Source organism: Ruditapes philippinarum, unplaced genomic scaffold (genome assembly GCF_026571515.1).
Source record: "Ruditapes philippinarum isolate M1 unplaced genomic scaffold, ASM2657151v2 ctg22_1_1_1_1, whole genome shotgun sequence".
Classification (NCBI taxonomy): domain Eukaryota; kingdom Metazoa; phylum Mollusca; class Bivalvia; order Venerida; family Veneridae; genus Ruditapes; species Ruditapes philippinarum.
This window is the reverse complement of record NW_026859666.1, coordinates 4,067-292,424: the sequence shown is the minus strand read 5'-3', so window position 1 is coordinate 292,424 and position 288,358 is coordinate 4,067. Positions and strand designations below refer to the sequence as shown.

General features: G+C 32.7%; 7 protein-coding genes across 13 annotated transcripts; 5 read left to right on the top strand and 2 right to left on the bottom strand.

The window, feature by feature from the left end:
- Nucleotides 1-39,031: 39,031 nt before the first annotated feature.
- Nucleotides 39,032-41,771, bottom strand: LOC132757441 (uncharacterized). Its single transcript, XM_060748724.1, has 3 exons — nucleotides 41,619-41,771; nucleotides 41,467-41,526; nucleotides 39,032-40,498 (listed from the first exon to the last, which is right to left on the bottom strand). The coding sequence occupies exons 1-3, from the start codon at nucleotides 41,769-41,771 to the stop codon at nucleotides 39,284-39,286; spliced, it is 1,428 nt and encodes a 475-aa protein (XP_060604707.1). The 3' UTR covers nucleotides 39,032-39,283.
- A 5,860-nt stretch (nucleotides 41,772-47,631) lies between these two features.
- On the top strand, nucleotides 47,632-55,883 carry LOC132757429 (ankyrin repeat domain-containing protein 50-like). The gene is made up of 3 exons (XM_060748713.1): nucleotides 47,632-47,705; nucleotides 52,888-52,973; nucleotides 54,239-55,883. Exons 2-3 carry the CDS (start codon nucleotides 52,963-52,965, stop codon nucleotides 55,542-55,544), a joined length of 1,317 nt encoding a protein of 438 aa, XP_060604696.1. The 5' UTR covers nucleotides 47,632-47,705; nucleotides 52,888-52,962; the 3' UTR covers nucleotides 55,545-55,883.
- Nucleotides 49,176-49,616, top strand: LOC132757440 (ribonuclease H-like). The gene has a single exon (XM_060748723.1). The coding sequence runs from the start codon at nucleotides 49,176-49,178 to the stop codon at nucleotides 49,614-49,616; it is 441 nt and encodes a 146-aa protein (XP_060604706.1).
- Nucleotides 55,884-67,257: 11,374 nt separating the features above from the next.
- On the bottom strand, nucleotides 67,258-99,622 carry LOC132757428 (protein transport protein Sec24A-like). 4 transcript variants are annotated; one of them, XM_060748708.1, is made up of 23 exons: nucleotides 99,287-99,622; nucleotides 96,176-96,661; nucleotides 95,030-95,131; nucleotides 89,117-89,209; nucleotides 87,349-88,625; nucleotides 86,573-86,685; nucleotides 86,068-86,170; nucleotides 85,752-85,775; nucleotides 82,946-83,072; nucleotides 82,391-82,500; nucleotides 81,939-82,005; nucleotides 81,087-81,251; nucleotides 80,357-80,514; nucleotides 79,718-79,819; nucleotides 79,070-79,193; nucleotides 78,246-78,404; nucleotides 75,531-75,704; nucleotides 74,825-74,935; nucleotides 74,307-74,485; nucleotides 73,798-73,935; nucleotides 73,116-73,316; nucleotides 72,472-72,575; nucleotides 67,258-72,017 (listed from the first exon to the last, which is right to left on the bottom strand). In XM_060748708.1, exons 1-23 carry the CDS (start codon nucleotides 99,354-99,356, stop codon nucleotides 71,903-71,905), a joined length of 4,302 nt encoding a protein of 1,433 aa, XP_060604691.1. In that variant the 5' UTR covers nucleotides 99,357-99,622; the 3' UTR covers nucleotides 67,258-71,902. The 4 variants fall into 4 exon arrangements, with proteins under 4 accessions (XP_060604691.1, XP_060604692.1, XP_060604694.1 ...); XM_060748709.1 differs by having other exon boundaries at nucleotides 95,030-95,128; XM_060748711.1 differs by lacking the exon at nucleotides 85,752-85,775.
- A 2,964-nt stretch (nucleotides 99,623-102,586) lies between these two features.
- Nucleotides 102,587-126,434, top strand: LOC132757426 (AP-1 complex-associated regulatory protein-like). 3 transcript variants are annotated; one of them, XM_060748705.1, is made up of 9 exons: nucleotides 102,587-102,732; nucleotides 105,368-105,419; nucleotides 105,869-105,889; nucleotides 106,421-106,446; nucleotides 109,860-109,956; nucleotides 114,359-114,522; nucleotides 115,813-115,895; nucleotides 119,086-119,190; nucleotides 119,588-126,434. In XM_060748705.1, exons 1-9 carry the CDS (start codon nucleotides 102,689-102,691, stop codon nucleotides 119,791-119,793), a joined length of 798 nt encoding a protein of 265 aa, XP_060604688.1. In that variant the 5' UTR covers nucleotides 102,587-102,688; the 3' UTR covers nucleotides 119,794-126,434. The 3 variants fall into 3 exon arrangements, with proteins under 3 accessions (XP_060604688.1, XP_060604689.1, XP_060604690.1); XM_060748706.1 differs by lacking the exon at nucleotides 105,869-105,889; XM_060748707.1 differs by lacking the exons at nucleotides 105,869-105,889; nucleotides 106,421-106,446; nucleotides 109,860-109,956.
- Nucleotides 126,435-136,415: 9,981 nt separating this feature from the next.
- On the top strand, nucleotides 136,416-245,419 carry LOC132757439 (uncharacterized). The gene is made up of 7 exons (XM_060748722.1): nucleotides 136,416-136,492; nucleotides 169,476-169,802; nucleotides 173,250-173,356; nucleotides 243,447-243,675; nucleotides 244,377-244,482; nucleotides 244,770-244,849; nucleotides 245,334-245,419. Exons 1-7 carry the CDS (start codon nucleotides 136,444-136,446, stop codon nucleotides 245,417-245,419), a joined length of 984 nt encoding a protein of 327 aa, XP_060604705.1. The 5' UTR covers nucleotides 136,416-136,443.
- LOC132757425 (uncharacterized) lies at nucleotides 203,035-216,064 on the top strand. Of its 2 annotated transcripts, none has more exons than XM_060748704.1 (6): nucleotides 203,035-203,175; nucleotides 207,312-207,638; nucleotides 208,442-208,548; nucleotides 211,159-211,384; nucleotides 214,244-214,349; nucleotides 215,114-216,064. In XM_060748704.1, exons 2-6 carry the CDS (start codon nucleotides 207,428-207,430, stop codon nucleotides 215,532-215,534), a joined length of 1,071 nt encoding a protein of 356 aa, XP_060604687.1. In that variant the 5' UTR covers nucleotides 203,035-203,175; nucleotides 207,312-207,427; the 3' UTR covers nucleotides 215,535-216,064. The 2 variants fall into 2 exon arrangements, with proteins under 2 accessions (XP_060604687.1, XP_060604686.1); XM_060748703.1 differs by lacking the exon at nucleotides 203,035-203,175 and adding an exon at nucleotides 203,588-203,790.
- Nucleotides 245,420-288,358: the final 42,939 nt, after the last annotated feature.

The following is a 288,358-nucleotide window of genomic DNA, read 5'->3' as shown; positions in this document are numbered from 1 at the left end:
ATTATAATATTAACTTTTTAAGGACCAGCGGTGAAAACCTAGCTAGCCTTGTACTTCCAAGAAGTCTGACAAAAGTCCATGCTTCTTTTGAGGCTCATTTTGATATTGGTGAAATAGCTTGAAAAAACAATGGTCTGTTTCTATTTCAAATAAAAACAAATTCATTAAAATTCATAATGCAAATACAACTGGGTAAAGGTTAAAACCATTGCAAATATAATATGCCTTATACATACTGAAATCTTTTCTTTCTTTCTTCTTTTTGGTAGTGTCATGAAACAAGAATAAAAAGTTAAAAGCAACACACATAGTAAGTTTATTCATGGAGCTAAATATTGTATATATATGTGTGGTTTATTTTAGTGGTTTTACACTTTGCCTACTAGCAGTAATTGAAACTACCCCTGACATATGTATCGGCCTGCGACATATGCAGACACATAATCAGTCGTTACATCCGTGTCACCAAATCATGGTCTACACAGTTTAACATATTTTCATGTCTTCCCTTTAAGCGTTGAATGGTTTTGCCCTGAGTGAAAGATGGGCAAGTCCATTTAAGATATTCTAGCGTGGTAACTGTTAATTATCCTCAACAAAATAACAAGTTTTTCTATTCCAAAAAAAAAGAAACTTTATATATTCTTGAACACCTTCAAATATTACCATTGTATGATTGATGCCATTTGTTTACGAAGATTGACGGGATGAGCCGGAAAGTTACGAATGCGTTGGAGGTTTACAGTGTTTTACGCAATATTATTAATGTTTGTCAGGTGAAGGACTTATAAAATCTTTCGGAATCAAAATATAAATAACATTCTTCATAATAAATGTACAGAATCAGAAATAAATCTCAGAAGTAGAAAAAGAGTCACCACAGGTGCCTTGACAAGAAATCTGCATTTGATTTTTTGTGTTTATGCAATATATGATGGCGATGATATACGGTTGCAGTAAATCTATGTAAATTAAAGTATCATTATATGCAACATAACTTTATTTGAGAAGTTTTAATGTTGTAAATACGGCTTAGGAATAATTTAGATGGTTATAAAATTAATTAAATAAACGTATTAATCATACAATGACTTTTATAAGCAATGAATAGATAATGTATTAGTATATAGATAAATGTTAAATCATTTGCACTTAAATACATTCTTATCAAAATTTTGACCTGGATTTGAATGACCTTTGACATGGACATCTGTATGAAATAAAGTTAATGCATTCACTTATTTGAACAACTTTAAAACAAACGAAAGGTTTATCTGAAATTTCAGCCAAAAGGGCTAGTTTTAAAAGCACGGAGCTTATTGGATGTTCGAGTTTATTAAAGTCAGGGGGTTAATATTCACTTCGAACCGAGTTTATTGAAAAGCCCGAGAACTGAATTTAAAGTCGGGCGTCTAAACCGAAATTTTAAGCCAAACGGCTCTTGATAAACCAAAGCTCTTGATAAACAAATGACAAGAAGTTTATGTTAACTGTTTGGAGAATTCTGCAGATACCAATGCGCAATAAACAAGGTGTGTCAACGTCACTATTTTACATAATATTTTTTTATATTATCAATGAATAGGTAACACGTAGTTATTTATGTTGACGTCATGTCCGTTTTTGTTTGAACTTTAGGTTAATTACGTTTTACAGACATCTTAATTGGGAATTATGAAAACTATCAACATTTATGAACAAGAATAATAAACTTGTCTCTATCAGAATATGAATTTTGAAGTTTTGAATTAACTGATATTATAAAAGTTAGGAGTTTTGTATTCAGATTTAAGTTTCAAAAAAAGGTATTGTTTAATTTATAGTGCGTCACTGACTTTATTTCTAACAAAAGAACATGCGATGATGGGACGTGAGCACGTGATCTGTTAACGCGCGCGCGTACTATGTTAATGTTACCATAAAAGTGCGCGTTTAATGCAAAAAATATGTTTTAAATTGTATTCAAATATACTATATAATATGTACAATTTATATATTGTTATTATATCAATCTTATTTTGTATGTAAATGATATACTCTCATTTAAAACATAATACAAAGTGTAATCGTTATTTTTTTGTATTCTTATGAATTTATTAAATTTGGACATAACTATGGAAGTCTTCTTAAAATATATGAATACCGTTATATTGTTTTGTAGAGAATAATTTATATCTTAAAATATTACGTCATATTATCCCGCTGTCATATAAAATTGCAAGTACTGCATGATTATTTAATTTTCTGTAATATTGCCCACTAATAATAAAAAGTTTATTCTTTAATATGCTTTCTTTGTTCACGGTGCATTTAAGTTGAGGCAACAGTCTCTTGAATATGCTTTTTAGTTTGATTCTTGTATTCTTTTTGCTTTTTGTTATTATTTGTAAATGGTAGCGAAATTTCAGACCCTGATGTTCTTATTTGCAAAAACCGAAAGTAGTCCAAACTCCTCGAAGCGGTTGCTTCCCTTCATACATGTACATTACGCTGAAAAATGAAGGGGAGATCACTGCGTAAAGATTGTCAAATGACAGGCGCATTAATTTTCGTAACGAAAAAAATAGTTCCCGAATGGCCGAAGATTTCTAATATTGTATAATATTCTATTGTGTTATTCTTATAGATATACATGCTTATATTCAGCTCCATGATTATTTACTTCAGTGTTAAACAACAGGTTTACCGTGAAATTAATAAGGTTTTACAAACTCTAATTTAGAATAATAGGGTATTCTTTAGGCTGTCATCTTATACCTCCCCAATGGTCGAGGGCTTTGAAAGCTAGAGGTCTTGAGTTCAAATCCCAGTTCAGGCAACCCATTTTTTTAAGCCAAATAAACATTGAATTGAATGTCAGTGTTGCAATAAGTCTTATAGCCAATTTACTATACATGTAGTTATAACACTGGAAACAGCATTGGTGACACTATACAAACAAATTGGTTTATAATCTCACAACCTTCACCTTTCTGACATTCTGAGACCCAAACAATTCTGCCTTCTGTGCTTTGATATATTATGTGTTATTATGTTTGTAATTATTGAACTATTGGCCATATTTGTTTGATACTCTGTTAATGGCCAAAGGTAATGTGCATTGGCCGGTTTGTCAATAAAATGAAAGGAATTTAATACACAGAGTTGATGAAGAGACCTAAACTGACATTGTACTGTATAAAATTTGTAAAATACATTTTATAATTCTTAACCATACATATGTTTGTTGCAATACAATACAATACAATACAATACTAGCTTATAAGTTATGATTTTATATAAAAAAAATTAAAACTGTGTTGGTTTTTGATATATTTGTCCTATACAAAATGACCAAGTTATGTTATTGATTTATTTTTATTTCTCATATTAAGCCGCACTACTTTATGCAAGTCCGGAAAGTTGGAATTTGAAATATTTAGAATACATGCAACCTCCACTTATCCCCGTATGAAGCTGATAACTAACACTCACTTAATGCTAATTGTTCACATCTTTAGATATCATCTATTTTTACTCTTTTGCGTCACACTTTTAATGACGTATGTAAGTGTATTTTTGCTTTAGATGTTTTTTTTTAATAGTTTAACATAATATTTGTGCATGTCGTCTGCAGTGGTGAATTAATCCGCTATTTTAAATAATTTTTTTATACATTTCAGCTTAAGCAAACTTTTGGATTACATAGTTTGTCATATTGTAAACGTCAAGGTACTAAGATGCGACAGTTTTTTCGCATTATGCCTTTTCGACCCACCACACGAAAAACTGTATATTGCAAAACAAAAATAACTCTTTTTATGGATTATTACTTCACACTAAACCCGATTTATACGCCAGCAATATATACAATGTTGCTAGTTAAGTAACAAATCAGACTTCTTTAAGAAAAATGACTAATAACTCCAATGCAGCTATGTCACTTTTCTGCAAAAGCATATTTTGTTAAACTGGGACGAAATATGAGGATCTTTCTTTTATGACGTCACAGTTCTTTTGGTTTACGATGCTATTTTGTGAATAAATCATTTCAACGTTTATGCTACATGAAAAACGAATATAAATATCGTTAAAACATTTTTTGTCGGTAGAAATGCACTGTAGTACGAAAGATTGCCTAATTGATATTACACGTTAATTGAAAAGTATATATCATCTTTTATGTTTAATTAAGAATTCGGTTTTTTATTCAAAGCACTTTATTTTAAAATCAAATTCAGATATAACGGCAATGCGACGATTTTATAATGTCTTAGAGATTAGAATTAAAAACAGCTGCGAAAACTGCATTACACTTAGATTCACTTACACTAGAAATCAAATAAACACAAAAGTATAGTGCTAAAATTGATATATACAAGATGGAACGGAAATATTTAAACAGGTGAGGTTAGAAGAGCAGTTTTTATATCAGACTTTTTGTCTACTTGTGTAATCACGTCATTCATTAAACAACAACAATAACAACAAATACACAGCAGCAGCAGCAGTAGCAACAACAACAACAACAACAACACAAAAAACAATACAATAATTATAATCACAATGTCAGCGAAGTTTGTAAATTTTAATTCAAATTTCGGAATTGATTTTCACTTTTCTTTTCGGTATAATTTGACTGAAAATAGATGTATTTAATGCATGTATATGTTAATCAAAAGGCATGTACATTTTTGTTACCCTTTGAACAATTGATATGCTATTTTATGACCATTCATTTTTGCATTCTTAATGAAAACTTTATACATGTATTTAGTTTATCATTATCACATGAGCCATGGCACAGGAGTGTTATAAATAGAGGATATTGAATGAATGTAGGTTCAATACTGATTTATTGAACAAGTTGAATATTGTGCGAGCTTCTGGCATAAAGTTAAAAAAAATAGTATTAAACCTACACTTATTTAATGTCTTTCTATTTATTATTATTATTATTATCATTTTATTATTATTCAGTACCATTATTCCATTTTTATTATTTTTATTTGAAACATGTACTACAGTTCAGTAAGCACTGCATCAAAATTGACTCTTTAAAATATTGTCATCAACTGACATTTGGGAAATATTATGAAAAATCAGATATTTCAGACAAAGAGACAGCCAGAAAAAGCGTGTTCTATGTAGGGGTTCTGCGCACTTAATTTGAAGAAAATTCATTCAGCATTGAAAAAAATATATTCACAAAAATCTCAATGAATCAGGTCCAATTTTAGAAATATCCGCCGTTCAAATGTAACATGGGTTCATCAACATTGGCTAATGGGTCATCAATATGCCCAATGTAAAATATACATTCCTATGTGCTTGTTTATTTACTGGTTGAAACATTATTCAAATCGTTTACTTATAATATTTTACCAATAGAAAAAAACACACTTTCTTACTCTCTTTGTTTGGTTTTACGGCACACCAACACAATACAGGTCATATGGCACAAACACAGGAAAGATGACTTTGATTAAGCTCGGGTACAAACTTAAAGCAGCACCAGGCATCAAAACCACCTAACCTACATGAGTTAACAGATGCATTGACTATAGTAATTCGAACCCATTTAGTCGCCTCTTACGATCACGCAAGGATAAACGGTGGCTGCAGTTCTGATGTCTCAGTCGTAATAATAACACCTCTGCCAATGATAAGTGTACAGTATAGATACAAAAAGAATAAAAAATATTATATTTATGATATGCAAAGGAACTTCTTATAGTTATGTAACAATACATTTATGTGTAAAATCAACTTATTTATTTTCAGTTTTGCAACATTTTATGTTTTTAAAATCGTTTTTCCTTTTTTCTGCAATATAATTGATTACAGCAGTGTACTTTCATTTTAGAGGATTGAATATTGTGTAAGTCGGTGCTAGGGGACATGACAGTTTTTAGTTCTTTCCATTATCTCCAATAAACAGTCTCAATATTTCAAGTCGATTGGGTGATGAGGGACAGAATTGAGAAAGATTAAAGCTGATGTATGCCTTTTGTTTATTGACATCTTTGGTTGTTCGGTTTATTAGTTTACTTTGATAATTTGTTGACAACTTAAAATCTCATTTATTTCATAAACTAATTGTCTGTACCAATTTTTTTTTCAGCAAGTTCTTGCTCAATCACACTGATCAGGTGACCTATAGAACTTATCAGACGAGCTTCTGTCTCACAGCATTGGTATAACGAAAACACAGATATATCAAATAGTGTATGTTTCAGTAGGAGCAATAAAATCAATTTCATATTTACATACATATTTTTGCATTATACATTTCATGGGAAATTAATAATACAGATTTTCCATTAAATTATATCAAGAAAGGCACACTTCAGTCAATCATTTGATCTTCAAAGAGAAACATATATATCCACTTCAGTTTACACAAAATTATACATAACTTAGGTTCTAGCAGCAACTTTACAGCTTCTGGCATTAATTTTATTGCATATTTTTATCGTTTTCGAACGATAAGTAAATATTTAACAAGAGTGCTCAACCATTTTGTCATGTTCGATGTTTAGAATGATTTATTCTGAACAGCATGGTTTGCAATTGATTACCGCGAAATGATATTTAAAAAATTGTTTATTTACAAATTATTTCATTTTGTTTCTCTATATAATTATAAAGAGAACTTGATTAATAATTTTATAGCTTAGGAATAAAACAATATGTATACACACCAAATAAGATGTTACGTATAACTATTAAAACTATTTATAAACGTTGAAGTTAATGGTTAGAAATTGCTAAAAAAATATTTGAGAAAAAAAAACTGCTGAAACTTTAAAGTTACTATAAGAATCCTTGTGACTTCATTTCATTTTGTAAGGTCTAAACGAAAACAATAAACGAAATTTAATTTTATTTTTTTAAAAAGTAAACCGTAATATTTATTGCTGAAATATTCAAGTACGTATAGCTCCATTTAAATAGTAGTAACTCTAAATATATATTGACATTAAAAAGAAAGATTTGTATTTTATTTCGTAGATACACATTGGTGGGCATATAAGCCAACCGTTTTATATACTACTCGTATAAAAGTACCATCCGGTTTATAAGGGAATACAATGGTATAATAGTACAAACACTACAATTGTGTTGTGCTAATAGTGACACTTGTACGTTCTCCTTTCAATGAATGCACGTTTAAGTTATGTAACACGATTAAAATTTCTGTTAAAGTACTTTTACAAATAGCTTATTTTAAATGACCTTGGCCTATCTGAGTGATGTAATAAATTCAAATACAGCCTTAACACTTATATACGTTTACTGTTTGAATATAAACAATTAATTACCATGGTCAAATATGTTATGCTAGTCACATTCTAGCGCTTCTTCAAAGATGCTCGCAAAACATGAGAAATTGACAAAGTACATGTACATAATTATCAGAATTTGTAAACAAAGCTAAATAACAGCTGGTTGAACAAATGATCCAAACCTTGTGTAATGCAATGAATATTATATCCGAATATTACAGAAAATTCAAATAGTCTGTCTGATATGAAAATTACATACATTAAATTAATATCGCATATTTAAAACTTGTAGAAGAATTAAGTGCATGCATGTATAATTCTCAAGGGATGAAACCTACAAGTCACTTAAATAGAAGCTCGTATGTGTAATCTTTGTAATCACAGACCTGTTGAATCCGAGTATCACTGTCTTTTTTCTTTTTCCCTTTGGATGTGACATAGATACAAATATACAGTAAGTAATAAATGAATCGGACGCTCTAGTTACATGAGCAAAATAGCAATATATTTCTTCTTTTAAAGTTTCAACAAATAATATAATGTTATTGATTTTTGCCACGATGTTTAAAAAATGCCTTAATGCGTTGTCATAATGCATGATCGAAAAGAACGTTTCTTACTGTGTATGATATTGTGTAATATTTATGCTACCAGTATATGTACCATTCGTATTTTAATAAATGAAATATTGAATAAATGATGGGATGGACAAACGAACGAAACAAATGAACGAACAAATAAATATAGTGATAATTGTAAATCAATAAAAACAAAAAAGACTTCGTCAAAGTGGCATTTTATGCCATTATATATTATATATGTGAATTTATTTGGTTTGCGTTTGAATTTATAAATTACCAGTTTTTCGTATCACATTTTTAATTGCCAAAAGCAAAAATATTGTCCATTGGTGGAAAATAACATTTAACTAAATGAGCTATGTTATTCCATCTAGGTCAGAGATGTTAAGCAATATAACCCTCATTTTGGGTGTTGGTTCATCTTGTTAAGTCAAAGCTCAGCTGCAAACCATTTATTCTTAAATGTCTAAAGTAAATGTTAATAGGTCATATGCAATAATTATTTTTCTGCTTTATTGCGCTGTAAAGTAACAAAATTTATAAATTATCTCAAAATCCTGCAGTAGGCACATTTTACAAGAGACACGAATGGTATTTTGACTCGAATAAATTATTTAATGGTGTGACTTTAACGTCTTTCTCTGTCAGCAATTAACGATATATCGTAGTTTTATAATGATTTTAGAGATATAACACGGACAACGTTTTAATTACGTTAACGTTAATGCCAAAGCGTTTTTGACGTTGTTATAGAAAACAGAAATGTTAAAGACGTTAATTGTCTAATCAACAAACAATTTCGTCAACTTTTGTCCTGAATAATAATTATTATAGTTCACATAAAGTGCCATGTGTCCAAATGCTTCTTTGATGGTTCTGTAAATTTAAAAAACAGAAGTTTTTAAAATGGGACGATTTGACATACATGTCATGTTTTAACACAGCAATAAGTTAAATGAAGCCGCAAAGTCCTGTCAAACTGTCGCGATATAATTAAACGTGCATGAAAACTATTATAGTTTTATTAAACAAAAAACGTAACTCATAGTTGTTTCCAAAAGACAAAGCAAAGTCCCTACACAAAGAAGGCTACGTCAAATAAAGCAAAGTTAAGAGTAAAGTCAAACAAATGGTGTTATTGCAAAAACAAATAATTTATTTGATCTACATTTTCTCAGATCTAAAAAGCAGTGTACATATTTGACGATTGTATCTCCACAGAGGTTATTTTGGTTTAATCGATTAACGAAATGGATACCCCCTTTCACCGCCTATGAAATTGTTACTACTGGATACACACCTAAATGAATAAAGATTTTTTACGTAGAGCTTGTTTTCATTCCTTTACGAATTGTAGCATATCACGCTGATTTGTCATATAACAGTACATTATCTGCATGTTTAATCAATCAAAACAAATATATCTAAACTGATATCGATATAAAATATTTTCAATTTCCCCATAATTCTGTTATAGTTGTATTAATAGGACAGCGTGAAGATAATCGACAAACTAATAGAATTTGGTATAAACCCCTGTGTACACACATTTGCTACAAAAACTTATAAAGTGATAAAATTGCTCAAATATTTTATTCAATTGAGCAATATGAATATTTGAACTTTCTTTTGTTCTAAAAACCTAATATTATGAATTAGTTATGCAAGTTAATCACGATTCACAATGTCAAACTTGTCTTTTATGAAATATGCCTCCATTGCAAAATATATGTCAGACAGTGTTACTGACAAAATGGGTATTTCCGGCGAGGGAAACTTTATATGCCATTGAATAGTTGTTGGTCAAGAAACAATACAAACTACTTTCATATGTTTAAAAATTATATATGCATATAAATACATGGCGCTACGTATTCATAAATGAAGTGATTCGTGCCTTGATAAATGACGGCAAAACTAAAACTTCCAAAATTTTGGAGAGGGTAATTAATAATTGGTTAAAACATTCAACGCAATAATTCTTGTAATCCACAAAGCTTCCAATGTACTTTATATATGACTAAACGACACAATACGAAGAAAGCGATGATGAAGATGTTGCGAACTTAATCATCAAAACATATCATCAAAACTCAATTGCTTTGTTGGAAATTTATGTACTTTTTTAATCTTATAGTATCATTAGTCATTACTCTTGTTCTAGGGTTTCTGGCATGTCCAGTGCGTTACTCAGATGTTGGCTATCTACTGAATGTAAGGCATGCTCAAACCATCACCTCGAACCGTTACGAGCACGCTCTCACAATAATACTTTAAATGTTTTAAAAAATCATAGATTAAAGTCACGAACCAGTCTGAAAGGGCTACCTCACACAGTTTGTCATGGGTAATGTATCACCAATGCGTGATCTTATATATTTTTATAGTTGCCGTTATAAAAATATTTCTATCATTTTGAAGCTGTTAGCATTTGTTTGAGAAATTTTAAAGGCGTTGCTTGCTTTTTTCTTATAAAGAATATTATCTTTCACGTCATAATAACTTCTTAAAGATGTCGAGATTAGATTTAAAGATATAGCGTTCATTAAACATTTACGTGTACTGTATATCAGTTGAGAAAATTAAGAAAAAAAATAACACTTATAAATACATATACTACTTAATGAATTTACGAGATGAAATCTTAATAAATAGTGTTAAATATTTCTTTTACTCAAAATTCAAATTTTAATCAATTGAGCTGAATTAGTTTCTCATAGTTTAACGTCTAAATGAAAAAAGTACAGAAAAGACTTGCATATTGAAGGTAAACTTCAATAATAATAATAATAATAATAATAATAATAATAATAATAATAATAATAATAATAATGATAATAATAATAATAATAATAATAATAATAATAATAATAATAATGATAATAATAATAATAATAATAATAATAATAATAATAATAATAATAATAATAATAATAATAATAATAATAATAATAATAATAATAATAATGATAATGATAATAATAATAATAATAATAATAATAATAATAATAATAATAATAATAATAATAATAATAATAATAATAATAATGATAATAATAATAATAATAATAATAATAATAATGATGATGATGATAATAATAATAATAATAATAATAATAATAATAATAATAATAATAATAATAATAATAATAATAATAATAATAATAATAAATAATGATAATAATAATAATAATAATAATAATAATAATAATGATAATAATAATAATAATAATAATAATAATAATAATAATAATAATAATAATGATAATAATAATAATAATAATAATATAATGTGCATGCCTATTGATTAACATACACTCGGTAAAATATATCTATTCATTAGCGAAATTGTAATCAATATATTAACAATAAAAATGATGGTGATAATAATGATAACAATAATGCTCTTCAGTTATGGAGGAAATAAAGATAATAATAATGATAAATGTGGCCTTCTGGATATTATATAAACACACGCGCGCGCACACGCACGCACAAAAACAACATCACCATACAACAACAACTGATATAGTTTTGATTGAGTCAATTAAGATTTGGTCGTATAATAAACATAATTTGATTGACAAACACTCGTTTAAAATACAATTTTCATTTTCAAATAATTTAACAAGTTTACTTATATTATGACATAGCAATGACGATATTTCTTTTATCTGCTAGATGTGTTTATTTATATTTATTTTTAAAAGATGTCAGATGATTATTGTAATAATAATAATAATAATAATAATAATAATAATAATAATAATAATAATAAATATAATAATAATAATATCTTTTAGAATAAGCAAAGAATCTATACTAAGAATAATGACGAACATCATGATAAGTATAACAAGATATGTTTGTAAAACATGTATGCCCCCTATCAGCAGCCAATTAGTCATGTGATAAGGTTATTATGCATGACTTCTGACCCAGTGATCAAACAATTAATAAGGGTTATCAAGTATCTACTGGTCATGACCTTAACATTTGACCCCTTGACCCAAAACTCAATAGGGGTCATCTGCTGGTCATGACCAATCATCATACAAAGTTTGAAGTTCCTAGGCCTAAGCATTTTTAGTTAATTGATCGGAAACCGTTTTTACCTACAAGGTCAATGTGACCTTGACCTTTGACCCCTTGACCCAAAAATCAATAGGTCATCTGCTGGTCATGACCAATCACCATACCAAGTTTGAAGTTCCTAGGCCTAAGGGTTCTTTAGTTATTGATCGGAAACCGTTTAAACATACAAGGTCAATGTGACCTTGACCTTTGACCCCAAAATCAATAGGGGTCATCTGCTGGTCATGACCAATCACCATGCCAAGTTTGAAGTTCCTAGGCCGAAGCGTTCTTTAGTTATTCATCAGAAACCGTTTTTACTTACAATGTCAATGTGACCTTGACCTTTGACCCCTTGATCCCAAAATCAATAGGGGTAATCTGCTGGTCATGACATATCACCATACCAAGTTTGAAGTTCCTAGGCCTAAGTGTTCTTAAGTTATTGATCAGAAACCGTTTTTACTTACAAGGTCAATGTGACCTTGACCTTTGACCCCTTGACCCAAAACTCAATAGGGGTCATCTGCTGGTCACGACCAATCATCATACAAAGTTTGAAGTTCCTAGGCCTAAGGGTTTTTAGTAAATTGATCGGAAAGCATTTTTACCTACAAGGTCAATGTGACCTTGACCTTTGACCCCTTAACCCCAATATCAATAGGTCATCTGCTGGTCATGACTAATCACCATACCAAGTTTGAAGTTCCTAGGCCTAAGGGTTCTTTAGTTATTGATCGGAAACCGTTTTTACCTAAGAGGTCAATGTGACCTTGACCTTTGACCCCTTGACCCCAAAATCAATAGGGGTCATCTACTGATCATGACCAATCACCATCTTAAGTTTGAAGTCCCTAGGCAAAAGGGTTCTTTCGTTATTGATCGGAAACCGTTTTTACCTACAAGGTCAATGTGACCTTGACCTTTGACCCCTTAACCCAAAAATCAATAGGGGTCATCTGCTGGTCATAACCAATCACCATACCAAGTTTGAAGTTCCTAGGCCTAAGGGTTCTTTTGTTATTGATCAGAAACCGTTTTTACCCAAGAGGTCAATTTGACCTTGACCTTTGACCCCTTGACCCCAAAATCAATAGGGGTCATCTACTGATCATGACCAATCACCATACCAAGTTGGAAATTCCTAGGCCTTAAAGTTCTTTAGTTTTTGATCGGAAACTGTTTTTACCTACAAGGTCAATGTGACCTTGACCTTTGACCCCTTAACCCCAAAATCAATAGGGGTCATCTGCTGGTCATAACCAATCACCATACCAAGTTTGAAGTTCCTAGGCCTAAGGGTTCTTTTGTTATTGATCAGAAACCGTTTTTACCCAAGAGGTCAATGTGACCTTGACCTTTGACCCCTTGACCCCAAAATCAATAGGGGTCATCTACTGATCATGACCAATCACCATACCAAGTTTGAAGTTCCTAGGCCTTGAAGTTCTTTAGTTATTGATTGGAAACTGTTTTTGCTTACAAGGTCAATGTGACCTTGACCTTTGACCCCTTGACCCAAAATCAATAGGGGTCATCTACTGATCATGAACAATCACCATACCAAGTTTGAAGTTCCTAGGCCTTAAAGTTCTTTAGTTATTGATCGAAAACCGTTTTTACCTACAAGGTAAATGTGACCTTGACCTTTGACCCCTTAACCCCAAAATCAATAGGGGTCATCTGCTGGTCATAACCAATCACCATACCAAGTTTGAAGTTCCTAGGCCTAAGGGTTCTTTTGTTATTGATCAGAAACCGTTTTTACCCAAGAGGTCAATGTGACCTTGACCTTTGACCCCTTGACCCCAAAAGCAATAGGGGTCATCTACTGATCATGACCAATCACCATACCAAGTTTGAAGTTCCTAGGCCTTAAAGTTCTTTAGTTATTGATTGGAAACTGTTTTTGCTTACAAGGTCAATGTGACCTTGACCTTTGACCCCTTGACCCCAAAATCAATAGGGGTCATCTACTGATCATGACCAATCACCATACCAAGTTTGAAGTTCCTAGGCCTTAAGGTTCTTTAGTTATTGATCGGAAACCGTTTTTGCTTACAAGGTCAATGTGACCTTGACCTTTGACCCCTTGACCCCAAAATCAATAGGGGTCATCTACTGGTCATGACCAATCACCATACCAAGTTTGAAGTTCCTAGGCCTAAGGGTTCTTTAGTTATCACTCGGAAACCATTTGGTCTACGGACCGACGGACCGACGGACCGACAAGTGCAAAGCAATATACCCCCTTTTCTTCGAAATGGGGGCATAATAATATCATTTAATATTGGCCAAGTAGTAAAAATAAAAAAAAGAAAGTTTATGATAATAATTATGATGAAAATGATAATGATGATAGGTATAACAATAATATTATGATTATCATTTGATATTGGGTAAGACGTTATAGGAGTTAGGAGTTACAAAACCAAACTGTAATAAATTTCCAAGTACATAATACAATGTTACAGTACTGTGTTGTATTAAAAACTACATTCATTTCTATGTGAATCAAAGTTAAAATATCGTTACATAACGATAATATAAATTAAGTCATGATAATAGTGAAACCAATCCTTATATTTGGGCACAACATACATTTTTGACCTCAAGAATTAAGAATGACTGAAGTTTTATTTAACACAACATACAGTGTGACCTCAAGAAACTATAGATAGTTTTTCAATTAAAAATGACTTGTTCAGTAATTTTTAACCCAAGAAAAGAAGGAAGTTTTAACAGTCTTGTTCAGAAACATGCCATTACATTTTATAACAAGGTAATTAATCAATGAAAGCTCTTGAAAATATGAAACTTGAATACTCATAAAAGCTGGACAAAGGTGAATCTGTAAACATGAGTTTACCATCTTTAGTAGCATCACCAATGCGCAAAGATGCCTTTGATTCTTTCAAAATTAGAGAGATATAAAATGTCTGTGATAGAATATTTTATTAATTAGGATGAAAAGGCACGCTGCTCTTATCAAATAAGACTTACTGCTGGGTTGGGAAGAGTAGTCCAAGAGTTAGATTTGGAAGGTGGTGAGGACTGGCTCATTCTCACGGTGGGCCATACAGAGTGAAAGGATATGGTACAACTTTTATGTTATTGAAGAGATGAAAATGACCTTCCTTGAAGCTATTCATCAGGTAGTTAATATTTACATTGTATATAAAAGTAAAAGCGTCGAGTGTTAATTGGGGGCGTTTTATTTCTGAGTTTATGAGAAATATAATAACAATAAATATATGTGTCTTTGGATACTGAAATAAGCCTAGAAAAATGCTCGCGTTACTTATCATAAGAAATTTCTATTTTATCCTCTAAAAATGTTAAGGTGCGTATTGAAACACCGTAAGAGAAAATAATGTTCTGTATCAATTTAGTTTCATGCTAACAAAATACATACTAGTAAAATTTATTACGAAATAAATGAAGGATGTGCTTTAGTTAAAAAATTGAGTTTAGAATAAATTATCATTGAAAAAAACTATACATTACCATAATATTACTAGATTTAAATTGTAACTGTTACTGTCATAAGACAACACTGAAATTTGTTTTATATATCACAATAAAGGGCAAGAAATCAAAATAAACTGATACATTGTAAACGCATGTACATGTACATTAATAGCATCAGCAACAATCCAATATTAAAAGCAATGCCCTGAAAATATCAATTGAAATTTTTTACAGACGAATGTGTACTTATGGCATGTTCCTAAATGAAGTATGTCATGTAAATTTATACCAATCTTACCTTTTGCTTAAACCTTCTTACATCTAAATAAATTAACTTTGTTTTTAAATATATTTTAATCTTAATTGGTCAGTTTAAGAGAAAAAAAGAAACACGTTAAAATAATCGAAAATATGTTCAGAAAGAAATACAATTAATTACTAACAGACAGTAATCAGTATTGTTTTCTAAAAATAAATCAGTGTCAACATTAATTAAATTGGAATATCTATATTTATAATCAACTGCATTTGTAATAGTTTAAGGCACTTTTTAAAAATTAGTTATTGAAATTTTGTGAAGATAATTAAATGCCAGACATAAACATCTTGAAAATCAAATACCTTTGTCAAAGGCTTGCTTCTGAAGGATCACCCCTTTTTCAGAATTATTTTTAAACACTAAAACGTTTCTATCCATGTCGGAATATTGTCTAAATAAATAAGCATGTATATCTATAATTGGTGAAATATACTGTATTAGTTTCAAAAACTGTACTATTAAATTGTTTTCATTAACCATTTCTTAGAAGATTAAAGATATATTGTTATTTAACATACGTACATAAATATAGATGAATAACATTATAAAATAGTTCTCTACAAATGTTCCGCTGCTATTTTAGGTACACGACGTTCACCTTCGTGGAAGCTGATAAACATGTTGTTGTTTTTTGTTGTTTTTATGTTGGTACTTCTGTATTATTCTAATCGCACAAAAACAATCAATGTACCGATTACAGACAATTCAGCACAGTTCTATACCATTAAAAATATCAATTGCTGTGAAAGAAATATAATTATTAAATGGCATCTCAGAACTTTTAAGTCAAAGACTTTAACGTTGCTTGTTTATATTTGCACTTTTTTGAGATAAAGCAGCGTTCGCTTCTCCCACTTTTTTGCATATAATTAATGATTTAATCATTTAAAGACAAATTATTTTTTTATCTTTATTCCTGGCCCGATAAAACGGGCCGATAATTTTTGTATTAACGTCAGAAGAAGTGTCTAAACTTTACGACAACTGTTGTTTATGACTGGTAATATTTTCAGCGTTGTTTGAAAAATTCCCCCAGAGGTGTTTATGTCAATATCTCAAGATTTGACATTATTACCGACGTCAGAAAACTTATTGTCAGTTGCTGATATGAAACCATAGGAACGCTTGCTGGAGAATAGATAACAGTTGAAATGAGATGTAAACAATATTCTGATTTTTATATTCGTTCGCATGTTATCCTGATGCAGAAAAAAGCAGGTCGACGTAATTAGTTTTGAGTTAAAGCCATTCTGGATTATGTAACTTGTTTTATTTTTGGCCGCATCGTGACGCCCTTACTGCAGATAGGCATGATTTTTCTTTTGTGCATGTTAATATCCCCTCTTAACAGTTGAATACATCATATTTTCATACTGAAATAATATACAAACAATTATAAAAATAAATACCAAGAAACTTTTCTGGAGTCTACGAAAACTTTTAGTTATGCAATAAAATGTCTCGGATACATTGTCTAGCTAATTGTGAACCCCATTTTTTGCCTTGGGCGTTCCCTTCAAGCGTTTTTATAGTATTTACCTAAGCAACACGATATTCACGTGTTTATTTTGTATCTGTGTGTTCAATCATAACATCAGTGTTATTTTCAGACTTTTTTAAATCATGCTTTGCAAGCGTTTTATAAATGTTTAAAACTAAAATCACGACTGTTACTTTGATACGCTATGGAGAGGCTCATTAAGAATTGTGATTTAAATCAAAGCCAACCATTCTAAAAAACATATTTAATGATATATGTTAAATGGTAAAAATGAAACTTAATCAAATGGCGATAAGTGTTATATACGAAAGAAAATGTCATTAAGAAATTTGAATGTAAAAAGTGATTCTTAAAAAGTTACTTTGTATCAGAGGCAAATCACACGTGGCTCCAGAATCCCAGGGACATCTGTATCCAGAATTTCCGATCCAAATGTCTATCAAAAATAGACAAATATGACTATATGTAACGGACATTTGGTTGTCAGGTGTTATTACAGTGAACTTATTCCACATACAGACATTGTCATTTATGCTATTTAATTGACATTGCCATTTATGCTATTGGTTGACGATAGCATTTTGTAGCTAGATGTACTAAAAGTTAAATTATTCCAGGAAAAGACATCGTCATTTATGCTATTTGTGGACGACAACATTTTGTAGTTCATTGCACTTAAAGGAGAAAAAACTCATTTCAGATGCAAACCTGGTCGCATTAGTTTTTATTTGGTGGTTAGGTGTAATGAAGGTTTACAAACCTAGTTTAGAATACAGAATTTTGGTGGCAAGGCGCTATATAACATGTTCGTGTGACAAATCTGTGTTATTTTTGCACTTAACTAACATATGTTCACATGTATACACAACTTACATGATATATTCTCCGAACATTTTGATGATAAAATTGAATTTTAAATGCTAATTTAATATTGATGCTTTGATTCCATACATAACAGATATACCCTTTTTATTTTCTTTGCAGTTTTCTTTTGATGTATGATATAAACGATACATAACAAATAAATTATTTTTTGTAGATCAAATTATAATATAAATCAAACAAATAAAGAGTCACGAAAAAAATCCTCGTCTGCTAATTTCTAAAAGTTTCTTTACATCGGTACAGGCATCACTTATCCCTCATAAATCCACGAGATTTTCATCTCCCCAATGGCTTATCAGGTTTATATTTTAATTATATCAACATTCAACTTGTTAATTTAACAGATTAAAGCTATCGGAACGCTCGCGGGGCTCACGTCTGTTTCACCTGATTTGAAGGAATAAGATTTCTTGTTTTACTAAGAAGTACATCTAACGTATATATATATTTCATACGGGCCAATTATATGGTCAAACTTTCTTTTAGAGAAATTATTTCCCTTTGAATATAACGAGATGGAATGTTTATTAGGACGTATCTACAATACGATCAGCTAGAACTCTGTGGGAAGTTACAGTTTTAATTATAATTCATCAAGGTTATCCAAGAACACTTTAGAAATCATTGAGAAAAACTATATACGAGAGATTTAGATCACTGCGATATGATAGAGCTCTTTGATAGATGAATCTACCGATGGCTCTATGTCGTTTATTGTTTTGAATGCAGTGACGCCAATCCCGTATATAATTTGAACCGTTTGAAATATGTTTGGACAAAGGTACAAAATCGAGTTCGTAGTAATTTGCTTTTTCTTTGACAAATAAACACAAAGTGGTTAATTGCGAAATGACTAATTTAACAGATAAAGAAACATTTTCGATTTGTCTTAATCACAGCAGGTTCTTGGGCAAGAAATGATATTTTCGTATTCAACTTTGTACTGTACTTTATACTCTTAAAGGCTCTTGTGAAATTTAAAAAGCTCCAAGTCGTTTTTTAAGATAAAATGCTTTAATTTTAAGTAGTATCATCCTAACCAAGGACAAGAATCCGGTTAATACAAAAGATAAGGTTATAGAAGCAAACAGAAAATCCGGTTTTAATTCGTTTTCAAAAAGTACATGTACTTAGGCTAACTAAATCACACCATTTTTAAGGATTTATTTAAAGTAATAATAAAATATCTGCAAGGAAATGAGTCAACTATCTCTGTCGTTCAGATTGAATTAAGATTTTAAAACATATGTAAAACTACGGTTTACTTACTCTAAACACGTGCGTTGTTTCATGCGAGATGTTGAATAAATTACATGTACATAAATTATCATGATTAAGGAGGTTATGTAACACACTTAAATCACTACAAGAATCAACTGAAGATCGATTTAAATAGGAAACGTATTTAGAAAACTTAGCTCCTGTCAAATATAATCTATATGTACCAAACGGTTTGACATATTTCTATCATTTGAGGTCAAAGGCTGCACATTGCACTAATTAAAGATCAGTTTAACATTAAAAAAAGATAACTAACATTTTCTTACACATTTTGTATTCAAGAAACGAAAGTTTGGAGAGAAGTATTATATGTTTAAATTTATTAATCAAATAAGTTATAGAGAATATTATTCGTATGTAGTCAGTACACGTGACATTTGATTAACCCTATGACATACTTTTAATTTCTCCTTACGTCAAACTAGGAATATTTAATTCGGTTATCCGTCTTCCCAGGCCAAATAAAACCCAAATTAATTTGAGTAACCAGTAATATTTCATCATAAAAAAGAAAATGATTCTTATCTACCTTGTATATTTACGTTGCATTTGTTATTATAAAAGACGAATTCAAATTTTCTCAAGAAATCTTACGATAATGACGCCATTTAAAAGGCAGCCAATCATTTGATTGTAACCAACGGTTGCCATTAGTAAGTGAATACGTGCATTCCCTTGCATCACAATTAACGTCATCAAATATGACTTTTTGTTGACGTGTAATGTAGGTAACGATATGTAACTTTAATTTAGAATAAACACTGCTTCGTGCATCGTATGAATTTTAGCTTTTGTTTGTTTTATTTTTATTCATTTCTTTGAAAAGATATCAGAAGTTTTCTACTGAGTTCTATTCAAATGGATAATTTTATAATTTATTATATATAAAATCATATTATAAGCCATAAATCATTATGTAAAGCTAAAATTGACTTAAACTGTACTGAACCACATTAAGGAATTTCAATTTTGACTTCATGTATTTAAAGATAGAAGGGAAGTAATTATTATGTCATATTAAAACAAAATGGTTTGACATTTTGACATCCGCAATAAACCTGTTTACATCTAACGAGTATTTCAACCTCTCTTTGAATATATAACATAGAAATAGGGTGAATTTAAGTTTAGTATCATAAAAAGTTAACTAAAGTAAATTAATATAAAGACACGAATCAGTGAATTCGATAAACTTATAAAAAATGTTGTATTTTTTGTATGAGATAAACAAATTTGATTGACATTCATTTGTCAGCTAACAGAGACAAAGGTTTAACTACATGTATATGCACCCATCTTAAGGTTCATTTTTTTAGAATCCCCCAATATTATATACAAATATTACTTGTATTATTTGATATGCATGCATATGTTACACTATTAGAAAAGCCTTATCCTGCTGGCGGCTGTATTCGTGCCATCCGATCATGATCTGCACTGTTCGCTATTCAGTTATTTAATATTCTCAAAATTTCCCTAGAATTCTAATGTTTTGTCCAGATTGAAAGACGGACAAGTCCATTCTAATCTACCTATAGCTAGCGATATAAGAAAGTTCGTCTAAAAAGGTTCAACAAAAACATCTAAACATGTTGAATTAGTTTAGTATTTTTCTTTTCTATATTCAGTCAATATTTGCGAGATAGAATAAATGAAGAAAAAACTCAACTAAATTTACGCCAAAATTAATTTACAGATAGTTATTATTTTTTGTATACATGTTAATTGCTATCATGTAGTCATAATTTATGCACCACTGTATATGAGAGAGTTTTTTTGGTAAAGATACTCAAAGCTTCTTACTCGTCTCATCTAATCAATAATTTGCAATTAATCATTTACATTAAAATATATTAATGAATAAATAATAGTTCTTAAAAAACAATCTATAACCATTTGATTCATAAATATACTTTCTAGAAACCTTTCATGTCAAAACAGGTGAAGTATGCAACATTTAAGTCCTTAATTTTGATTGACATTACTGTTTTACATAGAGACAAATGCATCAATCAACGGCAATTTAGAAAGTTGCATATCCATATTTTATTTCGCTATATGTATGTCGTTTGATATATTTTCAGGTTTACTTTAGTACAAAGATAAAGTTTCCACAAGCCAAAACAAAGCCAAAGGCCTTGGCCGGTCCAACGAAGTTCCGTGAGTTTAAATATTTAGTGAAAAGTAACTATTTATTCAAAAATTTGTTTTTTTTTTATATTGATTGATGGAATATTTAACGATACCCATTGTTCGGGAATATTTAAATCTATTAATATAATATTGTGAGTCCTTTCTATAATATTTCTTACTTCAGAGAAAACATACATCAAGTTGCTTTGCCAAAATAAGTAATAAAAACAAAATATCCATCGAGCAAAGTTCATGCGGGAGTTTGTGGTTTGTGGTTCTTGAAAAATGTCCGTCTACTGAACAAAGGACACCATCTAAATCACTAGATTTCATCCTTGCCATAACTTAAATTTTACTGTTTTATAAAAAAAAGCGAAAAGATTATATACTCGAAAAAATAAACGAAACGATAATTGTGTCAGCGCAGCGCCCGGATGATTATATTTGTATACGAGTTATTTTCACTAACATTTCCCTTTTATTAATGCCTACACATGAAAGAATAAAAATCAAAAGAAATGTATTTATAGTTTTCATTTAATTCTGGCAGAGAAAGAGATCAGACCGTTTGCTTTTTACATTACATTCTCTTCAAAGCTTAATATATATATTAAACAAACATAAATTCTTGGAGCGCCATCGCTGGGAACGTAAATTCCAGTTTTACTCGGTAACAAAAGAAATTAAATATAAGAACAACACACACTGACCAAAGATTTTCGTATTTTCTCAGAGGAAATTTTACTATTTCAACAGCCGCCCAATCCCTTGTAAGAAAAGCAACAAATGGATAAGTGACTCTTTGCAAGATCTGGGATTATATCACCCTCGTGAAGTGTACAAATCAAAGAAGCCAGGAATGCTACTCACATTCTAGTGCAGGAACAGAACAGTTTGATTTCTGAATTTGAAATAAAAATATAAAATAACAAGAAATATTAAAGATAACAATTTGTGGGAGGGAGTTTTTATGGATATCTATGTATTCAACAAAATAGATAAGAAAAACTATGTATGCTCTTTGATAATAAAATATTTGGAAACATATGTTTTCTGACGCAAGAATTGAACCATATCCTTAAAAGAAAAATAGTAATTCGATATACATTGTAAATACACTTGTTTTCCTTTCGTATGATTTTAAAAGGAAAGATTTTATGTTAAAAGAGAACAGAGTATTGTAAAAAATTATTTTTAGAACAGTTGACAGCACGACATTGCCGTTAAATATAATGATTGATTTCAGATTACAACAGTTAATTATTTTTAATAGATACTCTCAAACTTTGCTATAACGTTGTCTTACTTAAAATACCAAAATGTAAATGAAGGAGCAAGTGTTTTAAGTATGACCGATTCTACCAATGCAGCCAGTCCCAACTAAATCACCAGCACACCCGCGCCGTTTGATCATTTTCCGCACTGTTCACTTGTCAATTAGTATATATTTTAAAAATTTCCGTAAACATAATGGAAAGGTTTAGTCCAGACTAGTCTATTTTTGCGGAATAAGGATTAAAAAGATAACGTTCCGTCGGCTAAGGCTAATACTTCATAATATTTTATTGGGCAAAAAGTAAACAATGAATAAAAGCATGATACGAGCACAATAGGTAATTTAGAAAACTGCGGAAATCTTGTTGTATTTATTACGGTATGTTTGTAAATTTATGAATATTACAGCCAACATTCAAGAGCAAATTACAATTATATACAACTGAATCACAATATCTCTAGCTACCGTAGTTTATATTCTTTGTGGTCGGCAACATGCAGGCTGGTAATGAAAATGTCTTATAATCGTTTAGAAAATATTTCAAATATGTTTAAAATTTTCATAAATACCATTACAGTAACATAACAATTAATATTTGCCCAGACATTGATATTTTGAGAATCTCTAAACAATAAGCTGTAAACATAACACATTATTCATTTTTGCACGTTGTTTTCATGTTAAGATTATTGTCTCTTGGTGGTAACTATGGGCGGTTATTGTGTAAATACATGTTTTATAAATATCAAACGGATGTTAATCATAAAGTTCATGTATCAAATCAATATCAAATATCAATACGAAAATATCGAACTATACAACACTTTAAATTATGTTCAACTTGACATTTATATATATATAAAACAACAACAACAACAACATTGAATATGATGAGGTTATACTTATTGGTTTATTATGTTAAAAGTCATCATAATTTTCAAAATATTTAAGAATAAAATAGTTATAAGGCTATAATTACTGGTTTATTATGTTAAAAGTCATCATAATTTTCAAAATATTTTAGAATAAGTGTAAAAAATGTTAATTACTGTTTTACTCTTACAGCTGTGATAGATATACGGGTATCAGAGATAAAAAGAACTGTGTTTTCCCTTGAATTTACATACATTTTTAAAAATGGAAATATATGCTGTAATACTGCACATAACAAAAACTTTATTAATAAGATGTACCATATATTCATTTCGATTTCATCACAACAGAAAAAGGTTGTATTTGAAATTATTCGAAATTGAATTTCACAATAAAACACTACAATTTAACACACCCATCATAGGATACATGGTGCATTAAATGAATAATATTAAACATGGCTTTAAAATAAATAAACAATCATATTTCAAAAATCACACTGAAAACAATAATTAAATAACTATCTATTTTACAAAGTTTATCAACCTTGATAAACTTTGTAAAATAGATAATTAATCATATTTCGTAATTATCTATTAATTAATATGAATATCAATAAATGGAAAAGGTTAAACTACATATTTGTTCAAATAATTTTTTCTGTACATGGGCTGTACTTTATTCTTAAAAATTATCCGCCATTTTTTTAACAGTTTTTATAATTAAAAAAGTAGCAATTTTAATCACAAAAAAATGTAAAACGACGACAAGAGAAAAAAATCCAAAGAAATTGAGCTATTATTTTATCAGAAGATAATGTATAAAGTGCTTATTTTCACATTAAAATGGCAATTTCTTGACGACTATTAAATAAGCAATGGTCATGAATAATGCAAGCCTCCAGCTTACCTTAGTGAAGTAAAGAGAAACACTAACATATATGTTAAAGAAAGAGCTTTTCCAAGCATTATTACTAAAGTAAAAAAAATATGTACATGCATAAAACTTATTGGTACATTATTTTATGCATACAGTTAGAATTATTGATACCATTATTAATTATATGCATTCCCTTCTTAAATACACACACATAAGATATACTGCAAAACAAACGACAACTCCACTACTGTTTTGTACAAATTGTACTTCTATGTAATGATATGTTATATATAAAATAAATGTCTTCCGGTGTTCCCATAAATTATGCATGAATACATTAATACTTATATTGACAAAATTTAATTTTATTCCATATTTTTAAAAAATATTTTATTAAAAAACCTACCATATCTGTTAAATTAATTCCTTAAATTACGTGTTGAAACTGAAATATATACAGAATTTAACACTCCAAGAGAGAAAAGTGGACTGATGTTATTTGTTAAAATCTTAGAAAATAACCCTAAATTTGCCTTCTTTATTCTTTCTTTATTGATTTTACTAAACAATCAAACTTCTTTGTAAATGAACAATAAGCCATTTAGGCAGGGCTCTGCATACAAGCTTCTGATTTCCACACAAACATAGCTCCTATTCTTTGTTTTAAGTAGTTTCTGCCAATTTTTTAACAGACGCTCTTACGCGTACAATTAGCGGTATTGTGAAGCTGTACACGTTCATTATATACATCATGTATTATTACCTCGTAATAAATTACTTATTGATTCATTAACAAACTTATATACTATTTACATAAATATGCTAGAAGAGCAATATACAAAATGCAAATAAATTATAATGATTAACTTTGCTATGTATTATTTATCACCAATCGTTCCAAAAATAATTATTATCTGATTTATTTACTAGAAAGATAACTTCCGCATTACAATAATAATATATATACCATTCTTTCCACGAATAATTACGATGTTTTATTTAAATGCTCTAATTCAAAGTGACTTTTTGTTATACAAGCTATCATTTATTAATTTGAAATACCAATTAAGAGGAAGTTATCAACAAACAACACAAAATTAAAAAAAAATCGTTGCGCAAAGATTTTAAAGACTTTAAATACAGTCTCAGAATAAAATATTAAAATATTAAAAGTTGTCGCAATATGATTGATTGACCTTTTACCCCATCTACCATGTAACATAATCGTAAAATAGATATTAAAATGTTGTTGTGCTTCTATTTGTTTTTCTTTCTTTTATTATCAGTTCTGGGTTATCTAGTTCTAAACATAGTGCACCACATGGGAAAGCTGTATTTCGCAGTATCAGCCAATGTCTACATCAAAAGCTCGACCATCTTTTATCTTGCAAAACCCGTTTGATTTCTTCACATTCTTTTAGTGTAATATCTTTTGGATTTCTTTGAATTCTATGCAAACTATGCCTAATCCTGAAGCCTGTTGATTTCTAAACTTGATCGGCGCCAAACAGCACAGTATCTGCATGTATCATCAAACTTTACCGGTATCTCATCGCTTTAATTCTCTCCAATTAACTACAATTTCAATGTTTTAATTAGACGATCGTTTTATGTAAGCATTATCGGTGTCATAAATCGATTCCTCAATCACTTAATACTGTCATCTTATACCCTAGAACCAGTTTAAATATGAAACAAAATGAGTTTGTCTACTGCCTTAGTTGTGATGCTACTATTAATGTAAGTTGAAAAGCTGGTTTTAAAAATAATTTATCACAAAGGTTAGATCTGAATAAAACAGAAGTTAAAGGATTTCAGGCAGTTTTGTTGTCATATAAAACAGATCATAAAATATATTTCTAATTGGCCATTATTCCTCCTTATATCTTTTAAGCTCTTAAATAATTTTCTACTTGAAGTACAGCCAAGTTAGATTCAGAATTATTTCTTTTCAAATGTCTGTCATCTCTAATACGTTTAAACCAAGCAAGAGATTTCTCGTAATACCAGAATGTTTTAATCAAATAAAATGTATTGTATCATTGAAGGATTTTAATGAAATTTTTATTTGGTCCCTAAGTAGAAATGAAATGAAAGAAATATTCATGCGAGCAAAAGCCTTGTCCAGCACGGACCTGATCTGACCTTGGAAGTAGAAGATATTTATTACATTGCCATAAAAGGTAAGCTCAACTGTTTCCAAAAAAGGCCTCGCGCAGCGGATTCATTGCACCGAGACACTGGCTATTATACAGAGAACATAGGTGTTCAGCCGACTAAAAGTATGAAGGCGTTTGAAAATATTTAAAAAAAAACCCTGCATGCGACCCTCTTCTGACCTTGTTACTTTAGCCACATTCATTTGATTTACATGGCCGTAAGGGGTGACTTTTAGATATACAACAGGTCACATTTAACGTAATCAGCCAACTAATTAAGCAACAATGAAGCTCTAGTAAAAACATAAAATACAATGTATAAAGAAATAAAAGTGTTAGCTAAATGCCTTTCCTGCCCTTACTACTGAAGACACGGCAATGTCCATTTTTGCTCCAATATTTCCATTCCATAGCTTTAGAACGTGTGAGTCCGATGAAATGGGTGTATTGGGGTGTTGGATGTGCGGTGCAAGACTATAAGCTGAGCTAGGTACGAAACGGATGTATATATCTAAAAGATCAGTTTTAAAATTGTATAATTTTTAAAGAAATCAGTCATATGTATACATCACAAAGAAATCCACTTTTTAAATTCCAATGAAAGTATCTGTGCCAGTTTCTAGACCCAATATTCCAGAGTTATCTTATCACTTTGTAATGACCACCTTATAACAAAGTTGTATAACATTTGTCTCGTATGAATATTTTTCAGTACATGTATAAACAATCTGGTCAAAGGGAAATAATCAAAACAAGATGAAAGATATTTTATCCCATAGAGTTCTACTTAAATTCGAAAAATAGACCATGAAATATTACTGTTGTACTTTTTTGGTTTGTTTGTTAAATACCGAAAGATAATGAAGTTATATTTACTGCTGTCCATACATTTATTAAAAATACAAATCGATTCACTTATACCTAAACATTAAACCTTTTTTGTAATCAGTTATACATGTTTTGTTTGTTTTGTTTTTGGGTTTTACGTCACATCGACACAGTATAGGTCATATCGCGACGTTCCAGCTTTACTGGTGGAGGAAGACCTCGGGTGCCCTTCCGTGCATTATTTCAGGCACGAACGGGCACCCGAGTAGAACCACCGACGTTCCGTAAGCTAGCTGGATAGCTTCCTCACATGAAATAATCCAAAGTCCCTGTCGGGATTCGAAACCACAGCGGTGAGGGGCAAGTGGTTTGAAGTCAACGACCTTAACCACTCTGCCACGGACGCCCCTAGTTATACATGTACTTAGCATATTATATAAGTAGTAATTACAAATACCCTGTACCCAATATAAAGTAAATGCACATAACAGCCTTAACGAAACCCGTGACATTTAGGGGTGGGGGTAGGTGATACTGAATCCTTGGATCATCCATATTTATAAATTTATAAAATACACGAACGTTGATTTCTATCTGTTCGATTACTTTATTGTATATTGTTAAAAATCGTTTCTTACGATTCATTCCATCAGCAATTATACATGATATACACTATGTTTATGTTATATGCCATTAAGTATTGAATATAGTTTTTTCGTTTCATTATCTACCGGGGAGGGCCGACCGCTAATGTTGTAAGAACTTGGGCCCAACCCGTTTGCTTTTGCTGTTTAGAATACATATGGAATTTGTATCTGTATTGTATATACATGTATATAGCAATAAAATATGATTAAACTGTTAACTGTTAAATACAATGTTGGCTTAATTCTCTTGTCAAGTAGCATCCCATACAGGTTTCAACGGCGGCATCAACATCTGTTTTACTGACAAGCTTTACTTAATTTAATCAATTTTAAGACTTATTCAAAAGAGACAACTTTAAAATCCTATGGATAATTCCTCCTCTCATTTTCCAATAAATTTCTATTTTCTTTTTCTACAGAAATTAGTATTCTTAATGTACATCTTATAAGTTTATATCAGCTTTGTATCTTAATTTTGTAAATCTTCTTAAGGATAGAATTATATTTTACTCGTTTTGGTCAAAGGGAAATAATCAAAACAAGACGTATGTTGCTTTATCTGTTCCCATAAACGCGACAGTCAAGCCATATTCGTATTGCAATACATTTGCAATATGTATTGCAATAATGTAATGCAATAAGAATATGGGCTTGATTGTCGCAATCATGGGTTTGACCTTTTTGTTTCGCCCCTTATAATTACAATGAACTTGGTGAAAAATGTCCCGATTCACAAAATGGAAATGGTTTGGTTGCACCCAAGCAACGCAGAGAAAGTCGCCACTTTTTATTTTAACACTTTTTTGTATACATTACTACTACATGTAATCCGTAGAACTTTCGGTGCAACCTTATTTATGTACCATCATAATTTTTCTACAGAGTTATAACGAAACATAAACCTTTCAAACAAATATAGAATTTAGCAGTTTTAAAGTAAACAGTAGTTCTAGTTTTATATCACATTTTGTAACAATCAATGCATTGCAAATGTATTGCAATACGACTATGGGCTTAATTGTCGCAATTATGGGTTTGACCTTTTGTTTCACTCCTTATAATTACACTGAATTGGTTAACTAAATAGCATGCACGAGAAGCGCTTCTTTAATTTCATAAAATTCATTTTAGGAGCACTACAGATGTTTTTAGATTCCTTCAAACATATTAACTTCATTTTGCTCGTTATTTCGGTCAAACTTAAGCAGTATTTTCCAAATTATTATCATATGATACATGCACATACATACACAGGTGGGAGTATCAGTGTTTGGACACCCCACCCGCCCCACCCCTAGACCCATGCTACAACCCTGAACAAAATAATTTAACACTCTAAGGTAGCACACCACAGTAATGTAAGCCACAGCCTCGAATGGCCAGGGGATATAGTGAATATTCTGGATTTATATGACTGGTTGGCTTTAAAGTGCATTTTCAGCATGAAATTTGTTTTTGTGACATCTAATATGATCACTGGCAAATTCGAAAACATGGCCAGAAATCACATGCTGTTGATTATAGATGTCAAGGCCTGTATATTTGCAGGTATTTTTTGCCAGAGGGACGAAATGTGTTGTTTTGGGTCTCGGGCCACTGTAGATTTTGGGCTTCAACGGAATGAATTGCAATTTTTTTTGACTGCCTGCCTATTGCAGACGGGATAATTTCTTTGTAGATTTGCAATCTTATGTCATATATGTGCTCAACAAAATGTGTTTTCTTTTTCCAGGTTGTGTAGTTTGGTATCAGAATTAATAGACGTATTGCTTGTAGGACATTGACGACAGGAACTTAAAATTAACTGTGGAGTGCTACCTTAGGCTTACTATAGACATTTTTACAATACGATTTTTCCATAGCAACCGATGTTGCATTTCGCGCATGCGCATTCTGCGTGGGGCAAAAGTGCAATAATGATAGACTACATTTAGCGTGGCCTACTTGAAGTGATTATATATAAGTTATGTCAATCAGAAAACAGAATTTTTGTGATGAATTAAAGCGGTAAGTACATGCACTTCAAACGTGAATTGATATTTATAACAGATATACAAAGTTAGCGGGACTAATAATTCAATGACCAAAAGTCCTGTTCAAGGTATCATACAATGACTTTTTCATCAGTAATTTAAATTGAAACAGCAGGGTGTTAAAGATACAATTTTATTACCCATTTATAACATAATATTACACAGAAAGTGGATTGGCAAGACGGTAAGTGTCAAACGGATTGATACGTGATCGAGTGACCGCTTAATTGTTATTTGCCAGGTATAGTTTTCATTATCGCATGGTTTGGAAAGAGCATTAATTTTGAAAACTGTATTGATATAACAGTACAGTTTTTTCATTGATTCATATAGGAAAAAACTCAACTGTAATAATTATAAAATTCTGCAAACGTTTAGGGCAATGTATGCTGTAGTAAAATCGTGCGTTAAAGGTTGTAATAAGTACTCAGACTTCTTCGAAATATCAATCGGTCTAAGACAAGGTCTTAATAATTCTCCCGCCTTGTTCGCGTTATTTCTAGAGGATTTAGAACTATTTTTGCAAGATACGAACACGTCTGGTTTAACAATGTATGATATTTGTGTAAAATTACTAATGTTTGCAGACGATATGGTTTTAATTGGTAATTCTGTGCAGGACTTACAGACTAGTTTAAACAAATTATATGATTATTGCAATTACTGGGGACTTCAAGTTAATATAGAAAAAAACCAAAGTCGTAGTGTTCCGTAAAAGGGTCCTGTTAAGCAAGAAGAGCGCTGGTATTATAACAACCAACCTCTTGAAGTAGTTAAATGATTTTAATTACTTGGGGGTCGTGTTTTATCATACCGGTTCATTCGTTTTGCATAATCAGTACGTTATTGGAAAGGCGATTAAAACTTCAAACATACTTTTAAACAATATCAATAAATATGAATTAAACCCATCGTTATCTATGAAACTTTTTGATGCATTTGTCGGTGCGATCTTAAACTATGCCTGTCCGATTTGGGGTTTCTCGAAAACAAAGGAAATAGAGCGCGTGCACTTGAGGTTTTACAAGTCAATCTTGAGAGTCAAACAAAGATGTTTTTGCAAAAAAAATTGTCTCGGCCTAACAGCCTCGCCATTTTTTTAGCAAAAACACCCCTTGATGTCGCCCCAGCCAGTGTTATATCCTCTTATGTGCTATAACTATTACGTATCATTCAACCGGGACGTTTTAGTACCATGACATAGTTAATCACATAAAATTATGAAATCATCGTAATTTAAGTTACTTTTTAAGTTTATATCATCAATGTTTATTAATTTTGTGAAGTGACAATTAAATATTGTACGTGACGTGCATTTTAATGTTTTACGAGAAACCGGATAAAATGTGTGTTGTTTCATAACTCATAGTTTGAAACATTATTTAAATATATCTATGTGTCTTAAAAAGTTTCTACTTGGCATCACAGTCAAGTCGGATCAAGGATAATATTAGGTAAGCTAAAAACTAAAAATGTATTAAATATTACGTGTTCCGACTTATTTTCAGAATAATAATAAACCTCTATTTTCTATGTTATAAAATTTCTATAGTTTTTATAAGAACAATTTCAACAACAATTAAATTGACTTCTTTATTTGATAATATATATATTTCGACATTTTTATAACAATTATCTCATTGTCATGTCCGTGATCGTAAGGGGGAATTCTTAAACAGTCGTCTTTTCCGTGCCTTATTGTGGCAATTTTGGCCACAAAGCTATAAATGTATCTTTCATGTTTGTGTAAAAAGCTATTTTATATGATTTCCTAATTTTTACCTTAAACTAACTCGGAATTATCTATGAACTTCTTCTACATTTATATGTAGGGCAACGCTTCTTTGCCCAACGTACGCAGATTGCGCATGCACGAGAAAATACTACTTCCGGTCAATTTTCCAAAGCAACGGACCGCGTATACGATACCAAATGCAAAACCACGGATAAAGTAATACTAAATATTTTCTCCACTATCAAAATAATAGATATAGTAATTAAGGTGGAAAGTATACACAATGTTAGAATAGTGATATTCTTTAGACTTGAATGAGGTAAGCTGTGCAGTTCTATAGTGCTTTTTATTGGTGTTAATGAATGATGCAGCGATATGTCGCCGGAATACACCTGAGTCGCCGAAACGACGATTTCCCGTATAGGAGACTTTCCGCCTTTCTTTAGCTATAATTTTGATGGTGGAATATTTTTATTATTATTTTATCGGTGGTTTTGTATTTGGTATCTTATAGTAAGCCTTAGAGTGTTGAATTATTTTTTTCAGGGATGTAGCAGGGGTCCAGAGGCGGATTGGGGTGGGGTGGGGTTAGCCTAATTAATTCGGCGTGAACAGTTAGACCCATTTTACAAACTTTTTTTCATACTGACATCGCCCGTCCAAAATTATATCAATGTCTCACTGATACTGCCACCTGCACAGGGGGACCATGGTATATACTGCTTGATGGTGACTGTTCCAGACTCCGAATGTTGGTGCTGGTTTTAATTATCAGAGACCGGTTTAAAATGTTTAGATAATTGTTTTGATTTCAATAAATCATGCCAACTGTCCAGCGCAGTGTTATTTTAGTGCGCTCTGGTCCCTGCCAAGACTAAGCGTTCCCTAGTAATTAATGATCCCCATATTTAGAAAATCAAATTTTACTTTTATTTTCTTAGAGGGCGCTTCCTGCATTTTGGTTGGTCAAAACTGTCCCTAGAAATAATAATTATATGCAAATGCAAGATTTGCCGCCTTTCCAAGGCGCAGTTGAAAATAAGATTTCGGAATGTGAAGTACAAATCTTGTGAATTTCTATTTATTAAGTTTCGGGCACAGATACCATTGTTCAGTAAGTTTATTTTTGTTTTTTATTTGCCTTCGTTCGGGAAAATTATTGTTTACATAAGTTTTGTTCTAAAATAATTACATTTATTATTGTTAAGGTAAATACATTAACAACTTTATGTTAAGATAGATAAAACTGTATCCTAGTTAAAATTTTGATGTAAAAGTAAATAATCTGTAATTCTATCAATTAATAAATTTTTAACATTACTAGCAGCAGGATTCCCACAGTATTTGTTAAGAATGAATTATATATGTGACTTGTTTATTTGTAAGTATGTATGCATTCTTTGTATGTTGTTTTAATTGTTATTAATGGAAGTATAACTGTTTAACTTTCAGATAACCGCTATAAACGCTGTATACGCTGTATACGCTATATACGCTATATACGCTATCTACGCTATCTACGCTATATACGTTAGATACACTGTATACTCCTTAGACTATGTGTTGTTTCTGGAATAAAAGTGGAAAATATAGCGCGTGAATTGCATCTTTTTGTTGCCCAAACTTAGTGAAGCTGCCCATTACGACTGTGTCGTAGTGTCTTTGTAATTTGGTGAACAGTTGAAGTGAACACCCGTATTAACGTGTTCTCTCTCAGCCACCCACGTAATCTACACTGTGTTCTTACAGTTATCGAACAGTATAGTTCCTACAGTTATTGAACACCGTGTTATCCTACAGTGACCTTAAAAATAACCTTATAAGTAATAGTTATAGTATATGAAACGAGTTAGTTACGAGGGTATAACACTGGCTGGGGCGACATCAAGGGGTGTTTCTGCTAAAAAATGGCGAGGCCGTTAGGCCGAGACAATTTTTTTGCAGAAACATCCCGAGATGTCGCCCCAGCCAGTTAGACAGGACTGATTTTAAGAAAATATGAATGCTAGAGGCATTTTATAGTACAAGTTATATCTTGAGTGTTTTAACCTAATATGGGTATGCTGAAGACGATGAGGGTGGATACCAAGAAAATAAAATTGACCTTGACCTTCAAAAGGTCGATTCAAAATGGCCGCTTGAAAATACTAAAATAGGTCATTAAAACTATCATAATGATATAATATGATGCAATTAATTATTCTTGTCAAAATCAAAATTAATGATTATTCAATATGATCAGATTTTAATGAGATTGGCCACCAAATTTAGCGATTATAAGCATAATGGCTCAATTAACAGTTATATACAGTACTGTTTTACTAGCGCGTTAAGGTATAAGACTAAGATTGAAATGTTTTAATGATTTAAAAAAGATTTAATGTTTTGTTTACTTGACTTATATTTAACAATAAACTTGGTTTATAAATATTACCAAAGAATAAATATTTCGTAATAACAAATTAATATTTCGTAATTACGAAATAATATTTCGTAATAACGAATTAATATTTCGTAATTACGAAATATTATTTCGTAATAACGAATCAATATTTCGTAATTAAGATTTTATATTTCGTTAAAACGAAATAATATTTCTAATTGGGAATTATTATCCCGTAAAATCGAATTCAATTTAGGGAGAAAAATGTGGAAAATGTCACTTCAGGTGTTCCGTAATTTTCAACATTATTTGTAGCTATGATTTTGTTAAGTTGTTCATTTTGTTTTCATATATTTTGCACTTATTATGGTATTTATGGTTTAAAAGAAATATTTAAAAAAAATTTTGAAATGTCAAAAAATGTCATTTCAATACCATAAACACAACACAAACCGAGACAAAAAATGTTTTAAAATATATACTGCGCCCCCCCCCCCCCCAATAAAAAACTCCAAAAAACAAAAAACAGGTTTTAAAAAAATGCAACAGTAGGTATCGAACTATAGACCTCTCATACATCAGTCAATCACTGAACCGTATGTGCTACTACGGAAGTAACGATGACGTTTACATTTTTAGCAGATATGACTTTCACTAATATAAGTTTTATAGTTTTTTTATTTTATCCTTTAAATGGATTACTGATTTATCCGTGAAAATTATATTTGATAATTTAACAGTAAAAATTATGAAAATATAATTTCACACTTTTCAATGACAAAATTACTTTCTTAAGATTTTCCCCATGTGGTACCTCAATTTTATTTTTGCTGACAATTTTGACAATGTCAGGCTGTTTCGAGAAAAGCAAAGCTGAAATTGATAAATAACTTAAATGTCAAAAGTAATAAAAAGAAGAAAACTTACTTCTATTCATCTTAATTACCAATCAGGTAATATCGTCTCTTAATTTTTTGTTTGTTTTATTTTTACAGTCTGAAAAATACATTCCTTCCACATGCAAAACTGCTCTTGATGACATTTGGGCATATTTAAGTTTACCATCTTGTTTAAAAATAAGTGACTATTTAATTTGAAATTTAAAGTTAAAGTTAAAAACAACAACAACAATAACAACACCATATTTTCATCGAGTCAGAAAATGTCTGAAACCGGGAGATTGCTACGTGTATTGCTATACCATGGCAGCTCTCGAAAATTTTGGAATTCAGTCTCGGTTTTGAGAAAATTCTACAAGAAGATTATCACATCATTCCGGGTACCCTCCAATAAATTTCCAGGATATCTTAAAGTAACAGCAAAGTTATCTATACAAATATTACTTGTAAAAAAATAGAGTAATATTTTCTTTGACCATATATAAAAGTCACGTGGGTTGGCTACATAGTAGAGGTGTTAAAATATAATTGTAATACACCTTTTGTTAGCCATTGAAATAGTATTTTATGTATAAAGGATTTTCAAAAATGGTTATTATTCAGAGCGGGCGCAATGGTGCAGTGGTAACACTATCTGCCTACAAATCAAGGGGTCGTGAGTTCGATCCCCCGCTACTCCACTGAACGAATAAATGACTACAAGACTGACAAAACCAGGACATAGACACAGAATGACGGCAACGATAGAAACAAGAAAAGACCTTAACGGAGCAGGAAACAAGTACCGAAAGTACAAGACCGAAGACGACGACCGATAACAGAAGGAAGACCGGAGACAAGAACTGACAACAAGCGAACAGAAACGAGGACCGCTAATAGAGACAGAGACCGATAACAGAAGTACTGACAACAAGCGAATATATACGTCGACCGATAGAAACAAGAAAAGACCTTAACGGAGCAGGAAACAAGTACCGAAAGTACAAGTCCGAAGACGACGACCGATAACAGAAGGAAGACTGGAGACAAGAACTTACAACAAGCCAACAGAAACAAGGACCGCGAACAGAGACAGGTACCGATAACAGAAGAACTGACAACAAGACAACGGAGACGGGGATCGATAACAGAAGACCTGACAACAAGACAACGGAGACGAGGATCGATAACAGAAAACTGATGACAGAAAAATAGAGACGAGGACTGATGACAGAAATGGAGACGGGGATCGATAACAGAGACGGAAACCGATGACACACCAAGAAAACGGAGACCACGACTAATTACAGAAGAAAAGAGACGAGAAACGATGACAGAATAACGGAGACCAAAGACGAGAACCGATAACAGAAGAACGAAGACGACTACCGATAACAAAAAAACAGAGACGAGAACTGATGACAGAATAACAGAGAAGAACAAAGACGAGAACCGATAACAGAACAGGACAGGGACCGATAACAGAAGAACTGACAACAAGACAACAGAGACGAGGATTGATAACAGAATAATATAGACGAAGACTGATGACAGAAGAATAAGACGGGGATCGATAACAGAGACGGGAACCGATGACAGAAGAATTGACAACATGAAAACGAAAACACAGGACTGATTACAGAAGAAAAGAGACGAGAACGAATGACAGAAGAACGGAGAAGAACGAAGACGAGAACCGATAACAGAAAACCAGAGATTGACCGATGACAGAATAACGGAGAAGAACAAAGACGAGAACCGATAACAGAACAGGACAGGGACCGATAACAGAAAAACTGACAACAAGACAACGGAGACAGGGATCGATAACAGAATAATATAGACGAGGACTGATGACAGAAGAATTGTCAACATGAACACAAAAACACAGGACTGATTACAGAAGAAAAGAGACGAGAACGGATGACAGAAGAACGGAGAAGAACGAAGACCGATATCAGAAAAACAGAGACGAGAACCGATAACAGAACATCTAACTACAAAAAAAATGACAGGACCGATTACAGAAGAACAGAAGAACTGACAACAAGAGAACTGCGACGAGGACCAATAACAGAAGAACGAAAGTCACGACATAACAGAAGAACTGACAGCAGAGAAATGCGAAGAGAACCGATAACAGAAGAACGAAAGTCACGACCAATTATAGAGGAACTGACAGCAGAGAAATACGACGAGAACCTATAACAGAAGAACGAAGACGACAACCGATAATAGAAAAACGAACACCAAAACTCAAGAGTACTCAGAGAAATAAATTAATGTATATTTTGCATGCACACGTTTTAACCCCCTCACACATGTAAAAGTAGGCATCTGAGTAGCCGCTCTATATGCTTTCATAGAGTCCCAGATAAAATACATGAAAGCTCTATATCTAGCAGATAGGACAGGAAAGAGTGTAGTGTTCGCTGCGTAAATGCCTTTAAGATTTCAGTACTATCTTTAATATTACTTCTATATTACAATTATATTGGCCTATAGAAAAATGTCTTGGATTTTTCGGCCATATTGGATTGTTTTTTTACATGCTTTGTGACAAATTTCAGGCTTTTCCTTTCCTTAAAAGTTTTATTTGATCTATCATTCATTTATGATAAAGAAATTTGGCGGCCATTTTAGTGGTCATTTTAAATGGCCATTTCAATGGTCAAGATCAAGTTTTTCAATTTGGTATCCACCTTTATCGGATTCAGCATACCTTAAATAGGTAAAATACACCAAGATACCACTTGTACTACAAAATGCCTCTAGCATCTTATAAGGAGCCAAATTCTCAAAATCAGTGCTGTCTAAGTGTTATACCCCCGTAACTAACGAGTTTCATATACTATAACTGTTTTATCGCAATGGCATAATGTTTTCTTTTTTGTATAGAAACAAATAAATAAATTAATCGTTAGCTACATTACAGTTATTTATCATAAGGCAGTTTTTCAAGTTGTTTTCGCTGCCGCAAAAAAATATACAAGAGACATCCAATATAAGAGGCGGATTGTATACTGTTACCAAGATTGATTTAAGATTAAAGGGCTTTTTTCATTTAATTTATTATCTTTGTTTATATTTTTCATTGTATTTATATATTTATTTTATTTAATTTTATTGATTTCATTTTTTTATTATCTTATGGGTTTTTTTTGCTACTGGGAATGGTCGTTACCACTGCCCCATTGGAGCCTCTATGAAAAAACTGTATTGATATATATACAAGGTGCGAAAAAAACTCGACCGATATATAACAGTCGAGTTTTTTTTCCTATATATGAATCAATGAAAAAACTGTACTGTTATATACCAATACAGTTTTGAAATGCTCATTGAAGTGTACTGAGTATAATGGGTTGGAAAGAACAAAGGAAAAGCTCACAGCCATGCGATAATATGTATATAAATGTCTGTATTTATATACATATTATAAGGTTATGACTTAAATCTTATTTTAAGGTCACCATCAAGCAGTATATACCATCCAAAGACTGTATGGTCCCCCCGTGCATAAACAGCTTATAACAATCTAAATAGGACATCTACCTGTGAACTTGATCATGCTGTTAAAAATGGTAAAAATCGCTCGGTAAGTGTAAAGATAACATTTTCTCTGATAGTAGTTTCTTAAAAATGTTAAGATAACTAATGGGTTTCCTTGCTAAATTTAGAGAATAGCTGCTTGATTCATACTTTTGCAAACCGAAACTGAAAGTAAAGTTATTTTTAGATTTTTGAAAAACATCTTCGACAATGCAATACATGTGTAAGACAATGCAATATAAGATACTCATTCACAAAGAAAACAACGCAATAAGTTGATTTTTAATAAATATTATTATAAAAATTCACAGCAATTCTAAACATAAACTTTATTCAAAATCCAACATATTGGAATCAAATCAATATTTTCTATTCCGAATACAATATAATTTATTATTTAGTATCGAAATATGGAGAACAAAAACAACATTAACAACAAAAACAACAACAAAAAATAAAAGAAAAATCAACAACAACAAAAAACGACAGCATTTTTGCTCTTGAGAAAAAATAAAGGTTATACGAAATCAACGAAATATATCCTTTAAAAAGCCTGAAAATGTTTCAATACCGCGGGATATTTTTGTTAAAACCGAATCATTTTCAGAATGTTTTTTGAATACTGAATGTTGACGTGATCTGTACCCTGCAGTTATGTATTGGCATGGAGGCTCGTAGTAATACCCCTTGTCAATTTCACGGTAGAAAATCATCCGTGAACATCGACTACAGTTAAGGTTTCCACATAGATCCGAATAACTTTCCTGTCCGTAACTGAATCCAGGTGTTGCCGGAATATCAGGCCATTCGTTCCAATGACCGGGTACAAGATCATCAAATGATATACCAACTTCCGTTTCCGCTGACGGATCCTCAAAAAGACTTTTCGAGAAAGGAATGTTTTCTTTTCTTGGAATTTCGAAAACCTTACTGGAAAAGTCGTTGTTTGTCACATTCGTTGTTACTTCATCAAAATATGCCGAAAGGTCGGAGCTATCTGAACAGACGGAACCACATTGTGCTAACGTAGATTGTCTGTCACTATACTCATCAAACGCGTTTTCGACTTGAATCATTGTTAGAAGTTTTTCGCATTCACCCCAAGGATTATCCTGTATATATTCCGTACATGTATGATTATCATCACTATGATAAGTGTAAGGAATGTTATCATCTGTCCATTCATCACTGTCATAAAACGTTAAGTCATTGAATTCATCGGAAAGGTCTTGGCTGTGATGTAATTTTTCATTTTCTATTTCTCTAGCTTCTTGGCATAGATTTATTCCACTTGTGTTTGTTGCGGAGTAATTTGAACTATTAACTAGTTCGTTTTGATTTGAATCGGTGTTTTGTTGCTCTTTTTTATTGATCTTAGTTCTACGTCGTCCTCTTCTTTTACGTTTTTGTGAGCTTTCTATTGCTGAAACAATGCATTCCTCATTCAAACTATCTTCAATTTTCTCGGTTTTCACATTGTTTATCAAAGGAAATAATTTTCCACCTGGATTCTCACCTCGTATTTCAACATTTTTGCCACCATTTTCACTCGTAAGTTTTCCAGAATAAATTTTCCTCGAGACTTTGACATTGATGAAGTCGATTTTTCCTAGAATCTCGAGTTGCTTGAACACCCAAAGTCGTCTGTTGTCTGCTGAAACCCATTTTCCTTTCAGCTTTGAAATTTCAATTTGCGGAATAGCTGAAGCGAAACATCGGCCGAAATATATATCATCTAATAACTGTCAATTATCTGTGCATATGAAATTGCTTCGAAATAGACTAAGATTTGTGAATAACGTATTTCTGACGGCCGGAGTTTGATTTCTTCTTTCTTCGAAGGTGTGACCTTCACCTTTTTGCAGGTTTGATTTTTTGTTTTTCTTCCAATAACATGTGGTGTTAAGTTTTGTTTTGCTGCTGTGGTTCTTTGTTTTTGATTCCGTCGATTTTCGGTCACCACTAGTAGACGTGTCCCTTATGTTTGTCGATGCCAAAATTCATTCGTTGAATCTGTGGTTTTCTTTGATTTCCTCTTTCTTGCTTTGCGACAGGGGTGTATCTTTCTTTGCTGCAATCCAATGTTATCTTAACATCTCCGGTAACGTTATTTTTGAGTTTACTTTCCGAATTCTTTCGGCACATATCCAAATTCAATTCTTTCTTTTTTTTCTCTATTCATCTTATAACAATACTTAATGTTCTTTGTTTGAAATATAATTAATTCCTTGTTCAGTTCAAGCGACTCTTTATATCACCACTTTTATCTTAAAAGTATTTTCCAAAATTTTGCATTAGCATCTCTTGAGTTCATTATGCAGTTATCGGGAACGATTGGTTGCTATATTTAGAATATTGGTAAACCAAGTAGCCTACTAACCTGTTACAGTCGGAAAATACTGAGTGATTTTTCGGAAAATTGATAAACGCAAACCTTCTTTATCTTTGCACGTAAACAATCTAAAACAATTTTAGGTAGCGATAAAGTATATTGTCCAGCATTTTATTCATTTCAGAAAATGAATATATTCCCGAAGCGTGTTGTATTGAAATTAAATCAAGTACATGTAGATATAATACAAAAAATCTTGTGCATTATATAATTAGTACATAGCACTGTGAGAGCTATTCCACAAAACCCACAAGACGAATAAACAAATTAGTATGAATCCTATGAAAAGTAGTGGCGAATGAGTTATTTCGTGTGTACCTGATTGTTCATTCCTTGCTGCTTGAATGCTTTGTCTTCGTCCAGTTTCTTCCTCATCAACTGGAACCAGAAATCACAATGTCTAGGTTCCCCTGCGCAACTCGACCTCCTGGTAGTATTCTATGTAAACCAATGACATGGAACAATCTTACAAATCCACTGTTTGTATTCCGCTCACTAATGTCAAGTTGATCGTTGACGCGTTCAGGTTGTCCGTTCATGTGGGCACCAGAAGGAAACAGAGATGAATTGCTCCACTCTTGCTTCTCTGAACGTTTTCGCCGTCTTCTATGTTTTCCACCCATGATTAGTGAAGTTAAATAATTTGAACATACAGGGGGGTCTCCTTTTTTCAAGATTTTTTTGTCAGTTACAAACGTGGCATATATTGTACATCATTTGGCAACATTCCAGGCGTTATGATAAAGAAAATCATCATGTGCACCCATATAGTATATCTATGGAGGGCGATCGTTGCCAAAATTCCAGACATATAATGTGTTCCTTTTTAAAACTACTTTTGAAAATGCAACATGTATGTCTAGCATTTTTTATTGCATTCGTGCACAGCAAATGATATGCCTCTTAATCCAATCTTTTAATTGAAGGCACCCGCTTTTAAATAACAAGTTTACATGTAAATCTTAACAACTGACCTAACATGGAGAGAAACAACACATTTACAAGTTCGTATCTACCATTGCATATAATACATAAGCTGTAGATATATATCTGTACCTGAAAATCACAAATGAAATGTAAAACTCGAATGCAGAAAATATAATTTAATAAAACGTGTTCCAGTCGTAGAACTACAACAGTACGTTTACACAGTTACATGTTTAAAATGACAAAAGTAGATTTCACAAAGTTAAACGATTTCTAAGTCATGCATGACGCCCCGCCTCTCTCTGAGTATTTACGATCTTCTATCACGGAAATGTACCGACAGGTATAATACCCGTCGCTGTCTCCTATTTCTCAATAAAGTGAAGGAAAACACGGCGTCAATTCTAACTTTTTTTATTTCTATAAAAAGTCCAATATCATTGGTATCAAATGAAAGATTACTCCATAAGCTTTCAATGAGTGCCTCGGAAATAAAAATGAATTAAATAGATGTATTGAATTTTTAGGTTTTTTTACTCTGAAAATAACACTCTCGAATTGGTAAGAAAAACACGGCGTTCCCTCCAAACTTTTTTTTAAGTTCGTAATATATTTTGATAATTTTGGAGATTGAAATAAAAGTGTGCTTCATACATTTATGATATATAATTATATAATGCCTAAAAATAAAAAATGAATTAAATCAAACTGAATTAACTTTTCGTTAAAAAGTTTATCATGTTACTTTCTGTAAAATAGAGAAAATAAGAATCCCTAAAGAACGCTCAAAACGACAAATTGAGAATGTTGCAGGCCCGGTTTGATTGAGCCTGCTCATGTACGGTAATGGAAAGAGCAAGTTATCGTCCACGCCCCCTAGCACCGGCTTAAGCAAAATTCAACATGAACTGGTACAATTTTGAAAAACATCCGCAGATGTGTTAATATGGCGATTATCATGGAACCTTCAATGTGACACGTAAGTGCTATACCCATGAAAAACGGCATATGATCCCCAAGTAAAAAAAAAACACACACTCTGAAATTCAGTAAGAAAAACATGGCGCCCCTACTTACTTTTTGATTTCTTGGTCAAATTTTGATAATAAACAAGATCATCAAGGAAAGGCGGCGTTAATAATAATTTTAGACTCGAGTAAAAGAATCCTTTATGAACTTTCTAGTGATGCCTTAAAAATGAAAATTAATTATGTAGAAGTATTAAAAAAAAATTTGTTTCTAATTTATTCGTTGTTTATTTTTTTTTCTCTTAAATCCACACTCATATATTCGGAAAAAAATAACGTCGCTTCCTTTAGATACTTTATTCAAAAAGGAAATTGAATATATTGAATGAAATTTAAGACCATAAGCTTTGAACAAGTATATTAAAAATCTGGAAAAGCAAAGTGATCCTCGGAAGCATTAATCACAACAAAAATTACATAAGAATTGCAGATTCGGTTTAATCGAGTCTGCACATGAGGGATAATGAACCAAGTGCAACATCCCTCACGCCCCCTAGCACCGGCTTGAACGGTACTCAATTCTCAACACTCAACACAATAGCAGCTGGCATCAATGATCCCGAAGGACCAGAAAAACACTGAAGTGATGTACGGGGCAACTTTTTTACAGCTGCCACACGGCACTTGACACCTGCTGTTGTGAAGTATTAAAATCTGGAAGCAAAGTGATCCCTTCGAAGCATAAATCACTACAAAATTAAGCACAAGAATTGCAGACTCGGTTTGATTGAGTCTGTACATGAGGGATAATGAACAATGTGCAAAAAGTTTTTATTCATACTGAAAATACCTTATTAAAGATTGTACATATGTGCTACGGGGCGGATAAGTATTTTCTTGATTTCGGAAAGGAAATCTCGGTGGCCCGCTTAAAAATCCTATTTTTTGCAAATACTTGCATAGTTTTTTGTTGAAAATGAAATTTGTGCCAGTACATTTTTCAATGATACCAATAAGAATATTGGATGGTTTTACATTATCAATAAAATTACTCCCTTGAAGTTGGTCATTTTCCCCTAAAAATTTCCAAATCGCCGATGTTTTTCTCAGGAATATAATGATAAACAAAGATCAACAAGGAAAGGCGGCGCTCAATGAACGCAACCCTACATGACCCAGCAACAAGAACAAGTGGCAAAGAAGCCCAGGCGGACCCCAAACAAAACACAGGACAGGGCACTAGGCATAGCACGGACAGGCTAATCACTAAATGATAAATAATTTTGTAACTGATAAGAACACGATGTTAAATAATAAGGTAATGCACAAGTTATCTTCATCAATAAATGGTAAAATCAGCAATTTTCAAGTGATGTTGCCGCTAGTGACAAAAAACTCTTTGTAACAAATGTAACATATATATGTTATGAAAAATGCCGTATGTTGTCCTTCAGTTTTATTTAAAAATATGGGAGAGGCGCCGTTTTATACCTGTCCGCAATAAAAGTTCGTAAATACTCCGAGAGGGGCGGGGCGTTATGCTTGACTTAAAATCGTTTAACTTTGTGAATCTACTTTTGTCATTTTAAACATGTTACTGTGTTAACGTACTCTTGTAGTTCTACAACTGGTAACACGTTTTCTTAAACTCTATTTTCCGTATTCGAGTTTTACATTTCATTTGTATATTACAGATCTATAAGTGTACAAACATGCGTATGTATTGCATGCAATGGAAGATACGAACTTGTAAATTTGTTGTCGTTTTAGATGTTAGGTCAGTTGTTACGATATATATGTAAACTTGTTATATAAAGGCGGTAACCTTCAATTAAAAGATTAAATTAAGAGGCATACAATAAAAATGGTAGGCATACAAGTTCGCATTTTCAAGTCATTTTAAAAAGGAACACTTTACATGTCTGGAATTTTGGCAACGAACGCCCTCCATAGTATATCAGGTAGACATTTCGATTTTCCGAAAAAGTTTTTGTCAAATGAATATGTATACATGCATCGAAATAAATAAATTCAGAGAGATAACATGATATTTGATAACGAAACCCATTTTCATATGTGCGCCGTTAAAATCTGAGATATGTTTACCAACTTATGGATGCGGGAACACTTTGACATCTTTTACTATATAAGTGATAGTCAAACGACATTTGTGTCTATTTAATGCTCACCCAAAATGAAAAAAAAAGTCGAAGGAGCGAACTATGGAGGTCGTCCAACACAGCCATATTTGAAATATTACATTATCGGTTTCATAGTGGATAATGTGTGCCCTTACCCACGCCTCCTAGCACTGACGTCTGTTGTCATATATATTGTACTAATTCAATTGCATTGGCAACAGCATTTGGACATAGAACAAAATTACTTCCCCTTTAATCCTTCATTACAAAAACTTACTTTAATCCTCCAATAATTAATTTCCTTTGAACCATAAGTTTCAAGTTATCAGGGAGCATTGCTTCTAAAGACATATCAATCCCTAAAAATAACTTCCCTTTAATTCCTTGGCGGCATTAATAATTACCAGGGAGATTACTCAAACAAATTTAATTATGTTCTCAATAAATTAATTACCCATTCAAGCATCACGTTTTACAGAATTATTCTTCCTAATGGACAGCGCCATTTTGATATCAGGAGGTTTTACTGTAAATTTAGAGGTAAACACAGTTACTAGCAGCAGACGATAGGAAAACAGTATAATTGTGATCATTTAACAAAAGAAGCAAAGTTAAGGGAAAAAACGACAAATATGTTATTACTCATCACACCTTGTATCTGAACTACCATATAAATGTTATTTTGCGTGTTTAGATTAGTGTTTCGGTTTCAGTAATTACACTCCCCTTCCCCTCCCCTTTAAATCGGACGAGTCTATTTGTTAATTGCATTAGAAAAGCATCGTATGGTCTGTTCCAAGGTTAAATTGTCCGATTAGTCCGATTAGTCATAGCCCGTTTTAAGTCAAGTGAAACTACATCGGCATAAAACTGCTTTTTTTCCAGATTCTATACATGGACTCCTGCTTATACATGTTATTGTATTAATAAATTTATTGTTGCCCTAGAAGCTAAACGTGTGTACATCATACACGACTTAATTCCCTTTAAAATTTTGACGTCATTTGTAATTATCAGGGGACATCATTCATACTGACAAATGTTCCCAAAAAAATGACTTCCCCTTGACACTTGGCGTCATTTGTAATCGCCAAGAATGATTAGTCATATCATTTTGTTTAATTTTGTTCTCCAAAATTACTTCCCTTTGAACAGGGTTAGTCACACATACAGACATATATTAATCCTCAGAATAACTTCCCTTTGACCCTATCAAAACAATTTGTAATTACATGTACCAGGGAAGAACCCTCATACAATTTTATTTTTGTTCTTAAGAATAACTTCCCTTTTTACCCTGAAAGGGAGATCACTAACATACTTATATTTATCCCCAGAATAAATTTCCCTTTGACCCCTTAATCGTTGCCATTTCTAATTATCATGGGAGATCATTGCGCCATATAAGTATTCAAACTCCTCGCAGCTGTTACTTCCCCTGATCAGTACAGTAACAACGTAGGTGGAAAAAATTAAATCAGAAATCTTGAAATCCAGGCTATTTGTTGCCATAGCAACCAGAATTTTCAACATAGGAAGAAAAGAAAAAGATGTGCATAATCTGCAGACTGCCATCTACCCATATTTTATGTTTCATAAAAATATTTTCAGTACTTTTTGAGTTATCACTGGATCCAGTTTATGTGTTAAATTTGCCATATTTTCAGACTACAATGTATTTGTTGCCATAGCAACCAGAATTTTCAACATAGGAAGAAAAGAAAAAGACGTGCATAATCTCCATACTGCCATCTATCCATATATCAAGTTTCATAAAAATATTTTCAGTACTTTTTGCGTTATCGCGGGATCCAGTTTTGTGGACGGACGGACTGACAGACAGACGGATAGCAAAGTGTGACGTAACCGCTGTGAGGAGTTTGATAAGTATTGATCAAGGGATGTAACCACCGCGAAGAATTTGTAATGTTTGTTCTCAATTGAACCTGAAATGGAGATTACTGATACTCTTACACTGTTTTTAGTCGCCCATACATTGTACCTACTTATTTTGTTTCCAAACATGACGCCAATTGTAAATATGAGCGGAAATCACTGGCACCAGAGTCCTTAAATAATCATAAATTAAATTACGTTTTACCCATATAACACACATTGCCCGAAATATTATCCAAATTTTTTTCAGACACACCTCGTATACTATCATATATAATTTTCATTATGATAGTCTAAGGGTCGTGTCTGATGAAAGTATAGGGTGTGTGTCTGAAAAAAAAAATTTTGATAATTTTTCGGTCAGTTTTTGTTAGTTTATTTTATGATTATTTTTAATTTAGGACCTTGGTGCATGTGTGACAGACTAAAATTTGTACTTGGGAATTATATATTGTACATCTAATTATCTCAATTTTGAACAATCATAATCACGTTATTAAATTATGTCATGGTACAGAAAATCTGTAAAAATTGACAATCCCCTTTATTCGATTATTCTGTATCAAAGAACATGTTCATGTCGTATGCTATTCAAACCGACCTTTCTGAAGGAAATTGCTAATTTGTGAGTAATTAAGATAAAATCCATCAGTTCTCATTTATTTAAACAATCCTGCGTTTAAGGAAATTAATATGTAATTCTCAGTTTGAATGTATTATTTCTTTTAAATCTTCGTCGCTGACAGGTGCTCTAAAATGCGTGTACAAATATCGACCTAGTTGCATAAAATTCGTCTAGTTCATTTTTGGATAATGCGATTTATAAACGTGTAGTTAGCTGTTACATGGGGTTCAGTGTGATAAGAAAGTAGGTCAATTTCTTAGAGAAAGCGGGTCTGTATTTTGTAAGGAAACCCTGTTGAATGTCAACAGTCAATTGTATTTACACTTCTTATTTTGATATGAGGCCATCCTTAATAATATATATGTTTGCTATTGCCGACCCAGAGTTATAAGGAGTGGGTCGATAGGTAGGCTTTTTTTTTTTGATATATAATTTTTACGGAACGTAAGTTAATACGCTAAGTACGTTGTAGCAGATTGTGGAAAATTGGACTACACTATCATCATCGGCGACGACAAAACTGACATGTAAAAGACAGTCAAAAACAATCAAAAACATGTTCACTAGTAATCATAACATGAAATAAAAAAAATGACTATGTGGACATAAATTCAAGCATGGTCAAATTACCGATGTGATAAACTAATCCTTAGAGCTGTCATTGATTCAGTGCAAAGCATATCAACGATATATCGATATCAAGTGACTAAAATCAACGATACACCGATATATCGATAATATCCTATACTCACTTGTCTGTCATTCACTTTCATACCTGTTTCAATGATTTCAGTCAAAAACATGTTCTGTACAGTGTCTTGTCCACTGCATGATTTTTTCTAGAAAATATTTTTTGTCACCATCGCTATGAAATAATTCCACTATATAACAAAAGCATAACATTAGATAAATAACAGCTTCTGTATATATTTTGGGTGAATTTTATAATTTCTAGACATTTAATTTATTAGTCAAAAGTATCGATTTTTTAGAATGTGTATCGATTATTGATCGGCAAAAAAATATCAATGATACATCGATATTGTCGATATCGATGACAGCTCTACTAATCCTGCGTAAATATTCCCGTACGACCTGAAAAATTATAGTGGATCACCGGGACATTTCGTTCTCTCGGGTGATCATTACTCAATTTATTACTTGTCTGTAAAAAATAACACACGCAAGATTTGTCTCCTATAATTTCTGAATGGCGGATAATTGCACCCCTGTTTTAAAAATGTTAAAATCGTCTGCGCAGAGATAGCTTTGTACACGAGGCCAAGAAACTGAATAGAACTTATGCTGGAAAACTTGGACCTTCTATTATACCACTTGATAAATCTGACCTGCCAACCCCATGGATTAAAGAACTGTCCAACACACATATTAATATGACTGAGCCACTACTACTTCCAAGTACAAAAGATGATGTCACCAAAAAAGCACTCACACTCGCAATGATAGCTGATGAGTACACACAAGAGTCATGGACTCATATCTATAATCTATACAGATGGCTCAGCTACAGCAGCTATAAAAGATGGGGGAGCTGGCATCTACATCCAACATACCAATGGTAAAAGTGACACAGTTAGTGTAGCAACGGGGAAATACTGTACCAACTACAAGGCAGAGTATGAAGCCATCATGACAGCTCTGAAAGTGATTGAAGAGTCTCCAGAGGACTGCCCGCAGATCGTCATATTAACGGATGCTCTGTCGGTACTACAGGCCCTAGAACACCATCAGCTGCCTGAACTATCAGAGGTGCTATCTCGCATGTCACAAACAAGACAAATAGCACGTCAGTGGATCCCCGCACATTGCGGCATCCCTGGAAATGAAAAGGCTGATAAACTGGCAAAGCTAGGAGCGGAAGGTGATCAGCACATGAACCACATCAGCTAAAAGAAGAAGACCAAAACAATCAAAACAGCAATGAGGTGCCAGTCAAACAAGGATGACTACCACTACCTGGACAGGAAGAAGCAAGTAACTATTTTTAGGCTCCGCACAGGTCATAACAGGCTGAACGCACATATGTACAAAATAAAACTAGCTGCCTCTCCCAAGTGATCCTGTGGACGTGACAACCAAACAGCTGAACATCTCCTACAACGATGTCCTCTCCTGGAACAACAGAGAAGAGCGGTGTGGCCAGTGGCGACCGGGATACAAACGAAACTACACGGCGCAATGGAGGAACTGCAGAAGACTGCAACCTTCATCGATGTGACCGGCCTGAGATTGTAGCGGTGAACGAGAAGAAGAAGAAAATGTTAAAATATTTAATTGTTAGTTACCAAAAATTATCGCCGATTGTTGAAATTCCATAGCGCTAAAAGACACAAAAACACTCGCGCATAAAGTAGCATCCATAAATAAAAGGAATATAATGTTTCCATTGTTAAATAATAAATACAAAATTTACACACAAAATGACCTCTGACAAATGACTGGTCGGCTCTTCTGAAGAATCTGTGAATCTTTGATGTTTACACACCTGTAGTTGTTGCCGAATCATCAAAGAAGTGCCGACACTCAATTGACTTCCACCTCTTTTTTATATATCAGAAAAAAAACTGTCATTTCTTTTTGTCAAGGAATGATTACACATGTTTAATTATTGCTCAAGTAAAAAAAAATGTTGGATATTTATTGTGTCAATTATTGACATATTATTAATCGTAAGTGCATTTTGATTGTGATATTTATTTACATTTTTATGATCTTGAAGATATTGTCTGCTATCAAAACAATAATGCATATGAAAGGACCACAGCTTCCAAAAATTTATTTTTTCGGTCAATTTAATGACAGAATCCCCGCTGCTACCAGAAATGTTTTATTGCATGGGCTAAGTATTTAATCTGTGTCGGCAGTCATAAACAAACGAACATGTACCACAAAGCACAATCATTAAAATTACCACATGGTAAACTAGTGACCATATAAATGCTTTACAAATATTCATTAATTGAACAAACATTATTTTTAATCCCGTTTCCACACCTTTATTATTTGATACGTTTTATTATTAGTTAATTCAACTTAATTGCCGCGCGCATGCAGTACTGCGTGACATAAAGAAAATATCCTTCCCTGGTTGGTCGCTATTTATGTAAATACTTTCAATAGTAACACCCTAATTTTATGCACAGAATGCCCTCATGAATGATCACTTGTTACTTTACATATTAAATTTGTGATTTTCCTCCAATTTTATTTTTGTTTTCGAGAGAATTTTTTGGCTGGAATGCCCTGGCTGATTTGGCGGAAATAAAAAAAATCTGATTTTTTTAAGCTGAAAAAAACTTTTGAGTCGGGGCATTTTCGCGGGGTCGGCCGGCAATAGCAAACAGATAATTTTTTAAGAGTGGCCTGAACAGATGAACAAGGTTGATCCTGACAGTAATGGTTAGAATAATTTAAAAGTATTTTATATTAAAATAAAGACTTCAGTTAACTACATTTTTAGCTCACCTGTCACAAAGTGACAGGGTAAGCTTTTGTGATCGCTTTTCGTCCGGCGTCCGTCCGTCAGTCCGTCCGTCCGTCGTCCGTCCGTGAACTTTTACTTTAAATGACATCTCCTCATAAACCACTAAGCCAATTTCATCCAAACTTCACAGGAATGTTCCTTTGGTGGTCACCTTTAAAAATTGTTCAAAGAATTTAATTCCATGGCCATGGCAACCGAAAGAAAAAACTTTAAATATCTTCTTTTAAAAGACCATAAGAGCTAGAGCTTAGATATTTGGCATGAAACATCTTCTAGTGAGTGTCTACCAAGTTTGTTCAAATAAAAGCCCTGGGGTCAAAATTGGCCCCGCCCCGGGGGGGTCATTGATTTTCCCTATATGCATATAGTAAAAACTTATAAAATCTTCTTTTAAAGAACCCAAAGAGCTAGAGCTAAGATATTTAGCATGAAACATGTTCTAATGGGTGTCTACCAAGTTTGTTGAAATAAAAGCCCTGGGGTCAAAATTGGCCCCGCCCCAGGGGGTCATTGATTTTCCCTATATGCATATAGTAAAATCTTAAAAAAATCTTCTTTTAAAGAACTCAAAGAGCTATGGCTAAGATATTGAGCATCAAACATTTTCTAATCAGTGTCTACCAAGTTTGTTCAAATAAAAGCCCTGGGGTCAAAATTGGCCCCGCCCCGGGGGGTCATTGATTTTCCCTATATGCATATAGTAAAAACTTAAAAAATCTTCTTTTAAAGAACCAAAAGAGTTAGAGCTAAGATATTTAGCATGAAACATGTTCTAATAAGTGTCTACCAAGTTTGTTCAAATAAAAGCCCTGGGGTCAAAATTGGCCCCGCCCCGGGGGGTCATTGATTTTCCCTATATGCATATAGTAAAAACTTAAAAAATCTTCTTTTAAAGAACCCAAAGAGCTAGAGCTAAGATATTAAGCATGAAACATCTTCTAATGGGTGTCTACCAAGTTTGTTCAAATAAAAGCCCCGGGGTCAAAATTGGGTCCGCCCCAGGGGGTCATTGATTTTCCCTATATGTATATAGTAAAAACTTAAAAAATATTCTTTTAAAGAACCAAAAGAGTTAGAGCTAAGATATTTAGCATGAAATATCTTCTAATGGATGTCTACCAAGTTTGTTCAAATAATTTGTGCAAATAAAAGCCCTTGGGTTAAATTGGCCCTGCAATGTTGGGGGTGGTTGGGGGGGCCTATATACAGGTGAGCGACCTCAGGGCCATCATGGCCCTCTTGTTTAAAGATACCTTGACAAAATCATGACGTCTTTTTTTTAATAATACAGAAAGACACAAACAAGAACTGAAAGGTACTATAAGGTACCTTAATAAAAGCTTAATTTTCCTGAATAAATAAAAGAAAATTGACATTTTATTTCGTAAACAGACATAATGCAAACAAAACTCTTACCATTTGTATTTTGTCAAGAAATTTAACAGGTCTGTAAATCATATTTTCAGTTACTGTATATGATAATGATTGGTCTTGATAATAGTAATGAAGATCTGTGGTTGACTATAACTTATAAGCTTCTATTTGCATACTATAATTGATGTTGATTTTCTTTTGTTTTCTAAAGGGAATCCTATGATATTTTTGTTTACACACAATGACTTAATGACCATTATCCTGTAATTAACTTTGTCATCACAAATTGTTCTTTACTTTCAGGAAAACCATCAGGATGAAACTGTTACACAGCTGATATGTGAGACAACAGGCCAAATTTGTCCCATTCATTTCAGTATGGAAGACCTGTTAGTATTGATTTTATTATACATTTATGAGTATTGAATTTCCCAAAGTTGTTGTTAGCTACATGTATGTGTCTTTTGCTGCTGGTTGACATGTAGATTTTGGTTTTGATTGACCGTGAATCTCCTGAATTTCTTAAATCAGGGGTGTTTTTTCTCTTATACATGTATAACTATATATATAAATACTAGAAAACAGTACCATGTCCCAATAAAAAATAGACTCTGAAAATTCCTGTTCAAAATCTGTAAATTAAAAAGGTAAAAAAAATAGTAATATCTCCAGAATTTGTTTGCTACTGGCACCATTCCCAAAGTAGAGGGAAAAATGCTGTAAATGGATATATCCTTCTTCCAAGTTTGGAACAATCCATAATCAATTTTGAGGATATTAAGATGAAAATTTGACTCACATGCAGGCTAGCCTGGCTCTATACTGGTGACAAATGATTTTGCATAATTTCTTGTCTACATAATCGTTCTAGGACAAATTTCATGAGATCAGCAAGTTTATTGTTTATAAAAATAGTCTGTCTTTGATAAGAAACTATATTGGTCTCAGAGGTGTTTATCGGCTGTTTAACAATGAATGCATGTGCATGAAAACAACAAACAGATGTTGGGGGTGTGAGGGATGTTTCACATTTTCATAATCCCTTATGTCCTAGACCCAATCAAATGGTGTCGGCAATTTTTATGTTATTTTGATTATTTTAATGCTTCTGAGGAATCACTTTTTCCAGATATTTCAATAGACGATAAACACCACTCAGACCAATATTATTTTAATTCTTAAAAGACAAAATCAGGGAGATCACTAGTGCTATTTTTTAAAGCAGAGATTATTTTGCTGTTGATTTTGGTATCAGGCTGTTCTATTTCACACCCATCTGTCGCTAAGGTATAAAAATGTTTAAACAAAAGAAATAATAAGGAAAAACTTACATGTCAAACTGGATTGTATTGTGTTTACATCAGTGCCTGATAAATTAATTTTCATCCCCACCCATGTCATTTCAGTGTCTTTATGAATGTTTTGTATACTTGTACTTTGGGTGATGTCATTACTCTGCTTTTAAATTGCCTTAGATTTTTGTAATGTAGATTATATTAACTTATATGGATAAAACCTGTGTGAATGGAAAATATCAATAAAAATATGTTATTATTATTGCCTTAAAAGGCTACCATTTTTTTCTTCTTGTATATATGACAAAGCCACAAGGCATGTTAGAATGTTGTATATCTGTTTAATTGCTTGTTTTCAGGAAAATCTACGAAGCAGCTGGCTGCAATGATAACACATTTGTTCAAAATGCTCTAGATGGGAAGTATGGGGAATTATTGAAGGATGACCTTGAACTTGCTTTACACATGGCTGCTGCCAATGGTCATCTTGATTGTGTTTCCCTCTTGCTGGATCATAAAGTAAGTGTTCATGCAAGAAATGGCTCAGAGGAAACACCATTGATACTTGCAGCTCAGGGTGGTCATGACGATTTAGTAAAGAAGCTTCTTGAAAGAGGAGCAAGCATTCATGATCAAAACTGCATGGGTTATACACCTCTTATGAAAGCGTGCGAGTTTGGTCATATCCGGACTGTGGAACTGTTGTTGAAACATGGTGCTAGTGTAAATCACATGGAACATGGAGGAGATGAGCACCATGGTGTTCCAAATGGTCTTCCAAATGGCTCAGCGAAAAATTTACTACCCAAATATATGCCTCATGGTTATACAGCCTACATGGTCCTGGTGCTGAAACAACCGGAAAACTATGAAAAGATTTTGAAATTATTGATTGAAGCTAATATGCCAGTGAATGAAATGGACTTAGAAAATACGACAGTTTTGTTACATGCTGCTAATAGGTGTTCTGCTGATGTACTCGAGATGTTATTGAAGGCAGGAGCTGATGTGAACACCTGTGACGTCTGGGGTGTTACGCCATTAATCAGTGCGGCAGCTTATAACAAAACAGAAAATGTGAAAATTCTTCTCAGGTACGGAGCTGATGTTTCTATCGTTTGTAAAGCAAAGAGGACAGCTCTTTCTGTGGCAACTAGAACAGGTACTGAAGAGCTCATTCAGACCATCTTAGAGGCAGGGGCCGACCCGGAACACAAGAATGCCCATGGTGGAACTCCCTTCTTCATTGCACTAATGCACTTCAACTACTCAGCAATTAAATGTCTATTGAAAGCAGGTTGTGCTCTTAATGTCACCTGCCGTGATATGACAACACTTAAAGTGATGAGCTATTTTGAATGTGCGCTGTCTCGTAAAAGTGTGCATATGATTGACATGTTGTACAAAGCAGGTGCTTGTTCGAATAAAGATATTTTCAGGGTATATACAGATGAAACGTTCAAAGAGCAATGTGCAGATCAACCTGAAATTATTGATTTATTGACCCGAATGGCATCAGCGCCAAAATGCTTACGATGCGTTTGTCGGAAAGTTGTTCGGGACAACATAGCTCGACCTCTGCCAAGGAGTGTCTCTTATCTTAGTCTACCAAAGACATTGAAAGATTATCTGCTGTACTCTGATATCATTCTTCCTGTAGATTAAGTATGATTTGAACAATTAGCAGCTCATTTAGAATATTTCATTGAACAATTTACCTGCTGAATTTATGTAATGGCTTTGTCCTGCTTTGAATTTGGTACAGTCCATTCAAAGTTTAAGGGAGTTCAGTATCAAAATACTGTGTTTAAGCTACTAACAGCATAGAGCCTGGGTAGATTGTACAGATGTGCAGTCTGGCTTAGCTCTTTACTTGTGGTAAAGGCTTATCATTTTCAGTTCTAGCAGGTTAAGAATTATGGCCTATGAAACATACATTGTACATGCATTTTGTACATGCTGTTTGTTTGAATTAAACTTAGTTCTTGAAACTTGTGCTAATATACATGTTCATTGTTGATGTCTCCTATAGATAAATAAAAAAAAAGCCACATAAAAAACTTTGAAAAAGAAAATATAGATATTAATATATGGTATATCAATGTACGGTATTCATTGTGAAATTCCTTGGTCTTGGAATAATTTTTGTGTTTTTGTTATAATATTTTCATATACAGAAGCAGTTTTGTTAATGTTTTGGTTTGTGGATTTTGTTGGCAACATTTATTAGTCAATACTTAGACCATAGTTTATTTAATTACTTACTTTTTTCATTAAGTTAAATAACTGCCAATATTGTTTGATATGACATACTAGTAATTGCCAAATTAGAAGACAGGTTGTTGTAGACAAGACAAATGTTTGTATATCATGTTCAAAATCTGATTTTTTTTCTGTCTAAGGTAAATATTGCAGATGGACAAGTTGTCCTCTTAATTATTATACCCCCGCACAACAAAGTTGTAAGGGGGGTATACTGGAATCAGGTTGTCCTTCCAGCCGGCCGTCGGTTTTTCCTTGTCCGCCCAATAACTAAAGATTCCTTTGACCCATAGTCTTCATATTTGGCATGGAGGTTAGTCATGATGAGTAGATGACCCCTATTGATTTTGAGGTCACTGGGTCAAAGGTCAAGGTCACAGGGGCCTTGACTAGAAAAAGCTTGTCCGCCCAATAACTTAAGATTCCTTTGACCCACAGTCTTCATATTTGGCATGGAGGTTAGTCATGATGAGTAGATGACCCCTATTGATTTTGAGGTCACTGGGTCAAAGGTCAAGGTCACAGGGTCTTGACTGAAAAAAGCCTGTCTGCCCAATAACTTAAGATTCCTTTGACCCACAGTCTTCATATTTGGCATGGAGGTTAGTCATGATGAGTAGATGACCCCTATTGATTTTGAGGTCACTGGGTCAAAGGTCAAGGTCAAACAGGCCTTGACTAAAAAAGCTTGTCCGCCTAATAACTTAATATTCCTTTGACCCACTGTCTTCATATATGGCATGGAGGTTAGTCATGATTATTAGATGACCCCTATTGATTTTGAGGTCAAAGGTCAAGGTCACATGGGCCTTCACTAAAAAAGATTGTCCACCCATTAACTTAAGAATCCTTTGACCCAGTTTTCATATATGGTATTGAGGTTGTTTATGATTATAAGATTGATTTTGAGGTCACTGGGTCAAATTGACAGGGACCTTGACCTAACAAAGTCTGTTGGCTCAATTGCTTAAGAATGCTTTGGTCAACAGTCACCATATTTGGTATTGAGGTTGTTTATGACTAGTAGATGACCCCTATTGATTTTTAGGTGACTGTGTCAAAGGTCAAGGTCACAGGGGCTTTTACTACAATAAGCTTGTCTGCTCAAATGCTTAAGGTCCTCAGTGTATTGATTTTGACATTTTCACATTTGAAGCATGTAGAATACATAACTTAGCAATGCACTAGCTTACTAACCTCAGATTTGGCAGGGAAGTTGTCCTTGAGCTCTAAATGGCTACCGTTGATTCTGACAAAGTGGTATGCAGGGGTATTCACGCCAAGACAGTGGCAGTTCTAGTTACATTAGTTAATTTAGGATTCCGCTAAAATACTGTTAACTTTCAACTTCAAGTGCTATTTGGGCAGTTTATGCAAGAAGTAACAAGGTAGATGAGGAAAAGAAAACAATTCATAAAAAAATCAATTCACAAAAACACCTGAATTGTCAACTATGACACTGTTTTGTGAAATATCAGAATTTAAAATAAGCATCTTTATATGGGTTCACTTAATTAACAGACCTGCCTAAAGAAAAAAAGAAGAAGAAAACGTTTTGATTTGATGTCACAAATTCAAGAAACATATTGTACTGAAGGAAAGGGAGATTGAATTTGTTGAAAATTCTCAAATGTTGCTCTAATATTCGATAATTTTAAATTTATCTGTTTTGGGTAATGGCTGTAGCCAGATATAAGTATATATACATTTACTCCAGATAATTGATTGTTAAATGATATTACATAATTATTCTAGTCTTGTCAATAAATAGTTTATGGGATTGAAATATATGTCTGATCAGGGTGTAAGGTTATAAAGGAATTTTCTTATCTCAAACTCAGAACTCCAGTCCAGTAGCTGATTGGTGGGATTAAAACGATAAAATTGGGCAGCTAGGCCATTATGTAGCAGTGTAGAACAAAGTTTGGCAGCACAGAAGTGCTTGCTTGTCTGATTTTATAATGATGGTAAAATTATCACAGCTAGCATTAGATATATACAGTCATGTATAGCAATACTTTATGTTCATTTGAAGTACGTCAGAGCAAGTTTTATAATAAATGGTTGTTATTTTCTGACAGGGAAGTCTGTTTAACATGATTACAAGAATTCTATTTGACCTTTCTAAAGCAGTATTGCCTTTAAACAGTTTGAATGTTAGTAGCCACAATGACTTGCCAATGCTTATAGGGTACATTATAACCAGAACCTCAGAACCCCTTTAGAACAATTACCTCAGATTTCAGATTTTTCCAAAATAAGATTTCCCAGAAGAGTCAACCTTTCTAGAGCAACAAATCAAGATGCAACCAAAATATTGCCCCTGTCGTTCACACTGTATGCGCTGCTCCTTAAACATACCTTTTATAGCTGATCAAAATTATCCTTTTATTCATTTTACAGATAATTGTAAGAATTTGTATAATTTTTTACTGTATTTATTATGCCCCCATTTCGAAGAAAAGGGGGTATATTGCTTTGCACTTGTCGGTCCGTCGGTCCGTCGGTCCGTAGACCAAATGGTTTCCGAGTGATAACTAAAGAACCCTTAGGCCTAGGAACTTCAAACTTGGTATGGTGATTGGTCATGACCAGTAGATGACCCCTATTGATTTTGGGGTCAATGGGTCAAAGGTCAAGGTCACATTGACCTTGTAAGCAAAAACGGTTTCCGATCAATAACTAAAGAACCTTAAGGCCTAGGAACTTCAAACTTGGTATGGTGATTGGTCATGATCAGTAGATGACCCCTATTGATTTTGGGGTCAAGGGGTCAAAGGTCAAGGTCACATTGACCTCTTGGGTAAAAACGGTTTCTGATCAATAACAAAAGAACCCTTAGGCCTAGGAACTTCAAACTTGGTATGGTGATTGGTTATGACCAGCAGATGACCCCTATTGATTTTGGGGTTAAGGGGTCAAAGGTCAAGGTCACATTGACCTTGTAGGTAAAAACGGTTTCCGATCAATAACTAAAGAACCCTTAGGCCTAGGAACTTCAAACTTGGTATGGTGATTGGTCATGACCAGTAGATGACCCCTATTGATTTTGGGGTCAAGGGGTCAAAGGTCAAGGTCACATTGACCTTGTAAGCAAAAACGGTTTCCGATCAATAACTAAAGAACCTTAAGGCCTAGGAACTTCAAACTTGGTATGGTGATTGGTCATGATCAGTAGATGACCCCTATTGATTTTGGGGTCAAGGGGTCAAAGGTCAAGGTCACATTGACCTTGTAAGCAAAAACAGTTTCCAATCAATAACTAAAGAACTTTAAGGCCTAGGAACTTCAAACTTGGTATGGTGATTGGTCATGATCAGTAGATGACCCCTATTGATTTTGGGGTCAAGGGGTCAAAGGTCAAGGTCACATTGACCTCTTGGGTAAAAACGGTTTCTGATCAATAACAAAAGAACCCTTAGGCCTAGGAACTTCAAACTTGGTATGGTGATTGGTCATGATCAGTAGATGACCCCTATTGATTTTGGGGTTAAGGGGTCAAAGGTCAAGGTCACATTGACCTTGTAGGTAAAAACGGTTTCCGATCAATAACGAATGAACCCTTAGGCCTAGGGACTTCAAACTTGATATGGTGATTGGTCATGATCAGTAGATGACCCCTATTGATTTTGGGGTCAAGGGGTCAAAGGTCAAGGTCACATTGACCTCTTAGGTAAAAACGGTTTCCGATCAATAACTAAAGAACCCTTAGGCCTAGGAACTTCAAACTTGGTATGGTGATTGGTCATGACCAGCAGATGACCCCTATTGATATTGGGGTTAAGGGGTCAAAGGGCAAGATCACATTGAACTTGTATGTAAAAATGCTTTCCAATCAATAACTTAAGAACCCGTAGGCCTAGGAACTTCAAACTTGGTATGGTGATTGGTCATGACCAGCAGATGACCTATTGATTTTGGGGTCAAGGGGTCAAAGGTCAAGGTCACATTGACCTTGTAGGTAAAAATGGTTTCTGATCAATAAACTAAAAACGCTTAGGCCTGGGAACTTCAAACTTTGTATGATGATTGGTCGTGACCAGCAGATGACCCCTATTGAGTTTTGGGTCAAGGGGTCAAAGGTCAAGGTCACATTGACCTTGTAAGTAAAAACGGTTTCTGATCAATAACTTAAGAACACTTAGGCCTAGGAACTTCAAACTTGGTATGGTGATTTGTCATGACCAGCAGATTACCCCTATTGATTTTGGGATCAAGGGGTCAAAGGTCAAGGTCACATTGACATTGTAAGTAAAAACGGTTTCTGATCAATAACTAAAGAACGCTTCGGCCTAGGAACTTCAAACTTGGCATGGTGATTGGTCATGACCAGCAGATGACCCCTATTGATTTTGGAGTTAAAGGTCAAGGTCACATTGACCTTGTATGTTAAAACGGTTTCCGATCAATAACTCAAGAACCCTTAGGCCTAGGAACTTCAAACTTGGTATGGTGATTGGTCATGACCAGCAGATGACTTATTGATTTTGGGGTCAAGGGGTCAAAGGGCAAGGTCACATTGACCTTGTAGGTAAAAACGGTTTCCGATCAATTAACTAAAAACGCTTAGGCCTAGGAACTTCAAACTTTGTATGATGATTGGTCATGACCAGCAGATGACCCCTATTGAGTTTTGGGTCAAGGGGTCAAAGGTTAAGGTCATGACCAGTAGATACTTGATAACCCTTATTAATTGTTTGATCACTGGGTCAGAAGTCATGCATAATAACCTTATTACATGACTAATTGGCTGCTGATATGGGGCATACATGTTTTACAAACATATCTTGTTAAATTATAGATCTTTGCTACGCATTTAAAAACTTGAAATTTATCATCATAAAGTTTGTCTGTTTATAATTAATTGTAGATAAATATTTATCATTCTTTTCTCCAGTGTTTTAAGCTCCTACTACACTTAAGTCAAGTGGAAAGCTCAGAATCTTGGCGGCAACAGAATTCACCCATGTGATCAGTACAGACCAAGATGTGTCGCCTGATCACGGTCTGCACTGTTCACTATTCAGTCAGTACATTATTAGAAATAATAGGTCCATATCTGTTTATTGTCCCCCGCCTTTTTGAAGAAAAAAGGGGGATATAGAAATAGGCTCCGTCCGTCTGCACTCACAGGACAGTAATTATGTGGCTAGAGGGACAATAAGTAACTGTTCTTTCTCTTTGATGTCATTCATTCCGTAATGCTTTTATGTGGCTATTTTCTATTGTGTGGCTAAAAAGAACAATAGAGAGAACAATAGAGTAGCCACATTATTACTCTCCTGTCTGTCCGTCCGTCCGTCACACTTTCGTGTCCGGTCCATAACTTTGTCATTTATCAAAGGAATTTGAAATAACTTGGCACAAATGTTTGTTATAATAAGATGATGTGTCATGCGCAACAACCAGACCTCTACCTCTAAGGTTGCACTTGCTCATTCAAGGTCAACATTGTCTATTTGAGGGTATATGTTGTGTCCGGTCCATAACTATCTTTGAAGGGATTTTGAAAATACTTGCCACAATTGTTCACAATAATGAGACGATGTGTCATGCGCAACAACCGGTCACCTACCTCCAAGGTCAAGGTCACACTTGGAGGTCAAATATTAACATAGTCTGTTATAGGGTATATTTTGTGTCCGGTCCATAACTTTTTCATAGATCAAAGGATTTTGAAAATACTTGGCACAAATAGTCACTATAATAAGATGATGTGTCATGCGCAACACCTGCGTCCCTACCTCCAAGGTCAAGGTCACAGTAACTGTTAGAGGACAAATTTAAACATTGTCTGTTATAGGGTATATTTTTTGTCCGATTTAGAACTTCTTCATAGTTCAAGGGATTTTAAAATAACTTGGCACATATAGTCACTATAATAAGACAATATGTCAAGTACAACACCTGCACCCCTACCTCCAAGGTCAAGGTCACACTTAGAGGTCAAAGGTTAACAGAGTCTATTGTATGGTATATTTTGTGTCCTGTCCATAACTTCTTTATAGTTTAAGGGATTTTGAAATATACTTGGCACAAATAATCACAATAATAAGATGATATGTCATGCATAACACCTATGTCCCTACCTCCAAGGTCAAGGTCACACTTAGAGGTCAAAGATTTACATAAACTGTTACAGGTTATATTTTGTTTCCAGTCTATAACACTTCCATAGTTCAAGGGATTTTAAAAATACTTTGCACAAATTATCATGATAATAAGACAATAAGCAGGCGCAAAACATGGGTCCCTACCTTCAAGGTCACACTTGGAGATCAAAGATAAACATAGTCTGTTATAGAGTGTATTTTGTGTCCGATCTATAACTTCTTCATAGTTCAAGGGATTTTGAAAATACTTGGCACAAATAGTTACAATAATAAGACGATATGTCATGCACAACACCTGCACCCCTACCTCCAAGGTCAAGGTCACACTTAGAGGTCAAAGCTTAACATGATAGATTTTTAAATTCTGTGTTTCATTTTATTTCTTTAATAAATTTATTGTTGCATTTGCAGATCTAGCATTGATCATAATTTTGGACTGAAAGTCCTGAGATCCATACCTCAATCTTTTGAAATAGCACAATTTTATGCTTCATATAAAACTTCCCCGAGGCGGGGGACGTTGGTAACTCTGTTACAAATTCTTGTACATTCACCATTTTTTTTCTATAAAAAGATTTTCAGAGTATAATAACTGTTGATTTCTCAAAATAGATTTTCTGGAGATGTGCCAAAATATATGCCTTTATGACTTTACATCACATCTGTTTTCTTGTTATTATTCTGAAGAAGTTTCTGCAATCATTAAATATATTTTTTACAGTGCATATCACATTGTAAAAATTCTGTACTTGTATTATATAAATTATATATATTTTGCTAAAATAGTTTTTAAAAAAAGACTAAGTTGATCTGTTTACATCTTGGATTTATTAAAGACTTGAACTTGTTGTTTTGACAGTTGTCGGGTAATTGATTAATTAATCAATTTTGTTCTGATTTTAATGTGCATTTATGAATAATATCCTAGTCTTCAATGTGTTTATAATTAATATTTTCATATTCATTCATTTTCTTGTGATGCAAACAGACATGTTTAACAGGGAGATTGACTGACTATTATATGACATTTTTACTTCATTTTTAGCTTGACTGTTCCAAGAATAGGGAGAGCTATTGTACTCACCCAAGGCGTTGGCGATACACTTTGGTTAAATTTTGCATGTAAGTTGGTATCTTCACAATTACTAAACAGAATGAGTTAAATCTTAACACACTAATTTGAGAGCATAATAGGAGGTCACTATCCAAGGCCAATAAGTGTAACCTCGATCTTGACAGAATTATGGCCCTTTTTGAGCATTATCCAGACTCTTGTTTTAGTATTAAGTACTGAGAATAGTCAAGCTTGCTGTCATACTGACAGATTTTCATTTATCAGGTTGTGTTATTTCTTTCTTCTGTAGATATATTTTAAGTTCACTGTGGTATATTTCAACGGATAAAGATGTAACTTATTGTAATGTGATTTTCATGGTATCCCCAACATGATAATGGACTGTTCCAAACTGGCAGTGGTGTAGAGGTTACAGTGTTGCATTGATCCCTATATATCTCAGTTTTAAATGATACAGTTTTTAAATGTAATATTTTTTTGTGTATTTGATCATTTTAATCTGCTATGTATTCATGATTTTTTTTGTTACATATATGCACTATTTACGCAATTCATACATACATTTTACATAGTTTATAGTTTAATATAAAACATGGGGTTTTTACTTTTAAAGGCAGGTTATAGTTGTTAAGGGTAATAACGTATATATATACCTTTATTATTGTGGCTGTTTTTATTTTTCTATATTAGTAATATAAAGGGACTCTACTGAGGTTTTTACATGAAGGAACTAGAATTTTTTTTGAAGAAATGTGTACCATATGATGTTGGTCTATGCATAATTGGAAATAGTTTTAACACTTTAATAAGACTAAGAATTGCACAAAAATTGACTTCTGAAAAATACTTAATTTGGAGTATATTTTATCTTAATCTTTTGTATGATTTTTTTCACTTTAATTGCACCAGTTAACAATTTAGTTTTTATGTTTTAGACTTTTGTACCTCAGTTGAATCCCTTTAAACTAATTAGAAAGTTCTCTGAAACAATCTTGCAAAGAATCATGCAATCATTTAAGAATGTTATAAGAAATAGACTTAATATACAGGCTGAAAAGAAATGCATTAACTGTTGATTATTACACATTTCATATGTCCGCCATTTTATTATTCCCCATTTCTTTTTCATTGTCTTGACTGTCCGAGGTCTGATTAAATAAAGTTTACAGGAATATATTTAACACTATGACATAGTTGTACATATTTTGCTAGCATATTGATGTTTAACAGAGTTACTGCCCTTTCATGTGATCAAAATCAATGTTTGTAAGTAAAGTTACTGTTACAATCAGGTTATGTACATGTTACTCCCATTATGTGATACAGCTATGATATTACCCAAACATTGTTGTATATATTTTGCTAGCATTATGACAATGTGTTTTTTAGAGTTACAGGCCTTTTTTACATGATCAAAACAAAATGAGGTTTAGACAAGTTTCCATTTTAACACTGTTCTGTTTATTATATATCCTGCATAATGGAAGGTAAGTGTTAAATTGATATGTACATTATATTTTTTTATCAGTTCAACATATTTGATGACGATCCCAGTCTTAGGTCAAATATTAGTGAGGTCAAGGTCAGATATTTGTACGGTCAAGATTAAATTGATATATAGGTTAGATATATAAATGTAACATATTTATGCAAATTTTTCATATTGTTTATAAAAGTCAAGTATGTTTAAATTAGTGTCCGATATATACAATAATGCTGAGGAATTTATTTTGGTCCGAAAGATTAAAGAATGGTTTATTGTTTCTTGTTTGAGCTGTCCTAGAAAAGAATACATTGTTAGTTGTCTTATTGTGCTGAATTCAAATTTGATTTGATTTGATAAATACTAGCCAGTGTCTGTACATATCTTGTCAAACTTGCCTTTTTGGTTAAGCCGAAATATTTTTCAATTTTTAAATTGTATCAAACATGCGAATTTGTAATGTTCTTTTTTTTTTAATCAGTTCAGTTATTGGTCAATCAAGTGTTTGCTATGCAAGAAATAAACAGATGATGATATGTTTGTAGTTGTTTATCTATGTATCGTATAGAGTTGTGACCTAAAGGGTGATATCCCTTGAATTTTATGCATGTAAGATTTATAAAATATGAAATTTATTCATATTGTATTATGGTATGGTGCTTGTCCGTCAGTCTGTCTGTTAGTTACATTGATGGCAGCTCAGTTGCTTGATAACTGTTAACATGTGCCACCTTCATAACTGATATGGGCTATAGTTGTGTCTAGAAAATGACACTTGTGAAAGGTCACAGTTATGGAAAATCCTTATCCATCCAACAAGTTGAGAAGGAATAATCCTAGGTTTGTGAAACTTGGGAGGTGCATTGCCCAAAGTCATTCAATGGCCCCTTATTGAGTTTGAAGTCAAAAGAATAAGCTGAGGTTTATGAAACTTTGTAGGGACATTACCCAGTAGAAGACCTATATCTATTACTAGTATTACGCCAAATGTCAATGAAACAGTGACACTTCACGTGAAGTCCTGGTCAGACCATGATTTGTGACAATTGATAAGGACATTGTCCATGGCAAGTTCATGGCCCATTCGGATTTTAATGTAACAAGAATTTTAAACAGAGTTACCAACATTTCCCGTCTATGGAAAGTTTTACATCTAATAATTTAGAAGTTATTTTCTAGACAAAGAAAATAAAGACCATTTTAAGCTTTAGGTGTGTTAAATCTTTGCTGACTTGTTAAAGTAATTTTCTTTTATTTTTCAATTGAATCCTATCACTTTTCAACATATTTAATGACAGCACATACTTCTGGAGTATAATGCTCCGACACACAGCTCCCTATTTGAAATAAGATATATAGAACTAAATGTCTTCCGTGGCAAACAAAGATGGCAACCTGAAATCCAAGGTAACTACTTCCCCTTGCTTTAACAATTTACTTTTGGTATACTGTGTTCTGTAAGTTACTAAATAATGCAAACAAACCAGACTGAGATAGCAATCTTTGATCAGAATATTAAAGGGGCTCCACTGAGGTTTCTTGAAATTACAAGACTGGAAATAATTTTCCAAGTTAAATGTTTCATATGATGTAGGTTAAGACCAGTAACATTTTGTTCACAATTTCAGATCATTCGCTCCAGAAAAGTTATTATTTTGAAACACAACCCAAATTTGGAAAGCGTTGCACCGCTTTTTACTCACATCGAGCTAAAAATAGCACAAATATACAATTTTCAAATTTCGGAGAACTTTTTTGATTATCTTGTGCACATCTTTCTCTCATAATAGCTTCAGCTGACCTAATTAAGAAATTCAAACTTCATGTTTTTAAGCTTTTGGACCTCAGTGGAGTTCCTTTAAACAAAATCTATATACCGTTAGAAGCAGGAAGTAAATACACCAGTAACTATTTACTATCTTTTATTCTAACACGACCCGCATTTTTCCCTATTGAACATAGAAGAACAGAAAGTGTGTGTTACTATGCAACAGTTTGATGTTCTATATTTAGACATGTGACATAATCATTATACACGTGACGTAACCACTAAAAAACCGACGCGCTGAAAATAAGTACGGAAACAAATCAGGCGCAATTTTGCTTATCTATCAAGTACGGCAACATTTATTTGTTGATGTCGTGTTAGAATCGAAATAATATATCCAAATCAGTGATTTTATCGCTTGATAACATCACTGTTTGTCGTTTGGATGCGCATCATTATATCAATCGGGCTATGCCCTCGTGATATAATTCCTCGCATCCGAACTCCAAACAGTGATGTTATTGAGCGATAAAATCACTGTTTGGGATATATTATTTCTTAAATATGTATCCATAATTGTGTGTTTATCGACTACTGCTTGTTTTTACAAGACAAAGCTTTTGTCTAAATGGGGTCAGCTTTTATTCTTTTTTTTTTTTTAAATGAAGACAAATGCATTTTTATAGTTGACATAATTTATTTCTGATTTAACAATATTTCACTATTTTCATATTCTATAATGTAATAACAATAAAACATTTTATTCATACTATGGTTCATAATTCAGGTTTACATGAAACATGGTAGAATAGAAACACAGAACGTTACTCTAGATAAAATATAACGGTACACATACACAGCACAGAACAAACATACACCTAGCTTTACATAGCATCAAACACTACGTGTTTACACAAAATTGCACATACTAAATATAAATATTATATAAACTATCCTGACTCAAAGGTCAAGAAACTGGGTCAAAGGTCAAGAATTCAAGGTCAGAGGCAATTTGACAAATGCATCTCCGTCATTGGTCAATTTTAAAAAGTTTTCTCAAAGATACAACTAATCAGATTTTAGTAACTTGTTGGTCTAAGGTAAAAAAACAACTTTAGATGATCTTCTGACCTTGTTTTGAAGGTGAAGGATTGGAGAATAAAATCAACTTCTTCAAATATAAAAATGTCCATGTACACAATAATGAACCATGACCAGAAAAATGTTTACACTTTCTCATTGTAAATAAATATGTATAAAAACAAGTCTATTTACTTTAGCTTCTAGCTCAAAAGGTACTAATAGGCAAAAGTTCTACTGAGCATTCATTTTAAAAATGTTTTTTAAAGCAAAATATTTTATATATTACACAGTACATTTTGTTCTAAATATTGTCTCTTAATATACCCTGACCTATATAATATAAATTAAAATAAAAGTAAAAATAGAAAGCTGTTGTAATTAGAGATCTAAAGTCATCTATAATGAAGGCTAGTGAAATATTCCGTGTTCAGGGTTGTTAAAAAAATACCTGTTCTAAAACAACTGCTTATATAAATGCTTGACCAAACACACACTTGTTCTCTAAATTTTATTCACATGAACAACCCTCACTCAAATTAATGAACATCTGAACTTTTATCAGAAAACTTTCTACAGTTATAGTTCAATATTTGAGAGATAACCAAGGATCCAGGACCTACCATTCTGGCATTTTTTAAACATCTATGTGTCATATTTTGATGTGTGTTAAAAAGTTTTCATTATGTCAAGACAAATATGCTAAATCTTTGCATTTATCAATTAAATAAAAAATTAGGGGAAAAAAATCATGAGATGAAATGACCATTTATACTTTGTGTACAACCTTATGTTTGTAATAAAAGTTATTTACACATACAGTTTATTCATAAATGACTCTGAATACAGGCTTCAAATATTTCAAGAAAGTGTTTTCAAATGATAATGAATTATTAAAGCTAAAACTTTCACTTCTAGAAGCTTATTAGTGCCTTTATTTACATGTGAATATTTTACACATACAATGTTTTTCTTTGCACTATGACTTATAACCTCTACATAAAAACTAATACTGAATATAAGCCTGTCTGGCTTGTATGTTATTTAAATTATACCTTCAAACATAATGTCTACAAGCTTTATGCAAAAATTATACCAAAATAAAACAAGCATTGAATAATGGCATATACATACATGGTACAACTTCAAAATAAGAAGTAAATGCCTACACATTATGTTCCTGTATAAAAGGAAAAAAGAACACCAGAAAAACTATTATCTTTCATCATAATAGTTTTTTTTATAACTTGACAATTACTCTTATCTTCACATGTTTTTCCTCCACATAAACCCCTTCCCCTGCTGTATTTAGATAATAGACATGTCCTGTTTTTGACTTTGGAACTATCAACTGCTATTTTGAGGGAAATTTCAATATTAAAGTACCAATTTGAACAGCCAATGGCACTAAGCTAGGTCAGGCTGCAAAAATGTACAGGCAGGCATAACTCTATACTGGAAACACTGCAAAGTAAAATATCTCTGATAGCACTCTTGAATTATCTCAATATTCTTTTTGCTGTAGTTAAAAAGGAAATAAATTATACAAAGTCAATATATGAACAGAATCGTTTTGCAAAGTTTCAAATATTTAGCATCATAATTAAACATAAGCACAGACTCTCCAATAACTGAAGTCTTTTATGCTAAAATGGTAAGATGCTAAAATTTAAGCAGTCAACATTCTAGAGTCAAGTCAGCCTTGGCTTTGGGGTTCAATATAAGTAGCATTAAGCAAATTTATTATTGCTCATACTATTCAAGGGTTTATGGATCTCATATCTGGGATTAAAATACACATTGGAAATGAAGGCTTAAAACTCAAATACCGTAATCCAGTAACATTTAGGCCATGAATGCAATTTGTATGAAGGTAGAAAAACTAAAACTTAATTGCCAATTATGAGGTATCTTTGAATCAACCGTTAAATAAGGGAAGATAATTCATATCTCCCAACTTGGTATCACTACTTTACATGAGGATAAATTGTCGAGAAAAATACAAGATTTCTGCGATGATTCCAGCGTACTGGATACCACTGTAAAATACGACAGTAAACATAAAACACACACTTATACAGGAAACAATAAATAAATATAAACAAAAATTGTGCAATATTTAAAACAAGGAGGTTATCACCAAACAAAAAAAACCTTACATACATTCTTTTGCCATTAATTAAATAAAACTTCTTGTTTATCCATTATTTTATAGATAACACATCTGTAAAAATGTTAAGAAAGTTCTGCATTTTCCACAACTTTTTGTGTTCTATTTCAACAAACCCAATAGCATCCATGCAACCTGGAATAATAAAATCCAAGTCACTTTGCCACTTTGAAATCACATAAAAGGTATGCACAGTATCCAAGTGGTATGAACTTTACACACACTTTAAATCAAGAATATCTTGAACACTGTATATCACCCTGTATTAGATGTTTTTATCATAAAAGAAAAACTGAGGTGAGCATTTATCCTAAATCCCCATCCCTAGCCTTTCTAAAAGAATAATAAGATGATTTCTGAAGAATTAAACTTAACTTGCTTATCACAGAAGACTCTTTCCTTATCAAAGAATAAAACTGAACTTGCTTACCGGTATTTATAATTATCATTTTATTTGCATATTGATGCTTTTTCACAAGGTACAGTAAGCTTATGTGCAATCAAATCACAAAATTACAAACAAATTATGTAGATGATGTAAAATTGAAAGTTACCTTCTTTTGTTTTTCTGAATAGTTGAAATTAATTACAAACAAGACTTTGTTTGACTATTACCTGTGTAATTTAAAAATAATAAATGGGAATAACAGTGCATCTTCAAGGCACAATATAGTATGTATCAAGGCAGGTTTCCTTGCACACCCACACCCCACCTTACAATTTAATTTTTCAAAAGACCAGACCATTAAATTTTCTTCATTACATAACTCAAGATTTATAAACAATAAAAAAATAAGCCGTTCTAACTTCATTCTGCCCCCACATTTCAATAATGGTCTAAAATCAAGCTAGTCAAACTAGAATTTAAAACTGGCATTACATTGTACATCACAACAACGGGTGGCATTGCCAAGCAATCTTCAATCGACATTCATTCCAGACAACATCTAAAGTATAAAATTGAACTGGTTGATTTGTATTCATATACATGGTATATACTCTTCGACTATGAAGCATTTTCTTATATACAGGCAAATGTATGATCACCTATACCGACACAGTGTATCATGCATTGCCAATACTTACAGCATAAATACAGTAATCTAACTTCTACAGTCCATTGTAAAAAAATCATTTTACTATTCTTTCTACAACTTTATCACAAGTTGACAATACTCATTAAAATCTCATCTCTTATGTTCCTTCTTCTACATGGAAATGTACAAAACCTTGGCACTTTTCAAGTTATCTAGATATTTCTGCCTTCAGTGTAAACTGAAAAGGCAAACTTGTACCATACTTTCACATGTAATTCAGCATCTGTATGTCTGATTCTTTCCAGTAATCACTGCAATAAGATATTCATACTTTATGCTATTCATTTCATTGCCATATTTTATCAGCTATTGCATTCTTTTAATGATCAATCCAACACTTAACATCACAATTCATAAATAATAATTACCTCCCTTTAAAATCATGCGATACTGTATATGTTTATTTCATTTCTATAAAACTGGCCGTCTTTCACTTTGATCCAACACTTCCATTTTACTTTGCTCTCAAACATTCAGCACATTTCTTCACTAATTTCATTGAAGCAAGTTTCTTCACAAGTACAGGACCTACTGTACTAGTTTTATTGTTGTTGTTGTTTTTTCCCCCATACAACCCACTGACCCTTGATGACCTTTCACATCCAGTGGAATTCTGTCTCATAAGCACTTGCAAGATTTGCATTTCTCAACATTTCAATAAACATTCATGGCACACGTGTACATTGTACAGCACTTTCATTTTACAAACAGCATCTTCCCCAAAGATAGCCACGGAAATCATTAAATCAATATATTCTTTTAATAATTCATCATAAATATTTCATAATTAATCACTTAATATATTCAAGCTTTAGAAATATATTGATCTTTTTTTGCACTGATCCTGTTGAATTTTAACACACATCTATGTTATTATTTAGTTTGTTTTTTCAATCAAGCAGAGCTAATTGTTTTCAAAATATTATTTGTCATATACCTATTTTAGTCTATATATTTTTTTTGCACTATGTCGCCTCAGCTTTTTATTTGTTGCTGTATTTGTTGTAAAAATTCTACATATGATATACTGGATTCAGTCCTATCTTCCACAAAATGTTGGAAAAATTTCATTCTCAACTTGCCATCTTCCCTGTAAAAAAATACAAGACGTCAAATAAAGGTTTAAAATAGAATTCAGTATTGTACTCAACAATGTTTTACAACCTCATAACCTCTCAATCAAAAACTTGAAGAATTTATAATCAGTATAAAAAGATAAGCATATAGAGTAAGAAATTGGAGTAAATTTATACATAAAACAGGAGCTGCCAGTCTGCCACTAAGCTCCCCAATTCTCAGTGCCTGATGTTTAAACCAGAGCCTAGATCATGTAGAAATTCACAAAGCAGTATAATTCAGTCTAAAGCCAGGCAAGATGTAGGAATGTTACCTGCCATTATGATACCAAAGACACATATATGGTTTTAAGAAAGCATCTATGTAAAACGATGACTTCTAATGGGTATAAGTCAGTCTAAATCCATGCTTTGTTCAACTATAACTATATGATACCACAGACATAATCATGTTGTAAAATGACTTACCTAACAACAACTAAGGCCGAGCCATTGGATCTAATGTCTAACAAATATGTTATAAACGCTCGCACTCTTTCTGATCCTTCGTTCTCTAACTCTGGTAACTCCGTCTGAAATGTTTATTTTGTTTATAATATATAAAATTATGAAAACATACAGTTCAGGCAATTAAAAAATTATTATTGCTATAACTGTTATATTACATCAAACAAGGCATGAAATAGGTTAAATTTTCTTCCTTAATAAATCTTAACATTGTCAAACATAGATTTTTTTTTCGGTAAAAAATTAAAATATCAAATAATATATTCTCGGTTAAACAAGGTTTTGGCAGTAACAATAGTATCAGATCAAATATTACTTGTTGTTACTAAGATTATGTAAAACTGTCTCTGAATAGTTTATATTGCCACTTTCCAGCACTAGTGGTGGAAGTAGACCTCAGCTGCCCTTAACATGTGTTATTTCAGGTATGAAAATGGCAACTGTGTAAAACCACCCAAATTCCTTGTTTTCACAAAAGATAGAATCCAAAATCCAAGTTGAGATACAAAACCAATAGAGTTACAGGCAAATAATTTTAAGTCAACAACTTTCTATAATCACCCCTCCTCAGAGGGCCCTGTATTATCATTAAAACAAACACTTACTATTCCACCTTCTTGTATAGAAGCAAAGTTTGGCCTGTCAAATACATCCTGACAGAATTGTGGATTTACAGCACTACCTAGATACAGGTATATAGTGTCTCCAGTGTCTAGAAGATATGCCCCATTACGATCTACATTAGCTGATGACAGCTGTAGTAAAGGTAACTTCGGATACTCAAGGCTTCCTTTCTTTACCATATCCTGAAATACATAAATTAACTCAATTATATTGAATATCTTACGTACCCTCTTTACAATTTTTATGAGTTGATCCAGAAATGAAACCTAAGAGTTGTTGTCAGACTGTATAACAACTGGATCACATGGACAACTGACTTTATATATAAAAATAATTTGTGGTTAATCATTATTAATTTAGAAAGCTTTAAAAAATATAACAAAATAGAACTGGTGATAAAAACCTTTTCAACTAATAAATAACATTGTCTCTCCAGAAAATTTTTAACTTTTTGATTTCCTTTAATAGCTTAAAGGTTACTGGAAAACAAGCTCTTTTGGGAATGAAGTTGACTGGGGCACTAGGGGACTAGAGAGAAGGAAATAAATCTGAGAACCTGGGATACAAAACATTGGGATATGAAATTAAAGGTACTTAGATACAAGTCACACTGAAACAAAATTAAAAGAGACTTGGGGAAACGCATAAGAACATAAAACTTACCACATCCATGATTGTATGTATAGGATACAAGTCTGGGTATAACAATCTGATGAGTTCTGCTACTGGCAGTGTTTTACACTGGTTTAGAGCAAATGTTCTGTCATCTAGTCTTGTAGATACTCCTGTCCTAAATGCCGTCTAAAAAACACAAGTTTAAGTTCTATTAAAATTTCAAAAAATTTATATTATTGTATTTAATCATATATATTCTTTTGTTCATATTTGATGCGAGTTTTTACAAAAAGTGTTTCTATTCTTTAATGCAAATGAATTATTTATAAAAAACATTGACAACATTAATTTTCCTAACAAAATATTTAACCACTATTTTAGACCACTTTGTCAGGAATAATTAATTTAAGTTTTGAACCAAGGGTTGAGAATCAGTAACTTAAACCACTCAGCCAAGCAAAGCCTCTTTTTCAGTAAAAGCTGGACAGTTGCAGCATAACCATAACTGTGTCAGTAAAACTTAATACGATGATATTTTGTTTAAATTGTTAACTTACAGATTTGAGCAGTGACAGACAGTACAATGGTATAAGTTTAAGTTGATCACTGGCACAAAGACCACCTGCTCTCTGGGACCCTGCTAGAGTACTGCCATAAGAATTCAATATATCAATAGCAGCATTAACAATGGCCTCCCTAGCATCTGACATAGATGATGAAATACTGCGATCCACCGCTGAAAATATATAAACAATTAAATTACAAAACTAAACCTTTTAAAGCAGAATACCTCTGGAAGATACCAGTATGTCTTTCATTGTACTAATATTTCAAAATCTTTTTCAAATACATTAAATGGTCGAAAGAAATTAAAAAATCCCTTTGAAATATTCATACTGTGACATTTTCACTGCTTTTCAACAATTGCGATATACTTTGTTTTTGTTATACTAAGGCATTTTTTATCCAATACCAAAGATTTAAAAGTAGTCTCTGTGACTTTATCAGACAGTTTTAACAGTAGTATATTCTACAGGTTCGACAGTAGTCTTTCACAAACATGTAGTAAACTTACCCATTTTTGCCAGTAAAGCTATAATAGCTTGTTGGTCAGCCCCCGCATGTATTTCACTAATCTGATTCGTGACTGGCAAACATAACGTGTGAACTCGAATACGTCTTTCACCTGAAAACAAAAATCATTTTGTAATGACAAAAACTTTAATAAAAAAAATTGAAATTTAAGTCTTTCAAATCCAGCTGGACCAGCAAGCACAGGGAACAAATCTGAACTAGCTCATGACTGTTAACAATTTCAAAAATTTTCATTACAGCATCCCTTAAACTGATAATGGACTGTTCCAAAACCAAAGCTAGGCATTTATATATCAGAAATAGGGTGATATCAACCGAAGCATTTTGACAATTTATCATCACATTTGTAGATCATTAGTACTTTATTCATAAACATTACAGTGTTGCATATAAATATATATCTTAATTCTAGAGTAAACATTGATCACAGTACCTGATTTTTCGGCCAAATTATAATTATAAGAAATAAGTTTCAATAATTTATTTTACTGGTATTGACTGTTGAATCTTTATTTCAAAAAGTACATGGCCATCAAATTTGAAGTGAATGATTTAGGACAATACCATCTAGGACAATCTGCCATGTTTATAGGTGGAGCAATATATGCAAATTTTGTTCAAATTATCATGGCATCGTCAATGATACAGTAACCATAAGGACAACTATATATACAGTCAGTACTTACCTTTACTAGAAGTATATAATAACGCAGCCTGGAAACACATTGTTGACATATCAGTCAGTGGTTCTTCTATAGACATTTGCATACCAAAACCTGCATCAGGGTTCACATTTGGCAGTGACAACAAGTCTGTGGATCTCACAAAGAAATTACCGTGAAATGTGTGAATACTTATTCCTGGAAAAGAGAAAATAAATTGACTATCAAATACATGACTACAAAAATTGATTAACCATTTTCTTTGTTAGCTTATCAGTCACATTACCTAATAGATTTTGTTCATAGAAGTACATAAAAAGCAATTTTTTTTTTCAACAACACCCCCTTCCTTCAACAACTAAAAACAAGATTGCATTTGAGAAAAATGCTATGCCACCGCATTAATATAATACTAAATAGTAGTGTAGGAACAAATTTTTTTTTTGTTTCTATACAATTTTGAAGATTGTCATAATGCATAGATCCCTGACCTTATAAATAATCTAATTCTTATTATCAGATTAGTGGTTAAATCTGTTGTTAACTCAATAAAAGATCCGAGTAGGAATATATCAATGCACGCAAGTCTAGTGAATTTGGTGGTGAAGGTCATATTTCACACAGCCTAAATTTCATGACTACATCAAAGGACAACACAGTAAGACACTTTATCAAAATCTAGGTCAGCTGAAATCAAAGTTCACTTTACATCTAAATATGTGCACATGGTTCAAATTTCATAGCTGTACATCAAAGGACAAGAAAGAAGGTCACATCATCAAAATCTAGGTCACCTGATATCAAAGTTCAATTTTACAACTTAAACTGTGCACATGGTCAAAATTTCATTGCTGTACATCAAAGGACAAGAAAGTAGGTTGGACAAGGCAAAATTTATATACATATAAGGAAAACCTATGGCCCCCAGGGCGGGGCTAATTTTGACACTAGAGACAAAATTTGAACAACTTTGGTAGAGTACCTATAGATGATATCATTTAACAAATATTAAAGCTCTAAGCCTTGTACCTTCAGATAATAAGATTTTTTGATTTTTTTTACTATTATGTATATATTGAAAATCAATGACCCCCGGGGCGCGGGCAATTTTGACCCCAGGGCTATAATTTGAACAATCTTGCTAGAAGTTCACTTCTCAATGTTTCATGCAAAATATCTAACCTTTAGCATTTGTCAATTGCTAGAAGAAATTTTTTTAAAGTTTTACTATAAGTTTTTACTGTATACATATAAGGAAAACCAATGACCCCCTGGGCGGGGCAGATTTTGACCCCAGGGCTATAATTTGAACAATCTGGGTAGAGGTCTACCAAACAATGTTTTATGCAAAATATCTAAGCTTTAGGCCTTTTGGGTCTTTACAAGAAGGTATTTTAAGTTTTTACTATATCTACATATAGTGAAAATCAATGACCCCCGGGGCAGGCTGATTTTGACCCCCAGGTCTATAATTTGAATAATCTTGCTAGAAGTTCACTTCTCAATGTTTCATGCAAAATATCAAACCCTTAGCATTTGTCAATTGCTAGAAGAAATTTTTTTAAAGTTTTACTATAAGTTTTTACTGTATACATATAAGGAAAACCAATGACCCCCAGGGCGGGGCAGATTTTGACCCAAGGGCTATAATTTGAACAATCTGGGTAGAGGTCTACCAAACAATGCCTTATGCAAAATATCTAAGCTTTAGGCCTTTTGGGTCTTTACAAGAAGGTATTTTAAGTTTTTACTATATCTACATATATTGAAAATCAATGACCCCCGGGGCAGGCTGATTTTGACCCCCAGGTCTATAATTTGAACAATCTTGGCAAGTGTCTACCAGACAATGCCTCATGCAAAATATCTAAGCTCTAGGCCTTTTGGTTTTTTACAAGAAGGTAATTTAAGTTTTTACTATATGAACATATAGTGAAAATCAATGACCCCCGGGGCGGGGCCGATTTTGACCCCAGGGCTATAATTTGAACAATCTTGGTAGAGGTCTACCAGACAATGCCTTATGCAAAATATCTAAGCTCTACGCCTTTTGGGTCTTTACAAGAAGATTTTTCAAATTTATTCTTATAATTCCTTTTGGTTGCCATGGCAACCAGATTTCTGCATGGAATGAAATTCTTTGAACAACTTTGGAAGCCCTTCACCCAAGGATCAATCCTGCCAATTTTGGTTGAAATTGGACTAGTGGTTTTTCGCAAGAAGATTTTTTAAGTTCACTATATAATCTATATAACACACACACACACAAACAAACACACACACACACACACACAGGTGAATCGCTATATGCCACCGCATCGCAGATGCTGCGGTGGCATAAAAACCCCCAAAGACATTCTCATAAAACCTACTTTAAAGTTGATATACATATCTTTTTCATTCATTACTTTTTTGCAATATTTATTATCTATTGGGCTTGACACCAAAACACTATAGGTCATATGGTGACTTTCCAGCTTTACTGGTGGAGGAAGATCTCAGAAGCCAATCTGTGCTTATTTCAGACACAAACGTCCACGTGAGTGGAACAACTGACATTCTGTAAGCTAGCTGGGTAGCTTTCTCAAAAGAAAGAATCCAAAGAGGCTTGTGTGGCTTGAACCTACAGCAGTGAGAGGCAAGTAGATAGAAGTCAGATAGACCTTAGACAGCTGGGCAAGTCCACTACACATATTCAGCAAAGTTAGGGTCTGTGTATATGTTAAAAAAATCACCAACCTTTTGAGCATCTAATTCTCATCACAGATTCGAACCCTATCTTTCTCGTCATGTAACGTCGGAGATCCGTCTCAAACTTCTCAGCTAGATGTGGAGAACGTACAGCATGGTATGAAGGGTAATATGACACACAACCTCCCGAAAACTTTGATATACATTCTGTAATAAAATCAGGGAAAATTCTCACTATTTTTGTTAAAGAATGCATAAATTATAATCAATTCCATGAAAGAAAATATCAAGAAATGATAGTAGATTTTAAGTTCTTATGCAACAACAATAAGTTTGATAAGAGTTTTAAGAAAAGACCACCAATTGATTACAACATCTACTGATAAATCAATTTACCATCCTTTTTTAACCATACAATAATTCTTCTTACATTAAAACTTCTATACATCAAATTTATCCACGTTGTATTCTCTCAAAATATTGGATTACAAAATCAATAGTCCAGAGGTGATTTTTTCTTCTTTTATGTCTTTCTTATAAGCCACAGTGACGCCGTAAAGTTGATTTGCAGACTTTCCAGTTTTATTAGATTAATAAGAACTCTCCTCATGATATTTCAGACACAACTGAGTAGAACTACCAACCTTTCTCTCAAGTTAGTGGATAGCTTTCTCACTTGAAGAACTAAAACATAATGGCCAAGAAATTGTCATTAATTTGCTAGGCCCCATCAAGATTCAAGAATTGGTTTTAATTACAAGGAAATAAGCAAATAAATGCTTCCAATGTTATTTATCGCAATTTTGCATATAAATATATTCAATGTGAACAAATAAGAAAGCTAAGCTACAATATCTAAAACAAAATCTTACCTATAGATGCAATATCAGCATATTGTCCATTAAACATATAGAGATCTACAGCTATTTGCTGTGCCGAACAATCTAATGCCAACTTCTTGTAAAAATCTGTTGCTGGACCAAGACTTGAAATGTCCTGTAAAACAAGTATGCAAGACTTCAGATACAGTATAAATTTACGAGATGGCATTTCTTTATCTCAAACAAAATAACAAGTTATTTCAATACAGTTGCTCTCTGACTTGTAGCAAAAGAACATAATATAGGAATACAAGAGCTGTTGGTAGAACAGCATGCTCAACTATTCTCAATGCTTGACAGTAGTAAAACAAGAGCCTGGATAATGTAAACTTTTTAAGTTTAAAAAGGCCCATGATTCTGTCAAAATCGATGCCAGAATTATGGACCTTGCACAGAAACCTCCTTTTATGCTCTCCAACCCTTTATCTTCAGTAGTTTTGGAGATTCCAATTTGCACTCAAAAACTTAAAATGTGACCCTGACACGACACTACAATAGCTTTCCCAATTCTTAGAATAGTTGAGATGATGAATTGAAAGCTCTTCTCGACTTTTTTAAGCTGCTAAAATCTAATGATAAAGACCATGTTTAATCTAAATGAAACTAAGGAATTAGCAATGACAAGCACTGTAATCTAACCTTGGATGTTTTCTGTGTAGAATCTTCCCTATTTTGTAGAGCACCAGGACCATAGGTTGGTAAAACAGTCTGCATGACAGTCACTCGCCCACCAGTTGATGTCTATAATAACATACACAAGTTTCAAAATATATTTTCTTCTTACTTTCAACTTCATGCTATTTTGAACACAAAATGAAGTTGAAAAATAAATTTCCTTTGCATTAACAACTCAGTGAATTCTTCTTGAAGGTAATAAATCATAAAGTCAAGGAAAAGTTATATCCTCTTATAAGCCCTATACTCTCCTTTAAAAAGCCATTTTCCATAACCCTGCAGAATTTGTGATGTAGATATGGCCAGTTTGAATTAAGAACAATTTATTTACGAGCTTTTCCACCTGTTTTAAAATCATAACAATGTCTTTCGATTTAAAGGGATTTCGAAAGTGGTGTAAAGAACCTTGGAACTGTCTTTTATATATATATATAATATAAAGTAGCCAACAGTATAGAGTCTGGTCAGATGGCATGGAAATTTAGACTGGCCTGTGGCTATGCTGGTGACACTGTTTTGTTTCTATTGCTCATAGTACCCAAACAATTAATGAAAAGATGCAAATTAATAAAGTGGGAACTATAAATGGTAATGTAAACTGACCGTCATTTTGAAAGCAGCTTGTAAAGCGGCACCAAGGGCACTTCTGGTTTCCATATTGTTCTCAAATAATGTTGGTAGCTGATTTAACAGATCATTTACCAAATTTTTACACTCATTTAAGTTGACTAGCAAATTATCTGGACACGGTAAGAAAATATCTGAAATATAAGACATAACATACGAAAATATAATAAAATCAATTATTATTATTTAATTCTTATCATGCTAAATTTCTTTAATAAACTTGTCCAACTTCAATTTTTAAACCTGTCAATTAATAATCTATAAGATATCAAAAATGAAAATTAAAAGTTTGTCAGCCAATAGTGTAGAGCCTGGTAAATCTGCACAGATGTGCATGTTGACCTTACCCTCTATATGTCTTACATGTCAGTGTCCGGATATTGATTCAGAAGTCTCTGTTGAGATTTGAAAACACAGTGGTAAGGGGCATGTGATTTCTTTAAGACAGCAGCAATAACAACTTGGTCAAAGAGGCCTCCCTATACAAGTTCACAGCCTTAAGACTTAAGTTCAAGTATGATTTATTTCTTCATTTCTATTGTAACAAACATATTTTTATTTTAGTTAATCAAGATATTATCAAAGTTTTGGCAGAGATGCAAATTTCAAAACATTGGAGTATCTTCAACAACTTTAAACAATGCATCTATTGCCTTTAAAATTTCTTTAGACAAAACAAGAATTAGTAGAGTAAATATATACTGACCATCTACATCAGTTACAGTGAGCATCTGAGGCTGTGACAGTCCCTCCGCCAGGTTAAAGAAATGTACTGAACTATCATAAGCTATGAAACCAATCTGTGTCCGAGAATCACCAGGTATCCGGTCCAAAACATCCATTAACGTCTCACAGAAAGTTGTCAAATAACCTGAAACAAGAGATCTTTAGTTGAAGAAATAGAGGATATTGAATGAGTCTAATTTAATACAAAATTTATGGAACGAAATGAATAAAATCATATTATGCGAGCCTCTGGCGAGCATTATATTTTTTCATTCAAGTTCAATAAATTTAGTATTGAATCTACAAGAATATAATATTCTATTTACCAAATATATAAAAAAGAACAGTAAACTATAAAAATGAGTAATTTTTCAATGACACACCTATAGCGTAACGCTAACATAAGCGCGTTTTAACGCTATGTTCCTACATAGCGCAAATGACGTCACGTCAAAGTGTTATTACACTAGTGTAATATCGTTTTTATTAAATGGCTTTATCACACTCCCGTGCCACGGTTTATGTGATAAGTGGTTTTATTACAAGGATAACACAATATCATATTTGATTATTTTACATCAAACTTATTAGGACACATGTGCAAAACAGAACAAATAATTTAAATGCATGCTTAAAGGCCCGTCAAATTTTTGAAGCAAGCGGTTTACATATCTATCAACCTTTGACCTTTTTGCTTGCAAAGAATTGAAGATGCCATGTTTGTTGACAATGAACTCCTTTGATTGTAGTCATACAATAAGGGTTACAATGCTGCCACACAATAATGGTGTACCATTAAAACTATTACACACAAAATGCTGAAATAAGTTACCTGTTTCTATGGCATTGAAAGACACATCTAACAAGTAAATGTACACAGCTGGTTGTGGCGGCCGTAACTGAATTACATTGAAACAAGAATGTGTGAAATATTTTATAAAATAATTCATTACCTTTTCATATCAGTACATCAAAGCTATATTAGCTGAATCATAATCAAAATATAATGTTTGTAAATTTCTAATAAGCTGTTGGTGCATGCATGTAATCAAACCTTATAGCAAAAGCAGTTGAATTATTTGTAAGAAACATTATGTTAGTCTTTTTCTTATATATTTCAAGTGCCTTATTTAACAGCAACACTACATTTTTTCACTATGTCTCTCTGCAATTTCAACTGAAGTACAAACTCAACAAAATCAGACACAACTGTTGACTGAATAAGACGTTCAAGACATTGAAAAAAAAAATAATACAGTAAAAAATAAATCCACTGATAATTACCATGTATTCTGATGGTGCTATAAACTCTATAGTTGCTGACTTGATTTCTGGCCTCCTCTGAGGGTCACCATAACTTTTACTGACTGGGTCAAACGAAAACTCATCTGGCACTGAAAATATATGTTCATTTATAAATTTCTGTTGACAATTTTTAAAACTGACTGTCAATTAAAGCTTACATGAACAAGGGATACTTTGTAACTTAAGAATACATAAGTAAAACAGTTATTTTAAACTTGGTAATCATTGGGGGAAATTGGCTTAAGTTAAGTTCAAACCAAGATGATTAAAATTATGTAGCTTTTTTTCTAGTTTAGTTGCTTTTCTCGTCAATTTATTGATCAAATTTGCATAATACACATGTCAAGTACTTAAAACAGTCAATCAATTTGACTTTTTAATGAAGACCACTATTGAAGTAATATAGGTGAAGCTACAACAGTATGTCATCAAACTGCTGGGATGTGCAGACTAACAAGGCTCAATATTGGTGAGATAGGTCTGTTTTTCATCACCGAAAGTATTCACACATCTTACAAGTATACCAATACTTACATTCATTGACTCTATAACACAGATTACATTTCCATCTTCTACTGTCGACAAAGTAAACAAATGGATTGATGTACGTCCTACATGATCGACACCTCACTATAACACTAGACTGTATCACAGGTAGTTGCTGCAACAAAATCACAATAAATCATAAACATGCATAACCAGCCAATCTTCATAAAATATAAAAATGGTAGTTAAAATATTGGTTTTAAACAAGATAAACTATTTAAAACTTTACTATCCAGCAACTGTTTTATTTATTTTTATAATATTATCCTAAGTAGGTATGTAAGTGTGTCAAACATGTAGTCCTTGGAACAAGTAAAATTTAGTTATATCCAATTAATCAAAAAATAAATAAATAAATTATATAAATTTTAAAAGTAAACCAAGTGAGATAATTTGGAGGAACAAGAGTGCAATATTTGAAACAATTGGAACTTGTATAACTCATTAAATTAGATGGGGTAATTATACTAATTTGAAAATATACAAAGGGAATATAACTTGGGCAAAATGAATGCCAAAGAAGTCAACCCCTTGGCCTTTGTAAGCAAGTTTTTATATATAAGTTTGTAAAAAATTAAAATATTTAGTGTATCTAGAGCTTAATTTTATATTAAGTTTAAAAGTTTGTAAAAATTACATGTTAAGTATATCAAACTAAACCAGCTGGAATAAATTAAAACAAGAGGGCCATGATGGCCCTAGATCGCTCACCTGACCCATCAAACTCATCCAAACAATTACCTAGACAAGCATTCTGACCAAGTCTCATGACAGGTGAGTCAAAAATATGACCACTACAGTGTTAACAAGGATTATCCATATTTGAGCAGTGTGACCTAGTTTTTTACCCAGGTGACCCATATTCAAACTTGACCTAGAAATCATCAAAACAAACTTTCAGACCAATTTCCAGGATACTTGGATCAAAACAGTAGCAACTAGAGTGTTAACAAGATTTTTCTATTTTTAGCTCCGGTGACCTTCTTTCACATGCCATTTCGAAATCATCCGAGCAATTACCTAGACAAGCATCCTGACCAAGTTTGATGATAATTGAGTCGAAAATGTGACCACTAGAATGTTAACAAGGTTTTTCCATATTTGGGCGGTGTTACCTAGTTTTTCATCCAAGATGACCCATGTTCGAACTTGACTTAGAAATCATCAAAACAAACTTTCAGACCAATTTACAGGATATTTGGATCAAAACAGTAGCCACTAGAGTGTTAACAAGGTTTTTCTATTTTTAGCTCCTGTGACCTAGTTTTTCATCCGAGATGACCAATGTTGGAACTCATCCAAGCTATCAACTAGACAAACATCCTGACCAAGTTTGATGATGATCGAGGCAAAATTGTGACCGCTAGAGAGTTAACAAGGTTTTTCTATTTTTAGCTCTTGTGACCTAGTTTTTCATCCGAGACAACCCATGTTCGAACTCATCCGAGCTATCAACTAGATAAGCATCCTGACCAAGTTTGATGATGATTGAGGCAAAAATGTGACCGCTGGAGTGTTAACAAGGTTTTTCTATTTTTAGCTCCGGTCACCTTCTTTTTCATCTGAGATTACCCATGTTCGAACTCATGCAAGCTATCACCTAGACAAGCATCCTGACCAAGTTTGATGATGATTGAGGCAAAAATGTGACCGCTAGTGTGTTAACAAAGTTTTTCTATTTTTAGCTCCGGTGACCTACTTTTTCATCCGAGATGACCCATGTTCGAACTCATCTGAGCTATCACCTAGACAAACATCCTGACCAAGTTTGATGATGATTGAGGCAAAATTGTGACCTCTAGAGTGTTACAAGGTTTTTCTATTTTTAGCTCTTGTGACCTAGTTTTTCATCCGAGATGACCCATGTTCGAACTCATCCAAGCTATCACCTAGACAAGCATCCTGACCAAGTTTGATGATGATTGATGCAAAAATGTGACCGCTAGAGTGTTAACAAGGTTTTCTATTTTTAGCTCCGGTGACCTACTTTTTCATCCGAGATGACCCATGTTCGAACTCATCCGAGCTATCAACTAGACAAACATCCTGACCAAGTTTGATGATGATTGAGGCAAAAATGTGACCTCTAGAGTGTTAACAAGGTTTTTCTATTTTTAGCTCTTGTGACCTAGTTTTTCATCCGAGATGATCCATGTTCGAACTCATCCGAGCTATCAACTAGATAAGCATCCTGACCAAGTTTGATGATGATTGAGGCAAAAATGCTACCGCTAGAGTGTTAACAACAAAATGTGAACGGACGGACGACGGACAATCATCGATCCTAAAAGCTCACCCTGAGCATACTCAGGTGAGCTAAAAACCAAGTTTGAAAGAGTATAAAGGGAAGATAACTTGGGAGAAATGGATGTAAGTTATATAATTTGACAGGATTGTATCTTTTACCCTGGTAAGTAACTATTTACAGTAAGCCAATGGTACAATATAAACTTAAGAAAAATTCCATTGTTTGATTTAGCAATTTATATTTTTGCCCATTAAATGTATCGTTTACTTATGATAATAATTATCCATTTATTGTGTATTGAGACATAAAAACCATAATGATCAAGAGGTACAGAGAGTTAGAAAAAGGATCAGGGTGTTGAAAAGAACCCATTTTTTTTTTAAAACAACTGTGTTAAACATCTAATCCATTATTCTAACACTCCGAGACAATTCAAAATGTATAATTCCTTATTCTTATTGGATATATTGTATTGGTAGTATAACCAAATAGCCTATCATATTTTTACTACAGGTTATCAAATCTGACTAATTACGGCATACTCACAACTTGGTCTGCCACTGACAAACCCTATAAAGATTTATTAAAAGCCAGTGACTTAAAGGGAATTTAGGGTTAAGAAAAAAAATTCAAAGTCAAGTGTATTAATCTTCACAGAATTAACTTTATACAGACTCCCTTCACAGGAATATATATCAAATTTGTACAAAACCTTCATCAACATTTGACAAATCATTTGGTTTAATCACTTAAAGTCTTCCGCAGAAAGTATAATACAAGAAATGTTTTAACAGTTACTGGAAAGTTTGTATGAATAAGAGATTTTAAGAGATAAACTAATCCGAAATACATATGTACTTACGGACAAATCTTTAAACGGATGTATCAGAATACCGAGAGGCAGTCTGGACTTGTTTAACAATGCTGACGTCTGTGGTATGTTGTTCATTGTACATCGAAATACCCTGGAAGTAAAAAGGATATAAGAATTTTATACAGATTGTCAGTACAGATAGAGAAAACATGGTTGATGAGCTATATGGGATTTCAGTATCAAAATAAGTAACTCTTAGCTTTCAAAATAATAGTATGCCCAGACTTCATGGTTGTGAAAGTTCGCCTGACTTGTGGCATATCACTGCATGGTTTCAAACCCCGTCAGAGGCAGCTTATTGTTTCTTAAGCAAAATACTCAGTATTGGCTGCAAAGATTCGAGTGTGTTTTTAGGCTTATAGCCTACACAATTAAAACTGGAGAAATTCTGTATATACCTAATAATGCTGCTAGCACATGAAAGGGTTACAGATAGATAAAGAATAAAAGTAATACATGTAACATATTGAGATAAACAGTAAAAGAATCTTACTCAGGATTGCAGTTAACATTTCTGTTATCATTTGGTATTACTGGCTTTGGTGTTTCCACTCCATCAGGAGGTATCAACTTCTTCTGTTGTAATAAATTTATACTCTGTGTACCCTGAAATCATTCATTAATATATCTGTTTCCGTTCAATTTTGTAACAACAACATTAAAAGGTCATAAGATGATTTTCTAGCAAAACTGTTGGAGGAATAGCATTTGGTTGATTATTTCAGACATGAATGGGGACCCCAGAGTAGCACTATCATTCTCTTTAAACTGGCTGGACAGGATCTTAACTCTTAACTTTACATCACTACAACTAAACAAAGCCTAGTCAGTGCAGCAATGAAGTTATCTGTAAATACCGATTTACGAATTTGGTTGAAAAAAAAACAAAACCTCTACCATTTCAACTGGTTCACATGCTTTAAGTAATACTATGACGGTAAATGTTGCATAGGCCTCAATAAGCCTAATCTTCTGATTTTAATAGAATCCTATTACTCAAGCTGTATTTTGGATACAATGTTGTAGGTTAAAGCATGACCAACATATTTTCTGTACTGGTTTAAAATACCATACATGTTATTGATCTTGTACCAATACATCAGTAGAGAACATATTAACACGTATGATACATGTATTACATGAAGGAACATCTGTCACATAAACTTACAAGTAATCTCTCTTTTACATCAAATAAGAATCATATCAGATAATTGGATTATTAACTGTATTTTAAACCAATCCTAAATATATGTAGGTTAATATTGTTACCTGTAGAGATAAATTGTTGAAATTTGATGCCATGGCGCCAAAGCCCGCGTTTTGCTTTGGGTAAGAATTGACAAACTCTCCTACAGTTTTTCCGTGTGGAGCATACTGCTGACCTTGGCCTTGGTACTGATTAGTTGAATTTGGTTGTGGGGGAAATCCTGGCTGTTGACTGGCAGAATTTGGTTGTGGGGGAAATCCTGGCTGTTGACTGACAGAATTTGGTTGTGGGGGAAATCCTGGCTGTTGACTGGCAGAATTTGGTTGTGGTGGAAATCCTGGCTGTTGACTGACAGAATTTGGTTGTGGTGGAAATCCTGGTTGTGGATTGGTTGCATTTGGTTGTGGAGGAAATCCTGGCTGTTGAGTGGCTGTGGATGTGGGTGGTGGTGGAAATCTTTGTTGTTGATTGGCAGATGGTCCAAATCCTGGCACTTGATTGGTTATAGGTGGAGGTGGAGGAAATCCAGGAAGTTGATTAGCTGATGAAGCAGGAGTGAATCCTGGCATTTGATTGGTTGGAGGAGGAACTGGCGGAAACCCAGGCTGCTGACTGGCTACTGATGCAGGAGTGAAGCCTGGTACCTGATTGGATGAAGGAGGTGCCGGCGGAAATCTTGGCTGTTGATTGGCTGTGGAAGCCGGAGGGAATCCTGGTTGCATACCCATAGATGTTGGTGGAAATCCTGGTCTCTGACTTGGGGCTGACATAGGACGGAAACCAGGTTGTTGTTGACCAGCTGATACAGGAGGAAAACCTGGCCTCTGTGCTTGGGGAAATCTTGATCCCTGACTGACTGAGGGAGGAAATCCTGTACCTTGACTACTTACTGTAGGTGACATAAATCTTTGCTGTGAAGTGGGGGGCATGCCCTGTTGTGAAGTTGGGGGCACGCCTTGCTGTGAAGTTGGGGACATGCCAGGAAAACCAGATGTTGGGGGCATACCCTGCTGTGAAGTTGGAGGCATACCAGGAAAACTTGATGTCGGGGGCATTCCAGAAATACTTGATGTTGGGGGCATGCCTTGTGAAGTTGGGGGCACACCAGGAAAACTTGATGTTGGGGGTATGCCTGGTTGTGAAGTTGGTGGCATACCAGGAATGCTGGATGTTGGGGGCATGCCCTGTTGTGACATTGGGGGCATGCCTTGCTGTGAAGTTGGGGGCATACCAGGAAAACTTGATGTTGGTGGCATGCCTGGTTGTCTAAAAGCTGTGGATGAATTTGGTGGAGAATTCCATTGTTGCTGAGGATTACCTACTGGCTGTATCTCTTGTTCTACAAATTAAGAATAAAAATGTTTTTTGTACAAGTCTGTCACATATATTTTAAACTTTCAAGTATACTATATGTTTATGGGTATTTAGCATAATTATTTTTTATTTCTATAATTGAAACTATTCGATGTTTGGTACCATTTTTGTTAGGTTATTCAAATACATACAGAATGGTATAGCTTGTTATAGAATTTAAATTTAAAATGGCAGTTTATGTAGGGGGAATATTTTTCAATTTTGCTTGGTATTAAATGTCAAACTGTAAATTATGTTCATATGTTTGAACTTTCAACAGTCAGGCAATGCAATCAGTTCATAGCCTTAATCCAATAAATTTGTCTGGTAATTTCAAACAAAATTGCTTCTCATTCCAAAACATGGCTTTCAAAATTAAAATTTTGCCTTACTTCAAACAAATGGGGGGGGGGCTTACTCCATGATGTTTCACTGACAAATCAAAACAAAACTTTAAAATAATTTAGACATATTTACCAGGTGTTCCTCTGAACTGACCCTCAAGAGCGTCAAAGTTCTGGTTGATCACAGCTGGGGAATTTGTCCTTGATGACTTCTGGGAGGGTGGACCTGAAAAATGATTGACAGTCCATTAATAAATCATTATCCTTGCTCTTTTAACATTCACCCAACAATAAAGTATTAAATCATTTTGTCTAGCGTATTTATTTATACCTATTATAAAGGTAATCTATCAAGCAAAATATGTAGCCTTCATAATAGATCTGGTGAATAGGGAAAAAATGTTTTTAATATTAATCATACAAGGAAAATAGACAGAACATTTTGTAAATAAAGACTGTATCTGTATAACTCCTACACGTATTTTATATGCAATGAGAGTTTAATATTAATATTTCTTATTTTATCATGACCTTCAAAGCATCATCATCATCATCAACACTATCATCATAATCATTATCATCATCACTACTGTGCATTCTTTTCATATCTTGAAAAATAAATCCATTTCAAAAGCAGTTCTCAGTGATTGAAAAGGCATTGTAAATAATGCTTGCTCAAATATAGAGAGTGAAAACTACATTATAAGCAACCATTTATAAGCTAGTCAAATCTCCTTAACAACTATTCATCAAAATACCCAGAAGCCTGTATTAAACTTTGTTAAATCATATTCATATGATATACTTGATACAAGATGATTGATAAGGTAGAAAGCATGTTGTGTATGATAAAATTCATAAAACAAGAGTACAATATGTAATTTACATGACCACTTTTTCAATACATGTAAATTAGAAAAAGACAAAGAGTCTAGCTTTTAACATGCCTATTTAATAAACCATATCGCACAGAAAATTGTCTATGCTACAAATATAGCAAGGCCATCATAACCATCTTTGTAGTCGTGTAAACAGACTAAAGGCTACATACTTCAGCTGTTTATTTTCAGTACTTTAATATTAAAATCTCTTCAACTTACAATCTATAGTTCTTAATAAAAAGGTGGAAAAGTCCAGTGCACAATATTCAGTGGTGGATGGGTTGGAAGAAATACCCTCAGAATGTTAGTCAAGAGTAAAATAAAGTATATCTATCTGTGTGACTAAGCTTTACTGTAAAACGAGAAATATGTTAGTATTAAACTTAGCATATGGCTGAAAGTGTTCAGAGTACATACATGTACCATGATATATATGCTGATATACACTGACATACCATGATATATACGCTGATATACACTGACATCTGTTACCAAATCATTTCACAGTAAATACAAGACCATGTAATAAAGCTGTTGACATTGTATACGTGTAAATAATTATTACATTACATATATGTTATATTTAATATGAAACTGATTGTGCATACACTTGTTAACCCTATTCCCTGGCACATCTGTTCAAATTACACCTTTATACTTAAGCCATTAAAATTGAATCCACTAAAGTTCATGACAAGATCATTAAAATTCTGAAAATCAAAAGCAATGAAGACAAATTAAATATAGTGAACATCCAAAAAATCTGGAACTATTCAGGTAAGTTTTCTGTATATTCTGAGATAAGAGTTATGTATTACATTTCACTGGTAAATGATGTACTTCTGACAATTAAAATATGCTTGCATGCAGAATCCACTTAAATCATAATACATGTACAGTGTACACTGTTCTATTTCTTTTTTCAGGGGTATCATCAGACAAGAAAATTAATGTACAAATAAATCAAGGGATTCCTGTTGTAGAATACCTTTATAACAAGCCTTATAGTAACTTTGTGTTTCAATAAAAATAATTATTAGGAAACATAAAGATTTAATGATGTTAAAGCAACTCAGCCAGTGTTATTCCAGCATAGGGCATTTTTTCATACATTTAGAATGATTGTATTTTGCAGACAATACAAAATATGCAATCCCTGATTTATTACAGTGACTGTCACTCCTGCTCATTAATCATTATTGAATATTGTTTTCCTACTCAAAGTACTGTGTAATTATTACGGTTAAGTATTCCATAAAGTAATTAAAATAAACAACACCAACAACAACATTTAGTCAATATTGTAGTTCACAGCTGGATGAAAACACAAACATTAATTAAGCTTTCTAACTGTTGTTGAACAATATAAAATCAGTGTTTATATATGGCACTAGACATAAAATCAGAGAGAAATTCTGCCTTACATGAATGCCATGTCTGTGAATTCTTCAATGTATATATCAATTTATAAATTTTTATATAATTTATATCTTGTCTGACAGCTAAATCAATTCTTTCAAGAAAATACCCCAATTTGTATGTTTACTAAATGTTTTAAAAGTATGGTACATTTTTATTATTACAACATGTATTTTAAGCAAGGAGGGCTATATTTAGCAAAAATTAACCAAATACATGAAAAACAATATATATTCAAAATCAATTTAATACTTAATACGTAAAAATATTAGAATTAACTAAAAGCCTATATTCTAACATATATACAATTACTGTATGTTACTACAGTACTGGCCACGCGAAACCCGCAAAAGTCGCGTTATGCCGCGAGTGTAGTCTATGTCGCGACGGGACACTTCGCGGTAAAACATCGCCGCGTGCAAGTTCGCCGAATTTCGTGGCGGGTCACGAAAAATCGCCGCGATGAATCGCCGTAATTTACGGCGAATCTTCAGCAATAATTGTATTAGAAAGTACTACTTGGTCCTTAATTCCCGTGGTCTTTAATTTTGAAAACTTTAAAAAAATCTTGTAAACGTCTTGTATATTTATAAATATTTAGCATTTGAACATGTACAGCGTATACATTTTGTATATTAAAACAAAGCAATCAGGTGCTGGTGAAAATTAGTTAACAATAAAACGAGATAGAAATTACAAAAGGTAATTGGTACTACATCAAAGAACGCACGATAACAAATTGTCCAATTGTTATTTTGATAATAATACAAATGTAATTAAAATCCATTGTTTACTTTCGCACATATTCTATTTTTAGAACAATGCAAAGCGACATTTAGCACCGATTCACAGATGTAACTAATTATTACGTCTAATACGCTAATTATGATTGTTGAAAATTGTAAAAGTTTTATCACTTAAATTGACATTCTTTACCTTCAATTTCACGAGTAAAAAATGCCAGGTGCATGAGTAGGTGATGAGTAGCAAGATGCAAATCAGATTTTTTTTTATTCCCGCCAAATCAGCCAGGGCATTTGACCCAAAAAAATTCCCTCGAAAAAAAAATAAAAATCGGAGTTAAATCACACATTTAATATGTAAAGTAACGAGTGATCATTCATGAGGGCATTCTGTGCATAAAATTAGGGTGTTACTATTTAAAGTATTTACATAAATAGCGACCAACCAGGGAAGGATATTTTCCTTACGTCACGCAGTACTGCATGCGCGCGGCAATTAAGTTGAATTAACTAATAATAGCACGTATCAAATTAAGGTGTGGAAACGGGATTAAATTTTTTTTTTCAAATTAATGAATATTTGTAAAGCATTTATATGGTCACTAGTTTACCATGTGGTAATTTTAATGTGCTTTGGGGTACATGTTCGTTTGTTTATGACTGACGACACTGATTAAATACTATAAGCCCATGCAATAAAACATTTCTGGTAGAAGCGTGGTCATAAAATTGACCGAAAAAAATATCCTTTCATATGCATTATTGTTTTGATAGCAGACACAAGTATTGCACAATATCTTCAAGATCATTAAAATGTAAATAAAATATCACAATCAAAATGCACTTACGATTAATAATATGTCAATAATTGACACAATCAATATCCAACATTTTTTTTACTTGAGCAATAATTAAACACGTGTAATCATTCCTTGACAAAAAGAAATGACAGTTTTTTTCTGATATATAAAAAAGAGGTGAAAGTCAATCGAGTGTCGGCATTTCTTTGATGATTCGGCAACAACTACAGGTGTGTAAACATCAAAGATTCACAGATTCTTCAGAAGAGCCGACCAGTCATTTGTCAGAGGTCATTTCGTGTGTAAATTTTGTATTCATTTATTTAACAATGGAAACATTATATTCCTTTTATTTATGGATGCTTCTTTTTTGCGCGAGTGTTTTTGTGTCTTTTAGCGCTATGGAATTTCAACAATCGGCGATAATTTTCGGTAACTAACAATTAAATATTTTAACATTTTTAAAACAGGGGTGCAAATATCCGCCATTCAGAAATTATAGCAGACAAATCTTGCGTGTGTTATTTTTTACAAACGTGTAATAAATTGAGTAATGATCACCCGAGAGAACGAAATGTCCCGGTGATCCACTACATTTAGAAATGAACAAGTTAATGTCGTATCAATTATGCATCTTTTTATGTAACTAAATATCTTTTTACACATATATTATATTTATATCTCTACTTTAAACTCAATATGTACCCCCCCCCCCTAAAAATAGTTTTACACGTGTACATGCACACTATTTACCTGCAGATGGAGCCGCATACTTGTACTGCGTCGCATTTATACATTGAGGTCATGATTCCGCCATTCACGGAAAGTTTTTAACGGTGTTATTTGATTTCGCCGTGGTTATTTATATTTGCTGTTGGCATCCAAAGATAAATAGAGAAAGGGCATTTTAGCAAATTACAAGATTTTCTTGATACAACTTCATGTAGATCTACTAATTAATTTTCGTACTTGTACATGTATATCTGGTTTCAAGTTCACAGACTACACTTATAAATAGATCTACATTTATTATATAAATGAACATGTATTATTTCCCCGCGAATCGCGGCAAATGTTCACGGCAAAATCGCCGCGAGTTGAATTCGCGGCGATTGTCTCAAGTTGCCGCGAATTCGCTCGCGTTATAAAGCATGAGAGTTCGCCGCGAATACGCGAATTGTGCGGGTTTCGCGTGTCCAGTACTGTAATACAAGCAAGGGAAACAATGTTCTATCTATGCTGTAGGGGTGTCTTCAAGTATATAGCCTCATCTAATAGTAGTCCTATCTCTATCTATTTGTATCCTTAATTACACAAACAAGCAAAACAAAATATCACCACAATGAAAACAAGCTTGGCATAATAATTAATAGTACTTTCTTTCCTGAGACATAAGGATCACGAAAGTGGCTCCCCCCACCCCAAAAGTACTATATTTGCTTTTGACACAAGTTTCCAGGATAATTAAACCAAAATCATATGTCTAGAGTGAAAAGAAAATTTCTATAAAGAAGATTATTCTGAATCAGAATGTCACCTTTTCATTGTTATTATTATTATGTAGCAATTTGAATCAATTAACATACTATCTGTCTGCTCACATTAGACAATGAAAATAGTTCAGTAGATGTGTTGATTACAGATACTTGTATAACACGAAATCTGCATCTAGACACAAACATTAAAATTACAGTATTATTTCAGTCACTCTGAAAAATTTCATCATGAATGTCAAGGTATGTCATTTTGTGCCATGGTTTTAAGGTTTTAGCTTATAAAATGGAATATACAATGTAGAATAAAATGTTACATCTCTATAAATGTTGAAATAGTCAGCAATGAAACACTTATGCATTATTTTAAAACATATCAATTGATAATTTATTGTCGAAAATAGCAGACAGTAAAATATGTGGTGGCCAGCACTTTTGCCGGCCACTTGTGCTTAGGGAGTACTTTTGTAGATGTCCTCATTACATATCTCTTTTTAGTCCCTGAAAATATTTAAATATCATCTCTTATGTCCCTTGAAAGAAACTAAAGATTTTGTTACCCAAGAAAGCAAACAGTGTAACATGCTATTTAAGGCAATTTAAGTAAAAGTTAAAGCCATAGAATAGCATAACAGCACAACACCAGAGCAAATCAAGTTTCTGTGAGAAATAAAAAGACAGTACATGTGGTATAATTATGCCAATCAAACCTGAGTTTGAAGGAGTAATCCCTGGCGTTAGAGCCATGCCGACTTGGTGCGAGTACTGACCATGCCCGTGAAATGGTACAGGGAGCTCATTTGGGCGATCTGCTAAAACCAGTTAATGTTTAAATACCTTCCATTTTAAAATGTTTTACAATTTTAATTCTTATTTGTTTATATATATATTTCATAACTAGCCTTGCCTTTCGGTAGAATCACCAACCTTCCGAAAGACTCAAACCAGAAATGTTACAGGTAAATGATTGGAACTTCGCAACTTTAGAAGAACCTACATATATTTAATAGATTTCTCTTTCACATACAAAAAAAGTGTTGTTAACTGATTCCATTTAAGCAGAGTTTTGATAAAATGATAATAAAGAAAGTATTAAATGTGACAATGAAAATTGTACATCAGAAAAATTAATCATACAAAATGTATGTTACAGTATTACTAGTAGTCTGTTAAAATCAAAATACAATGTTAGATTTATGGTTTGTTTTAGAATATTAACATTCATCAATATGCGAGAAAAATGTTCCAGTAAATATAATGATATTTATAATCTAAAATAATATAATTTTGTTAAGAGTTTGATACTTCATGCAAATAAACCAATACCAATTTCATAATACACCTGTGCACTTAAGTTACATGTATCTTGAATTATATAATAGTACATAAATTTACAATTATAGTATGGAAATATCAAAATATATACCTTTGTATTATTCTTAAGTAATTAAAGATGTTACAAATTTTTTTTGTTCATATAGATGTAAACAGTAATGTATTTCGATAACATGATACATTTAAATTACATTATCATTTCAAAAGGAGACTGAAAACACAGGAATATTCACTTAAATATTAACCAAGATGTTTCCACTTAATCATTATTTTAACCAAGTAGAAATACTGTTACTTCTTAACCATATTAATTCATCACCATTCTATAGATCAAATTTGCTCAAGAAAAAAAACTATCACAGACAAAATGCTAACAACACTTTGTTAAAATTATATCTTGCATATCATGCAATTAAAGTTGTGTAAAATAATAGAAGTACCAAATTTAAAGCGTAAAGCACAATGCAAAAAACAAAAACATTTCAGTATTAGCAAAATTAATAATAAAATCAAATACAAACCTTGAGATTGTGCCACATCTGAAAATGGTGGTCTGGTCAAACCCGACTGTGACGCTGGTGTGGGAAAGGTAGGCAATCCTGAAGCTCCTCCCGCTTGTGGAGGTCGGAATGCACTTTGACTTGATGGCGGTGCCCCTGTGAAAGGCCTTACATTTGGTAGTGGACCTCCTGGTCTAATTTGTCCACTTGGCCCTGGGAATCCTTGTCTAGGTTGATTGAACTGAGGTCCTTGAAATGGTGGACCTTGATTAGGTCCATTTATTGCAGGACCACCAGGTAATGGTGGTCTTACACCTGAAAACTGACCATTTTGTTGCATATTTCCTTGTGACATTGGTGGTGTTGACACACCATTTACACTGGATGGTGGCCTGAAAAAAGGCTGCCCTTGTTGTTCTGAATATGGAGCAGGTCCATTCATTGTCTGTCCTGCCTTCAACTGCATGTTATCTCCCAAAGGAGGCCTTGGTCCTCCAAATGGAACACCTGCAATAATACAGAGACAAAGGATATGTTACGTAAATGCTATACATGTATATACAAAAATATTAACACTCATATACAGAGACTAAACAATATATTTCATTGTAAATACTGTGAGGAATAGGTGCTTTTCCTAAACTAATCATTAAATAATATAATGTTGTTAAATAATAATTCAAGTAATTTCCAAGTGTCCATAACTCCTGGTTCAAATGAATTTGGCTAAGAAGCAAAGGCAGACAAATGACACAGAAATATATATAATAAGTTAATAATAATAAGAAGAACATTTCAAACACTGGAAGATATATCTTGTGAAGGACCAAAATAAAAAATTACCAGTTTTAGTAATATAAAATTCACATAAAATTTAAGAATCAGGCCATTCAGGGTCAATATCCAAGTCATCTTGACCTTATACAAATTTGGCACGGTCAATCTGGTCCATTTTTATATTACTGGTAAAGTTAATTGGATGCAATTACCTTATTCTATTTAATAATTTTCATTGATCACATCGATCATTAACAAAATTATCATTATACGAGGGTTGTCAACCCTCGTAATGCTGATCACACAAAAGAAGAATTTACAAGTATAGATAAGTGATGCATATAAAAACTAATTACTACTACATTTCTAGGGGAAGGCAAATCCTATTGTCTATATAGCCAAAGCTGTCCCAGTGCCTAAATGGACAAGTGGATATTTTCCTAAATTTACTTACTTCTTTATAAAAAGCATACAGCCAAGTGAAATAATCATTCAGATGAAATGAAAATGTAAGTCAAAATGGTATCTTGATAGCCCTGGTTATTTATAATATGTAAATCAATTATTTAAGACTTGCTTTGTAAGTTATGTTCCTTTCTGTTTCTTACCTTTTGTTTTACAAAACACTTTAGCATTAAACAAGTGCTACAATTTATAATTATTATAAATAAATCTATACAGACTATAGTCATTTACAGAAAAAGTATAATAACAATTAATCCCCAGTGAATCTAAGTGTATGTTTCCATTCAAACTCAACATAATAAAAATATACAGTGACACTTCAAACTTCAAAAACTTCAACGGGTTTTCTCGACAAAATCCACGAAGTAGACATCGACGTCGAGGAGGTGAGGACTGTACATCGGTGTAGAGTGGCGTGTTCCGACATAAATTTTTAAAACTATTTTACACAATTGTATCACAACTGTCCCATTGACAAACTGATGTTCCACACTACACCCTTAAAAAGTCATTTGACCAACATGTATTTACACTTTACAAGATGTTGACCATTTAAACATATGATGGTACGACTGGAACGAGCTGGATGGAAGATTTAAACGCCTCCAGGCTCTCAGAAGTAACACAAGAATCCGGTATAATATTCCAGGTATTAACAGTTCTTGGGAAAAATGAGTGTTGATAAACGTTGATTCTAGATTGGATTGGGATGAATTTCATACTATGACTTCTTCGGGTTGAACGAACTGTGGCAATAGTGGGGTGGTACGATACTGGTACAGCTATTAAGTAGTTAACTACTTTATACATGAGAGTCACATCTGCCCAAACTCTACGTTGTTGAAGACTGGGCCATTGTAATTTATTTATTAGTTCAGTTACACTAGAAGGATTGTGTGGGTTATACGGTCTATTCAATACCCATCTTGCTGCGTTTCTTTGTATCTGTTCTATCTGCTTAACTTGAGTCTTTTGTAAAGGATTCCATATTGGAGAAGCGTATTCCAGTTTAGGTCTGACCAAGCTGATGTAAGCCTTTTCTTTTACTTTGGGAGGACAGTATCTTAAGTTCCTCTTTAGAAAACCAAGTGTACTTGCTGCCTTTTTTGTGATGTTGTTAATATGGTCGTTGAATTTCAAATTATCACTGAATTCAACCCCTAAATATGGATGCCGGTTGACTATTTCCAAGCTTTCGCCTTTCATTTTGTAGTCATATTTCTTTCTGTGTGGAGAAGATGAAAATTGCATAATGGCGCATTTTTTAACATTAAATTCCATTTGCCAAATGTCCGACCAATTTTCAAGTTTACTAAGATCTTCCTGGAGAGCTAAGTTGTCACTTTGGTTACTTATCGGCCGATATAACACACAATCGTCAGCGAATAGACGTATACCTGATGTAATATTATATGCGATGTCATTTATGTAGATTAAAAAGAGTGTTGGTCCGAGGACTGTTCCTTGCGGTACACCAGATGTTACTGAGGCTATATCAGATGATGCGTTGTCCACTACTACTTGTTGTGTTCTATTAGATAAAAAGGAATCAATCCAACGCCTAGTATTACCGGAAATACCGTAATACTGACACTCACATTAATAATTAAACATATTCAAGATATTCATACCTTCTGGTTCCAATCTTTTATTATTATTAATACTATTATATTTTTAAAATCACCATTAAATACAGATAATAAACTGTTATTCACCCAATGGTTATGATCAAATCAACAATACCAATTTACCTTAACCAGCAAACCCAACATGTAACAGTATTTATCAAATTATACAAATTACAGACACTTTTTGACAGCTGTAAAAACACGTGTACCATTCCACATCATCCGCACTTATAAAGTTGTAATATGTTTCAAAGACACTTACCGGCATTTTGTTGCATCGATACAGGTGGTCTATTTTGCCAGTTAGGGTTGGAATTTGGTACATTTGCCATCGTTTACAAAAGTAGAAACATGAAATTCATGACGGTCTGAACACCGGATACTTTAAGACTCTGATAGCCAAGCTATCGTATACACTTTTGGTTTCAAAGAGACTTTCTTTCGTTTTAAAGGGATAATCTATAAAATTAAACTTGTATTCCTTTTCGATCTTTTGTATTACTGACGGTACATCGATTTTTCGTCAAATTTGTGTCAAACTTTCTTTCTGTTAAATTGCGGAAGTGCAAACCTTACACTAGAGCATGCGCAGACACTACCGACGTGGCAATAGAGTTACTGCCCTTTTAGGTGTCGTACGACTAAATTCAGTTATCTCGGCATCACTACATGTATATTGTTTTCTTTGTAAGATTGTCGGTGATACAAAACTTTTCGAAATTGACGCACTTCTGACAAGACTCCCCCGAAGCTCCAAAAACAAACTACATACAGAAGACAAAGACGATCTGTCTCTCCTCTTTCTGTCTCTGAAATCATTCGAAGTCAAGGATATGACAGATACAGGTATAGATACATGTATACTACCAAAGCTAATTAAGCTACATTGTATCATTAACCCATGCAAGTTTTATTATAAAGGCACTGAGAACTTTCTCAATAATCTCAATTCTCTTAAGTCTACAGAACATGATTAAATACAATGTAAGACCAATCATCCTAAAGACAGCAGAAATATCCCAGATTTTGATATTTCTATTTCAAAAGTACCTGCAATCAAGCACATTGCCAGATGTATGGAAAATATAGCTCCAAAATATAATTAAGAAAGACCCAGTAAACTAACGCCCAGTATCTCTTACCTGTATCCCGTATAAAAACCTGAAACATAGTGTCTCCTCTAGTTTAACCAAACGCTTTACAACCAAAACTATGTTCTATGAATTGCAGTATGGTTTCCGAGAAAAGACCCTGTCAAACCCAACTTCTTATGTTAGTAGATAACATCTTGCTATCTGTCAATAAAAAGGCAAGTTGGTCTTATACTTCTTATCTTCTTAAAAGCTTTTGATATGGTTAACCATGAAAAACTCCTCTATTGTTGGAAAGTCTGGTTCATTTATTGATTTATACATAAGAATTGACTTTTTGTACATGATTCTTTGGTCATTTGACATCCAGTTTAATTCTTTGAACAATTCACTTGAAGGTGTATCAAAACTTTTGTCTAGGAGTATTCTGGCTGCTCTTTTTTTAAATTTAATGACATCAGATAGTAATTCGTTGCTGCAGTTTCCCCAGATATTACAGCAGTAGTCCAAGTGTGGCAGTATGTATGCATTAAAAAAAGTTTTCTTTAGTTTAAACATATTTTATTTCAAACATTATCACACAAACATTTAATACATACAATTTTTCTTCAATGAAGATTAAGATACTGTTTAAGTCTAAGAAGTAAGTAAAGCTGTGAATTACATTTTTTATAGTTGACTAGACCTGTGTCTTCCATTTAAGATTGTTATCTACATACATTCCAAGTAGTTTTTCAGTGTTTTTATATTCTATTTCTTGGTCATTAAGATACAAAGTAGGGGGTTGCATAGTGTCTGTTTTTTTGCTTTTTATTGATAAATGCATAGCTTTAGATTTCTGAGCATTCAGAACCATTGCATTTTGCATGCACCATTTGCTTACATTATCAAGATCTTTTTGAAGGTTGCTGTTTGCTTCTTGTAAAGTATTGCAAGTAGTAGGCAGAGAAGTGTCATCTGCAAACATATCAGTTATTGATTGTTTCACATAAAATGGTAGATCATTAATGTATATAATGAATAGAAGGGGCCCAAGGAATGAGCCTTGGGGTACACCTGAGACAACTTAGCTGGTTCAGATAATACACTAGAAACATTTACTTTTCTGACAGATATGATTTAATCCAATTTATAGCTTGTGAAGAGAGATGATAAAAAGGTAGTTTTTCAAGTAGAAGTCTATGGTTTACTAAGTCATATGCCTTAGATAGGTCCAGAAAAAGTGTTCCAACAAGTTTGCCATTGTTTAGGACATTGATCCAGTTATCAACTATATTTGTAAGTGCTGTTTCACAGGAGTGGCTTGTTCTAGGTGTCTCCTAGGGTTCGGTTTTAGGACCTCTCTTGATTCTTAACTATATAAATGACCTTATTGACTTGGTAAAGTCACTCTAAAGATCGACAGTCTGCAAACGACACAGATGTGTATCCTCTTTCTGTAGCTTCTATCGCCTACCACCTACAACAAGGCCTACATCAAACATGGAAGTTAAAAATGGGACATAGAATTCAATCCCTCAAAATGTCAAGTCATTCAAATCACAAAACGTTAGACTCAAATACCAAATACCTTGTACAATATAATCATAGAATCAGTACCACCAACAAAAGACTTTGGTGTCACAATATCAGAAAATATAACCTGGAACATGTACATTAATTGACAACATTGTTTAAAAAGCAAACATAAAATAAGGTTCCTGCGACAACATCAATTACGGTCCACTATGAACCACTTAAAACTACAGCATATAAGACACTTGTCCGACCCCAGGTTGAGTACAGTTCCAGTGTCTGGTCACATACACTGGAGTTTTCATTGACAAGACTGAGTCCGCCAAAAATCGTGATTAGAAATTCATGTCTCGGCCATGGTTGATTCTGTGTAGTGGAGGAGCCTAGAGCAAAGACGAATAGATCTTTAAACTTTCCAGTACCTCCAAGAACAGTTTCAATCAAACCGAGCCTGCAACATTTTTAATTCGGTCATTTTTTGCGTTCTTTAGGAATTTCATTATCTCTCTTTTCATTTTTTTTTTGCAAAATAAGGTTACCATTCCCTTTCCAGACCTCCTCAAACCAGTCACTAGACCAACTCGAGAGTCCCGTGTTCAATAGTATTGTAAGCATTGTTCATACTTAAGCGAGCACTGATGACTATAATACAGTTTATGCAAAATCTAAAATGAGTACAACAATTAAATATAAACTACTGAATGGGAACTATTCTTATTTAAGAATGCAATGTCACGGGTAGAGTCCAGGGTTCATTTGATTGGCCATGTTTACATTAAATTTACGAAATATTTTTCCATTTTATCTTTAAACATCGATTGAGAATCAAGAATCCAGTTAGAAAACATTGTGTATCTATTTCATCATTAAAAGCAACCATAGCTGAGTAACCACGCACAGATACGCTAATCATAGGTCACGAATATTTTTAGTAGTATACAACCTAAAAAGGGGTGGTAACTCACATCCGGTGTAAATATGAGGAAGTGTCATCTGCTCACCTGATAAAAAATATTTTGTTTTGTTTTGTAATAAATGTACAATGACAGCCATTGATTATGGGAAATTGTTTACGAAAATGTTTTGGGAAGTTCGACGGAAGGTCTGTTTATGTGAAGAATTTTTACTTTCCTGTGAGCATGTAACTAATTCAAGCACTTTTGACAAAGAACTTCACAAAACTATAAATTATCAGTGTTTATCTATCTTCTTTATCGTTTTTGGTTCTTATTAGATTATTTTATAGTAATTCATTTCTATCTCGCTAAAATGAAATACTGTTCTGTGTTTTTAGTAATAAATGAGTAGGTTAGAAGTTTGAGTTAATTGATCAATTTTAACTCTGATGCTCATTCATTAGATTATTAAGTTAATTGGCATTCATGGATCCTTTTATATAAAATGTAGATCTCTCACAGAGAGTCGGGGGGGGGCAGACTTTGGTTCCTCCTTGCTCAGCCTTTTTGATTCTCAGTAATTTTTTAATATTTTTGAATGCATGTATCGTCAGGTCATGTGTTTTGACGCTCATCTATTTTGACGCCATTTTTGTTTTGACCTAAGAATTGGTGAAAACGACCTCGTATGACGTCATAATTTGCTGACTGCACTGCAACCATGTATTTATAACGTATAACTAAAACATTTGGAAAGACAGAGACATTTCACTAAAAATACTTCACCTTTATCAAATTTACTGTATTTTTTCATCTTTTTACTAATGCAAAATCAATCAATGTTTATGCAAGCCTTAATTTTGCAAATACAGCCTTTGAAAAATCTTCACCTGCCTTTTTCTGTTTCTGTCCTCCATTTTAAAATGTCTAATGAGGTCATGTGACCAAAACTTTGCAAAGTGCCCTTTATATTCACTGTTGCAAAATGTGTACAGCTTATATTTTTTTGAAAACGTAAATTGATTTTTAATTGATACCGAGTAAAATTCATAATGGGTTGATTATTGTATATAAAGTTTAAAAAAGAAAGAAAAAAAATCATTTCTTAAATCAACATATACATATCTTTACAACACCTTTCATTTTAGATATATTTTTCAGCTCTGTAAGCCAAAAACAGATGCTATTCATCAAGATTATTGGTAAATACATTCAAGCTTAAAGAGACAGGTGCACCTTTTAAGACGACTGCCAGGGTGTATGGCATTCCCAAATAATGGACAGTTTTATATGAAATAAAATATAATTTTAAGTTTCCACAATGTTGTTACATTAAATGTTAGCTCTTTTAAAAACTTCTTTTGCTGTACATATTGCATTACAGTGAAATATCCTTTAAAAATAACCATCCAATGAAAAGGCGTCATTTTATATGACTGTAAACCACAATGGATGCCTCCAGGGTCAGTTACTTTAATACAAAACTTCAGTGATTTTGAACTTTTTGCAAACATAAAAAAGGTTTGCAGTGATAAACATATGCCATAGTAACTTTATATTGTATTTTATTTAATGATCAAATTAAATATAAAAAAATGCACTAGTTAAACAGCTTAAGGGCGTCAAAACTAATGACTCTAGGATATGTGGGACATCTGTCTCAGTCTTGAACTTTGTTGGATACAATTACCATTGAATAAAAAAACGCCATTAACCATCTAGAGTCAATAAAGAAAAGATTACAGACTGAAAAAAAACACTTGTCATCGTTATCTTTAAAGTCAATAATAAAATTTTAATTTACTCTTACTGTGTTATGGTGATATTTCAGTGTCAATCAAAAGAATATTAAATTATCGTTGAGATGAAAATAGAGCAATGTTTATGATACCATAATTAACATATTATTGATACTGAAATTAGAACTTGCATCTTGACCATGCAATAATTATAAGAGTTCCTGGCAATCTACAGTGTGTTTATCAAGCCGGACACAAACAGTATACAGCATATGTCTCATGGCTCAGAAAATGAAACAATGGCACAAGCATAAAGCAAGGAACCTTTCTCGTATTGGACAGACAAGAATGTGTTTCAGTGTCCAAAATCTTTCCTTTATTGAGACTTGATGCTAACCAAGATTTTTTGCTTGTCTTTGAATGGTAACAAATTTCATGATTAAGATGATTGCTCTTTCTGTTTAAAAATGGTAAAAGTTTTTTTTATTGACAGTTGACAGGAATGAATCAAGCCGGCTGGGTCTGACCCTCAAGTGTCTGTGATATCTCTTGCAAGTTAATTTCAAAAGATATTACAAAATCCCATGAAATTTTCATTGAGTTATTTTTGGTCAAACTAAAAGATGGAAATAAATATTTAACGTGTATAACACCTTTGTTTTGTTTGTCTTTGACAATAATAACAGAAAAAACATACATTTTGTTTGTATCAACAGGTAGCCATGTATGAATTGTTGCATTAAGAGCCACTAGGCAGCTTAAACAGTATCAAAATAAGAGTGAAATAAGAAGTTATGATACTGATATGATACTCAATATCATATTTGGTCCAACAGCCTCTTGAACAAACTTGATACTGTTCTAAGCTGTGTAGTTTTAGCATAACATTATTTAAATCCATGAATTCACCATGGGCACAACCAAAATCAAAGCAGTCTTTTATTTTCATTACAAATTCAGCTGTGTATATGTCAAAAGTTTTGAAATTTAGATGAGTTTCTATCATGTTTTTACTTCAAATTTTAATCAGTTATATTAATTAAGGAAGTTAAACAGCTGTTCATGATTATAAAGAAAGTAATCAATGAAGTCATTATTACAGGAGGAAGTTGATACAGACAAGGTACTCAGTGGAAAAGGAGACATCAATAGAGGTAATGACATTGTCCTTTTTTCTTAATAACTGAGCTTTATTAGCCAGCTGAAATATGAGAATTTCTTGACTTTATGTCATCTTTGAATTCTTCTGAGATTCTGTTGGATTTGATGGGATAACAAAATGAAAATATGCCAAATAATATGCCAGATAGTTGGCACTTGCAAACAATTTTCATTTTTTTGTAATGAAAGAAATTCTCAAATTTCAAACAAACCACCAGAAACCATCATCACTGAAAACTTTCCCAAATAGTAGCTTAAATCCCAGATAATCATGAACTGTCACAATTATATATGTGTTAAATCCAAAATTGCTGTTGTGAAAAACATATTTTTTATTTATTACCAGTAGCTACAGAAAAGAATAATTCCAATTTTAAATATTTATTTTCCGATAAACCCATATACTATCTTACCAATGCACATCTTTATCTTATTTTTACAGTTTGCAAATTTAATGGATGAGGTATGTATAGCAACTATGGTGATTTTCTTTTTATTTGAAAAAAAAAATCCCACAAAAAACATTAAAATAACACTGAAAATATCCACATAAATCACATGACTGTTGTAATTTAAGCTTTAGCAATTTACAGATCATTTAATTCTCAGGCATTTACAATGTTGCATAGCAATGCCATTTAAGACAATGTGTGATACTTTAGAGTAGAACAGCTAAATATATAGGAAGAATTTACCTTTTGAAATCACAAAATTTATTTTCATTGATTTAGGGGAATATAGTAAGTCATATTATGCTTGTGGCCTACCTGTGTATTCTAAAGAGGGCATCTTAAAATTCTCTTTCAGAATTTCAGTGTTTCAATGTTGACATGCAACAAATGTGTTATTTTCAATGTCTAACTTGGTTATTTATGCATTTACATGTATACAGTGTATGTTTTCTAGTTTTAATAGTATAAAGTTTTAGTTCTGTGTTGATTAATGAAGATGTTTTGGGGTTTTTATGTTGACACTGTATATTTGGACATTACAGGAAGAGGTCCAAAATGAAATGAGCAAGTAAGTAATTGTATTGTTCACATCTTTATATTGTGGTCATTTATTAATAATAATAATGTTATGTATTTATAAGTTATATCAATGGTTATTCAGTTGTCTTTAGTATTCGTCATTTGACTCATTTCAAATTACTGTGACTTATGAATAAATGTCAAATTACTGTGACTTATGAATAAATGTCAAATTACTGTGACTTATGAATAAATGTCAAATTACTGTGACTTATGAATTAATGTCAAATTACTGTGACTTATGAATAAATGTCAAATTACTGTGACTTATGAATAAATGTCAAATTACTGTGACTTATGCATAAATGTCAAATTACTGTGACTTATGCATAAATGTCAAATTACTGTGACTTATGCATAAATGTCAAATTACTGTGACTTATGAATAAATGTCAAATTACTGTGACTTATGCATAAATGTCAAATTACTGTTACTTATGAATAAATGTCAAATTACTGTGACTTATGAATAAATGTCAAATTACTGTTACTTATGAATAAATGTTAATCAGCCTATTATAAAAACTGTAGGTATATCTTATAATCTAAGATCACCTGTTACTGTATCACTTTCATATACATAAAAATGCATTGAAAATATTTGTAAAGATTATGTTAAAATGGATTAATGTCCAGGATAAACTCTGGTTGCTCTGAACTCCAAAGACTTCTTAATATTAATGTACACGTTTCTGTGTGTAGTGGGTAGATCTCTATAAGAAATGTTAGTGAAAAAAAAGTAGTATGTATTTTGTAAATAGATTTTTTTTGCTAGAACTAAGGCTAGTGCATTCATTGTACTTAATAAAAAAACTTCTATATGTAGTTCACACTTTATTATTTTAAATAATGTGTGATGCTAACATATTACTTACTACAAAATAGGAAACCCTTAGTTTATAAATACCGTATATTTTAATTTTTGTATCTAGATATTCTTTGCTCTGTTTTGCTTTTTTTGAGAGTTTCCACTCTTATTTATAAATTTTATGTCCTTAAAAGTAGGTAATTTTCTTCTGTACAATGTTTGACTTACCGTAATCTATTGATGTTTAAAAGATTGAATTATTGCATTCCTGGCAACCCAGTACCCGTTTGGAACTTCAAAGGCTAAATGGACCTTTCACTGTTTCTACATACTATAAACTGGTATTCTATATGTGTCTTTATGTCTCGTTACTACCCGGCAGTCTGTTGTGAAGGCTTCTGCATTATTTGATTTTATGTTTCAGCCTATTAGCATGGCACTATGGTCTGAAACCTATTACCATCTTACTTGTACATTTTGTATTTTAAATTTTAAATTAAAAAGTTCATAATTGTTAATGGTAATTGAAACAAATCAGATTGTGCACTTCATGAAGATATTTTACCCCCGCTCCAAGGTAAAAACAAACTTTTACCCTGATAGCTTCATGGTACACTACTGTTCTGTTCACAATAGAGCAATCAACTTATCAATATATTTACTAAGTTGTAACTTTGTTTGTACTCTGGGATTAGACAGAAAAAATCTGCAGTTGCTGTGATTAGATATCCTAACATTGATATTGTTATCCGTTATATAGCAGATAAATGTATCATTTTAAGTTTTGTTTATTTGAATTCTGATATGGACGATTCAATACATTAAAGAATAATACATTAATTGGAGCATTGATTTATTTGAAAACTGAATTAATTAGTGTCTACTTTGATATTTAGCTTGACTGTTAAATGTTTCTTTATTTGAAACCTGAATCGTATTATTATCGACAAAATTGTGTATCAATTATTTAAAAGTTAATTGAATATTCCGTTTTGCACAATCTGATTTGAAACCCCAGTATAGCATGAACATGTTGCAACAAAGTTTTCACGACACCCATACTCCTGAAAATGTTAAGTGATTTTCCATAGAGAATGTCATGATTATTTTATTGAACTTCTTGTTGAAGTGCTTGTGTGGTAACTTCATATGGCCAGATGTGGCTGAGTCACTTTAAGCTTGTTGCTGATAAGTTACAGGCATATTTTAAGTATGCATTCATCAAGTTGTTCAGCTTTCATTTGCACTTAGTCCATGCCGTAAAAAAATAAAACAAAAACCTAACCACTGATCCACCTAAAAGTTGTCGTCCATTATCAGTTATATGGGGATCAAGATAAAAAATTAAAGTTTAATCAGTCAAACAGTATAGAGCTTTGTCAGACTGCATGGATGTGCCCACTGATCTGGCTCTTTACTGGTGCCAAATGCTAATTAATTTCATGAAATGGTTAAATATTTTTTACTTCATAAATGTGATTATAGCTTTGCTTTTTTTACTGAAATCATGTTCCATTAAATGTCTTGGAAAAATGTGTCCACTTCTTCAAAAAGTTATTTATAGTAATTTTGAAAATGTCTGCTCCTTATGCTTTAACCTTTTCCCTTATATAAGCGTGTTTCGATGGCTTTTTGCCCCCCCCCCCCTTTTTGAGGCCTCAAACAGTGAAAAAATGCCCTATTTAGGCCCCAAACACTGTTTTTCGTTTGAGAAATGTTGTTAAAAAAAGTGACCACTTTTTCGGCGCCGTCCCCCATCCAAATATTACATCAGGGGGTTGCCAGAAGGGGGATGTGCCAAGAAAATTTTGGACATGTGACAGGCTAAAAATGGCCTCAGGTCGATCTTAGGGTAACTAGTAACCGACGCTGAAAAGCCTTTTACTCTATCTCAATTCATTGAGAAGTTGCAGCACTTTGAAATCAGTTTTGATGGAAAAAAACAATGCAAAATAGTGATTTTTGGCAATTTTGAGATGTCCCCCCGTTGCCATGGTAACAGGAAATTTACCATTGAGCATGCTGTTACAGAGGCTATGGTGTAGTCAACATTTGTGCCAAGTTTCATTAGTATTGAAGCATTTTTCATAGTTTCATAGCAGTTTGAACTTGTTACAGGAGGCTTTTCAATGAAAATGGCCATTTTTCGTAATATGCTCATGGGGTGAAAGGTTAAGCAAGAAAATGACTACTGTTTATGTTATTATATATTGTTTTGTTGTGAACATTTTGAGATGTAGTTTTGAGATGTAGACTTGTAGCATGTATTGATGTATTTTTTGTTCAGTTTTATTTAGTGAAACTAGTTTTATCCTGTCGGAAAAGATATAGATCAATTTTCCAGTATACATACTAAAGTTTTGTCATTGCCATTTGGTTGTTATAAGGCATATCTTTTCAACTTTGACTTATGAATAGAATTACTTATTGAGAATTCTTAATTTGAAATTTCTTAACAGGGGCATAAGAAATAAAACAAAACAAAAACACAAAAATCATATTAATGTAAATACTGCTTATCAAAAGACAGACTTGAACAAAACTAGTTTTTCAGTGTTTTGAGTATGTGTTTTGATTATTTTCTGTGTTATTAGATTAGTAACGGAGCGAGAAAAGCAGCTTTTATCCACCAAACGTTACAATACACTATTCAGTGAGCAACAACTACGAGATGCTGAAATTGATAGAAAGGTAATTAATGCACAACTATGCCTTCTAAGCCTTTTTTTATTGATATTGCCATTTTTGTGTCGCCTCTACGGAGTAGTGGCGACATATAGGGATCACTTCTCCGTCGTCTGTCTGTCCGTCTGTCTGTCTGTCCGTCTGTCTGTCTGTCTGTCCGTCCGTCACAAAACTTGTCCGGACAACTGCTCATAAACTACTGGTGCAATTTCATCCAAACTTTACAGGAATGATCAGTACCAAGTCTAGTTGTGCATATTGTCAGCATTTTCCGGTTCAATGATTTTTGTCAGAGTTATGGCCCTTTAATAATTTTTAATTTTAAAGTTTGTCCGGACTACTTCTCTTATACCACTAATGCAATTTCAATGAAACTTTACAGGATTTGAGGCGACACATGTGATTACTGATCGCTCTTGTTTCTAGTTTTGATTTGTTTTTCATAAAATTAGCAGGTGTTTTTTTATGCTCCCCGAAAAATTTCGGGGGAGCATATAGTCGGCGCCTTGTCCGTCTGTCCGTCTGTCCGTCCGTCCGTTGTCTTGTTAGGAGCATAACTTGAAAACCCTTGGAGATAATTTGTTGAAACTTCATACATTGGTAGAGGGCATCGAGGGGGAGTGCAGTGTCAAAGAACCATAACTCTATTTTGCCCGGTTTTTGAATTATCTCCCCTTATAGAAAAATCTTGTCCGGGGCATAACTCTAAAACTATAAGAGATATCAACATGAAACTTTGTAGGTGAATAGATCTCAATGGGTAGATGTGCAGTGCATAAGAACAATAACTCTTTTCATCCTAATTTTGGAGTTATTGCCCTTTGTTAATTTTAATACTTTGAACTTTGTCCGGAACATAACTTGAAAACCCTTGGAGATAATTTGTTGAAACTTCATACAGTGGTAGAGGGCATCAAGGGGGAGTGCAGTGTCAAAGAACCATAACTCTATTTTGCCTGGTTTTTGAATTATCTCCCCTTATAGAAAAATCTTGTCAGGGGCATAACTCTAAAACTATAAGAGATATCAACATGAAACATTGTAGGTAGATAGATCTCATTGAGTAGAGGTGCAGTGCAAAAGAACCATAACTCTGTTAAGCCTTATTTTTGAATAATCTCCCCTTTTAGAAAAATCTTATCCAGGACATAGCTGTAAAACTATAAGAGATATCAACATGAAACTTTGTAGGTAGATAAATCTTAATGGGTAGATGTGCAGTGCACAAGAATCATAACTCTACCTTGCCTAATTCTGGAGTTATTGCCCTTTGTTTATTTTTACTTTTTGAATTGTCCAGGACATAACTCGGAAATTATAAGAGATATCATCAAGAAACTTTGTAGGTTGATAGATCACATTGATTAGAAGTGCAGTGCAAAGAACTGTAACTCTGCCTTGCCTAATTTTAGAATTATTGCACTTTGAACTTTTTCCACGGACATAACTCTGAAACTACAAGAGGTGTACTTTCCTGTGTCCAAAACCTATTCGGGGAGCATCACCCGGCTCAAACCGGGCTCTTGTTTTATAATACTTCAAGGTCTTTAAAGAATCAGTCAATGCTATACTGCACTTATTTGTGCTAATATTAAGGATAATATGCTGGTAAACTCCTGTGGAAAACGTTAGTTTAAACTCATGTGTAAAACATTAGTTTTAGAACCTTTAGATTTTATTACAATCATTACATATTAATAATATGTTTTAGTTTAGGTTATACAAATTTATTTTAGTTAGATTGTGTTGGAACTTTTAAGCTTATTAATATATTGAGACACTCTTGAATTCGTTCCTGGAATCAGCCAGTACTAAGGAATGAGTGTAAAGATTCTTGCTCACAGAAACAATGGCTTGCCTTTAATGGGGTTTGAACCCACTTGGCAAGCAATCAGCAAATAACTAATTTAATTTGTTAACCACTCTGCCACCAGTGATAATTACATTTAGGTAGTGGAAACCATTAAAATTATATTTTGGTCATTTGTATCTGGCTCATCACTCAAACCCTAATGTCCTGGCAAGAAATGAATTAAGTGCTCTTAATAGTTTCTCTTAATAGTTTAACCCTAAGCAATACTAATAAGATAGATTCAATTACCAATAATGCTTACACGTACATCTTATTCCATTTTGATACAAGACTAATATTTATTAAACGATCTAAATGTATATTTTGGACTACCTTTTAATTAAGCTATGAAGATAACCTAATAAGGAATAGTCACATTAATTAATTTGCCTAATTTGAAGTATTAATTAACAAAAATGATCTTCAAAAGTAACTTTTTTCTATCTTCTAGAGAGATACACTTTTCTAGAGAATGTTATGCCATTAATTCACTACTGGACGTTATTATCTCCTGTTGAAAATTAAAGTAAATCTTGTCATTTTTCTGATATCCAACATTATTGTTCTTAACATGCAAATCTTTAAATGAAGCTAATTTAAAGGAAATTTTCTAAGAAAATTCAGAAATCACGCTGTCATGTGACACTGTTTAATTAATTTCTCTGAATGACATTCCTTCCTCCCCCCACCCAACCGCTATAACATTAGTTTACATATACACATAGCTCTTATTCTGCTTTCTGTTTTGCTATATACATGTATATACATGTACATTTGTAAAAATCTATATATTCTTTGTATCCCAGATATTTATAGAAAATCATTGAAAAATGATCGCAAAATGTCATAAGAACTTTTGCTACATGTACACATGCTTTATTGTTTATTAATTTTTATCACAAGACTTTGCAATCATTAAACTTAAGAGGTTTTTGCTTTACATGTACATTGTATATATGTTTCCTGCATCATTTATTGAGAATTATTGTTACACAGATATTGCTGAATTTGATAAAGCTTATGAACATTTAAAAAAAAGAAGATACACTTTTGCATGATAATTATTGGTGATAATTTATGTGATAATATTTTTCAAATGACTGATAATCATGTTGTACATTGTTTATTATTTTGACAAGTTAAAATGTAAATCAGTGTTGAGTGATACATAATCATTGACTTTGACCCCATTCTTTATTATTTATATACTAACATTGATATAATTCTTTCAACTTTTACAAGTAGTTAAATTTGGATATATTGTCACCTTAGTGCAGTAAAGGATTAACTCCTATTAGATTATAGAAGGACTTATTCCATTACTGCATAAAAGGGAAAAATTATGCAGAGCTAAAAATAATTTGAACAAGGTATAATTTTACTGCATATAATTATTGGCTATCGTAAGTGTAAAGTTATATATACATTTACATTAATATTACCTCTACCATTGTATTTTGGTAAAAATGTGTTAATCTTTTTCTAAATATCAACATAACCTTGTTATTTTATAATACAGTGTAAAGATCAGAGATTAATTTGATTTAGGCTGAAGTATGCATGTTTTAAAAGTTTGTTTTTTTGTAGAATCTCTATGTATGTATATCCCTAAGAAATTTTGTTAAATCTTTAAATGAATTTATTTTTCAAACATTTTAACTTATTTAATAATAGAGGCAATATTTAATGTTTCTATGTCACCAATACAGAGCTGTTAATATGTTACCAGTTGAGAAATCAAGCAATTGGTAAAAGATTAAAAAAAAATGGTCCATATAGATCATTTACTGTGGTGTGCCCCTAGAAAACTGTTGTGATAAATTGGATATTTGCCTTCAGTTTCGTATGCAAATGTGCAATTATCTAACTTAACCTTAGTTGTTGTGTTGATAATAGAGTTCTAAGTCTCCAGTAAAGAATGGCCAGCAAACCAATTTGTACAGTCTGAGTAGACTCAAGACTACTTTTCAATTTGCATAATCTTCCTTTAAAATCTGTGAAGAATATTATCAGACAGCTGTAAATATTACGCACAACAATTTTGTTTTATTTCTGGTACTTAATTGGTAATGAGTTTTAAGTTTGTTTTGTTGGATTTTTAATCACACCAACAGTGTAAAGGTCATATGGTGACCTTCGAGCATTATTTCAGGCACAAGTGGGTATCTCAGTAGAACCTGATGAGAAACCATAAGCTTGCTGAATAGGATCCTTTCCCTGATGGGATTTGAACCCACAGAAGTGAGGAACAAGAGTTTTCAAATCAGAGACCTTTACCACTTGGCCACAGAGGCCATGTATTGGTTAATTTATAAGTGTACAGATTTAAGTGGGGCGGACACAATTTTGCAGTCATTTATGCTAAGAATTGTAAAACAGATCACTGATTAATAAAGATCCATTAAGTATTCATAAATTTAAAATGCTGGTCAATGGTTAAATAGTCTATATCATTTTTGTAATAATCTAAAAACATTTAGTTGAAAACCGAATTGTTAACACATCAAGAGTTAACAGTACTTGACATATTTGATATATATTATGTTATTGTTTTAGCTTCAGGATGACGAGGAAGAGTTACGACGCGAGGAGGAGGCTTATATCGAGGCAAAGAGGGAGGCAGCTCATATAGCTAAACTACAGAAACAGAAAGAAGAGGCAGCTAAACAAACTAATGGTCCGAAATCCTGGAAGGCCGGTGAAGATGGGGAATGGGAAGTGTAAGATTGTTTTCACGTATTGCAAAATTTGCCTGGGCAGAAATCAGTTGTTGTTGTCATCAAATAATTGAGCTGTACTTCAAAAAGTTTATATAGGAAACATTAGGATAACTTTTAGTTTTCAAGAGTATGGTAATAGTGTCAAGTTATTTGTCTCATACCATGATTCAGAAATTATTTGGGATTAGAAGTCAATCACTTGTGGCAAAATATGTAATTTCTGGTTAGTTATTCAGGAAAGCAAGTTAATTTTTACCCACCCCTGTGATATGACCAAAATGTCTTGAAATAGGGGTGAAAACCAGATGAGTAAATAAAAAAACAACAAAAATGCCCCAGAAAAACAGGCATTTTATTTTACTCACCCTGGTGACAGTATTGGTTCTAGGTTAATTTTGCATGCAAGTACTTCAAGTGCCCTTGTCTTAAATAACCAATGTATTGTTTGGATCTAAACTTCACACCAGCATTTCAAATGATCGAACCAACTGATAGAAAAAGGTTTCATTATTTTAGCCTGCATATAGCTAGAATTATAGCTCTTGAATAAATAGATTACAGTTTTACATCTTAAGTCATTCTCAACAAGCTTATACAGTATTTGCTTGAATTTTCATATGCATGTCTTTAGGTTCTTAAAGGCATTTGCTAGGGTTACATATAGCAGAATGAAAGCTGTATAATAGAATTTATTTAAACCTTGCATGAAGCAGCATGATCCTAGAATATGATAACGGAAACATTTTAAACGAAAAACAATTTTATTGTACAGGTTTTCATTCTGCTATATGTAGCCCTAGCATATACCTTTAACAATAGGTCACCGACCAAAACCAACAGCTGTAGCATGGAATTTTTACTTTTGTTAATAGAAATTTCCTGTTGAAGCAATATAAAAGTGGAACAAACAGTCCTTTTACAGCTATTGCTATGTTGTAGCATTTTGGTTTTAGGAAGCAATGTATTTTACATTATCCTCAAAATATAGTATAGATATTGATTGATCAGTTTTCCTGTTTCTGAAGTTATTTTGAAAGAATTTGAAAATAGATGAGTCTGGCTTAAATTTATCATTTGACATGGGTACAATTACTGCAATGAGAAGTCTTTAGTCTGTTTTATAGGTATCATAAGTAATTTTAGTTAATTTTGTAGATTTCGATTCAGGCTATCCAAACCGTCACTGAGTCAGAAAATTTGAATAACAAAAAACAGATATAGGATTAGACCATGGTCATTTACGTTATGGGAAAATGAAGATGATGCTTAAAATAGATATCAATTTTTCAGTGCCGGAGGTGAGGACGATTTTGAGATGTTCTTGGAGAGTGTTAGAGAACGTTCCCTCAAGGCAACTGCTCATCTTAGAAAAGGTTAACTATAATAAAACCTTAATTCATATTGTCTGCAATAGTTCATTGTATTTTGTGATGGTTTAAACAAATTGCAAGTATATTTGTAGATCAGTCATGGAAAGTGGGCATTATATTTACAAATGTATTTGAACTCTAAAGTGATTTTCATGATTGTTGGACCAACTTTAAATATTTCTAAAGCAGTTATTAATAATTTATTTCATTTTAACAACTTTTATCATACATAATAATGTAAAATGATAACTCTTGTATATCAATTAGATAAATTGAATATGGAATTGTGTCCCTTAGATTACAAAAATAAGCACTGTAGAAACGCAGACATTACTTAATTGAACTAGAATAGATAAAAAATGCTGTATGTTACTTTGTTTCCGTGATAAATTTATGTTCACTTTTATGTTTTAACATTGATAATTTGATTAATAAGACAAGCTTTAAATATGTGACAATATTCTTTTCTCTCATATTTACCTGATAAATGAATTGATTAGAGTATGTAGCATCATGATGAGATAGAGTTTATATCTAAGATATTCAAATATTTGTATAATTACTATAAAGTTGTAGTGTGAGATATTTTAGACAATTAGATAATAGTAATTGGTTTGAATCTACAGGGATTGCCCCGATTCCTTTTGAACTTTTCTTGTGATGCATGTAATAATTAGTTTAAACATATTTGTTCCAAGTGTTCATATATATGAGTATACAAGCATTCAACAAACATAATTTTACATAATGAAAAAATATGAGAATGAAAGATGAGTCTTACAGAATTCCCTCAGAGATGTTACATATACAGCAGGGAGTTTCTTGAAAAGTATTTAAACTTCAAGCTTTTGTACCAACATCAATCCGGAAAAAAATCTGGCATGGAAGTGGTAAATTTCTTGACCAGAATGTGTGTGTTTAAAAATCATTCAAGTTTTTATCATTGATTTTTTTTAAGCATCTGTTTAATAGTGAACAGTATAGGGCCAGGACAGCATTGCTTGAACTTAAGAGTTTTATTTTACATAGCTGCTGTAATAACAAATCTTTTCCACACGTATAAACCCAGGCCATCCTGTACATATGTGCAGTTTGCCCAGACACTAGATTGTTGACTACTTAAAAGGACTCCACTGAGGTTTTGTGACTTGACGGGACTGGACATAATTTTTGTGTCGCCTTGAAAAGGTGACATATAGGGGTTACTTTTGTCGGCGGCGTCGGCGGCGGTGTCTGTGTCGGCGGCAGCGTCGTTGTCGGCGTCCCCTAAAGCTTGTCCGGAGCATAACTCAGTCACTATAAGTCTGATTGACTTCAAACTTGGTATGCATGCTTCTTTCAATAACCCGAAGTGAAGTGCACAATGACCAGTACTCTGCAGTTCTTATTTTTTGAGTTATTGCCCTTTGTTAATTTTCATACTTTAATTTTGTCCGGGCCATTTCTCTTCAACTAAAAAAGCTATGGACTTGAAACTTCATAGGATGATAGATCTCATTAAGAAGAAGTGCAGTGCACAAGAACCGGTACTCTGCACTTCCTAATTTTTTAATTATTGCCCTTTGTTAATTTTCATACGTTATTTTTGTCCGGGCCATTTCTCCTAATGTATAAAAGCCATGGACTTGAAACTTCATAGGATGATAGGTTTTATTTAGAAGAAGTGCAGTGCACAAGAACAGGTACTCTGCATTTCTTAATTTTTGAGTTATTGCCCTTTGTTCATTTTCATACTTTAATTTTGTCCGGGCCATTTCTCCTTAAGTATAAAAGCTATGGACTTGAAACTTCATAGGATGATAGATCTCCTTAAGAAGAAGTGCAGTGCACAAGAATCGGTACTCTACATTTCTTAATTTTTGAGTTATGGCCCTTTGTTAATTTTCATACTTAATTTTTGTCCAGGCCATTTCTCGGAAAGTATAAAAGATATGGACTTGAAACTTCATAGGATGATAGATCTCATTAAGAAAAAGTGCAGTGCATAAGAACTGATACTCTGCATTTCTTTTTTTTTGAGTTATTGCCCTTTGTTGATTTTCTTACTTTATTTTTGTCCTGGTCATTTCTCCTCAAGTATGAAAGCTATGGACTTGAAACATCATAGAATGATAGATCTTATTGATAAGAAGTGCAGTGCACGGAAACTGCTGCTCTGCCCTTATTAATTTTTTAGTTTTTGCCCTTTGTTATTTTTCATATTTCATTTTTGTCCTGGCCATTTCTCCCAAACTACATTGTTCACAAGGCGATACATCCGACTCGCAAAGTTCTAGTTTGAGATTATTACTCCATTTGATGTAGATCTGTACTAATAACTTATGTGCAAAATATCAGATCATTAGCTTGCTCCGTTTTTCCAGAATAATTGTTATAATAGTGAAAAATTGAAAAGCGTTTAAACGCTTTTCACTCAAATTGAACTGAGCATAGCACAAACATATGCTTTTTAATATATCCCTTGTATATTTCTTGGTTATATTTTCATTGTTATTCTGTTTTAAGTGCTTATGTTGATCTATGTGAGAAATTAAAATTTTATGTTTTTACGCTTATAAACCTCAGTGGAGTTCCTTTAATGTTTGTAATTTGATATTGAAATATGAAAAACAAGATCATCAAGGAAGTTCAATGACTATAAACTGTTTCAATATCAAAGAAGGGCACATCCATTACATAAATTTAGCATCGGCAATTCAATTTTTTGTCTGTGAAAAGAGTTGCTAGGTGTTTTGGTTTATATGATTATTGATTATGCAGATTATGTATATTACTGTGGATATAATCATGGATAATGTATATAATCGTGGAGAAAAGAAATATCAAAAAGGTCACGGATGAGTATTTAATTGTATTAAGTGCATTATTCTACACATCATTGTTTACTAAATATACTCCTAATGTTTACAAAACATTGATGACTGACTTTATAAAAGCTACTGATTTGCTTTGAAGAGACTTTTGAAACTCATTTATGGAATATGTAAACACAACTGATATTTTGACAACTATCTGAAATACTAATTTGTATTTTTCAGATAATAATTTTCAAAAAAACAACTAACAAGAAACAAGAACTATGTCTATTCTGTATCCCTATCATTTTAGGCCTGAAACAATGTTACTTTTTTGCAATAAAAATAAATATGCTGTTTTTTTGGGAAAATAACTAAGACTTTAATGAATTTTACAGATGGTGATGGCCAGAGTTCTAACAGTTCTCCGACACCTGTAACACGAGAGAGGTCTCATACTGATGGCTCAAATTCTGTAGAACTGGAATGGGATCATGATGAAGGTACATCCTATTTGTAAATAATTATGTATATGTTTAAAAATTGAGGTTGACTTGAATCTGTAGAATAACTATCAAAAATAACTTTTTGGAGTTTTGGATCTTTTTGTCTATCTGGTATCATCAACAAAGGTTGTTGGATATCCTCAGGTGTTGATACGACTAAAGCACTGAATGGAATCAATTTTTTGGCTCAGTGGTCTATAGTGTTATTACTTTGTTTATAAGCTCATTGTGGCTAGTTTTAATCCCAGTCAAGGCAGGACTTTGCCTGATGCATTCCTCTTCTGTTTAAAAGAATGTTTAACTTGAGTTTACTTGATTTGTGCTTAATAAATGTTAAAGTAATGTTTACATGTATAAGTAAAATTGATATAATTTATTCAATATTTGGTGATAGATACTGGCATCATGCCAATAAGAAAAGAGCGGTCCAACACAGAGGAAGATTTGATGCACCTTGCCCAGCAAGAGACTCGTGACAGTCCGGCCAGTCCTGCCTTATCCATGGACCTGGAATGGGACACAGAATTCACAGCCTCAGAAGATAAAGATACTCAAAATCTGCTAAAAGCAGAATACCAAATAGCTCAGGATGCCAGGTGATAATGTGAGACGTTTCTGAGTAGTGAACAAATCCTTATAGACATAAAAACAATGCTGAAATTGACTTGATAGTCCCAGATAGATTTTATTAGGCACCTTTACAAACGAATGTCAATGCATATCAACATTATATTCATAGTTTCTGTAGCTCTAAGTCTTTGCATTTTCTTCTGATTGTTTTGTATGATTAAGCTACAAGCTATTGTGCTTTTAAGATCAATTTGGAAGATAACGTGTTTTATTTTTGTCAGCTATTGTTGCTGAAATTTGTACAATTATTGCCAATTACTGTAGGGAAATGTGTTTTATTTTTGCAAATCAGTTTGCAGTAATTTTTGCCAATCATTTAGGTAAAATCTTAATTCTTGTAAACATTATTGTGAAATAGACATGTAAGATTATGGTTGGCCAATTTGTTACTGCATATAGTTTGAAGATATTATTTACAATCTAATATAAAAAGATACTAGTAGATTTAAACTTATTTTTAATTAAAATTTTTCACAAAGAGAGGTTGAAGAAGGCATAAAATTTATTTTTATTAAACATTCCAGTGAAAACCTACCTTCATATACAACATTCCTTCACACATGCTTTCTGATATGCATTTAAGTCTGTGATATATTAATATATATATAGTAATGTAATGAATGTTTTGTTGAAACATGTTCATTTAAAAGCTTTAACCAGTTCAAGGTCATTCATTCAAAATAATATTTTTTCATTTACCCATTTCACCCCTTCAATGCCATTTCTAATACTGCACATTTTGTTACATGAATTTTCATTGTTCAATTGCTATTTTAGTCAGCATCTATAATTGCAGTTTTTCTTAAGGAAAATATTCATCGGTATGTTTTGCTTTAAAACAAAATTGGCATTATTTATATCAGATGAGTCTATTTGTTAAGCTTTATTTTTATGTCTTTGAATTTTTACTAAGATGAGGCACAGGGTTAAAATTACATTGAATTATTTTGTTTAAATGATAATTTGATATTGTTAATATGGTAAGAGAAGTTAATGTTTTGTTGGTCTTTTTGTATTACTAATTTATTAATGTTCCATCTTAAAGAATAACAAGTGTTTACAGTTAAAGAGCAAAGAAGATACTAAATGATTTTATCAGCAGAGACATATACTTAAAAAATCGGCATATTTTGGTAATTAATTTTGATGATAAATCCAATAATTTAAATTCTCCATATATAAATAATGATTTTAAATATTTGCAAAGTTTAGAGGTAAAACTTTAACTTTACGATTATGAGAAGCATTTATTCACCTTGATAATGAAACATTTGTAATCCCTGTGATATTGAAACCACAAAATTGTTGTAAAAACTTTGTCCTATTGGAGACAATCATATGGTAAAGTCCCTTCCAATGCTTACTGCGATGTGGATAAGGCTACATGCATATCCCAAGCTATTTATAGTGTGAAAATGTAAACAAAATACTGCAATTGCCACAGAAATGGTCCATTTCCTCTGCAGGACGTTACAAATGACTGGTGCTTTATGATACAGTTCCCATTTCCTTGTCATCCAATTTCATTTTCCTGCAAATAATGCTCAATGGCATAGTTGATTTTAAATCATCATTGGTGTTAATCCTTTACAGTTACTTATATCTAAGGTGTCCAACCAGAGATTAAAGACCAGAATGGGAGTGAACTCTCATTGGTCAGTTTAAATGAATGTCTTTGATTGGCCAGATTTAAATCTGTGTATATTTAAAATTACCCAATCAGATGCTTGAGATTGATTTGTAAAAAAAAAAATACTGTCTTGTAAAAAGATGATGTCCTGTCCAAATGATTTATAGCATTGTACCATTTCAAATTGTCATAGTTTCCTTATGAAAAAAATCATTGTATCATTTCAATCATTCATGAACATTGTAATTGTGATAAAACTATAAATTGAATGAGTAGTTTAAGGTGGTATATTAATATATATGTTTGTGGTGTAGGTTATATATTTTGGTCTTGAGGTGGACTTGGTCTTCTTAATTTTGTTGTTTTTCTTCTTTTAAACAAATTCTATTATACATGCACCAGTCATGTAATTTTGTTGTGAAACTATTTAGACCACACTATAGATATCATATAAATACATGTATATATTTATGTTGAAATAACCTTTCTAAAAGTTATATGTAGATGTAATTTTGTAAAATTATGGTCAATTTCTTGTACAGGGGAATCACAATTTTCTGTTGATTTGGATTTGTTAATCATTCTAGATCATACATGTATATGATTTGTGTTGATCATAAATTGATGGTTCGATATGAACTTGACTAATATATTCTATAAGAATCCTAGCTTTAAATGTGTTTCCTTATATTATTTCATATTCTCAAAATGTAGCTTTATCTTTGATTGACCACAAACTTTTTTTAGCTCACCTGTCACAAAGTGACATGGTGAGCTTTTGTGATCGCTTTTCGTCCGGTGTCCGTCCGTCCGTCTGTCATCCGTTGTCTGTCCGTAAACTTTTACTTTAAACGACATCTCTTCATAAACCGCTGAGCCAATTTCATCCAAACTTCACAGGAATGTTCCTTTGGTGATCAACTTTAAAAATTGTTCAAAGAATTTAATTCCAAGCAGAACTCTGGTTGCCATGGCAACCAAAAGAAAAAACTTTAAATCTCTTCTTTTAAAAAACCGTAAGAGCTAGAGCTTAAATATTTAGCATGAAACATCATCTACTCAGTGTCTTCCAAGTTTGTTCAAATAAAAGCCCTTGGGTCAAAATTGGCCCTGCCCCAGGGGGTCATTGTTTTTCCCTTTATGTATATAGTAAAAACTTAAAAAATCTTCTTTTAAAAAACCCAAAGAGCTAGAGCTTAGCTATTAAGCATGAAACATCTTCTAGTGGGTGTTTACGAAGTTTGTTCAAATAAAAGCCCTGGAGTCAAAATTGGCCCTGCCCCAGGGGGTCATTGTTTTTCCTTTTATGTATATAGTAAAAACTTAAAAAATCTTCTTTTAAAAAACCCAAAGAGCTAGAGCTTAGCTATTAAGCATGAAACATCTTCTAGTGGGTGTTTACCAAGTTTATTCAAATAAAAGCCCTGGAGTCAAAATTGGCCCTGCCCCAGGGGGTATTTGTTTTTATGTATATAGTAAAAACTTAAAAAATCTTCTTTTAAAAAACCCAAAGAGCTAGAGCTTAGCTATTAAGCATGAAACATCTTCTAGTGGGTGTTTACGAAGTTTGTTCAAATAAAAGCCCTGGAGTCAAAATTGGCCCTGCCCCAGGGGGTCATTGTTTTTCCTTTTATGTATATAGTAATAACTTAAAAAATCTTCTTTTAAAAAAACCTTTAGTGCTAGAGCTAAGATTCTTAGCATGAAACATCTTCGAATAGGTCTCACCATTTTTGTTCAAATAAGGGCCCTGGGATTAAAATTTACCCCGCCCCGGGATAATTGATTTTCCTTACATGTATATAGTAAAAACTTAAAAAATCTTCTTTTAAAAACCCAAAGAGCTAGAATTAGATATTAACTAAAGCATGAATTATCTTCTAGTGAGTGTCTACCAAGTTTGTTCAAATAAAAGCCCTGGGGACAAAATTGGCCCGCCCAGCGGGGGGAGGGGTCATTGTTTTTCCCTATATGTGTATAGTAAAAACTTAAAAAATCTTCTTAGAGCTAGAATTTAGATATTTATCATAAAACATCTTCAAATGGGTGTCTACCAAGTTTGTTCAAATAAAAGCCCCTGGGTAAAAATTGGTCCTGCTCCAGGGGCCTATATACAGGTGAGCGATTTCAGGGCCATCATGGCCCTCTTGTTTATTTTAATTGTTGTTTCTTTATTTCTGTTTGAAAATTTTATTTGATTGTTGCAGCTTTTATGTTATTGATATTTGATTTCATTGTCATAAATGATTATTTGCCTTTGCTTGCTTTAAATGATTAATGATAAAAAAACATTAATGATTAAGTATTTTACAGTAGATCACTTTAAATTAGCAGACATGTTCATTTTGTTTGAAATTTTTGGTTGCTAATAATTTGAAACATTGAAAACTTAATTTTTGTGACCAAAATGGCATTCAGAGCTGGCCACAATTTATTGTTAAAGATAAAAATTTCAACTATTTTCTGCAACTAATTATTGACTTTGATTAAATTGTTGTATTTTATACAAAGTGTTGTACAAACGTCAGTAACAAAACTCAAGAGGAAAACAATTATATAGTAAGCATTAATCTTTACCTAGCTGGATGGGGCTTACATGGCTGAGTGGTTAAGGTTGTTGACTTGAACCCACTTGCCTCTCACTGCAGTAGTTCGAGCTGCGCAAGCATCTATGATTCTATATGTGAGAAAGCTATCCATCTTGCTTACAGCATGTTGGTGGTTCTACTCAGGTGCCCATTTGTGACTGAAATAATGTACAGAGGAGCACGACACAAGTAACGCTGGAAGTTGGCACATTTACGTTGGAGTGACATAAAACCCAACCAAGAAAAGAACAAAATAGAATTACCATGTGTGCTTAGTTTTGCCACTCAAATATAGCCAGACAAAACCCGCACATTGATTTAGTCCAATATCAGATTTTCAAAATATTTTGATTTACCAGTATATCTTATTTATCAAATAAATAAGTTTAATAAATTTGTACTGCATCTGGTATGTAAATAAAGATATTTATCAAACATAAGTTTGAGTGAGATTTTTTGAAACATACACTTAGACTTAGATATTTAATAACATACATCTGGGATATAAAAACTTAAGGTTTGAATGAGTTGTATATGATAAAAAACAAATCTTGGATGTAAGAAAACAAAGGTTGTTTCAGTAACATTAGTGTTCACATGCTTGTATAATCAAGGTATGTTTGCAGCGGTGCCTTATTAGTACTAAAACCTGTGATTTCACATGCCATCCTATTTATTCAATTTTATTCATTTATTTATTTATTCACCTCTTACACATAAGATCATGTTCCTACAGAGCGATTTGCAAGTCTTTGACACTTACATATCATAGACTGTTAAAGGAATTACACATATGTGTTAATACAAATGTATATTTAGTTTTGTTAAATAAATAAAAACTGACATTAGGCTGCTAAAATGCTTCTTCCTTGACATTAATAAGCAGAGCAATAAACTTCCTGAAGTATTTTAAAAACATCCATGATATAAATATATCAGTATTGTAAGATCTGAATACCTGTTGTAATAAACTATGGTTTGAATCATAAGATACAATATGTATCCAGAACTCGGCAAATGTGGACTTTTTCATTTGATATATGATTCTGGGGTACATACCATAAATTTTGCCTTTTAATTCTACAATATGTTCTACCATTTATCAACATGATGTGTTTTAAATTGATATATTGACCAAGTTGTAATTGTAAAACTTTGATTTTACCCCAGGATTATATGGGATAAGCCAACACTGCAGAGTTCTGGGGTATCTCAATTTGAATATTTCTTTCCCTTTTGGATCACAACAAACACTTTGCTGTTGTTTTTTCTTAGAATTAACCATATTTATCATTTCTAATAATAGAAAATTAAACACTCTATTAATATGCTTACTTTCTATTCCAATAAAGTGATTGTATTTGATTTATATAGTTATATAGCTAAAAACAACTTTTATAGCGGGGAGAATTATTTACGTCTAGACAAGTTACTGTTTATGGTGCTACTATGGCAGACTATATCAGGCTTATTGACATTAATTACTGGAAATACTTTGTTGTCATGCTACTTTTTTAATGCTGTATGAATGTTTATTGCCGTGTATTAAACTAATGCACATGGAAACTAAAAAGTGAAACCTATTCTACAATTTTTATTTGCTGTACCGATTATTTTCAGAGAACTCTTGTTTCAATATTGAAAATGATATTAAGAATGTTTTGTTTTTCATTTTGACAATTTAGATGATTATTTTTGTGTGACATGTGCTCTTTGACATAAATGCCCATCTAAGGATGCTCGGTATTCAATGGTATTCAGTGGGATACTCAGTATTCAGTGGATATTGTCAAGGAAAGGATCGTATTGAATTGAAAGGTTGCACATCAATTTTTTTTCAAATTTTACAAGAATACTTAGGAACAATTTACCATTTCATCTTTTATGAAGTTGTCTACTATTTTTAATTTTTTGTTCTAATTTACCAGCATGTGGTCTTGTGGTGATGACTTTCCCTTTACTTCTAAAAATATGTCCTCATAAAGATCTGTAATAGAGGGTTTTACTAATCATTAATAAATATATCGAGGACTTAATGCGGCACATTTGTAATGCAAATGGCATAAAGGAGTTACAACTGTTTTGTACTAAGACCCCCATATACGTACTGGTTTTATGGACCTTTAAGATTTTTTTTGTAAGAACACATTATTATTATTATTAAGTTATGTTACAGTGGTCCTGTTTTGAGGACTACGTGAAACAAATATTGCTCTCCCTTTGTTAGTCTTTGCTCACAATTTTCATTGCCGACAATACTTTAGTGAAATTGCATAGAATGAAATAAATGAACCTTAGGTATTGTATGCTTGTTAATGATGTGAATGTGTTTTTTCTCTTCTCTGAAATTGATATATTAAGGGAATGATTAAAATAAAAGCTTTAAAAATGTAGCTGTCTTATGTGTTATTATTTTGATTGTATTGGTACTATTTACTTTTTTATACCTGGGAACAGTTTATATTTGTACTTTTGATTTAAAGACTTAACTTTTATATTTCGAGGGCTTAACGCAATAAGGTCATAACAGGTTACTACACTTTTTTTCCAAAAATGGTTTTATATCACTTTTTTAGCTCGCCTGTCACAAAGTGTCTGTGCATGGTGAGCTTTTGTGATTGCTTTTCGTCCGGCCTTAAACTTTAACTTTAAACGACATCTCCTCATAAACCACTAAGCCAATTTCATCCAAACATAACAGGAATGTTCCTTTGGTGGTCAACTTTAAAAATTGTTCAAAGAATTTAATTCCAAACAGAACTCTGGTTGCCATGGCACCATGGCAACCAAAAGAAAAAACTTAAATTATCTTCTATTAGAAAACCTTAAGAGCTATAGCTTAAATATTTGGCATGAAACATCATCTAGTCAGTGTCTACCAAGTTTGTTCAGGTAAAAGCCTTTGGGTCAAAATTGGCCCCACCCCAGGGGGTCAATGTTTTTCCCTTTATGTATATAGTAATAACTTAAAAAATCTTCTTTTAAAAAAACCTTTAGAGCTAGAGCTAAGATATTTAGCATGAAACATCTTCTAATGGGTGTCTACCATTTTTGTTCAAATAAGGGCCCTAGGGTTAAAATTGGCCTGCCCCGGGGGTCATTGATTTTCCTTATTTGTATATTGTAAAAACTTAAAAAATCTCCTTTTAAAAAACACAAATAGCTAGAGCTTAGGTATTAAGCATGAAACATCTTCTAGTGGTTGTCTACCAAGTTGTTCAAATAAAAGCCCTGGGGTCAAATTTGGCCCAACCCCAGGGGGGTCATTGTTTTTCCTTTTATGTATATAGTAAAAACTTAAAAATTCTTCTTTCAAAAAACCTGTAGAGCTAGAGCTAAGATATTTAGCATGAAACATCTTCTAATGGGTGTCTACCATTTTTGTTCAAATAAGGGCCCTAGGGTTAAAATTGGCCCGCCCCGGGGATCATTGATTTTCCTTATATGTATATAGTAAAAACTTAAAAAATCTTCTTTTAAAAAAACCTTTAGAGCTAGAGCTAAGATATTTAGCATGTAACATCTTCTAATGGGTGTCTACCATTTTTGTTCAAATAAGGGCCCTGCCCTAGGGTTAAAATTGGCCCGCCCCGGGGGTCATTGATTTTCCTTATTTGTATATTGTAAAAACTTAAAAAATCTCCTTTTAAAAAACACAAATAGTTAGAGCTTAGGTATTAAGCATGAAACATCTTCTAGTGGTTGTCTACAAAGTTGTTCAAATAAAAGCCCTGGGGTCAAATTTGGCCCCACCCCAGGGGGTCATTGTTTTTCCTTTTATGTATATAGTAAAAACTTTAAAAATCTTCTTTCAAAAAACCTGTAGAGCTAGAGCTAAGATATTTAGCATGAAACATCTTCTAATAGGTGTCTACCATTTTTGTTCACATAAGGGCCCTAGGGTTAAAATTGGCCCGCCCCGGGGATCATTGATTTTCCTTATATGTATATAGTAAATACTTATAAAATCTTCTGTTAAAAAACCCAAAGAGCTAGAGTTTTGATATTAGGCATGAATTATCTTCTAGTGAGTGTCTACCAAGTTTGTTCAAATAAAAGCCCTGGGGACAAAATTGGCCCTGCCAAGAGGGGGGGGGGGGGGTTATTGTTTTTCCCTTTATGTGTATAGTAAAAACTTATAAAATCTTCTTAGAGCTAGAGCTTAGATATTTATCATGAAACAGCTGCAAATGGGTGTCTACCAAGTTTGTTCAAATAAAAGCCCCTGGGTTAAAATTGGCCCTGCCCCGGGGGGCTATATACAGGTGAGCGATTTCAGGGCCATCATGGCCCTCTTGTTTAGTTTTTATTTTAGTCTTACTTATGAACTCTGAAAATTTGAACAAAGTTTATTATTTATTTATATCTTTTTAAAAGTAAACTTACTAAAATAAGGCACGTTGTGTTTAAGTCTTCTATATCCTATTAACGTCCACTGTCAAAAGTGTTGGGGTGATAGCATGAGAATTGAGACACGTCTTTACCTGTCAAAATGTTCCTTTACTACTGAGTCAATTCAGTTATTTTATTTTAGCAACAAAGATTGGGATATAGCAGCTTACTTACATTATGTAGAAAATTGTTGTGGATCACACCATTGGATATTTTATTAAATCTTAAAGTGGTAGTCCACAAATCAAAGTCACTATTCTTTTCCATGTGAATAGGGCAAAACATAATGACAAGTGCATAAGGAATTAAAGTACTTAAAGGTATTAATGGATGGCAAGTTTTTTGAAAAAATGCTCATTAATATGTTTTTTCACAAACAAACCAAGTGATCTAAATAGTTATTCAATAAAGTTGAGCCCAATCCCAATGTAATACTATATTTAGAGAAGATGGACAAAACCGCACATGTCAAAACATATTACGGGTAATTACTTCCTGCATACAGCTTATTCTATTTTTTATTTCATAAATATTCTATTTTGATAGAATTATATGTAGACATGGTACCATATTGCATAACAAAAAATAGTCATGTTTAATGTAAATCTTACTGCAATATGGGCGTAAGTATGCTTACACCCTTATTGCATATAATATTATATCTCAAATTAGGTGTAAAAGTTATGCAACAAGGGCATACAAGTTATAAAATTGCAAATAAAGTGTTTTTTACATAATTTATTTTGATGTTGTTATAAGTTATATGTAGAATGTATATTTTCATATTACAAAACAAAGTAATGTAATGGGAATATACAGAAACAAGAAAATGAGTTAGTTTTTTTGCTCTACTGTAAAACTTTCAAAAATGTAGTTACACCCTTATTGCCTAAAGTCATCGATTTGCAGAGTAATTACCCTTGACTTAGTAAAAACCATTTCAAAATGTTGTGTTATTTGTATCTTGAGTGCTTAAGTCAGAATCAACCAACTTTTCAGGAATGATGATCAACATCACTGTGAAGCTGTGCACCTGGGGTTTTGCATGTAAATATTTTTTTTCAGTTTTGTTAGAGTTACTGCCTTTGACTTAGTATAAATTATAGACTTGTTCATGCATAGCTCAAAAAATATTTGACCTGTAGTCCTTAAAGTATACAAGAATGTTGGTCAGCATGTGTCATTTTGTACTGTGGATTTATTCAGTATTTGTTGAGTTTATGTCATTGACTTAGTAAAAAGATTTTCAGTTTTCAACTTGTGTCACATGTCAGAGAGTCAGTAGATTGACAAAAACAGTGGAATGTGGCGGCACCTGTGTCGTAATACACATTTCTAGTCGAATTTTAATTTTATTTTTATTTTTGCCTTAAATGTCATGAGTAATTTTTTTGCCAATTCATAATAATATTCAGAAAATTTGAAATTAAAATCTGAAGTAGAACTTCTTTTATTGGCTGTTGAAATATATTAAATTATAATTATTAAATTGTAATTAAACATGCCACCTATTTGGATAATGTTTTAATCCACATCAAAATACACAGAAAGTTTACTTTAATAACCCTTCGGTTTTCAGAGGATTTTCATGCATGTTTAAGATAATTAGTAGACTGGTTGACTTGCGTTGAATTCTCAATTTTGATTCTTTGACGAGTTAGTTATATAATTATTAGTGATGGTTGTTGTCCTCTGTCTTAGTTAAGATGCTGCCTGTTAAGTGAATTAATATACATGTATACACTGTCTTGGTTTTCATAATTAGTTGATAACAATATGTCATATTGTAATCATCTATTCCTTTATACAGCTAAAATGTTGTGAATGGTATGTATAAAAATATTACAATTCAGGTAATTCTTTCAAGTTTATAAACATTAGCACAAAAGGAAAATGTTTTACATGTGAGATTTTCCCAATCCATTCCCATTAGCTTACTCTACCTATTTTATACTTATAATTGTATGGGTCAATGTATATAATAAATATAAAGTTAGATTAATCAACAGTCGGCCTTATGTTGTGTGCACATGATCATACTAGATTGAATGTTTATTTTTTTTAATACAATCTGGTCAATAGGAAAATATGAAAAATGCTTTACTATTAGACATTTTTAGGAGGATATTGATACCAAAATATATATGAAAAATGAAATACAACATTAAATTTGAAAATATGCATGGTCCACCTCGTCTCAATCACGGTCCGCCCTGTCCCAAAATATGGTCCGCCCTGTCCCAAAATATGGTCCGCCCTGTCCTAGTGTGAAAGCGTTTAAATTTTAAATAACTTCTGTTTAACACATATGCAAATTTATGTTTAAATTCATATTTAGCATGGTAACTGACAATCTTTTTCAATTGCGGGATCAGTTATCAAATATATTACTTCTCGTTGAAAATCAATCAGTGTAACTTACTGCACGTCATAAAACTATATGCTCAAGTAAAACAACTCGCGATATGAAAAAGTTATAAACCTCTTTAAAAAAAAAAAATCGCTTCATTCGCTTGTTTGTTGTACTTTCAAGCTTCGGAAAAATACCGCAAGTTGAGCAATTTTTCCCCACTTAACCACGTGTTTTGATAATTATTTTTTACTTTCCATGCTAGATCTTTATGTATTTATAAATGGATTTCTCGACTGAAATTGTTTATAAAAAGCGTTCTTTGTAGTGTAAAAAATCAACGACAATTTGGCAATTATATTGGCTGTAAATAATTACACATTTTGCATTCTTAAGTAAACTTAATATGATATCATGGTCGCAAGTTAAGACCGAATATTTTTTATAGTTTCTCACGTGTGTTAAACCTTTTCTTTTATGAACCTATCATCCTGTCATTCTTTTGTTTAAATCGATAAAATGATATGCACCACTGGAAGACTAAGGTTGTATACACTTAATCATAACTTATAACCTCCACTTTGAAGAGCATGATTGAATTACTAACAACTGCAATGAAACTTGGGGTCGTGGGTCCACGCCCATGTAAGTTTTCCCCCAAGGTAGCTGTTTTATAAAGAAAAAAAAAATTATATCTTATTTAAAGTAAATTAATATTTTAGGTACTAATCGGCTGAATAAACAAAACTGTACCTTAAATTTTCAAATTAAAAAAAAAATCAAGATTTTAGTTCAAATTTTACAAACAGTTGTCAACACAGCTCTGTTGTTACATTTTTCAGTTCTTGGTAGTACTCATTCAGGTTAATTGAATGGTTTTAATTTCTATCAGCAGTAAAACAGATTTAAATATTATATTTTTATAATTATGTCCGTGTATATTATAAGTAGTTTCCCCCTGATATCAGTTAAAATTCTGAAATATTTCAAGACCACAATTGACGTATGGAATATCTTAAAATAACATTGCCTACTTTTTCAATTTTGACTTTTGGTACCAGGCTGTGAAACGCTGGCTCTATAACCTCTGATCCCCTTATATAAAATATTTGGTGCTCCTTTCCTTTCTCGTTGAGGGCACGCGTTTTCACAGAGTAACATTAAAATTCATATGGTCATGGAATTGTATTAATACAATTTGGGCAAATTTGTAGCTATTATAAATAATAACTGTTGAATTATGCTGAACATAAGGTGATGTTGTACGCAAATATTTAAAAAATATTGGTTGTAGAAGCGGAGGTCAAGTAAAGTGCGCCATTTGGAATTTGAAGTGACAGATAAATGAAGCAAAGAAATAGTATTATACGATTGGTCAATAGTATTCCGGTAATTATCTTAACCAATCAAATCCTTATATAATATTCAGAGCGGAACAGTATATACATGCGCTATACATGGCGATAAAATACTGTCACAAGCGAGATCCTTGTGTATTTTTTAATGAATTACGTACGAAGAGGGCATTTGATCAGTGAAGACTTCGCAGATCGATAGGAAAAGAGTTTGTTTATGTACGTTTTTGTACGTGGAAATTCTAGCTGTTTTTTGTTTTTTTTCGTAAAAATCGATCAGAAATCGTGTTTGTATACATGAATGGACTGGACGTCGAAAACGACATGAATTGAAAATAATGGCATTTTGCGAAACTTTTCCCAATTTCTTTGCTATTTGAGGGATTTTAATGAAATAAAAAGCGTTGGCACTTGGATTGATCTTTTCAGATGGCGACCAGAAAGAGATAACCGTGATCTGGTCGTTTATTGCAGCAGTGTTCTTGTTTGTTCTGCATGATGTTTTTGTTTCGTTGGGGGCCTTATATCTTTATATACATATATAGACCGATTATGTAAAATATTTGATTATGTGACTAGCGCCTGTGGGCTATACATGTATTTCACTCAGAGAAATGAGCAAATGCAATACGTGATATATGTGGCCATGTTTGATTTCGCACGTTTATGTGAGATATGTAGTAAAATCACAAAAAAATCTTAGAAAATTCTTTATATTTTATAACACATAACTAAAAATTGTAATAGATTTTTGATCTTTGATTTTCTTCACCAAAGCGCAGAAACAGACGCAAGTAAAGATGTGTGAACGTTCACAGGTGGCAGTATCAGTGTTTGGACACCCCACCCGTATCTGCCCCTCGACCCCTACCACAACCCTGAAAAAAAAATTCAACACTCTAAGGCTAACTATAAGGTATCAAATACAAAACCACCGATAAAATTATTTATAAACATTTTTTTCCACTATCAAAATTACAGTATACTGGTTGGGGACCACCAACCCGGACAACCACCAAACCCGGACAGCCCCGAAAATGATTAATTTAGTATTTTCTTTGTTCAGTGGTTGTCAGTCACTTTTTTATCAACAATAAGTGCATGTTTCTTTTAAAATTAAGTAAATAAATTTATTTCAACCTCCGTAAATGGTAATTTTTTAATGTCTATTCAAGAATGATCTGAATGTTGACGTTGAAATTCGGGGGGTTAAGAAAACAATGCCTGACCTCATATACCAGCTATAATCATTTGCAGAGTGAATAATAGAATATCCAAAACTTAAGCATTTGTTGCTGACATATTGTATATCATGTTACAAATCAAAAATCAAAACACCCAAACTTTTATCTGAATTAAATGATATCATGGACATATCTGTCCGGACACATGGTACTTTAGTGTAGACAATTTAGGTAATTTTGATACCCTCCTTGTCGAGTCTCAGACATAAGTGTCAATACAATCAAAAATAAACAAACTAGTTTGTTAGTTAGGAGAAAAACCTAGCTGAACTGTGTCAAATTTTTTGGTCTCTAGGTTAAAAATTATGAAATCTGTACGGAAAAATGTTCCAAAAGTGTCCGGTTGATGGTCTCCGACCAGTAGTTATAACTATAATTTTGATAGTGGAAAAAAATGTTTATAAATAATTTTATCGGTGGTTTTGTATTTGATACCTTATATTTAGCCTTAGAGTGTTGACTTATTTTTTTTCAGGGTTGTAGTAGGGGTCCAGGGGCAGATAGGGGTGGGGTGTCCAAACACTGATACTGCCACCTGTGTGAACGTTGCACAAGTTAATAAACTAAACGAAGTTCTTAGTCATTACGGTGATGTACTATTCACGATATAAGTGAAGTTATGACATTTGAAAGTGATAAACACGCATTAAAGAACTAAACTTAGTTTATATAAATCTATGGAAAGAAACTCAGTAACTGAGTAATGAACTGTAAGTATATGAATATTATGTCACGGATAAGATTGACAGAGGTATCACGGTGCTTAAATTACTGCCTTTTGTTTCTGGCCTCCTTTCATAAATATAGTTCTCATAGTTCTAAGAGTTTTTGCTATAAACAATCTAGAGTACTAGCGTTGAAATCAATGCAATTTAATATTTGGGACCGGGGATAAAATGTCCGTTAAATACATTAGTTTACAACAGCCAGTTGAAACTGACCAAAATACGAGTTAATTCTTATGTAAATACATTTCCAGAATGTACACAGGATTTATGTTCAGTTTAAATCATACTTCGATAATTCATCACATCAATATAACAAAGACTATATTATCAATATAATTATATTTACTGTCTACAAATTTATAAAAAATAACAGGTGATCAACAGCACATAGGGGTCGCAATCATTGAAGAGGAGAATGGGGGGAGGAACTGTTACACGAAGAATGGAGTTCTTATGATAACTGTCACGGAGTTCCTGGAAAACGTTACAGATTTTTAGCTCACCTAAGCATATGCTCAGGGTGAGCTATTAGGATCACTCTTCGTCCGTCGTCTGTCGTCCGTCGTACGTCGTCCGTTGTCCGTTCACACTTTTAAAACGACATCTCCTCTGAAACCATAAGTCAGATCATAATGAAACTTCACAGGGATGTTCCATGTGTGAAGCCTTAACAAAGCTGTTCAAAGAATTCCATTCCATGCAGAACTCTGGTTGCCATGGCAACCAAAAGAAAAAACTTTAAATATCTTCTTCTAAAAACCCAAAGAGCTAGAGCTTAGATATTTGACATGAAACATCTTCTAGTGAGTGTCTACCAAGTTTGTTCAAATAAAAGCCCTGGGGTCAAAATTAGCCCCGCCCCAGGGGGTCATTGATTTTCCCTATATGCATATAGTATAAACTTAAAAAATCTTCTTTTCAAGAACCTAAAGAGCTAGAGCTAAGATATTTAGCATGAAACATCTTCTAATGGGTGTCTACCAAGTTTGTTCAAATAAAAGTCCTGCGGTCAAAATTGGCCCCGCCCCAGGGGGTCAGTGATTTTCCTTATATGCATATAGTAAAAAACTTGAAAAATCTTCTTTTAAAGAACCGAAAGAGCTAGAGCTAAGATATTTAGCATGAAACATGTTCTAATGGATTTCTACCAAGTTTGTTCAAATAAGAGCCCTGGGGTCAAAATTGGCCCCGCCCCGGGGTCATTGATTTTCCTTATATGTGTATAGCAAAACCAAATAGCTAGAGTTTAGATACTAAGCATGAAACCTCTTCTAGTGAGTGTCTACCAAGTTTGTTCAAATAAAAGCCCTGGGGTCAAAATTGGACCCGCTCCGTGGGTCATTCATTTTCCTTATATGTGTATAACAAAAACTTAAAAAATCTTCTTTGAAAAAACTCAAATAGCTAGAGTTTAAATATTAAGCACGAAGCATCTTCTAGTGAGTGTCTACAAAGTTTGTTCAAATAAAAGCCCTTGGGTCAAAATTGGCCCTGCCCCAGGTGTGTCATTGTTTTTAACTATATGTGTAAAGAAAAAACTTGACCAGCTAGACCTTAGATGTTTAGCATGAAACATCTTCTAATGGGTGTCTTCCAAGTTTGTTCAAATAAAAGCCCTGGGGTTTAAACTGGCCCCGCTCCGGGGGCCTATATACAGGTGAGCGACTTCAGGGCCATCATGGCCCTCTTGTTTCTATATACTTGGAGAACTCACGTGAAAAAATGGTCATTTTTACCTTTAAATGGGGAGCTTGAGGTGCTTTATTAAACTTTGATAATAAAGCTTGCCCTACATATTATATTATGTTTCAGATAAACCTTTTAGTCCATTTTCATCGTTTTTTTTTAAAGAAAAATCAGGTAAAATTAATTAGCTAGGGCTTTATTCTTGCAACTCTCCATTATAATTAGGTAATTAAATATAGCAACGAAGAAGATCACAAATGAAAAGGTCAATATGTACGAATAAGCAAGTAATTTGGAAATTTTACTCAAAACTTCAAGATTTAAAAAAAAAGAAAGGTTATCACAAGCTATTCATGAGAACTCCATCCTTCGTGTAACAGTTCCTCCCCCGTGAAGTTATGAATTCGAAATGTTTCACTTTCGGTTTTAAAACCTATTTTTTTATCGCGAAAACTTATATTACAACCACAGAGATGACACAGAATTGTATAAACTTTATTGCAAAAATGCCAAAATAAATGAAATAGAAATAAGCTAAATATAGAATACACCTAAGCTTTATTAATAGAAATAAGCTAAATATAGAATACACCGAAGCGTTACGATTTTGCGCTAGAGATTCAAACATACATACATTACGATACAATATGGATAAGTTTATACTTTGTTGTTTTCTCTGGATTTGTCCAGTTTTTGGTAAGTTATTTATCTAGTTCTATATTATGACAGGACAGTTTTTTCATTGATTCATATAGGAAAAAAACTCGACTGTTATATATCGGATATATCGGTTGAGTTTTTTTCGCACCTTGTATCACGCTCGGCAAACTGTCGCTCCACTTCAAAATTGTGGTGTACGGTAAAACGAGCGAACGGCATTTCCGAGATAGAGCGGAAGGCCGATTTAAACGGCTAATTCAAGGGGCAGGACGTGAAGTGGTTGCACACTTGGTTCAAGCGAGCGAATTGGTTGCAAACTTGACAAAATGGCAAACACGGCGTGATTTTTTGAAACGGGTGAACGAATTTTTGCCAGGCAAGTGGGTTTCTTTGTGATTTTGAAGTTCATTAGTATGTCTATTCCATAATGCAATATATATGCCACACTCGGTTAAAGGTTTCAGCATCCTAGATTCTGTTTTGACGAAGTTATTGAAGATATAAACTGATCATGTAGATATTTTGAAATTTGACATGTGACTGTTTTGGTCGGTTTTTCTCCTAATTTATTCGAATTTGTAAGTTTTGAACTGCATTTAACAATAACAAAATATGTTTCTGTCAATGCTGTACAAATGGTTTAGTTCGCAAGTCCGAAGATAACATTCAATACACAAAAATATATTGTTCAAGCACATTTTGGTTGCAGACTTATACTTCAAGCATTTTTGGTTGCAAACTTTTGTGTCAATAATGTGGCTGCATATTTTTAGCGAGGAATAACTTATCTTTTTTTAAAATAATTAGCAATATTAAGGCAATTATACCCGTTCATCTAATAAGAAATATATATACAAATTGTGCATGCGTGCAGATATATATCTAACACGGGGTCTTTCAAATAGATATAAAACACAATATGCTAAATTGAAGTTTAACACAATATGCTAAATTGAAGTTCAGTTGTGTTTATCTTCATCATTTTTTCTCCTCGATATACTTCTTTTCTTTTTACATAGTCGTAGGACTTTTTTTTATCTTGGCATGACTAACAGTAAAGGAAAAGAAGAAAAAATAGCAACAAACAGCTTTCATTATTGTTTTTTTTTTTTTTTTAGATTTGAAATAAATTTGATTATATAGTAGATAAAAACTATATTAACATTGACACAAGGGCATTATTCACACGTTTCTTTAAATTGTTCCTTATTATTGACCAATCGAAACATCTTCCAAATTCCCTAACTCGAACAATGACTTTAAGTAGTTTTGTCACATATCAGTCAATGTAAATTACCAATCGTATATCAGTTATATTATGATCTAATAGTCAAAATAATTTTTAGAATACCAATTGACATATATGATATGTACATCAAATCCGAAATATTGTAAACAAGCATGTCATTTAAACTTTTGGTTTATAAGTACATTTACATACATGTCTAAAGCAACTGCTGATCTTTACATACGAAACAAACAAAATAACATTTATTGTGGTTTTGATAAACTTTGGAAATTTTTTCGAGTAACATCGTATGTGTGCACATGTCCTTATGTTTATAATGAAAATAATTCACTTACATACAGCAGTACTCTCACATACGTTTGTTTTGTATGTATTTTTCATTTGCATTTTACATATGATGACATATTTTAGAATTGAAGTATCAATAAATATTTTTCTTCTATGTGCTAATATTTTGTTTGCAGGCTTTTACTGATGATTATAGTATTGAACTGAGAACCATGTAATTTGAAACATAAAGTGCATACTTGTTTTAAAAGAAGAAAGTATAAATAACATTTATAACAAAAACAAGTAAAAGAACATAAATGTCAATAATTGCCATTGAAATAGGTTAATAAATATAAACTACTACAATCCTTTTGCAAAGTTTTACTATGGATTTCAATAGAATAAGAATAAGTTTGCAACCAAAAATGCTTGAAGTATAAGTCTGCAACCAAAATGTGCTTGAACAATATATTTTTGTGTATTGAATGTTATCTTCGGACTTGCGAACTAAACCATTTGTACAGCATTGACAGAAACATATTTTGTTATTGTTAAATGCAGTTCAAAACTTACAAATTCGAATAAATTAGGAGAAAAACCGACCAAAACAGTCACATGTCAAATTTCAAAATATCTACATGATCAGTTTATATCTTCAATAACTTCGTCAAAACAGAATCTAGGATGCTGAAACCTTAAACCGAGTGTGGTATATATATTGCATTATGGAATAGACATACTAATGAACTTCAAAATAACAAAGAAACCCACTTGCCTGGCAAAAATTCGTTCACCCGTTTCAAAAAATCACGCCGTGTTTGCCATTTTGTCAAGTTTGCAACCAATTCGCTCGCTTGAACCAAGTGTGCAACCACTTCACGTCCTGCCCCTTGTAATTGTAAGTACTGTTTATGTTTTTGTCTTGTTATTTATTTAAGTTGTATTTTTTCGAAAAGCGGAAAATGTAGTTCCGTGTAGGATTGATTTAGGCTTCCAATGATCTAAGCTGTTACAAAAAGAAAATTATATCAAGCCTGGGAGAATTTTTTCTCCCTGACGAAGCGAACGACGATTTGTAGAGTATTGAACTTCCCAACCATAGAAATGCCATACCTTTCGGATTTCTTGAAAAAGTGTATTACTAAAATATCAAAGCGTTATAAGAACTTGTCCTTCGTGCAACATAAATTACTACCGAAGGATTTCTTAAATTTGTAAATCGATATTTTTCGAAAGTAGTGTAGCCAAAGGGCAAGAGATGGAGCAAAAGCTTCGAGGTTGAGCGCAAGGCGATATTATTTTTCCGTATTTGGAGTAGCGTAGTATATGATTTTTATATATAAAAGCTAAAGAAGTTAAAATAGACACGATCAAGTGTTGAGACCGAGATATATATAAGTAATAGAAAGAGCACCGAAACACGGGGCTATCTGATTTGTACGAGGGTACGTAGCCCCCGAGTATAAATCAGATTGCCGAGTGTTTTGGTGTTCTTTTTCTTTTGTATCATAGTCAAACATAAAAACACGTTCCCTGTTGTCACAATTTTAAACCCCGGGAAAAAGTAACCAATGATCGAGCATCTGAATATGATATTTCTGCCGCTTTCCCTTTCTCTGCCGTCACAATATGTAAACCCCAGCAAAAATGAGCCAATCAACGGGCATGATCTGGAGTGCGGGTAACTGATACCTGCACTCCAGTTACCGCACTGTGCATGTATATGTATACGATTTAACTCTGACACTTTTTCAACAGAAAAGTCCCCAAACTATGATACAACAACTAATAAAGTGTGATATCCTTTCAACGTCTACACGCCCGTTTAACTCACAACGAGTGAAAAATGTCCATCGGTAAAAATGTTGTGAGCAACTTCCGTTCCTCGTTGTGAGCACCCATCTATGACGAGAGACACGATAAACAAGGTGAGTTTTTCATAATTTTTGAAGATTACAGACATTTATGTAAAAATATCGGAATGCATTTAGCTAGCGATGTGTTTTCCGAGTATGCACATGTAAAGATATTGCCTGTTGGTGGACAATTTGATGGAAATACCGTGCGACGCAGTCACTCGGGGTAGCTGGAAAACTGGAGACAACTTCTCTTTGGACCTAATTTAACATTGAAAACGTCGATTCTGGTGACGTTTTGTGCATTCTAACATAAAACAGATGCCCACAAGTCTTCAGCGTAAATTATTATCTGAAAGTCTTCGTAGAAACGAAGATATACTCTTTTTTTGCTTTAATCCTCGTTGTGAGCACTATAACCTCGTTGTGAGAAAGACAAGCGCAGTGCTTGTCTGGTTTTAATATGTAATTCAAATGGCAAGAATACAATTTTCAATCTCCAAAAGCAATCAAAACGTTTTTGTACAATAGTTTTTCTTTGCAATAGTTCTTCTTTTTCTTTTTTTGAAAATTATTCTTCATATTCACAAGTCATCAGATTAACAGAAGAACTAATCAGTGGAGGTAAATCAGGTATTTTATTTCGTATACTCTAGTGTGGCACGAGTGAACATCACGGGGTGTTTATGAATATTTCAACAATTTCACAAGCTGTGTTTATCCTGGGCTGAAGACTGACCAAGTTATGTAAAACAAGAACTATCACGGTAAGTTGACAATGTCCCTGAAGTGGTGCTTTGTCCTTTGATTTATGGACCAGATAGATTATTTGTTTTTGGACAATTAGATCTTCAATGTGAAGGTAATTCAAGGTCAAGGTGAAATAAATATAGGTCAGTTGGAAGGTCTTGTCCAAAGGGGCATTGTGTCCAAATATGAATTAATTCCACTTACTTATAAAGAAGTTATGACCAATGTTAAAGTTTTTGGATGTTCTAGAAGGTCATTCACAGTACAATGAAAAAAAATACAGATCAGTTTGAAGGTCTTGCCTAAAGGGGTGTTGTTTCAAAATATGAGTAGAGTCCGTATATTAATAAGGAAGTTATGACCAATTTTTAAGTTTTTGGACAATTTGACCTTCAAGGTGAAGGTCATTCAGGGGTCAAGGTCAAAAGAATATAGGATAGTCGAAAGGCTTTGTCCAAAGATGTGTTGTGCCTAAACATTATGCCAGGACATTATGGCCAGTCTTAAATGTTTTTGGACAATTTGACCTTCAAGGTAAAGGCCATTCAGGGGTCAAGGTAAAAAATACAGGTCCGTAGGAAAGTGCTAAGGGATGTTGTGTTCCAATATGAATCAAATCCGTTTACTAATAAGGAGGTTATGGCCAATGTTAAAGTTTTCGGACAGATTGACGGACTGACAGACGGACAGTTCAAAACTAATATGCCTCCCTTTGGGGTATGCACAACGTCTTGCAAAGAAATGCTGCTGTGCAAAAACGTTTTAATTGCTGTGGTAGATTTGAAATTATATTTTCACCATTTGAATTTCATATTAAAACCATACACGCACTGCGCTTGTCTTGCTCACAACGAGGTTATGGTGCTCACAACGAGGATTAAAGCAAAATTAAAGGGTATATCTTCGTTTCTATGAAGACTTTCAGATAATAATTTACGCTGAAGACTTGTGGGCATCTGTTTTAGGTTAGAATGCACAAAACGTCACCAGAATCGACGTTTTCAATGTTAAATTAGGTCCAAAGAGAAGTTGTCTCCAGTTTTCCAGCTACCCCGAGTGACTGCGTCGCACGGTATTTCCATCAAATTGTCCACCAACAGGTAATATCTTTACATGTGCATACTCGGAAAACACATCGCCAGCTAACTGCATTTCGATATTTTTACATAAATGTCTGTAATCTTCAAAAATTATGAAAAACTCACCTTGTTTATCGTGTCACACGTCAAAGATGGGTGCTCACAACGAGGAACGGAAGTTGCTCACAACATTTTTACCGATGGACATTTTTCACTCGTTGTGAGTTAAACGGGCGTGAATATCTAACTTTCCGAAAAACATAACATTTTGGCGTGAACAATCGCGTTACACGTACCTGGTCGTAAACATTTGTTCGCAGTAGAACTGAAAATATTCAATTTTGTTGAATTTGCACGGACACACGTTTTTAAATGTACATAACCGTGCCAAAAATCATGATTGACCTCGAATAAGTGGCATACTGTATTACGCCATGCATACATGTGTATGATTCAATGGTCTGGCCTCATCCAAATTTGGAACATAAGTAATGGAATCTACACGGCAGCCATAGGTGACACCTTCGCGATTATATTTATTACGTTAAAGTTGTTGAAAGGATATCAACACTTGATCATGTCGAATTTAACTTCTTTAGCTTTTATATATAATAAGTCATAGACTAGGCTTCTCCTAATACGTCAAATAAATATCGCCTTGCGCTCAACCTCGAACCTTTTGCTCCATCTCTTGCCCTTTTGCTACACTACTTTCGAAAAATATAGATTTACAAATTTAAGAAATCCTTCGGGAGTAATTTATGTTGCACGAAGGACAAGTTCTTATTACGGGTTGATATTTTAGTAATACACTTTTTCAAGAATCTGAAGGGTATGGCATTTCTATGGTTGAGAAGTTCAATACTCTTCAAATCGTCGTTCGCTTCGTCAGGGAGAAAAGTTCTCCCGGGCTTAATATAATTTTCTTTTTGTAACAGCTTAGATCATTGGAAGCCTAAATCAATCCTACACGGAACTACATTTTCCGCTTTTCGAAAAAATACAACTTAAATAAATAACAAGGTTAGCTTTTAAAAAAGCTAGTAGCGACTCGCTTCGTAATTTTTTTCCAGGGGTGCGTTTAAATGTAAAAATGACAGTTCTGTAAGCTGAAGAGACTTGAGCGAACATCAAAATAAAAGTGACATAAAGTTATGGAAGCCAGTTCTCTCAGTTTAACAAAGAGGAATATAAGTATATATGAAGATGCATGTAAACAGATAGAATGAAGTCCCTATGTCTATGCACATTTACTATATGGCCTGTTGACCTTGACCAAATAAATGTTAGATAGGTAGAATTCATAAATATGTCTCTTTATACGAAGTTAAGTTGTAATATGATATTTAGTATTGGAATGAGTGACAGACACAAGTCCTAAAGTAAACACAAGTTGTCAATCAATTCAGCCAGAAAAGCCGGGATCCTATTAAAGATATAGGGATCCCGGAAATTGACTAGTCTAAGATGTTTTTCAGATAAGCCGGGATCCTATTAAAACATATAGGGGCCCCGGGAATTGAGCAGTTCAAGAATATAGTTTTCAGAAAAGCCGGGATCGTATTAAAATATAAAGAGATCCCAGGAATTGGCCAGTTCAAGAATATAGTTTTCAGAAGAGCTGGGATCGCATTAAAACATAAAGGGATCCCGGGATTTGACCAATTCAAGAGTGTAGTCATTGATTTTTCCAATTAATTAGGCATATAATTATTAGTATTGTGATTTCCGCATTTTAAGTTTGTTGATAAATAGCTCTAAATATATTTATATCCTAAGTTAAATTAATTTAACGTTCATTACATACAATAAAAAAACTTTACGTTTAATGGCCTTTCATTACGACAATTATCAACACAAATATAGTTTATTAGTTTTTCCTCTATATCTTATACGATCCCGGATCCCGGCCAGTCCAGGCGTCCCGGATCCCGGCCAGTAAATACATACACCAAATACCGGAAAGGATAAAATGACCGGAAAAAAAGGAAAAAGAAAAACATGCAAAGAACCAGGTGTACACTTATGTTAATTAACCAAACGAATACATACTACAGAGAAAACAGGTGAAATCGCTAAATAAAGTCAGTGTAAATATGATTTATTGAAAAGAATTCATGAAAACAAACATTTTAATCATCATTATATCTTTGCGCTCAAAATATTTCTTGCTGCTTTTTAAAAATGGCGTGAAAATTGAAGGTTTTTTGACGCTATGTAAGATTAAATTTGATTGGCTAAATAGTTTTGGATCCTAGCCCTGATAGATAAATTTTGTAGAAAGCTGGAAGCCAAGCTTCGATTAAATTTTTGGATGGATTCGGAGTTTTAGGTTGTTTCTCAGTAAAATCCTAACGTAATACCGACTCGCCGTGGCGAGCCGGCACAAGACAAAAACATAAACAGTACTTACAATTAGCCGTTTAAATCGGCCTTCCGCTCTATCTCGGAAATGCCGTTCGCTCGTTTTTCCGTACACCACAATTTTGAAGTGGAGCGACAGTTTGCCGGGCGTGTTGTTTATGAACAGCCACGCGAGGAATAACAAACTATCAAATTGTGTTTAATGGCCATACCATACTATAAGGTATGGCCTCTATTTATTGTTTTAACCAACAATACTTAAACATGTGCAAAGAATAGTACATACATCAATATTATGCAAATTAATACAATATAGAAAATAGTCAAAATACACATGTAGGAATAATAATTAATCGAATTCTACTATAATAGTAAGAAATGTGAGGGTTTCGTAAGAAAAACGCCATAAAAGCTAGAATTAGACTAGCTTTTCCCCACATTTCACTGCATAGGAGAGAAGACCAAGGTTAATGATCTTGAAACCCTAACCAATAAAGGGCTTATTTAACAGAGAATTCCCGATGGTATAAAAATTGGTTAATGGTATTATTATTATTTTTTTTTTTAACTGAAGCTTACTAACCTATGAGATTTAATGAAATAATAATCAAACATATCATTTGTCACAAGCCCCAGCAAGTCACTCGAATACATATACACAAAATATTATAACAACTGTCACCAGCCCAAGCAAGTGATGTTCATTATGTACAAATTAAAATGTTGACAATTTTGTGTTGACTGACTAGATCGATATGCAACAAGAATATTAACAATTTTAATAATGGATTGTTCCAGATTACACCAGCAACTAAAAGTCTTTAAATTAGTTGACAATAAAGTCTTTGCATCATTATAAACAATGTTGAGCATGATACCGGCCGTCTTTATTGTCTAATGATAGATTATGATATAATCAAAAGATTAACCAATAAACTTCAAATACGCTTTTATATAGAAAACAATTGTAGTAAACATTATAATTGGACAACAAAAACCAACAATTGTAACAAACTTATTAAAAATTACACAAAGTTGGACAACAAAAAAACCCAACATTTACACATGTATGTAAATATATAGATATTGTATATATAATATTATATATATAGATATTGTATATAACATATAAAATACTGATCATAAATATTTTTCAAATCGTGGTCGACTCGCCCAGGAAAAACCATAGTCTGGAAACCTGTGCCCTTTTATCTTGTGTCTAGTACCACTTGATGTAGGGCTACATCCTTGAAAAATATTTTACAAACCCTTTACTTCAAGTAAGTAGGCTGCTAAACATAAAAGTTAAGTTGATGCATTTTGAGTACAGAATGATAATATGCAAAAATATAAAGTAAAACAAAACAAAAGGAAACTTAAACAGGTCAAGTCCAAAAGTGTACAATTTGCGCGCCTCCTGCTGTTATTGTGCGGTCATATATAAGATCAAAGAAATATATAGTTGTAAATTCCAGACATATGGAACAGATTAATGAACGTTACAGTATAGGCTTGAAATAAATATCTTAAAGAAGTTGGTGATGGTTACTAATAAAACGAATTGTGACAAAAGATTACTTTACAGTTTACAAACAAAAATATAGATAATTATGAATCATCTTGTTGTCTACATATAAAAGTGATTCACAGAAATTTCACAAAAATACTCTTATTATCATAAGCATAACATAACATAATATTTATTCAGCATTAAATGTTACAACATTTATAGCCATTTCAATATATAATACAAACATATAAGGGCAAGTACATGGTTAACAGAGAATTATATACAAATGATTTATACAAATTAATCTTAAATTATTATTTTTTAACAGAGTGAACATAATTAATTGTAAAGTATTTTCTTAACAATATTTTTCATCATTATTACCATTTATCTGTTGTGTTATTTCTATAGTAAAACATATTACAAAGAATATTTTTTTCTTGTTACGAGCAACATTTATGTTTCTGGAATACATTTTTGTAAAACAATTCAAATATGGAGATCCATTTCATTGTGTTTACATTAACTTAAAATACTTACAAAAGAGAAAAGAAAACAAAGCAGTGAACATCAGGTTATGATAATGAAATTCGTTTTGAAATAAAGAAGAATTATTGCATATGGAAAGCTTTGTATATAAATTTGCTGACATTCAAAATACTTTTAACAGAGTCTAAATTCATAAGTGAGATAAATTTTTGCTTAGTAGGCCAATGGCAAAAATATGGATTAAAGTAGGTTTTTCTTAAGTTAGTATATTTTGGGCATACTAAAAGAAAGTGGTACTCGTTTTCTATAACATTCATATTACAATTTGAACATATTCTTTCATTTCTGGGAATATTTAAATGTCTACCTTTTTCAATCATTAAATCATGAGATGATAGTCGGAATCTTGTCAGTGCTATTTTAAATTTACTATTTGGTATTGCATCTAAATATCGTTCTACTTTTAATTCTTTCTTATACCAGCTATATGACTGTAATCTATTTGAAGTTCTAATTTCAGCATCCCATGATTGTTTATATTTATCAATTATTCTTTGTTTAATAGTTTGTAAAGATACGATGTCAGCATTTTGGGATAGCCAAATGTTTGACATACCTATTTCATCGAAAATTTGTTGAACATGTCCGACCCAATTAAGACCATTATAGTTATGACCATCATTAAAATCATCTTTAAGCATATTGTATGTCATTTTAAGTAATTTATTATCATCTGATTTTACTATTCGTATCCAAAATCTAATTAGATTTATTTTACGCTGTATCATCATAGGATACCTTCCTAGTTCACCATATAATGCAACAAGGTTTGTACTTTTACGAACGTGTAATATTTTTCGCATGAATTTATTATGAATCACTTCTATATCATTTGCACTATGGTATCCAAATATTTCTGAGCCATAATTCAAAATTGATCCTACAAGACTATCGAATAAGTTACATTTTTCTTTTGTATTGAGATTTAATTGGTTATAAATAATAAATAAATTATGAAGTGCATATAGAGAGTGTTTTCACTATTAGTATTGTTGTTGAAAAACCAAGAATGTTAAAATTAGAGTCACTATAAACAGATCTTATCTTATCTTATCTTATCTCATCTTATCAATGTATATTTATCACAAACTGTTCTTAAGTAAACATGAAGTTCAAAATAAAGTTAGGATTAACGTGTTAGTTATACATAGTTTATGATCACTCAATAAAATTAAATTCAATATATAAGCTATAATTAACATTTAAGCAATACATAGTTAACATATACTTCAATATGTTAAACTAGTGTCCAACTGGGATTTAATTTATTAAGACATTTTATTCCTTAAGTGAATGCATAGTTTGAAAAGAAAATAAAAACTTTAGGTAATTTTTAAATTAAAATTTAAAGTTAAAATTCAAAATTAAAACATACTAGTTAACATCCCCAGTTGTTAAACTAGTTTTTAAACAAGGATTGCTCATAAAAAATTTTAAGGTACAGGATGATATTTTAAAAATAAAATCCCAATTAATTTTTTTAATTTGAAAATTTTATAATTAATTTTTAAAAAAAAATTTTTAAAACCCCCCTATTTTTCGTTTTAAACGGGGAAAAAGACATATTCCCCTTTTTAAAATTTTTTTTTGAAATCGTCATTTCATAATCTTGCAATGTTGTAAAATTAAAACAATTTAAACAAAAAGTTATATCTTTCATTTGCATCACATTAATATACACGATGCTTTTAAATTAAATTTATAGAAAAAACCTTTTTAAATTTTAAAAATTTGGGAAAAGTTTTAAGTCAATAAAATTATTGTAATATACTTAAAATACATCACAATATGTTTAAATGGTGTCGTAAATAAAACAATAAATTTATTTATCAACAAATATGTGTTAAAATAACAATGTATCTAAAATGTTTCTAAAATTTTATAAAGAAACTCGTGATTAAATAAATAACATAATAATGTAAATAACACTTTCGACGTTAATAATAAACACACGCTAGGATTGTAATTTTTCATAATAGTTACCATCTTATAAATTCTGTTGTACTGAATTAAATGAATATAATTCTTTAAATGCTTCAGAAGTAAGTTTCAGATTGATATGTCTTAACAAATGGACCTATTAAATGCCTATAAAAATCACCCATACGATTTGTTACATGTGGTATTAATTAACACAGGTACTTAAACTACGCTACACTGCAGTGATATTGATTACCTATCAACTAACATTGCATGTGTTCAATGATACTATCAGCAGTGTTATGTAATATTCTAATGATTATCATTTCTGCATAGCAGGCAAAAGTATATGCTAAATTATGTAAATTATCAGACTTGCATGTAACTTGTAGCCGATATCGCAACTAGAAATTCCAACAAATAATTAATATTACAAAAAATTCATTTTTTGAAATTTTACTAAATTGTTATTATGTTATTATTACAATCAGTCACTATGAAAAGTGAGTTTGTCAGTATAAAAAAAAATTGTGTTATTAATATTCTTTCGTCTTTTAATGTGTGTCTAAATGAATTGTCTACTTATTACCATACACCCCAATATGGTAGCAGTGGGTGAAGTTCACAAGATATCACAGATCAGATGCCAGTGTCTTAAAGTTGTAATTAAAATCCAGAAAGTCTCACCAATGATATTGTATACATGATATGTAAAATTGTCAAACTCCTCAAGGTGCCTCATGTATTTTATCATGTACTTATATGAAAGATGTATGAAATGGTTCACACTCAAGAAATGTTAAAAAATTGAAATACGTATTTGGAGTCGGTTTGTTTTTGCATCAGTTTTATTTTTGAAGAAATCGTTATTTGTTTGTTTTTTTTTTTTTATTTTTTTTTATTTTTTTTTTTGGTAAGAACAGTTATCTAAGTGTTTCCATCATTCAGATTCTTTGTGGTCATGTTTAGGTTTTCATTCCTTTACAACTAATTATTCCCTGTATGTGGATGTCCTTCTTTAATGTTTTTGTGGTATAATCTCGTACACTGGTACTTCCGTAATTTTGTATTTACTAGTAGCTGTAAGCAAAGTTTGTAGATTTTCTTCAAGGCTCTTCTGTAAAATAAATGAGAGAGAACAAGTACCTTGTTTTTCAAACAAAAACATAAATTCATTTTCAGAGGTATATTCCCTTAATTGTTGTCGGTAGTAAATTGTATTGAAGTATAACGGTCAGTCGATACGAAAACACAATAATAATAATAATAAAACTGCCATATTTTATTTATTTAAGGTTTTGTTATTCATAACAAAATAAAAAACACTTAATTACTACTATTATAATAGTACCAGATTAATATAATAACCTGGTACATGACAATGGAGGCATGGCCTTTGCCGCAAATATTTAAATTAAAATAGTAACACTTTAAATTCTTAATAAGAATAAATCCATGATTTATTTAATTCGTAATTAATATATGCTTATGTTTTTAATCATTTTAATTTCATCTTGCCATATAAGAGATACCAACCATTAAAATTCTGGCTATAATTAATTAATAACATTTTTATGATTCTTATAAAAATATAAATATATGTATGTGTATTTTTTTATTATTATTATTATTATTTTTTTTATTATTATTATTTTCTTATATGACAAAATATATACATGTATTAAATTTTAATACTTTGTTCACGTGTTTAATATGTATTCATTTTTTATTTATTTACTTTTGTATTTAAATATTTATTATCATTATTATTTATTTTTATCTTTATCTTTTATTGTTTATGATCATTCTACTTCCATTTGCTTAACCATACTGATAAAGTAATTAGCTAGCAATCCAATAAAGCATGGACATCTTAGGAATGAGAATGTATATCAATGCCTACATCAAAGAATTCACAGTTCAATGTTACTATTATCCTATTTGATGATACCAATATCTCTGCAGGGGTACTGAATTAAGCATGAACAAAGTTTTATGACCCTGACTTACTTCTAAGGCACCTCGCATCTGGCATTAATGACCATGACAAATAACTGCCAGACAGACAATTTCTCTATCTTCCTCTCTCATAACGGAAGTTCTAATGCCATTTAAAAAGATATATTCACATATTAAGTAATTACACATAAATTTATGGCAGTTTAGTCATTAAATAATTTTTTTTTTTTTTGTTAGAATGATGCTAAAGACTAATTGCTCCAAAAAAATGTATTTAAGCCTGCGCTAAAGCCCTAAGGACTCGCAGAAAATATAAAAACCTATGCTAAAGCTCAAAAGCTCACAGAAAAATAATAAAAAAACTAGAACTATCGCTGAATGCGATTCATACCCCCACCAATGTCCTTTGACAGAAGACGACTTGGAAAGGTGGTTAAGGGAATAACTTAAGTGGCGCAAATACATAAAAAGAAATTATCTCTGGTGAAAACAAGATTGCATTTGTAAAAAATGCTATGCCACCGCATAAATACAACACTAAGATAGTAATGTAGGAACACATTTTTTTTTGTTTTGACCCCAGGGCTTTAATTTGAATAATCTTGCTAAAGGTTCACTACAGAATGTTTACTGCAAAATGTCTCACCTCTAGCCTTTATCAATTCGAGAAGGTGATTTTTTACTATATACATGTAAGGAAAACCTATGACCCCGGGGCAGGGCTAGTTTTGACACTGGAGACAAAATTTGAACAACTTTGGTAGAGTACCTATAGATGATATCATATACCAAATATCAAAGCTCTAAGCCTTGTACCTTCAGACAATAAGATTTTTTAATTTTTTACTATATGTACATAGTGAAAATCAATGACCCCGGGGGTGGGGCCAATTTTGACCACAGGGCTATAATTTGTTCAATCTTGCTAGAGGTTCACTACACAATGCTTCATGGCAAAATATCTAACCTCTAACCTTTGTCAATTTAGAGAAGATGATTTTTTAAGTTTTTACTATATACATATGAGGAAAACCTATGACCCCCGGGGCAGGGCTAATTTTGACACTAGAGGCAAAATTTGAACAACTTTGGTAGAGTACCTATAGATAATAACACATACCAAATATCAAACCTCTAAGCCTGGTACCTTCAGACAAGATGGTATTTTAAGTTTTTACTATAAGTACATATAGTGAAAACCAATGACCCCCGGGGCAGGGCCGATTTGGACCCCATGGCTATAATTTGAACAATCTTGGTAGAGGTCTACCAGACAATGCCTTATGCAAAATATCTAAGCTCTAGGCCTTTTGGGTCTTTACAAGAAGATTTTTTTAATTTATTCTTATAATTCCTTTTGGTTGCCATGGCAACCAGAATTCTGCATGGAATGAAATTCTTTGAACAACTTTGGAAGGCCTTCACCCAAGGATCAATCCTGCCAAGTTTGGTTGAAATTGGACTAGTGGTTTTTCACAAGAAGATTTTTTAAGTTCACTATATAATCTATATAACACACACACACACACACACACACACACACACACACACACACACACACACACACACACACACACACACACACACACACACACACACACACACACACACACACACACACACACACACACACACACACACACACACACACACACACACACACACACACACACACACACACACACACACACACACACACACACACACACACACACACACACACACACACACACACACACACACACACACACACACACACACACACACACACACACACACACACACACACACACACACACACACACACACACACACACACACACACACACACACACACACACACACACACACACACACACACACACACACACACACACACACACACACACACACACACACACACACACACACACACACACACACACACACACACACACACACACACACACACACACACACACACACACACACACACACACACACACACACACACACACACACACACACACACACACACACACACACACACACACACACACACACACACACACACACACAAACACACAGATGCTGCGGTGGCATAAAAAGACTAATTGTACAGGTAAAAGTATAAATATTCATTATCAAATCATGTTCGAAACAGTTACAAATAACCTTTCATTTTCCCAATATTAAACTTTTTATAAGTCAATTTTTGACCTTAAAGTGTGGCCTTGACTTTCAGCTGGCACCAGGGTAAGATGGATTCTGCACATCGCCCAGTTGGGGTGAACATTTGAGTAAAGTTTGAAGAAAATCCTTCCATTAGTAAAGAATTTAAAGAGCGGACACAACATATCATCTAGTATTAATTGTATGTAAATTTAAAGACTCAAAAAAGGGGCATAACTTTGTTAAAATGCAATACAGAGTTATGAAACTTGACCAGCATATCTTCATTGTGACCTTTCATATATATTTTAAGTTTCAAGCAAATACCTTTTCTAGATTCAGAAATATTCATATAAATGTTAAAATTTAAGAATATTTTCTAAGTCAATTTTTGACCTTCAAGTGTGACCTTGACCTGAAGCCGGCAAAAGGGTGACATGGGTTCTGCACATTTCCTTGTGACATATTGTGTAATATTTGATTGTTTGATATTTGACCTTCAATTGTGACCTTGACGTTGAGCTGACACATTGGCAACATAGGTTCTGCACATCCCCTTGTTAAGGTGAATATCTGAGCCAAGTTTGAAGAAAATCATTCAATAAGTGTAGGACTTACAGAGCGGACACGACATACTATCTATTATTTGTTTGTTTGATATTTGATCTTCAATTGTGACATTGACCTTGAGCTGACACATGGGCAACATGGGTTCTGCACATCCCCTTGTTGAGGTGAACATTTTAGCCAAGTTTGAAGAAAATCCTTATAATAGTGTAGGACTTACAGAGCGGACATGACATATTGTGTAATATTTGATTGTTTGATATTTGACCTTCAACTGTGACCTTGACGTTGAGCTGACACATTGGCAACATAGGTTCTGCACATCCCCTTGTTAAGGTGAATATTTGAGCCAAGTTTGAAGTAAATCTTTCAATAAGTGTAGGAGTTACAGAGAGGACACGACATACTGTCTAATATTTGATTGTTTGATATTTGACCTTCAATTGTGACCTTAAACCTTGAGCCTACACATACCAACATGGGTTCTGCACATCCCCTTGTTGAGGTGAACATTTGAGCCAAGTTTTGAAGAAAATCCTTCAATTATTGTAGGACTTACAGATCGGACACAACATACTGTCTGATATTTGATTGTGTTTGATATTTGACCTTCAATTGTGACCTTGACCTTGAGCTGACATATGAGCAACATGGGTTCTGCACATCCTCTTGTTGAGGTAAACATTTGAGCCAAGTTTGAAGAAAATCCTTCAATTGGTATAGGAGTTATAGAGCGGACACGAAAATGGAGACGGACGGACCGACCGACCGACCGACGCGACAAAGCGAATCCATTATAGCCCCCCACATTTTGTGGTGGGGGTATAAAAAATAAAAAAAACCTGTGCTAAAGCTCAAAAGCTCACAGAAAAATAAAAACCTGTGCTAAAGCTCAAAAGCTCACAGAAAAATAAAAACCTGCGCTAAAGCCCTAAGGACTCGCAGAAAATATAAAAACATGTGCTAAAGCTCAAAAGCTCACAAAAAATAAAAACCTGTGCTAAAGCTCAAAAGCTCACAGAAAAATAAAAACCTGCGCTAAAGCCCTAAGGACTCGCAGAAAAAATAAAAACCTGTGCTAAAGCTCAAAAGCTCACAGAAAAATAAAAACCTGCGCTAAAGCCCTAAAGACTCGCAGAAATATAAAAACCTGTGCTAATGCCCAATGGCTCACAGAAAAAATGTTATTTAAGCCTGCGCTAAAGTCCTAAAGACTCGCAGAAAATATAAAAACCTGTGCTAAAGCTCAATAGCTCACAGAAAAACATATTATTTAAGCCTGCGCTAAAGCCCTAAAGACTGGCAGAAAATACAAAAACCTGTGCTAAAGCCCAATGGCTCACAGAAAAACATATTATTTAAGCCTGCGCTAAAGCCCTAAGGACTCGCAAAAATATAAAAACCTGTGCTAAAGCTAAATGGCTCACAGAACACTATAGCTGTGCTAAAGCACAATGGCTCAAAGAAAACAAACATAATAATTTGAATAAAGTTAAAGATCTGTGCTTAATCTGATATGCACAGAAAGTGTTCCAAACAATTGAACATGATAATGGTAGACATTAAGTGATTGTGATCATTGTCTGTTTATATTTCACTTTGGAGTTTTAAAAATTTTGCTAAAGACTATTTATGGCTTATAAAAATTATAAAATTTCTGCTAAAGCCCAATGGCTCTCAGACAACAATAATTAAGTTAATTGTCTCTGTAAAGACTATACCATAATTACGTAATTATTATCTTCATGCTAACATTGAATAATATTATGAATATAGTGACTCTACAAGCTATAATATTCTATTCTATGATATCATATTATTTATACTGGCTTTATTCCCTCCCACACTTCTTATCAACAGACAGGTTCTTATGATGAACTAATATACCAATAAAAATTTTAAAATAACAATACTCCCCTACGACCGATCCTTGATTACGGATCTAACAGCTGACATGATGGCATGTCTCAAGGACCTGTAAAAGCGTCGCTGTCCATTGAGGTTAAGGTGGATTCCATCTTTCCGGAATATGGGAGTCTGTGAGTAAAACAGCCTTCTGTGCTTCCAGAATCTTGCTTTATCATGCATATCCAAAAGAGTTTGCAGGATTGATACTGAATGCAAGCGTTTGTGTTCATATAAATCTGACGTAACTTTCGTTGGTCGAGCACGGGTGAATATTTCGCACACTACAACTTTCTCTACTGCATACTCTTGAATAATTAGAGCTGTAATTTCTTCAATTCTATTGGCAATGTCCAGAGAAGATATTACTGAATCGACGTCATTACCTCCTAATTGAAGAACTACGATGTTTGGCTCAATTTGTCTCAGAAAATCCCCAAATTTTGAGCTGAAATGCGTAACTGCATCACCATCACATACTCTAAAGCCACCTATACCAAAATGGACCATGGAACACTCTTCTAAATCGTAGTTTGAGGGATATGAATTTTGTTTAAAGTCCTCATGCAGCCGACGAATAAAACTATGACCTAAAACAGCCACACGCATCCCAGTTGGAATTCGACTCAATGCCATATTTCCGTTTTGACTCAGTGACAGTCGGCGATATAAAGAAAACAAAGTTTTAAAACAATCGGTGGTAATTACACCAAAGAAACAAATATATCCAACCTGGTACTTTCCAGATTCAGTTTTGTGTGTCTTATGATAGTCACAAATAGTCCGTAAAAATAACTATATAAAATCACTTTATCAAATCACTTCCTCAAAAAAAATTTGCTTCCTCTTTCTACGCTTCTTAGTAATTGCTAACTGGTTCAAAACGATTTTATGTAGGGCTATTATCCGTTCAGCCGTTTCTACGAACGGCTAAAACCCGTACCTCCCGTGGCGGCGCATAAAGTTCGCTGATGCTATTCGGCATAGCTTATATATATATATCAATGCAGTTTTTATTTTTCATAGAGGCTCCAATGGGGCAGTGGTAACGACCATTCCCAGTAGCAAAAAAACAGCAAAAAACAATGGAATCAATAAAATAAAATAAAATAAAATAAATATATATATAAATACAATAAAAAATACTAACAAATATAATAAATGAAATGAAATTTACTCTCATTTAATCAAAAGGTACATCCGCTGAATGAATTATTTCGACTGAAAAAAAGCCCTTTAATCTAGGGTAACAGATTACAATCCGCCTCTAACATTGGATGTCTTTTGTAATTTTTTTTGCGGCAGCGAAAACAACTTGAAAAAACTGCCTTATTATAAGAATCTGTAATGTAGCTAACGATTTATTTATTTATTTGTTTCTATTACAAAAAAGGAAAACATTATGTCATTGCGATAAAACAGTTATAGTATATCACTATTTGAAACTCGTTAGTTACGGGGGTATAACACTGGCTGGGGCGACATCTCGGGATGTTTCTGCAAAAAAATTGTCTCGGCCTAACGGCCTCGCCATTTTTTAGCAGAAACACCCCTTGATGTCGCCCCAGCCAGTGATATATCCTCGTAACTACTATAACTATTAAACCAAAATTTAAATTTGAAAACCCAAAAACCGTTTTTTACATAGATCATCCCGGTTTCTTTTGGGTAAAACCATAAAAATCATTTTTGTTAAAAAGTTTGGGGCTCTCGTAACTTAGGCCTATGATTAGCCCAACAAATTGTGCATGCGCTTTAGGGCTTTTTATAGACATCTATGAAATATCAGATTATAAAATCGGTCTGTCTTGCAGTCGAAATATTGAGACTAGCCTATGATGACCCCTAGCTAATGTTTTGCCAAATATGTTATACCATTAATTGTATTGTAACCGTCTTTACATGCATATGCATATGGTTCTTTTTTTTACTAAAAGATATGTTTAAATAAGTACAACACAAAATATATAGGATTTAACTCAATACAGGATTGGAGCAGTACCTCTAGACGCTTGCAGAAATCATGATCACAAAATAGACACATATCGTTTTTTTCGCCGATTTTTACATTCCTTATTCATTATCGTACATAAATCGGTGTGAAAAGATGAATTAGACCTATTAAAGTTCATTCCGTTGGGTAAAAAGGCAAGATTTTAGCATTTTATGATTCAAGCGCCTTGTCCGGTATATACCGGACTACGGTATTTAGTGTGGTGCTCCAACGGCTGCAAGCCATTTGTTTTGGAAAAGTTGTTCCGGTTAGGTGGTTTCCTGCTTACATTTGTTAGTGGAAACCAATCTATGTTTCCGCTGCAATCGTGTCAATCGCAACTTTTCGGCCCTTTCCGTCACTCTTCGGATTAATGATAATAGCCGAGGCAGTTCCGATTGCAATCGTGACCATTCGGGCGATTCCGTCAGACAAAGTAATATTACGGAAATCTAAGCTATTTTAGTTATTTCGGTAAATATAAATAGGATTTCTATTTTTACTTGATTTATCGGTTTAAAGCTTAAGTAGAAGGAAGAAATAAATTATAAACGAAATTGTTCCGTTTCAATTCTTTTTCAAGACGCAAAAGTTTCTTTTTGCATTGGTTTTTGTCTTTATTAGTTTTATACAATAAATAATGGTTACTGTAGTAGTATTCCGTCTCCAAAAGGCGGTCCTGCTTACCAAAAGATCGTGACCGAATCACACAGAATAATAGTGCATGATCGAGTTATATTTAGATCTACTTTATTTAGAGTCTTTTATTTAAACGCAATTCAACGTCTTGGTGAGGTAATCTAAAAATAGCCCATGCATATCATTAACCTTACCACGTGCTGATCTACAGATAGCGCATCCTGTGTTGTCCATAGATATTTTAGGTGTAACATAGTTGATACATGCTTATTAATTGGTACCACGTAACGTTTTGTTCGAAGTCTTTTAGTGCATTCACTTGTCTATAAAGCTGCCATATTTAAATGAAATTAGCAACTGCCAAAACGAATGACTCTCTCTGCGAAAAAAGTGGAAATGAAATGTGCACACTTGTTTCCCTTCAGTATGATAGATAGATCTCCACGTGGGAGAGCCAATGTTAGTATTTTTTCGATTGATTATTTTCTTTATTTGTTTTATACAACAGAGAATAGATTTCAAATCGTTTTTGACAAAAAATATTCGTTTTTACAAAAAAACTAAATAAACCCTTTATGATATACAAATACCGTAATTAAAAAAATGTGATAATAAATTAAAACAATTTTTTTTAAAGGGTTGGGATATTGGCACAACTGAGCAAGCCTTTCCTTTTTAAAAGGAAACTTTATTTTAGTCTCACTCAAATATATATATACGGTCGGAACATCTCGGCTATTATCAATTAAGTTCTTATCCGAAGTTTGACGGAAAGGGCCGAGAAGATCGTAAAGCGGCACATAGTAGTGACCAAAATGTCAGAAATGTAAAACGTACTCAAAATGGAGTTTTAAAAGGTATATTGAGGTATAAAGCAATTTTAAGTCCTTAGATGGTAAAAAAAAAACTTTATTTTTTATTCACCTCTAATTTGTCCATTCATATCAAAGTTAACATTACTGCTACAACGGATATTTTCCAGGGCCTTACAACAGGGTTTTTTTCCCAAATTTTATAGTATACGAAAAAAAAAGTTCGGCATACAAAAATCCTTTTCTTATATCATAATTCACTAACTTATTTGCCTTGTAAAGTGTATTTGATATATGTCATTTTTTTCTGTTTGAGGGTCATATATAGTTCATTTTAACCTGACAACCTTGGTAAAGTTGATGTTGTCAAGCTAGGGGTTCAATTATTATTCTCAGAGGAACATGAGACTCCACTTGCAAGTCATATACAAACAATGGCATATTTTGGTTACAAGAAACCATGAACTTGGCAACTGTTTCAAGTTTCAAGTTTTTTATTTCAACTAGGCCCATATGGGCATCAGTTTTATAAACAGTAAAATTTCACAAACAAAATAATGAGCATTAACAAAAAAATAATACAGATGTGTAAATAAAGCTTGAGACAAAATAATTTGCATGATAAATACAAAAATAAGACTAGAGATACTTATGAATGACTTTACAAATGAGCGACTAGAATGAGACATAATGCAACCGCACAATGAAAGTTCCTGACCAAAACGCAAATGAAGTGATGCAGCGACATGGTTTAACCACAACATGGGGCCCATGAAGCCCCACATTGCAACCACATTGAATATACGCCGGTACAATTAGTTCCACAAAAATTAAATAGGAAGTGTGACAATGCGATTACAAATGTCATGAGATCTTAAAGATGAAAAAATAATAAAAAAACTAAATAAAATACATAAAAATAGATAAAGTAAATAATGAAAATCAAGACAATACTTGGCAATAGATACTGACTAGAAGGTAGTAAACATTATTTCACAATAGACAATATTCTTTGTGTAAAAACAAACAGTTTGATTAATACAGTTCTATCAGTATTTTGAAATAATTGCTGTAAATTAAACATGTTAGCTCTTCGTAAATTAATGGGCAAGTACTTTCTACGATAAATGTTAAAATAAGGACACTGAAAAATATAATGAAACTCATCACCTTGACCTAATAAAGAATTATTTGGACAGAGATGGCAATATCTTAAATCATGATCCAAATTTATATAACGACCCTTTTCAATAGGGAGTTTATGGTTACTACATCTAAACCTACACAGCGATAAGGCTAGATTTCTAGATAAAAGTTTAAAATAGGGTTCTAACTCAAATGAGGCTTTAAAAATTATGTAAGTGATACATTTGCTAGAGTTAAACACCTGTTCATGCCACATTTGAACATATTGGTCTTTGATATATTTTTAAAATAAGAAGGTGATAACACAGATTGGTTTATCCAGTATTCAGCAAAACCAAGCTCTTGCAATGATTTTTTAACATAAGCTATCCATGGGGAGTGATATACGTTTTTGACGGTGATAAATATGCTTAAATACCTATGTTACTATATATAGTAACATAATCTAGCGTATTTCAAGGCTCTTTATGTATGTTCTAATGCAATTTCGACCGCCTTGCTACTCGGCATTATTTAGACGTTAATACTTCACGGGGGAGAATCACGCCGTTGGTTACCCAGACAAACAAGATGGCGGATGCGGTCGAAAAGTACGGTTTTCCCTTTTTCTCTGACATTCGTGGTGTTCTAGTGTAAAGGTACATATAATAACCTTCTCCACAATTTTCCGTGCACACAGAATTTTATTTCATGATGTTTTGTCCCGTACTTCATCCGAAATGCGCGTCACCAGATTCGAAGCGAGAGAATTTTCCACCGGTTTGATCGTGGTAACGTACGGCTTCTTCTCTAAAATTCACTGTTTCTTATACATATATGTAAATTAACTGAAACCGATGACTTTAAAAAGTTGTAAGCATTCATGCCCATTCTGGCTAGAATAACTGCTTTAATTTTAATACCGGGGCATTTGTCGGAAATGATAACGTATGGCGCACAAAATATCTGTGATAACGTACGGCGCATTTTTTCTGCGTAAATGGATTTTCTATATAATAGAAAAGTTATGTTTACCAGACATAAGAGGATGTGTAGAACCAAATAAAGAAACTCAATATTATTTAGTGTTTGCATAATAATATCTGTCATGTGTGTTTTTTTTTTTGTATCGGATAGAAATATCCGATCCGGGGGCGCTTTCGCAATTTGGGCTGTAACGAGGCTTGCTAACTCACAGCCTTTGTGCAGGTGCCCGAGAGATGGATATTTAAATCCATACGTAATCACGAGTGATATGTTTTCTTGCATATCAAACTCGAATATAAGAGCATTTCCCCACCCTTTTGGGGGGGTTTGAACATTTATTTTTAATCGCCCAAATTTTTGGCTCTTTTCCCCTTTAGCTTCGGATTAAGGGCCTTGAGCACAAAAGTATAATACATGTACACAGAAAAGGATGCGGTTTTTTCGGACCTTTAAACCCACGCTAAAAACTAAATATTTAAAAAAAATAGTAATTTTTAACCCGAGAGGGCATTGACATACTTCATTTCATTATACAAAAGCAAAAATAATATATTTATTATTATGGTTGAAGAAACCGAAAGTTCAAAATGCAAACCTGTTGACATAAAGTCGGATTTGTTTTAAAATTGTACATCACTAGGCATTTTTCAATAAAAAAAGTGTAGAAAGAAATATTTTCAATCATAATTGTACCGAAACATACTTTTTTCCCTTTGGATGTCAATTATATACATTCTTTTTACATTGCAAACTCTGATTTTGTTTTCATCTGAAACCACGTGGTAGAACTACCTCCAATCCGTATTGTTTCCGAGATTATTATATAATAGCCGAGGACGTTCCGATTGCATTAATTTAGATTTAGTGTCCAACTTTATATTTTTCATCTCATGAAAACACTGTATTTCTTGAAAATAATAAAGAACAAAAGTCGATACTATATCGAATTCCGTTCATAGTCATGGTATTTCATCGAACCGCAAAGTGACGTAATAAAGTGAGTGATTATGAGGCCAAATAAAGTTTGACACTAAGTATAATAGTATTCACCGGAAGCTGTTTTCCAGAAATTAGAAACATTCTCCTGTCGATATCGCTCCCGTCAAAGTTTCTAATTTCTGTGGAACAGCAGGGATGAACACTAGCATATACAAAGTGTCGTCAAAAGTTAAACTTGATCCTAAATTTCAAATATCTATGTACATGTTAGTGTTTATCCGTGTTATTCTACAGAAATAAGAAACTTTGACGGGAGCGATATCGACAGGAGAATGTTTCTAATTTCTGTAGAACAGCTATGGATGAATACAAACATACTTAGTGTCAAACTTTTTGACTTCATTAATATTCACTTTATTACGCCACTATAACTTTTTTTACAATCACGGTTCTATCAAGCACTATGAAAAATAGAAGGCTACTATGAACGTACTTTGATATAGTATCGAATTTTGTTCTTCTATGAAAATTAACACAACGTATTTCTAAGAAATACAGCGTTTTCATTGGATTACAAATAGAGCTGGACACTTTTGTTCTTCTATGAAAATTAACGCACAGAAATACAGCGTTTTCATTGGATGACAAATAAAGTTTTTTATAAGAAATTGATTGTTTTTGTTCTGGCGTTTTTGTACAAAAAACCGCCAGAATAAAAAAAACCCGCCAGAATACGATATGAAAGAATTGCATGTTATTGTTTTGATCAAATTATGACGTTCCTTCCATTTATAATAACAATAAAAAAAAGACTGTATGGCTTTGTCGTGCAAATATATCTGACGTCATTTATTGAGCGTTTTCGCATAACATTATTTTCTAACTCATTCAATGATTTCAATATAGAAGATACACTCATTCGTTATTCTCTGTTATGTATTTTTCTTTCAATGAGCGACCATATTAAATAAACACAGGGCCATCTCATTTAAATGTAAGCTAGCCGCAATCACTTTTTGTTTTGTTTATGTTTGACGCGATTGAAATATTAAGATTACCTTAAATTTGTTAGAAATTATTTTACTAGACTTTTTCTTTTGAAAAGAAAATATGTCTAGGCGTCCGTACCTTTTTAACATTTCTGCTCTGCTGAATGCGTTTCATCATTCTGATAAAGGGATAAGACCATAATTGCGAAAATTAAATTGAAGACAATGTTTCCTGAAGTGTAGGCTTTTCTTTCCATTCTGCATTTTATACAAACATATTTTCAAACTGTACATGTGTGTTTTAATTGATGTTTATTAACAACGAATATCTATTACGCCCCCAGCTAGACTGATATTTATACCCAATTGTGCAGCATTGAAATTTATTTCTGAACTGACAAACATTTTTTTCAGATATCTATCATTTCCTACATACAATTAATTCATTATGAGCTGACCGGACAGATGGAAATCCAAAAAGTAGAAAAATGCGCCGTACGTTATCACTGATATTTTGTGCGCCATACGTTATAATTTCCGGAAAATGCCCCGGTATTAATATTACAGCGGCTGTTCTAGCCAGAATGCGCATAAATGCTTAGATGACGACATAATACAACTTTTTAAAGTCAGTGGTTTCAATTAAAATACATATATGTAAAAGAAACAGTGCATTTTAGAGAAGAAGCCGTACGTTACCACGATCAAACCGGTGGAAAATTCTCTCGCTTCGAATCTGGTGACGCGCATTTCAGATGAAGTACGGGACAAAAAATCATGAAATAAAATCCTGTGTGCCCGGAAAATTGTGGAGAAGGTTATTATATGTACTTTTACACTATAACAACACAAATTTCAGAGAAAAAAGGGAAACACCTACTTTTCGACCGCATCCGCCATCTTGTTTGTTTGGGTAAAGAAAAATGCTGCAATTCGGCTCTTACTCGGCAGTAATTAGTGTAACCGCTTTTTAGCTCGACTATTCGCAGAATAATCGAGCTAATGCAGTCACCCATTTGTCGGCGTCGGCGTCCCTGTGGTTAAGTTTTTGTATGTAAGCTGGTATCTCCATAACTACTGAAGGGAATGGATTGAAATTTCACACACCTGTTCCCTGTGATTATCTAAGATGATTGGCACAAGTCCCATAACTCTGATTTGCTTTTTTACATAATTATGCCCCTTTTTTGACTTAGAAATTCTTGGTTAAGTTTTTGCGTGCAAGCTGGTATCTCCATAACTACTGAAGGGAATGGATTGAAACTTCACACACTTGTTCCCTGTGATTATCTAAGATGATTGGCACAAGTCCCATAACTCTTGATTTGCTTTTTTATATAATTATGCCCCTTTTTCGACTTAGAAATTCTTGGTTAAGTTTTTGCGTGTAAGCTGGTATCTCCATAACTACTGAAGGGAATGGATTGAAACTTCACACACTTGTTCCCTGTGATTATCTAAGATGATTGGCACAAGTCCCATAACTCTGATTTGCTTTTTTACATAATTATGCCCCTTTTTCGACTTAGAAATTCTTGGTTAAGTTTTTGCGTGTAAGCTGGTATCTCCATAACTACTGAAGGGAATGGATTGAAACTTCACACACTTGTTCCCTGTGATTATCTAAGATGATTGGCACACGTCCCATAACTCTGATTTGCTTTTTTGCATAATTATGCCCCTTTTTTGACTTAGAAATTCTAGGTAAATTTTTGCTTGTTAGACGGTATGTCCATAACTACTGAAGGGTTTGTACGTTTTCGGACAATTTTATGTATTCATATAGGTAAGCATTATTATACTCAATGAAACAATTTTGTGACAACTTTTCGAATAGTCGAGCGTTACTGTCCTCCGACAGTTCTTGTTTCATGAAGAACCAGTGCTGATAGTGAAAATTGTGATTGGCATATTTTAATTAGCCAGGTCAGGTGTTTCTAAAAAGGCTGATTACACTGTAGCAATGTGAGGATACATTCAATTTATGTAATAGATAATGCACGTGGAGCTCAGCTCGCAGAGACAAATGAGTACACAGTAACTTTTTAATATCCTTTTAACTCTAAGAAAAAATGTCAATTATTAATTGCTGACTGTTTATATTTTCTAGAAAAAGTAGGCAAAACATTATTTTGTTTCATATGACAGGAATGAATTGCATAAACAATCCTAGGTATTGTTGAAAACTCATTGTTTACATGCCAGATTAAGTAATTGGACCCCATCCTTGTTTGTACCTAACTGCTGGGAAAAAAACAATGTTATGCTTAATTAAAGAGGTGACACTTTCTATATTTTTATCTGATATCAATTTGTAAGAGCCGATTTGCAGTTATATGGGTAAGAGTTCGACTCCCTACGGTCGTCTTAATACAAACTTTCACCCATACATAAAGTAATTAACCAGTAATAGAAGAGTTATGTTCTTCTGACAGTTATTCATTTTCGAACTGTAAATTCCCATCAATTGCGGCTGTCCTACTTGGCATTGGTATTGTTTATTTTATAGTGATTAAATAAAAGATGACTTCTTTTCCATTTGCTTTCTATAATTCACTTGACTAAGTATCTTCATACGCTCGCTTTATTTATATATTTTACGTTTATGACCTCCCCCCTTACACATTGATATATTTGTATACATTGCTTGCAATGTATACAGAGTCATAAGCTATATCTCAGAAATCGTTACAGGTTAAGTCGTTACCGAACAACATCCACTCCCGGATAAAAACCGCTATAGAAACTAGTTCTTCATTCTGCAAAAGCGTTACATTCCGACTACACATCATTTAAAATAGTGTTTGCAAAGTTGTTTAAATGCTTTGAAAGTTCCAAATCGTTCATTTTCATGAAATAACAGACTCTACATTCCTTTAAAGAAAACAAAAAATAACAGTTCATTGATAAAGTCGTAGTTTATACCTACGCGTTAAACTTCGCATATACGCATGCGCTTGCTAGCACGAATGAATACATCGTAAATATTGTAAAGTCGTCAGAATTATATAAATGGGACGAAACATCTCAGATAGATATTTAATCAATAAAATTCCTGATTTACATTTATGCAATAAAATTGGCCTAAAATGTTTTACAAAATGAGTATGGAGCTCCGTAACAAAATTTACCAGCGTATACCGGTATACCGGAATATGTTTTTTTTAAAAAACCTGGCAATTATCGTGGCTTCGAAAAATAGAAATTTCGTAAGCTATTCTTTTGAATACCTTTTTTACACATGATTTTCCTTTCACTTTTGAATGCCTTAGATTTTTGAAAAGAAATATGTTTCGAAATGAAGCGAAGATTGCCTAATTCAGTACGGGTAAAAATAAAGATTCGTCGAACTTGGGATATTGACGATTAAGCCAGAGCATGGAGCTAAATATAGGCATATATGGCCAGATTCGACGATAAGAAATAATCATTTGAAACTGTAAATCAGTGTAAGCATTAAGAAATAAATACATTAAATTTATGTTCAGAAAATAGGAATTATTTTAATCTGCTTATATTTATGGGTGCATGGAATTGCCGAAAAACACCGAAAAACCAAAAAACACCAAAAAATACCGAAAACACTTAAAATACAAAGAAATATTAAGGCTGTGATTAAATTAAGCAATATAAACAATTTTTGGTGGTTATTTGATGAAATGGGTTCAATAATATCAGTTTTAAATCGATAATATATAAAAAAAATACGCTGATGAATGTATTCGCTGAGCCTGCGTCGCACATAGAAAAGCCGAAAAACACACGTCACAGACAAAAAAAATATATGCTAATTTCCATTTTAATCACTAGAGAAATTGTTTTTCACAATTCCGATCAATAAATTTATCAATTGTCGAAGCCATCTGTTTTGGAAAAGCTGTTCCGGTTAGGTGGTTTTCTGCTTACATTTGTTATTGCATGATTGAACGGGAAACCAGCTGCAATCGTGCCAATCGCAACTTTTCGGCCCTTTCCGTCACTCTTCGGTTTAATGATTATAGCCGATGTAGTTCCGATTGCAATCGTGACAATTCGGGCGATTCCGTCATACTGCGGAATCAGACGAGGTAATATTACGGAAATCTAAGCTATTTTAGTTACTTCGGTAATCCCAGTTTGTTTATATAAATAGGATTTCTATTTTTACTTGATTTATCGGTTTAAACCGTAATAAATTATAAACGAAATTGTTCCGTTTCAATTCTTTTTCAAGACGCAAAAGTTAGTTTCTTTTATAATTGTTTTTGTCTGTATTAGTTTTATACAATAGAGAATGGTTACTGTAGTAGTATTCCGTCTCCAAAGGGTGGTCCTGCTTACCAAATCACACAGAATATTAGTGCATGATCGAGTTATATTTAGATCTAATGAACGCAATTCAACGTCTTGATGAGGTAATCTAAAAATAGCCTATGCATATCATTAACCTTACCACGTGCTGATCTACTGATAGCGCATCATATCTGTGGTCGTGATACATGCTTATTAACTGGTAGGCCTACCACGTAACGAAGTATTTTAGTGCATTTACTTGTCCATAAAGATGCTATATAAATAAAACTGCCAAAACGAATGATTTCTCTGCGAAAAAAGTGGAAATGAAATGTGCACACTTGTTTCCCTTCAGTATGATAGATAGATCTCCACGTTAGTATTTTTACGATTGATTATTTTCTTTATTAGTTTTATACAGTAGAGAATAGATTACAAATTGTTTTGACAAAAAATATTCGTTTTCACAAAAAAAAAAACAACTAAATATAAACTTTATGATATACAAATACCGTAATTCAAAAAAATTGTGATGATAAATTTAAACAAAAAAAACACCAACAATTTTTAAGGGTTGAGATGAAGGCGCAACTGTGCAAGCCTTTCCTTTTAAAAGGAAACTTTATTTTGAATTACGGTATTTGTATATCCAGGGATTTACATTACATTATATATTATATATAAATCCGTGGTATAGCTCTCGAAAAAAAAGTTTCACTTTTAAAGGGATAGGTAGGGTAAGCCCAAGACTGGACGAGTACCTGTGCCCATTTGTTTGAGCACCAGTGTTATGCGTGCAAATTTGGACCAAATAGGGACCAGAAGTCCACTGATAATAACTGAACGGGAACATGCTGACGATAACAGTAGCAACTTTTTTTGTAAAAACGAATATTTTTTTGTCAAAAACGATTCGAGATCTATTCTCTATTGTATAAAACTAATAAAGAAAATAATCAATCGTAAAAATAATAACATTGACTCTCACGTTGAGATCAATCTATCATACTGAAGGGAAACAAGTGTGCACATTTCATTTCCACATTTTTCGCAGAGAGTCATTCGTTTTGGCAGTTGCTAATTTCATTTATATAGCAGCTTTAGAGAGAGACAAGTAAATGCACTAAAAGACTTCGAACAAAACGTTACGTGGTACCAATTAATAAGCATGTATCAACTATGTTACACCTAAAATATGTGTGATCACAGATATACCGACAACACAGGTAGATCAGCACGTGGTAAGGTTAATGCTATGCATGGGCTAACAATTGTAAGCAGGAAACCACCTAACCGGAACAACTTATCCAAAACAAATGGCTTGCAGCCGTGGCTGCAAGCCAAAAACACACATTTTACTGGCGATAAAATGGACAATTTTAAAATAAGAACTATTAAATAAAATTTTCAACCGTCTAAATGAATAATTATAACATTATATTTGTAAGCAATGTAAAATATCAGTAATATTTTTGTAATAAACATTGTATGAAAGTGTTTTTCGGCTATGTTACTGCCTAGCGTCAAAAAAAAAAAAAAAAAAAAAAAAAAAAAAAAAACAAAAAAAAAAACACATTTACTTGCGATAAAATAGATATATTTAAAAAAGTGCTGCTAAATACATTTTTCAACCGTTTAAATGAATAACTATTAGATAAATTTTATTACCTTTGTAAAATGTCAGTTATTTTTTGTAATAAGTACAGTATGAAAAACTTGTGTTTTTTCGGCTATGTAACAGTCAGCGTTAAAACATTGGACCCGCGATAAGAAAGTTATATGAATGAAAATACCCATAAAATTAGACTTTTCAATCGTTTAAATAATTATCTTTTACTTTTTATTTGTTTATAGTAAAAACTAATCTAGTAGTCGTTTTATATTTATATGCTATATGAACTTGCGTAGTTACAATAGAGTAAAGAACATATATAGAAAAGCAATAATTTACTTCTGATAAAATGGCTACACATCATCTAAATCATTACGCAGTATCTTATTACTTATTTCAGTGGTGAAACTTATAGGTTGACTCAGGGTGAGGTTTTAGATTGTTGAATGTCGGTCATCCATCTTATGTCAACTGTGATCTGTCCACATTTAGCATCGTCGGATACCCACGGCCGAACCATTTACATTTATCAGTTATGTCATGTTAAATGTAAATCAACCATGTGTATCCGACGATGACAAATCTGCTGGTCATTTAGTTTGTTAACACTCTACTGGTCACACTTTTGCCCCAATTTTCACACAACATCGTAAGAATGTGTGTGACAGGTTTTTCTCGAGTTTGAACATGGATCACCTTAGTTGAAAATCAGAAGTAGGGCACAGTAGCCAAAAATTAGAAAAAAAATGTTTTAGCTCAATGGTTCATCTAAAGTTAAGAAGTTGGTAACACAGCCTGATTATGGAAAACCCCTTGTTAACTTGCTGTCCAATATAAATGAATTTCTTGGAAAGGTTGTATATGAAGACTATATGTAACAATTATTGAATAATGAAAATATTTACAATACATTTGAATTGTTTTGATTATAGATTTATTTTTATTAATAAACGATAAAGTAATGCATTTGAAAATTAATGTGTAGAGATGAATAACAACACACCAGAATATATGTATTAATGCATCAAAGTACAGTACATAGATCTGTAACATGGAAAGCTATACAAAAGGAGTGTACCATAAATTTGGTTATTAAGTCTTGTAGGATGATTCAATTAATTGACTTTTGTATAGAGTTTCAAGCCAGATCATGTATTTAATTAGATAGCATCACTGGAAACTCAATATGACTGATTCAATATTCTATACTGCAGTCCATTTAACGGCGCTGTTTCAAAAAAATGATTTCTTTATTGCTCATCTATCAGCTTGCCTAGCAATACACAGATGGAACATCACATCTTCCTTGTCTCATAAATAACTTTGGAAGAAAAAAGCCTTGGTGCATGTGAGTCACTTGTTAGGGACATTGACCTTGGTCAGAAGATGACCCCTATTGTTTTCGAGGTCAGTAGGTTAAAATCAACATGGCCTTGATGACAAAAATGGATTATATTATCAAGCAATGTATACTTCAGTACTTTCAGTGCTTTGATTATGATATGTTTTTGTTTAAATTCAGGTTCAAATGTTAATATATTGGTACCAGACAGCCTTGCTTACGGAAAAACATGTGAATGTGGCCGAGATCTAACATTACCTTGCAAGTTCAAGAATAAAACGTTTGCCATAGCTTGGATGAATCTAAACGATATTTCACCAATTGCTCAGTGTGTACGTAACAGATGTGACATTAACCCTAAATACATTGATCAATACAAGATATCATATGATGCGACAAATCACATCTTCAACTTGACAATTATCAAGCTAACTATGAAAGACAATGGAAGAAAGTTTGTGTGTTCAGACGGAACCAGTACTGATTCACAGCTTATTTCGGTCAAAGGTAAACATACATTACAGTCTCCTTTTCCGATTAAACTTTTCGCTTATCTAAGTGTGTTATGTTTTTGTGTTTACATTTAAAAAGGAAAAAAAGATTTCTTTTAAGATTATACAAAGATTAAAACGAAAGTAATTTAGTAATATAAAAAAATGGGGTAAATTAGTAGACTATAATGTTAATGTTTTGATTTTAAATGGTATTTATGTCAATCTTAGTTAAAAATTTATCAAATGATATCAAATTACCTGTACTGTCTTGGAACTCATTCAGCAAAATGATGCCGCAATTTACATATCTTGAGAAACAAACAGTAGAACTACCTATTTTAAACATAGGGTTATGGCACATAGGAAGTGAGCAAAATTCACTCCAATTCCTCCAACTGTATGAGACCAGTAAAAACATCCTTACAAAATTTAAAATTTATTTTGCACTGTCTGATGTTTATTTGTTAAAAACTGGTCTCCATGTTTACTAATACTTGATAGGAAAGGGTACTCTTGTTATTTACAAAATAATTAAAGTATTTAGTGTTACACATAAATATCCTTCTTATGTTTCTAAATGTATCACTCTTAGACCCCCATTTTCATAATTCTGAATAATATATCTTATTGTTAAAGCCTGTGCAATCATGTGATCGTAATATTCTTAGAATCATATCTGGAGATTGATTTGACAAAAAAATAATCTAAGTTAATAGACATTAATTACTTAGAAACAGAATTGAATAACAAGTTTTGTACAAAATATTCGATGTTTCCTTTGAAATACCATTTGTTCAATTTTTGTACATTTGACACTTTTGTCATAATAAAAAATTCATTTTTGATGGGGTTGTAAATTTTTGAGAAAATTTTACATTTTACAGCCCGCTTGTTGTTGCCACTTTTGCTGTATTATAAGTTGGTTTATGTACATGTGTGCGTCCGTCAGTTTGTGCGTTCATCCGGATTTGTCCTGTCTATATCTTGCTAATTCCTTGAAGGACAAAATAATTTGGTACAAATGTTCACCATGATAGGGTGGTGTTGTATTACACACAAAACCCAAGTCCGTCGTTCAAAGGACAATGTCATACTTTGGGGTCAGTGCAAAACCCGTGTCTGGAGATAAACTTCCACAGGCATGGGGTTTTAATATAACTTGGGTCAAGTGTTCTTCATAGATGTAGTTCGAAAGAGTCAGGTGTCTGCGGTCTCATTTACCCCCGGCAGATCCCAGGACCATCCCGGTAAGTTACCGGGATGATCCGGGATGAAATTATTGTTGCAGTCACACTAACCCCGGCTGCACTACGGTAATTCCCAACTACCCACCCAGGATGCGCTACGGACTATCAAGGCAAAGCCCAGGTGAAGCTACGGTTTATGCCGGTGCTTCCCCGGTCGTTCCCGGATGACGCCGGAAGAGCCCCGGTTGACCCAGGCAGAGCCACGGTCGATCCAGGCAGAGCCCCGGCAGAGCACACGTCGATCCAGGCAGAGCCCCGGTAGAACCCCGGTGGATTGAAAACGAGTGAAAATGATTACATTGATACATAATTTTTATTAAATATAATATCTATTGTTCCAGAATCGTAATTCATGATGATTTTCTGAAAAATCCTTATGCAAGACTGGATAGAAGGAAACGGGAAGGGTTTTAATACAAACAAGTGCAATCATCGCAAATTGTCGTGATTCTTTTGAAATGAACCGGGCTCTGCCGGGGCTCTACTGGGATCAACCGTAGCTCCATCGTCATCCTCAGGGGCTCTGCCGGCATCCTCCGGGGCTCTGCCGGCATTCACCGGGGCTCTGCTAGCATTCACCGGGGCTCTACCCGTAGCTCTACTGGCTATATCATACCCCGGATCATCCCCGGTTTGTGTCGGCAGAGCTACGATGCTTCACCGGCGTAACCCCGGTCGTTCCCGGCAGAGCTAAGGATGAAGCCGGCAAAGATATACTTCCCGGATCATCCCGGACCACCCCGGTTATAAAATATTTTATTCCATCCGGGGTCAAATGCCGGATGTTGCCGGCAGAGTTACGGATGTACCCCGGTTGTTCCCGGTCGTTCCAGGATCACCCCGGACGTCTACCGGGGCTCTGCGGGGATGTAAGTGAGACTGTAGCTTTAGAAACCAAAGGTCAAATAACAAATGAAACATTCATTTGTGAGTATTACTATAAATATGGATGAAATTGAATATAACTTAAATATTTCCCATGTAAAGTTGAGTTTCCTCACGCAAAATAAAGGTCAAGGTCACAAGAGGTCAAAGGTCAATTTAAAAATATAAAAAATGCTTGTCATTTGCTAGTACAACTTCCTTACACATGGATGAATTTAAATAAAACTTAACACAAATTTTCTTCATGTTGAATTGAGTTGTCTCACACAAAATGAAGCTCAATGTTACAAGAAGGTTTTATTCAAAATATCGTTGTTGACGATGATGGGATGGTGTATCATTTGCAAATATTAGGTCTGCCGCTCAAAGGTCAAGGTCACACTTAGGGGGTCGGCCCAAAATCTGTGTCCGGAGCGTAACTTTAACATATGTGGCGGGATTTCAATACAATTTTGGACAAATGTTCTCAATAGTAAAACGGAGTATCACACAAAAAATTCAGGTATCTGTGGCAAAGGTCTTTCTTCAGGGTCAAATGTCAAATAACAAATTAAAACATTCATTTGTGAATATAACTTCTATATACATGGATGGATAATTTAATACAAATGTTCTCCATGGTGAGTTGAGTTGTCTTGTCAAGGTCACAAGAAGTCAAAGGTCAAATAAAAATATCAAAATTTGGTTGTCCGCACTATATCTTGTTAATAATTTGAAGTTATATGGCAAGTGGTCCGAGGATTTTTGGCGAATCCGCATGCGCTAAGCTCGACATATTGTCAAAATGGCAGTTCAGTGTTTGTTTGTGCGTATTTCCAAGCTTGATTTTGCCATAACTTCTTTGTGCATGGAGTAATTTTCAAATAACATAAATTGAGTTTTTTAGGCACTAATGTTTATCATGAGACTTCCTGTCAATCACGTGAACACGTCACTATGTCAGTGGTCAAGGTCACCTAAGATGATGTTTTTGGTATACAGAGGATATATAATGCACATCTCACTTATGTATACATCTTTCTCCTTGATCTAAAGGTTTAAGGTTCAGGTTTGATTTTAGACGAGCAGGCTCGTCATTCTGCCCGCGGGCATGACTTGCTTTTATCTAATGGACGTTTACAGGGTTATGTAGAAGTTCCTTCAGTTTTATCTATAGCATAATACATACTTCACCAGTGAAACTGAATACAAAATTGTTGAAAAGATTCTTATACACATTAAAAAATAACATGAATTTTTAGTACAGCTAATATTACATTGTATAATGAAATCAGTTTATTTCTAATAAGAGACTTTCAATGTATGAATACTTTTGATTTTTGTTACAGATTACGAGCCTCTGATTTTAGAAAATACAACAACTGGGACTATACAGGCGATTTCTGGCTGTATTACCAATGTCACGAAAGTTTTGTTTAAATGGATAAAGATATATGTATGTTCTTCCTTTCACCTTACATCATCAAATTTAAATGTCAGTGTTTTATTAAGTAGTTTATATTCATCATCCTTGATTGTAAAGTCTACCTTGACAGAATAAGATGGCTAGGAATTGTGAAAAACTTGCCAAATGAAAATATTTGAATATCATTAAAGTTAGCAGTTATTGTTTTTGCATATTGAATTTACAAGATGTCATCTGTGATAAAGTGATGAGATACTGATATATTGTTATAATTTAAATGTATAATTTCAAGTGTATAAGTTAAGAGAGGAATCATGAAATTTAAAACAATATCAGTTTGGATCATGAATATTAAAATTTTATGCCCCCGTCGGTCTGTAAATTAAACGGTTTCCGATCAATAACTACATGTATATAACGCTTAAGCTTTAGAACTTTAAACTTGGTATGTAATTCGTCATGACCAGTAGATGACCCTTAAATCAATGGCCATGGCCAGAAGATGACCCTAATGATTTTGGCGTCAAAAGGTCAAAGGTCAAGGTCACATTGACCATGTAGGTAAAACGGTTTCCCGTCATTAACTCGACAACCCATTGGTTGTTTGCCCTCAAACTGCGTAGGTACATTGGTCTTGGCAAGTAGATGACCCCTATTGAATTTGGAGTCGAGAGGTCAAAGATCAAGGTCATATTGACCTTGTAGGTACAAACCGTTTCCGATCAATAACTTGACAACCCATGGGCCCTTGGCCCACAAACTGCATAGGTGCATTGGTCTTGGCAAGAAGATGAACCCTATTGATTTTGGGGTCAAGGGATCAAAGGTCAAGGACATATTGACCTTGTAGGTAAAAACAGTTTCCGATTAATAACTTGACAACCAATGAGTCTTTGGCCCTCAAACTGCATAGGTACATTGGCTTTGGCAAGTACATGACCCCTTTTGATTTTGGAATCAAGGGTCAAGGGTCAAGGTCATATTGACTGTAGGTAAAAACGGTTTCCATTCAATAACTTGACAACCCATTGGTCCTTGACCCTCAAACTGCATAGGTGCATTGGTCTTGGCAAGTAGATGACCCGTATTGATTTCGGGGTTAAGGGGTCAAAGGTCAAGGTCACATTATCCTTGTAGGTAAAAACGGATTCTGATCAATAATTTGACAACCCATTGGCTGTTGGCCCTGAAACTGCATAGTTGCATTGGTCTTGGCAAGAAATTGACCTCTATTGATTTTGGGGTCAAGGGTTCAAAGGTGAAAGACAAATTGACCATGTAGGTAAACACAGTTTCCGATAGATAACTTGACAATCCATGGGCCCTTGACCCTCAAACTGCATACGTACATTGGTTTTGGCAAGTACATAACCCCTTTTGATTTTGGAATCAAGGGGTCAAAGGTTAAGTTCATATTAACATTGTATATAAAAACGGTTTCTGATTTAAAAATTGACAAGTTATGGGCCCTTGGCCCTTCAACTGAATATGTGCATTGGTGTTGGCAAGCAGATGACCCCTATTGATTTTGGGAACAAAGGGTCAAAGGTGAAGGTCACATTGACCCTGTAGGTAAAAATGGATTCTGATCAATAACTTGACAACCCATCGGCTGTTGGCCGTCAAACTGCATAGGTGCATTTGTCTTGGCAAGTCAATGACCCCTATTTATTTTGTGATCTAGGGGTCAAAGGTCAAGGTCATATTGACCTTGTAGGTAGAAACAGTTTCCGATCAATAAGCTGACAACCTATAGACCCTTGGCCCTCAAACTAGATAAGTGCAATGGCCTTTGAAAGTAGATGACCTCTTTTGTTTTTCGGGTCAAAAGGTCAAAGGTCAAGGTCACATTGACATTGTAGGTAAAAACGGATTCCAATCAATAACTTGACAACCCATTGGCTTTTGGACCTCAAACTGCATAAGTACATTGGTCTTAGCAAGTAGGTGACACCTTATGATTTTTGGTTCAAGGGGTCAAAGGTCAGGGATATATTGATCTTGTAGTTAAAAACGGTTTCCGATCAATAACTTGCAACCCATGGGTTCAGGGCCATTAAAGTGCATAGGTGAATTTGTCTTAGCAAGTAGATGACCCTTTTGATTTTGGGGTCAAGGGATCAAAGGTCAATGTCACATTGACCTTGTTGTTAAAAACTGATTCCAATCAATAAATTGACAACCCATCTGCTGTTGGCCCACAAACTGCATAAATGCATTGGTCGTTGCCAGTAGATGACCCCTATAAAATTTGGGGTCAAGGGGTCAAAGGTCGAGGTCATATTGACTTTAGGTAAAAATGGATTGACCTTGTTTGTCAAAATAGTTTTCTATCAATAACTGCACAACTAATGGACCCCATGACCTTCAAACTCCACAAATGCATTGCGTTTGACCTCAGTGGAGTTTAGGTCAGCGGTCAAGATTACAGAGGCCCTTGACCTTAAAACCTCACAGGTCTTGGCCAGTAGATAAGCTCTATTGATTTAAAGGTCAAATTCACATTGACATTGTATATAAAAATGGTTTTATATCAATAACTCAACACTTCAAGTTGTCTTGGTTGATGGGTATATAGGAGTCACTCGATGGTCGGTCGGTCGGTCGGTCGGTCGGTCGGTCCAGCCGTCCGTTGTATTTTCCTTGTCCGGAGCATAACTTGAAGGCTAATGGTTGGAGTTCAATATAACTTCATACAATGGTCAAGCACATTGAGAAGAAGTACAGTCCACAAGAACCATAACTCCATCTTCACTAATTACAGAGTTATTGCCCTTTGTTACTTTTCCTTGTCCGAAGCATAACCTGAAATCTACTAGTTGGAATTCAAAACAACTTCATACATGTGTACAATGGTCAAGCACAATAAGGGGAAGTGCAGTGCACAAGAACCATAACTCTATCTAAAGTAATTACAGAGTTATTGCCCTTTGTTACTTTTCCATTGCTTTCTTTTCTCCGGACCATAACTTGAAGACTAATGGTTTGAATTCAGTATAACTTCATACAATGATCAAGCACATTGATAGATAGTGCAGTGCACAAGAACCATAACTCCATCTTCACTAATTACTGAGTTATTGCTGTTTGTTACTTTTCCTTGTCTGGAGCATAACTTGAAAATTACTGGTTGGAATTCAAAACAACTTCATACAATGGTCAAGCACAAAAAGGGGAAGTGCAGTGCACCAGAACCATAACTGTATCTAAAGTAATTACAGAGTTATTGCCCTTTGTTACTTTTCCATTGCTTTCTTTTCTCCGGACCATAACGTGAAGACTAATGGTTGGAAATTAATATAAAATCATACAATGTTTAAGTACATGGAAAGGAAGTGCAGTGCACAAGAACCATAACTCCATCTTGACTTATTTCAGAGTTATTGCCAATTGTAATTTTCCATTGCTTTTTTTGTCCTGAGCATACCTTGAATACTAATGGTTGGAATTCAATACAACTTCATACAATGATCAAGCACATTGCGAGGAAGTGCAGTGCACAAGAACCATAATTCCATCTTGACTAATTACAGAGTTATTGCCCTTTGTTACTTTTCTTTGTCCGGAGCATAACTTGAAAACTACTAGTTGGAAATCAATACAACTTCATACAATCGTCAAGCACATAAAGAGGAAGTGCAGTGCACAAGAACCATAACTCCATCTTTACTAATTATAGAGTTATTGCCCTTTGATACTTTTCCTTGTCCGGAGCATATCTTGAAAAGTACTGGTTGAAATTCAAAATAACTTCATACAATGGTCAAGCACATTAAGAGGAGGTGCAGTGCACAAGAACCATAACTCTGTCCAGAGTTATTATAAAGTTATTGCCCTTTTGTTACCTTTCCATTGCTTTTTTTCTTGTCCAGAGCATAACTTGAAAACTACTAGTTGGAATTCAATACAATTTCATACAATTGTGACATGTATTTAGAGGAAGCGCAGTGCACCATAACTCTTTCTTGACTCATTTTTGCCCTTTGTTACTTTTTATTGTCCAGTGCATAACTTGAAAATTAATGGTTGGAATTCAAAGAAACTTCATACAATGGTCAAGGGCAGAGAGATGAAGTGCAGTGCACAAGAACCATAACTCTATTTGGGCTAATTACAGATATTGACCTTTGTTACTTTTTTGTCTTGTGCATAACTTGAAACCTAGTAGTTGGAATTCAATACAACTTTATACAATGGTCAAGCACAATGAGAGGAACTGCATTTTACAATAACCATAACTCCTTCTTCAGTATTTGAAGAGTTATTGCCCTTTGTTCCTTTTCCTTGTACAGTGCATAATTAGAAACTAATGTTTAGAATTCAATGAAACTTCATACAATGGTCAAGCGCAATGAGATGAAGTGCAGTGCTCAAGAAGCGTAATTCTTTCAGGACTTATTAAAGAGTAATTCAATAAAACTCCATCAATGGTCAACCACATTGAAAGGAAATGCAACATACATGAACCACAACTATCTTTAACTGTCCACAACCATAACTCTACTTCAATTCTTTTGCAAGGTATTCTGTTACTAGTAACTTCCTCATTTCCGAAGCAGTCTTGCGGGGGTATTAATCACCTTTAATGATAGTTCTAGTTTTTATTAAACTTAATTGCTTTTGGTAAAAAACATTTTAAGGTCTGATATAATTGAACAAATTGGCTGTCATTTATGATTTAAGGAGGCCTACATGATTCACAAAAATGCATTTATATTTGGCAAGATTTTGTGATAACTTTGTCATGAAATTGCTGCACACAACCTTAATGGTCACAATGACCTAGTCCTTTGTCATTACAAGTAGACATCCCTATATTGAATTTTGGTCACCAAGACAAAAGCCAGTCACAATAAACTGGCGAATGACTGATTGGCTGCCGATATAGGGCATACATGTTTTACAAACATAACTTCTTTTGTTACATTCTTCTTTTCTAGCATTTTAAAAATATGTGTCGATTAATGTTATTAAGCTTTAGCGTTCAACAATTTATATTTGATCATAGTAGGCGACCCTCAGATTATCCTATTTTGACCATTTTATTGCCCCTTTTCCGTCCCCGTACGGTACATCTACACAACAAGATACTAGACAGTCGGGTAGAGATGGTGGTGGGAATTTTTGAGTTGGAATAGCTTCATTAGTTAAATGTTGCTCTACTTTTCTGATTTCATAGTAAACACATTACCTTACACATGCAAAAATTCGTTTCACTACGAAGCTTCCCTTATTCCCAAATGTTTAAATGATCAATTCTGGCATATGTAATATGTCTTAAATTCTACATATATTTTTTCACAAAGGCTTCAAATCAACGTAAGTTGGTGACACCAACTTTTCCACCAGTTACTAGTATTTCCCTTTATTATCCCAGAAACACTCTGGGAATCGTCATAGTTGGATAGATCTCATTGAGGGGGAGTGCAACACACAAGAATGATAACCTACCCTGCATTATTTTTCTGTTATTGACCTTTGTTATTTTTTCACATAGGATTCAAATCTGTTATCACTTCAGCCATCAATTTTCATTACTAAAAGACTTCTTAAAATTGAATTATACTGCTCTACTTCATATACATTCTTTCAATGAGCAAACACATTTGGCGGGGGATGGCCATGTTAACATTGCTCTTGTGCATTTATGTTTAGATCATTTGACATCAGAAAGCACTGTAGGAGCACATTTGGTCTCGGAGCACATTTGTCTTACGTAAGACCGATGCGGTCCCATTTGTCTCACATGAGATAAATGGGACCCCAAATGTCTACCCCAAAACACTCATTTGTGTGACAACTGTGCTCCGATCAAGTTTTTTAAGGGACATGAAAGCACATTTGTCTCATGTTTTTTTAAGGAGAAGAAAGCACATTTGTCTCATTTCATTTTACATGAATTATTTGTCACATATTTTCCACGGCAGAACTATTTTAGAATCGAGGTTCGCCTTTTAACCTCATTTCAAGTGTAGTCATGAATAGGTTTAATACTGCTTTTTTATGAAATCTTGAATTTAAAACTACTATTCTAATATCTCTTATTCAAGAATTTGATTGGCTCAACCTGAAGGCGTACGCTGAAACATACGGAATCCCGTTTACGAAAGCACGATGTACGATGATGAAAACAAGATGGTACGAACGTGAAACAACGACTTAACGATGTTGAAACAACGATGGTACGATGGTTAAACAAAGAAGGCATGATGGTGAAAATGTGATGGAACGATGATGAAACTGCGATGGCATGATGATGAAACCGCGATATTAATTTCACCATCGTGTCATCGCATCATCGTGATTTCACCATCGTGTCACCGTTGTTTTCATCATCGTGCCGTCGTGTTTTCATCATCGTGCCGTCGTGTTTTCATCATCGTACTATCGTTACATCGCGCTTTCATCATTGAACTTTCGTGTATAGCGTTTTCAATATTTCATTTTATAAGTACATTTATATAATACAACAATATTGTATAATTAGGAAAAGATTTTGTTTCATGTGTGTGATGATAGGCGTACAAGTGTATTGAATTAGGGAGACAAAAATTTACTTATGTCCAAAACGGAACACCGTAATCGGTTGATATTCGAACGATCTGCGGATGTTTTTAAAATACAAAATTTCACCACTTACATGTAAATATGTTGAATAAGGCTTAAGCCGGTGCTTGGGGGGCTTGGACGGTAGTTCCAACTTGACAGTACCGCCTATGAACAGACTTAATCAAACTGAGCCTGCAACGTTTTCAAACTTGCCGTTTTGCAATTTCTTTATGCAGGCGTCACACTGTCCCGAATTTGGCATCAGATGGACACACGAATAAGGAAATGTTCAAATTCGGATCTGATCGTAATAACGTCGTGCCATTCGTGAGGGCATCTTTTTCCATCGTATGATCCCCGGCTGAATATTACAAGCTCCGGCAGCAACTTCGTGAAGCGATTCCAAAATCTTTGGCATGCCAAAAATTACCCGAAGACATTGCGAAGGTTCATTTTCTCGTGTTGAATTCGTATGTCAATTTTGACCTTCGTAAGGCCGTCGTGAAGCCTTCTTGTCAAATCGTGTAGTCTTCGTCTTTTCTTCGTGTGATCATCGGTGCAATCTTTCAGGACTTATTAAAGAGTAATTCAATAAAACTCCATCAATGGTCAACCACATTGAAAGGAAATGCAACATACAAGAACCACAACTATCTTTAACTGTCCACAACCATTAACTCTACTTCAATTCTTTTGCAAAAGGTATTCTGTTACTAGTAACTTCCTCATTTCCGAAGCAGTCTTGCGGGGTATTAATCACATTTAATGATAGTTCTAGTTTTTTATTAAACTTAATTGCTTTTGGTAAAAACATTTTAAGGTCTGATATAATTGAACAAATTGGCTGTCATTTATGATTTAAGGAGGCCTACATGATTCACAAAAATGCATTTATATTTGGCAAGATTTTGTGATAACTTTGTCATGAAATTGCTGCACACAACCTTAATGGTCACAATGACCTAGTCCTTTGTCATTACAAGTAGACATCCCTATATTGAATTTTGGTCACCAAGACAAAAGCCAGTCACAATAAACTGGCGAATGACTGATTGGCTGCCGATATAGGGCATACATTTTTACAAACATAACTTCTTTTGTTACATTCTTCTTTTCTAGCATTTTAAAAATATGTGTCGATTAATGTTATTAAGCTTTAGCGTTCAACAAATTTATATTTGATCATAGTAGGCGACCCTCAGATTATCCTATTTTGACCATTTTATTGCCCATTTTCCGTCCCCGTACGGTACATCTACACAACAAGATACTAGACAGTCGGGTAGAGATGGTGGTGGGAATTTTTGAGTTGGAATAGCTTCATTAGTTAAATGTTGCTCTACTTTTCTGATTTCATAGTAAACACATGCAAAAATTCGTTTCACTACGAAGCTTCCCTTATTCCCAAATGCGTTAAATGATCAATTCTGGCATATGTAATATGTCTTAAATTCTACATATTCAGTTTCACTGGCTTCAAATCAACGTAAGTTGGTGACACCAACTTTTCCACCAGTTACTAGTATTTCCCTTTATTATCCCAGAAACACTCTGGGAATCGTCATAGTTGATAGATCTCATTGAGGGGGAGTGCAACACACAAGAATGATAACCTACCCTGCATTATTTTTCTGTTATTGACCTTTGTTATTTTTTCACATAGGTTTCAAATCTGTTATCACTTCAGCCATCAATTTTCATTACTAAAAGACTTCTTAAAAATTGAATTATACTGCTCTACTTCATATACATTCTTTCAATGAGCAAACACATTTGGCGGGGATGGCCATGTTAACATTGCTCTTGTGCATTTATGTTTAGATCATTTGACATCAGAAAGCACTGTAGGAGCACATTTGTCTCGGAGCACATTTGTCTCACGAAGTGTGACCGATGTGTTCGTAAAAACATTCATATTTGCGACAAATTGGAAATGAGACAGATGTGTTCGACACACAATAGAAAGGACACTCAAAGCACATTTGTCTCACATAAAAATTCTTAAAAGATAATAATTATGCCCATCGTGTATACCGGCTACCAGCCATTGTTCTGTGATTTCTGTATTTATAATACCGTTTTTTAGGTCACTTCCAGTTAGTCAAAAACTTCCTTAAAGAAATATCCCTGTTCTGCGTGTCATAATGAAAATTTCTACAAGTGCAGCATCCAATACCTAAACACATATGCAGCAAGTCTATTCTTTATCGTTATTAATTGTGATACGTTTATTTTAAAAATGCTTAAAGTTTTATAAAAAATGATTTATGGGCACTAGAAATATTCTTAGCAAAACAAGGTAGTATCTATGGTGGCATAAAGGGGACATAGAATTTTCTTATTAATTACGTGCGCACACGATAGCTATTACGTGGCTACGCGATACTATTACGTGCGCACGCGATAGCTATTACATGCCACGCGGATATTATTCCGCATTTGGAACCTGACCGGGATCCTCGCATAAATAGTTCGACGCCCCGTGTATGTGTCGAACCTACAGCGGTTAGGGGATTGTGTTTTTTTTTTTTTTTTGGAATGACTCGGCCACGGAGGCCCTTAAATGATCTATGGAAGAAGATAAGAAGACCATTACACACGTATTTTGTTTTTCATCAGAAATATATGTAGAAAAAAAAGTCATTTTTCCAAGAATTGCGGTTTTCAGATCCGCCCATTGAAAAAGCACTTACAACATGCATGAGTTTCTAAAATAATCCGGGTGATGCCATTAATAAGTGAATATCGGGCCACTCAGAATCGGGCGAGACGCGACTTTTAAATGAGACACGAAGCGAGACACAATATTGTAACACGAGATCTCGCAATGTCGAAGGATTCCGTACCACGAGATTTCAGAAATGAATAATTTTTTATTTCTTAAGATAGGGCAAGTATGAATTTATTAGTATTCAAATAATGATTTCTGAGGTAGTTAGATGCTTGTAACCCAAAGAAATTCGCGATAAATGTGAAATGATGTGATATAAAAAAGTAGCAAATTGTAAAACATAGTAATTGACTTCAAACAAAATTCTAAATCACTTCAACTGTACAAACTGAAAAAAGCAGCAGATGAAAAAATGATTCAGGTAATTAGCCAATGAATAACTTTTTGGAGCTATAAAAAGTATACCAAAAATAAAAAAGCTTTTGTGGAATACAAATAAAAGCATTTTCTCAGGCATAATAGGCCTTTAAGTGATTCTATGTAGACTATAAAGGAAATACTACTTAGCGGTATTTGACCTGGAATCAATTTCTTGTCTCACGTCGACGAACGAGATGCGAAGCGAGACGCGAGATTTCGGCGAGATGCGAAACGAGTTACGATATTGTATCATTCAATATTCAACCGATTACGGTGTTCTTTTTGGACATAAGTAACATTTTTGTCTCCCTGAACAGCTATGCACAACGGTACAAAGGTGAAATTGAAGATGGTACGATGATTAAAACACGACGGCACGATGGTGAAATCACGATGATGCGATGTCACGATAGAGTAAAAAAAAATATTGCGTTTTTCATCATCATGCAATCGCAGTTTCATCATATCGTATCATCGTATTTGCCACCAACGTAACATCGTCTTTCACCATAGTACCATCACGTTTTCATCATCGAGCCTTCGTTGTTTCACAATCGTACAATCGCTTTTTCACCATCGTACCGTTGTGTTTTTCACCATCGCACCATCGCGTTTTCATCAACGTACCATCGTGCCGTCACGCTGTCACCATTGTATCATCGTGAACGGGATTTAGTATGTTTTCAGTGTACGCCTTTAGGTTAAGCCAATCAATTTCTTGAATTAAGAGATATTATAATTAATATTTACTTTAGGTTTTCATAAAGAAAGCATAAGCAAAACCTATTAGATGATTACACTTGACATGAGGTAATGCGGCGAACCTCGATTCTAAAAAAAGAATTTCTGCCGTGGGGAAATAATGTGACAAATAATTCATAAAAATACATGAGACAAATGTGCCTCTTCTTGTCCCTTTAAAAACACATGAGACAAATGTGCTTTCTTGTCCCTTAAAAAACTTGATCGGAGCACATTTGTCACACAAATTAGTTTTTTGGGGTAGATATTTGAGGTCCCATTGTCTCATGTGGGACAAATGCGACCGCATCGGTCCTTACGTAAGACAAATGTGCTCCGAGACAAATGTGCCCTACAAAAGCACTGTAGCGAGCACATTGGTCTCGGAGCACCCATTTGTCTTACGTAAGACCGATGGCGTCGCATTGTCTCAGCATGAGATAAATGGGACCCCAAAATGTCTACCAAACACTCATTTGTGTGACAACTGTGCTCCGATCAAGTTTTTTAGACATGAAAGCACATTTGTCTCAATTTTTTTTAAGAGAAGAAAGCAAATTGTCTCATTTACATTTTACATGAATATTTGTCACATATTTCCCACGGCAGAACTATTTTAGAATCGATGTTCGCCGTTTTTAACCCATTTTCAAGTCGTAGTCATTAATAGTTTAAATACTGCTTTTTATGAAATCTTAATTTAAAACCTACTATCTAAATACTCTTATTCAAGAAAAATTTGATTGGCTCAACCTCTGATGGGTACGCTAACATACGGAACCCGTTTACGAAAGCACGATGGTACGATGATGAAAACAAGATGGTACGAACGTGAAACAACGACTTAACGATGTTGAAACAACGATGGTACGATGGTTAAACAAAGAAGGCATGATGGTGAAAATGTGATGGAACGATGATGAAACTGCGATGGCATGATGATGAAACCGCGATATTAATTTCACCATCGTGTCATCGCATCATCGTGATTTCACCATCGTGTCATCGTTGTTTCATCATCGTGCCGTCGTGTTTTCATCATCGTGCCGTCGTGTTTCATCATCGTACTATCGTTACATCGCGCTTTCATCATTGAACTTTCGTGTATAGCGTTTTATAAGTACATTTATATAATACAACAATATTGTATAATTAGGAAAAGATTTTGTTTCATGTGTGTGATGATAGGCGTAAAGGGGGTTGAATTTGGGAGACAAAAAATTTTCTTTTGTCCAAACGGAACCCTAATCGGTTTATATTCGAAAAATCTCGGATGTTTTTTAAAAACAAAATTTTACCATTAATTAAAAATTTTGAATTAGGGTTAAGCCGGGGCTGGGGGTTGGCGGAGTTCCCCCTTGACAGTACCCTATAAAAAGGGTTAATCAAAAATGAGTGCAAACGTTTTTAAATTTCCGTTTTGCAATTTCTTTTAGGGTTGTATTATCCTTTTTTCGTTTTGCGTCTAGCGGAAATTTGCGTTCCCTTCGCATCTCGTACGTTTACGGGAAAGAAAATTCTTTGCCCATATATTTCCCTTTATATTCCTATAAAATTTTCATTTTTTAAAAAGATACAAATATAGCTGCAAAATTTTTATTTCATTTTTAAAAGGTTAGACAAAACTATAAAAATGTTGAAAAAGTAGGGTCAGTACTTCTAAAAAAAATTCTTATTGTCACATTTGTTAAAAGAAGAATCACTTAAAAAAATCTGATATGACATGAAAAAAAACCACCAATATTAAAACTTGAAATTTCACTTATCAAATACAACATTTGCTCGCATTTTTTCTAAAAAAATTCTAATAAGCAAATCCACGAGAAAACAGCTAAATTAAGACGTCTATAGCAATTCAAAGGGTAAAAAAAATTTGTCCAATAACCTATTCCGCCAATAAGGCGACACCTGAGCTGCTTCCCCTCAAACCATAGGTCATGTCTTGACAAAGCCACAGACACGAAAGCAATGTGCAATATTTTACCGAGTGAAATTTTCGTCAAAAACTTGAAGCGGGCTCGATTATTCTAACCCGGGAAAAACTCCGTACATGGTGAGATCTCGTTTTACAATACCATGCACGTTTCGTGTCTCGTTCGCCCCGTTTCTGCGAACACGAATATTCCATAATTTTATGGCATTATCCGAATTCTTTTAGGCACCGTGCATTTGTAAGCCTTTTTTCAATGGGGATCGAAACCAGCAAATTTTCCCGGGAAAAATATTGGGCGAATATATTTATTATTTCTAATGAAAAAAACAAAATACGTTTTGGATCGGTCTTCCTCATTTTTCTTCCAGTGACCGAGGAGAACAATCCACTTGCCCCTAAACCGCTGTAAAGGTTCAACAGTCACCTCCGGGCGTCGAAACTTTTTATGCGAGCGAACCCGCCCCGTGGGTCCAAACGCGGAATACCTATCCGCGTGCGCACGTAAAAATTATCGCGTGCCCCAGGACGCAATAACTACCCCCTTAGAACGTAATAGTATTACGTGCGCACGAAATAAAAAAAATAAGAAAAATATATTCCCCTTATAGTACCGTATCGATACTACCTTTGCTGTTGTTTAATCATTTTTAATAAAAACCTTTCATCACCCGGAAAAAAACTTTCCCAACAATTAACGACAAAAGGGCTCCCCTGCATATATTTTCTGCACTGGAAAAATGTTATTCTTTAACTTAATATATGACTCCTATGCAGAGGCGGGAAAAGTTTTTGTTTGCCCCGGAAGTGATAAAAAAAAACGTTTTTTAAATAAAAAAAACAAAAAAAACCACTAAAACAAGGCGGGTTTAGCTGGAAAGGGACGGGCAAAAAATTAAAAACCTTTTTAAAATTTATGGAAGCATGTGAGAACAAAGGGTGCTTCGAGTTTCCTTTTTCTATTGGGTGTCGAACAATCTGCCCTCTTTCCCGGGAATTGTCCCCAAATATAATTTTTACGACACATGGGTTCCAAAATTCGTGAGCAAATTGTTCCGGGGAAAAAGTGCCCCTTTACAAACAAAAGATTACCTGGGCTAAAATCCTAGCCCAACTTTTTTCATTGGTTTCAATCGTTTCCCCACTATAGGTTTAGTTTAATATACAATCGAATTTAAAATTCGCTCGAATTTCGAAGAGTCTGTGCAAATTCTTTTCGAGAGTGGTATTTTTTGTGCAAAAACCGGGGTTTAAATTTATAATCAAAAGGGGGAAAACCAGACCAAAAAATATGTTCCGGGTTACATCGTTCAAATAAGTCGTCAATATAATTTTTTGTTAAAAATTTCATTTTCAAATACGTCCTTTCTTGTAATTTTAAAAAATTAAATTATCCCAGGTTTTCAAAGAGTATTGACGGAAACACTGTTAATCTCTATTAAAATGCATTTTTGAAAAAGGGGTTTTCCAATCTTTTTGAAAAATTTGTTCAAAATATTTTTTAAAATTTTTATTTTTGGGAAAAAAATTTAAAATTTAAAAACAATAAAAGAAATTTAAAAATTTTAAAAAAAATTTAAACAGAAAGACTTATTTAAAAGTCTTTTTACAAAAATAAAACCCCATGTTCAAGTAATCATTCCCATAGAATATTCACCTAACATGCACCACGACTGTAATTAATTAAAGCCGTCCGGGTAAACGTCATCTATTGCATTGACTGGCACATTTCACTTTTTCACGAAATTTTTCTTTTTTTTTTTTATTTATAAAGACAGCGAAATAAACAAAAATTGTCATAACAAAAACAGATCGGTACAATACCTCTTATTTTGTATCAAATTAACCTTAATTGCCCTTTATCACGATCAACGAAGGTGTAAAAAAACATGTGTCGCCAAGCTGTCACTTATTTAGAACTATATTTCTGCTGAAGGGACCAGTATATCAGGTTCGAGAGTTCGAGAGATCCGAGGTAGAACAATATATATTATTTAGGAATTTTGAATTTTATTGGGACGGGGCATAAATTCTAGCGAAGGGGGGTACCCGATTTTCAGCAACAAGTTTAACTGCATTTTATCCCAACTGCAAAGGGAAAGTAAATTCCAAACAATTTTAAAAACTATGAAATTTCCCAAACTCAGGACATGTAAAATCGTTCTTTCTTTGTGGGCACATAAAAAGGCGGAGAAAAAAATTTAAACCCCAAAAATAAAAAGGGCAAGAAAAAAACAATTGTTCAAAGGGATTTCGGGACTGCGGGAAGATAAAACAAATTCAAAAATCAAAAGGTAATTCCCCCCAAGGCTATAAAAATGGAAATTATTTTCAAAAAATTTTTCCCGGATTAGGGGAAGAAAAAAAAGGGTTCATACATACCTTTAAAAGATAACGGGTTTGAAGACCCAAGGGGGAGTGGTTTTTTTTCTTCGAATTGATTGTTTGTTTGTGTCCTAATACAGTTACAATACAAAAAAAAAACTATTAGTTGGATCGCAGTTTATATCGAGTTTTCTTTGAGACCTGCAAATATTTTAATTGTACCTGGACTGAAAATTGTTATTAAAATTAGCTCTTACTCTACTATATGACAAGAAGTAAACTACTAAAGTATTAATGGCCTTAATTTTAGGAAGAGCATATGATTTGAAATCCAGACATCGCTGGTTCGATCCTCGAGGAGGCAAATTCTCCTTGACAATTGATCTCGGACGTTGAGTGTAATAGACCTTTGTATATATGTTCACTTGTGCCGGTCTCTTGCGGATAAGTTGGTAAATTTGGTAAGGTTTCCAAAGGAAAACCGGTTAGGTTGGCTGACCGCCAAAACAAATAACATACAACTAACTACCCAAGTATTGAATCATGCCTAAATAATACTAAAAATGCTTGTGTTTGGCAGTTGAAGCGCGTGTACAATACTTAAAGGCTGTTTCCTAAAAAAAAAAAAAAAAAAAAAAAGAATTAGAAACGATTTTTTAATAAATGTTGTTCTTTACAGATGAAGTAAGAAGCAATACTGTAAATGTGGTTGCAGTAGTTCTAGTTGTCTTTGCAGTGATTCTTGCAGCAGCTTTATTATACTTACATCGTAAAAAAAGGTAAGTTTGCTAAATGGAAGTTTTATCAATTAATTATTGTAAAAATTAGTATGTTTTATATAATCAATAGGGCATTAATGTACATAATAAATATTTGACAGTAATAAATTAAGCAATGAAGCTACAGAAATATTAAATTCTGTTTATCAAAATGCAAAAAAAAAACAGTTTTACGGTAAAATGAAAAAAAATTTTTATTACGCGCTGATAGCAACCCTACAACCTTTTAACATTTTGAAAACGCAAATTGATTCAATCAAAGTATATTACCCTGCTGTACCTTTTTATATAAAAAATTGCACGGGTTTATAAATATTTTTTTTCTTTTAATAAATATCTCTTTCAGGTTAATAAATACTTGTATTTGGAGAAAATTCACCAGTTGATAAAAAAAATTAGTACGGTAACTTTTTCACAACAATACTATTTTTTTTTATTCACGATTTCATCTTTGATTATTTCACTTTTTTTTGTTTAACTTATGATTAACTTAGGGAAGTAGCTATTTACTTGGGCATTTTAAAGTTTAACGTTTATTGTAATACTAAGGACAACAAATCCGTGAACTAAATAAAAATGACTTTATTTTTGAAGTTAGTTTAACGGGTTCCGATATGGTGAGAAAAATTGTGATTTTATGTCTTTAAGGCATGGCTAGATATAACGAGTATGATATAATGTGTAATGCATCACATTATTTTCATTATTTGATTTAAAGATAATTTTATTTTCGTTTTTTACTTTAATCATATTTATATTAAATAAACTTTAAATAAACAACGATATTAAAATGTCAAATATTGTGCGTTAAATGCTTGACGATTTAACCGAGAATAAACAGGATTGATTCTTACAATGAATGTTTTATACTATGATATTTTCAGATAATTAATTTTCCAGAAATTAAGTTTTTTCAGAAAATGAGACATATAAACAAAGTCAAAAGGATCTTGCCTAGAAAATGAAGAACAAGAGCAGGAAAATTAAATTCAAAAAACAAGAACACAAAAGTTCAATAATTTAAGGGCTTGATTTTTTTCCTGATCGGGCTACTTAAGAAACTCACCGCAGCCGGCAAAAAGGTAACTAACGTTGCTGAGGGAGTGTAATTTTTCTCCCCCAATTTATTCAGTTTTTCTAATAATCAATTTTTGGTGATCGGATAAAGACTTTTTTTTGCTTTCGTCATTATCGCACAAAAAGAATTTCTTTGATTCTTCTCCATGATTTTTCTTAGCACACGAAAAACCAAAAAAAAAAAGGAAAGCATTTATAAATTTTTTAAGCATTTAAAGACATTTAAACCCTATGATTTTAGTTATCGGGGGGTAATCAGAAAATTGTTTGTTTTTAACAAATGTTGCTAGAAAATTTTTATTATTGCTGAAAGAAATATGACAAACATTTCAGCTGTTATAATGTGTATTTATTCAAAACTCTTTTAGGGAAGAAGGCGTAACACAAAGACTAGGTGGATATGAGGGAACGAAAGATCTTCCAATAAGTGCCTCTGATTTAAACCTAGATTTGCCAAAACATAACGAGGAAGAGGTTAATTCTGAAGCAAATGACATGCCTGTAAACGAACCTTCAGTAAACGACCTTTCTCTAGATCAAGCTGTGCTCGGAATTGAAAAAGAAAAAGGTATATCCTTTACAGGACAAACCATAAATGATCTTTTTCCACATAGAGATGAGCTCGGAAATGATGAAGAACAAAAATACCTCCTTGCTAAACAACATGGTTTAAATGATGATATGCTAGAAAATGAAGAAGAAATAAATATGTTATCTAAAGAACAAACTATAATTGATCTTAATACAGATAGCGATGAAAATGAAGAATACTATTCTGCGGACGAATAGCACACTACCGATCTTGAAAATCCAAATGCACATCTCCTCGAAAACGATGGATAACGTAATTACTGTTAAACACTCTTACATTATAAACAGAACTCCATGTTCACTTTTAACTTTTTCTTTTTAGTCGCTTCATTATTAGATTTTTCCTCAAATAATGCTACTCACCGTAAGGTGAATTTTATTTCTTTGTTAGTTTATTTCGTTGATTGTGTTTCAAAGGACACTTCATTAATTATTCGTACATATATTTACTTGCCTTGTAATGAAAATATTGAAAATAGTAAAGATAATATTTACATTTTCATATTTTTTTTATTTCACTGTTTAAATAAAGTATTGCCTTAAAATAATCATTATGTAACATAATGTTTATGTTGAAGAATTATTACATTTTGTATATGAATTCAGGTCGACAATTTCAACAATCAAACATCCTAATCTTAAAAATATTCTTACCTTTCGTTATTTCTCAACGCTGAAAGATATAATGATGTTCAAAATTGATAATGAAAAACCCTGATTATTTCTATGCATATAAAATAAACAACTTTTGAGTTAACCCAGTATTAAATCGTACCCACTTAATGTTAAAGTGACACAATGCTCATTGTTTCGGGTGTCAAGTTGAGTTGAATTTATCGTTTATTTTAAAAGAAATAAGAAAATGGTGCTTAATCAATAATCGATGATGAAAAAATGCATATAAATGTTTGTGATTCAATATAAAAACGACCTTAATTTTAAAAGAATTAAAAGAAAAGAATTTCTAAGAATTGTATGTGACTGATAAATTCAGAATGCTATTTATAGAAATGTTCATATGTCACGTTGATTATTGATTAATTTGTGATAGTTAAATATAAACGCATTAAAAAATTCATTTGATTTGTACCTGTTCACTATCTGATTTCATTCCATAAGGGGCGTCGCGCATCGGCGCGGACGCCAATAAGTGATTATGTAAATATATACTCTTGCTCTTATAATACATGTAAAACATTTATAATACATTGTTGTTAGAAACAAAACTTTAAATAATCCAATTTTATTTTAATATACTCTTGGTCATACTTATAACAAAATTTTCTGTCTTATGCACGTAAAAGAAATTTGCTACTATCTAATTATCACATCAAATGCATCCTAAGGTATTTGTCATTAACGTATTATTTTTTTCGACATGACTGTTTGGTTTCTTAAATAATATGAGTGACAATGACTTATAACAACAGTAATTTTGTGCCGTTGGTAATATTCATCAACCATTTCTTGTCTTTTTCGTTTTCGGACAAGACTGGTTTTCTTTATGGATAAACTTAAAAACTTTAAATAACAATATACATATGCTTGTAATATTGTTATAGTCACTGTATTATTTTGTATAATATCTCTTGTTGTTAACCTAATTTATTAGTGTTAAGAAATTATTGTACATGATGTATTTTTGTATATATTGTATGTTCTGCTCTTCATAATTGGAGGAAATAAAAGATCTATTTTCACTTCGCCGGGCATAATGCAATTTTAACACATAATGACCTTCAAATTAACCTTTTCAATAAAATGATAAAACCAATTCTTTTATATGGATGTGAAATTTGGGGAGTAGGAAATAATGAGATTGTGGAGAAGGTACAACTAAAATATTATAAACTTATTTTCAATTAAAAAAAATCAACACCCTCACATATGCTATATGGTGAATAAGGAATAAAACTAACTCTTAGGTATAGAAATTAAAACAAGAATAATATCATACTGGAGCAGGTTTAAAGATATAAATGGTAATAAGTTGTCCAATCTCATCAGCTTAAGTCTTCAAAATGGATAATTTTTTTAAAAGATATTATTTGTACAAATGGATACAGTAATCTTTGGACTAATCAAAAATATATAAATGATAAATGGTTTGCTTTGTCATTTAAACAGTGAGTAAATGATCAATATATACAGTTTTGAAATGAAATAACCAATAGATTAACTAGCAGCATAAACTACAGAATATTTAAACCTAACTTTATCATGAGTGAATATCTCCACATCTTACCAAAAAGATTAAGTAGAATATTTATGGTCTTTAGAACAAGAAACCATAAACTACCAATAGGAGGGAGATGGAAGAGTAACTCAGTTAATGACAGAAAATGCACTTTATGTAATGAAATCAAACTTGAGGTGAGTTCCACTATGTGCTTGAAGGTAATAACCTTAATGAAACAAGACAAAAACACATTAAACGATATTATCACCAACACCCAAATACCGTCAAGTTAAATCAACTTTTTAACAGTAATAGCAGACATGAACTAATTAAATTATGCCCATTTTTGGAAATGATTATAAGGCACTGATGATAGCAGCAATTAAGAATTAGCAATAATTATACAAAAGGAAGAATGTTACCAGAAGTATTCACATATTTATAAACAACATTCCATAAATTCAACCCTTGTACCTGCCATTAAATAGCTCTTATGTGTTCTTTTCGATTAAGAGCTGTAAGTCGGATGGCAAGTCAATTAAATTAAATAACAAATATGTACATGTTTGTCAATGTATACAAGTAATGTTTCATTTAATAATTCTTAATATGTTTTTTCGATTAAGAGTTGTAAGTCCCATGGCAAATCATATTAATAGCAAATATGTATGTATATGTTTGTCAATGTAATTACAAGAAATGTAACCAATGTTAATGTTAAACTCATTTATGTATTTATGCATTTGTATGACTATGTAAATGTATTTGTATATGCACAATATGTAAGGTTTATTCTCATAGCTTAAAGTATTTAATACCTTTTAAGCAGTCATTGGTATGTTTTCAAATTCTGTCTCCTCATTAGAGCAGTTTTAAGCAGATACATGCATGATGACTATGTTGTGTAAGTAATTACTGTATAAAAACACAACATCGACAACAGCAGACATAATAAATAAATTTGTTTACTAAATAAAAAAAAAAAAAGAAAGAAAAAGAAAAGTTTACAGCCAATATTTAGAAAAACACTTAATCTAGTCATTATTTTTCTTATGCTCTGTTGGGCAAGTACACTTAAGCTATGAGGTATTCCAGTGGTTGTGTTTTATTTATTTATTTTTCTGTACGAAATCTGCTGTTGTCATAGTATTATTTTTATTACAATAGGTTTAGCTCTTGAATTTGGTTTGCAAACCATGGTCATGCAACTACATATGCATATACATATATTATATCTTCAATAACTTCGTCATATCAGAAGCTAGGAAGCTGAGACCTTAAACCGAGTGTGCCATAAGCATTGCTTTAAGGAATAGGCAAATTAAAGAATTTCAAATAACATATAAACCCACTTACCTGAAGAAAATTTGTGCGAATGTTGTAAATATTTATGACTCAGTAGCCATTTTGTCATGTTTGCAACCAATTTTCTTGCTTGAACCAAGTGTGCAACCACTTCACGTCATGCCCCTTGTTTCATGCATCAAGCATAAAAAGTCTTGACAGGAGTTAGAATGCAATCGTACCTATATTACATACGAATGTATGTAAAATTTGTCTTGTATTTTCATGTTTCAAGTTTGTTTTTACATATATGAGTGATATAAATCAGTATTAAAACATAAGATTCTATTTTTTGTAGAAAATGATTGTGACCAAATTGCAAAGCTGAACAAATTTTCAATTTTTATCGTGTACATTTTTCAGTTAATTTTGTTAATACACTTGTATATTGTTGTTCCACAATATTTTATATATAAAACATGCAATGCCTCATGTCATCATAACGGCGTAATAACTATAGAAAATCACACACCCTTTTTCTTTTTTTTTTCTCCAAATAATAATTTTCTCCAAATAATAAATATTCATGTATAGTTAACTCACATATCTCCAAGTCTGTGTATGACATTCTGTCAAACTCTTAAGCTTATTTATGCTGGACAATGTATAAATCCATATTGAACAATAACTTTTTTTTGTACTTTGTTACACAAAACACATGCATCTTCTACCCATTAAAATGTAAACACGAGCGTCTGCCCTAATAACACACTTTCATCTGGCTAGACAATCAATTTTAACGGTCAGTAATTAGAAACACAGGTAAACCAACAAAGTATTCTTTCTCTATGGTCCGATTCCGCTCTGGGCATACTTTTCTTTTTCTTTATTTTTCAGAATTTACTAAGTTGTATAATTCTAGATTATAGACTACCTCTGACACTGATTTTCATATATTTAGATCTAGTCATTCTTATTATTACTCTCTTCTGTACTGTTAATGTAATGCATTTTTTCTTATGTAATAGATTGGTAACTATATTATATAATGTTCACCATATATAATCCCCTGATTTAAGTTGTCATCTGTGATATTGCATGCTGTTCATCATTGTGACTTTGTATGTTTTATTTATATAATGTTTTTGCTCTTTTATTTGTATATATGCAAACTGAGCTGATATCAATAAACGAAACGAAACGAAACGTAATTGAAACGATGAATACATCCTGCCATTAAAACTGGCAGCTAGAAAAATAAATAACAACAACGGATTAACTTGACTAGTCATAGAGAGAGCAACGTCCCAAACATAGATTGTGCATTCTCATATTCAGAGTAGTACATTTTGTTAGAATTTTCTTTATTTCAATTCCCTGCAATATTACCTAAATATGAGCAAAATATATTTTTATATTAAACATTGCTTTTTATTAGCTATACAAGTATCTGACGGAATATACGAGAGAATATAGTCTAGTCTGAATGACATAAACGTGATCCGAGGCGCTAGTCGAGGTTTATATATATGTCAGGAAGGCTATATTCACCCGTATATCCCGTTAGCAACTTGTATAACGAATTTACGAATTGACGAAAAAGTCCATTAGAAAACCAAACAAATTAACTCTCTGCCGGAAAAAAAAATTGTTTGAATTTTGCCTTGAAATTTTTGCTAAACAGATAAAATCCTACTTAAAATATATAGCAGAATAATATTTTGTTCCAGAACATTTTATTCTGTTTTCATAACTATTTTTGTGTGATAACTAACAGAGAAATTCCATGTTACATCTCTTTCGATATTGTGGAAGCAATCAACATTTTTCTGTTAAAACAAATCAAAGAATATAGCCTTTAATCTGACACCCTTTAAGAATGTTTCAAACTATCTTAAAGAAGGGCGGGGAAAAGCGCACATAGAGAAGATTATGTAAAACGCGAACATTGTGCAATATAAAATGTCATTTGAATATCAAGTCATAAAAGCGTTTAGCTATTTTCTTTTGATTCTGGAAATATGCGATATAAACAAAACGAAATGATAAATTTTATGCACACACGTAGGTAACCGTCTACGATGTAAAAAGACATATGTGCGCGCTTCGTAAGTGTTTCAGCCAATCAAAGTTCCATTATATATACTGTTCTTTGCTACGTATTTACTTATTTTATTATACATGTTTATGTCAACTACGTTGTTACATAGAAAACTGTGTCATTGTTTTTTAAACAGGACACATTTTTATACATATTATATTACTTCATATTTACGATGGCCGTCCAATATTACGCAAACATATAAATCAGTCTTTTATAGCATAGATAAAAACAATATTCGGCATAAATAAATGTACATTTGTTTAATATTCAATATTTATTTTTCATAATTAAAACTTTTTGCTGGTTTTGGCTTTTGACTTTTATGGTTGAAGATGTTATATTTTCGATCCTTGAAGATCTTTCAGGACGACATTATTGTTGTGTGTGTGCGTGTTTATTGTGTATTTAGCTCCTCCCTTACAGAAGAATGTTTAATCACCCTTAGGATATGTTTTTAAAATTTTCTTTTGACGTCTAATCTGTGATATGCAGGCCTCATAACATATAATCCCCTTTCCAAAATTCCATTTTGTTTAGTTGTTTTTTTCGTTTAGGGTACAAGCCATTTTGGGTAATTTCCGATGGCATTGTTATAAAAAAATAGAAATATGTTAGTTATTTATCGTTCATAAATGCAAAATACATTATAAAATTGAAAGGAATTATGGCAAGATGTACACTTATTTGACTTTCACCTGTTCACTCATTATGATTAAAGCCTTGGATGGGCATTATGCATTGTGTCAAAAATATCTATTACATACTGTTTAATACTGTTTATATTCTATTGGTGTCAATTAAATGTACAAATATTTGTAATAAAATCAAAATAGAAGAATATTTGTTAAACGTTGCAATATATCATCAATTATTAGTTTCAAGATGGCATAATCGTTGTATGTAACTTAGCAATTATTGTTGAGGTTATCTCCCTTTTACCAGTATGCATAAGTAAAATAAGTTAAAAAAATTCTACGTGAAATGTAGTATTTTGGTCATATTAATAAGAAATGATATTCTGTTTTTACCAAATTTAATGAACAATTTCGACTATAAACACTGCAAATGTTCATTCAAGGTGTGAAGAAAAATATTACTCCATCTCAATAGGGACTTCAAACATTGTCATGAATAAATGATGGCGCCAGTTAAAAATCTATTATATTACATTTTTTGCCAGAAGTGTGTTGCATTGTAAAGGAAATCATCTGCAAGATTTAAACAACCAACCAACACATAGATCCAAGTTCATATAAACTTTGGACGTCTGTTTATCAATTTATGTTGTCTTTATGTGAAATTCTTATAATGTTCAAATTTTAAAGTGACAATCCATTTTGTTGATCAATACAAGAGTTAATTGTTACCGAAACCTTTGATTAAATGTAAAGTTTGAAAATGACAATTATTTGTATAGTGGCGAGACTGTTATGTGGAAATATCATGGCCTGTGGTGACATCGAGGGTTTCACGACCTAGGGAAAACTCGAGATTGCATCAGAATTGGCTGCAAGTACCAAACAAAATGCCTTCCGTTCTCTTCTATAATTATGTTAACCGTCGAAACCAATTTTTTTGCATCAACTATACGATGTATATTCAAAAAGCGCATGCACGAAATGGTTTTTCAATTTTACTTGCCGTGCTATAAGTGACTTTGAAAGTCTTAAAATTGGCGTCTGTAGCAAGAAATTAATAGCTGTTTCATAATGGCTCTTTTTGTGCTCCCCGAAGGCAGAGCATATAGTCGCCGCCTTGTATGGCACAGGCATAATTGTGAAAAATCTATTATCTTCAGGAAGCAATCCTTTACTTGTATCACAATCTTGGACGTCAAATCCATCAAGGTGTCTGCCCCTCAACTCAGAGATCATAAGTTTGAGCCCTACTCGGGTCACGACCATGTTTCTTCATGACACCAGCACTGGTTGTTCCAGGAAGTGGAATCGGAAAAATTAATATAATTTGCAAAGAACTTGTTTCGCAACCGAGCCGCTAAAATAAATATGTTTAAACTAATAAATAAATCCATCTTTAGCCCTATACATGGATTTCAGTTTTTATGTACATTTAGAAATTGTTTTAATTATCTTTTTTTATTTTGTACTGGATTATTTGTGGAGTATATAGCACGCTAACACATGATGAAACAAATCTAGCTCTGATGCATATTTCATCTTGGCGTGATAAGGCTTGGTTTGTCAGCAGCTATGTCAGGACATATTGAGAAGGATTCAGTACATTCTTGAACTTAAGCTGTTGAGGTGTTCATCATGCATTTATTCAGACAAATTTTTGTGAAAATTTTGATGTAAATGATAAGAAAATGCCACTTATGCTGTCTATTTTAAGACTGTACAATGATTAAAAGTGGAAAACTGTATTGTGCCATCATAAATAAGCCTAATCTATGTGAAAAGTTCCCTATCTTACTTTATCAGAAGATATGGCAAATGATACTATGGTGGAATCTTTGCTAACCTGAAAATTATAACTTTTTGCCTTTCTTGAGGCAAACAAAGTAGTGTGTATGCATTTGTATTTTACTTTAGTGTTGACGGTATTAAGTAGTCAGTTTAATGACAAAATTCAATGAAAATATTATCAAAGTAGCACATTTTATTGTGAACAATGATATTTTAACCCAAAAATTTCATGTTCTCTGTAGATGAAATGGACACAATTTTGTAGCTATAAGGTGTAAATCTTTCTAAAAATAAGTACAGTATATAACATTAGCCGGTGATATAAAACTTTATTTAAAAACAATTCTTTGGCGAAATCAATAGATATAGCATTATTTGAAATATGTTACGATTCTCCGAGCTGTATCTCTGGCTCTAGATAGATATTTGAATGTTTTAATTATAATAATAAATTTTCCTGGGACTACCTGCCTATTGATTGGAGACAAATGATTCTACAAATAATTGGTAGGTTAAATAATCAAACATAAATTATCAAAGTAAATGCACAAGAAAAACATTCATATACTTTATATTACTTCCCGTCAGTAACCTAGAGCTTCGTAATCTATTCAGATAAATATACTATATGAAACTATGGCTCCGTCTCCAGACCACTCTTACTGATAATAACATTTTCTACGACCCATGCTGCTATCTTATACTACCTACTTCCTTTTTCCGCGAGAAAATATGGCTTCAGTAGTATAATTGTCCTAAAGTTCTAGCATTATTACCTTTAGTTGTGGTCTTCGAAATTCTACACCATTCTGATCAGTCAGTCAGTCAGTTTAAGTTTATTTATACTCGGCGCCGGTATAACCATCTGTCCGAGAATATAGCATCCGTGCCGGTCCACTAGGGTAGTCACATCGGGGACGTCTTTTTCAAGCTGAATCTTCCTGAAGCCTATTCTTCGTTCGTTGGTGGTAGAGGAGTACGACAATACTGGCCAGGCATCAAGTTCCATACTGACGATAACAAAAACGGCTCTCATTAGCGCCAACCCTCCAGAGTTAGTCACGACAGGTCAACCAATCACCTCTGGTACTTAAGATGACTTGACCTTGACCTGCCGTGTGCCTTCTCCGCGACGTGCACGCCTCTGGAGGGATTTGGAGAAGTATTCTGATCTTCCAGCTATGTTGTTTATATACAACCTTCCTTGCCAGCTTAATGCTGATTGGTCCAAATGGCATGGGTCATTCCATTAATTGGATCAATTCATTTTCTAATTATTGTTACACAAAAGGGGTGTTTTACTTAACGTTTAAACTCTTATAATTTCTATTTGAATATGATTAATGTTTGTAGATCTAATACTGTTGAATGGTTTCTAATAAAACATTTCCTTACTTAAATAAGTCAAATTAGTACAATATCTTAATGACAAACCATACTTACTAAACGTTTTAAACAATATTTGTTTTTCTTTGTAATGGTATATTAAATTCAAAGGGAAGCAACTCTGTAAATACGTTATAGGAATAATAGGCTAAATACCGCTAAATGTCACATTACCCACGCCTCCGGGTTCATGCGTCCTGAATGGAAAGTACACTATAGAAACAAACATTACAAAAAATGTTTTTCTTTTAATACAATGAAATTTGTTTGTTAACAAATTACTAATGTGAACAAGAAGTGTGTTTCGTGATTCTCTATCTTGTAAAAATTTAAATTATAAAAGTTTTCTGGTATACAAAAATACAGTCCATAGTTCAGTTATGGTTCCTTACTAAATGAGTATAGAACGCAAACCTATCCTTACATGAGCATCCACAAATATTACATAAATAAGGATCATCCCTTGTATGTATATCCAAGATGTATCAAATACATACATCTCATCCCCAAAATGAATGTCACAATGAGTACACACATGTTCATATTTAGACTCCTTTGAACTATCTTCAGTCTGCGTGCTTTTATTTTCACTACTTGGTGTTGTTGTACATGGTCTTCCAAGTGTATAAACTTTCATCTCTGGTTTCTTGACCACTGGTTCTACCCTTGTCATTAATTCCTATTTATTTAGCATCCAGCTTTAGTTTCTTGATTTGTGACTTAATTTTCTTTGAATTTGAATCTATAACCCCTTTCCTCTTAGCAGGTTTTACCACTGGACCTGGCTGAGCTGGTTCCCCCGTAACTTTTCCAATTATGAATTGATCAAATTTCCCTGGGTCTGTATTCCCAGGCTTACTCTTTACAACTTTATCTTTATTTACTGTGACTTCACTCACCTTACTTTCCATACCTTGACTTTCTTTTCCGGTATCTACTTGTTTAGTCTCATGTGCCTCCCCTTGGTTACTGGTTTCTTCAGTTATTGTCAAATTTTCATTTGAATCACCTGTATCACTTTTCACAATGTTCTCAAGACTCTCTTCCATATCTACATAGTCTAAATCGATATCTTAAGTTGGTTCATTATCCCAGTCACTTACATCCTCTTCTATTTCATCAGAAGTACAAGTATGAACATTATGATGTATTTTCATATGTTTCTTCAGATACTTAGCCTCCTTAAGGCAAACTCCACAAACATCACATTCGAATCGATTCTTCTGACACTCTGGGATATGTGACTCAAGATCTTTAATCAAGACTTTTTCTCTCTACAGTAAGGACACACTAAGGTGCATTCTTTCTAGGTGTTATTTTAGTATTCGGCATCTGGAGCTGAAGATAGAAATATATAATCGTTATGCCAGAATGGTTTTCGTCTTAATATTTTGTCTATATTAACTTCACCTGTTTCTAATGTATTCTCATATCTTTGGCAGTCCTTCACTGTCATCTGTCTCTCATAATTTTCATCTTTCTCGTTGTAGCAGAATCATCCTAATCTTGACTATTATCAAAAGTTGTACTCTCACCTCGTAGTACCTGAGACTTTTCTTTTCTCATCCTATCACAATGTACTAATTGTATCGCTTCTGATCTACCACAGTTATAAACAGACCTACCAGTTGCTTGCCTAACTACGGTATGACAATTTTTCTAAGTTTTCTTTCAGTTTCCAGACATAGTGATTTGATGGAAAGAAGGCATCTCATACAAGATATCAAGATGCGTCGATGTCTCTCGACCTAACATAAGCATATTTGGTGTATATTGAGTTGTTTCATGAACTGATGATCTGTAGGCCATAAAAGGAAGGGTAACTGTTCGTCCCAATTAGTTTGATTTTCTGTAAAAAAAGCACTTATCATGGTCGCAAGTGTCTTGTTAAATCGTTCTACCCATGCCGCCAAAGGCCGGTGATACGGTGTAGTTCAAGTTTTCTGAATATGTAAAAGTTTACACATCTCTTTAAAAAGGTGACTTTCAAATTGTCTGCCTTGTCCGAATGAATTTTATTCAGTATACCAAATCTAGTGATAACCTCTTCTACAAGGATCCTGGCTACTGTTTGTGCTTCCACATAACACATTGCAAAGCATTCCGTCCATTTAGTAAAATAGTCGGCTGTGACCATAAATATACTTATTACCACGTTCGGTTGTTGGTAATTCGCCAAAATATATCAATTGCAATCCTTTCCATTGGGTAACCACTATTTGCATGGGTGCTAACTTTGTTTTTAAAGATCCTTTCCTTTTCTGACATTGCTCACACCCAACAACAAAAGATTTGATGTCATTTCTCATTCCAGGACCACGACATAGTATCTCGTGGCCACGAGATAAATAAAACACACACATGTCACCTTTGTGCCATCGTATTTGTGTGTCTTTGCAGGATTTCATTTCTTGGTGGAAGGTTTCAGGAAGTAACATGCGCCAGTCTAGACCCCAGTTGTTATTTGGTTTATTTTATAGTGCTTACACAAATTAAGTCCAAAGGCTAATGTATTATTTTTTGTGCTAAATTTAGTTGGATAGTATTGTTGTTGAAAGTTTTAGCCACCAAATGTCTGTACGGGATATGCTGTGTTCAGAATTTAGTCATAGATGTGATGGATTTACTATAGGATATATATAGTACGAAAATTCAGTGGGCCGTCTCCTAGTACGAAAATTCACTAGGCCGACACCATATTCAAGCGCCTTATCCGGTATATATCGGGGTTTGCCTAAAATACGAAAGTCACTTTTTTGACGAAAGTGATTTTTAAAATATGAATTATAGCGTTTTATATATACTTTTACAATAAAATTGCAGTTTGTAGACGTATATTATTAGAAATTTATTATATCTATTATAAAAAATAATCATAATGATGATTTAATCGCTATTTATTTGCATAATTTCTATACACAAGTTCTGAGATCTTCCTTTTGCTTACATTGAAAAATACGAAAGTGACTTATAAAATATCAAATATACCGTTATAATTGAGATTTTTACTAAAATTGCAATTTGAAGACATATATTATCAGAAACTGATAATATCTATTTTCAAAAATACATGTAATCATTATGATGATTTAATCGTCATTTATTTGCATAATTTCTATGCAAATGAATGGCGATTAATTCATCATTATGAATATTTTTTATAATAAATATAATTATTTCTAATAATATACGTCTACAAACTGCAATTTTATTTTAACGCTATAATTTATATTTCAAAAGTCATTTTCGCTCACTTTCGTCAAAAAAGTCACTTTCGTATTTTAGGCATACCTACCGGAATACAGAAATTTACTTACTGACCTGTGTGAATGATGGGAACGCACTACTATTGAACACGAAAGTGATAGAAGAAAACAATTCTAAATTGTAATTGTAAAGCGAAAAAACAATTCAATTTAAACGCCCTTGTGGTATTTACTACAAATATAAACATGCATCAAGCACTCCTTATCCTTTAGTGCTTTTACAAACCCAATTCCGATCAACACGCGTCTTAAAACCGAAAGTGAAAGCAGTTTTGAATATTTGAATAAATAGTAACATTGTCGAACTATAAATTAAAATATGGAAAACTTTGATCCCTTGGAAGCAATAAACAATTAAAATCACTTTAAAAGATAAATGTATATTGTGTTTTATAAAATAAAATCGTCAACCCTACGCGGACTTCTTTATGTCGGAGTCATTTTTACCCTCATTACGGTGGGGAATGCGTCATACAACACAGGTCGATATATGAGAATTCCTAGAAAATGAGGCAACACAGTGATAACCTCCCTTCGCATATGTGATCAATGCGTAAATATTGCAAAACAGAAAGTTATTTCTGCGTAGGCGCTCGATCTGTTTCATTTCTGACAAAAGTATTATACTTTCAGGAGATATATATAATATATATAGCTTTATACACGTAATGTACGATATTATAAATGGATAAGGGTGTTATCCTTAATTGTTTTCTCTGGATTTGTCCAGTTTTCGGTAAGATTATTTATGTGTCGTGACAGAAATCAGTAAAATCAATTTCTAGCACCAAGTTTAACTCATTACTAAGAAAAAAGGAAAGAGCTTTGTAATTTTATTTTTGAATGCGTAAAATATGAGTTTACAGATCTTTCTAATGATATGAAGTATATAACTGTTTTATGAAAAATAACTTTGTAAATATAAAATTTCTATATTTTGCATTTTATTAGTCTCCATATTTTTTGCCAACCGTTCCAACAATATTGACCTGACACTCTTTCATTGGACCCTGTAGTCGGTATATCCCGTAAACGTTACGGTCTACTTGTAAAATAATATGAATGTGTTAAAATAGCGCGGTTGGTAAAGGGGGTTCACTTGAAGAATATAGAGGTAAACTGGTAGATTCGAATCCTGTTTCAGCATTTTTTTCTTTATTATTTTAATTTTAAAATTGCCATTCTCTTAAAACTATTGCAAACCTTTTTGCTGTGTGCTATCTGTGTAAACTTTTAATAACTGGCTGCTAAAGCATAGATTGCATAATGTCACAAAGAGAACCGTTGAAAGATACTTTATTGTAATAAAAATATAAATGTGCCTAAAAACACCACTTAAAAGGTATTCTAAAACCAGGTTTAGTGAAACGATTTCAAATTAATTATTGCAAGTAAATTTAAAAACAAAATCAAAACGTGGTGTTGGTAAAGAATCGAACCAGAGACCTTCATTCGGTAGTCCGACATCTATACCAATACATCACACCTCACTGACGAGTGAATATATCGATATATTCGATAGATACTGGTCAGTGTTTATTCAAATGACCTATACGAAAGTAAATGAAGTGGCAGGTCAATATTGTTGGACAATACCAAGTGCTTAACTTGTTTTACTTGATAGTTTGAATCAAATCAATGTTTCAATGTTTATGATGAAGTCCGTGCTTAATAATCTCGTACAGTTTTCGAAGAGAGAAGGAAGTATACAATATGTATGTGTATTATTTGCTAAATGATGGTCCTTCCGCCCATTCAGACACTGAGAGTGCAGACCCCCAAAACAGTACAATTAATATTAGGTCACATCGCCGACGTCCGGCACGTTTGCTTTGTACTATCATAAAATAATCTCCCCTTCATCTTGGTTCAAATTAGTTTGTTTCTTATAAAAGAAGCATGCGAGAGGTATTTTTGCAGTTGTGGAAGATTTGTTTAATTCGAAAATATTTTGAGATATTTTTTGCACAAAAGGCACAATGAATGTTTAATTTTCAATAATTTAACAAAATAGAATTTATTATATATATATAACAATTTATGTTATGCCATCAAACTAAATTTAAATAAATTTATTTAAATTTAGTTTGATGACATAACATAAATTGTTTCCTTTGTAGAAAATATCCCTAATTAATGCCCCAAGAAAAAAGTCAATTTCTACTGCATATAATCTTTCAAAACATTTAAAAAGAATAAAGTGTAAAACATACTTACATTATGATACTATAGTCAATATATATAATAAATTCTATTTTGTTAAATTATTGAAAATTAAACATTCATTGTGCCTTTTATGCAAAAAAAATATATATAAATGTAGTATCAAATAAAATTTTCTTGTAAAATTCAATAAGTAAATTTTCTGTTTATGTTTTGGTAAGTATATGAAAACATTTCCTCTACATTTTCCAAAACTGCCTCCAACCACAATATTTGAAGAAAATCAAACTTGAAAAACATTTGTGCTATTTGCGCCAAAAAATCTCCGTTGCGTAATTTAGCAAAAGTTAAAGGAGCTGCAAAATTTCAGTACACGGTTCACTCGGTCATATAATAGTGAATTGTGATATTGTAGCTATAAATGTTTACTGTTACTATTTATCGGAACACGTTATTCAGAAAACAATACGGTAATCGCTAGATACAGTTTAAAATGAATGAAATATCCACGTAGCGCTTTGTAATGTAAATCTACTATAACTCGCTACTTTAATCTACTATCATTGTCTATTATATTACCTCACCACTAATAATGCACTTATTAACACTTCACATAAGTTCACTAGCTATCACTTCACTAAAGTTCATTTTTAAACACTTCACTAAAAATTCACCTAATAACATGGCACTAATAATACACTTCCTAACACTATTCCAAATTAAAAATAACTTTTCATTCACTATTTCACAAACTGAAATATTTCACCTTCATGGTGATCCAGGAACTCAACAATTATTATACATAATTATGTAATTTGATAGACAATTTTCTAAGTGGTTATATCACCAACATGGTGATCTAGGAACTTAAACTTTTTTTTTGTTCAGAAAACCCTATTTGTTAAATCACCAACACGGTGAAAATTCTTTAAGTCGCTACTTCTCCAACATGGTGATCCAGGTACTTTACGACTTTATGTTGAAGCAGTAACTTAGCACATCTGGAACAAAGATGCCAACACTTTATAACAAACAATGTAAACAATATGTAGGTATGAAAGCCATCAAGTTACACAAACTTACACTTAGAATAGCAACTGTAAAGCATAACACATTTCACAAGTTGTTAAATCACCATCATGGTGTTTAAACAACTTAAACATTTACTTCTTCAATAATGAATGACTAGATTTTTTTTTGTAGTTAATAAATTGTATTAAATCCAAAGGTCAGAGATAAAACTTGATAAGCTCACATCTCTGAACTGGCTATTGGCGGGAATCGCCTGTCTATAAATAAGAACTGCCCATTCAAGCATTAACTGGCGAGTCCTCCAGAAGAGTATTAGTCATTTTAGATTTTTGGAGGATAGTGCAAGATACATATACAAAAAGATGCCCCAAAAGGTCACTAAGTTTATTTATACTCGCCACCGGTTGCCCATATTGGCGAGTCCTAATTTTATCCTAATCATTTATCATTAGGCCCTAACAAATTCATTATCAGCAGGGACGGATACAGATGGGGGGGAGGGGGGGGGGCTGACATGTCGATGGAAGATTTTGACACAGCAATAGGAAACAAATGCTACAAGCGATAAATGCGTACTTATGAAGATTCGGCCAGCATACTGCACGCGTGATAAAAATGTTAAAGTTGTCTCTCATAACTCAAATTATGAGTGGCATGTAAGCTACTTCTAACAAATTGTTTACACTACTATTTACTTGTGTGTTTTACATGTACATTTGTGAAATGAATAAAGAATAAATGCATGTAAACGGGGTAGGTGTGGGAGGTTGACTGAGAAAATTTTGAAATCTGTTGAAAATGATGATATTCCCTCGACTTTCTAATGCTGTTTATGGTACCTTTTAGATCCCTTTGTATTATGTTTAAGTAAGTGTTTGCTAGTAAGCATTTACAAAATTAAATTGGTCAAGAACGGACTACTCAACAATGTAGTGTTAGAATTTTTTTTTATAAACATTCAATTTACTTGAATGATTAATTAGTCTTTATCACTCACTTAATTATCTTTACACGCTTGCTTTACTTATATTTTTACACATGATATGTTTGTTTTTAATTCAGCTTCAAATGTTGATATATTGGAACCAGACAGCCTTGCTTACGGAAAAACATGTGAATGTGGCCGAGATCTAACATTATCTTGTAAGTTCAAGAATAAAACTTTTGCCATTGCTTGGATGAATCAAAACGATATTTCAGCAATTGCTCAGTGTATAAGAAACAAATGTGACATTAACCCTAAATACAATGGTCAATACAAGATATCATATGATGAGACAAATCACATCTTTAATTTAACAATTATTAATATAACCATGAAAGACAATGGAAGAAAGTTGGTGTGTTCAGATGGAACCAGTACTGATTCACAGCTTATTAGGGTCAAAGGTGAGCATAACCTATTTATTTACACTACAGTATATTTTTCTCATATATTAATGATTTAAACATTAAAATTGTGCTTATCTTATGTTATGTTTGTCTTTAGACATACACACATATTAATATGACAATAAATACTTCTTATTAATCTTTTTCATATGAGATCTGTCTCCTAAGAATATTTCGATCCAGTTTATCTTTTTATAAATCAAATATGTTTCCACAGTTGCATTTCTTCCCTATAAAGAATAAAAATTGAATTTTGGTCACGTTTTAATTGCATGAGTTGTGTAATCATATTCAACAATGAAAAAAATCGTTTTAAATTTGATAGGGTAGTAAATTTTTTGGAATGTTTAACATTGTTTTTGTATTTATAAATTACAAGGAATTTAATGAAATGCAGTTGATGCGTATGAATAAAATGTTTGTGAAGTCAATTGTTTTATCTGTGCGACGTAAACAAGGCTTATGCAGAAGTTTCTTCAGTTTTCTTTATCGCATAAATATTTTGATTAACCACTTGCATTTTACTCTTTATAGTTTGAGTTTACTATTTTACCGTTGTGATGGGATATGCTTCTTATTAAGTAGTAAAGCCTTGTTTCGACTTTTTAAGCTACAATCAGGTTTTTACTCCGCCAGTTAAACTGAATAGATCTACATAATTGTTCAAAAGATGATTTATTGCATAATTAACATGAATTTTATTACAGCTAGTATTGAAATGAAATAAGTTTACTTTTAATTAATAATTAATTAATTAATAAGACTTTCATAGTCTCAATATTTTTTTTAATATGTTACAGATTTCGAGCCTCTGATTTTTGAAAATACAACAGCTGGGACCATACAAGCTATCTCTGGCTGTATTTCAAATGTCACGAAAGTTTCGTTTAAATGGATAAAGATATGTGTATGTTCTTCCTTACATCGTCATATAATGCCAGTGCTATAATAAGAATTTTTATTTAAGTAGTTCATATTCATTAACCGTGACTGCGATAACTTTATCTGAGATGGTATATTCTTGCATATCAGACAGGATACCATTTACACCAGTGCTGGAAAACCCTGTCTTACACACCTCTATGTAAGACAAGTCGCGTGCTTTAAATGACGTCATTGACGCGCGCCTTTTGTGTTAGGATGACGTCACTTAACCGTTATGAATGAAGTTGTAAGTTCATACGCTACTATAAGAAAAAAGTGCGCAATGAGAATATCAGTTTTCTACGGAGCCTCTAAGGTGACATTTTCGACACTTTTTTCCCGGCATTTAATTCGTTTTTACGAAATATTAATTCGTAATTACGAAATAATAATTTGTTTAACGAAACAATAATTCGTTTTTACGCAATATTAATTCGTTTTTACGAAATAATAATCCGTAATTACGAAATATTATTTCGTTTTTACGAAATAATAATTCGTATGAAATATAAATTCATAATTACGAAATATTAATTCGTTTTTACGAAATAATAATTCTTTTTTACGAAATATTAATTCGTAATTACGAAATATTAATTCGTATTTACGAAATATTAATTCGTAAAAACGAAATGTTATTTCGTAATTACGGGGGAAAAGGTGTGGAAAATGTCACCTTAGGGGCTCCGTAGTTTTCATAATTTCTGTTCTGATATGTGATATGCAAACACTGGCTATCGGTACGGACAGGGATATCTAGCTCTCGATATTCCGGTCTGTACCGACAGCCAGTGTAAGATTCTTATATTCTATGTTGACAGAATGGATTCGAGTTATTAAGAATTGCCAAATGATATTATTTAAATATTGTACTCGTAATTAACTGTAAGATGTAATGTAGCCAACGCTTTCAAGAACAACACAAAGGTTTATAAAAGTTAACACATTTAATGAATATGAATTATGTCTGTATATCTAAATATATGTTTATCAATTTATCAACTAATTTAAATGAATATTTCCTGTTTCATAAGTGATAAAATGTAAAGGTTATTTTATATACATTACCGTTAATTACACAGAATAAATCTTATAAGTATAGTAACTACTAGGGAAAGACAAGTGTCAATGAGTCTGACAAAATCCGGGTGTATTAATACGCATTAAGAAAATAAATAATTTGAATAGTTACATTGAAATATTTAAATTTACAAAAACTAAGTTCAAATACAAAATAAATAATAGTAGTGCAATTTGCCATATGTCATCGATTAGTGTTTAGATAGATATATATGTTATATTTCAATGAAAACTTTCAGTTGTACAATGTATAAGTTTACAGATGAATAATGAAAAACAATAAGTTTCTTTTTAATTGGATTATCAGTATTTCAGTTATCTTGTTTTCTTTCTAGCATTTTGAAAATATGTATCGATAAACTTTATATAGTCTAGCCTTCAATATTTTAAATTTGACCATGTATAGTCGGGCGCAGAAGGGGGTGGGGATTGTGTGTTGCTCGAATATTGCTCTTCCTTTTTTGTTCATTACCATACAAATGTCAGATGCTCGTGAAGTTTCATAACGGAAGCTTCTCTTTCATACGGTGGCATAAAGGTGACATGTGTTGTTTTAATTTATCTCGTCGTGGCCACGAGTTAATAAGTCGTGGCCACGAGATAGCTAAGTCGTGGCCACGAGATACTATTTCGTGGACCCAAGTTACTAAATTGTGGGAACGAGATATCTAAGTCATGCGATAATTAACCAATCAGAATACACTATATTTATTATGATTTTTTAAAGTTAACATCTTACTTTTACATGCAACATTAATCTTTGAAAATACTGAAGATATTTACTTTGAACTAGTCTTTAGGATTATATTAGAATGTCACCTTCCAAGGCCAATCAGACATTAATTTTGACTATAGTCCTTTGTTGGGACAATTTTGTGATCGAATTGGTCAGTTTGTACGTACTACGACCTGTTAACCTTGTTTATACAATAACATGAGAAGGAATAAGTCCTGGTTTATTTTATTTGGTTGGGTCATTGCCCATGGACAGTAGATAGCCTATATCTTAGTAACTCGTGGCCACGACGTAGTATCTCGTGGCCACGACTTAGCTATCTCGTGGCCAAGACTTAGTAACTCGTGGCCACGACATAGTATCTCGTGGCCGCGAGATAAATAAAAACACACACACACACACACACACATGTTACCTTTTGTGCCACCGTACTTTCCCCTAATGGTAGAATGATCTATTTTGGGGTGTGATATGTGTAAAAATCTACTAATATTAGTTTTAATGGCTTCAAATTAAATTAGTTGGTGAGATCTGTTTCTGTAATAGTATCTAGTATCTGCCTATATATATTTATGTTTTGATAATGTGTAATCAGAAAGCACGGATGTGCCGACTGATCGTAGTCTGTACTGGACGAGTTGGTGAAATCAATTGTCGCAAGCAGATTAAGGATTTAAATGTATATAGTTTTTGTAATTGCAAAAGAAGTAAATATCCATAAGAAACTATAAAATGTTATAGATATTCAAGACATGAAAAATCGTTCATTTATTGTAGGGACGTAACAAGCGCGAGAAAGAAATCACCCCAAAAATCCACAACACAACTACAAGTTGTTCGAATAGTTCTGATTGTGGGAATGATCAGCAAATACAGTACTCAGAGGTAATTTCCGCAAAGGCTAGTAACAATGGAAATTGCTATCTGAAAGTTGTTGCGGATTATGGGAATGAAAAAATAGAGTCGTATCATACCGTTGGAAAATACATGATGGAGGATCAAGGTAGTATTGACTTTATTTCTATTTTATAGATTGTTGTGGAATTAAAATCTTTTTGCACATTGCTGAATAATTAATGACGTTAAATATCGAAAATAATTGTAATTATGAACAAGACTCATGTCTCAAAGTTGAGAAAATGTTATTTCATAGATTAATTTAGGGTTTTTTAAAACTGCAACAAAACGTCCTGATATCAGTTAAATTATTAAATATTATTAGTTGATGGCATGAGTTTATTTTGAGACTTTTAAATATTTAGATCGTACTTGTACTGAATATTCTTATATAATTAAACTTTTATTCTGCTTCATAACTATAAGAATACTGTTCTACTCAAGAATCGATGACCGTCAGCTTAGGTAAATAGGGAGATAATTGGATTTGAAATCCAGACGTTGAGTGTAACGACCCTTGTGCCTCTCCGGTCGCTTGCTGATATATTGGTCATTACTCCCCTACCGGTGTAATCGGATGGGACTTTAGGTTTACCCTCCGTCCGTCTGTTCGTCCACAAAACTTGATCCCTTGATAACTGAACTGAAAATATTTTTAAGAAACTTGATATATGGATAGATGGAAGTCTCGAGATTATGCACGTCATTTTTTTCTTCCCATTTTGAAAAAAACTTTGCTACACCAGCAAATATACTATATACTTAAAATATGGCAAATTAACAAAAAAACAAGATCCCATTTTAACACAAAAAGTACTGTTAATATTTTTATGAAACTTGAAATATGTGCAGATGTCAGTCAGAAGATAATGCACGTTTTTAGCTCACCTGTCACAAAGTGACAGGGTGAGCTTTTGTGATCGCTTTTCGTCCGGCGTCCGTCCGTCGTCCGTAAACTTTTGCTTTAAATGACATCTCCTCATAAACCACTGAGCCAATTTCATCCAAACTTCACAGGAATGTTCATTTGGTGGTCACCTTTAAAAATTGTTCAAAGAATTTAATTCCATGCAGAACTCTGGTTGCCATGGCAACCGAAAGTAAAATCTTTAAATATCCTCTTTTAAACAACCCTAAGAGCTAGAGCTTAGATATTTGGCATGAAACATCTTCTAGTGAGTGTCTACCAAGTTTGTTCAAATAAAAGCCCTGGGGTCAAAATTAGCCCCGCCCCAGGGGGTCATTGATTTTCCCTATATGCATATAGTAAAAACTTAAAAATTCTTCTTTTAAAGAACCCAAAGAGCTAGAGCTAAGATATTTGGCATGAAACATCTTCTAGTGAGTGTCTACCAAATTTGTTCAAATAAAAGCCCTGGGATCAAAATTGGCCCCGCCCCAGGGGGTCATAGATTTTCCCTATATGCATATAGTAAAAACTTAAAAAATCTTCTTTTAAAGAACCCAAAGAGCTAGAGCTAAGATATTTGGCATGAAACATCTTCTTGTGAGTGTCTACCAAGTTTGTTCAAATAAAAGCCCTGGGGTCAAAATTGGCCCCGCCCCAGGGGGTCATTTATTTTCCCTATTTGCATATAGTAAAAACTTAAAAAATCTTCTTTTAAAGAACCCAAAGAGCTAGAGCTAAGATATTTAGCATGAAACATGTTCTAATGGGTGTCTACCAAATTTGTTCAAATAAAAGCCCTGGGGTCAAAATTGGCCCCGCCCCGGGGGTCATTGATTTTCCTTATATGTGTATGGCAAAAACTTAAAAATCTTCTTTGAAAAAACCAATATAGCTAGAGTTTAGATATTAAGCATGAAACATCTTCTAATCAGTGTCTACAAAGTTTGTTAAAATAAAAGCCCCGGGGTCAAAATTGGCCCTGCCCCGGGGGTCATTGATTTTACTTTTTTGTGTATAGCAAAAACTTAAAAATCTTCTTTGAAAAAACCCAAATAGCTAGAGTTTAGATATTAAGCATGAAACATCTTTTAGTCAAAGTTTGTTCAAATAAAAGCCCGGAGGTCAAAACTGGCCCTGCCCCAGGGGTGTTATTGTTTTTAACTATATGTGTATAGTAAAAACTTAAAAAATCTTCTTTTAAAAAACCCAATGAGCTAGAACTTAGATGTTTAGCATGAAACATCTTCTTATGGGTGTCTACCAAGCCTGTTCAAATAAACAAATAAAAGCCCTTGGGTAAAAATTGGCCCGGGGGGGGGCTATATATACAGGTGAGCGACCTCAGGGCCATCATGGCCCTCTTGTTTGTCTTCCTATGGAAATTTTGGTAGCTGTGGCAACATATTGACCTAAAATATAACAAATATAACAACGTTTGTATTAACTCAAAAATTACTAAAAATATTTTTATGAAACTCGAAATAAGAAAAAAAGAAGGCTGTTTGGAGATTATACACATCATTAGGAATATAGTGAGAGTTGTCCTACTCACCTAAAGTCTGTGACTGCGTCCAAATTTCTGGTTAATGTTTTGACGCAGTAAGTTCTTTTTCACTATAAGTTCTTTATTTCTTTGAAAAGTTGAAACATTAGTTATGCATTTTCATCTTTTGATTATCTGTTGTATTAACATATTTCTTTTGATTATCTGTTGTATTAACATAATTTCCTTACTAGGTAAGGAAACTTAACACATTACTTTAATACAAACTAAGAACTCACAAGATTTAATTTCATTCATGTCTTCCTTGCAATACTATGAATTTATTTCTTGTTATTGGTAAGTTATCTGGTTAGGTGATATGATCTCCGATATATGCCCTAAACAATTTAAAATCGGGTTAAAACAGATAAAAAAAAACAAGCTAGCTACTCAGTTACTGACTCATGCACTGACTAATGATTGAGATAGCGGTTAAAGCGCAAATACAATTCTTTAATTGATTAAGGCAGTTTCACACAAGGGAATGGAAACGATTAAATGTTATTTTGCAGATGAAGAAAGAAGCAATGCTGTAATTGTGGTTGCAGTAATTGTACCTGCCTTTTTACTGATTTTTGCATCAGCTATATATTTCATTTACTTACGTCACCAAAAAAAGTAAGTTTGCTCAATGAATCTTTTATAAATTAATTATTGTAATAAATAATTATATAATCATTAGGTCATAATAGACACTCCAATGAAAAATCAAATAAGACAAACAGCCAGTTTGTTTAAAAGGTATTTTTAATCCGTAGACGTGTTTTCTACGGCCATTGGAACGTTCCAATGATTTTTCAAAACTATTTTAAAGCATTTGTTAAGTCTTTTTCTAAATTGAAAAATAAGATTTAGATTTGTAATCACTTTTTCACTGCTACTACTATAGAATATTTAGAAATGCTTCTAAAAAAGATACTTGAATAATTATGCTAGTGGATATTGAAAGGTAAAAGCAAAAAGAAAGATAATATAAGAAAAAAATATTTTGAATATTGTAGGTTCAATACAGTATTTATTGAATAAGTTGAAAAATTTTTTTTTATGCTTTTGAATGGGTTTATCCACTAAAATCATATTTGATAATTTCACAGCGAAAAGTATCAAAATATAATTTCACAGTTTTCCTGTCGGGGTTGCGTTCATTGAACGCCGCCCTTCCTTGTTGATCTTGTTTTTCATATATTTGATAGTAATTATCGCACAAAAATAATGTTTCCTATAATTCTATCTCTCAGTTATTTTTTAACACTTACCAAAAACCAAATATTCAACAGTTTTTTTTTAACCCAGAGTTGCAAGACCAATTTTGTTTAAATGCTGACAGAAGTCATGACAACATTTCAGTTGTTATAATGAGTTTTTATTCAAAAATCTTTTAGGAAAGAAGACGAAATACAAAGTCTAGGGTATAATGGAATAGAAGATCATAAGGAGGAAGAGGTTATTTCTGAAGCAAATGACATGACTTCAAACGAAACTAAAGAAAACGACAATTCTCACTGTCAAACTGTGCCCAAAATTGAAGAAAAAAACGGTCTCTCCTCTAAAGGACAAACCAGCATTGATCTTAATCCAGATAGAGATGTTGTCGAAAATGATAGAAAACAAAAAAATTTGCTTGCTAAACTCCACTATTTTTTTGTTGATATACCAACAAATGATGAGGAACACGACTTGTCTGCTATCGAACCTACAGCAAACGACAGTTTCCTAGGTCAAGATATTCCCGAAATTGAAGAAGAAAACAATCTGGCATCTAAAGAACAAACAAGACTTGATCTTAATTACAGATGGAGGTGACCTCAGACATGATGAAAAACATAAAATACCTGCTTGCATAATAACATGATTTAGATGATGATATGCTTGAAAATGAAGAAGAAAAAAATATGTTATATAAAGAACAAACCATAATTGACCTTAGAACAGATTTTGTTTCTTTAATAAAGGATTCTTAATTAATTATTCGTATAAAATATTTACTTGCTTTGTATTGGAAAAAAATAGTAATGATAACATTCACATATACCCTATTTTGATTTTTATATTGCTGTTTAAATGAAGTATTGTCTTGTAATCAGATTGTTATATGTTAATTAAATAATAATATAGCTGAATTGGAGATATTCTAAACTTATCAAATATGTTCAAAAATAGCGAATTGTAATGGTAAGAGTGAACAGGCACAAATCAAATTAACTTTTCATACGTTTATATTTTACGACAAACAATGTGACCAATGTAAATTTCTCTAAATATTAATCACAATGTAAAAGTAACGTACAATTATTAAAAAGATTGGAGCAGTCTTTTTATAATAAAGGCTTTTTTTGTGTGTGTTTTTTTTTTAAAAGCACAAACATTAATAAATATTTTTTCATGAATATGTCACCATAAAAATCTTTTAAAATACCATTTACAATTCGCTAAGTATAATGTAAGTTTAACACAGTATAAATACATCCTTTCAACAAAAACAGGCAGTTGAAAAACAATTCAACAGATTGACTTGACTAGTCAACGTCCCAAATATAGTTTATGCATTCTCTTATTCAAATAAGACACACTCAGTACATTTTTTAGAATTTCCTATATTTATATTTACTTATAGATGAGCATAGTATATCTTTATTGTTATGTTCGTGTCTTTTTAAAGCAGATGCTAATGTATATAATAAGTTATACAAGTTACGGACGGGGCATATTGGAGAATATAGCCTGAATAACATAAACATGATCCGAGGCGCTAGTCGAGGGTTATATTTATGTCAGCAAGGCTATATTCTCGCATATATTACGTCAACAACTTCTATAACGAATTTATAATAACGCAAAATGACAACAAGTCTATTAGAAAACCCAACATCTTAACGTGTATTAAATTATATCTGCCGAAAAAAATTGTTTGACTGTGAAAAAAGAATACGCTCAAATTGCTTGTATCAAAGAATTAAGATAATTAATTGCTCTCAAATAAATCCGACACTTTTTTTTCTGTTTTCATAAAATATATGTGTGCGGTAAATAACAGAGCAATTCCATGTTACAACTCTTTCGATATTTTGGAAGCAATATTATTTGACTGTTGATAAACTTTGTTAAAACAAATCATAAGATATGGCTCTGATACCCTTTAAGACTGTTTCAAACAATTCAAAGTAGCGCTTGTAGTAGGTGCACAAAGAGATGACGTAAAACGTTAAACTACATGAACGTTGCGCAATAAAATGAAATTCAGATATCAAGTAATAATAGCTGTGTACCTAATTTTTGAATTTGATATGCCATAAAACAAAATTAAATGCACAAACGTCAGGTAACCGTTTACGATGTAAAAATACATATGTGCGCGCTTCGGTTCTGTTTAAGCAAATCAATGTTTGAGAAGATTATTTGCATTATATATACTTTTCTTTTCTACTTATTTTATTATACATGTCTATGTCAACTACTTTGTTACATGGAAAGCTTTGACATATTTTTAAACAGGACACATTTTGATATATACTATATAACTTCATAGCTTAAATGGCCCATCAAATATCACGCAGACATCAGTATTAATCACTATTTGATAGCATATTTAGAAACAATATCCGGCATAAATAGATATACATTTTTTAAATATGCAATATTTATTATTCATAATAAAAACTTTATGATGATTTATAGTATTTGCTCAGGCTTTTGACTAGTTAGTTTTATGATTTAAATTAATTGAATGCCGCTATAAAATCAATGTGAGGTCCAGTATAAAATTTTAAAACATTTACAATGTGTTGGGCGTGATATAAGTGATTATGTAAATACATGTATGTACAAATGTACATTTATTCTGATAATATGTGTTTAAAATACCTTTTCATTTAAAACAAAACTATAAATGTTTAATAATGGTCAAATATATAACAAAATCATATTAAAAACTTGCTACTCTCTAAGTATCCTATCAAGATACAATCTTACGTAAACGTATTGTGTTTCGATTTCGACATGACAGTTTTGGATCAAGTAATATTAGTGACATTGACTTATAACAGCAGCGGTGTTGTGCTATTGGTACACTTGTAATATCCATCAATCATTTTTTTCTTTTTCGTTTTCGGACAAGGCTGTTTTTATGGACAAACTTTAAATCAAAACGCCACATATGCTTACAATATTGTAAATTTCCTTGTATTGTTCTGTATTGTTGTGTTTTGTTTCATTTCACAATACATGCACTATACATCAAAATGTTAATTGTTGTTAATTGCAATACTGTTAAGAGATGATTGTACATGTTGTATATATTTAATGTTCTGCTCTTCATGACTGGAGGAAATAAAAGAATCAATGAACCATGCTTAAGAGGTAAGAAGTGTTTATGATTTTTGTAAATAAGAGTACATTTGAATTTTTGTTTAATGCAGTTTGGCATTAGAGTGCAAACTCAGAGGAAACAAGAAGGGAGTTATAAGTTTAAAATGTAAAATAATTTAATGGGTTACATAAAATATTTGCTAAAAAGATACAGCTTGAAAAAAAGAACCAGAATAATTTATGATTTATTGTACAGATAATTAGATATAAAACTTAACATGAGTAAAAGATTAAGAGATTTGTGACAGTCACTTTGGTGTTATGATGCAGTTAAGGAAATGAATATATTTTATCAAAGTGAAAATGACTTATTTGTTCAAAATTAGTTTTCTAAGTTGCACGACTCAACCAGAGCATGATCTTGTGTTTAATGGTGTGACCACCCCAACAGCCACTATAACGATCTGAATAATTGACAACATAGGTCAGATAAATATTGTGTTTAACGACAGATTTTTAACTTCAGAAATTTTTAATTGTATTAATGTTGGAAACCTTAGAATTTCATTGTTACGACTATGTGTTTCATCACGTAGACTTGTTTCCATATCTAAAAATATTTGAAAAGATCAATATAGTTATAAATATTGCATTTATTAATTTAGAAAGTGACAAAGATATCAAAACTTATCAATGTATATCTTCACCACATTTGACTTACCTTACTAAGCACTATGTTTTATAAGTAATATCCATCGATCATTTCTTTTCTTTTTCGTTATAGAACAAAACTGGTTTTTATGGAAAATCTTTTAATCAAAACACAAAATATGCTTAAAATATTGTTATGTTCTTTGTATTATTCTGTATATTGTTGCTTTTTGATGTTTGTGATTTTTTACTAAACATCCCCTGTACATCAAACATGTTAATTATTGTTAATCTTATGATATAGAGGATTTGTTCTAAATGGTTTTGAAGGTGTTGATTTGTGTTTTTTTAAAAATTGTTTACACTTTTATAGACCTTTTTACAGTACGATTTTCCATAGCAACGAACGTTGCATTTCGCGCATGCGCATTCTGCGTAGGGCAAAAAGCAATAACGATGTCTACAGTTTATCATACTTTAAGGCTTTAATAGATGCGATTTCATGTTCTGTCACCCAAATAATATTAATTTTCGGATGACTTAAGGCGGTAAGAACTGAAAACGTGAATTTATTTTTTAACAGATCTACGAATATGTGCGGGAGTAATAATACAATGGTCAAAACGGGCACACACATGTCTTTGTTTAAGGTATCAAAAACGACTTTTCCATCAGTAATTTAAATTGCAACAGCAGGGTGTAAAAGAAAATTTTTTATTACCCCTGTATTACGTAATATTACACAATTTGTATTGTACACTTCCTTTGAATAACTGAATTGGTCACGCGAACGTGTGTTCATTCAACCGGGACGTTTAAATATCATGATATAGTTAATCAGTTACACTTATTAAAATGGTAATTCATATAACTTTTAAATATACCGATCAATGTTTATGGATTTTGAGAAGAGAAAAATTGTGTGACGTGTATTATTAATCAAAGGGCTGCAAGCTCTGTGGTATTTTCTGATCTTTTACTGACTATCTGTATGTATTTTCCTACATAAGTTTATTTTTATATACTATAATTCATCTTACACAGCGACTGCTTTAATATTTTTTTCTATAACAGTTTAATTGAAATTGATACATATGGAATTTTGCATGACTGGAGTTGCATCAAAAATCATTTTTTATGACAGTTGCATATCGTGGCTACTTCCCTAAAAAAGACACTTCAAACAAAAAGTTGCCTCGACTAGGATTTGAACCTTAGGCCTCTCACACCCTAAACGAGCCCGATACGAGCGCGATACCCCTGCACCACGGTGAAGTAATACGTAATATGTAGCCTGAATGAAAACAAATACATTGTTATTCTAAATTGAGAATTTCCATTTCGTGTTTGTAATCCTTATCAATTTCGAGGTATTTTGTTCACGATAAACAGTCCGACGTGTATATAATCCACTACTCGGCAGTCAGATTTATTTGTGTACTACGCACTGGAGTATTCAGTAATCGACATAGCTAAAAATAGCATTTTCATTGATTAAAATGATATTCATCCGCGAAATTTGTGATTGTAACCTCATATTTCTATTGAATAATCCGAACTATCAATGCACTGTTATTCTTTAAATGCCTACATTAAAAATTATTCTGTCTTTTAAATTGCTGGTTTTTAAGCAGTTTTGAGTGAGAACTACTTTGCATTGTTAGGTCTGTTAGGAAATTTTGTGTTAGACCGTGGATGTTAGCTATGTATTTATTGATCTTGCGATCAGAAAATACAAAAATAACATGTATTACGAAGAAGCAGAAAAAAAGGTGTTTTATCTTTTCCAAACAACCCATCTTAACTTCTTAAGATTTTGAAAAAAAAAAAATTTAAAATCTGTTTATGTAACTTAAAGATATACTATGCTCATCTTTAAGTAAAATATTTTTATCAAAGAAATTTGATAAAACCTATGAAATTCTCACCGAATGTGTCTTATTCGAATGAAAAAATGAACAAACTATGAATTGGAAGTCGCGTTCCCTTTAACAGAAGAAGTAAAAACGGGCTTTTCTTAAAAAAACTACCAGTTTTTTTAACGACGCTATATATTCATATTGTGACCACCTATAGTGTGTAGAGTTTTTAACATGAAATATCTACTTTGTGTGAAGTCAAAACATGTTTATTTTATATTTACAAAAAGACTGTGTAGCAATTACCAATAAGTCCTGATATCAAATTTGAGCATAGTGTATCTTTAAATTTTTCTGTTTGCATCACAGGCAAATCGGATAAAGGATATAATCAGGTATATTGAACACTAAAAATGCACTATCACCTGCTCTGAATGATAATTAATCTCGATTTCATGTTATATAATTTCATTTGTTTTTAAATGTACTATTTCAACAGTAAATAAGTTGATTTTTCATTTGCTCACATCTTCTTTAAAAATAATGATCTCAGTGTCAGGTCCGTGATCGTAAATTCTTAAACAAGTATCTTTTCCATGCCTTTTTATGGCATTCTTCGCCACAAAGCTATAAAGTCATCTTTTCTATATTTGTTGAAAGCTATTTTATATAATTTTCTACCGTTTACCTTGAACTAACTCGGAATTTTCTATGAACTTCTTCTATATTTCTATGTAGGGTGAAGCATTTTTTTGCCCTACGCAGACTGCGCATGCGCGAGAAAAAACTTATTCCGGTCGATTTTTCATAGTTACGGACCGCGTCGTAAAAAGGTCTATATGCAGATGAAATTTTTTGTCGAAACAGAAGAATTTTTACATATAGCCTTGTTGTTATAAGAGATAGTGTGATAAATTGACATTAGCTGTAAATATTATGAAAACTAAAATAAAGATTTATAGAAAATGTGGAAAAAGATAAAATAATTCATATCTAAAAGGAGAAAGCTTAGAAACTGTCGAACAATCCGCTATTTTTAGCTCATCCGACCACAAAGTGGTCAAGGTGAGGTAAAGTGATGGGGCTATGTCCGGCGTCCGTCGTCGTGCGTCGTTCGTCGTCAACAATTGGGTTGTTAACAGTCTAGCAGTCACATTTTTGATCGGATCATTGTCAAACTTTGTCAGAATGTTTGTATCAATGAAATACAGATCGAGTTCGAAGATGGGTTATCTTGAGTCAAAAACTAGGTCACAGGAGCTAAAAATAGAAAAAGCTTGTTAATACTCTAGTGGCTGCAGTTTTGATCCAATTACATGTATTCTGGAAATTTGTCAGGAAGGTTGTTGCAGTTTTGATCCAAATATTCTAGAAATTTGTCAGGAAGGTTGATTTGATGATTTCTAGGTCAAGTTTGAAGATGGGTCATCTCCGGCAAAAACTAGGTCACAGGAGCTAAAAATAGAAAAAGTTTGTTAACACTCTAGTAGCTGCAGTTTTCATCCAAATATTCTGGAAATTTGTCAGGAAGGTTGTTTTAATAATTTCTAAGTCAAGTTCGAAGATGGGTTATCTTTGGTCAAAAACTAGGTCACAGGAGCTAAAAATAAAAAAGCTTGTTTACACTCTAGTGGCTGCAGTTTTGATCCGAATATTCTGGAAATTTGTCAGGAAGGTTGTTTTGATGATTTCTAGGTCAAATTTAAAGATGGATCATTACCTGTCAAAAACTAGGTCACAGGAGCTAAAAAAAGAAAAAGCTTGTTAACACTCTAGTGACTTCAGTTTTGATCAAGATATTCTGGAAATTTGTCAGGAAGGTTGTTTTGATGATTTCTAGGTCAAGTTTAAAGATGGGTCATCTCCGGTCAAAAACTAGGTCACAGGAGCTAAAAATAGAAACAGTTTGTTAACACTCTGAGGCTGCAGTTTTGATCCAAATATTCTGGAAATTTGTCAGAATGTCGTTTTTCTAGGTCAAGTTCGAAGATGGATTATCTACGGCCAGAAACAAGGTCACAGGAGCTAAAAATAAAAAAGCTTAACACTCTACTGGCTGCAGTTTTGATGAAAATATTCTGGACATTTGTCAGGAAGTTTGTTCTGATGATTTCTAGGTCAAGGTCGAAGATGGATCATATCCGGTCAAACACTAGGTCACAGAAGCTAAAAATAGAAACAGCTTGTTAACACTCTAGTGGCTGCAGTTTTTTATCCAAATATTCTGGAAATTTGTCAGGAAGGTTGTTTTGATGATTTCTAGGTCAAGTTTGAAGATGGGTCATCTCCGGTCAAAAACTAGGTCACAGAAGCTAAAAATAAAAAAAAATCTTTTTAACACTCTTGTGGCTGCAGTTTTTATCCAAATATCCAGGACATTTGTCAGGAAGTTGTTTTGATGATTTCTAGGTCCAGTTTGAATATGGGTCATCTCCAGTCAAAAAATAGGTCACATTGGCCAAATATGGAAAACCTTCACACAATTGAGGTCACATTTTTGACTCAATTATCATCAAACTTGGCTAGGACGCATGTCTAAGACATTGCTTGGATGCGGTTGATGGGTCAGGGGAGCGATCCAGGGCCATCGTGGCCCTCTTGTTTCTTCTGGCGATCTACGTTTTGGTTTAAAATTATTTATTTCATATAAATCAAACAATTATTGTCTTATTCTTGTTTAGGACAATGCACGAGAAGCGGAAGCTACACGACAAAAACGAATCTGAGAGCATAATATAACGTATATTTATTTGATTAAATTTCCACGTAAAACTTTCGATGTATGTTCAAACCGACTAAGATGTTGACCCCTCATTAGTCGCAATCCATAAAATGTTTGTCATTGAATGTAACCGATACACAATTAACACAATATGATATCACATCGTGCGTGGCAATTCAAACAGGCCACATTACATTCAAGGCGTTCAAAGCAAAAGGAATATTTAGACGATAAATTGAACAATATGTGATCGGCTGGCGATTATCGGCTAGACCATAGTCACCATTTTTTATTCAGATCGTGCAGTCTTATCTGTTTGTCGTTTGAACGGTAACCTGCATGGAATCTAAGGTCATTTATGTCAGTATACCCATTCACAAATTATTTCAATGCACTATTCACACTTTTGTACTGTTCATATTAGGGGATGTAATCGTTGCCGGGAATCTGCTTATCTAATTGACATTTGATTTTTGTTGTTGTTTTAAGTTTATTTTAGCTCGGCGCCGGAAATTCCATATGTCCGAGATCTCAGCGTCCATGCCGGTCCACTCTAGTAGTCTCATCGGGGACGTCTTTTTCATGCCGATCTTCCTAAGTCCTGTTCTTCGTTCGGTGGAGGAAAGACAATACCGGAAAAGCATCAAGTTCCGTGACGGCTGCAAACAGGCGGTTGACATAAAACGGCTCTTGTTAGCGCCACCCTCCAGAGTTAGTCACGACAGGTCAACCAATCACCTCTGGTACTTAAGATGACTTGACCTTGACCTGCCGTGTGCCTTATCCGCGACGTGCACGCCTCTGGAGGGATTTGGAGAAGGGACATTTGATAGGCTTGCTATCCCATTTTATTGTGACGCATTAAAGACATATAGGGGTTCCTTTGTCGGCAATGGGAGTCATCCGGTGGTCGGTCGATCGGTTGGTCGGTCAGTCGGTCGGTCGGTCGGTCCAGCGGTCCGTGGCCTTTTCCTTGTCCGGAGCATAACTTGAAGACTAATGGTTGGAATTCAATTCAACTTCATACAAATGCAGTGCACAAGAACCACAACTCCATCTTGACTAATAACAGAGTTATTGCTCTTTGTTACTTTTCCTTGTCCGGTTGTCCGGAGCATAACATGTAAAGTACTGGTTGGAATTCAAAACAACTTAATACAATAACAGAAAGTGCCATGCACGAGAACCATAACTTTATCTAAAGTTACAAAAAGAGTTAATGCCCTTTATTACTTTTTCGTTGTTTTTTCCTTGATTAGAACATAAATTGAAAAACAACAGAGTAATTGCCCTTTGTTACTTTTCCTTGTCCGGGGTATAACTTGAATTCTACTGGTTGGAATTCAAAACAAGTTCATACAATGGTCAAGCACAATAAGAGGTAGTACAATGTACAAGAACCATAACTATATCAAGAGTAATTATAGAGTTATTGCCTTTTTTTACTTTTCCATTGTCTTTTCTTATCCAGAGCATAACTTGAAAACAACTGGTTGGAATTCAATACAACTTCATACAAAGGTCAAGCACATTGGGTGAAAGTGCAGTGTACAAGAACCATAACTCCATCTTGACTAACCACAGAGTTATTGCCCTTTGATACTTTTTATTGTCCAGTGCATAACTTGAACATTAATAGTTCAAATTCAACGCAACTTCATACAATGGTCAATTACAATAAGAGGAAATGCAGTGCTCAAGAACCGTAACTCTATCCAGAGTAATTATAGAGCGGTTGCCCTTTGTTACTTTTCCTTGTTCCAGAGCATAACATGAAATCTACTGGTTGGAATTCAATACCATTTCATACAATTGTCAAGTATATTGAGATGAACGCAGTGCACAGAAACCATAACACTTTCTTGACCCATTTAAGAGGTTTTGGCTTTTGTTACTTTTTATTGTCCAGTGCACAACTTGAAAATTAATGGTTAGAATTCAATGAAACTTTATACAATAGTCAAACGCAGTGAGATGAAGTGCAGTGCACAAGAACCATAACTCTGTTTGGACTAATTACATAGTTATTGCCCTTTGTTACTTGTTTGTCCACTGCATAACTTGAAAACTAGTAGTTGGAATTCAAGACAACTTCATACAATGCTCAAGTGCAGTGAGAGGAAATACAGTGTACAATAACCATAACTCCATATCAAGTATTTGCAGAGTTGTTGCCCTTTGTTCCTTTTCCTTGTCCGGTTCATAACTTAAAAAGTAATGTTTGGTATTTAATGCAACTTCATACAATGGTCAAGTGCAATGAGAGGGAGTGCAGTGCCCAAGAAGCATAACTTATTCTGGACGTATTTCAGAGCAATTCAATAAAACTTCATTAATGGTCATCCACATTGAAAGGAAATGCAACATACAAGAACCACAACTATCTATTATTGCCAACAACCATAACTCTATTTCAATTCTTTTACAAGGTATTCTGTTAGTAGTAACTTCCTCATTTCCGAAGCAGTCTTGCAGGGGTATTAATCAAATTTAGTGATATTCTAGTTTGAGTTATTGCCCTTTGTTAATTTTCATACTTTTTTGTCTGTGTCATTTCCCCTAAACTATAAAAGCAATGGACTTGAAACTTGATTGGATGATAAAACTCATTAAGAAGTGCAGTGCACAAAAAACCTGTACTCTGTACTTCATTATTTTTTAGGTAATTTTCATACTTTATTTTTGTCCACACTTAAGAAACTATTGACTTAAAACTTCATAAGATGATGGATCTCATTGAGAAGAAGTTCAGTGCACAAAAAACTTGTACTCTGTACTTCATGAGTTTTGAGTTATTACTTTTTGTTAATTTTTATACTTAATAGCCTTGTCCAGTGAGTTTTCTTGTCTTTTTTTAATTTTCATGCTTTATTTTTGTCCGGGCTATTTCTATGGAAGGGATTATCCGCCACTCTAATTAATATGAATACATTGTAATTAATATGAAGACATTCTTATTATTTTGAAGACATTCTTATTGATAGGAAGACATTATTATTATTATGAAAACATTGTTATTAATATGAATACATTATTATTAATACCTTGTAATCATTATGCAATATTAAGATGTTGTACTTGCTGACGTAACTCGAGTTCTTATTGAAATATGCGAACATTCAATTTACACTTCAGTTCTAAGGCTGTAAACATGCAAACTATAGTTAGATATTTAATTCGCTGGCTTTCAAATATTTTACCTTTATTTTTATTTGCTTTCTAAAATTAATTTGACACACATTTTATTCTTACAGTGTTTCAGTATTTATTTTACAAAAATCATGGTAATTTTAGTCCCATGCTGACATTGTTTATTATGTATTCGAAATAGCAGTTTGCATAGCACAAAAAGAGTTTCGAAGTATAAATTCAAAATTAATTAGCTTTTTGCGCTAGAATTGGCCCTTTTAATCAAAGGGGAATAACTGGTAAAAATGTAAAATATAATAACCGCTCCCTGACCGGTGTTCACAAATCTGATACTACGAAAACTAATCCGATCATGCGGAGGTTAATGACTACCAAATATTTCCCCCTATATATAACGCATAGTAAAAAGACCAAGTTTGTGGCAATATATCTCAAAATCCGCCGCATACAGTATGCCAGATGCATACCTTTTCTGAAAGATCTTCAAAAATGAATTGATTTAAAGAATAACAAAAGCCACCGCCGGGCGGGGGCAACGCTTGACTTTTTAATTTTTCTAAAAGCAAACAAAGAAATGTTTGAACAAATCTTAACGTTTCCTTTTTAGCTCGACTTTTTTTTTTGAAAAAAAGAGTAGAGGTATTGCTATAGTCGCGGCGGCGTTGCCGTTGCCGTCCGCAAACTTGTACCTGGATCATAACTTTTTCTTCTTGGTGTATTGTCTTCATTCTTGGCCACAACAACCCTTGGGACAAGGCCTTTCAGTACACCACACTAACCTTGACCTTCATCCATAAATGACCTTGACCTTCAAGGTTAAAAGTCCAAATTTTGCTTGTTCATGCTGTTCATTGGCTGTAACTTTGTTATTTTTGAATGGATTGTCTTCAAACTTTAACTTAATAATCTTCAAGGATATCCCTTAAAAATAATCCGACAGACCTTGACATTCACTCATAAATGACCTTGACTTTGAAGGTCAAATTATTGAAATTTTAATTTTTTGGCTATTATTGGCTGTAACTTTGTTATTTTTGAATGGATTGTCTTCAAACTTGAACATAATAATCTTCAAGGATAACCCTTATAAATAACCAGACAGATCTTGACCTTCACTCATAAATGACCTTGACTATGAAGGTCAAATTATTGAAATTTTCATTTTTTGGCTATTATTGGCTGTAACTTTGTTATTTTTGAATGGATTGTCTTCAAACTTGAACAAAATAATCATCAAGGATAACACTTAAAAATAACCAGACAGATCTTGACCTTCACTCATTAATGACCTTGACCTTTTCATTGTTTTTGCTGTAACTGGCTGTAACTTTGCTATTATTGAAGGGATCAACTTCATATTACATGTATTATATCAGAACATACTTAAGGACAAGACCTTGATACCACCACATGTCACCATCCACCACGTGACACCACCAGCACGTGACACCACCAGCACATGACTTCACCACGTGACTCCACCACGTGACACCACCACGTGACTCCACCACGTGACACCACCACGTGACTCCACCACATGACTCCACCACGTGACTCCACCACGTGACTTCATCACGTGACTCCACCACGTCTCACCTCCACGTGACTCCACCAAGTGACACCACGTGTATCTATTTTTAGAATTTTCAATTTATAGAATTGCGTGTTTCTATTTATAGAATTGCGTGTTTCTATTTATATATATAATAGTATATTTATATATACAAAATATATAGACAAAACTAATGTGACAAAATAGACCGATTAATTTTATAAAAAGGAAACGTTAAGATTTTGTTCAAACATTCCTTTGTTTGCTTTTAGAGAAAGTAAAAAGTCGAGCGTTGCCCCGCCCGGCGGTGGATCTTGTTATAAATTTAATCGGTCCGTCTTGTCATATTAGTTCTGTCAATATATTTTGAATATATACGCATAGTAATTCAATGAAAATTAATATATATTTATTTGGTAGTCATTAACCTCCGCATGATCGGATTAGTTTTCGTAGTATCAGATTTGTGAACACCGGTCAGGGAGCGGTTATTATATTTTACATTTTTACCATATACAAAAAATGAAAACAAGTGCCTGAAAAAAATCTCATATATATAAAACAAAAAACACAGTCCATGATTTGACTTATTTAATTATTTGCCAACCGGTTTCTCTTATGACCATCAGGGCAAATGTGACAAAAGTTTGTTCTCCGATATATATAAATGCGTATATATATATATAAATATAATCAAAAACGCTATTTAAAATTTGCCGTAGCTTTCGGCCTTGCGGCCTTCTTCAGCAGAATTAATTTTATATACAAATATATCAAACAAAACAATTTGGTACAACGTATCCCCGGTTGCTCCAACATAAATAAAACGTTCGCAACGCTTACAATAAACTGCATACACAACATTCGTAGATTTGCACGTGATCTGATTTCGAACCTTATACGAGGCCCCGTTCACACCAATGAATGTGTCTCTATGTTCTCTATGTTGTTTGTAAGTCGATTCATTAGTACATATTCGCTTAGCACGGAGGGCAAGTCCATATGGTATTGATTTTTTTGTCGATTCCGGATGAGACGAATATTTATGCAAGTACAGGTGTTTATCTGTGGGTTTAGTGTATAGGTCTGTTATTAAAATGCCATTCTGAAACTTCGTCATTACGTCGAGAAACTCAAGTTTTTCAGTAGAATATCTTAATTCTAATTTTATTCTGGGATGAAGGTTATTCCCAAGCTCGTGGAATGTTTTTAACGACTCGATACCGTGAGTCCAAAGGCCCCAAACATCATCAACATACCGGCATATACACTGAATAATTCGTATCATCTAATGTATTAAGCTACTTATATATTTCTACTTTGGTTTCATAAATTGATACATTAGTTTCATATATTGAAAATGAATTAATATATTGATAATTCGGTTTCATATAAGGACATCTGGTTCCATGCATGGCTACTTTGGTACCATATATTGAAGAATTGGAATCATATATTGAGAAAATCAACTTGTATAGTGCTAACTCGGTTTCATACACTGACGGTATGTAGGTTTATTGTAACTGTGGATTAATATAATGGATTCCGGTTAAATAAGAAGGTGATTTCAATTCATATATAGTCGAAGGGAACTTATATATTATCCAAATGGTTAAATAAATTGAAAAAGAACAATATCAGACAGCCATGGCTTTCCATAAAAATACCATGCGTAGGTAGATACCAACCCGTATTTGACAGACATTAACAATGGTTAGCGTTTTTGTTAATACGCATATTGTACCTTGATTGAAGAAAAGTAATGGTAGTGCAACAATTTTTGTAAATATTGTAAACATACATTGTACCCGAGATTGACGCGTTCATGTCTAGCGCAGAAATAAAGAAAATAGTTTACTGTAGTTATAAATACAATATTATCGATTTAAACCGCTCAATAGAAGCGACAATTAAATGACCTGTAAAATAATTTTTAAAAACGCTATTGTAACAGACTGTCATAAAGCCAGCGCAAAACCTACCATTAATAGATTGTACATGTACTTGATTTTAAAAATTGTTTTCTAAAATAAATTATTCACGTTTCACATAGGATTAATTCACGATGGTATCGATTGATAAGAGTTTACTTCTTTGTTTTCTATGGATTAACGCAGTTTTTGGTAAGTATCTTTCAGGGGCGTAGCTAGGGAAAAATTAAGTGAACGCATAAACGCACAGGTCAAGTAGGGGGAGGGGCCTAGACTGGGGTTTAATAGTATGAGTGAATTTAGTCTTTTAATGATATTTTGTTTATACGATGCCAGGTCAATATACATGTAATGTCACAAAGAAGAATTATTACAAGATCTTTTATCGCAGAAAAATCACAAGTCAAAATTTTCCAATTTAAAAACTGCAATTTAAGTCTTGAAGAATGCAAATGCAAAGGATTAAATACGGAAGAGATTTGGCTTTGGTTAAATGGCTGAGGTGCTGACTGGGGCCGCCATCTAGTGGTAGCATGAAACTGTGAGAACATTTATAACTGATTTGTTTCGTTATTACATGTACTCATAGTTCTCCATTCCAAAACAAGGGCTTGCTCGAGTTCCATCAAATTGCGAGGGACATCTGGTCGCTTTCTCACACGCCTGTTTAATTAAGCCCACAAGTGTGATGTTTAGACCTGGTGCCTTGGGAGGCAGGAGTTGCTGGAACCCGAGCAAGTCCTTATACATAAGACAGGTGTTTACAGGTTGTTACAGCCATGGGAGGACACACAAAGTATAATCTTGAACTGGTTAGCATAGATTTAGTGGGATTCAGAGACTTTTCATTTTGTTACGATGATTACAGCCATTCTGTGATTTTTCATTTTGCAGTAGCATAATTGTTTTGTTATTTTCTCTATTTCCTTCTCAATGAATTGTAAATAAATTTTGAGTGGTAAGTATGATATGTGAATTTTGTATGGTCCAAAGATGAACAAAATCCGTTCACAAATAACCAATTTATATTGAAAAATGTAAGTGTCGGGTTATAAGTGCCTCTGAGTGTATATGGCCAAATAAATCAACTCGCCATATAATAAAGTTATAAACCTCTTTTTTAAATCAAAATCGCTTGTATGCTATACTTTTAAGCTTCGGAAAAAATACTGCAAGTTGAGAAATTTTTCCCAGTTAACCATGTGTTTTGGATTATTTTTTTTTACTTTCAGTGCTTGATCTGTATGTATAAAGGGATTTCTAGGCTTTTTTATGAAAAGCGTTCTTTGTATTGTTAAAAATCAAACGCAACAACTTGGCAGTTCTATTGTTTGGCTGTAAATCATTACATTTTGCATTCTTACGTAAACCCAGTAGTTAATTTAATAATATCATTGTCGCAAGGTCGAATTTGCAATTGAATATATTTTTTAAGAGCGACTATTTCTTTATAGTTTCTCACGTGTGTTTTATAAACCTGTCATCCTGTCATTCTTTTGTTTAAATCGATATAATGATATGCACCATTGAAAGACTAAGGTTGTATACACTTAATCATAATGTATAACCTCCACTTTGAAGAGCATGATTGAACTTCTAACAACTGCATTGAAACTAGGGGTCGTGGGTCCACGCCCCAGTAAGTTTTCCCCAAGATATCTGTACCTCTCAAATCTTTAAGGAAAAAAATATTATATCGTAAGTAAATTAATATTTTAAGTACCTATCGGCTGAATAAGGCTAATTTAATAACAAATATGTACCTTATATTTTCAAAGAAAAAAAGAAGATTTTTATACAGGTGTCCTTTAAGGAATGCAACAGAGCTATGTTGTTACATTTTTCAGTTCCTGGTAGTGCCCATTCAGGTTAATTGAATGTTTTTCATTTCTGTCAGCAGTGAAACAGATTTAAATATTATATTTTTATATGCCCGTGTATTATAGTTTCCCCCTCATATCAGTTAAAAATCTGAAATATCTCAATATACAACATATGGAACATCTTAAAATAGCATACATGTTTTTCCTACCCTTGATGATATATTTCAGCATAGCATATCAAATTGTCGTGTCTGTGGTAATTTTGATAATGTTCTTGTTAAATGACCGTTGTACTGTTTATGAAAAAAATGAGACATTGCCTACTTTTAAATTTAGACTTTTGGCAGCAACAAGGCTGTTAAACGCTGGCTTTGTAACCTCTCAGTAACCTCTGATCCCCTTATATTTAAATATTTGGTGCTCCTTTCCTTTCTCGTTGAGGGCGCACGTATTCACAGAGTAACATTAAAATTCACACGGTCACGGCGCTGTATTAATACAATTTGGGCGTTTGTAGTTTTATAATGTCACTATTATAAATAACTGTTGAATTCTACTGGACGTAAGGTGGTGTGGATAGAGGTTATTTGAATGAGAGTAAATATATATGGGCTATACATGTGAAATGAACAAATGCAATACGAAATATCTGTGGCTATGTTTAATTTCGCATGTTTATGTGAGATATGTAGTAAAATCACAAAAAATCTTAGAAAATTCTTTATATTTAATATTTTATAACACGTAACTAAAAAATCTAATAGTTTATTGATCTTTGATTTTCTTCACCAAGGCGCGGAAACAGACGCAAGTAAAGATGTATGAACGTGGCACAAGTTAATTAACTAAACGAAGTTCTAAGTCATTACGGTTATGTACTATTTACGATTTAGGTGAAGTAATGACATTTGAAATTGATAAACAAGCATCAAAGAACAAAACTTAGTTAATGTAAATCTATCAATACACACGCCAAAAAGAAACTCAATAAACTGAGTAATGAACTGTAAGTATATGAATATTATGTCACGGATAAAATTGACAGATGTATCACGGTGTTTGGAATTTAGGAAATGAATAACTGCCTTTTGTTTCTGGCCTCCTTTCATCAATATAGTTCTCATTAGGGTTTTGAAGAGTTTTTGCTATAGACAAGCTAGAGTATACTAGTATACTAGATTTGGAGAAAATGATTAAATCAGTGTAATTTAATATTTGGGAAGTAAATCGTCCATGAAATATCCAGACTGGGGATAAAATGTCCGTAAATACATTAGTTTACAACAGCCAGTTGAAACCGATCAAAAACACGTGTTTCTATGTAAATACATTTTCGATTCAGAATACTCCGGATTTATGTTCAATTTAAATCATATACTCCGATCTGCGAAAAGATTTAATCTCATAATTTATCAGATCAATATAACATAGACTATATTACAAGGTATCAATTCAATATAATTATATTTACTGTCTACAAATCTATAACCAATTGAGTACTTTTAACAGAACATAGGGGTCGGAGAAATCTGATGCCCGGATGTACAATAATATCGGAGCTAGCTTTGAAATGTTTTATAACCTATTTTTTATTGCGAAAACTAACATTAAAACCACAGAGATGCCAAAGAATTGTATAAACTTTATTGAAAAATGCCTTTTTATTTTTTAAAGCAAATAGTTTGAATAAATTAAATAGAAATGAGCTGTAAATACTAAAACTAGAACACAATTTTGCGCATGCGCTTAATAGACATTCATTTCATACATTTGTTAAAGTTACACACTTAAAGTAGTAAAAGTACTACGATATAATATATGGATACGTTTATACTTTGTTGTTTTCTCTGGATTTGTCCAGTTTTTGGTAAGTTGTTTATATAATTGATTATTCTATATAATGACATGTCAATATTTGACAATATATCACGGGGATCATCAGACACTCCCAGTTTACCCTATATAAATGCTTAAATACCTAGTCGCGCACCCGATAAAGGTACATCGATCGAGAATTTACCGGCGGATATCTACTTTACAAAATACCATATAGCTTTTCCACTTATTATTCGATTTTGCAAATTTTTAGTTTATTTTGAAGAAAAATACTTGTCTAATACAAATATCTAATTTATTTTTTTTAAAATACAGACTATCTGTCCGCAACGACAATTAAATCAAAGGGCTGCAAGCTCTGTGGTATTTTCTGATCTTTGCAATCTAAATCGTACTGTATATCTGTATGTATTTTCCTGTATAAGTTAATTTTAATGCGCTATAATTCATCTTGCAGGGCACCAGAGCTTGATACATACGGAATTTTGCATAACTTGAGTTGCATCAAAAATCATTTATGTTCATTTTTTATGACAGCCACACTTTATCCTTGCATATCATGGCTACTTCCTTAATAAAGACACTTTAATTTAAAAAAAAAATGTTGCTTCGACTGGGATTTGAACCCCAGGCGTCTCACACACTAAACGAGCGCGTTACTGAGAAGTTATAGGAACAGAGCTTGGTTAAAATTAAGTAATTCTAAATTTAGAATTTCCATTGTATTTCGGGTTTGTAATCCTTATTAATGTTGAGGTATTTTATTCACGATAAACCTGTTGTTTAAAATTTATGTAAATAATTTAGCGAAAATCTTCTCGCCAAAACAGTCCGACATGTAGAATCTATATATTCCACTACTCGACAGTCAGATTTATTTGTGTAGTATTCGGTAATCGACATCTCTGAAAATAGCATTTTCATTGATCAAAATCATATTCATCCGCGTAATTTGTGATTGTGCATTTATTGACAATTCTATAAGCAAACGCTACTTTTAAACTTTGAATGTGTCGTAATTTGTTGGATACTTGTAGCAAAACAAAATTATTTCTTTCTTTTAAATCGCTAGTTTTAAGCTGCTTTGAGAACTTCTTGTTGTTAGGTTTGCCGTTTACCCGCTGTGTCAGAGATTGAATGCCAGCTTTGTATTTCCTGATCTTCGATCAGAAAATACAAAAATTAACTTGACGAAATCCGCGGTAAATTTTATTTTTTTTATATAAAAAGCAGGTACTTGAAATTTATTATTACGGTCACATAATAAATTCGATTTAAAAAAAAGCCGATGTAAGTTATTCACAGATGATCAAAGAAACAATATTTAAGATTTATTGGGTTGTTCATTCAAATTTATTGGCGGACAATTTGTTTTTACGGGTAATGTACTACGGGCATTACAATTCGCTCAACACGTGAAGTAAATTTATTACAATTTTATGTACAAAATATTGCTGAGATTGTCAATATTGCCATATTCATAGAATATTTAAATTTCATTCATCATTTATATCATTATTATTTTTTTTTTGTAAATCCGTTTTCAAATGTCGGTGCAGTGAAATAGACAATCATCGTAACAGTAAAGTACTCTCGTGTGGCTGTCTGATTCCGACCTTTTATATGTCAGGCCTTTTTAATGTCACTCGTATATTAATTATTGGCGACGCCGGTTAGCGGTACTCATTCTACTACTGCTCCGAGTACCTATGGTGTCCCCCTGAGGTTCATTTTAGATCCTCTTTTATGTCTTATATATGTCAATGACATGTCTGCAACCCTAAGCAATAAGCTTTTATTATATGCTGATGACTCAGGTATCCTTGTATCTGGTAAAATAAATCTGAAGAAATTCTCTCTTATGGCATGAGTCTTATTAGTGATTGGTTAATTGACTATAAATTGTCTTTGCATCTTGGCAAGACAGAGTCTATTCTTTAAACTAGGCCTAGCCTCATTGTCACATGTAATGGTACTGCTATAAAGTACACATCTTTTGTTAAGTATTTAGGTGCAACACTTGATCAAATTTTTTTGGCGTCGCCTTTGATGCTTTGCATCAATGCTTTTCTTGTTCTTTTTATTTGAATGCCTGTAGAAAGATATTTCTGATATTTTTAATGTAACAATAGAAAATAAAAATCTTTACACTTTGAGTCAGTATTATGCGAAATAAAAAGAAACTGTTGATTTATTTTTTATACATCACTTTCAGTTTCCCCCCATAAATTCCTATCTCTGGCCAGTGTATAATTACATGGCTTGTCACAGTATCACTGATAAATCAAATGGGCAGACAGCAGTTCAAGCGTCGACAGCTGTACCAGTTTATACATGTCGGCGCAGGAAACACAATTGACGGACGGTTTTTAACATATCCCAATTGTGTTCGAGTAAATCAATGTTATGGATTCGTAGTCAACATCCAAAGGTACATAGTAACACATTTCTGGCCCTATGCAAGCGTTACTTCACGTGAATTTTGACTGAAAATAATATCACTATCCGATGAGATGCGTCATTTTTTAAGTCACAAAAACTTATATTTTCTCATGATAATAATTCCTTTTATCATAAGGTTCGTAAACGTCAACATTTCGTCATTAAATATTCCAAACCATACCATCAAAAATGCTTTTTTGTTAAAGTTATAGGGTATTTAAGTTTGAGTGTCATCAAAATTTAAGTTACATCATCAGCCGTTCGCCTCTTTTAATGATAACATCGATAGCCTTTTAACAGCAAGAATGAATAACGCTTAAAGCCGTTCAAGGAAACAATTTTCAACGCTTTTGTGCTACAGTAACTAGGAAAGAGTAATTTTTTTTGGTTTATTTAAAATATTAATTTATTCATGATACTTTCTAATAGACGTCATGCTTACGAAATTCATATACTCTTCAATAATTTCTAAATTTTCCACCATAATAAATAATTTATTTTACAGCGTGTAAATTAATTTAAAGTATGAGTATTAGTTAGTTAGTTAGTTAGTTAGTTAGTTAGTTAGTTAGCTAGTTAGTTAGTTAGTCAGTTAATTAGTAAGTAAGTAAGTTAGTAAGTTAAGTAAAGTAAAGTAAAGTAAAGTCAAGTAAAGTCAAGTAAAAGTAAAGTAAAGTAAAGTGAAGTGAAGTGAAGTGTAAAGTAAAGTAAAGTAAAGTGTAAAGTAAAGTAAAGTAAAGTAAGAAAGTAAGTAAGTTTAGTTCCTGAGTTCTCTTGACGGGTTATTATTTGTTGTATCTTAGTGGAGAGACCTTTATCTCCATTTATCGCACTCTTTTGCAATATAAAAAGGAAGCAAGATCTATAAATATGTTATTGAAATGTTAAATTCAAATTAGGTTAAGGCAAATTTAACGCTTAATACGAATATTAAGTCTTATGAATAAAGGATCCATCAAGTGTTATTTCAAATAATGGCATATAGTAGACATGTCCCATGCAGTGAATGGCTGTGTAACCCGAGATGTCTGCCATATAAAATGATTAATTTAAAGCATAAAAATAAATTTTAAGAATGATTATTATTTCTATTGCACTATCCAATAAAAGCGCTTTAGAGAATAAAAACACTTTAATTTTAAAAAAGATATCTACCACATATTTTTTTCCGTATTCAATATATGTATGTATGTAGGGTAGGGTAGGGTAGGGTAGGGTAGGGTATGCATGTATGTATGTATGTATGTATGTATGTATGTATGTATGTATGTATGTATGTATGTATGTATGTATGTATGTATGTTGCATATCCCTCGCATATACAAATCAAATAGCTGACTGATTTGATGTTCGTTCTCTTTTGTACCATATTCTGAATATGTATATCCTATAAAATGTGACCACTTTGTGAGAATGCAAACATGGCTCCGCATTTTTTATCCATGCACTTCATTTCTCGGGTTACACAGCCATTCACTGCATGGGGCATGTTCACTATTTGCCATTATTTATAATAACACTTGGAGATAAAGGTCTCTCTGGTGAGATACAACAACTAATAGCCCGTCAAGAGAACTCAGGAAAACACTTACTAACTAACTGACTAACTAACTGACTAACTGACTAACTAACTAACTAACTAACTAACTAACTAACTAACTAACTAACTAACTAACTAACTAACTAACTAGTAATCATACTTTAAATTAATTAACATGCTGTAAAATAAATCATTTATTATGGTTGAAAATTTAGAAATAATTGAAGAGTAGATGGATTTCGTAAGCATGACGTCTATTAGAAAGTATCGTGAATAAAGTAATATATTAAATGAACAAAAAAGTATTACTCTTTCCTAGTAACTGTAGCACAAAATCACTGAAAATTGTTTCCTTGAACGGCTTTAAGCGTTTTTCATTCTTGCTGTTGAATCACGGGGGAAGAAGTGTTACACAAGGGATGAAGTTCCTGTATAAAATCAGGATAATTACTCAAAACCTATGTTTCCAAAAAGTATGACAGTATGATAAAAACTCAACTGCGGTTTGCTCTATAACTACCGATCTCTCGAACAAATTTGCAAGTCCCTCGGGTTCGAGCGAAATAAGTTTGACTAAAATATATTTTTGTTATCAATTACAGCAAAATAAACAGAGTTTCTGTCACTAAGATTACATTAGGGAAATACCCATCAATCATCGACAGAAAAATGTACATGAAGACACCATACTTGAGCGCATTTTATCATGAAAGTCAATGCTCTACATCAATCCTTTTTCCAGTCTACGATATCTGCGTCAGCAAAAATACCATACAAAAGAAACGGGGATAAGATATCTCAGTAATATCTCTTTAACTAAAATACACTCAAAATCAACATTATAAATCCTCTTTTTTGTGCAAAATATGAGCGTTCTACATTTCATTATAATTTACAACCGTACTGAATAATAAAAACACGCTAAAACGTGCCGTGATTTAGCACAAGAAACACATTGGCAGTAACAAAAGTTATCATAAGAACTCCAGGACATATTTTGAGTTATCACAAGAACTCCGGGACATTTGAAAAATCGGGTATAAATTTGTTAGCCGGGGCTTTATGTTTGCAATTTTGCATTATAATTAGGTAATTATGTATGGCAAGGATGAAGACTTGAAATAAACAGGTCAATACTTGCGAATTGGCAAATAATTTGGAAATTTTACTCAAAACTACCAGATTTTAAGCAAGAGGCGATGAAAAATGGACTATGAATTAGTTTTTGACACATAATACAATATGTAAGGCAAGCTTAATCATTAAAGTTTAATTTAGCACCTAAAACTCACTTTTTAAAGATGAAAATTACCATTTTTGACGAGTGTTTTTGCAGTATATACAATAGTTTTCCGACGAACTCCGTGACAGTTATCACAAGAACTCCTTGACAAGTTATCATAAGAACTCCATCCCTCGTGTAACACTTCCTCTCCCGTGTGAATGGCTGTCGACGTTATCAATAAAAAGAGGCGAACGGCTGATGACGTTACTAAAATTTTGATGACACTGAAACTTAAATACCCTATAACTTTAACAGAAAAGCATTTTTGATGGTATGGTTTGGAATATTAAATGACGAAATGTTGACGTTTACGAATCTTATGATAAAAGGAATTATTATCATGAGACAATATAAGTTTTTGTGACTTAAAATAATGCCGCATCTCATCGGATAGTGAGGTTATTTTCAGTCAAAATTCACGTGAAGTAAAGCTTGCACAGGGCCAGAAATGTGTTAGTATGTACCTTTGGATGTTGACTACGAATCCATAACATTGATTTACTCGAACACAGTTGGGATATGTTAAAAAAAGATGAATACTTACCGTCCGTCAATTGTGTTTCCTGCGCCGACATGTATATACTGGTACAGCTGTCGACGCTTGAACTGCTGTCTGCCCATTTGATTATCCTATCATGTTTCGCGGAAGCAAGTATTTGTGGGTGTAGTAAACTCTTTGTTATAAACCTTGAGCTAAAAATAACATGCAGTGTTTACTGCAGAGAGAATGTAAACAAAAAACAGCTGATTTTACACAGAAGAGGTTTAAAGAATGTTTTATATAATTCACAGATTAATAAAAGACATTAACAAGCCATCTTGTCTAGATATTAGTTTGAAGTCAGTTGATTTTCTTTTTTATGTTTATCACTATATTATAAATGAAAATGGTATCAGCTTCATTTTGTTAAATATATGTAAACCCTGCTGGGAAACATTTTAATTTGCCAACACCTGATTAAGATATTGTCACAAAGTATAATTGTTCATTGTATGGCCTGCCATGTGGAATTAAAATTCACATAGGATGCTTGTTTTGGAGGGAAATAGTGCGAATCTTTAAGCTGTTATAATCTGATTTTATATTATTCTAAAAAATGGCACAGGATTATAAGCAAGTCATAAACAAACAATGGCTAAATTTGGTTACAAGAAACCATGAACTTTGCAACTGATTAATATGCTATTCATCTTTTGTTGAGAAGTAAAGATAATAAATCTCTTATAGCTTAATGGCTTCAGAATAATTTCCTTGCACGATGGCCTGACTTAAGAAACCTCTTGCACTACATATTTCTCGAGCTAAAAGTGCAACAAGACAAAATATATTCTTGTAAAATGCAACCTTGAAGAAATATATCATGTATATGGAAAAGCCCTGATTCCAGAACATTCATCGTACTACCAAAAGATGCTGCTGATATATACAACAAAACAAAAGCAGTTATATCTGGCAAGGTTAAAATGACTACCCTTATTGGCTGTGTTTGTGCCATAGGTAAACTAATTTCACTTTTCTTTGTCTACCAAGGTGTAAGATTGCTAGATAACTTTATTGATAGTCCCAGTCCAGGTGCTGATGGAACCCTGACGTACAATGGTTGGTCTAACAGATCTTCTGCAAATATATGCAGTGTCCATTCCTAAAATACATGTATCTATCTACTAGAGATAAGAATACTAGTAGTCATTGTCTGGCCTATATGATGGACATACGTCCCATGTATCATTGGGTCTTATTGAATAGGCGAATTCCCGAAACAAACTTTTATTTTTGTTGCCATTCCAGTGTTCACAACTGCCTTAGCAATTTGAAATCAGTTGTTTTGGCTTTTCAAATTATTTGGAATGCTGCTTGTCGCAAATACTTATGTGAATCTGGACGCTGTGAAAAAATAAGGAACATTCTAAGCAAAGTAGTATGAGGCAAGCCTAGTCAAAATCAAATGTGTCTGAAGCAAAACCCAACAAAAAGCCAAAGGGGAATCAATAGTAAAAAATCCCCGTTCCAAGTTCACCTGGTTTGAAAACATTAAGAAAAACAATTAAGTATGTAGAGGACAGCTTAAGTTCTGACGAGGAAATATTTGTAAACATTAAGGCTATAAAATAATCGAATCTCACGAACTGCTGTCAAGTCATCAACATTGAACACGAACTAAAATCCGTCTAATTTCAACGTTGATTTAAAAACATCTAAAAGCATTGTAACAAGCATTCCTTCTCCACGAAACTTATTGATCAGAGGTCTACAAAATTTCGTGAACAAATAACAGGCAGACGATAAACCAAAAGGAAGTACTCAAAACTTGTAATATATGACATTGCCATCATTGTCTTTCCAACTAAAACCCAAATATTCTGTATGCGGTTTAAATATTTGAACAAAATGATATGCACTTGTTAAATCGAATTTTATCATATAAAACCTTTTTTAATTAACGAAAGAGCAATTTTTATATCTTCGTATTTAACACTTTGCTTCAACAGGTGCTTGTTAACCTCTCTCAGGTTAACACAAATTATACGAATAGCGACACCTAGCGGTCATTCATTACATTCAGGGAAATTAAATTTCTTCTTATTCGCTACTCTCAAACAAAGAAAATTACATTGAATTATTAGAAATATATTTATGATTTTCCCCCAACGACTTAATTTTTACGAAATTTGCCGTCACTTTGATTGAGCGGAAGTTTGTCTCTGCGAAAACGCCAGCGTTGTGAAAAACGCGAAATATTGTTTCCATTTTCTTGTTTTTATCATTCACTTAAATAATTATCTTCATACGCTTGCTTTATTTATTTATTACTTTCCTCCTTATATATTGATATATTTTTGTTTAAATTCAGGTTCAAACGTTGATTTATTGGTACCAGACAGCCTAGCAAATGACAATTCATGTGAATGTGGCAGAGATCTAACATTATCTTGCAAGTTCAAGAAGAAAACATTTGCCATTGCTTGGAAGAATTCAAACGAAACTGTACATATTGCTCAGTGCTTAAGAAACGGAAAGGAATGTGACATTAACCCTAAATACATTGATCAATACACTACATCATATGATGAGGCAAATCATATCTTCAACTTAACAATTACTAAGTTAACCATGAAAGATAATGGAAGAAAGTTGGTGTGTTCAGATGGAACCAGTACTGATTCACAAATTATTAGGGTCAAAGGTGAGCATAACCTATTTATTTACGTTACAGTCCCTTTTTTCTTAGGTATTAATAATCAAAACAATTGCTTATCTGAATTCGATATTTGATGTCTTTAAACATACACATTCAATATTTATATGAAACATGACATATTTCTTATCTATCTTTTTCTTGATATATTTATATATGAAAGCTGTGCCCAATTACATACCTAGTGTACTTAAAACGTGACCAAAAAAATCAGTTAAAAATCTTTATAGGGAGGAAATCAACTGTGAAAACATATTATTTTATTTATTAAATGTTTTAGCATGTTCATTCACGTGACCGTCATATTCTTAGAATCATATGTGGAGATAGATTTGACAAAATTATCTTAGTAAACAGACATTAATTACTTAGAAACAGAATTGACTTACACGTTATGTACAAAATATATGACTTCCTATTTTCGTTTGAAATACCATTTGTTCAATTATGTACGCTTGACAAAGTATGATTTTTTTCATTATGATAAACATTCATTTCTGATTCAATGAATTAAATGAAATGCAGTTGATGCGTATGAATAAAGCGTTTGTGAAATCAATTGTTTTTATCTTAGTGACGTAAACACGGGTTATGTAGTAGTTTCTGCAGTTTTATTCAAAGCATAAATAGTTTTATTAACCACTTGCAGTTTACTATGTTACCGTTGGAATGGAATGCGCTTCTGTCTCGTTCAGACGACTTTAAGACCGACTGTTTCTAAGAAAAACTTCAAGCTATTGCTACAATCAGGTTATTTACCCCACCAGATAAAAAGAATACATAATTTTTGAAAAGATTCTTATAAGTATTAGAATAATTACATGATTTTTATGACAGCTAGTATGATAACGAAATAAGTTTACTTTTCATATGAGACTTTCAATGTATAAATATTTAGATTTTGTTACAGATTACGAGCCTCTGCTTTTAGAAGATACAACAACTGAGACTATACAAGCGATCTCTGGCTGTATTTCAAATGTCACGAAAGTTTCGTTTAAATGGATAAAGATATATGTATGTTCTTCTTTTCACCTTACATCATAATATATAATTGTTTTAGATAAAGCGTTTTATAAGAAATATAATTTTAGCAGTTGATATTCATCATTCGTGACTTTTATCACTTTTATCCTAGATTGTAGTCTACCCTGACAGGATAATCGTGAAAAACCAGTTAAAGTTAGTGCATATAAAATTAACTAGATGCAAGCCATGATGAAGTGAGATAGTTACAGCGTTCTATTTTAAATGTAAACGTTCAAGTTCAGAGGTGAATTCTGAAAAAAAATCAGTTTCTTCTTTTTGGATCATATATATATATATTCACTATGAAAGCTTTCCTTTTTCAAGGTTTAAGGTTAATGTAGTTTGAAAATTAAGTGAATGTCCATGATAAGTAAAATCGGCCATTCATTGTAGGCACATAACAAGCGCGAGAAAGAAATAACCCCAAAAATCCGAAACCCAAGTATAACAAGTTGTTCGAAGGATTCTGATTGCGGGAATGATCAACAAATACAGTACTCAGAGGTAATTTCCGCCAAGGCTAGTGACAATGGAAATTGCTATCTGAAAATTGTTGCAGATTATGGGAACGAACAAAGAGAGTCACATTTTACCGTTGGGAGATACATGATCGCAGATCGAGGTAGTATTGACTTTGTTTTTTTTCTATTGATTGTTGTGCGATTAAAAGTCTTTGTAAACTTTAATGTCGTCGGGTATTGTAGAGACCAAAAATGATGAACAACTCTTTTCTCATTCCATTTTATTTCAAAGTTGAGAAAATGTTTATAAAATAAAACTGTGCAAATTGCAACAAATCATCCCTATATTAGTTAAATTACAAAAAACATTAGTTGATCGCAGTTTAGATCGAGATTACTTTGAGGCATGCAAATTTTTTAATCGTACCTGGACTGAAGATTGTTTTTAGATTAAGCCCTTACTCTGCTGTAGTACAAGAAAAATGATGTTCTCAAATATTAATGGCCGTCAGTTTAGATAAAAAGAGAGATACAAGACATTGCTGTTTCGATCCCCGAGGAGGCAAATTCTCCATGACAAATGATCTAGGACTTTTAGTGTAATGACCTTTTTGTCTCCCTCACTTGCGTCCGAACTCTTGCTGATAAATTGGTAATTCCTGGTATGGCATCCAGGAAAGCCGTTTGGATGGACTGACAGCCAAGATATATAACAAACAAAACAATCATCTCAAGTATTGAATCATGTCCTAAAAAATACTAAATAATGCTTGCTCGGGCAGTTGAAGCACATATACCATGATTTAATGCCGTTTCACACAAGATAATTGAAACGATAATTTTATAAATGATTTTTTTACAGATGAAGAAAGAAGCAATAATGTATTTGTGGTTGCAGTAATTCTAGTTAGCTTTGCACTGATTCTTACAGCAGCTGTATATTTAATTTACTTACGTCATAAAGAAAAGTAAGTTTGCTCAATGGAATTTATATAAATTGATTTATGTAATTATAATTGATATAATTAATTTGGCATAAACATACAGAATAGACACTCCACTGAAAAATAAATAAGCTGAAAAATAAATAAGATAAACAATGCAAAATGACCAGTTTGCTTAAAATGTACAGACGTGTTTTTTTACTGTCATTACTGTCAAAAAGAAGACCATTATACTGTGTCACAAAATCGTAACGGGTATGTGTTAAATTTTGTTTATTGTCTATTGTCTATATTTTAATATCTTTATTCAGGTTAATAAATATGTGCAATCTGAGCACATTCACCAAGAACGATAAAGAAACTAGTAAAGTTAAATGGTTTTCACAGACAAGTACGTATTTTTTTATCTCACGACTTGCATACTCTTATTATTGCACAGTTTGACTGTTTATAATTTATGATTTACTTAGTGAAGTACACAATCACCACTGATTACAAAATTTTGGCAATTTAAAGATAAACGTTTTTTAATACTAAGGACAATCGATAATGATGAACAAAACAAAATGACTTCATTTTTGAAGTTAGTTTTAAGGGTTTCGATATTTGAGAAAAATATGATCGAAATGGTTAGATATAACCAGTATGATGCGAAATGCATCACATAATTTTCATTATTTGATTTAAAAATCATAACATTAATTTCGTTATTGATTTAAATCATATGTATAGTAAATAAACATTAAATAAACAACGATTTTAAAACGTCATAATTATATTGTGCGTTATATGCTTGACAATTAAACGAGAATAACAGGATTGATTCTTACAATGAATGTTTTATACTATGAAAATTTCAGTTATTAATTTTCCAGAAATTAATGTTCTTCAGAAAACGAGACATATACACAAAGTCCAAGAGAATCTTGCCAAAAATATAAAGAACAAAGCGAGGGTTTGAATTCGAAAAACGAAGACACACAAAGTTGATTGGTACTTCTTAAGACAACTCACCTGCAGACCAGCAGATGGTACACTGATATTGCTAAGCAGTGTAAATTGTCTCCTCAATTTATGTCCGTTATTCTAATCAATTCACTTTTCTGGGTGATAAGGGATAAAATAACTTTGATCGTCATTATCACACAATAAGAATTTTCTATGATTCTATCCATCTGCTATTTCTTAGCACTTACCAAAAGCCAAAAGAATGATAAATGCTTTTATATAAGGGACAAAATTTCCTTGATCGTAATTATCACACAATAAGAATTTTCTATGATTCTATCCATCTGCTATTTCTTAGCACTAACCAAAAGCCAAAAGAATGATAAATGCTTTTATATAAGGGACAAAATTTCCTTGATCGTAATTATCACACAATAGAAATATGATTCTATCCATCTGCTATATCTTAGCACTTACCAAAAGCCAAAAGAATGATAAATGCTTTTATATAAGGGACAAAATTTTCTTGATCGTAATTATCGCACAATAAGAATTTTCTATGGTTCTATCTCTCTGCTATTTCTTAGCACTAACCAAAAGCCAAAAGAATGATAAATGCTTTTATATAAGGGACAAAATTTCCTTGATCGTAATTATCGCACAATAAGAATTTTCTATGATTCTATCCATCTGCTATTTCTTAGCACTAACCAAAAGCCAAAAGAATGATAAATGCTTTTATATAAGGGACAAAATTTCCTTGATCGTAATTATCGCACAATAAGAATTTTCTATGATTCTATCCATCTGCTATTTCTTAGCACTAACCAAAAACCAAAAGAATGATAAATGCTTTTATATAATGGACAAAATTTCCTTGATCGTAATTATCGCACAATAAGAATTTTCTATGATTCTATCCATCTGCTATTTCTTAGCACTAACCAAAAGCCAAAAGAATGATAAATGCAATTATCACACAATAAGAATTTTCTATGATTCTATCCATCTGCTATTTCTTAGCACTTACCAAAAGCCAAAAGAATGATAAATGCTTTTATATAATGGACAAAATTTCCTTGATCGTAATTATCACACAATAAGAATTTTCTATGATTCTATCCATCTGCTATTTCTTAACACTTACCAAAAGCCAAAAGAATGATAAATGCTTTTATATAATGGACAAAATTTCCTTGATCGTAATTATCACACAATAAGAATTTTCTATGATTCTATCTGTCTACAATTTCTTAGTACTAACCAAAAGCCAAAAGAATGATAAATGCTTTTATATAAGGGACAAAATTTCCTTGATCGTAATTATCGCACAATAAGAATTTTCTATGATTCTCTCCATCTGCTATTTCTTAGCACTAACCAAAAGCCAAAAGAATGATAAATGCTTTTTATATAAGGGACAAAATTTCCTTGATCGTAATTATCACACAATAAGAATTTTCTATGATTCTATCTGTCTACAATTTCTTAGCACTAACCAAAAGCCAAAAGAATGATAAATGCTTTTTATATAAGGGACAAAATTTCCTTGATCGTAATTATCACACAATAAGAATTTTCTATGATTCTATCTGTCTACAATTTCTTTGCACTTACGAAAAGCCAAAAAGAAAGATTAATCCATTTAGTAACCTTCTAAAGCATTTAATGCCATTTATCGTATTATTGTTGCTTATTATAGAGTAAAAATAATCAGTAAAGTTGTTTTTTAAACAAAGAGTTGCTAGACCATTTTTGCATTAATGCTGACAGAAATCATGACAAACATTTCAGTTGTTATAATGTGTATTTTTTCCCAAACTCCTTATAAGGAAGAAGCCGAACCCCAAACTTTTGGGGGGTATGTGGAAGGGAAAAGGGATCTTAAAAATTAGTCCCTTTTTGTTTAAAAACCCCAGTTTTTCCCTTAAAAAATAAACGAGAAAGAGGTTAATTCTGAAGCAAATGACATGCCTGTAAATGAACCTTCATTAAACGACCTTTCTCTAGATCAAGCGGTGGCTGGAATTGAAGAAGAAAAAATACTTTCATTTGAAGAACACATTATAAATGATCTTAATCCAGATGGAGATGAGCTGGGAAATGAAGAAAAACAAAAATACCTGCTTGCTAAACATCATGGTTTAGATGGTGATATGCTTGAAAATGAAGAAGGATTACATCTGTTATCTAAAGAACAAACAATAATTGATCTTAATACAGATGGAGATGAGCTGGGAAATGAAGAAAAACAAAAATACCTGCTTGCTAAACATCATGGTTTAGATGGTGATATGCTTGAAAATGAAGAAGGATTACATCTGTTATCTAAAGAACAAACAATAATTGATCTTAATCCAGATGGAGATGAGCTGGGAAATGAAGAAAAACAAAAATACCTGCTTGCTAAACATCATGGTTTAGATGGTGATATGCTTGAAAATGAAGAAGGAAAAAATCTGTTATCTAAAGAACAAACAATAATTGATCTTGATCCAGATGGAGGTGAGCTCGGAAATGATGAAAAACAAAAATACCTGCTTGCTAAACATCATGGTTTAGATGGTGATATGCTTGAAAATGAAGAAGAAGAAAAACTGTATATCAAAAAGAATAAAACCTATTGCCCCAAAAATAAGAAAAAGGTGATGAAAAATTAAGAAACCCCAAATTTAAAAATTCTGGAAAAATGTTCCTATCGACCTTTCCCCTTTTCCCCGAAACCCGTTTTAGGGGAAAAAAAATAGGGGGAAATACTATTATTTTTAATCAACAAAATATAAAGGTTAAATTTTAAAAATTGTTTTTTTCCTTTAACATTTTTTTCTTTTCCCTTAAATAGTTTTTAAAATTTTCTCCAAAAATTTCCAAAAACTGTCTCTTTAAATTTTTTTGTTGTTTTGAAATTGTTCCAAGACGTGTTTGCTAAAAAAGGACACTTTAAAGGGAAAATTTATTTGTATTTTAAAATTTCACTTGTTATTTTTTTTGGGAAATTTCAATTAAAAAAATAATACACATCTCACCTTTTTAGTGAAATAAATGGAAAACTCCTTTTATTAAATTCAAAAGGGACAAAACCCCGTTATTTAAAACTAAAAGGACGAAAAAAATGAAAACATAATTCTATTTCCTGTTTAAATGAAAAATTCCCTTTGAAATCCAAAATTTAATTCAAAAAAATATTACATTTAAAATTTGAAAAAACCGGAAATTGGGGAAAAAAAATCCAAATTTTTTCCCAAAATTCCCGGACGATTAATTCACCCCCAGATTTTCCCATTCGTTAAAAAATATTGTTTTAAACATTAAAAACAACGGGGGAATTTTGAAAAAACCCCAAGCTAAACCTTATGGATATTTTTATTTTAAAAATTATCAAATTTTGTTTAAAAGGGAATTGATATAAATTCAAAATCGGACTTTTTTACAGAATTAAAACAATTTCCTTTTTTAAAATAAAATATTTTTTAAGGGTTTCCCTTTATTCCCCAATTAGGGTTAAAATTCTTGATACATGTTTTATATGAAAAAATTTTTTTCTATACTGTTTCTTTTATCCCCCGCCTGTAAAAACGCCGGCGGGCGGACTATAGAGTCGCTGGCTGCTGTCCGGGTCTTGATTGCTTCCGTCATCCGTGTCCTTCCATCCGTCCGTCCGGTTCCTGTACCAATTTTTGTCGAGGAAGCATTGATACTCAATAAAAATATTTAGGGGTAATCAACTTTGAAAGTTTTAATAGGCGGATGAGGATTCTAATTGAGCTCGGGTTGCAAGTGCTTTACAAAGTAATGATAAACCCACTCCTAGCAGAATTTAGAAATTTGGTCTTCGCCCTTTTTATTTTCCAATTAACTCTTCTATTTTTCCTTTGTCCAGGTGCATAAACTCTAAAGACCGTATTGATGATATTTCAAACATGAAAAAACTTCTCAAACTCGCGAGGTGAAATATTCTCCAACTCAGGAGGTGTTGCAGTGCTTTATTGCAATGATAATCACCTTTCATATAGTATCATAGTTAATTGCCCTTTTTTTTTCATTTACATCAAGATATTCACGCTGTGGAGCATAACTCAAAAGTCTTTGAGATGTCAACATGAAACTTCATAGGTGGATAGATCTTTATGAGGAGAGAATGCTGTGCATGGATGAATGATAACACTAAACCCGTTATAATTTTTGAGTTATTGCCCTTTGTTATTTTTCATACTTTTTGTCCGGAGCTTATCTCAAAAAGCGTTAGAGGTATCGACTCTTGAAACTTAAATAGGTGGATAGATCATATTGAAAAGGAGTGCAGCACACAAGAATTGATAACTCTACCTGCATAATTTTTTAGTTGTTGTCCTTTGTTATTTTTCAAACTTAATTTTTGTCCAGAGGCATAACTAAAAAAGCCACTTTTGAGATATTCAACGTGAAACTTCATGGGTGGATATATCTCACTTAGGAGGTGTGCAGTGCACATGAATGATAGCTCTACTCTTCATAATTTTTGAGTTATTGCCCTTTGTTATTTTTCATACTAAATTTTCACCTGAGTGGAACTAAAAAAGTCTTTGAGATGTCAAAATGAAACCTCATAGGTGGATAGATATTATTGAAGAGGAATGCTGTGCACAAGAATGATAACTCTACCCTTTATAATTTTTGAGTTGTTGCCCTTTGTTATTTTTCATACTTTTTGTCCGGACCTTATCTCAAAAGTGTTAGAGGTATCAACTTGAAACTTCATAGGTGGATAAATCTCATTGAGGAGGAGTGCAGCACACAAGAATCATAACCTACGATGCATTATTTTTCAGTTATTGCCCTTTGTTATTTTAAGCCATCAGTATTCACATAGGTTTCAAATCATCTGTAATCACTTCAGCCATCAGTTTTTATTACCAGAAGACCTCTTTAGATTGAATTATTCTGCTTTACTACATATACATTCTTACAATGAGCAAACACATTTGGCGGGGGATGGCCATGTTAACATGGCTCTTGTTAAATCTAAAATTCACCACTTTTGAGTAACATTACACTCTTTAGGTTAAAGTGACATTATGCTTAACTTATTGCAGTCAATATAAGTTAAATTAATAGTATACTTCAAAATATTGACTTTTTATGGTGATTAATATATGATTGTGTTTCAATATTAAAAAACCGACTTTAAATATTGAAAGACTACCGGGTTGTACGTTACTAGTACATTCTGAACGGTATTTTTTAGAGTTTCCATTGGTCACATTGATTCATAGTAAATGTATAAATGTATGAAAAGATAATTTGATTTGTACCTGTTCACTAACCGATTACACTTCGCTTAGCATAATGCAAGTTAAGCACAGTATGAATACACCCTGTCATTAAAAACAACCAGTTAAAAAAAAAACAAAGACAGATTATCTTGACTAGTCATATGGAATGTAACGTCCAAAACATAATAAGTGAACTCTCATTCAAATAAGATATGTTTAGTACATTTTGTTATAATTTTTCTATATTTCAGTTTTCTGCAATTTTACCCAAAGATGAGCATAGTATATCTTTAATGTTATATAGATGGGTGCTAAAGTTTAGTTTATAATGAGTTATACAAGCTACTGAATGGATATAAGGGATAATATAGCCTGGATGACTTTAATATGGTCCGAGGCGCTAAAGAAGGCTGTCATTATCCCGAATAACACGTAACGCAAATTGACGACAAAGTCCATAAGAAAACCAACTTTACGTGTTTTAATTTATATTTCTGTCGAAAAATTTGTTTGAACTAAAAAGAAAATACATACTCAAGTTGCTTGTATCAAATAAATATGGTATCAAATTTCCCCGAAACAAATGTCTCAAACATGAAATCTATGCTAAACAGATTTTGTTCTGTTTTCATAATTTTTATGTGAACGTAATATACACGTATATAAAGTTTAATATTTGATTTGTATCTGTTTTAACTTGACTAGTCATAGTGAATGCAACGTACCAAACATGTGCATTCTCATGTTCAGTACATTTTGGTAGAATTTCCTATATTTCATTTTCCTACAATTTTACCCAAGTTACATCTCTTCCAAAAACAAATTCCTTGTATCAAAGAAATATGGTATTTAATTGCCCTTAAACAAAATGTCTTAAACATGAAGTCTTTGCTAAACAGATCCTACTTAAATCCTCCAGATGAGCTAAAATATTTCAATAAATCAAACTTGTAAAAAATGTACTAAGATTTCAGGAAAAGTAGAAAGATTCAACAGGGCTGGGAATCAAAACTGCGTCGTATCCTACAAAATGTAAACAAACCCGCCATCTTGGAACGAAAAATGTATGTTTTTGTTAATAACTCTTTTTGTTGGAAAAGACTGAAAACCAGATATATGTATTAACACGCTACACTATTTTCCGCTTCGTTCGGTATATGTTGCTTAGACAACTATTTTGTAAAACAAAAGTTATAGCGAACTTGCAACTCGAAGCGGAGCAGAATTTTTATGAAATTGTGCGGATACGACGCAGTTCATATTGCTTTATCTATCGTTTCTCTTTCAAATCAATTAAATACTCGTTTTCAGAGTTCACCATAAACTTCAAAACATAATTTTGCATCATTTTACTAAATTTTCATTAAAAGAGATGTTTATTTTCCAAGAAAATAATGATTTTTACGAAATGATACGACGCAGTTGAAAATAAAATATGATACGACGCAGTTTGTATATTTCATTGCAGGCTGCATATTGGTTTTTTAAACTATTTAAATTATGTGCTAGGTATGCTAATAACGTCCAACAACATTTCTTGTTTACAACTTAAGTCAAAAGCAGAGGTCACTCATTGGTTCCATAAAAATGGAAATGTAATACAATTCTATTAAGGCTGCATTTTTCGATCGCATTTAAGTACCTATCCTATTAAGCATCTACAAATTCCGAAAAACTGTATCAAATGCAATATACATTGTGCAATAAACACGTGATCGCACAACCATATGACAACGTGTTCCAGTGTTGCCTTAGCATGCTTCTAAAATTGTTCCCGTGAGTTCGAAATGGGAGTGATTTCTATTTTTGATACAAAATTCAATATTCCAGTGTAACCTCTCCTGAACCGTGTACTAGTATTAATCAGGAATGACCTTTTTTTTTAAAAAAAAAAGGAGAAAGAATTACAAATTTTGAAAATGTCTCTTGCTAGTCGGAAGAGAGCTATGCGCAAATTGCATGCCTACCTTTGTTACTTGTAATTAGCAACAATTTCAATTCCGTTATTACTTATGTCTTTTACGTGCCGATTTTATTGTATTCATTTTCTTAATAATCGGTGAGAACAGATGAGCTTTATTATTTGAAACTGAACATTAAATTTTTTAAATTATATTATACATGGTTAAGCTACAATATATTTTTGCAAGTAGGTTATGCGTTCCGCTAGTCATCGAGAACTTTACCGCTGATTTTGTCGTATTGCATTTCTTTATCGCCGTTGGGAAAGGTCTACGTAACATATTTTTTATATTTGCACTTAAGTATCATTCTTCTCCATCAAAAAAACTTTAAATTTTCAAAATCGAGTTACATAATTATGATACAACTACAGATTATTTTGTAAAGAAGGTGTCCGTTTTGCAAAGGTATTTTACGCTGTGCACCGATAAATTTGATACAGATATAGGCAGACATGCTCTTTCAACAGTATTTTGAAGAAATTTTTTCACAATATTGAACAGAAAATTAAGGTCAGATTAATCGCATCGAATTTCAACGGACTAGAGACATGGCATCTTTAAATACCTTCATACTAAAGTGTGATTTTTATTTGATAATGAATTGCCTGAAAACTTAAACAAAGGTTTTCAGAAAATGACTTTACAGAGGATTACCCCCTGTTTACATTGAAAATTTCTCTGCTAGTCATACCGAAATAAGAAATTTAAATGTTATTCTCTTTATAATTAATTCAAATATTTATAATCTTATAACTTCACGCCCGAAGTTAATAAAAAAGCTGCTTATTTGTACAGCTGACGTTAACAAATTTTGTTAAAAAAAAACAAATCAGACAGGTGTGTCCGACCGTGGGCGAGCTGTTTATTTTTACTTCAGTTCAAATGATTTGAATTCGAAAACCACCAGGGACTTTTTTATTCTTTCGTGTGGAAAAACCTATCAAGCTAGTTTCAAAATGTCGATGGTTCTCTTGCAGGTGCAACCATTTTGCCCTGAAATAATGCACAAAGGCGCACCTGAGGTCCTCGCCCCTTAGTAAAGCTAATGTGTAGAGTGAAAAAGGTTTGAAAAACAAACACAAAAAGCAGTCATTACTCAGAAACATGCAGAACCACAGTTAACTTAGAGCGTAGCTAGCCAACATGAATTTCAAGTTAATAGATTTCTATATTTTTTTGCGAAAAAAAAAAAATAGGGATAATATTGAACATACAGGAAAATATAAGAAATTATTTCAGATATGATGATCAATTAGGTAACATGTTAAACTGAAAGTAGCTTCCGCAAATGTAACTTTTCAAATTAAATGTTATATTGGGACATGACAACAATGTATTCTAAATATCAAAAGCAACAGAACATTGCTATACACCGCAAATGATCTGGGTTTTTTTTATCTAGCGCAAGTGATTATTCCCATAAAATAGAAAATATTTTGCCAAAAAATTATCCCTGTTGAAAAGAACTGCCAAATTACAACTGCGTCGTATCATATTTTATTTTCAACTGCGTCGTATCATTCGTAAAAATCATTATTTTTTAAGAAAAACATCTCTTTTTAATGAAATTTTAGTAAATGATGCAAACATTATATTTCGAAGTTTATAGTGACTCTGAAACAAATATATAATTGATTTGAAGGAAAAAACGATAGATAAAGCAATATGAACTGCGTCGTATCCACACAATTTTCATAAAAAATTCTGCCCCGCTTCAAGATGCAAGTTAGCTATAACTTTTGTTTTACAAAATAGTTGTGCAAGCAACATATACCGAACGAAGCGGTAAATAGTGTAGCGTGTTAATACATATATATCTGGTTTTCAGTCATTTCCAACAAAAAAAAGTTATAAACAAAAACATACATTTTTCGTTCCAAGATGGCGGCGTTTGTTTACATTTTGTAGGATACGACGCAGTTTTGATTCCCAGCCCTTTTCAAGATTCAAGTAATAATTTACATGTTATGAGCGATTAATGGTGAATTTTTCGTTATGCGTAACCATATTTCTACTGCGTTTCTAACTAAGTAAGGTCATATTTTGCATGTTTTGACCTCTTTTTGTAATTAACGTGGGTTATAAGTGTAAATGATGATGTGTAAATTGCTTTCTTTAATTTACTATACAATAATATACATTTAGTTTCATTTTCAAAATTTTCATGGCAATAAGCATTAATCTGGGGCGTGCTGCTTTAAAATAGCAGAATAATATTTTGTTCCGGAACCTTTTATTTTTTCCATAAAATATTTTATGTGTGACAAATAACACAGAAATTCCACGTTACAACTCTTTCCATATTATGGAAGTAATATAATTGTACTGCTGATAAACTTTTAAAAACATATAAGGTATAGCTCTTATACCATTTGAGACTATTTCAAAAAATTCAATGAAGCGCGGGAAAAGGCGCATAGAGAAAGTGACATTTAACGTTCCACTGTTACACGCGAACGTTGCTCAATTAAATCTGGAAATACGCCACAAACACAAAAAAAACAACAATAAAAAAAAAACGAAAACGTAATGATAAATTTTACTCACACAGGTACATTGTAGGTAACCGTCTACAATGTAAAAATACATACGTGCGCGCTTCGGTTCTTCACGGTATGTACGGCGTTGAATAAAAGTGGTTAAGCTAATCGAAGTTCGAGAAATTTATTTGCATTATTATATGAGACGTTTTATAAGAATCTTACACCGGCTGCCGGTACAGACCGGAATATCTACCTCGAGGGTAACTGTTTACGGCGGTAACGAGGCTCTGCCGAGTTTCCGCGCTAAACAGTTACCCGAGAGCTAGATATTCCCGTCTGTAACGACAGCCAGTGTTTGATTCTTTTTCTTGCATATTAAATGTCATTTATTTTCGAAACAGAAATTACGAAAACTGATATTCTCATAACGCACTTTTTCTTGTAGTAGCGTATGAACTTTCAAACTTCATTCATAACGGTAAAATGACGTCATCCTTAGAACGCAATTCATTCATAAAAGGCGCGCAGCAATGACGTCATTTAAAGCACGCGACTTGTCTTACATTGGGGTGTAAGACAGGGTTTTCTAGCACCGCCGAAACGGTAGATAATCCTGTCTGATATGCAAGAAATACTGTTCTTTTCTACGTATATACTTATTTCATTATATACATTATTATACTTTCTTTTGTGTCAAATGTTTAAACTTGAAAACCTTTTTATATATGTGTATTATATTCATAACTACGATTTTACGCAGACATTAATATTTTACCCTTTCGCTGCCAGAGGGTTATTGTCTTATTGATCACCTATTTGTCAGAGGGTTTTCTAAGAAATTACTAAATTATTAATTAATATAATTATTATTATTTATTATTAGTATTATAATAATTATATTTGTTTCCAAATCTGTCAGTATAATAATAATTATTGTCGATGGTATAATTTTCTTTATATTTATTATTATTTTTACTATTATTATTATTATTAATTTATTAATATAACTATTATTATTATAGAAACAGCTAAAGCCGTCCATATGGCAAATACGCCGAAAATAACAGCGACGGCATAAGCCTATGGCAGTGAAAGGGTTAATCACTATTTGATAGCATAGATAGATCATACAAACACTATTCATCATATATAAACGTACATTTGTTTAATATTCAATATCTAATTCATAATACATGCAAAAACTGTATGCTTGTTTTGTAGAATTTACTTAAGCTTTTGTCTATTTAGTTTTAGTACGATTCAATAAGAGCTGGATTTTGTGTTTAATTGCAGATTTGAAAACTTCAGAAATTTTTAATTGTATTAATGTTGGAAATCTTAGAATGTCATTGTTTGAAATATTATATTGATCGTGTCATGAATTTATTTAATAATGATAATAAAAATCTTTATTTTTGTTTATTTGAACTTATACCAAATAAGGGTACATTACTACTGACCACTTCACTTTATAAAATGTGCATATTGTTTTTTATGTACTTTCTGTCATAAACATGTATATTTGTGATATAAACTTATCTTAATTTGTTTTAAAAACATATAATAGTTTCTATGTACAAAGTTCAATTCGTTTGTATATCTAGTGTACGGTAAAATAAATATGGTAATCCATTCAACAAAAAAAATATTACAGATTGTTGTTTCTTACACCCACCGTCATAAATTTACTTAATTAAGCTTGCTTTGTTTTTGCAAATCCTTAATTATAGGGAAGCATCTGTCCTATTTCTCACACAATAAAATATCATAGTTTTAAAGTTTATACTGATTGTGTCATGAAATGTTTATTATCTTTATATAAATCTTCTTGTTTGTTTATATTTGCACTTGTACCAAATGAAGATACACTGACCATTTAACATTTTAAAATGTATAATTATTATGTTTTATTACATACTTTACACATGGACATACTTTAAATTCTTAATACTTTTTATAAAATAAATGTTGAAAATTTTACTGATTTCAAAGAGAGGATGGCAATCGAGCCTGCAGCATTTTCAATTTTGCCGTTTTGGATTACCCTTTTTAGCTCACAACATTCTCATTGTGAGCTAATATGATCCCACCCCGTCCGTTGTTGTGCATTGTCCGCTGTTCATCGTCAACAATTCCTTAAAACCCCATCTAATCTGAAACCAATGACTGCATGATTATTGACTGAACTCTACCGGACCTATTGGTTGATCCCTATCAAAAGGTTAATCAAATGGTTCCAGTCGGTCACATAAGAAACCAAAGCACAGAAGGCGCTGAATGTGTTTGGGTCTCAGAGTGTCAGAAACGTCTAGGTTGAGAGATTATAATCTTTCATTTGTTGTAACAGTTTGAAACAAATATTAAATCTAATATAGTAAATTTAATGTAGTAAATCTAATATAGTGTCAGTATTTGCACTTTCCAGTATTATAACTTTTGTAAAGTGGCTTTGAGACTAATTGCAACACTAATAATTCGCCACTATTTGACCTAACTTACATCAACCACATGGTTTTGATTGGAATATTGTTTGTAAACGAATGGGCTACAATAAAGGGGAAAGGTCCATATGAAGGCGGAATGGTGCTAATTGATACTTGTGTTGTTAATTCATCATTAAACAATATTACCGTTAAACAGTATCAATAACTCATTGAAGATATATTTTTGTGCACCACTTTCTAAAGTTATTGATAAGGTTTTAAATTTGTTCAATTTCTTTAATTTTCTTAATCATGTATCAGATGAAAAAAGTATGTTCAAAACATTTTACAGGACATGTTGGTACCAGTATGGTTTACTTGTGAAAGGTGGGAGATGCCATAAAACTGTAAGAAAGATGCTTTGGATTAAAAAAAACCAACAAAATTGAAACAGATTTAAAAAATAATATTTGAATAAACTGATAATAATATAAGATTATAGATATATATAAGAAATCTAATCATCATACAAAAAGATATCCTAACATAGTTCATTGCAACATATTTTACAACAAGTATAACAGTATATCTATCTAATATTATCAGCAATACCAGCAATACATTTACACAAGTTTAAGCTGCATGGCAAAATATATATACATCATCAGCGTATAAATGTAAAAAGAGCACCTAAACAAGGTATCATGTGTATTATACTTCTCGCTATATTTCCTAAAACATATTCTGTTTGTCATATAGGCTGTATTTTTTTAAATAATTTAGTATTTTATTTGCAGAAATAAACAAAATAGTGTTCAGACTAGTGATTTGTTTGAATAACGTTATACTCTTTTAAAGAATAAGCAATATATAGACCGTACAAATCCAGGCTAACAAGCTAATTTTAATCTTTTGATATGACCTTTGACCTTTTGTGACATTGAACTTCATTTTGTGGGAGACAACTCAACATTGAGAACATTTTGTGTTTATCAACATTCAAACTCATGTATGCATATAGAAAATGTACTTATTAATGAATTTGTAATTTGACCTTTGACCTACATGTGACCTTGACCTTTGCCACAGACACCACTCCTTCTCACTATGAAGAATATTTGTCCAGAGTTATTTCAAAATCCCTCCATGAATATAGAAGTTTCACTCCGAACTCTTTTGCGCTTTCCTTTTTGCGCGTGATATTGACCTTTGAGTGGCGGACCCGGGTTTTGAGTGCAATACACCATATCATCATGGAGAACATTTGTATCATTTTTTATTTTGTAAATAATCCTTTCAAAGAACAAGCAAGATATAGACTTTTGAGCTTGACCTTTATTTTGCACGAGCCAACTCAACTCAACATTGAATAAAATTGTGTTACGTTTTAATGAATTTCATGCTTACATGCATGTAAATAGTAGTTATAATTGCAAATGAATGTTTTAATTTGTTATATGACCCCTAAGTGTGACTTGACCTTAGTCAAATACACCTGAATATTTCGCGCCCTCACTATGGAGAACATTTTCCCCATATTATCAAAATTCCTCAATGCATGTAGAAGTTACAATCTGGACATGGATTTTGCGCTGACCCCCATGTGTGACCATGGCCTTTAAGTGGTGGGCCCAGCTTTTTTGTGCGACACACACAACCCCATCATGGTGATTTTATAATCCTTCACAGAATGACGCACGGAAGCACATACACTGAAAATACGCCCAAAGTTACGACTAAATCGAGCTAACCGCCACCAGGCTCCCACAAACATTTCTTTAAATTTGGCTTTTTTTTAAAGATAATAGAAACACTTTAACTGAATAAATTTTGGGGTCACTGGTCTAACTTTCACCTTATTTGCCTTTAAATATTATCTTTTTTTCTCATTTGAGCTCATTTCAAGAGCATGTAACTCATACATATAATTATATGTCTGTAAAATCTTGTTTTACGGTCTGGATTAATTTTGCATTTCATTGTTGGTCAGAATGATAAAAATACATGCAATTCCCTGAATATGTGTATCAAAAAGTGAGCAAGTAAAGATTGTTCAGATTGAAAATAATGCAAATAGTGATGAAACTTTTGTGAAAGAAGGATTTGAGTCTGGTATAAATGAACCTTTAGTGAATGAAGACGTAATTACGTGTGACAATCTGTCTGTTTCCATCAGTACTGATATGTCTGTAAAGGGTATTGTTGATATTGATGAAAGTGAACCATTAATGTGTCCATTAGTGAACAAAGATACTACAGATAACAACAATGAAGAGCTTAAAAAGCAAATGGAAGAAAACAAAGACTTTCAAAACACGTTAAAACAGTTTCTGTCTCAATCCAAAATTCTAAAAGGTGAAAATGAAAAATTGCTCAATGTACTTGAAAATACAAAACGTGAAAATGAAATTCTACACATGAAAGTCGTTGAACAAAGTGACAAGTGTGAAAAAGTTGAAAGTGAGCTAACAAAACTGAAACATAATCTGAGCAAAGCTACAGCTGAATGTCTTATACTTGAAGAACCCAATGAAAAATTAAAAAAGCAAAATGTTACACTGTCAAAAGATAAAACACAACTAGCCGATCGATTGACCAAATCTACAATGAAAGCAGACAGTATCGAATTAAAATTGAAAGTGTGACTGAGTGTGTAGGAAAGAAAGTAGCTAAAGACATTAAAGACTTGAGAGATGAACTGTTGAAAGAAATGTATGAAGTTAAACAGCAAATTGGTAGATCGGTAATACAGACTTCTGCTGAAAAAACGATCTCGCCTGAGCCACATAAACAGGATAATTTTGAGAAAGACCTACAAATTAACACAAAAAAGCCTGAAAATAAAACTCGGCCAACAGAAAATCAAAATTCGAAATCTAAATACTCTGCATTTATAGCAGGTGATTCAATGACAGGTATCCTGAGTGCGAACTGAATGTCAGACTTTAATGTGAAAGTAAACATCAAGACTCACTCTGGTGGAAGAATACGCACAATTGAAAATACCTTCATATCAATGAATGATACAGATTCAAATGGAGTAAAGGATAAAGATGTAATATTACTTCATGTAGGCACAAATAATATATCTGATGCAGATTCCAGCCAGTACATAGTTGATGAGCTGAAGGATACAATACACACTGTAAAAACCATCAACTCAAAATGTAAAATAATCATTTCTTCAATTCTACCTAGAAGAAACGACAAACTTGTCAACACCATTATATCTGAAACCAACAACAGGTTTAGAGATCTGTGTGCAGATGGTGGTCACCACTATATCAACCATGACTCTGACTTTATCCTACATGGTACTCCAGACAAGTCGTTGTATAAAGACTATTTACATCTAAATAGAAAGGGTGGAAAACTGTTTGGAACAACCATGAGGAAGGCTATAAACTATGTCCTAGGCATATCTACGATGCCATCTGATGACCATAGCAGTAACAAAATGGACAACAAGTCTCATTTTCAGAAAGGGAGGTTTACAGGGAAGAGAGACGAGAACATGGTCTACATGCCAGTACCAACTTCATGGCTGAGGAATCAGAATTCTTGGGATCGCCGTCGTTAAATAATTGTGAAAGTAATTCATTTCAATATGGAGAAACCAATTTTAATTTGACTAATGCAATTGTAAATGACAATACTTTAAACTATGACTCCAATAAGAATAGTAACTCTTGGTACACGCATAAAGGGTTGACCATACTACATCTTAACATTCACTATTTGTACCCAAAATTAGACGAACTTAAAATTATAATTTCAGAACAAAAGATTGATATACTCTGTTTATGTGAAACGTTTCTAAATGTAAATTTTCTAGACAATGAACTACAGTTGGACAATTTTACACTTTTTCGCAAGGACAGGCCTTCCAATGGAGGCGGTTTAATTATTTATGTTAGAGACTGTTTATCTTTTGTACATAGATCTGATTTAGAAAGTATTTCTATTGAATCCATTTGGCTTGAACTTAAACAGCCTAAATGTAAATCATTATTATTGTGTTATGCATACAGACCACCATCTTCTAAAGTTGAGTGGCTTAATAATTTTGCTATATCCTTAGAAAAATCATTTTTAGAGGAAAAAGAATGTATTGTTATTGGAGTTTTTAACTATGATATTTTGAAGCATGATAATTGTTCTAAATCTTGGTTAGATCTAATGCAGTCTGTAAATTTTTCTCAGCTTGTTGAATCTCCTACCAGAGTAACTTCAAGCTCTGCTACATTGATAGATCATGCATTTTCAAACATGCCTCAAAATATAGTCGATGTTTTTGTACCTTCCTTATCCATAAGTGACCATTTTTCCAATTTGTCTTACACGCAAACTTTCAAATATCAGTGTTAAAGGTCCCATGCATAAGACAATAACCTTCCGGTCTCTTAAACACTTTGATGAAAATCGATTTTTAACCGAATTGTCAGAGCAACCCTGGTCAGAAGTAGCATCTGTAGAAAATCAAGATAACTCTATAGATTTGTTCACTGATAAATTTTTGTCTGTCCTTGAAAAACATGCACCAACCAGAAAAAAAACGAGTAAAGAAGGTCATCCAACCAAACTGGATTAATAAAAACATCCTCGATGCTATTAAAACAAAACACCAGTTTCATAGGGTTAATGACACATATAATTACAACATATGGAAACAACACGTTAAGTCTCTCATATATGATTCTAAGCGACAATATTATAATGATACCATCAATAAAAACAAAACACACCCCAAAGAAATTATGGACTGGTCTAAATGAATTATCTGGTTACAAATCCAAGGTTCAAACACATTTTATTGATGATGATGATGGCAACCCGGTTTCTGACCCTTTAATCACTGCAAATTTATTCAACAGACAATTTGTGAATCTCCACCAATCCCATCATACCATTAATCAGACTGGTTATGAAAACCCTGAGCTAGTTGAACTAAATGCATCTAAACTTCAGCATATACCCCCTTTCAAAATACCTAAAATAGAGCTCTCTTATGTGTTGAACCAATTAAAATCGATTGATATTACAAAGTCATGTGGGTCAGATGGTCTCAGTGCAAGGTTTCTAAAGTTATCGGCTCATATTATTGCTCCCATACTTACATGTACCACTATATTCAATAACAGTATTCTTAACAATACATTTCCTAAATCATTCAAAAATGCAAAAGTCATTCCTATACATAAAAGGGGTTCTAAAAGTGATAAAAGAAATTATAGGCCAATTTCCATACTTCCCTTGATATCACTTATTCTTGAACGTCATGTCAGTTCACATTTAAAGCAATACCTTGAGAAAAATCAACTTCTATACCAACGTCAGTCTGGATTCAGGTCAAATCATTCATGTCAAACAGCATTGATTAGAATTATTGATGATTGGATTACAGCTATTGACAAAAATGAAATAGTTGGTTCAATTTTCCTTGATCTCTCTAAAGCTTTTGACTTTGTGGATCACTCTATTATTATTGAAAAGCTTAGAATGTATAACCTAGACCCTCATCAGTTGCTTGGTTTTCCTCCTATTTAGATTGCAGAACCCAACAAACTTACATATCCGGTTTATATTCAGAGTCAAGTTCAGTAACTACTGGAGTTCCTCAGGGCTCAGTGCTAGGTCCTATACTGTTTTTAATATATATCAATGACCTGCCTTTGTCTATGGAAAAAAACAGAAACTGATATTTTTGCTGATGACACCACCCTTTCAACCTCTGATGTATCCCTAAACAGAGTAGTTGAATCTCTTACTCATGATCTTTTAAATGCCAACAAATGGTGTGATTTGAATCGCATGTCTATCAATGTTAACAAAACTAAGGTCATGTATATTTCCTCAAAACACAAGCAAAATTATATTCATGAAAGTAATCCTTGTATTTTATATAAAACAGAGCAAATTTTCTGTAGCTCTGAAGAAAAATTATTGGGTATTACAATTAATAACACCTTGTCTTGGCAAAGCCATATTGATAATGTTCTTAAAAAGTGTAACTCATTGTTACATTTATTATCACGTATAAAATTATTCATATCTATACCTGTACGTAAAATGTTTTACAATGCATATATTTTTACCACATCTTGATTATTGTTGCATAATTTATGGTAACTGTACGTCTTTTCTAGAAGATAAACTCATTAAGTTCCAAAAGAGAGCTGCAAGACTAATTCTAGACAAAGATTATGACACTCCATCTGCTGAACTTTTTTTCTGAACTCCGCTGGATGACCTTTTCACAGAGGGTTGTTTTTCAAAAAAGCTATTATGATGTTTAAAATAATAAATAATCAGGCGCCTTCCTATTTATTGAATAATTTCATTTTATCGTCAGATGTTCATACTCGCATTTTGCGTTCATCATCTGATTTTCAACTTTATACCCCTAGACCAAATACTGAACAATTTCGTAAGTCTTTTGTTTATTCTGGATCTTGTATTTTGAACGGCCTTCCTGATTATATTAAGTCTGCTACATCTGTTAACCATTTTAAAACCTTACACTTGAGGTTTTATCACGCATTGATGTATACAAATTGATAATCTCCTGTATGTTTTTACATTTATGTATTTTAATAGTTTGAAAATGTTAAATTTATATTGTTCCTTGTTGAGGGCCTCATGTAAGATTGATATGTTTGTTCAAATGAGTTCTCTCGTTAAATAAAGTCTTTATTATTATTATTATTATTATTATTATTATTATTATTATTATTATTATAATTTCACTTTTTCAGTTGACGTATAGGCACTTAAAATTCTTTAAAAACTGGGTCATTTTTAAGATAAAAAGCACAGGTTATGGAAAAGAGAAATAAAAACACGACGTTCTCTCGTCTCCTCATTCTTAAGATAATTAAGACATCGGTTGATGTGAATTATTTTATCTGCCCTTCAAATATGCAAAATGTCTAAATCAATGGCAAAATGTCTAATGGCAAATAAGTCAAAAACATGAAAGTTGATCCACAATTTTCTTCGCTTTTGATTTGATATAATAATTTTCAGTCCTTTAGTCCAAAAGGTTAATACCCAGTAAGTCCGCAATACTTATTCTACATTTTGTACCTCTAGTTTGATTGGTCAAGAGACAGTGCACAGTTCTACTTTTTACTTTTCCTTTTTGTAGAAAAGATACAGGAATATTCATAATTTCCGCTGTCTTCAAATACAACTATGATGTATTTTCTTCCACTCCTACAGCTTCAATCCAAACAATTTTGGCTTTCCACTGGAGCAATGCATTTCTTAAAAAACTATACTCAATATAAACAAGAGGGCCAATATGACCCTAGATCGCTCACCTGACCCATCGAACTCATCCGAACAATTACTTTGACAAGCATTCTGACCAAGTTTTATGACAGGTGAGTCAAAAATCTGACCACTAGAGTGTTAACGGTGATTATCTATATTTTAGCAGCGTGATCTAGTTTTTTTGACCCCAGATAACCCATATTTCAACTTTACCTAGAAATCATCAAAACAAACATTCAGACCAATTTCTAGTATATAGATCAAAATAGTAGCCACTAGAGTGTTAACAATATTTTTCATTTTTTAGCTCCGGTGACCTTGTTTTTCATTCGAGATGACCCATGTTCGAACTCATCCGAGCAATTACCTAGACAAGCATCCTGAGCAAGTTTTATAACAAGTGAGTCATAAATGTGACCACTAGAGTGTTAACAAGGTTTTTCTATCTTTAGCTCCAGTGACCTATTTTTTCATCCGAGATATCCCATGTTCAAACTCATTCGAGCAAATACCATAACAAGTATCCTGACCAACTTTGATGATAATTGAGTCAAAAATGTGACCACTAGAGTGTTAACAAGGTTTTTGTATTTTTAGCTCCTGTGACTTAGTTTTTCATTCGAGATGACCCATGTTCGAACTCATCCGAGCAATTACCTAGACAAGCATCCTGAGCAAGTTAAATGATAATTGAGTCTAAAATGTGACCACTAGAGTGTTAACAATGTTTTTCTATTTTTTAGCTCCTGTGACCTTGTTTTTCATTCGAGATAACCCATGTTCAAACTCATCTGAGCTATTACCTACACCAAGTTTGATGATGATTGAGTCAAAAATATGACCACTAGAGTGTTAAAAACGTTTTTCTAATTTTATCTCCTGTGACTTAGTTTTTCATCCGAGATGACCTATGTTCGAACTCATCCGAGCAATAACCTAGACAATACCTGACCGAGGTAAATGATGATTGAGTCAAAAATCTGACTACTAGAGTGTTAACAAGGTTTTTCTATTTTTAGCTCCTGTGCCCTAGTTTTTTTTTATTCATGATGACCCATGTTCGAACTCACTCGAGCTATTACCTAGACAAGCATCCTGACAAAGTTTGATGATGATTGAGTCAAAAATGTGACCGCTAGAGTGTTAACGAACAAGTGTGGACGGACGACGGACGACAAATGACGGACGACTGACATTCAACGATCCTAAAGATCACCCTGAGCTAGGTCAGGTGAGCTAAAAACACAATAGACATGTTTATTAAGTCTTTAAACAGCGGCTGAACTTTATTTTCATCAAGCAAGCATAAACGTTATTAGCATTAGTTCATAATACAGGTTTTAATTAGTACTATTGCAAATAATTTAATAGTTTCCCAGAGTAGACACATTTGTGGACATTGACGAAAACATGATTAAAGAGGATTATACCACAATGATTTTTTTCAAATAACTATATATATATATATTATATATATATAATATATATATATATATATAATATATATATATAAGAACTATATATGTGTACAGTTAAATAAAAGAATAATAGAATATTTTATAAGAGTTTTGAGAGGTTTGTTTTCTACATTTATAATATTTGATCAAGAGCATAAGTTATATACTATTTAACAGTTACAGTTATAGTTTAAGAGAAACATGTAAACACAAATTGCATATATATTGTAAATTTTTAAACGATATTTATAAATAATATTGACAAACTATATGATAATAGAAATGTACCGTATGATTAAAGAAGAAAAAAAACAAGTAATGACAATTTGAAAGCAATGTACAGCTAAAGGTGTAAAATATAACATATTGGCTAGAAAATAATTACTGTTACTGTTACAGTATTTACTTTAATAATTGACAGGCTTGTGGTTTGTAAAGTCGTTGAGTTCATTTGTAACCACATGCCTGACTGCAGTCTCAACAATGTTCTCCAAAGTGTTACTTTGGCTTTTCCAGTTGTGTCTGCCATACTAATTTTCTGTATTTGTACCTTCGGTCAGCTCCCTCTAACATTGACCCTGGAAAAGCCAGGACGTCTATACATTTCTGAATTATATTTCCAAATATATTTTAAATACACATGTTTATCATTTATTATAATTCAACAAAAACCTACTTTGAATATAACTTTGTAATTAATGTACAGTTTATCTTATATAAATAATTTGCTTAGATGGCCTTTCCCTGCTTTGGCAATTATAAACTGCATTTGATTTAAATATTATAGCTGCTTCAGCATATAGTAAATTTTATGTAAAGCGTTTTAGAAAGATAGGTAGTGGCAAATCTGGTTTTAGAGTTACATGTCCCTGAATTTAGACCAACAACTGTCTATGGGACAGCATGCAAGACTATACCAAAGGGGTTGTATAATTGCACTGCTGGTTTCTATTTTTATCCGATCTTAATGTATTAACTTGATTCATGTATGATATATGAATAAAAACTCTGCAGCCATGTCTAGTTATGATCAGTCCATTAGAAAATATAAGCAATTTGGCCCTGGTCTGTTTATACATTTGGAAATTTATAGCCCTTCAACTCATGTTTAGACAACAAATCATAGGTTGGACAGGATTCTGAGTAGCTGGCAACACACACACGCACGCACGCGCGCGCACACACACACACACACACACGCGCACACGCAAAGCACAAAAAAGCTAAAATAGCTAATATTTGTATATTATATGTAACCTTATTAAATAAAATATACACGCACGCACGTACACACAAATAGCTAAAATAGCTAATGTTTGTATATTAGATGTAACCTTATTTAAATAAAATATGTACTGTATTGTAGTTTGCTTCGATTCATGATTTATGCACAACAGAGAACAAAGGAACCGTGGCCTTATTTTGCAAACAGGAGGTTTCGGCTGCAAACCAAATCGGCCCAAGTACAAAATCGGCCCTTTTCAACCAGACGTTTCAACCCTTATATGACATTTAAAGAGGAATACTGAAAATCGTTTCAAAAACTATTTTTATATTTATTGATGACACAAAAATTCAAATTAAGACACTTTAATCCTTAACTAATTATTCATTGTCTATAGATCTCTTTATTTGACTATTTAGATATATGTTTTTGTTTTAAAAAAGGTAATAAAAATTTGAGACACTTAAAACTTTAATTAATAATACAGTTAAAGAACTGCTTGATTAACAAGGTTAATTACAATAAATACCTCAGAAATCATTATCTAACAACAACAACAACAACAACAACAACAAATTTTATTCAGCATCAAATAGTTACTACAAACATATTCATAGGTGACAAATATACCAAACGTATCTAAACGTTACACAAAATTGCACGTTCTATGAATGCATACTAAAAATATTTTTACAGACTTGATAAGGTTTTGGGGTTTGTTAAAGATATCAAAATTTCTAGCTTTTTAATGTGGGCCAACGACAAAAGAATGGTTTCAAATATTGGCTCCGTAGTGTATAGTATTATAGACATACTAACAAAATGGAAATCATTTTCTACAAAACTCATCTTACATAGCCTTCATTTTCTGTCTTCCCTTGCTATATTTTATCTGCCGATCTCTATTTCTCATTTTCTACAAGTCATGTTACATTGTCTTCCCTTGCTATATTTACATGTCTGCCGACCTGAGGAAAGTTTCATCTTTTTTATGATGATCATACAGTGTATAATCAGTTGCCTTATTTTTTTTTAACCTGTGGTTTTAAATTTTAATAAACTAGATTTACAGATAAAAAAAATCTATAACATTAAAGTACAAGGTCAAAAGCTTTGGTATGTGGTATTAAACATTATCTAGAGGTCCTTTACCAAAATGTTTTCAAATCATATATCTAGGGTCAGAATTGGCTTCTCCAAAGGGGATCATGGGTTTTTTGTTAAATGTATATAGTAAAAACTTACAAAAATTGTATTCCCTGAAACCCCATGTAATAGAACTTAGATAGAGATTAGATGAAGAATGATCTAAATGATATTTACCAAGATTGTTCAAACTATGGCCCTGGGTTCAAAATTGGTCCCGCTCCGTGGGTCATGTGCATTCCGTTTATGTATATAGTAAACCCTTTAAACAAGTCTTCTCTGAAAAAGCCAAGTTGTTTGGCATGAAACATCATGTAATCCATTTCTTCTAAATTTGTTCAAATTGTGACCCTGGGGTCTAAATTTGCCCTGTCCGGGGTGTTGGTCATGAGTTTTCCTTACTCATAATAAGAACTTCAGTTTTTTTTTCTTCTCTAAAAGCTAATGGCTAGTTATGTCTGAAATATCAAGCATGTAATTATGATGTCGAAGTCGTGAAATTCACGATGTCGAAGTCGTGAAATTAAAATCGTGAATTCATGAAGTTGAAATCGTGAATTCATGAAGTTGAAAACGTGAATTTATGAAGTTGAAATCGTAAATTTATGAATTTGAAATCGTGTATTTACGAAGTTGAATTCGTGAAGTTTAATTCTTGATTTCCTGAAGTTGAAATCGTTAATTCAAGACTTAAAATCGTGAATTCCTGAAGTTGAAATCGTGATTTCGTGAAGCTGAAATTGTGAATTCATGAATTTCGTATGTTATAACCCACGCCTACTAAACAGTGGCTCTCTCACATTTTGCTGATCTGTTTAATTTAGAGCCCTCGAGACACTTCCGTTATAGAGCCATCGACCAAAACATAGTTTGTAAAAACATTTTTTTTAAAAATGCTTGTTTTTCAAAAAATCGAAGAATGCTATACCACGTAGAACATTTTCCTTAATAGTTTGCATGTAAATTCGATACGAAATATCCTAAAATCGCGTTGCTAGAACTTTTTACCAAATATTAACTTGTGTGTTTTCTGTTACGTTGAGACACATATTTAGGGAATTCCTTACCGTAAAGTAAATGTCTGCCCAATTTATCGTACATGGAACATGATCCTAACAACAAAAAACTTTGGAAGAGCTTGGTTAAAAATAAAATATTTACATTTGTTCAAAGATCGAGTCATCTACACATTGCTGGCGCCCTCTACAACGTGAAAGAGCCCTCACAAATGTGATGGAGTCAATAAACATGTAATTATTGCCGATACTGTGGGGAATTATCCCTATTTATATTCATGGACTGGCTAAAGAATTTCCAGATTAAATGAAAAGGTTTTAAAAATTTTGAATTCAATTATTCACTGCATAATACTAAATATGTATGCAAGTCGGTTTTTGTGATGATACTATTTTGACGCACGTATGTCAATGCGACCATTATATGCATTATGGAGAAAAGGGTTTTGCTGCCAAAATAAATGATCATATATTTCGGACGAGCTCCACTGACTGATAAGGTCATGCATCCGTGTGAATGGCCGAAATGTACGATCGTTCTGTCCAGTTTTCGAATTTGGATGAAATTTTAGCCAAAAAAGGATCCTTTTTAATTTTGTATAATACTTATAATCAGAATACTCAAAACCGGTGAAATATAAAATACATTATAGAACATAGTAAGATTCAGCAAATAATATAAAAAAAATAAAATTAATGTTCTTTAAAAATGTTTTCTTAAGTGAAGAATGTTAACTTTGCAAAAAATCGTAGAGAAAGTGTTATTTGAATTGTTTGAAAAAGGCACAAAGATATTTGAATTTAAATTTCTTCTTACCGCATATGATGGATATATAATTATTTTCTACTAGTATATGAAATAGAATATTTTTGGATGATTTTTTTTGTTTTACGCTGCAACTGAAACTTAGCCACCCATTCTAGGTATTAAAGTTATTTTACTTTTACCAAAAAAGAATACATGTTATTCAAATGATATACATATTAAATAGGTAGGGTATGCGGCCATGCTTACGAAATATGATGTTTTTGTTATTTTTTGAGCTTAAGTTAATTTCCAGCGCCGGAAGTCGCAAGTTTCAGCTAGGCCATGTCTCGTCAAGGACAAAAATGATTGGCAATAAGAGTCATTTATTCGCCAAAAATTTGAACGAGAGACTCAAAGTAACAAATCATTTCTAAAATAAGATAATACGAGGGGTTATCCAAAAAAAACGCGAACTTTCTTTGTTGCGTGAAATATATTTGAGATATTGACACTGCTTAGAAGAATTAATAACAAATAAACACCGAAATATTTATGTTAGTACCTTCTTATATTACAACACTATTTAATTTTACATAAGCACAAGTCGTTTTCCCGTCAATCACTTCATCTCTTATGCCACTTAAACACTAATTATCATGAAAGTTTATTTTCTCTGTTTGCCTGCTGATTTATTTCAAATGTTTTTGTAGGTGTCATTCACAAATTAAATCAAAATTTTATGATCGCGCGTTTTTTTTATTTTTTGCATGTGTGTCATTTTCCCATTGTTAACAATTTCGGCGTCTGGCGTTTCTACCGATTTCAACAAAAATAATGGAAATGACGGACACAATTTAAAAAATAATTACTAAAATGACGTCATGGAAGAAACATGCGACGTTTAGCGGGTTTTCTACGTCAATTATTAGACTTTTAGCAAAAAAATTACGATGATTTACTGCGCCTCTCTACCGTGTGCCGTGTGCGTGTATGTGCTTATTTAAAAGCAATATAAAATCAATATTTACTGAAAATAGGGATATGTTTTTTTTCTTCAAAAATTTGAATTGAGTAGAAACTGCTGTCAAACACGGACAAAATATTGCGGACATAAAGTTTTGTACATAATTTTGACATATCTGTGTGAAACCATATTTGCTACGTTTAATGTATGCATTCGTTGAATACAGAATAGCTAAATTTTCTGTACAAATTTACAATCGCACGACTTTGCAAAAATTATGAACGCTTCTGCTTCATTTGTGTTATTAAGATAAATTTTTGCAATGTTCGCATTGATATGCCTTTTTTTCTTACAATTATGGCTTACAGTGGTATATTTTCAGTTACAGTTTGTATGTATAATAAATATATTGACAATATTGAGATAACGAAATAATTGACATTAAATTAATTATTGAAAAAGGAGGAAAGTCAAAATATAAGATTTGCAAAACCACAGACTACTGCATTAAGTGCAGATATTTTCGAGAGTGGTTTAAACGTGTTATCCAAACATGGCTAGCACTTTTTATAAGCTAGGCATTCGATCGATAGACCTATAAGTCCATAATGTGAAATACAAAAATACTATGCATCGTATGACGGCAAAATATCATCATTGTAAGTAGATATAAGACCGTATTTGACAGACATTCACAATGCAAAGCGTTTATGTAAATATGCATATTATACCTTGATTCAAGAAAAGTAATGGTAGTGTAAATACACATTTTACCCGGGATTGAATGAAAGGGCAAATTACTACGCAGTTAAGAATTTGACGGAGTAAACAAAACATGTCATAGAAAATAGTTTAGTTATAAATACACATTTGAAGTTCAATACTATTTAATTAAGCATTAAACATGTTTATGTTCAAATTCAATTTTACTCGAAATATAATAGCAAGTTTAAGCAATAGTTAAACGCTGATCATAAAAAGTAAACGATTTAAACCGCTCAAAAGAAGCGACGTAAGAGTGACTCTACCTATTTAAGACCTTGACACGTGTCTTGCTTATCAAGATAGACGCGACAATTTAAATGACATGCAAAATAACGGTTAAACCGCTTTGAGGGTAGTAAATTTAACAGACTAACAGAATGTTTGGCAAAGCATAGAATATAATAGATTGTACTTGATTCAAACATATAAATTCATGTTTCACAAAGGATTAATGCACGATGGTATCGATGGATAAGAGTTTACTTCTTTGTTTTCTATGGATTAACGCAGTTTGTGGTAAGTATTTTTTAGGGGCGAAGCTAGGGAAAAATTAAGTGAACGCATAAACGCGCAGGTCAAGTAGGGGGCGGGGCTTAGACTGGGGTTTAATATTATGAGTGAATTTAGTCATTTAAGGATATTTTGTTTATACAATGCCAGGTTAATATAATGTCACACAAAATATGTTAGAAATATTACAAGATCTATTATGATCGCAGAAAAATCACAAGCCAAAATTTTCCAATTTAAAAACTGCAATTTAAATTTTTAAGACTGCAAATGCCAAGGAATAAATACAGAAGAGAATTTGCTTGGGTTTAATGGTTAGGTGCTGATTGGGGGCGCACTCTAGAGGTAGCATGAACTTGTGAAAACATTCATAAAACTGATTTAATTCGTTATTATACTATGAGGCATAGAACTTTGAACGAACAAAGTCTTTCAGTGAATGTTTTTTCCGTTCCATGAAATCTAGATTGGCTGACAAAAAACTGACCATTAGATTTATTTAAGGTGAATAGATACAACAGCCATATAAAAGATTATAAAACACAAGTGACCAATTATTCCATCTTACAATCAATACACATATAATAATCAGAACGAACTTACCAAACAAACTCTGAGGGAACTTATTGTCAATAGGTTAATCATTAAGTCGATACAAAAAAAATGGACGCTGAGAATGCAAAACCTCTCAGTTTAGTTTGAAACAGTTAAATATATTGTACTACGAAAGGCACATATTTGCCGATTTACTTGTGAAAGTTATTTTGTTTAGAAGACTGGAAAGAATATGCCGTTTTAACGTCATGCAATTTAAGCATTAGGCAGGAATTATGACAGAAATTAAACAATTTTAATTGGGAAGCTCAATGCTAGAAACTTACCCAAAATATACAAGGTCGAAACGTATCTGTTTTGGCAGGGGGCATGGGGCTGGGGGAGGGTTATGTAGCCCTTAGTACCAGGCCAAAATTCATCCTCGACTGATGCCAAATTTCGTTTTAAGATGTTTTACGGTGCTCTCCGTAATTCTAAATTATCTAGTAGTAGAGTTTAAAAACAAAGGCAAAGAAAATGCATGCGACTTTCTGCGTGTCCGAACCTCAAAGGCGACACAGAAGGAGTGTGAAAGCCTGCCTTTCCGAGTGTTTAAATAACTTCCGTTTTACACATATACAAGTTTGTGTTTAAATTCATATTCAGCATGGTAACAGACAATATTTTTCAACTGCGGGATCAGTTATCAAATATATTACAGGTAATAAGTGTGTTTCTGTTAAGAAACTTGCAATGATCAATCAGTGAAACTTACTACACAACAAAATCGTAAGTCATCATGCAAACTATTTGACCGAGTAACAACTCCGCAAATACCGTAAGTCGAGTAAATTTTCCCCACTTATCCATGTGTTTTGGATTTTTTTATAACTTCAGTGCTTGATCTTGATAAATGGATTTCTCAAAATTGTTTATAAAAAGCGCTCTTTGTGTTGTAAAAAAATCAAACACGACAACAAGGCAGTTTATTGTTTGGCTGTAAATCATTACATCTTGCATTCTTAAGTAAACCCGGGTTGTGTATCTAATTGTATCATTGTCGCAAGGTCGAAACTGCAATTGCATATTTTTTTAATACCGAATATTTGTTTTTATAGTTTGTCGCGTGTATTAATTAGTTTATTGTGCAAACCTATCCTCGTGGCATTATTTCATTTAAATCAGTTTAATGATACACACCACTGAAATACACCTAATCATAATGTATAACCTCTGCTTTGAAGAGCATGAGTGAACATTGAAACTAGGGGTCGTGGGTTCAAACCCCAATAAGTTTTCAGAAGTATTATATTTTAAGTAAATTAATATTTAGGTATCGAAGTATATGGAGAGCTGCCCTACTCGCCCCGGCGTCGGTGTCCGCATCTACATTTCAGATTAAAGTTTTGGTGCAGTAAAATATTTTTCACAATAACTTTTTCATTTCTTAAAGTTTTGGTGCAGTAAAATATTTTTCACTATAACATTTTCATTTCTTAAGGTATCAACTTCAAACTTCAAATACATATTCATTATCATTAACCACATCTTAAGTGACAAGATTCATTACTCTAGTACCAATATTTTCCGATTTATCTCCCCTTGAACTTAGAATTTTCCTTAATAAAATATTTTTTACTATAACTACTATATTTTTAAGGGATCAACTTCATACTTCCAATATATCTTCCTTATCATCAACCACATCTTAAGTGACAAGATTCATTACTCTAGTACCAATATTTTCAGATTTATCTCCCCTTGAACTTAGAATTTTCCTAAAAAAATATTATTTTTGTAATGTTACTTCTTTATTTCTTCAGGGATCAACTTCATACTTCAAATATGTGTTCTTTATCATTAACCACATCTTATGTGACAAGGTTCATCATTCTAGCACCAATATTGCAAGTATTATCGCCCCATGAACTTAGATTTTTTACATGAAAAATAATATTTTTACTATAACGTCTTTAGTTTTAAAGGTATCTACCTCAAACTTCAAATACATATTCCTTATCATCAACCACATGTTATGTGACAAGGTTCATAGCTCTAGCACCAATATTTTCGGATTTATATCCCCTTAAACTTAGGATTTTCCTTAAAATTATTATTTTTTACTGTTACTTCTTTATTTCTTAAGGGATCAACTTCATACTTGAAATATTTCTTCCTTATCATTAACCGACAAGGTTCATAACTCTAGCACCAAAATTGCAAAAATTATCTCCCCATGAACTTAGAATTTTTACTTGAAAAATGTTTTTTTACTATAACTTCTAGTTTTAAAAGGTATCCTTCAAATACATATTTCTTATCATCAACCACATCTTATGTGACAAGGTTCATAGCTCTTGAAGCATTTTTTTTCCAGATTTATTTCCCTTTGAACTTAGAATTTTCTTTAAGAAATATCATAACTTTTTTATTTTTAAGGTATCTACTTCAAAGTTCAAATATATATTTCTTATCATTACACACATGTTGAATGACAAGGTTCATAACTCTCGAGTGACTATTTACAGAATTATCCCCTCTTGAACGTGATATTTATGTTAACAATGTTAATTCTTAACTATAACTTCTTGTCATATGAGGAAGAGTGGTAAAGCGCAAGCCCCTTTATTTCCAGAATTATAGATCTACATTTAATTTTTGAACTTAGAATTCATTTGTTAATTGATTTTTTTAAAATCATCTTTTTAATATAAATGGTATCTACTCTAGACTTAAGATAAATAATTGTTCTTTGTCATTACTCACGTCATGCATGTCAAGGTTTATAACTGTAGCAACTTTTTTCAAGAGTTATTTCCTCTTTGACTTTAAAAACTTCAAATTATTTTTGCTCTTATCATTTTTGTTTTGGAGGTTTCAAATTGCTGTCTTTTTCCATTAAAGCATAGAAATGTCAAACATTTATTGACAAGATCATATCAATATTATTTTGTGCAAAAATATAGAACATTTGTATGGTTTTTTATACTGATACAGACATATATTTATATCATAATTGATTTTTCTTTCATAGTTTTGTCTTCCTTACTGTGTCCTGTATTTAATTAGTCGAGCTTCGCTGTCTCCTGTGACATCTCTTGTTCAGTTCCTGGTAGTGCCCATTCAGCTAAATTGAATGTATTTGAATTTCTATCAGCAGTGAAACAGATTAAGATGTTATATTTTTATATGCCCGTTTGAAAAACGTGTCGTATTATAGTTTCCCCCTCTGGCATGCGGGCGGGCGGCGTCCAATTTTTGTCCGGATGCAAATCTCCTACACACATGGAGGAATTTTAATGAAACTTCATAGAAATATTCACCACTATGAGAAGCTGTGTCGCTTACATGAACCAGGTCACTAGGTCAACGGTAAATGTCCAACTTATAGGTCATTGTAAAACGCTTGTCCAGAGCAAAACTTATACATGACACTCCACCTCACAATGGTGAACATTTGTGCAAAAGCTGGGACCATTACAATGTTTGTGCGACCTTACAAATCCCTACGCCTTCCCCAGCCACGCCCAAAAAGTCAATAAGTGTTGAATTTCATCTTAAAATGAAATGAAATGAGTTTTTTTTTCACAATTAACTGTTGTTACATATTAAAAATATGTGTTCTTGGTAACGTCAAAAAGTACAGACTGTATTCATTATTGTTGTTTTTCTTTAGATAAATTGGTATGCATTCAATTATTTCTTGTGTTTGAGTTTATGTTTTATGTATTTTTACTCTATTATCTCGCAGAAACTTGGAAATTGTAGTTGCTTAAATATCTGGTTTCTTTGTACCGGTTGGCTTGTCGGAGGAGCACATTTGTTAAACATGCTTAGGTTTTTGCCTAGTAAAATTGTTGAATTTTGCTTAAATTGTGACTTTCTTATTTATTTAAGGATAAGATTCATACTTGAACAAAACTACACTTATGACATTTAAAAATATTACAACTTGATATTGACTTTAAACTCACTGTGACCTTAACTGTCAAATTGTAAAATTTCTCTATAAAAGTTATAATTTTGAAATGACTTGCCTTTTATTAAAAATGTTGGTTTAAATTCTTATTAAAACAAGGGATTTGTAGTTCTGATTCTTTCAATTATCTAACGCTGCTTAGTTGCAGACGAATTGATCAATAAATTTTAAGTTCACTTTTGAAGACAATCAATATAAACTGCTGCAATTAAAAAAAAAAGATGTGAACAAAACAAGTTCTGTATATGTGGAAATAATTCGGTTTCAAATTGTACTTTCCCACCATTTTAATGGCTATAATGTAACTTGGCGTCAATATTTTTTTGTTTAGTAGAGATAGAATAATTGGTGGATTAAGATCTTTACCATTTGCCTATCTTTACCATTCACTTAATTGATTATCTTCATAGGATCGCATTATTAATAACTTTCACGTCCATGATATTTTTTTATTTTTTTTTTATTTTCAGATTTTTTTCAGAATACTAAACAATTATACATATACATACAAACAATATATAAAGATATACAATTATTAAGAGGAACAACAAATTTCTTTTAAGATTCTACAAAGATTAAAAAGAAAGTAATTCAAAAGTATCTTACCAATATTGTAAAACGTTATTAATGCCAGACCTATTTATAATAGAACATTAGGGAAAAAAGCCTGTTAAGAAATTATTACCTGACATTATCATAGAACTTCACAGGGTCTTTCAAATAGAAAACACCCTGTTTAGCAAAAAGGAGAATTGACAAAATTGTCATCTGCTCAAGGGGAACAACTCCTAATATTTGAATATTGATGTTCAATTTAGAATTGTGCCTCTTGTCAGGAAAACTTTGTTTTAATATCATTTTGAAAAAATAAAAAGACCAAAGGAAATAAAAGCTGTTTAAAAAAAAAGAAAAAAAGGGAAGTGGATGCAGTATTGAGTGGATCAAGTCTAAAAGAAGTCTTGATAAGGCAGCATTGAGACATATTCGCCCCATAAATTGTCAAACTCAAAAACCCTATTTTTATGCCCCCCTTCAGAAAATTGGGGTATATTGCTTTGCATTTGTCTGTCGTAGGTCCGTAGACCAAATGGTTTTCGAGTGATAACTAGAGAACGCCTATAAACCTGGTATGATGATTCTTCATGTCAAGTTGATGACCCCTATTGATTCTGGGGTCAATGGATCAAAGGTCAAGGTCACATTGACCTTGTAGGTAAAACTGTTTCCGATTAATAACTAAAAAACGCTTAAGCCTAGGAACTTCAAACTTAGTAATCTGATTGTTAATGACCAGCAGATGACCCCTATTGGTTTTGGGGGTCAAAGGTCAAGGTCACATTGACATTGTAGGTAAAAAATGTTTCTGATCAATAACTAAAGAACGCTTAGGCCTAGGAACTTCAAACTTGGTTTGATGATTGTCATTGAATTTATGGTGAAGGGTCAAAGATCAAGGTCACATTGACCTTGTAGGTAAAACCGGTTTCCGATCAATTACTTGACAACCAATGGGCAGTTGGCCCTCAAACTTCGTTGGTTATCTGACCTGACCAGTAGATGACCCCCATTGATTTTTGGGTCAAAGTTCAAGGTCATATTGACCTTGTAGGTAAAAAACGGTTTTCGATCAATAACGTGACAAGCTATAGGCTGCTGGCCTTCAATCTTTGTAGGTGCTTTGGTCTTGACAAGTAGATGACCCCTATTGATTTTTGGGTCAGTGATTAAAGGTCAAAGTTGCACCTTATATGTCAAAACGGTTTTCTATCAATAACTGGATAACTCATGGACCCTTGACCTTTAAGCTTTACAGATGCATTGCTTTTAGTCAGAAGATGACATCAATGAATTGTTGGGGTTAAGGGGTCAGAGGTTAAGATCACATTGACCTTATAGGTAAAACCGCTTTCTGATCAATATCCCAACAACTCACGGGCCTTTACCTTCAAATTTAACAGGTACATTTGACTTGGCCAGTAGATAACCCCTATAAATTTCAGGGTCAAAAGTCAATATCATATTGACCTTGTACTTAAAGAAGGTTTCTGATCAATAACTCAACACTCAAGTTGCCTTGGTTGACATTTTTTTATTAAACTAAAAAAGCTTTTGGTATACACATTTCATACAGATCTTATATGATATAACAAAGTGGCTGTCATTAATAAGGCCTACATGATTCATAAAATTTATGCATATATTGTTTTGTAAGATTTGTGATAACTTTTTCATAAAATTGATACACATAACCTTTATGGTCACAATTACCTAATGACAAGTCATGACAAGTAGATAACCCCTATTGTTTATTTGGTCACTAGGTCAAGCCAGTCATAATAACCTGATCACATGACTTATTGGCTCTCAATAGGGGGCATACATGCTTTACAAACATATCTTGTTTAGGTTACTTAACACTGCGAGTAATGGTTCATTCCGTTTTTAGCTTACCTGAGCTAGCTCAGGATGAGCTTTTAGGATCGTTGAATGTCCGTCGTCCGTCCACACTTGTTCTTTAACACTCTAGCGGTCACATTATTTCCTCAATCATCATCAAACTTTGTCAGGATGCTTGTCTAGGTAATAGTTCGGATGAGTTCGAACATGGGTCATCTCGGATAAAAAACTAGGTCACAGTAGATAAATATAGAGAAACCTTGTTAACACTCTAGTGGCTACTGTTTTGATCCAAATATCATGGGAATTGGTCTGAACGTTTGTTTTGATGATTTCTAGATCAAGTTTGAATATGGGTCACCTGGGGTCAAAAACTAGGTCACACTGCTCAAATATGGAAAATCCTTGTTAACACTCTAGTGATCTCATTTTTTTACTCACCTGTCATGAAACTTGGTAGGAATGCTTGTCTAGGTAATTGTTCGGATGAGCTCGATGGGTTAGGTGGGCGATCTAGGGCCTTCTTAGCTGTTGTTAATCATTTAAACTGTATAAATCGATTATTGTTTTCTGAATAGCGTTTAAGTATTTCATGTTCCAAAAAATAGTAACAGTGAACATTATAGCAACAACTTTTGAACCGGTATCACGGGGGAGGAAGTGTTACACGAGGGATGGAGTTCTTATGATAACTGTCACGGAGTTAATATCAAATTTGAAAATTGTATAAACTATTGTATATACTGCTAAAACACTCGTCAAAATGGTACTAAATTTTCATCTTTAAAAAGTGAGTTTTAGGGTGCTAAATTAAACTTTAATGATTAGGCTTGCCTTACATATTGTATTATGTATCAAAAACTAATTCATAGTCCATTTTTCATCACATCTTGCTTAAAATCTGGAAATTTTGAGTAAAATTTCCAAATTATTTACCAATTCGCAAGTATTGACCTGTTTATTTCAAGTCTTCATCATTGCCATACACAATTACCTAATTTTAATGCAAAATTGCAAACATAAAGGGCCGGCTAACACATTTATACCCGATTTTTTAAATGTCCCGGAGTACTTGTGATAACTCAAAATATGTTCTGGAGTTCTTATGATAACTGTTGTTACTGCCAACTTGTTTCTTGCGTTATGATAACTGTTGCGTTTTTTTTGCGTTTTTATTATTCAATAAGGTTGTAAATACTTATGAAATATTATACGCTCATCCTTTGCTCTTTTTCACAAAAATGTTGATAAAATGTTGGTCTTGAGTGTCTGCAAATGATCATGTACAGTTTAGATTGAATCAGCGGCAGTATCATGGCCTAAACCTCAAAACAAGAATATCTCAAAAGTTACACGTTGTTCTCAATCATCTTTCTTAAACAGATAATATATAGTTGTGCATCGCTTATCTAAGGGCTAAGTTATTTGTTTCAATTTATAGCATAATAAACAAGTACATGTAAAATTAATATGCTAATGTCCATTTCTACGGCATATAATCTTTCAAAATATTAATAAATTAAGTGTAAAACAAACTTTCATTGTGATACTGTATTCAATGTATCCAATGCATATAATAATAATAATAATAATAAATTCTATTTTATTAAATAATTGTGATTTCTATTTATAAACAACATTCATTGTGCCGTTCATGCAAAAAAATCTCCACATATTTTCGAGTTACAGCTGCAAAAAGACCCCTCGCATTTTTTTGGATCTTTCATAATATTTGTCCTCATAAGGAATTTTTTACTATGATTGTACCCATTTAGGAACATATATAATGCGTTTATTTCTCAACACGAAGAGAACATTGTATGCCGCTACTTATTGCAAATAATGGGGCAATATATTGCTCAAGGGTTATCTAATTTCTTTTTAATAATAGCTTTTCTTTATTTACATGTAACCGTTTCTTTGTGTTCTTTCCATCTTAGACACTTAAGCCGTATGTAGAAATATCAGACATGTATGATATGCAATTTACAAAAGTATGTCTTTTCAATTTGCCGAAACTTAGAAACCATGTCCCACAGCATTTATAGGGTACCTTCCCCTTGTGTACCTGCTCGTGACGACATTAATTTGATCGTCTTCTATACGATTTGCAATAATGCCGGCAAATAAACACATCACAATTTCCGATTCCTGTAAAGATATTGAATGACTTAATAAGTTAATAAGGTCTGATGAAGTATTTAACGATAATAAAAGCGCAATAATAAAATTTAGAATATACAATACAAGTATATATTCCATACATATACGTTAACATGCTTTTCATTGAAAGGAACACTTTTTTTCTGCGTGTGAAATACAAAAAAAAATAAACAACAACAAGAAACAAAACAAGAAACAACTGACTTTATTTCCAAAATAATTGTCAAAATGGTATGACTTTTTATGTATGTAATTGAAACTGATATTTTGCTGTTGGTAATGTACATGTTTGTATTTAAGTTTTGTTATTGTAAATACTTTTAAGATGATGTACGCGTGTTTTATCAAAGCAGAATACTATTGAGATGAGAATTTATAGCAAGCGAACTGAACTTTTTCCTCCTACTTTTCACTTTCAAATATTATGTTTGTATGATTTGAAGGACAGCAGGCGAGAAGCAAGCATAATTAAATGAAAAAAATATGTACGCCTTTCTACGCCTTCTTCAGCCCCCTTTTGTTGCCTCAAATGGTAAAAAAATGCCTTATTTAGGTCCCCAACACTTGTTTATGTTTGAGAAATGTTGTTTAAAAAAGTGAGCACTTTTTCGGATGTCCCCCCTTTTGTCTGGGGGCCCCCTGATCGCAAAGAAAATTTTGGGCTTGTTAGAGGCTAAAAAAGACCCCAGGTCGATCATAAGGTAGCGTGTAAGCAACGCTGAAAAGCCTTTGACTCTATCTCAATCTTTTGAGAAGTTGCAGCACTTGAACTCAATTTTGATGGAAAAATCAACGCAAAATAGTGATTTTGGGCAATTTTGAGATGTCCCCTTATTGCCATGGTAACAGGAAATTTAAGGCTGAGCATGTTGTTACAAAGGCAATGGTCCAGTCAACATTTGTGCCAAGTTTGATTATTGAAGCAGTTTTTATAGTTTTATAGCAATTTGAACTTGTAAGTGGAGCCTTTTCAATGAAAACAGCCATTTTTCACAAAATGCTCATGCGGGTTAAGCCCCACAGTGGACCCGTAACTGTTATTATCACATTCGTCTATTTAATATGGAAAAAATCACATAAATAGATGATCAAATCATATTTTTCTTTCATAATTTTCAATTTGAGACATATTTTAGACTTATAGCCGAACCGTAATAAGATATCTTGTTAACAAACAAGTTCGTATCGTATTTGTCTACAATATAGATCGAAGTCTAGTATGACATGATTCATGATGCCGGAAAAAACATACTTGTGTCGATGCTTTTCTTTCGCTTATAATGTTTTTTTAATGCTATTCTGCGGTTTAAAATAATAAATATTTAAAGCAAAGAAATAAACAATACTCGATTTCCAATAACTTGTATGGGTCTTAATTTTATAGTCAATAAATAAAAGTTCGCTGAAAAAATGGTAAATACATGTTATAAAGAAGTATGTCACCCGTGAAAAAAAAACTGTCTTTGAAACAAAATTTTAGGATAATGTACTACGACTGTTTCGTCTAACTGCCCGGATAAATTGTTATCTTTCAGTTGTTTTTTTCCCACAATTTATGTTATTTCGCCAATCTCTACGGTTTACTAAGATATTGAAAATTGTTGAAAAAATGTTGGAGTTATGGAGTTCATATTAAAATGAGTGCTGAAAAATGAGGGAATTGATTACTCTTAAGGGAAATAAAGCTGTCATTACAATCATTTCAAGTTATAATAAGATATGTAATCTCGAAGTTACTGCAAGTGTAACTCGACAGAGACCTGACCGCTGTTTTTTTTTTTGTCAAAATTACCCGACTTAACGACAGTTTATTCGAAATAAATGAATATTTTTTTGTATTGCGCATATAAATATCATAAAATTATATTATGGTTTGTAATAACTGTTCAATCAAAACATCATATAAAACTATAACAAATCGTTTTCCCGATATGTCAAATTCCAAATCATAATGCAAGTAATGGTACTGCAGAGTGCTCTCCTCTTTATTATTTTTTGTACAGAGTATTTTCACTAGTCTACGGTTTTCCACACGACCAAAAAAAAAATATTCCATACGAATGCATCTGTTTATACATGTGTACTTTCATTTTGGATGGAAAATTAGTGTTGACAATACAGTACCGCTCAAGCCGGTGCTAGGGGGCGTGTGGGATGTTGCACTTATAAATTATACCTCATGTACAAACCCAATCAAACTGAGTCCACGATTTTCATGTATTTTTGTTGTGATTAATGCTTCCGAGGGATGACTTTGTACCAGATTTTTTTAAAAACTTTCTAATGATTTTGCACATGCACTTAATAGAAATTCAGTATACATATAGTATTTTCATACAGGTTTTATTTTGAAATTCGAGTAAATATCAATTCATACAGGTTTTAAATCTTATTTTCGTAAGATACTATTTTCATACAGCATACATTCTAAAAAAAAAGAAAGAAATATTGTCAGTATATTCAATTACATGCTACGAAATAACTGTTCTTTGCTGAAGATTTATACTAATTTTCAAAGCGCTTTGTTTGTAAACACAGTCATAGGCAGGTTTAAAAAAACCCAGATATAAACCGTGGTAATATTACGCCCTTGTGATTATTACGCAACACCGGAAGTAAGATAATAGCCGTGTTGTCATAGGAAATTCCGAACTTTCGGTTTTAACAAAATTTCCTTTGTTTGTAAATTACAGAAAGGAGTTATACACTTAATGTACGATATAATATATGGATAAGTTTATACTTTGTTGTTTTCTCTGGATTTGTCCAGTTTTTGGTAAGTTATTTATCTAGTTCTACACACAGGCAATCGGTGCGTGGCTAGGATAGTATACATGTACATGACCACGCCCACTTATTTTTTTATAAATATTTTTTTTTCACTAATAAAATATTTTCTTATTCAAAATGTTTTTAAAATATCTTATTTTCAATAAATCAACAAAGAAAATTTGTTTTTAAAAAATTTCATCCATATATACTATTAATATAGTAAAGGTAGAAAGGTTCGCCAGCGGACCTACCACCAGGCCTTATGTTACCTCCCAGATCTTTGTTAATTGTCAACCAATTTTCACCAAATAAAGTGCAATCTACGCAGAAATGATTTCTCTTTCGAAAAATGTACAATATTAGAACAGTTGGTTCGACAAAAGATGGAATTTTAAAGCAAAAATGCACTTTTTGTCTAGGTCGGCCATCGCTTGACCGAGCCGAAAGTAGACGATTTTGAACATAAATCGATCTTTTTCTTAATAACAAACTAATGTCAGTGCATGCAAACAGTTGAAACAGAAAAGGAAGCTATAATACTATCGCTTACCGGTCCAAAGTAAATCCAAAACGTCTGCAGGTACGCACTTTCTGTAGTTATTTGCACTAACTTTTTAAATTTCCCGACATTGTACATGTATACAAATTCTGATCCGGATATTCAAGGTACGCATGCTCGGTTCCCGCTGGTACCCAGCTTCGCTCAATTTTTATAATGCGAAAAGGGGTACGCATCAGGTACATCCGGGTCAGCATTTGTATACATGTAATGTCAGGGAATTTAAAAAGTTAGTGCAAATAACTCCCGAAAGTGCGTACCTACAGACGTTTTGGATTAACTTTGGACCGGTAAGCGATAGTATTATAGCTGCCCGTTCTGTTTCAACTGTTTGCATGCACTGACATTAGTTTATTATTAAGAAAAAGATCGATTTATGTTCAAAATCGTCTACTTTCGGCTCGGTCAAGCGATGGCCGACCTAGACAAAAAGTGCATTTTCGCTTTAAAATTCCATCTTTTGTCGAACCAACTGTTCTAATATTGTACATTTTTCGAAAGAGAAATCATTTCTGCGAAGATTGCACTTTATTTGGTGAAAATTGGTTGACAATTAACAAAGATCTGGGAGGTAACATAAGGCCTGGTGGTAGGTCCGCTAGCGAACCTTTCTACCTTTACTATATTAATAGTATATATGGATGAAATTTTTTAAAAACAAATTTTCTTTGTTGATTTATTGAAAATAAGATATTTTAAAAACATTTTGAATAAAAAAATATTTTATTAGTGAAAAAAAAAATATTTATAAAAAAATAAGTGGGCGTGGTCATGTACATGTATACTATCCAAGCCACGCACCGATTGCCTGTGGTTCTACAGTTGTTTGACCGGTTTCGGCGCAGTTTTTTAACTTTTTTTTCTGTCTGTACCCAAATTTACAAATTGTTGGTATAAACAGATGTACCTGCTAGTAGATATTTTATTCGACTTCAAACCTAACAATTATCAGAAAATATATTATCTTTTTTCTAATAATAATACTGCTTGATTTAATCTGATTGGTTTCACCAGTTCCGAAGCAAGTTTACCAGTTCAGTTGCACACAACAAATGTTTTGTAATATAAGATACGAAGAATAGAAAAGCTAATACCCAACTTTAGCCAGTACACAGTAAGTTCTGCTTAAAACTTTCAGGGATCGTATATAATGTCCAAGATGAAAATAAGTTTCTGTTTTGCAATTATGCTTGAACAACATTAATTCTAGTCTCATAACTGATTAATTAGAGGTTAATAATTGGTTGCTGCTCGCCATTATGCGATAATGACCCGAAGATGTGCATAATGGCCTGAGGGCCGCAGGCCCGAAGGACATTATGAACTCGTCTTTAATACCTATGTCCGAAATACGGCGTTTAGACATATCCGCTAATCTTGGTTGTCGCCCTTTCTAAGAAACGGACAGTTGTCAATGTAAACAAATATACTGTATGTCATACTGTACAGTACACTCCGTTAACTTAGAAAACAAGACAACACAAAATAAATATAAGAAAATGTTGTTTTATTGTTGCTTTTATCGATAAATACAGACTCCTACTCTACATTTTTGTGAGCATTACATTTCAAAGATCTAGTGCCAGTTTTTTAATGAAGTTTTAATTGTGCCTTCAAGAACGGTTTTTGAGACTGTCTAGGTCTAAATGCGACGTACAGTCAATCTAAAATCATTGTTCGAATTTCTGAGGGTCATGTACAGTATTGTCTTGAGTTTATAAATCTTCAATGATAAGCTTTGCTGGTTGTGATTAATTATGTCATTTAAACTTTAAAAAAAACATTGTTTGCAAGTGACTACAGTTCATTCAACGTCAGCAGCCATCTTGAAAGTTATGAGAGTTGATTACGTCATTCTGCACGTGCGCTCATTCACTCGCCCATTATGGAAAAATAATGCCGAGTAGCAAGGCGGCCAAAATTGCATAATGACCTAGATCTTGCCATAATGGCCCTGGAATACCCTAGATTTTGTTACTATATATAGTAACATAGGTATTAATGCTTTCTATAGATAACCTAGCTTTTAACTTTATCCATAAAATAGATATACCCGGTATTGACAAACATCTTTGGTTTAAATAATATCTGTCAACACTGGCATAGACCTCGATAATTATTCCTTTTTGTTCAATATTCTGCATTTTATTTTATTATTCAGTTTTCAGAGGTAAAAAGTATATTTAATTACACTACACGTCCATGTACTTGCTATATTTAATAATAACATTGTAGCTTATTTCAACAACTTTTCTACTATATTACATGTATACAGTTAGCACATTTCAAAATATGTTTACCTCCTCAAATAAGTTGTTGGCACACTTTCTTACATGATTATACTCGTACCTATATTTTAATATCAAAGAACATTTTATTTCTGTTGAGAAAACAAAGAAATGTTTTCATTAGGGTAAATTCTGATAGTAATCCTGTCATCAAAAATGCTTGCTTTGGAACTGGTGAAAATAGGTCTCCTGGTTTAAACACATATTAATATCTGTATGTTTATTGTTTTTTCAAATTTTTTTGGGGTTAGGTTGTAGGGCAGATTAGAACTTTTCCACCGATATAAAAAATGTGTCCCTTTCTTTCAGTTTACAAATAACAAGAACTAATATACCAATTAACAACAGAGACATATATAAAAAAAATATCTATGTCTCTGTTAACAATAAAAATGGCGATATGAAATTCGGTATTTTTTTGCCTCATGAAGATTCAATAATCAGACGAAAATTGTAAGGAGCCGAAATAGAATGGTGACTTAATTATTTATTTGTAAATGTCAATAAACAACAAAACCAGTGAATGTTTTATTTTCTATATTTATTGTTGTCTACGTGAATGGCTCAGTTGATTGTTCGGAACTGGTCAATGCGCGGGAACCGGTCAAACAGCTATATATTATGAATAACATGTTTTGACAATATTTGACATATTAACATTGTCAAAATAAAATGATAACAAAAATGATTTTGAGACGTCTACATTTAAATTGAATCGTGCCTCGCTTGTTTTATTTTATATCATGAATATACAGAATTTATTTTAGTTCGATTGTGTAGGAAGCTATAAGCTTATATAGACACACTTTCGAATCCGTTCCTGGAACCAACCAGTACTGAGCAATGAGTGTAAAGTTTCTTGCTGAAGGAAACAACGACTTGCCCCTGACGGGGATTGAACCCATACGGCTAGCGATCATTAGATTACTAGTCCGACGCGTTAACCACTCGGCCATGTCGCCACTTTAGTACCCTTTGGTCACATGAAAACCTCGGACCAATGAAAATACTCCAAGGGAAACAAATCTGCTG

Excerpts from the sequence above, each read along its gene's own strand:
- LOC132757441 (XM_060748724.1), bottom strand. The coding sequence starts at position 41,771 with ATGGGTGGAAAACATAGAAGACGGCGAAAACGTTCAGAGAAGCAAGAG. Across the intron at positions 41,527-41,618 it reads GGAATACAAACAGTGGATTT|TTGATGAGGAAGAAACTGGA; the intron begins GTAAGATTGTTC and ends TTCTGGTTCCAG. Across the intron at positions 40,499-41,466 it reads AGCAAGGAATGAACAATCAG|TTATTAGATGATATATATTT; the intron begins GTACACACGAAA and ends GATAATTGACAG.
- LOC132757440 (XM_060748723.1), top strand. The coding sequence starts at position 49,176 with ATGAGTACACACAAGAGTCATGGACTCATATCTATAATCTATACAGAT.
- LOC132757426 (XM_060748705.1), top strand. The coding sequence starts at position 102,689 with ATGGGAAATTGTTTACGAAAATGTTTTGGGAAGTTCGACGGAAG. Across the intron at positions 115,896-119,085 it reads AACTGCTCATCTTAGAAAAG|ATGGTGATGGCCAGAGTTCT; the intron begins GTTAACTATAAT and ends TGAATTTTACAG. Across the intron at positions 119,191-119,587 it reads GGAATGGGATCATGATGAAG|ATACTGGCATCATGCCAATA; the intron begins GTACATCCTATT and ends ATTTGGTGATAG.
- LOC132757425 (XM_060748703.1), top strand. The coding sequence starts at position 203,739 with ATGGATAAGGGTGTTATCCTTAATTGTTTTCTCTGGATTTGTCCAGTT. Across the intron at positions 207,639-208,441 it reads ACAGCTTATTAGGGTCAAAG|ATTTCGAGCCTCTGATTTTT; the intron begins GTGAGCATAACC and ends AATATGTTACAG. Across the intron at positions 211,385-214,243 it reads ATACATGATGGAGGATCAAG|ATGAAGAAAGAAGCAATGCT; the intron begins GTAGTATTGACT and ends GTTATTTTGCAG.
- LOC132757439 (XM_060748722.1), top strand. The coding sequence starts at position 136,444 with ATGGATAAGTTTATACTTTGTTGTTTTCTCTGGATTTGTCCAGTTTTT. Across the intron at positions 169,803-173,249 it reads ACAGCTTATTTCGGTCAAAG|ATTACGAGCCTCTGATTTTA; the intron begins GTAAACATACAT and ends TTTTTGTTACAG. Across the intron at positions 244,850-245,333 it reads TAAATGGTTTTCACAGACAA|AAATTAATGTTCTTCAGAAA; the intron begins GTACGTATTTTT and ends TTAATTTTCCAG.
- LOC132757428 (XM_060748708.1), bottom strand. The coding sequence starts at position 99,356 with ATGGCAAATGTACCAAATTCCAACCCTAACTGGCAAAATAGACCACCT. Across the intron at positions 89,210-95,029 it reads GATTACTCCTTCAAACTCAG|GTCCACCCTCCCAGAAGTCA; the intron begins GTTTGATTGGCA and ends ATCATTTTTCAG. Across the intron at positions 82,501-82,945 it reads GTGTTATAGAGTCAATGAAT|TGCCAGATGAGTTTTCGTTT; the intron begins GTAAGTATTGGT and ends ATATATTTTCAG.